Source organism: Antedon bifida, chromosome 6 (assembly GCF_963402885.1).
Source record: "Antedon bifida chromosome 6, ecAntBifi1.1, whole genome shotgun sequence".
Lineage (NCBI taxonomy): Eukaryota > Metazoa > Echinodermata > Crinoidea > Comatulida > Antedonidae > Antedon > Antedon bifida.
The window spans coordinates 23,495,333-23,758,186 of record NC_136231.1 but is presented as its reverse complement, the minus strand read 5'-3'; the positions used below and the strand labels follow the sequence as shown (position 1 = coordinate 23,758,186).

Genomic DNA, 262,854 nt, shown 5'->3' with positions numbered 1-262,854 from the left:
ATGTCAATGAGATACAAACCTACTACTTAATATCAAAAGGCCAATTTAAGGCGTTATTTTCAAATACTCTGGACTTATTTTAAACTATGCATCAGTGTTTTACAATACCAAATACTGTATCTTAGTCTTAGGTTATTGTAAAGCGCTTTGATCATTGTAAAAACGCTATATAAATGTTATGTTGAAATTAATTTATGAAAATTTAAACATCGGTCGACTACTTGATAATTACTGTATTTAAAATGAAAACAGAAGGAAATGAAATATTATTATTTCAAACTTAGTACATCGACTTAGTATATCATGTTAAAACTTCCTGTATGCGTTACGTACGCGCGCGCGTATACCTGAATCTGATGCAACCTGTTGAGAGAAAGACATAGAATAGAATTAAAAAATTAACATTACACAAATGATATACATTCTTTATTCTCGTGGGTCTAATCTTTCCATCTCATGTGTTCATATACGCAACAGATGTGTAACAGCAACCGTTCTTCTTTTGAACGAACAGGCAGGGGAGAGAGAGCTAGCTAAGGCCTAGGAGTGTAGATGGTGGTGGTGGTGTATGAAGAAGAATACGCGAAGGCAATCACGTGAATTGTGTACAACTAATAAATTATTCATGTTTATTTTGTGACGTTACATAAGGGGTCCCCAACTTATGTACGAAAAAAAAATCGCATCCCGGATGCGAACACTGAACCAGGCCAATTCTGCACTTAGACGGAAACTAACACAAAGTTCAGTTGTAAGTACATTTGATAAAGTTCCCATCCACCAAGATAGTCAATGCCCTAACAAATACAACCACATCCTGATTGAAAATGAAAATCTTATTAAATTAGATCAAAAAACATTTAAATTGAAACTATATATAATATTATGATAATTTCCTTAATACCTCACTAGAGAATATCAACGAAAAGTTTAAGCAAAACATTAGTAGTAAATTGCTATCACAATTAATTACCGCCCGAAGATGCTTCGTTTAATTTTCAGAACCACCTTTGAACAGATTTTAATAGGCCTATATTATACCACAGTACTATGGTGGTCTATAAATAGTCACACACATCTTATTAAACCCTATAAATTCGACAATTACCAATAACATTAGTTTTGACGATACAGAAATACCGTGTCTGTTATTTTCAACTCTCAAATCATCTAACCATTCTAGTTGTAAATAAACAAATGGATTCACTTATACTTCATTGTACAATATTTTTAGGCCCAGCCTGTCCGTTTCCCCGTGCATCCATCCGCCCACAATAACCACTATTCCATTTGCATCATTTGAACCAATATTCTAAGTATAATTCAAAGTCGTATTGCGTTTTGTAGTCTCAAGAAAAAATAAGCGCATATGGTCTAAAGGCCGATATTTCCTTTAAATAGTAAGTATTTCAAGTATTCCCTCGAATATTTTTTTAATGTATGAATAAATGTTGAATATAGCCACATAATCCCTCAAATTAATGACAATTCAATCTTTATTTCATTAAAAAGTAAAACATTAGTAAAATACAAAGACAGGTTAAATGACTGACGAAAAAAGAACTAAATAAAACGTTAATTATGACAATATATATAAGTGCACATCCATCAAAATAGACTTGCCCAAGTCTGTATTTAATTCGTCTGTTTTATGTTAGTCCACCAGTCGATTTTTGTCGAGCTCAAGTATCGTTTGAAACGCCATATTATGTGCCAAATATTTATCTTTTTACTAATGTTAAGTGAAAACACAGTCTAGGACCTACTATAGACAATTAAAGATGTTCAATATACTGAAATTCGGAAAATCCAAAATGTTTCTTTGGATCGTTATTACATCAGGTAACAGTTAATTGAGAATGACTTTATTTGGTAATTTCCTTTATGCTTGATACAACAGAAAACAAGGTACACTACTATTTCCCTGTGATGTAAGTAATGCCCATGCGCCATATTTCCTTGACCAATCACAATGAGCTTGTATTCCTGTTAGGCCTATATGCATCTTCCTTTATTTAAAAGTGACTGAAACCGATAAGCCAACACTTGGCACACAAACGTGAATAATTGGCACAAAAGGTGTTAGAAGCTGAAATGTAAGTAATTAAAAAAATGTTTTATTTCTTTTCCCGGCCGTTCATCCATACCTTTTACCGAAAAATTAAGGAACACGGCTCGGCCTAAATACACGCTATTGGATTTTTACATTACCTTAATCGTCACCTTCATAACCGCGGAGGGCACACCATCCCACACGGATCCTTTACGATTCGAATTGAATAACACAAACCCTGATAGGATGGGCAAGAAAGGCAAAAGTTGTGAGACCAGTTTTTATTCCTTTACATTACTGCACAATTTAGAGATATTTTATTCTTTAAACAGCATTATTTAGTGTGATTATGTGGTGTTTGGCCTAGGCCATCTTTTCAGATTTCTTTGAATTATATTGAGTTACAAATTATTTGCACTAGTCATAATGTGAGAAAATGACGATGTTTATACCTTGCTTATTTTGTATTTTTATGTTTTTAAATTTCATGTTTATTCTATGTAGGGAGATGCATAACAGTACTAACAAAAACGTTGATGATGATAACTTGAGTAGTAATGGTGGTAGTAATGGTGGTAGTACTGACGAATCGGATTCGATAGCTGTGAGTAGGCCTATATTATATTTATATTTTATATTATGTGTATACAATTTTAGTTATGTTTAGGCCTATCAGAGAACTGAACCAGCATATAGTATTCAAAATATAAAAATATTAGTATAAGAAAATAGTATAATAGTACATACATATTAACATAAATAGTATTATTTAATAAACATTACATAACAATTTGTTGTTTTTGTTTTGGTTTGTGGGTCTACATCATTAGGCCTAAATTATTTATTGAATGTCTATTCTTTTGCAGACTGAAGAGGTCGAAGGAATCAGTAATTTAGAAAATACGTCTCAAGAAATTATACAAGTAATTGGACTACAGCAGACAATCAACATATTAGTGTTGTTTCTCAAAGCTGGGTTTACTGATGGTTCCTGGATTATTATAGCTACTCTTGCTACAATATGTTTGAGTATAGTTGCAGAAATAGCTTTAGCCTGCGTAGTGGCAAGAAAAGTATGGTTACGAAAGGTTTGTTTATTGGTTGTATTTAAACCTAGTTGTGGTTCCAAACTACGTATCTTCTTTTATTAACGTACCCCTAACCATTTTAATTTGGCATGACTAAAGTTTTGTAAGTTTAATTTCATACGGTAACTACGTTCAGAGTGTGAATGAGCCCGCCCTCATGTACATTCGCCAGAATGACTATTTGGCATTACGTACTGATGCTTTGGGAACTTATTTGATAGTTGATATGGAAATGGTAAATGAAAATAGAGAGTGCCAGATGTTGTTAATAAATATAATTACTGCACTATTTTTAATATGATAATTATAAAATTGTTCTTATGTCACAACTCTCAGTGCTCAATCAAATTATTTCTTTTTTTTAGACTGAACAGGACAGAGTTAGTCGTCTGCTGATGCAAAATCCACAGAACCGCAATACAAATACAAGTCCTAAACTTCTGCGGCGACTTAAAAAATTAGATCTGTTATCATTTATTCTAGTATTGTTTATAGGTATTTTAACTACAATACTACTTGGAATGTCGGGTTTAACTACAACAAACAATCACATTACAATGCCGGATAGGGTCGGGGCCAATGTGACGACATAATGTTTATATTACACATACACATAATAGCACGATCAATGCTATCTGAATGTAATAAAAAAACACGTTAACAACGTTGAAATGTGACGATTCGATGGCCCATAAAACAACATAAATCGGCCAATCATAGCGTACGTAACAGTATAACCTTACAGGGACATATGAGACCCCCAAACAAGTGTTCCCGTAATAGGGGTGTCCCAAAGGAGTGTCTCCACTGTAACCAGACTGCCCAATGTATGTATGTCTCGGTCAAACCTGTCTTGTAGTTTAAGTACGGGGTGGGGGCGGTAGGCCATCTTCTCCAGGGTAGGGCCAACTTGCTTGTATGTAAAAATGTGTTCTTAGATGTTCTGCAATTTAATGTGATTGTAAATAATGTAATTCTACTCTTTTCAATGTTTTTGTATAATTGCTTGTATAGACTTTAATACTAATTTTACATTTGTGCAATGCAACATTTTTTGGCTGACTTATTTTATACTAAAAAAAAAGAATAAAAATAAAATGTGCTATAGACATAGGCCTATTATTGTTATATTGTTTGTACTACAAATACATACTGTTAAGATCTCAGATCTTGATTTATATAAGTACAATGTATTGATGGCGGCATGACGTTCGTTCAATAGTTCTGAACTGATGTTTTTATACCAATAATTTGAACATAATATGACGTAGGGCTAATATTGACGACGATTACAGTGATGATGAAGATAATGATTTGATTACACAATGGGTACTTGATTTAGCCGGTTTGTTGTAACATTAGATTAGGCCTCCTTTATAGCAATTGCATATTTTAACTAATTATTGGAACCAGTATAAAGTAATGTTTATAATATTTTTGTTATTGTTCTTACATGTTGCTTTTAAAATATTGTATCCCTGTGGTTTTTCATGTCTGTTTTTAAATATTGATTGTTTTAATCTCAAGTATGCTTAAATATGTTTATATAGTAATAATTTATTAATACAGTATACATTTTAGAATGTTAAATGTTTGAAAATGTACACATATTATTTCCATTTTAAATTGGCAAATAAAATTGAATCTTGAATTTTGAATCAGTCAAGAAAATATTTGCGTAAATTAGATAATATCACTATCATTAACAGCAATCTTTCAAGTAATTACCGATTGAACTTTTAGCCATAATATCATTATTCTCGTCAGGGACATAATACTCGGTATTTTTGAAACTGGACAAACGATAATCCTGAAGTAAATCAGGCTTTGTAGGCCTATAAACTGGTTCTAAACAATGAACTAAACTCTTGAAATATGTATATTTAACCCGTGAGTTTATGTATAAAGAATTCTATAATTGTTTAAAAATGAAACCACGCTCCTAGGTTTATATCGCGTATAAGTAAATTGCATCCGGTTAAGTTTCGTCTTATCATAATTTCATTTTTGACTAAACGCTATATCATTTGTGTATTTATTCAAACATTTCCCTATTCCAACACAAAATAACGTCAATATATTACAATCATCACTAACAGGCTAATTCTCAATTGTAATACAGTGTGTCTAACCAATAATGTAAACACGAAACAGGAAGATGGGATTGTTTCGGGACAATTGGCGGAGGAATCGCAGGTTTTCCTTTCACATTGTATAAATGACAGACTTTTTAATATGTAGGAAACATACCTTTCTCGAATGTCGAACTGGTAATTACAATGGAAAAAGATTTACCGAATCAACCCGATGAATCTAGTCAGCTTACACAGGATAAAACGTAAGGCATCAGATAATTATTAATTAATAATATAATAATTTAGATTATTTAATAAGGCTGATTACCTTTGAAAATGATCATATATACTATATTCATATTGATGACATTATCATGAAAATTGTGTCTTATTCTGGTAATATGGAACCGTTTGGTATTGATTTTGTTTAGGCCTACATTATCATAATTTTGTATAATTAATTTGTATCATGCTCAGTCTTTGATGCTTTGACAGACTTTTCATGATTGTGTTCCGCACGGTATAAATCATGTATTATGTCAATAAATAGTGTTAGTGATCTGAGGGTATTTTAAGACACTGAATATGCCAAAAGTTTCCTATGTAGGCCTACCCCGTTTTTCTTGTTCAAACACTTTCGAAATCACACTAATACCCCTTTCACACCAAAAGCAAAACTCCGGAGACACACGGTGGAGTTGACGCCCCGGTGTGTTGATGTAAAAGGTAAACTCAAACAACTGGGGTCTCTCCGGAGTTTCTCGACGTTTTAGATAGTCACAAACCCCGGGTGTCTGCGGAGGTCACTGCGGAGTAAGGGTTCTAAAGCTCGGTGTCTACACTATCAAATTAGTTTGACAGCAATTAAAAGTGTGTGCCCAAATATGGTAGTGATATACTCAAATGTGGTAGTGAAATTACATCGTCATGTCCATGGGCACATCACATTTGTTTGTCACAACCTTTGTTCCTACTTACGCATAAACGCAAGGAATAATTACGTAGATTTATAACAACGTGTAGTGGTACGAATATGTTAACGTGGTTCATTTTTGTCTTTCAGAACTGAAGGTAATTCTACGCCTCAAACCCCCAATAAGGTAATGTAAAGTAAATCAATTATTGAATTAAAAAAACAATAAATAGCTTAAATATTAGAATAATAATAATTAGTTTTTTTTTGTTTTAAGACGATTGGTACAAAAGAGATAACACTTCTCAACCAACACGAAAGTACTTCTCAGGGGATTTTAGAAGTTGCGGGATTACAGCAAACGGTTAATATTGCGGTGTTGTTTGTGAAAGCAGACTTGAACGTAAACGCCTTATACTATTCAACATTAGCCACCATTGTTGTGACGATACTTTCTCAAATTCTTCTGTCATGTTTGGTGGCTGCAAAGATATGGATCCGAAAGGTTAGTTCTTAGTTTCTATTGATTAGGCCTATTGCCGTCTTCTGATAATGACGATTAGTTTTCGTTTCTTTCTTTTTTCTTATTCTCTCCACTGACAAATAAGTCCATTATGTTACATACAAACTATGTTTACACAATAAATCGTCGTAGTAGAAGATAAGAGGGCAAAATAAGTGGGAGATTATCATGGACCGCCGTTCCGCAACCTATATGGGGAAAAAAATTGATCGGGTCACGAAATTGTTTCCGATACTGAAACTTTTTATCAATTATACACTGATCTATATGTGAATTGTTCTCAGTTTTGTAGAATCTACAACACTGATTACATTTTACATCTACAGTTTTCCCTATGTTGACGTGCGGCGAGTCCGTAGTGTAGACACAATTGGGAATCGACGACGGGGCAATGGACGCTTAGTTCGTAAGTGGGGAATCCCCATTTAAGACGTGGATTTAATAACCTACCAACTCTGGTTCTACGACACTATTTTCTGTAGTTTGCAAAGGAGTGTGTAACTGTGAAAACCGTGATGTACCGGCGGTGGGAACTTTTACAATGAACATTAGAATAATAGAAAGAACAATATAAACAGGTTCATCCCAAATTACACTCATAGCGATGTTGTTCAGGCCTTTATGTTTCGGGAGAACCCCTTGACGTTAGCATTGAACGCACAGTACATGTGTTTACCAGCGGAAAAAGTAAGTGCGAGAGTACCATTTCCAGCCAGGTGTGTCATTTAACAAAATTCGCTTTGCCACAGGCCCCACCATGGATAATTTGTGCATTTTTGATGGCAACAGACTGTTGGTGGCAAAATGCATATGACCCCATTTATAGAGATTACTATAACGATAGTGATTATGTATACATCATGACTATTTATTACATTGACGATGAAATCGCAAAGATAGCTTACCTATTTTCTAAATTAACTTAACTGTCTCTATATAACTGTCTCTATATCTTTCAAAATAAAATAAAAATAATAATTTCATTAAATGACTGAGCAGCTGACAATTAGTCTATTTCATTTCATTTCGTACTTCATATTACGTAATTCATCGTTACGTCATAAATATATTCATGACCGTCAAAGCTGGTATTAACCTGTTTATATCCAAGATGACCGGTTAGCTTAGTCGGACTGAGCAGCGTCGTGTTAACAACACGGATGTTTGGGTTCGAACCCCATGCTGGTCGTGGTGGAATTGAGTTAAAGCTATATGCTACTGTGTTTGGGGTTCACAAAATAATACGTCCCCCTTTCCACCACATAAGCAAGTCAATGCATCTGGTGATGCCGTGGAAACGACACAATGTCTCTGCCACAGGACAGCATTGAGGTCGTTCCACGACATTACCAGATGTATGCTTAGCGCCCTCAATTTTAAGAACACAAATACATGTCAGCAAATTAGGAACAAATGTAGAACATTGTAAAGTTGATGCCGAGGTTGCGGAACGCTGTTATAGACTATATGTGAAACAGTTTTATACACCTAAGATCCTTGTGGGCCATCGTGGTTCAACCTTGCAATCCGTACTTTTGGTCATTTGTGCTTCAATCTTGTGATCCCTCATCCGTCGTACTTTTGGTCCTTCGTGCTTCAATCTTGTGATCCCCTTATCCGTACTTTTGGTCCTTCGTGCTTCAATCTTTCGATCCGTACTGTTGGTCCTTCGTGCTTTAATCTTGCGACCCCTCAATCAGTGATTTTGGTTATTCGTGCTTCAATCTTGTGATCCCTCGTCCGTACTTCTGGTTCTTCGTGCTTCAATCTTGCGATCCATCAATCCGTACTTTTGGTCCTTACCTTGCGATAGAAATTTAACACCCCTTGATCCGTACTTGAGGGTCGTTCGTGCTTTTCTCACCCCAACATAATACCAGGTTACCTGCTGGACCTGCTCCTATCATTTTGTTTACTTTAAATATCCACAGTGCGAAGAAGTCTTAAAGAAAGAGATTGAATCTGACAACCCGGATGAAGGAGACTCGCACGAGAAAAGAAAAGAAGATTTGAAACAAATTACAAGACGGTTGCGAAAATTAGATTTTTGTGTACTTTTATTGGTACTCTTTATAACAATTTTAGCAACAATACTGCTGGCAATCTCTGGCATGATGGATGTTTCGCATGTTATAGAATCACCGATGAAATAAAAAAATATCTCTGACAATTGCAGGATAAACTATGGATATAGATTAGGCGGTGAAACCGTACGAACAGTCGTTTATTTAGTGCATTGACATTAAAAGCGGCGTATAATGTTCTATACGTAGACCTAGAGTAGTTAGTGAATTCAGTTATCAACCAATGAAATGTGTTTCGTTATGGAAAGTGAGACCATTCGATCAGATTTTATTTTCTATTCTTTGATACCAAGCCTACTACTACTTTCTTAGATAAAGCTGTGATAAATACTGTGTCCATCAACTAAAAAGTTGGTTGCAAACATTATTGATGGGAAATTAATATTAGAGAGTAGTTATAAAGTTAAGAAGATATTGGACAAAGGAGATGAATAGATTACAAGTCTAAGTGAATTGCATCCCTTATTAAATGTAATCTCTGTATTAAATTATAATACATGTTATTCATTTTATATAGTTATTCACACTCTTGCAAAAGAAAAATGAGACTAGCTAATTCTGGATTTAAGAGTTCCATTTATGACTTGCGGTAGTTAGTTAAGACTGTACCTAAGTAACAGTTGCAGAATCAGATGTGCATCCATTATCTTGTTTTAAGGCATGTATTTCAACTAATCGACTGAATGATCAAAATAGAAACCTCTTACATCACCTGGAATTCATTGTTCTTGGAATAAATACCTCCGGTTCAAAATATAATTTTAATAAAATAATTTAAACTGAAATATTATATTTTATACCGACAAATTTGGAAATACGGTGAAAGATAATAATATTTCGTAATACGAAACCTTATGACGTATAAATATAAATAAAATTGAATAAAAATACGTTCTTGAAAAATAAATTGCATCCGTCCTTCTGCGAATACCTTTGTGTTGAATAATACCAGCATTGATTGTTTTGCTTTTAAATCAAGTATTACTATCAAATCACAAAGTGAGGATGTCAAAACAAAGTTAAATAATGTGTTTAGTTTCCTATGACCAGTGCTAGAGGTATACTGGTTGGAATCCAAGCGAAATATAATACAGTAAAATTGACAATATATTTTGAAATATGTTGTAACGAATCAAGACTATAGTCAATATTATGTACGGTACCTCAATTAAATACATTGGGATTTCCAGCAACAATAAATAGGTACCAGTATTGAATAAGAGTAAATTAGAATAAAGAGGATAAAAAATATGCCTCTAAAATAGCCTAAATACAACGTGTGTAGGCCCTACTGTATGGTGCCACAATTACGCGCTCATAGCTTCTGTTTGAGTTGTCCAATGGCAAGCGACAGTTTGAATATCTCTTGTAATTGGTCAAATAATTGCTTACGTTTGCATGTGTGATGAGGGAAAACAACAAGGGTATTTGAGGGGTAGGTAGTAATCGCGTTACCTCACATATTTAACCTGAAAAAAAAAAAATCTTATCTGACGTATTAAAAACGTAGCCATTTCCTTAATTTTAAATTCAGTATTGTTTTAAATAGTGATCAACACCATTGTGTAATTAGTTCCTCCTTTGCAAACGGATACAGTGTACGTTTAATATTATTATTGTACAAATCAATACAAAATCAGAACTGTATATTCAGATCTGCTAAAAAAAAGACAATTGATGCAAATATGTAAGTTCGTTTTTAAATATAATTTTTACCATTGGCCGATCCACGATACCTGGGAGCACATTAATATAGATAATATAGTAAAACTGAATTGCAAAGGCTCCGTGGATTTAAAGGGAGCGTGCAGTGGTTGTAGTAAAATGTATGTCATAAAAATAATATGGGTTTTCAAGTGTCACAGATTCAGAATGAGCATCCATCCAATGAAAATATATATTGCTAGGGATAAATTTTGAACGAAATATTCTACATTATTCTTTAGTGAGACTTTAATTTTATAAACAATTGAAGTAATCGAACTCGATTCGAATAGGGCAATAATAAAAAATAATAATAGGCCAGTTAAAACTAAAAATATACATTTTTTTTGTAATTAAGATGTTTACGTTTTTATTGTAATATGTAAAGAAATGGAAGATCACAGTGATTTCGTTGAAGTGGCCGGTAATGGTGGCGACCAGATTGAAAACATTGATGTGGTTGTTAATTATGGCGACCAAATTGATCTCGATGAAGCGGTTGATAAGTGTGGCGACCAAATTGATCACCATGCAGTAGTCGGTAATGGTGACGACAGAATTGATCTCGATGAAGCGGTTGTTCGTAATGATGACGACCAAATTGATCTCGATGAAGCGGTTGTTCGTAATGGTGACGGCCAAATTGATCTCGATGAAGCAGTCGGTAATGGTGACGACCAAATTGAGGGAGTCGTTAATAGTCAACCCATCACATCAGTAAAAACAGTAAGTAATTTTAAGGCAAACAAATTGACAATAATAATTAATTACGGTACTCATTTTTTAAATTTGAACAAACAAAAGCATAATTGTTGTTCTGACAAAATGAGTTGAAGTTTAAATTATAATTACTCGCTTTATAAAGGAACATATCCACTTCATAAAAGTAGTTAAAAAAATTAAAAACACCTGCCAACATCAACTAATTTCAGATGCTAAATTGCAGGGAAAAAAGAACGCAACTTTAGATTTGTACGGTAATTATGCTATTGATGTAAGTGTCGAATTATTGTCGAACATATTTGTTTTTAGGAAGAAATAACCAATATGACCCAATTAGAAGCTACATCTCAAGGAATTTTAGAAGTGGTTGGACTACAACAAACATTAAACATACTCGTTTTCTTCGTCAAAGCAGACTTAACTGTCGACTTTTTCTATTATTGTATTGCTGTTGCTATTGCTGTGTCCATACTTGCGCAGATCATATTAGCAAGTGTTGTGGCTACAAAAATATGGATGCGAAAGGTTAGTTAATGTTATATTTATATATATAATATGAAAAGCTCAATGCTAGGACATGAACTACGATGAAGGCTGTAATGTGTTTTTGTTTATTAGTTATTCTCCAATTACTTTATCATGTCATGCCCTCGCTTCAATTATAGATATTACTTTGTAAACATTGTCTATGCCTTATACTTATTTTAATAATGTGTGATTACTTCCTAGCAATTAAAAGCTAAACAAGATAGACTGAATCAAGCCAATGAAAACATCACTAGCAATAATGACGACAACAACAAACTTGAACAAGGCAAACGGCAACTGAAAAAACTGGATCTGTGTTCGCTTTTTCTGATGTTGTTTATAACTATTCTAACTACAGTATTGCTTGCCATGTCTGGCGTGATTGATCCTATTCATACGTAACATGCTCATAAACCTATTTTATAAATTACTAAGTGCGCATGTCCGGGTTTGCATAATTCGCGCTTTTGAAAATGAGCTTTACTTGATGCTACAATGACTGAAAAAAAAGACCCACTTGAAAAAGCCGTTCTGTTTACATCAACAATATGCAGACGTTTATAAGCTATAACACGCGTGCTGCCATATCATAGAAAACAGTATGAAAAATTATGTTTAAAAAGTAAAGAAACTATGTATTTTCAATGTTGTATAATTGCTTGTAAAGTCTTTAATACTAATTTTACATTTGTGCAATGCAACGTTTTTTTGGCTGGCTTATATTTATACTCAAGAAAAAATTTGAAGAATAAAATAAAATGTGCTATAGACATAGGCCTATTATTGTTATATTGATCTTGAATTATATAAGTACAATGTATTGATGGCGGCATGACGTTCGTTCAATAGTTCTGAACTGATGTTTTTATACCAATAATTTGAACATAATATGACGTAGGGCTAATATTGATAACGATTACAGTGATGATGAAGATAATGATTTGATTACACAATGGGTACTTGATTTAGCCGGCTTGTTGTAACATTAGATTAGGCCTACTTGATAGCAATTGCATATTTTAACTATTATTGGAGCCAGTGTAAAGTAATGTTTAGGCCTATAATATTTTTGGTTTTGTTCTTATATGTTGCTTTTAAAATATTGTATCCCTGTGGTATTTCATGTCTGTTTTAAAATATCGATTGTTTTAGATGATATATCTAAAGTATGCATACATATTTTTTTATAGTAATAATTTTATTAACATATGCCTACATTTTAGAATTTTAAATGTTTGAAAATGTACACATATTATTTCCTTTTTAAATTGGAAAATAAAATTGAATCGAGAAAATATTTGCGTAAATTAGATAATATCACAATCATTAACAGTAATCTTACAAGTACTAATTACCGATAACTTTTAGCCGTAATAATTTCAGGGGCATAATACTCGGTATTTTTTAAACTGGACAGACGATAATCCTGAAGTAAATCAGGCTTTGTAGGCCTATAAACTGGTTCTTGACAATGAACTAAACTCTTGAAATATGTATATTTAACCCGTGAGTTTATAAAGAATTCTATAATTGTTTAAAAATGAAACCACGCTCCTAGGTTTATATCGCGTATAAGTAAATTGCATCCGGTTAAGTTTCGTCTTATCATAATTTCATTTTTGACTAAACGCTATATCTATTGTGTATTTATTTAAACATTTCCCCATTCCAACACAAAATAACATCAATATAATACAATCAGCAATGACAGGCTAATTCGCAATTGTAATACAGTATATCTAACCATTGATCTATTTTTAAAACCAATAATGCAAGCACGAAATAGATGGGATTGTTTCGGGACAATTGGCGGAGGAATCGCAGGTTTTCCTTTCACATTGTATAAATGACAGAGATTTTAATATGTAGGAAACATACCTTTTTCGAATGTCGAACTGGTAATTACGATGGATAATCAACCTGATAATTCTACTCAGAATCAACCTGATGAATATATTCAGCCGACACGGGATGAAAGGTAAGGCATCAGATGATTATTAATTAGTTAATTACTAATATAATAATTTGGATTATTTAATAAGGCTGATTACCTTTGAAAATGATCATATATACTGAATTCATTTTGATGACATTATCATGAAAATTGTGTTTTATTCTGGTAATATGGAACCGTTTGGTATTGATTTTGTTTACATTATCATAATTTTGTATAATTAATTTGTATCATGCTCAGTCTTTGATGCTTTGACAGACTTTTCATGATTGTGTTCCGCTATATAAATGATGTATTATGTCAATAAATAGTGTTAGTGATCTGAGGGTATTTTAAGACACTGAATATGCCAAAAGTTTCCTATGTAGGCCTACCCCGTTTTTCTTGTTCAAACACTTTCGAAATCACACTAATACCCCTTTCACACCAAAAGCAAAACTCCGGAGACACTTTGTGGAGTTGACGCCCCGGTGTGTTGATGTAAAAGGTAAACTCAAACAACTGGGGTCTCTCCGGAGTTTCTCGACGTTTTAGATAGTCACAAACCCCGGGTGCCTGCGGAGGTCACTGCGGAGTAAGGGTTCTAAAGCTCGGTGTCTACACTATCAAATTAGTTTGACAGCAATTAAAAGTGTGTGCCCAAATATGGTAGTGATATACTCAAATGTGGTAGTGAAATTACATCGTCATGTCCATGGGCACATCACATTTGTTTGTCACATAAAATGTCATAGTGTAGACAGGGCTTAATACACAGCGCGTAAAACCTTTGTTCCTACTTGCATAAACGCAAGGAATAATTACGTAGATTTATAATAACGTGTATAGTGGTACGAATACGTTAACGTGGTTCGTTTTTGTCTTTCAGACCTGGAGTTAATTCTACGTCTCAAACCCCCAATAGGGTAATGTAAAGTAAATCAATTATTGAATTAAAAAAACAATAAATAGCTTAATATTAGAATAATAATAATAAGTTTTTTTGTTTTAAGACGATTGGTACAAATGAGATAACACGTCTCAACCAACACGAAAGTACTTCTCAGGGGATTTTAGAAGTTGCGGGATTACAGCAAACGGTTAATATTGCGGTGTTGTTTGTGAAAGCAGACTTGAACGTAAACGCCTTATACTATTCAACATTAGTCACCATTGTTGTGACGATACTTTCTCAAATTCTTCTGTCATGTTTGGTCGCTGCAAAGATATGGATCCGAAAGGTTAGTTCTTAGTTTCGATTGATTACGCCTATGTTTCGTTTTTTTTTCTTATTGTCTCCACTGAAAAATAATTTTTGGAAAGGCCATTATAATCTTACATACAAACATAATAAATCGTCGTAATAGAAGGTAACAGGGGAAAATAAAAGGAGGGTGAGAGATTATTATATATTATATGTGAAACAGTTTTATACACAAAAGATCCCGTGCTTGTGGTCCATCGTGCTTCAATCTTGCGATCCGTACCACCACCCCTTTTCTCTTTTGTGGCGCACCACTTTTATTCACATTCATTATTATCTCATGTCATTACATAAAATCATATTATTTAACACATTTTTGTTAATTCTAAATGTCGTTACTCCTTTTTTCATTAATTTTCTTATATTTTTCTATACACTTGACAATGATCATCATTAACATCTATCTCGTTTTAAAATATTTTACACATAAAGAATTTTTCATATTCGTTTGTTTGTTTTCATTTTACAACCCGGATTATACAATGTATTTATATACAAAATACTAACGATCCGTACTTTTAGTCATTCGTGCTTCAATCTTGCGATCCCTCAATCCGTACTTTTGGTCCTTCGTGCTTCAATCTTGCGATCCGTACTTTTGGTTCATCGTGCTTCAATCTTGCGATCCGTACGTTTGGTCCTTCGTGCTTCAATCATTGAAAATGATCATATATACTGAATTCATTTTGATGACATTATCATGAAAATTGTGTTTTATTCTGGTAATATGGAACCGTTTGGTATTGATTTTGTTTACATTATCATAATTTTGTATAATTAATTTGTATCATGCTCAGTCTTTGATGCTTTGACAGACTTTTCATGATTGTGTTCCGCTATATAAATGATGTATTATGTCAATAAATAGTGTTAGTGATCTGAGGGTATTTTAAGACACTGAATATGTCTTACATAAATCTTACAGAAAGAGAAGGAATCTGTCAACCCGGAAGGAGGAGACGAGAAAACAAAATATAAAAAATGGTTGCAAAATTTAGATTTTTGTGCACTTTTATTGGTACTCTTTATAACAATTCTATCAACAATACTGCTGGCAATCTCTGGCTTGATCGATGTAGAATCACCGATGAAATAAAAAATATCTCGGACAATTGCAGGATAAACTATGGATATAGATTAGGCGGTGAAACCGTCGTTTTTATAGTGCATTGACATTAAAAGCGGTGTATAATGTTCTATACGTAGGCCTAGAGTAGTTATCAACCATGAAATGTGTACTGCTTTCTTTATCAAAGATAAAGCTGTGATATGTACTGTGTCCATCAACTAGAAAGAGAGTAGTTATAGAGTTAAAAAGAAATTATAAGAAGATATTGGACAAAAGCGATGAATAGATTACAAGTCTAATGCAATGTAATAATGTTAATACATGTTATCTCTGTATTAAATTATAATACATTTTATTCATATTTTTATATGAATAAAACTCTTGCGAAAGAAAAATGTTAAGATGTACATAGTAACAGTTACAGAATCTGGTGTACATACATTATCTTGCTAGGCCTATGATTCTGATCGTTTGTTGACATAATTAACACAAAGGTATGTGTTTATAAAATCCATATAAATTATAAATTAATATAATATTGATGTTATTAAAAACCAAATGTTACTGTTTTAATCAATGTGAATCAAATGTAGGCCTTGGCTAGGGCTACCTTTTATTTGATTCAAATGAAAAGAATCTATTTAGATATTATATAAAATAAATAGTATACAAATAATGAATGTTTTATATCAGTGTAATGGTACAAATAATGGCATTTGGTGAATGATGAAAGGTTAAATATCAACTCGGCCTTGCCTCGTTGATATATAATCTTTCATCATTCAACTCATGCCATTATTTGTACAATTGCACTCATAAACATTCATTATTTGTATACTATTGACGTAAATGAGATGCCACAATTCCATGTTTTTAAAAAGAAATAAAAAGTTACTTAATTTTGTCTCCTTTTTTAATGCTCTTTTAATGTGATTTTTTAAAATGTATTTTTATATAAATTAATATATCTGTTAATATCATGAACTTATGGAAAAACACATTTCTGGATCCACGACGGAGAAGTAAACCACACGTAAGATAGATATATATATACATATGTTATAATTTTGTTTTTAATGGGTAAAATGTAAAGAAGAGAAACTTCCCTACTTCCATTTTTTTTTGCTTCATTTAGCTAATTTAGGCCTAATTGATTTTGATTTTATTTTTAGTTTTATCTGTTGATGTAGTTTAATACAGGCATAATGTAAACAAACTTACGATGATTTTTATATGTAGGCCTGATCACTTATTTACAAAATGATTATTATAAAGTGTATTTTTGCGATACATTATTTTTTTCTTTTATTTCATTACTCTCTTATTTTTGAGAGAGTATTATATCGTGTTTCTTTTTATTTGTTTAATAGTTACGTTATCTTTATCTATTAATTTTGTATTTTGTATGTGTTGAAATGAAATAAAAAAAAAAGAAAGAAAAAAGGCCTGATCACTTTCTCCAATAAGAGGAACAATGTTTTAACCTTATGTCATATGTAGAGTATGCATTATCCTGTTTCAGTTTCATTGTTATATAGGCCCTATAGTACAAATATTCACTTATTAGTGTGTCTTTGAGATATTCTTTTAGATTCATAATCATAGTGTTTCCGTTTTCCTAATCCGATTCCTTGAGTCTTATTAACGATTCACAAACGTTGCTTTATCCAAATTCACTACCGGGCTACTGATTCCACAATAAAATAACAGTGTCGACCAGTGAATATCGGTATAACTCAGTAACTGTCGATGACGAGTCGCATATGTGATAATAACTCGTGTTTTTTTTAACACATTAGTTTACAAATTCAGCATGTCTGGTTCAGAAGAAAATAATATTGGTGACGATAAAAAGTAAGTTATTGTTGTAGATTCCGCCTTGGATTTCTTTTGTATTGACTGATTTAGAAATTGATTTTGTAAATAGCTAGATATGCATTAAATGATATTTTTACAGTCAGAATCGGATCTAGAATTTGTTAAATGTGGAGCGCTTTTATTTGAGAATGGGAGCTAGCTCACAAAAGGTCCGCATTACCTTATAAGTATAGGTCTATTATACCTTAAAATCGTATATTAAATAGTTAAAAAATAACTGCATAATTAGGCTATGCTGCTGAAGTCATTTTCACTCATGTTTATCATTAGACTTATGGTTTTTTAGGTCTATCATAGTGTGTGTCAATGAAAATATGAAGACGTTCAAGTTGATGAAAAAAATCGTATATGTCTAATATCTACATACTACTACAGTTACCAGTGTAATCAAAAATAGAAAAAGGATAGATAACAGGACTATGAATTGCTGTATCTACTCAATAATTTTAAGGAAACGTTTTTCATCTTTATTCTGATACCCAATGACCTCAATTTATATTAATTTTGCACTTAGGCCAATTATAGAGACAGGATTATTAAACCAAGATAAACCGGTGGAAAGAAAACAGGTAAGCCTATAAAGAAGATCAATGTTAAAATGTAAATGTATTTTCTTTATAAAATAACGATGGAGATGTCGTCTAATGATATAATTTCAGTCAAACACGTATCTTTCAGAGTAAAGAACTAAGCCTTCTAAACGATTACGAACATACATCTCAAGGAATTTTACAAGTTATTGGACTACAGCAAACATTAAATATTCTAGTATTTTTTATCAAAACTGATGCATCTGTAGACGCTCTGTACTGTTTTACTGCTGTTATAATCACTGTGTCTATAGTTGCCCAAATTACTTTAGCAAGTTTAGTGGCTGCACAGATATGGATGAGAAAGGTTAGAAATGTTGAGTAAATCTTGAAATTAATACTAGTTAAAAATACCCACGGCGTCGGTAAATCAAATCGAACACGCGCATAATATGAATCGGCGTATAATATGTAGCCGCGTGGAGCGTCATGAAAACGAAAAATTGACGTTCGGATTTGATTTGCCGGCGACGGACCGGAATGCCGTACCGGAATGCCGTACCGGAAAAGGTGTGAAAGACCCTTAACCTTCACCGTATTATATACAATAATAATTGTGTTACTCCGCGTGTTTGGATGCATGCAACAATTTATTATCAAGCCTATCATCATCCATGGAGGAATTATTTAGAAAATTTCTCCATGCTCGTAATCGTAATACTATAATGTCATGTTTTGCAGTTCAATTATTCAATTACTTATTCGATACTGATTATCATTTTAGTTGTAATACCTTTTTTTTTTATTACATATAGCAATTGCAATCTAGACAAGACATGGATCCAATGATAGAAGATGTCGCTGACAATAGTATTAAAGAAAAAGGAAAACTTGAAGCAGATAAGCGGCGATTAAAAAAAATGGATTTCTTTTCGTTTATGCTGATGTTGTTTATTACCATTTTAACTACGCTCTTGCTTGCAATGTCCGGTATGATTGAGAAGACTGTTTAGAAGAGGTTTATGAACTACAATACATTGCCTTACGGTCATTGTTATACTCTAATTTAATAGCTTTTTTAAACACATATTAAATATTATATTACAAGAAGAGGGAAATACTTTAAACAAAAAATTAAAAGAATGTAATGGAATTTAAAGAAAGAATTGGCGTTGAGTTAACTTCATCCATGGCGACAGGAGTATTTTTGTTGTTGTTTATTAATGACAGTGTTAAGAAATATATACCGATTCAATTTACTCAGGTAAAAGATGAATTTGAATTCTTGATTTTGTAGCATAAAAAGTGTTTAAATTAATTCATTTCCTCGTGCTATATTTGATATTATTTTTTCATTTTAGTTAACTAGGAAAATATGAAAAGCATAGGGCCGAAAGTCTATTTTAAGAAGTAGCTAAGCCTATTATGCCCATATCGTATCATTTGTTTCCGTTTAAGTTCACTTTAAGTTTTTTCTTTTCATTTATTATTTGCCTTTATAAATTAGGCCTATTTTGTATTTGTTATGTTTCGTTTTTGATGATGAATAAAGAATATTTAAGAAGATTTAAGGCATAATTTTTATAAAGTTTTTAGTAGGAAAGTGGTTACGCATGCGCATACTCATCAGCCTGGATATGATCGCCACGTTCGCTACCTGGCATTTTATCCACACAACATACACTGTAAAGAAGGTGAAACATCTTGGTAGAAAGATGAGTTTTTTCAATATATTTGGAGGGAATCAAGATCCTGGGCTCAAGCCATCGGGTGCAGAGACGGTAAGGCTTCGGCCTATTCTAGAATTATGAAACCAAAAACCATAAAATCAAATTGAAAGCTTTAGTTTGGTATCTAGGCCTAGGCTAGCCTAGGCCCTAGCCTAGGCTAGCCTAGCCTAGAAGACTGAATGTTTAAGCTGGGCGTTAATTAGGTCGGTCTGCCGAGCGACAGAGGCCGGCCTATAGCCGGTGAACAGACGATTGGGGCCAAGGACGATCCGGGGCATCATAGAGACGATCGGGCCCATTTGTTTATGTGACCGATGTCTTATACGTTTGTACGAAATGCGGAACGTAGAGAACCGCAACAATTGCCTGTTTGATGTGGTTTAAATTGTCCAGCAGTGCGTCGATTTAGGCCTAGGGCCTAGGCCTACTACTTACTAGGCTGACCTAGGCCTAGACCATTATTATTTCTTTAATTGTAATATTTAATAATATATAGGCCTATACTAAAAACCATGATATTAACTTTTGAATATACATCGTTATTCTTAATATAAATATAACTTCTATTATATTATTAAAACAAATGATGACAAAAGTTAGCATTAAAGTTTCATAGAAAATAACGTTTTTATGGCGGCGGCTCAACTTGACCTAATCCCTACTTTACCTAGGCCTACTGTCTGCAGGAGGCCTACTATTGACATCCTAGAACTCTAACCAGGAAAACTGTTTTTTTTTTCTGGATAAGGATGTCGGACATAAATTAAATTAATGGGTCATCATAAACATCATTTTAAAAAATTTATTTTATAATTCAGGTTTCCAAGTTGTGTGATCGTGTACAGTCATCTACCCTACTTGATGACAGGCGCGATGCTGTTCGTGCACTTAAAGCTTTGTCAAAGGTATAGTATGTAAACGACTTGTCCAAAATAATCGTCCCTGTAATTGCAATTAGCAGTGCCGTATCCATGATGATTTTGAAATAGAGAAGAGGTGTGTAAAAATGGAACTGAACCTAATGCCCTCAAATTTAGCAGTGGTTGCCCCCTCCCCACCCTCCTTTTATCTACCTACTCAATTAGTGTTCTATGAACCTGTTTTTAAACCAGTTCAGCAATTTCTATAATGTTTTTTTTTTAAATTAATTTATTTACTAACTATAGACTTTCCGTTTGGAAGTGGGCACACAGTCCATGGAAATTCTGATTAATGTACTACAGAACGATCGATCAGATGGAGAGATTGTGGGATATGCACTTGATACATTATATAACACTATTTCAAACTCTGTTGATGAAGATGAAGGTAAAATGTTTTCACATTTAATTTACTAGTGAGTTGTGTAAACATGACGACAATTCTAACATAATTGATCATAATGTACATTGAATATTTGTGTTGACAAAATGTGGAGAAATATAAAATGATTTATTGAATATAAAATTGTTAAAAATATGAAATAGGCTCCCCTGAGATTATATGAAAAGAAATGACAGTGATAAGTTGAGCCAGGGAGAGTGGTTGGGGAATGCCCACATAAGGTTGTGGTTGACGGATTAGTCTATTATGGTACAGGGGTGCCTTAGGAACTTTTTAACTTCTTTGGGAAAGCATAGGCTATTGTCAGTTAATGTAGTCGGTTAGTTTGACCATAAGTGCAGATTATAATTTTATGGTCAGTTTAATCCAGTTTTATGTTGATTGTTTCAGAGGAACTTTCCAATGGTGAAGTAAAGAAGGCAGATGAGTCTCATCTTGGAGAACAGTTCACAGAAATATTTATCAAAAAACCTGAAAATGTTACACTCCTTTTAGATCTACTAGAGGTATGTTTGAAAACAACTTGAATGTCTTATTTTCAATGAAATGAAAATCATATGTTTAATATGGGATTAAAGAAATCCAAGAGGCAAAAATATAGAGAAAATAAAATCACATGGCGGCAAATAACTCTCAGCAAAGAGTAGAGACAGATTGCTTATATACCCTGTTCAAATAATGTAAAGTAGATTGTGCTTCTTCCTATGCTTTAAACACTAATTCATATTGTTATTTATGTTGTGTATATACATTAGGAGTTTGACTTTAAAGTTCGCTGGCCTGCAGTTAAGCTTTTGACCGCATTAACAGTCCACCGGTCAACTCAAGTTCAACAGTGTGTGCTGGTCAGTCCAATGGGTGTATCAAAACTGATGGACCTGCTATCGGATAGTCGGGAAGTAATACGAAATGATGTGAGCTTGTTTGTTTATTCAATTCAATTCACTTTTATTTCAGAACAAAGTCCATACAACAACAACAACACATTATTATGGCTATACTGATACAAGTTAACATACGTAAAAGTATACATGAAATTATGTATACAGAAGGTCAATCCATTTTCTATGCAACTTTGAATCTTTTAGAATTCGAGAAAAAACACATTTTATTAAAGTATTACAGCTTATTGTTTACCAAACACACACAGATATGTAGTTAGAAGGCACATTATAACTTGTACACTTATCTTAAATCTATTTCAGTCCTTCGTTTAAGTAAAAAGCAGGAGGAAAACATTTTCAATGAGAGCAATTACCCATCCTAAAGAATTCTGGTGCTTTTGAGAATTTCCCAAGAGATTAAAGATTTAGTTACTCTACTTAAAAACGAAAGACTGCTATTTGTATTGATTTGACCATTTGCCTTCTTTCTATGAATACCGTGCCACATTAAAAATTTGTATGGGAAACATTTAATTAACATACGAACAATTGATAAATTGTTTTTTTTTTATAATTTTGTTGATATTTTTAGGGTCTACTTTTGCTGGTCCAACTCACAAAAAATAATGCAAATATTCAAAAAATTGTAGCTTTTGAAAATGCATTTGAAAGGCTGATTGAAATTATCTCGGAGGAAGGTGGTAGTGAGGGCGGTATTGTGGTTGAAGATTGTCTTCTTTTGTTGCTTAATTTATTAAAAAAGAACAGTTCGAACCAGACGTTTTTCAAGGAAGGAAGGTGCTTTTTTCTTGGATTCTTTTTTCCATTTTTTTATTTGCCGTTTTTGTGCTGCTTGTATTTTAGTATTTGTTGAACACTTTTTAATATTATTATAGTTTTTTCAAATTGTTTATAATTTATATGGATTTTTGTTATTATATTTGTGTCTATACTGTATTTTATTATTATTCTATTGTGGTACTCTTATACTTATTTTTATTTAGGTATGTACAAAAGTTGGCCCCCTTTTTTGATCTTCAAAACAATGAACCAAAAAGTCTTGACGTTGGATGGTCAGCTCAGAAGGTCAACAATGTAAATTCAATGCTTCAGGTGGTTCGGACTTTAGTGTCGCCTAGCAACCCACAACAAGCTACAGCTACTTGTCAGAAAGTGATCCACCAATGTGGTCTGTTGAAACAGTTGTGTACTATTTTGATGGCTAGTGGTGTGCCTGCTGACATACTCACAGAGGTTTGTTTTAATAGATTCTAGAATTTGTATTATTTTCAAAGATTTTTTATGACCTGTTTATATTGGAAAATCTCAAAAGAAAGTGCAAACCAAGTTTTAGATTCAGGAGATTTTTTCTTAATTTACATCTAACAGCAAGTTCACTCAATGAATAAACTATAATATTGTACTTATAAAATTCTGATTTGAGGCTCAGGGTGTAGAGCTGATTCACAACCTTGAGGTACAACCTTTGTATTAGGTCAGGGTTGAATCACATTAACCACCACTAACTAAATGGCAATCCACTTTATATTATACAATGCTATACACTACAAAGCAACAATTGTCAACACATGCTTATAAACCAATTGGTATTGATATATCTCCTGTCAATTCCTTAACTACCCAGATTTCAGAATGTTGCATGGGAAAAAAAGTGTGTAGAACAGATTTGTGTAAATTGAAAAATAAAATAATACCTTTGTTTATATTATTCTTTACAGACAATAAATACTGTGTCAGAGGTTATTAGAGGATCAAAAACAAACCAAGAATTTTTTGCATCAGTTAGCGCTCCGTCAACACCACCAAGGTAAGCTAGAACGGCGCGGGGACTGTAATATTAATATAGTTACTAATTATAGGTATTATTAAACCCACATGAACAGTTTTTATAAATGTATTGTTAATGCAATGCAATCAATGTTTTTTTTTATAAATGACTTAAATTTTTGCATATGAGGAATATCTATAGATTATGCTTGCCTTGGTATGCTCAACAATCTGCAACGTGCTCGTGGATGCAGGTTCAAACTAGCATATTTAATTGGCTGACTGATGCAGCCATAGTGGGTTCTCTCTCTAGCTACTGTATATACATTTATGGCTATTTTAAAATCAGAATAGCAGGAATTAGTACCATAATAAAGGAGAAATACATTTCTTTGTTATTACTTTTTGCCATAGTGAGTTCTCTCTCTAGCTATATACATTTATGGCTATTTTTAAATCAGAATAGCAGGAATTAGTACCATAATAAAGGAGAAATACATTTCTTTGTTATTACTTTTTGCCATAGTGAGTTCTCTCTCTAGCTATATACATTTATGGCTATTTTAAAATCAGAATAGCAGGAATTAGTACCATAATAAAGGAGAAATACATTTCTTTGTTATTACTTTTTGCCATAGTGAGTTCTCTCTCTAGCTATATACATTTATGGCTATTTTAAAATCAGAATAGCAGGGATTAGCACCATAATAAAGGAGAAATACATTGCTTTTTTATTACTTTTTGTAGGCCTGCAATTGTTGTGCTTGTGATGTCCATGGTGAATGAAAAGCAACCATTTGTTCTTCGCTGTGCAGTACTCTACTGTTTTCAATGCTTCTTATACAAGAATGAGGTTGGACAAGAACAGATTATATCAACTCTTTTACCAGCCACAGCAGATGGTGAGATTGGCAATAATTTAGACAATTAAAATGAAGATGCAGTGGTTATTTAAATTCAAAATTGGATGTTCATATCGCTGCATGCAATAATCAATCTTCCCATTAAAAAAAAATTTTTCTTTATAAAGTCCTAATATAATAAGTCTAATTATTAAATAATTGTTAATAATTAATTAAAATAATGAATAATTAATTAATAATTTCTGTTTGATATTTTATTTAAAAAGATTTATTTAACAAAAGTACTACACAGTGCGTCTGTGGTTTTAGATTAAGAGTTTTGACTAGTGATAATGATCTTGTTACGTGTACTGCGAACTAACTCCTAAATGGGAGAAAATCCTATGTTAGTGTGAATTTTCCTTTTGTGTTGTTTGTTGTATATATGGAATTTTTATTCTGAAATAAATCAGTCAAATATATAATATATTTAAATATAGTAATTTAAACTATAATATCAAAATATATTGAATATCATTAAAAAAAAACCAAAATGTTCTTTGTTGCGCAGCTTCTGCTGTTACAGCCGGTCAGCTACTATGCGGTGGATTGTTTAGCCAGGATTCTGTGTCCAACTGGTGTGCATCGGTTGCTCTTGCACATGCCCTGAAGGACAACCCAAGCCAGAAAGAACAGCTTCTACGTGTGCAACTTGCTACAGGCCCTGGCAATCCCTCAGTGTCTCTCTTACAACAATGTACCAATATGCTATCTTCGGTAAGGTGCTTTTTGCAATTTAAATGTTGAGGATTTATTTAAAATAACCATTGTATTTTTATCTAATGCAAATATATGGTATGCTATAAAAATCATGATTTGTTTGACAAAGTTATTTAAGTCTTCCATTGAAAGAATCATGTCAAAATTACTCTACTGCGGTTACTGCTTTTAAATCTTCACGTTGTTTTAAATGTTGTAATTTTGTATTTTATTGTTTGATGATTATGTTTTGCTTTGGAGACCCACTTGATAGTTTGATTTAGTTCGCTTTTGGGAATCCTGTCTCTCTCTATTGTTTTGTTATTTTTTGTTATATGTGAGACGAAATAAATGAAATGGAATGCATTCATTTATTTTTGAATAATAATACACACAGTTTATTGCTACAACAATAATAATAATATTTTATTTTCAATTTGTTTCTTTTTGTAGCCAACAGCTAAGGTTCAAACCAGACTGGGCCTACTGATGTTACTTTGTTCATGGCTAGCCAACTGTCAGCTAGCTGTAACTCATTTCTTAGCTAATTCAGCTAATGTGCCATTTGTATCCTTTTTTGTTGAAGACATGATATGCAATTACAGAGTTGAGATAGTATGGTTTACATCTCCAGTCCTATGAAATTGAATTAAGGCTTGAAAATAAACAAGAATTTAAAGAATTATATAAACAACACTACTTATCTCACGATAACTACCGTCTACATGCATCTCAATATATATCAGCAAATCTTTTCATAGCTACAATTTTTTCCCAGAGGTGCATTGAGTTTCCAAATACCCATTTTTTCAGCCTTAGTAAACTATAAGCTACCGCATGGTAACTGGTTCCCAATGCTTCCATTCTCTTGAATATAACTGCTAAAGGAACGGCGCGAAAAAAATGGATAATGTTCTTTAATTATTAAACAGCTTATGGCACAAGTAGCTGAGCACGTAGATGAACAGGAGGCACTAGTTCAAGGCTTATGTTCATTCCTTTTGGGAATCTCGGTTCATTTTAATGATAATTCAAATGCCACATTTACAAGGTAAGGACTTGTATGCCTCACATAATCAATTGCAATTTTTATAACTTATAACGTTTTGAAGGCTTTTTTTATTGATATATTTGAAATCCGAGATATTCATTGAAGGTCATGTACTATTTTCAATACTTACACTTCACTAAGTAGCTCATGTCAAATGTCATCTCGTGGACAGTCTTTAGGCCTGGCCTAGTTAGGTTTAGTTTTGTAGGCCTAGCTGGTAAACAGCAGTAACGTACGAACATCGTACGCTAACCATAGGCCTAGCCTGACGTTGTCTAGTTGCTGCATTCATTGTTTTTGCCAGAATCTGTTGATACAGACTGGGGAAAACCTGGTATTTTTGCTGAAAAAAATTCCATTTTGTTTTTGACATGATGTTTGACATTTTGTTTATTCATGATCGATTGAAAGTGGGTGAATCATAAAAAAAGAAAAAACAAAAATATTAATCTGCGCACAATGCATGTTGGAATTTATAGCAGGCCGCTTAAATTATTAGAATCTTATTTTTAACCGTTTAAAGACGAAAAAAAGTTTATCGCAATAGGACCATTACAGTATTTATTTTTACATTGTATGTAGTTTGTGAAATTGAAATTAGATCTAAAAAACATAGGGAATAGGACTTGTTATTTTATCATTGAAAAATAGTCAGAAATATAATCATCTCCAAGAATTTAAGTTTCAATTTCAAAAGAAAATCCCCCAAAAATACCTTGTCAGTAATTATATTTCTATGACAATGCAAGTACAGTTCAATCTTTATAATGCCACATGTGATATACAGGTTTCCAAAATCCTTATCTTTGTTACTATTGTCATTTTGTTACAAAAGAAAAAAGATTTGAGTTCTAAAATTCTGTGCTTTTTCCAGTTATTGTTATTCTAGTATAACATTCCTTAAATACAAACAGGATGTTATTGTACATTTAAATCTTCCAGCAGCTTAGAATGGAACCTTTGAATGCACACACTGTTAAGAATTTTAAATTATTGAACTCTCTTCCTCATCTTTTGGTTTTTTTCAACAAAAGATAGTAACAAAGGTATATTATTCTTGGAAATAATTATCTCAGTAAATATTGTATGGTATGGGATTAACATTTTTGTGAAAAAATGTTTTTGTAATTTTCAACTTTATGTTGGTAAATTAAATTTATTTTTATATTTGGTGAACTGATTCTACAGAGGCCAATTGATTGATTTATTCCAAAATTCAAGTGGAAAAATAACAATTTTTCACACAGTTATTTGTTATGACCTAAAATGTGTAAATACTAATAATATGTTGCACAAACCATATTATAATTACAACTGGCAAAAAAAAAGTTGATAAAATCTAAAAAATTATGTTTATATTTTTATTTGTAGTGAGAGTCTTAGAAATTTAATTACAAAACGAGTTGGCTTAGAATCTCTTGTTGAAAAACTAGTGTCAGTGACGAAGCATGAGAGTTACACAATGGCAGCCCAGAAGCCGCAGTTACGATATACGCAGCCTGAACATTTACTAATTGACTACGAGTTTACGTCTTTATACAAACAGTTAGAAGGTAAAATTCAGTTACATCGCCATAGATAATAGAGAGCTTCCTATTGTTTTAGTTATGTAATCTTAAATTATTGTGCGCATGCATTGACATTAAAACATGCTTCCTCAATCGATTCCTCAGATTTTAGAGATGGATTCTTGAGAGAAAAATAATCGTAATAATATCACTATTTAAGACTGCTAAAAGGAATGTGGGATTAAAGACTACAAGGGACTAAAGGGAGGGAATAAAATGGAAAAAAAAAATGAAATGGAACTTTGCATTATTATATCTCAAAAGAAATAATATTACTAATAACTAATATGATTATAGCGCTATAAACCCGAATTTTTTGTTCTATCCCCTCCTAAACAACTTTTGCACCTGTATAGCCTTCCGCTATGTTAGGATTGCGATTGTGATTGCGACCATTGTATTTTTTAGACCAATTTCACAATCGGGTCACAAAGGGGTCATCATACATTCATTAATTAGATGGCGTCCCTTCATTCTAGTAAATCTAATTTATGTACAAGAAATAATTTTATGTATAATGTTTGTATTACTTTTATAGGAAACCTTTGTAAATCTGTCACGTCTGCTGAAGATGCTGAAAGCAAGAAGACCGTAGAAGATCATGATAATATTGTGACACAATACAAAGATATCATAAGAGTACAGGTATTATTATTATTATTATTATTATTATATTATTAATAATTATTTTTGTATTGTCATTTGTTATATGGTTCCATTCATTAGCAGGTAAGCATCTAAAGTTTTGTTTGGTGCTAGACTTTCAAATAATGCATTTTTTTCTAGACAACAGTTACTATCTATTGTATTATTCCACTTTCCATTTGCGCTAACACAACCCCAAGATGCCTAAACGATATTAAATTAGATATTAAATAATGTAACAATGTAAACCTCAGTGAATGACCACACACACCCACTACATAAGTACTACGTTTTAAACAGATCGGGTATCAGGCTACCTCCACTAAGAGGAGATCATGATCGTCTTCGAAAGTCATTTGTTCCAAATTCTTGCCATTTATATAACGCAACTATTAAAAGATAGATTGAAAATGTAATTTATATAATACTGCTAATATTGTATTGTATTCTGTATGAACAATTTACACATCGCAGTTATGTATTCTGTCAGTATACCTCACTGTGAAATCAGATCAACTTATTGTAATTTATATATATATATTTATTTTTATATATTATATATATACATTAATATTTTGTATACTCTGCTAGTAAAATGCCTGAAATGAAAATGTTTTTACAGTGATCTCTTTCATTTCTTTTGTAATTGTCGGTTTTAATAATTTACTTTTTAATAATATAATGTAGGATAATGACTTGAATGAGCTTCGTGGAAGACATGAAGCGCTACAAAAGGAACATAAAACCGCTGAATTACAGCTAAATGAACAATCCTCACAGATACAACAGCTTAAAGATCAGTATGCCTTAATGAAAGCCCAAGGTATGTGATCTTTTCATTACATATTTTAAACAAATTCAATAACAGCCCAACTAGGTTTGCCTTGCGAATTATATCTCGAATGTGTCAGCTTCTTGATTTATTGAGGTTCGCCAATATGCAGCGGTCTGGCACACGGCCAAGATCGAAGCAGTTATTTTAACAGCAGTTTAATAGATAAATAAATAATGATAATTCAGAAAAAGGCATTCTGAATTATGCCCCATGGTTTACATACGATGGCACTTTATTTTTTAAATATCCCTTTTTTATGTATTTTTTTATTCAGGTATAAAACTTACAACAAGTAGCCGCATGGCTAAAAACATTGCATTTGCAAAAGTACTGTACAATTTACTTACATAACAGTAAAAAAGATGTAGTAAAAACGAATTAAAAGGTACAACAATATTGCTCTGTATCTCGCTTTGGCTCTAGGAGAACTATTGTTTAGCATATTAATTATTGTAGGGATGGGTGAATTTTTAAACCATTCGGTTTTCGGTTTGAATTGTTGATACTTGACCTTGCCATTGCTTCGGAGCACTGTAGTTAGTTACTATTTATTGTAAACATCACACAAACCAAGGATAGTCTTTGCATCATTGGTAGAAAAGTGGCGGAAAAGTATAATTATCCATTTGGTATATTCTTTTTTTTTTTCAAATTTTAGTAGTAATTATTGCTATTGTGTTTTTATAGGGGGAAATGGTGATGATGCTGTAAGAATAGCAGCAGAATTAAAAGAGTTGCGAGAAAGTCAAGAATCGCTTAGAAAGGAAACTGCAGAGAAGGATGATGTCATACAAAAATTGGTAAGAACAGTAGAGCTCACTGTTAATCAAGAGGAAATATATATTTTAACACTATCATCAAATCCTATTCAGGAGACACTCCTATTACTACTACTGTACATCACAATGATGTACTAATTATTCTCCCAGCTCCAGGTATTACTATAGTCTGCCATAATATCACTAAACAGCAGTACGATTTTTTAAATACTTTAATAATAATATCCTTGATTTATATAGCGCCTAATGTTGTGAAACCTCTAAGCGCTGAACATTATTTTCCCAGTCATTTTTTTTTATCAAACACGTATGGAAACATACTCCCATAGTGCAGCTAGTAATCAGCGCAAAGTTGTGTTGTGTTGTGTTGATCTAACCAGGTTCCCATTTATACCCTGGGTGGAGAGAGGCAAACGTAAGTAAAGTATCTTGCCTAAGGATATAAGCAATGCGACGAGAGTTGGATTCGAACCTCGATCTCACGATCAGTAGCCGAACGTCCAACACACTGCACCACACACCCTTATACTTTACTATGCTGTACATATAGAGAGTGGTATGGCATGATGGTGAGGATATCAGACTAGAATGCGAGAGTCATTGGTTCAAGACCTATCTTTGCTATAGTACTTGTATCCGTAAGCATGATTATTTTACCCTCATTTCCTCATATGAGATGAATTTCTCCTGTGTACTGATATTGCAACTTGGAATATTATTTGAAAAGGGTAGAGAATTGTCTTTCGGTGTACTGATTATGATCCTGTACTGAGCCCTCTGGAAGACTGAAGATTAAATGTTATTTTTATGTTTATTTTTTAATTATATTGTTTTTGTATGTATTATGTGTTACTGTCACCCAGAACAGGATGAATGAAAGAGATAAATATCTATTTTGTATTTAATTGAAGTTGAATAGGCATTTATACTAATGCTCTATGTTTTTATTTTTTTTTATTCGCAACAGAAAAACGACTTAACAATTGCCGATGCCAAGGCTGTTCTTGTTGATGACAGTGGAGTGAATCAAAACCAGATTTCTGAACTTCAATCATCAATACAAGAGCAAAAGAAAGAAATTGATGAATTGAAATTGATTGTAGCAGCTCAGAAAGATGAGGAGCAAAGGTTAAAGGGTGAATGCATTGACCTTAAAAATCAATTAACACAGACTGTAAGTTTATGTTCAAAGTTGTTGTTTTCACTCTTGTTTGTCTGTTTTTTCCTTGTTAAAGATTTCTCAAAATGTTGTTTTAAAATACCATGACATTTTCTGGGCCATATTCTGACACTTATTATCCATTAATTATTGATGAAGATGTATAGAGAGGGCGGTAGTGCATAATTTTGCTTAGAGTTAAATGTGGGTGGAGGGATGCCTTTTGTAACACTGTGTCTTGTTTTGTAATGGCAAAATTACTATAAAGGAGTAATTATTAAAAAATTCCCTTTATTTTGTACTAAATTAACATGTAGAATTATATATATATTTTTAAAGATAATGTATATAATATAAAATGTGCATTTATATTTTCTAAAATATTGATTTTTCATCAGGGAGAAGCTGTTCCTAGTGGAGACAATGCGAACATTGTAGCCGAGAAGGCAGCCTTAACTGCCAAGCATTCAGAAACCCAGGCCCAGCTAGCCCAGGCTGAGGACCACAATAGTAAGCTAAGCTCAGACAATCAAAAACTAATCAGTACAAATCAAACCATAGAAAATCAACTTAAAACTGTTACGGACACTTGCTCAAGTTTAACAACACAGGTTAAGAAACTTGAAGAGGAAATCGGTGATTTAAAAGATACGAATACACGAGTAGAAGACGAGAAAGAGAAGTTTAGAAAGGAAGCTGCAGACAATAAACAAGAACTAGATGACCTATTAGTGTTATTAACGGATACTGATGCCAAAGTGGAGAAATACAGAAGTAAATTGAAGGAGCTAGGAGAAGAGGTAATGATGCAATTCTGCTTAATGGCTAATTTACATAGATGAGCGGTAACAGTAATAAAAATATAGAATCCATGTTAGGGGTCCGCTCAGGATAGCTACGGATTCTACGTGGGACAAGCTACGCCGTTTTCCGCTTACCATTACCGCTTGTCTGTGTAAAATGGCCCTTAGTAGATTACCTTTAGTTTACTATTATAGGTAGTAGTTAGCTTGGGATAAATGTGTTTTTTTATTTTAGAGTTTACATTATGTTTCATGAAGATGAACAAATGTATTTTATTACTTTATATTGTAGTGACACTGTGGCTTGGTGGTTGACATTCTTGCCTACCAATCCCATGGCCCTTGGTTCAAATCATGTCATAGTTCCTGGATTTTTCTAATGGCCCCTTTGTAATGAAACTTGGTTTACAAAGCATGGGATTCCGATCCTGTACTTGAATTAATTTATTTGTTGTTAGATTTTGTGAAAATGAAATGAAAGTAGCAGTAGTGGAGGTTGACACACTCGCTTATCAAGCTGGAGTAGTGGGTTCAAATCCATGCTATGTTACCAGAGTGACTTCAATACACTTTAATGGGTGGAATACATTTTTTTTAAATGTGAATGGACATACTATCCAGAATTCCAAAATTTTATAATAAAATATCTTGCTTTCAAAATGCACACATGTTTATAAATATGTTATTTTACCGTACCAGCATAGTACTGTACAGCATGTCACACAATACAGTCATAGTATACATTTTCTATATGCCTATTATAAATATTTACTTGATCAAAAAAACTACATGTGACGCTGATCTCTGAATTTAGTAATTTTCAAATAAAAATGTATAATTCTGATTATCTATTTTTTCAGGTAACTGAGGATGAAGATGATGATGAGGAGGAGGAAGACGAAGAAGAAGATGAAAATTAAATATAGTTTTAAATCATATTATATAAATTTAAATACAATGTTTACTATAAACTAGTAAAATTCTTTTAATTTTAAAAATGTAGGTTTAGATATCTCTATGTTATCAGTAGTTATACCATTATGGTTTTCTTCCAGTCTTGTTTGTCTTTTTTTAATAAAGGGAATATGAGCTTTTTTGAAATTATCAAACACAAAGTAAGGCGTATTTTTAGATGGCTATTAACAGTTTCAATCTGTATTTCCACGAGAGGCAGTACATTTTTTTGAACGATGATTTTAATTGAATTGCTGGCAAAAAAAAAAATATCAAAAGTCACAAATTGAAGTTGTATTTGTATAAAAATAAAGTACTTATTTCGTTGTTTTTGACTGCTGATATGTGTTTTAAATGTTTAATTAATTTAAATTAATTTGAATATAATCTTGTCACATTTCTGTTATATTATTTTATGCACATCCATATTTGGATCTCTTGTATATGTAATAGTGTGTGTATTTTTGGGTTGTTCATTTAAGTATGTCAAATTTATGAATTAGATTTGAATAAATGAAAATAAACAGAATTAAAACATGTTTGTTTTTACATTTTGTAAAATTACATAATTGTGGTGTTTCTATTTTGCGCATGCCCCAGGGGCGTGATCTCGCAACCAGTAAAGCAACCCGTTACAAAACTGACACGTAACAACCAAACAAATGGACCAAGTCATAAAATTCTTTTTACTGTATTTGTATTTTCTATACATTTTAATTTTAATATGACATTAGATTCTTATACTAAATGTATATCTGCGTTCAGCCATTTTTTATCATCATACATTCTTGTTACTTAAGCTCTGTCTACTATTTTGATAAAAAAAATGTGTGATGTGCCCAAATATGGTAGTGATATACTTAAATATGGTAGTTATATGACATCATCATGGCCATATATGGGCACATCACATTTTTTTTGTCGCATAAAGTTTGATAGTGTAGACAGAGCTTTAGATGGTCTAGTACCTAACTGCCTCTTTATTGTTTTGCATTCAGTGTTTCGTACATCTTTTCAACTTGGTCTTTGTAGTATTTTCTTAGTACTGGTCTCTTGGACTTCAGCGTTGGTGTTAATAGATTGTTCTCAATACTAAACGCTTTTGACGTCATATGTACAGCTTTGATCTGTTAAGGATAACAATAATGTTTACATTTACTTATGGTAATTACGACATTTATTATTTCGAGGTTCAATATAGTTTGTCAGTCTAAAGCTCTGGCTACACTATCAAACTTTATGTGACATCAAAATTTGATATGTCCATATATGGCCACGATGATGTCATATCACTACCATATTTGAGCATATCACCACCATATTTGGGCACATGACACTTTTTTTGTTATACTAGTTTGATAGTGAAGACAGAGCTTAAAGATTGTTCACACATAACCAATTGAAACATTCACTTCATGCTCGATATTCTTTCTGGTATATCACGAGATTGATCACCCTTTTTAGAAATATTATTTATTATGTGAACTTTATTAATGTATTATGCAGAACTGTTGACTGTACAAACCTGTTCAAATGACTTTAAGCCGGATTCTTTGGCTAGTTTACGCAGTTCATCTTCAATGGCGACCTTCATAACCTACAAAAATTGACCAAATCTGTCAGTTTTATTTTGTCAGAATTGAGATTTTATTTATTATTCATTTAACTTTGTTTCACGAGGGTAGCAACAACAGTACATCTGACTTGAAGAGTCAATGCAAAGAATACAATTTTTTACAAAATGCCTGCATTCAAGCATCACATTATAATTAAATTTTAAAAAGCTAAAATTCCATAAAATATAAAACTTTAAATTTCTAAAAAAATAATGAAAATAGGATGTAGAAGACATTAATAACTTTTTGACCGAATATTCATTGAAGAAATGCGTATGAAGCATAATTAGTATAATATAATAATATATTTAAAATATTATTTCTGTTCATACCGCACTTTGACACATTGCTTCGTAGTCTCCTTCCACGTGATGTGTAGTTGCCAATCTTGGTAAAGTATCTGGGTCTGGAACAATAACGGCTACGAGACACGACTGAAACATTAATACATAACTTTTAAGTATGTAACTGATTTGGTAAATCATATATAATATGAATCCTAATGAACAAATCAAAGGTAAATTTATTTTTATTAAAACAATAATCACAATTTTACCTGTAAACTTTCGCCATGGACGAATATCTGTGAGACGTACTCACACCGTAGGTAGACGTTTTCGATCTTCTCTGGCGCCACATACTCTCCCTGCGAAAGCTTGAAAATGTTCTTCTTACGATCAATAATCCTAATTTGACCACACTACAAAAACAAATAATTTATCAGAAATAAAGATCATGGAAATGATAGAAGCAAGAGAGAATTTTATGACACATTCATGAAGTTAATTGCTCTGTAAACGCTTTCCGATATTGTACCATTAAGTAAAAACATTGTGGAAAGGTCAAACACAGTTACTTACTTCTGTCCATTCTCCAATATCACCACTATGAAGCCAGCCTTCATTGTCAAATGCATCTTTCGTTTTCTCTTCATTCTTATAATAGCCATTTGTGATACTTGGTCCTTTCATACAAATCTATATTCAAGTTATCAAAAGAAATACATTATTATTAATTAGATTTTCGTTTTCAATAACATGCTATTGGTTTTGTAAATAATGATTCTGAAAATGATCGGTCGATTCCGTAACCACTTTTGTACAGAGTATGCAGTAACATTTGGAAAATAGTTTGAAAGAACGAAAGAAAGGCCTATAGGGTGGAAAGAAAGGCATATAGGTTGAAATGAAAACAATTCTAATCGTGATTCACATCATTATTAATTCAACAATTATTATTAAGTAAATTATGTTTATTTTGTAACGATTGATGACTCCATTATTCACCTCTCCTTGTCCATTTTTAGCAAAGTATTCCATTTCTGGAACATCTACAACCTTCATCATACAGGACGTGATTGGTGCACCTTGATGGTTTAGGCTGTTGTCAGCTGGGTAGGCTAGAGTAGAGATACACGTAGCTTCGGTTTGGCCAAACCCTTCCACAAGCTGTGAAGAATATAAGAAGTTTCTTAGGCTTACAAAATATCCTATATCATAGGCCAGTTTATCTCGCTGGATACAATAGTCTATGTAAAATTCTAAAGATATTTTCTAAAATGTTACAAAATAGTAAATTTCAAAGTTAAAGAATAGTTAGAAAATAGTTTTATACAGAATTAAACAACAGCCATTGTTAAGAAAAGAGGCGAAGTGCCTTGATAGAAAAAGAAAATCAAAGAAGAAGTTCTTCATTGGTGTCACTAAAATCAATAATTGTTTAGTGAATGGCTCGATTTACTTACAAAGGCACCGGAGAAACACTGCCAAAATCGTTTAACTTCAGCGGAGACTGGTGCAGCACCTGCTGTCATTCCACGAACTCGACCGCCTAACGAATCCTGAGGTAGAAATTCAATAAAGACATTTTATTTCTTTACAAAGACAACAACCAAATTTTTAAATGTCAATTTACATTAAAGTAATTGACATTATTCGCAGTGCTGTTGATTGCTCAGAAAGATAAATTGTTTTTAAAATGTAGATTGTTTATGCACTTTCATAATCAGTTTCTACAAGCATATTTTTGTTTTGAGATTGAACCAGATACAATTATAGAATTGTTTGATAATAAAAATGTGAAATATGTTTATAAGAAATATTACCCGAACTTGTTTAAAGACGCCATCCCATATACCATCATTTCGTACGACTCCTCTGCATAAAAAAAATTAAACAAATTGTATTTTCAAATTTATAAAAAAAAATACAAAACCAATTCTAGCGAATATTTTTATCTTTTACTAATTGTTTAGTTCTTTCCTCCAGTAAAGTGTTTATGACTTGTTTGTCAATATACTCGATCTCTGTCTACACTATCAAATTAGTTAGTGATATGCTTAGACATGACATCATCATGTACATATTATTAAGGACACATTTTTTGTCACATAAAGTTTGATAGTGTAGACAGAGCTTTAATCTAAGCTAAGAGTTCAGTTCCCAAGAAGTTCTTACCGTTCTAGTTCCTTGCCTTTCATTGTACTTGCAAAGCTGAACATCCATCTTTTAATAAAGTTACTGTCCTGGACTCTTGCCATTACCTAAGGAATAGTCAATTCAAATACAGATGTTTTGATATTATTTACTGACGCCTATTCGCTGTTAAAAATAAAATACTTCAGCAGCATAGTATTTTCACATTATTAAATGTATACTTGTTGTTTGTGAGCAGACCAGGCGCATTTGTGTGGTGGTTTCTTGTAGTATATAATCACAAAGAATGTGTGCATTACGAAATAAATTCTTTCAAAATTATAAAACCATTTCTATAATACTATAGCATTTACCTTGTCGTAGACACGGTTCATCACACGGGGAACACATGCCATAAATGTAGGTTTTAATGTTAATAAGTCATCCGTCATTAATTTGATATCTCCCTGGAAGAATCCTGTACTTGAACCGTGCATGAAAAAGTTCGTCTATTCAAAGAAAACAGAATATGAATATATAATTGGGAATGCGTTGGGGTGTAGGTCTACATTTATTCGTGATACACATTGTTTTTAAAGCTAATACGTCAAGGTGGTGTCTGCGGATTTATATATCTATCACTTCATAATCAAATTCTATTCGTAATTTGGAATATTATAAACAATACAATAGTGATTTGGTGGATCTTAAAATTGAACTTAAAAGTGTGAAAATGTGCATTGTTTCTGGACTTATTTTGGTTCTTACCATTGCAAATCGTTCATACATATGTGCCAGTGGAAGATACGAGTAATAGACATCATCGGGAGTAAAATACAATAGTTTCTGTAAAATTGCAAATAAGGTTAATGCATATCATGAATAATAATGGATCACCTAGTAGTAGGCCACCACACACACGACAAAGACAGAGGCCGTGAAATATCAAAGGCATCGTTTTCTCTAGCACATTGAAGCTTCCATAGGCTAGATGCAAATTATAACAAACGATTCGTATCAAAAACATTGTGCATTGTTAATAATAATCACAGAATACTTTATAATACGCCATGTCTTTGTTAAGTGTTAAACATATTAAAATATGCAGGATATATCATTCTAAAAAGGTACGGGTAATGAATGATTCTGTAATTGTATATATACAAATTTTTACTTGAGTATTCGGTGTCTAATTTGTATGTACATTGTAAATAATACAATGTACCTGTATTTCTATTGTAGTAAAACTCATTTTTCAAATCATTTCTGTGTATAATCAAATCGTTATTGTGCATTATTACGTAACATTGTAATGTGTATTGTAATTATATAAGCACATTTTAAGTTACTTTTTATCCACTTACCCCAGTTTGTGCTATAAAGCCAGCTGAACAGGCTATAATATTACCATGAGTGACCATCACTCCCTTAGGGTCCCCCGTGGTCCCACTTGTGTAACAAATGGTAGCCAGATCATCTGACGTTGGTGGCTGAAAACAATATAAAAACAGTTGATATTTACATAACCAGGCTTTCTTCATATTTAAAAGACTTTGGTGGACAACATGCATGTGAAGTAAAATACTGACATCACATAGATGTCATGCACTTTTCTTCAATTGAAACTTTCGGTTTAGTATAAATTAAGATAATAGTTAATACTTTCGATGCGGGTGCATGCCCGTGTCACAATAATCGTTTTGTTTTTCACATGATTAGGACGAAATATCACATTAATACAATACAATCTAGAACATGATGTACTATAAATAAAAAATATCATGTATAAACAGTGCACGAGGGATGGTACTACATTATTGGATCGTTGTTTTGTTAATTAAAGATACAGAGTTAAGATTCGATTTGAAATCAAAAACTCCAAGATTCGATACCATAACTTACCACAATATCTTGCGGGAATTCTTTCCCTGTTTTCTATTAAAAAAAAATACACATAAACATGATGTTCAATTGCTATCTTGTATTCAATCAATCACAATCTTTATTTATTCACGAAATTATAAAATACAAAAGTACAAAATATAAAACTCGTTCACCATAAAATAAAGGTGTTCTTCCACAAGTTCGTTTCCATTTAATTGGAAAAGATTACTAAATAAACCATTTGAAATGAAGTGAATATCACACAATAAGTCACCTACGATTTGCTAAAGTAAGGTATGTGGCACAGTGCGTTGGACGTTTATGATCGTGAGATCATGGGTTCGAATCCAACATTCGTCGCATATTCTTTAGGCAAGACACTTCCGTTTGCCTCTCTCCACTCAGGTGCACAAATGGGTACTGGTAAGGTCAAGACACAACTGATTACGAGCTGATTTATGGGAGTATTTCCATACATGTTTGATCAAAAAAATGACCGAGGTAATGTATAGCACTTAGAGGTTCGCTTTATAAACCTAGGATATTAATACTGTTGACCTACGGACGGGTTTCAAGAGCGTACTTAGGTAAATATTTAACATTTTCCTAATCAGTTAAGAATGTATATGTTTTTGTTGTTTGTAGCCTACTCATACATGTAAAGAAGATTAAGCGCGGAGGCGTTGTTGTAATATTTTGAATGCCTGTTTCAACCATGTCTTTGATCGTAGATTTTCTTATGAGTTAAACAGAAGTCTGATATATAAAAGTAATTCTAATAATATGAAAGTAAAAGAAGCTTATCTTTTTAAATAGAAAGAAGAAAAGGAACATAACAATTCCTAATAACTTAACGAATAATATATATAGATATTTGAAATATTTGCTTGTGTGAAAGTATAAAAGGAATCAACGACATTTATACTATAACGTATAACCATGGAGAAATAAGTTATTTCTCTATGGTCTTACTGATTTTGATTTGCAGTGGAAATTATAGTTTATACGATTCTGAGTGCTTTTATGCGTTTACAGTACACCTATAAACGCAACAGGATGAATATGAAGCGCCACTGTTGACATTATTATATTCATATCAAAAATACACACACACTGTTTTAAATAATATTTGTACAGTGAATTCGGTATAATATAAGCAGTAAAATCAGGCAGTAATCATGTGCTTCATTTTCATTTTGTCTGACAGGCGATTGAAGGTTTACTTCTAGGGTGTATTTTTGTAGCCTTATAAGTTGTTATGCCAGTTGAACGACGGTTTAATATATATGATAGCATAACCAAGACTTCGAATGGTGGGTGGGTGGGGACGATGGAGAAGCACTTGACATTGTAAAATGTTTACAACAAGTACTTTTAAGTACCATGAATGGCAAACATTCAAAATTAAAATGTTGTATGTTTACCATTCTTGTATCCGAATGAACAAATGCGTACCTCAACATCATCAAAACCGAGAAGGTTGACGTCCAAACCTTGCGCAATTTCTTTAACCTCATCACTAACGTCTTCTACAACGACGATACATTTAAGTGATTTCATCTCGGAAGCCTGTTTCAACAGTTTTCTGCATCGTTCTTCTTTGTCGCAAACCGCTACCCTAATTTCAGCTTTAACAGATTGAAAAATACATATATAGTGGGATAATATGTAATATAATTCTTTTTTTCCCCAATTTTATAAGTTTCAGATATTTAACAATTCACGAATATTTTGCCTAGAAACTGTATGATGATAACATACTTAACGTTCAATTTATTATAAACATGGATGCAGTCTCTTGGTAGGCCTGGTTGTGATACTACAATATGTAACCATTTATATCTCAGACTTATTAACATATTTTAGTTTTTGTTTACATCTTTATTAGTTCAAGTTCAAATTAACCTTTATTTAACAACGGAGAGATCGACTCATTCGTTTAAAGCTATGTCTAACACTTTATATGCCCATATATAGACATGATAATGTCATATCACTAACCTATATGAGCATATCACTAACATATTTGAGCATATCATTACCATATTTGAGCATATCACTACCATATTTGGGTACATCACTACCATATTTGGGTACATCACACATTTTTGTCAAACTAGTTAGATAGTGTAGACAGAGCTTAAAGTTGTACTGTTGTTGTATTGTATGTTTTAATTTGTGTAGAGTTGTGGACGAATGAATGCCACACCGCAAATTGCTCTCTTCAAATGTTTATATTACGATATGTGGTGATGTTCTTTTAGATATTACCTAATTACTACGACTGTCTTACCTTGGTTTATGATGAATTTACAGGCCTCTGGTCCAAGTGTGTCATATAAAGGAACTATAACCATTGAATATGCGTTGCATGCTTGCTCAGTACATATCCACTGGAATCAAGTGTATACATATATAACTTTAACATAGATATGGTAATGAAGAATTTAATGTGGACATTAGAAAATGAAATTATGAAAATAAAGGTGGATTAATCAACGATGACGATGACGACGACGACTTAAATTCTGTCTACACTATCAAACTAGTTTGACCAAAAAAATGTGTTCCCAAATATGGTAGTGATATGCTCAAATATTATGGTATTGGTATGGCATCATCATGTCCATGGGCACATTACATTTGTTTTGTTACATAAAGTTTGATAGTGTAGACAGAGCTTTAGATGATGATGGTGGTGGTGGTGATGATGATCAACAAATTGATAATTCCATTTTCGCTGTCAAAGAGATGGAGTGCATGCTTGTGACTCTTCCATAGATCCGCCTATGATTTTAATTACGAGGATGATGACGACACCAAAACTATGATGACGACAATGATAATGACAACGTAGGCCTAGATGACGATACCCACATGAGGAAAAGGAGGAATACTGGTAATTAAGAAGGCATGGGAGAGAAAACATATTGATAATGTCGATGTACGACACGTAGGCCCTACCTCTACACAATTCGCAGAGTAGATACCGATAAAGGTTTCAGCGTTCGCTTTACATCCATTGGCTATTAAGCCAGAACCGAAGTTCTTTGATCTTTCGAATACCTATAAAGGACAAAACACAGAGTAAACAATTAAACTTGTTATGTAGGTACACAAGTAGATAAGTACCGATAAACACATCAGCGGTTTGTCATTATTTGACTGAACTGATTAGTCTATGAGCTTTCGAATACCTATAAAGCAACAAAACAGCAACACAAACAATCGTACTGTAGTTTACAAATACCTTTACAAAGGATAGTATAGCCATTTGATAAACTATATGATTTCATTGTACAGCATCGCTCACAAACTGGAACTATTCAATATAGGAAATAGCGTTAATGTTGGTATATATTCTGTGGTGGTGTAGGCCTATTTTAATGCCAAATGTTATAGGCCTACTTGTTAAAAATCACGAACATACCAACCTCACTATAACTGATGAAAGTATATGGCTTTCCAGGCTCTCTACACCCAAGACAAGGTCCGTTATCTAAAGAAATAGTAATTAGGAATATCTTAAATATAAACATATTATTATAATAACCTTTAGAATCTTTCTGATATAAATCATAATATTTTTATGTAATACCGAGTTCTCACTGAATGAAGGCTCTTTTAAAATTCTAAATATGGGGAATTTTAAACGTAATTGTCAAACCAATTGTCTCAGTCCATTTTAGACAACATGAAACAATAAAGACAAAACCAAATGATTTAATATTAAAAAGGAGAGAATGATGATGACAAACCTGAGACCCGAATACCGCGTTGAAAAGCATCGTAGAGTGTTCGGACGTCGTCGTAATAATGCGTCATTAGATCATCTGGACCATCAAGCATTGGGTTGATGTGTATGCCTTCTTCTCCCTAAAAAAATATTTACTTTTACTTTGTCCTTTCTGTTTCTCCTTCCTTCCACAAGCCATTAAACTTGTTAACAAAAATTACAAACGATGAAAATTATACTGTAAATAGTTAATGCTCTTTAGTGTTTTTATATAACAAATATGTTTATAGTAATGTAGTTTCAATGGTTATTTTGTAATTTTTAATGCAAGCAATTGAATTTCCAGAAATGGATGAGAAAAAATCTGAATTTCTTTCTTGTACTATGCATAAGAATGTGTTCTTTGACATGATAGCGTCCACAGTAAATTTTCAAAATACTACAGACTATAACTATTAGGCTACAGGCCAACCTGTAAATATTTGATTTTCAATATGGGCCAAAAAATTAGATAGCACGCGCTCTTTGTCGCCAAGTTTCTGAGCGCTTAATTCATTAATCTAAATTGGCTTCTTTAAAGTGTATTGTCCTTAAATTTCAACATATTATATCCATGGTGTTATGTTTGAATGATATACTTACCGGCAAGATCTTGGATTGATGTAGGAAATCAACATCTTTTAAACCCAGTTTCTCACGTACTTCTAGTACACCTGCCTTGTCATAACTGATGGAAAAACATTAATTATCAAGATTAATATAAGATGGTTTTGAATTCTTCAATATACAGTAAGTAAGTAAGTACCTTTCGGTATAACTACAGACCAACACGGGTATTTTTTTTTCATACGCATCCAACAGCGAGTAACTCGCCAATTACAGGATGAATAAACTATTTTATAATTTATCATGCTTATAAACTAAGTCTCATTTGAGGCTTAGGGAGTGCACTCATGTCGTCGTTAGCAGTCACATTGTGCACCTCAAATGAAATATTTCTTCGCTTGCATAATATTATGGAAGGCCTAACATTTTACAGCGTAATTGAAGGATGGTGGATGGTGAGGAAATGCAAAATGAAGTGGTAATGCCTATTAGGCCTATATATAGATTGTTTTCCATAGACGGGACGGAGCCTCAGAAAACAAAGTACTGTACACAAGCCTATATATCAGTTGCCACACGTTGTGCGTTTATTGATGAAAATGTAAGCAGTGAACAACGATTTCCTTTCCAGGGATACCATAGTTTCGACTCCTGCTTTACCTTCAAAACGATGGGAACTCATCGAAACTTGGACCTGTGTGACACCAAACTTTCACTTTAACCTAATACACACAAAAACCCCCAAGAATACATAATAGTATAGTTGCAATAAGTAACTTTTCAAAATTTTCTGTCTTTGTAAAGCGCATTGAGGCTTTCAGCATAATGCGCTATATCAAGTACCAGTTATTATTATTATTATTAACTAGTTTCCATTATGTGACTGGTTTACACAATCTTTAAACCATCTGTCGAATGTTTCATAATAGCCTAATACCACTGAGGATTGCATGATCCGTGTATTGGCAGGTTCCTTATTATAACAATAGTAAAACGGTATGATTGTATGTTATTATTCACAAAAAAGGGCTAGGCTTTAAACTTGGGAAACTATTGTTATAGAAAGGCCGTAGGTCAAGGAGATTGATGAATCTCACGGAAATATCATGTGACGAACTTTTTCTTTATAGGCATTCAGGATAGAAAATCGTTTCAAATTGTATTTAGCAATAATTAAACAATGACGATGTGAACAATTCTGACATTAAACTACGGTGTTTTTTAATTAACTATATAACCCCCTTGCCCAAACATCACTAACTTACGCACAGCGCGCACACACGTAAATATAAGGATTTTGTGATTTAAGTACACGTGGATTAAATTATGCGAAGAAACACCGCACACGGAACTATTCCAATACAGTACTGTAATCAATGTAACTTTAATATTTATGTCGGTAATATAATCATTATAGTAGGGTTATACCAGTACTTATAGTAACTTCGCCTATATTGTCATTGAATACTATGGCATCTAACTCAAACAGAAATACAACTAATGGCGTATTTAGCCTGTACTTACATTGCCATTATAGAGTGATATTCCACAATTCAGCGACTTTCTTTACTAACTCAGTGCCCTATTGCAGTAATTCAACTAATGAGAAATCAATAGTTCCGCAAGAGGCGTGGTGTATATTCTATCTTTTCCTGTTTACAGCTGTAAGCTATACCGGGACGCATAGGATGCCAAAATACCAAACGACATTGACACTGCAAATACGATATCATACGGTAAAGTTTCAACATATTAAAAGATTATCTTTTAATGAAAGATATATAATTTTATGACTATATGTACAATATAATATAGACATATCTAATGTACTTTCGTTTAAAAATATACCCCGCAGTAGCGGAAAACGCCGAAGATACGAGAAAGACCAGAGGGCGCTCATTAGTTATTTATCCTGTTAACAATTCATTGATCAGATAGGCCTATATAAATCGTAAAGAAATGAGGCTGGCTACGTGTCTATTAGGCCTACAATGTGAGAAATTGCTCATTTTATGTTCTAATTTAATAAATAATATGTAGTTTAAATAAATAATACGTGTCACGACATGATTATACTACCTGAACTACACACTATTGTTATTTCATATTATTTCGAGTTTCATATATTTATTTTCGACCAAAAGAATAGTAACAAGATAATAATATTAGGCTCTTCTTAGTTTAATGATCAGTGAATCAAAGAAACTTGTATCTCGAACGAAATGACTCATTACTTACAGCGGACAACAACCAAGAGGTCGTGTCAATAGTAAAGGTAACCAAAATAATCAGACATTGTTAGGTAGGCCTAGGTATAGGTACGTCCAATAGAGTCCTAATCAATATTGTTATCAAAATAAGAGATATTATTACTTAAACTATTGGGCTACACGTCCACAGATGACGATTGAACTGTATTAATTCATGCCTCATTCGGACAAGTTTATTTATTTATTTATTTCGTTTTCTTTCAGTAGGGTAGCCCTCTCAGTAATAATAAAAAACTGCTCTTCCGAGGGGCCCTACGACACATTTAAACATAAAAACATAATTTCAAAACAACTTAAACTAAACTTAAACTAAAACTTCAAAGCATGTTCTCATTTGTTAATTATAAACGGTTTATACCATTTTTAATAATTTTAAACTACAACCATCCTAAACCACCCGCAAAAAATAACTTAAATGAATCTTAACAAGTTGATGAAAATAGAATAGGTATGGGTGTTTTTTATACGAAGAAGAAAAAATGCATCATCATCTCTCATAATTTGTAGAGTGGACATATATTTCATAGTAGTGGCATACTGTTTATTAAATAAACCCGCCGATATTTTAAGTATTCTTACATAACCTGTTGTTACTGTATTTAGAATACGGGTTTTCCACTCTAAACAAACGACAACAAACTTAGATGTATACCTTTTCAGTTGATCTACCATTAACAATACCCTTGTGTTGTTACTTGTGTGGACTCACTTATTTTTAGAACATTAATCGACTGTCGTCACATCCGCCTCTTATAATAATTCAATGTATATTGGTGTAGGCCTACACTTCGCTGCGGAATATAAGCCACAATTACACTTTAGAAAAGACAACTAATCGGCATTGTTTGGGCTGCATCAACCTTTCCAACAACTATAAAGCTCCATGCTATGTAGGGTAAAATCCATTGATTTCTTTTTGATGAGTGCACTGTATATGAAGTATTGTAGTTAAAATCAATTGAGTGTAGCTGTAGTTTGCACTAGAACAGTTTTGCTTTGTTGTTACGTAGGCCTATTACCTAACCATTTTGTTACCCATTAAAGGTTTGGAAATTGTGTGTTTGTTTATTTTTCAATATATCTCTAACAATTCTTGCCATACTGAATGAAATATTATGGTATAGGCCTATGCCTTAGTCCATGGAACAACTATAGCTTTTTGGTCAAGATACGGACGCACATTTTGCAATGCTATATAGGCCTGAGGAAATATAGTATAGTATAATCGGTGTAAGAATTTTCTTGCAGACCTCCATTTAATCTCTTAATCTTACACTTATTGCAATTAATCTAACTGTACAAACAAACGAGCAATCACTAGAAGTAATAACTTATCATTATGAAAATAAGCTGATAAATGTTGGGTTAATATTTTGTTTTATCTGAAAGTATTTATTTCAATTGAGGTACCTGGGTAAATGGCCAAATCACTCACGTCATCGGATTGCGTCTCCCGCTATAACGCTCTATTGGATCGTGCTAGAAATATAGAAGTTCAAAAACTCTCAAGCATTGATGGGTGTATTCAGTTTGCATCTGCCATGTTATTAAAGGTAATCTATAGTCTAAGTTCTAGACTGAATTTCAACTTTTAAAATATTTCAAAGATAAATAGTTGACACACACGGCGTTTCATACGTATACTGTTTGGGATTTTCCAGACAAAAAATCGAAACTGCCTAACTTAGGCGTAGGTACAATAATAATAATAACAACTTTGTTTTAACGATAACTAAAGGATGCGAATTTGTAGCCTAACTCTGTCTAATTTGGAGTTCTACCTATAGCTGATGATGTTAAACTTTTAGTTGATATTCCAATCTTCCAAAATAGGATTCACTTATTTCAATGATGGGGATTCACGAGCAACTCGGTTAAAAGCCCGTTTAAGTACTGACCTCTACAATATTTTAGTGAATAAATGTGTTTTTCTAGGCAAACAAGTTAAAGCGAAACGATGAGAAATTTGTTTTGTATAACAGGATTTGTATGTAAGTATTAAGTAATAATAAAAAATTAAACTAATATAGATAGTATTGATAATATGTATTACTTAATGAAGTTCAAGAATATTGTATTTTTCATATAGGCCTAATTATGTTCTTTATGTAAAACATTTCTAGATATATTGACGAAAAACTGCCTAGTCATCCACTTTGGTCGTCTGTGAAGAAAGAACAAAAGGAGCAGTTGAGACAGGTTGGTGTGTTAAATCTGCATTGTTTTCGTTGTCTTGCAATAATCTGCTTCTACTACAATTGGAGGATGTACATAACAAGCATGTATTATTGCCATAAACCCAGAAAGTCGTAAATAACACGTGAATGTGTTATGCTTTCTCTGTCATATGTTTACATATTGTATCCCAAACAAGTTGGAAAGAGCCGTATAATGTTTCCTTTTAATTTATTTATTATCTCTAATTTTGTTCCCACGTGTGTCTGATCGTCTTAATAATAATATTATACTGTACCAGTAATTGAACTTGGTTGCTTTCGTAGGTTTCTAACCGTGCATTTGAACATGTGATGTCCCTCAAAAAAGATATAGTATTTAACATCATAGAAGAAAATAGTTCGAAGGTATGTAACAAATTTACGAATAACAATAAACTCATCTCCTTAAAATACGTTATAAACCCATGCAAAGAAGTAATGTGTGTCTACCATTCAAATCAAATCGTTAACATTGGGATGATGAAATTATGTTTCTGAATCTCGTTTATTATGTTGCTTTTCTATAGACTGATATAATTATGATTTAAAACTCATGTGCCTTTAATAAACTCAATGCTACTCTGATTTTACTTTCTTTCAAATTACAGAGACACAATTCCAAGACTAGATCAAAAGATGTATCAATTGGGACCGAGTTTAAATACTTCAATGGAAATCGCAGTGCTAACTTATCCCATAACACAACGGAATCATATTCATGTGAAGGAGAGGAGAAACAAAATCTAACTAGTTCTCAGCAGCCTGAAAATACCATTGTGGAAAAAGATACATTAGGTACTCTTATCCAAGGGAACACAGATCAACATTTACATAATTACAATTTACATTCTAGGCCGCAACTAAGTGCTGCTGCTAGTTGCCCAAGCGGTACAGAAAACTATTTGAAACTTTCTCAAGAACTCGTTCAGAGACGGCTATCACATCCACCAGAATCGAGTCTAACAGAGAAGAGTTACGCAGCGTTACTGCCATTTTGCTCCCAGTGTGTGAATAAAGCTAATAAAAGCAGTAGAATGATGGCAAGAATAAATTGTACATGTATGTTGGAATCGGTAAGTATTCGAAGTGGGTAAAACAACTGTAAAATTCCAATGAAAGGAACAGACACTAAACAGTCACAATAACACTAATTAATCAACTTTATGCTTTTTTGAATAATAATAATCTGTTATGTATAAATCAATCAGGTTTTCGACCATCATACTCAACATCTACTGCACTTACAAAAGTGACGGAAGACTGGTATAGTGCAATAGACGAGGGTAAGCTGGTCGGAATCTGTTTACTAGATTTTAAAAAGGCCTTTAATACGGTAAACCATAACATACTATTAAGTAAATTGAGACTTTATGGTTTAAGTAAATATGTTTTAAAATGGTTCGAGAGCTATCTGTCTGAGCGAAAGCAATTCACAAATGTAAATAATACATTGTCTGATTATACACACATCCAATGTGGAGTGCCTCAGGGGTCAAGTGGGCCCACTTGCTTTCCTCTTATATATAAATGACCTATCGAAAGTTGCAAACAAATGTAAAATAAGTATGTATGCTGACGATACTATAATTTATTGTTCTTCAAAAAATGAAAATGAAATATACCAAAGTATAAATGAAGAACTTATACAAATCCACGATTGGCTAAAAAATAATAAATTGAGTCTAAATGTCTCTAAATCCGAGTTCATGTTGATCGGATCGACAAACCGATTGGCAACTATCAAAGACAAAAATAGATCAGTTAATATAGATAATGATGTTGTACCACGCGTTCGATATTGTAAACATCTCGGTATCATAATAGACGAACATTTATCATGGAAAAATCAGATTGAATACATTCGAGGTAAAGCTCTAAATGGATTGGGTATGCTCAGACGATGTAGCTATTATTTTCCACAAAACATATTAAAACATATTGCAAACTCTATTGTAATACCTTACTTGCGCTATTGTAACATAATTTGGGGAAATAGTAGTCAAACTCTAATGAAAAGAGTTCAAACTATCCAAAACAGAACAGCTCGAATCGTGTGTGGTCTAACATATGACACACCTAGTAGTGAGGCACTAAGACAAATTAATTGGTCAAGTTTATTTTATCAAGATAGATATGAATGTTGCATGGTTATATATAAGGTTTTGACAGATAATGCCCCACCTTACCTAAATAATGTATTTACATACAATGATATAAATTATAATCTAAGGCACAGTGATACACATCTATTCATCCCGAAGCCAAAAACCGATTTAAAAAAACGAAGTCTGTCTTATCGTGGAGCAATTATATGGAATAGTCTCAATGTTGATACCCTTCCAAATTCAGTTAAGTTGTTTAAAACGTATCTGAAAAATGCATTGTAAAACATAATGGTATGGTAATCTACGATGGTGTACATCCAACTTTTAAAATGGCTAAATACCATGTAAAATGTGTGTTTTATCACTATTTTTTTTTTTTTTAAGGTAAATGAAATCAAAAAGATTTATGTATTACAGTAGAATCCCCATAAATTATACACTTCGATAAGGGTTCCCGTTTACACGGGAAGTACCGGTATGGTGTACCCTAAATTGAGGTGTCAGATGAAGGGGATTCTGCTGTAATTTTGTTTCTTTTCAATTTCAATTTTTTCGTTTCTTTCGTATTTATATGGTGTTGGTTTTTTTGTAATATAGTATCACGAACTTGTGTAAAACAATCAATGTTGATTGAACGAGTTGTGCTGTACATCAGTCTCGTGTCTAAATAAAGTTTATATATATATATTTAAATGATAAATGATACGATTATATTTTTAGAACGCCGAATCACATGACAAAGAAACACAAACAACTGAGTCTTCTGTTGCAGCTAATTTAACGAAAAGATGTAAGTAAGAAAAGGCATTAAGTTTTGTAACTTAAGGAAAAATTAAAATTGATGACTTGTTAAAATTAATAAATTTACTTTCTTCCCAGATGATGCATTTTTGTTATCAATTGGTGATGGGGACGTCATTGGTAACGAGTTACTCCAACAACTTACCAAAAACGGTTTTAGAATCTGTACTCTGAAACAAAATAAACGTTTAGGAGAAGACATCACCAGAAGTTACGCTAGTTTAATATATAATAGTAGCTATGTCATCGCTATAGTTTCTATAGACCTTCTCGGAGATTCTTTAACTTCTTGGTTGCTTGACAGAGCTTTTTTCGAGACTCTTTGGCGCAGGTTTAGTTGTCTTTTACCGATTGTATTACAAGGCTGTGATCTTCCATATGCAATGCAGAATATAGTGTCATATAACATTTCTGATAATAACACTCCAGATATAAAAACAATATTTGAACAGGTATGTGAGTGTTTAAAATAAACCATCAAACTGTATGTTGCGTTAACAAAACTTGGCAACATTTAGAAAGCGAGAGAGGGCGTGCCGTTTAATATTTCGGCCCATATTGGAGATACAGATAACTCGAGATTTTAATCAGCTTTTTGACGTTACCAATACCTTAATTTTCCAGAAATGTTCTGTTAAAAGTCAATCTATGAACACCAGATTTAATATACAATTCACCGCTATAATTAAACAAACAGTTATTGTTGAATAGATATGCCTAAATACCTGTATCCTCTTAAGTTATGTAATAGTGTATTATAGTTTATTTTGTATCTTACATGTGTATTTTCGTTGCTGTTTTGCTGTCTTTCTCTGTATAAACGAAATTAAATGAATCCCGCACGCTTTGTGTTACATTACAGTATTAAACATTAATCAATAACATTCCATCAACATTTTTGTATAAATGTTCTTGTTTTATTTCGAACTAAACATTAAAACAAATATTACAACACAGTAAAATAAAATATTTATGTATTATGTATTGCATTGCACACCAACCACACAAAATAGCATTAAGATATAATGCACATTTAACATAACTCGTGCTCATTTGTGTTAAAATAATAATTCATAAAATTTCAATTATTTCAATGTTATTTTACTATTTACAAGTTATAGGGAATTAATATATATTATAACCTATATTTACAATTGTTTTTCAAACGGTTCAATTTATTTATAACAAAAAACCAATAACTGAAAAACAAGCAGAAGTAAAAAAAGATTTTCGTTTTAGGCCTATAATGGTTGTCGATCGTGACTTGCTTTGATGTAGAGTCGGATATCCTTCCCAGCCGACTAATTTGTTATGGTATCAGGATCGGAACACGCACGCATAAGGACAAACAACGTTGTTTTTAATCTGAAAAAATGTCTAGCTAATTAATTTAGATAGAAGAGTTCAAGATCTAATTGGCCATCTTGAAAAGTAAGTACATTTTGATAGTTCAAATCTGAAATTTCTTTGCTGTTTTGCTAGGCCCAAGAATGGTTTTAAAAGAGATTGACAGCCCACCGGCTGCCATGTGTACACTCTACCTTTCTGCTTTGAGTTAGCGTCTTTTGTTTTCTCATTTCATTTCTATTGTCTTTGTCAGCTGCCGTTTTTTACATTCTTTCCTTTCATTGTCTATCGTCGGTCTCCTTCAGGAATACTATTTAAGACTGAACCAGGGGAAATACTCCAGTTACTGTATACATATTCATCTTATTAGTAGGCTATAACCACACGACACTAACTATAACGCAGTCGCGTGCTCAAGTTATAGTGTTTACCGACCGATTATCCGACAAACCGACCGACATAGTGAGCTGTAGAGTCGCGTTGCACGCGACTAAAAACCGTCGGCGAAGTGTTTTATATAAAGAAATGTAACTCTATAACTATTATTATTCTTGTGAATATCTGAATTATGACAAATCGACAACCCAATTTATCAAAGCTACAATATTCAATTTCGGAAATAAATGATGTAATGAAATAAATAAAATGTGGTTGCGATGGTACAGGATAGACCTTCACATACTTCACTTTATAATATAGTAGTATTTTACGCTTCTAAATTACCAGGCTACTTCTCTTTCGTGATCGTATAACGTTGAGTCACATTAATATTTCTGTTCACGTTCAGTCGTGCTTATCTCTAAAGTTTCTTAATTTCTGATCGCCAGTTCTTTCTATTCTTGCCTTTATTACTGCTGGGCTTACAGTTTTTAAATCGTAAGCTAGGCCAAGTTTAGCCATGAAGTCAAGAAATATGGTAGTGGGGTTTACGCGCCAGCCGAGTTCTCCAGCGCGGTAGTCTTGAGGAAATGTGTGATGGTAGTTGTGCCAGCCCTCGCCAACTGTTAGACCAGCTACAAATATGTTCTCTGCCGGGTTAATATTCCTGCAAGAAAAACGAAATTCTAATTTCAAAAAATTTTCACTATAAGTATCCATCCATTTTATCTAACAAAAATCACAGCAGGTCAATGGTTAACTGAAGGGTTAACTTACTCATCATATGGTCTATTGCCCCAAATGTGGGCAGCACTATTGACCAGCCACGTGCAATTCAATGACAACACGTAGCGCAATACCCCAGCAACGAAGTACCCATTCCATACAGTTTCACCCCATAGCGTTGGAACTAAACTCGGTATGATGAAACAAAACAGGGGCATCATAATAAGGTAATACCTACAAAAGAACAAAGGAAGATGTTAATACTTTTTCCTTTTTATCGTAGGCCTACGTCACAACCTAAACTTAGTAGACAGAAAAACCGTAATATTTATTTATTATTTTAACGTAGTGCATAAGTTACAGTTATACTGCCCGGCAAAGTAACAACACTTTTCTAATAGAGTTAACAAAACATCTTACTTGTGTTGATATTTTACGATAGGATCGTTTGTCAAATCTGAGAGATCAATTTTCTGACCGTTCTTGATCACATCCGGGTGTTTTTTCACCAGAAGCCAACCCACGTGAGAGAAGAAAAATCCACGCTTTGCGTTGTGAGGATCAGAATCCGTCTCAGAAAATTTGTGATGAACCCGATGATCACGTGACCATTCAAATATGCTATTCTATAATGTGAATTTAATCAATCATTAGTTAATTAAATTAATGTATGTATGAAAATAATAAAAATGCATGATTCAACATTGTACATTAACAATTTTAGGAGATAGGAATACGCCATCTAGAGTTATATGTTTGTGTTTTAGACACAGTAGGCCTACTTTTATCCTATCATAGAGCTAGATAACATCTAGCAAGTAAGTTTCTTGTGATTTATGTAACATAAAAAAAATAGAAAAATAACTAAAATAATTATTAATATATACGGTATTAATCTATGCAGCAAGGGTAAAATGAACCTAAAATAGAATGGCATTTAGCAGATCGACACCGCCCTCTATAGTTATATTTTGGTGTTTTAGGCAAAGTCTTTTTATTTTATCAGAAAGCTAGATAACATCGGTTGTATTATATTACATAAACGAGCATGTTTCTTGTGATTTATGTAACATAAGATATTAAGATATGATAAATCTATGCAGCAAGGATAAAATGGACCTAAAATAGAATGGCCTTTAGTAGATAGACACCCGCCCTCTAGAGTTATATTTTGATGTTCTGTACAAACTACTTTTGTCCTATCAGAGAGCTAGATAACATCAGTTGCATTCCGGTAAACAAGCATATTTCTTGTGACGTATGTAACATCTATTAAGGTATTAAAAACAAATTTAGCAAGGATAAAAATGAACCAAAATAGAATGGATATAATTAGAATGCCTACCTGATGCGCCGTAAGAGTAAGTACAGCTAATAATAGGCGAAGTGGCCACTTAGCCTTGTAACTGCGGTGTGCCCATAGTCTGTGTGATCCCGCTGTTACACCGACCTCTGTCCAAAACCATAGGAATGTACCTACAGTCAGATTGAAAAAAGGGTTATTTTACCCTGTTCTCTACAAAACTGATATTCCAAATTAAATTGACAAAACTAGCTTTGTTATCGACAATAATTTCGTGTACTGTTTATTGGAAAATCCAATATAATTTCAGCGTGAATCTAATCCAATCAAAATTGCTATTTAAGGATAAAAACGTGATTGTTAGGAAAACACTCTAGTTTTAATTAAGTCCTATAGAACTTACTCCACATTAGCGTCATCAGTTCACATTGTCCAATCAACGATAGACCATATACTGCAGCTAGATGAACCAGTGCCATGATAATTACGTTAAGCCAAACCACTTCATAGTCACGTGGTTTAGGTTGATCTTCTTCTGTAACTTGGTCAAATAAAAGTTCTTTCATTGCGTCATCTTTGAAAATGGCGTGATGTACAATCGCTTCATTTGGGCTTGGAGCCATTTTCTAATTTAAAAAAAAACGTATTCTTGTCTGTTTATATAGTAATTATCAAGAGTTTTAACATTAATTTTGTTCCATAACCCTTTTTATCCAATAGGAGACAATTAAAACTGTTTTAAAAACGAATGATTGTTTCTTCATTTCGATTAACTGAGACGGCAATCTATAACCTATTAAAACATTAGACATACACGACGTGTCATACCTATACTGTCAATAAGTTTATATTTCTCAATAGCATGAAAATAAAATGCATATTTTATGATTAATGGCCAGGTAATAAACTTAAAACTCGACTTAAAGGTAACTATACTATAAATAAAATTTAAATTTTTCTAGTTTGTTAGTAGGCCTATATTTCCTATTTTTGTTTTCTCCTTTTCCATGTTGTTTGGTTGTTATACCGTTTCACATTATTAGATTTGCAACGACGAATTTAAATTGAAAGCGCCGGACATCGGATAAAATAACACAAACTTTAATTGTACATGCTACATACATGTTTCAAATCTCTAACCATCATTAGCTAAACAAGTAAATTGTCTCAAAATATTGTAAAACGTTCAGAGTTTATCAACAATGTATTTGTTTTATATTTAAATTACGAATACATTTACCAATTTTATTAATTGAATTAACCAAGAGGTATAAACAATTATGGTACCATATAATAATACATTAAATTTAAAAAACAAGAAGCTTAAAGAATTATAACTCAACTTACGTTAATAAAGCTTGAAACGAATTGCTTTAAATATATTTTGGAATGAGATCCGTCCGTTTAGGTACACCGTCACAAGTCGAATGATCATTTCTTTTGCTTGAGGTTTTTTATAGGACATAGAGCTAAAATCGTTCTATTTGTACAAGATATCGCAACCAAAAATAGAAACTGGTTCTATAAATAAAAAAAGAAGAAAGAAAATCAAACTGGAGAAAAGTTCGGTGACCAATGAAAGTGAAAAATCTACCTCAGCGATCTCTGAATAGCCAAAGTGTATTTACAGATTGAGATTAGAATATAGTGTTATTTGTTCATCAACACAGCTACAAGGATAGGACAGATTTTAAATTTTAAAGGTATAAATCAAATACCGGTTAAAACCGGTTTTTTATTAACACCTTCCATACCCAACCATAATTATAGTCTCTTGATAGGATTTAGGGGTTTATACCTCCATGGTTAAAATATATTTCCCTCACGTAATGACGTGAAAGTGTGTCCTCTTGAAAGAATATGCCCTTAAACGGTGTGCCAAAAATGAGAGGCTCTATAATACTGTTGAGGTCTATCTTTGCATCTATCTTTGTTCTCGCGGTTGTACTACAACTGCTGATTGGCTGATGACGTACAGTCATGATATTGGATTGAAATAATTATTGAACGTTATTGAACGTGTTTTGGATGGATTATATTGCTGCAATTAGTGATCTAATATTCTTATAATAAGATGTTTGATTTTTACACAAAATGGGCGTTTGGATATCTCGGTGCTTGTTTTTAGTCGCGTGCAAACGCGACTCTACATCTACATCTACATCTCACTATGTCGGTCGGTTGGTCGGTCGGTCGGTCTCTCGGTCCGTCGGTCAAATGTGTGCACGCAACTGCAGCCATGTATATAGCCTTGTTTATTTTGCAGAAATGGGAATAAAAATATAAATTAATTCTGTTTTGACAAAATCGCAACTAGTAATAATTCGCTTCAAACACTAAACTTGATTCTATACATATATGATCCATTTATTACACATTTATAAACAGAATAAATAACATTCAGCTTGCTAAAATTGATTCATATGTTAAAATAGTAATATAACTTATATGCCTTTCAAACAGTTATTCTCCTCTTATCATAAACTGTATAAATACAGACAGTCGTATACTAAACAGCTGTTCACTATCAATGTAGGCCCTAATATGTTAAAAGGAAATACTCTTACAACAATTGAAAGATCGAACAATTGTTTATCGATAATGATTATGTCTTCAGTGTATTTAATTTCTGATTAAACTTAAACCATTTTCTATTAGTCGACATATAGTCAAAGTCATACAGTGAAAGAAGAAATAAAACATAATAATATTTCCGTAATAATCCTTTTGGTGATTAGATACTACTTTGATTTTTTCTTTTCTTAGTTTTTTTTTTATGTTTCAGCCTATGTTTTATGAGAGTAGGCCTAACTATCGAGTATTTAACCATTTTTAACATGTTACAAATGTATAGAAATGATACAGTTGATGTGATAGAACAAACGCAGCTTTTAAAAAACGAAAGGAAGTTTTTTCCAACCTCCGTAGCAAACATAACATAACATTACCTGAACTAAAGCATTTATTCACTGAACCAAAAGGACGCAAATTCACAAAGAAACAACATATTTAAAAAGTAACTAAAGTTGTATTGGTAGACATGTTTCGGTATATCTTAAACCATCGCCTGTATACTATCGATATAATTATATATATATATTATATACATTATCATTGATTAAATAATTCCATATCACTTTTTATATAATGCAATGTAATAATAAATGAATATGAATAACGTTTTAAAATTAAACAGATTTCATCCCTAGGCCTACATCAGTAATAGATGATGAGATTTAATTAAAAAGTGTTTTATTAACTGTACAATATAGGCCTATTGCGTTTTCCACATTCACCATCTTTCTGATCATATAGCAGGCCAGTTTTAAATCTATCAGTTTGTCAATCCTGTTTATTCAGTAAACTTGTATCGCCAGTTCTCTGTATTCTTGCCTCTATTACCGCGGGGCTTACTGTTTTTAAATCGTAGGCTTGACCAAGTTTAGCCATGAAATCGATAAACATTGAAGTGGGGTTTACGCGCCAGCCGAGTTCTCCAGCGCGGTAGTCTTGGGGAAATGTGTGATGATAGTTGTGCCAGCCTTCGCCGAATGTTACTCCTGCTACAAATATGTTCTCAGCCGGGTTTATGTATCTAGAAAAAAATAAAATATTATTGTCAATAGTAAACATTTTGATAATTATGTGACCCGCACCATATTACTGTTCTACTACGCGTCCAGATTCGGAGCGCTGCCCTTTTGAATGCCCCCTATTTATAGCCTCCCATCTTCGATATTCATTCAATGGAAGCTGCGGCTTAATTGAATAAAAGTGTACCTTAGAACACAAATAATTATAATGTTTTGTAGTCATTGAATGGGAAGAATATGAATCTTAAACTCAGTCAGTTAATTTTAGTTTAAAATGATATATTTTAGGCCTACTTACTTATCATATGGTTTATTGCCCCACAAGTGGGCAGCGCTGTTTACAAGCCACGTGAAATTTAACGAGACAACGTAACGCAAAATACAAACAAACAACCCATTCCACAGAGATTCTCCCCATAATGTTGGAGTTATACTTGGTATGATGAAACAAAACAGTGGCATCAATATCATGTAATATCTGAAATACAACATAATTTTAATTGTACAAATAAATTGTAAAAACCTTAAGAAGGAAACAAATTGGACTCCAAATGTATCCACTATATTGTTTAGTATCTATGGAAAGGCAGTTATAATACGCATGTTGCTCTTCCTACAAAACAAAATTATGTTTTTGCCCTCTTATCTTAATCTATTTAATAATTAATAAACAAAAAATAAATAAAAATCGAGGATAAAGATAAGGGATAAAACATTGGAAAACTCTGTGAATAGAATACTTCACAATGTGTTTTCAATATAGGGTCTAAAGGATTGTAATTTGATATATAATAATGATAACAGGGTTTATCATTGGATATTGAAATATCACATGATGTTTTTAGCAGATTAACTGCTGTTTCAATATTGTTTGCATTATCATCCCATATACTTTCCATCGATTTCCATGTAATTTACAATTTCGGTAACAATAATTATTTGCAAAAGACAACTCTTACTTGTGTTGGTATTGTACGATAGGATCGCTTTTTAAATCTGAGAGATCAATTTTCTGACCGTTCTTGATCACATCCGGGTGTTTTTTCACCAGAAGCCAACCCACGTGAGAGAAGAAAAATCCACGCTTTGCGTTGTGAGGATCAGCGTCCGTCTCAGAAAATTTGTGATGAACCCGATGATCACGTGACCATTCAAATACGCTATTCTAGAAATTTAAGAGTAAACTGTGATTAAAATGTATTTTTGTAAAATCACTTACTACAATAAATAATCAATGAAATTATGTCAATGTCTATACAAAATTGGAGAAAAATAAGACATTTTAGAGGTCAATTATCGACGAGTATTGCTAAAAATTAACTTTTTATTTGTCTGAAACATTACAATTAAAGTAAAATTAGGTACACAAATACCCCTTGCACATCGCCTAGCAAAACGTCGATGTGTCTTCACACTGGGGGTTTCTAGGCGATGTGTGAAAGGGAACATGTTATTTTTTACATAGCCTACCTGATGGGCCGTGAGCGTAAGTACAGCCAATAAGAGGCGAAGAGGCCACTTAGCCTTGTAACTGCGATGTGCCCACAGTCTGTGTGACCCTGCTGTTATACCAGTCTCACTCCAAAAATATACAAATGAAGCTGAGAATGAAAACAATTATACCATTTAAACAATTTTCTATTCAAGGATTTTTGTGGTTATACTTTGTAATTTGTAAACTTTTTGCGACTTTTTCTGCCTTTTATTTGTTTTTTTCGTGTTTTCTAAGAAGATTACGATATTAACATAATTATTTGGTTGTCATCTTAATAATTTATTTAAACATCTTTCCACTTCAAAGGAAATTTTTTTAATTTAAAGAACAAACATGCTTGTACAGTATAGTGTTTTTCATTTCTCACAAACTCAGATGTGGTCATTCAGTGACTATGTTTGCACTTTTAAATAATCGCTAGAAATTTTTAATCAATCTGGATTGTGAAATTCAAGAAACATAAGAAATAATCGCTACAAACGGCTTTAAAATCTCATCTGTTTTAGTTGGTTGTTGGCATCCCTTCTTATCTCAACCCACTTATCTCATTCGTGCAGCTGGAGTCTAGACAACTTTCGCCGAGTTGAAATCTAGAAAAAAAAGTTCTTACTTACCCCAGAGTACAGTCATCAGATGGCATTTCCAAACCACAAACAATAGAGCATATACTGCCCCAGCATGAAATAATGACATGCCTATCACATTAGGAAGAACTACTTTGTAGGTGCGAGGTTTTATCTCTTCGTCGATTTGGCTCTGTTGATCTTCCAATGACTGAATTTCCTCTTGTAGGCCTACGATTTTGGGATTCAAAACGTGTTCGTTTGGATGGGGAGCCATTCTGTATTCTAAAGAATAGGTAGCCTGCAAAAAAATATAAATATCTAATTTCTTACTAACACAGGCTTATATGCCTACTTTAGGGGGAAACCCCCAACTATACTATTTATTGGATTCTACAATAAAGATATCAGTAGTTCACCAAACAAAACACCGGAATTAACGCTCTGGTGTGTGCAAACTCTGGAGTGTCTCCGCAGTTCTGACAGTTGTTGTGAAAGTTTAGTACTTTATTTGAATAATACTTAATTCTTACTTGGAAAAAGTCTTATTTGGCAAAATTCTTACTTGGCAAAATAATTTCGCAGAATTTCGCAAAGTAAGAATTTTGCCAAGTAAGAATTTGCCGAGTAATGAGTTAAGCTCTATCTACACTATCAAAGTTTATGTGACAAAAAATTTGAATACCCAAATATGGAAGTGATATGCCCACATATGGTAGTGTTATGTCCACATCACATTTTATTGTCACATAAAGTTTGATAGTGTAGACAGAGCTTTAGTACTCTATTTGTTACTTAGCAAAATATAATTTTGTTAAGTATAGTACTTTTTATGTTTGTCACTTGGCAACATACAATTTTGACAAGTTTGGTACTTTATTTGTATGTTTGTTTCAAGTTATTTTGTTTGTTTCGATGTAGATATGTATTTAAATACCATATCTATTGAAAATCGGTTAATTAATAACTTCACAAATAAAAAAAATGTAATTTCCAGACCTGCTAGTGTTAAAAGAGGAGACAATTTTAAAAAGCCGGCGAGCAGTTTTAAAGTAACAAGTAACTTACTGGCATTGCATTTTTTACTTGTCCAAAAAACTTCATTTTTGTACAAGAGGCAAGAGTTATAATTTGTGATTTGTAATTTTAAAACATAATGTGATTTAATGTAGGCCTACAGGTTTTTTGATACGAATAGTTTAAAAAAAACCTATTTCACCCGCTTGTTTTTGGTGTTGCTGTTCTATTGTTAGTCAACTAAAACTATTGTTATATTGATACTTCTCTGCACAGTACAGTATGTGGAAATGGAGAAATTGAAGATACTAAATTTTTTTTTGTAAAGCATTTGATAGTATTCGAATGGAAAAATTAACTGTTTTGCAAAATGATCTTGTACTCTGCAACAATTATGATACATGGATTCTCTATACATCAGCAAATGCTGATAATAAATTAATGTACATTTTAGGCGGAGATTCTCGTGCAATCAACGAGGAATGTCTCACCAATTTTTATAAAGTTTTTAAACATTATTCAGGAAATTCTTGGGAGAAACGATCAGAACTATTTTTAATTATTTAATTCTCTCCTATATTTTTGCTTTCTTTTTTTTTATATACACTGTACATAGTTTTTAGTCGCGTGCAACAACTCACTATGTCGGTTGGTCGGTAAACACTAACTTGAGCACGCGACTGCAGCCATGTATAACGCCTTGTTAATGTTTGTTGATCTTATGTTTTGTTTTTTTCCCTCTTTTTGGCCGCACCACAAACGATTTTTGTTTTTTTCACCATTCTCAAGGTGAAGTGATTAAATTAAATTAATTAATTAGTTTTTTTAGTACCAGCGTATGTGTCATTACTTGGAAAAATAGAATTTTGCCAAGTATAGTAGTTTTTTTTTATTTCCTTCTGTACATAGGTATACTTATAGAACATGCATGGAAATTGATATATTTGTCATGTTACAAAAGCCCAAATATGGAAGTGATATGCCCACATATGGTAGTGTTATGTCCATATATGGACAAAAGCTTATCGTCCATACGATATATATTAAATAAGCACGCCCTTTAAAGACATATTCTTTGACATGGACCAAAATATTTGTCGACTGTTCGATCGGTTAAACTTACTCTATGGGTTAAGGCAGGGGCGCCGCAAACCGGGACAAATTCAAAACACTCCTCGACCATTGTTCTGGTCAATCTTTATTTCAGAAAGGTCATTGATGCAATACTAGAATTTGCTTGTAATAATAATTATTTAAACAAATTATAAATCCCAGCAGGATTTGAACTATGTCGGTAAAGCAAAAAATGTATATTTTAACCTGCTCATATGGAAATATTTTGCAAAGTACTTAACTCAGTTTCTGAGTGCTTTCATTATTTTCATTTCATTTTTAAACCAAAATTACTATACATATACGGTAACACATCCGGCGACAAAAAACAGCTGATCTTATCGGCTATTTTAACGACAATTTTCCTCATATGAATTGATGCTTTTTTCTCAAAAGCGTTATGTCAACACTTTTCAGTTCTAATTGGAGTTTTTGCCTTTGGTGTCTTCTTTAAACTCAATTAGAAGTTTCCAAATTCGAAGGTTTGGATTTTTCACTTGTTCACTTAAATTCTATTCTGCTTAAAGTTGTTTAACATTAGGATGAGGCAGTATACGATAAACATTACACAATCTTGCAATTAAATTATTATTATTTCTTCTTATAACAACAAAGCAATTGGTTTAAATATTATTTATTTTTATTAATTGCGTAGTGATACATTTGATTTAAGTATTGATATTAAGCTTTTTTTCAAAAATGTATAGATTCTAAATGTTGTGTTTAAATCTTCTGTTTAATTAAAATAAGAGCAACTAGTTTCTATGAAACTAATGTTACTTTCAAAGTTTAAATGTACTTACTATGTTTAAGTTTGCTTCTTTCCTCAATTATTAATTCTTTTCACACGATTATGTGACGGACACTGATTAGTTTGTCTCGTCGTACATCGAAACATACATTAAGGCACTATGTGGAAATTCAATATTGACCTCAGTTTTTAAAGGGTATGGGCCTAATGTACACAATGTAAACCGCAATGTAGGTCTATTGATTAGGCGTGTCATTGTCATCTCGGCCAATGGGCCACAAGTCCAATTTACACAGACGAGCGTGTAACGGTAAGCGGGAAAAAAATATAGAATTATTTCTTACGACCATTTACATAGAACGCGGAGCGGATGGGTTGTTGAAGTCTACGCGCTGTTCCGCTCGTCTGTGTATTGACCTTAATAACGTAATTTTCCACTTGTGCGATTTCTTTTACCGTTTCATCAGAAACTACTGGGATTGTTGAACAATTATAATTATCGTTGTAAATAGGCCTAACACATAAATGCAAATAAGCTAGATATCAGTAATAAGAGGAAACTGCCAATGTTGATAAAGCGTACGTTAGATCGGAAAGTTTGTCTTTTTTATGCGATTTTAATTTCGAATTTTTCACAATATGGGAAAACAAAATACAAATTCGAGTAAACATTGATAGAAAGTTCAAATTAATAATGATTTACTAATTTTTATAAAATAGCATACTTCATAGATAAAATATCAAAATCTGTGTTGATTTGCTTAATAGTCGGAACAAAGTAACTTGTAAATCCAAATACAAACAGTGTCCGCTCCAGAGCGGGAGGCTGCGGCATCCTCTACCGACTCCATATAAACTGAATTTAACTGGAAAATTATTACTTTTATGTTGAACCAAAAAAATAAAAGCACAGCGTCTCCAGTAGTTTGAAGAAGTTGACAGTATGATGTCAACGAAACGTCACTAAAGGTATTTATATACTAATTGTGAAATTCAATAAAAATTTAGTTCTATCATAATAATAAACGAATTTTTACCATTATGGTATAAATATTATTAATATCAGTATTTATTTATTCTGATTTATATCCGACACAGATAGGGTTTAGAAATAGACGGCTATTGAACCTAAAAACTATGGAACTGTTAATTATTAATCTGATAAATTGCTGAACAGATAAACTAATAAAACAAAATGTGTTGTAATAAAGTTTTCTTAATGCAAACACAGCTTCAAAAAGTTTGGTGATGGTTAAGGATTTATAATTTTGTTTGAAAACAAATGGTGTGTATGTTTTTGAACTGCTGTATATCTTTAGAGTCCTTAATATTTCCCGGTTCATGGTGGTATCACATGGATTTCTTTTCCCTTTAGTGAATATGTCCCATATTTATTCTTTCTTTATTCATTCTATATTTTTACAACTCTGAATAATTTTCATTTACATTTTACTTTTACTGGTTGTTTCTTTTTGATTTCTATTCCGTGTTCTTGGAAAATATCGATACTGCACTCTGACTTGGCACACTCAGCAGAGCCACACCAATACAAGTCGGGGTTCCAGATGGAGATATGACTTAATATTAGCGAAAAGATAAATATTTTGGCACATATGGCGTTTCATACGTATACTCCTTGAGCCTGTAAACTCAGACAAAAATCGAAACGTCGACAGGTAGACTAACATAAACAAAGACAATAAATACAGACTTGGGTGCTTTCCTACTTTCTATCCAGATATTTCAAATTGGGTTCATTTCCATGGTTTTTAGCAATCTATCAAAAATTACTCAGCTCCTCCGTGTCGCCTCCACAGAGCTACCTTACTGTGTTTTCAGACATTGTTTTGTCATTATCGTCGAGCATTATTAACTAAATTGACAGTAGTGTAAAATTTCCAAAAATACCTATATTATAAATAAGTTTAATTCTCAGTCACGCATGCTCAGTTAGTTCTGCAAGTGCATACACTTTCAGACACTATGCTGCTTTAAATGCACAGCTGCTGGAACTTTTGCTATTTGGCTCCATTTTTTTAAAATACAGGTGTTCAGTCAATTCGGTTTGGAATTAAAATAGCGAATTATAAAGCATATTTTCACCTAATCATCATCATAATAGCTACCAATGTTCAACTGACTGCAAGGTCTCGCCAAGTTTCACTTCCTCATTTTCATAAAACTATAGCTATAAGGTATTGAATCAAAATAATTTCTCTTTCAAATCTATCACATCAGACTTAATATGCTTTAAACAATGTATTGTCCCCCTAAAAAATGCTTTTTCAATGTTTTTGTTGAATTTTAATGTCAGATAATAGTTATCCATTTTGACCGAAAATTCGACTGAAAAATGTTTTTAATTGAAAAACAGTAATTTAAAGCAAAAAATTGTCAAATTGGCTTCCAGCCTGTGAGTTTTTGGTTGAATTTATCTATTTATTTTGTCGTTTTATAAGTGAACATTTTTAATTAATGATTAACTTTATAAAAACTATAAAATAACCAATTCGAAGTCTGCTTTAATTAATCTTCATTTTTCATGTTTTTGGGGGACAATACATCTTTAAATAAGAATTGAACGAACAAAGTAACTTGTCCTTATGTTAACCTCTACTTTATCAATTGGTTTATTCAAATGATTTAGAATGAGCCTATCTGTCGTTTGATTGATTATTAGGCCTATGCGACTAATGTAAATAAAGATAGGTCATTAAATGTATCAGTCACATACTCTTTAATAATTGCAGTGTATCAACAGTAAACATAAAACGTTGAACCCTTGGACAAAGTTGTCTGTAAGCGATAATATAACCATCTTTCTATTTTTATCTGAACTATTTTTAACGTACCAAAACTAGAACACCATTTACTGGTCGAATCAATATTTGTAAAATGGGTCGCTAAGCTCCACATATTACCCTCTCATCTTGTTAAGAACTGAACATTATTTAAGTAGGCTTATAGTAATTTGTGTAAATTGTAATAAGTTTGAAAAAAAAAACTTTCTGTGTAAAATGTTTGATAATGTTTCGCACCCAAAATTGTACGTGGCAAATAAAGACAAAAATAAATTATTATTATATAAAAATATGTTCTGTTTCAACATTTGAGACGAGGCTTCATTGATGAGAATGTGCAGATAGTTTTACAGTGTCACGAAAGAGAAGAAACATTTGAAAACATCTTTTGTAAAGTTGTTATCTTGTGCGGTAAATAGGAAGTATATAGATTGTGATTTGTTCGTAGTCTATATTTAGATTATGAGTATTAATTTTTCTCTCTATTCTGCTGCAACCTCATATAAGGTGGTGGTGTGGTCATAGCACGTTATCAGAAATGCCTCATTATTATATTATGTTATCTAAACCATACGGTATCATTGTTTGGTCAGTGGCGTGAGTGTGTTGACCTTGTGAATATTATGCTTGAATGTCAAACCTTCCACATTTATTCAGTCACTGGTGATATTTCATATTCATAATTAGTTTCTTTATTGTTATTTTGAACAATAAAGTTGTTTTTCTTATTTTTATTTCCTTTCATTTTTCAATAGCACTGAATCAAAAGATAACTTTTAGTATAAAGTACACTTAAGCACATTTAGCTAATTTTATTCTTATTGTATTGTACATGATGGAAGATGTTCCTGTATTATAGGATGTATTCCTGGGTGTAACAGTTGGGTTATTTCTACTACCCTTCATAAATAATGACATCCACTGGACCGAAGTATGTTTTGCAAACATATCTGCAAAACTCTTCAATTAAAAATGGAATCAATCTACACTAAATTTCTATTCCGACTAGTTTTTATAGTAGAAATTGCCATTTTTTCCCCTTCGTATTAATTTCTGTTACACATTTTTATTTATGTATATTTAACTAAATATTATATCTGAAATTCATGTCTGTACCTGTAGCATTGAATAGCTCGATCTTTGAGTGACTTGGACCAAAGAATATATAGCGCAAGATAGATAAATGTTGCTAGGTTCCATTCTACAATACGCTCCCTGTAATCCCATGGACACATTCGAGCGGACATTAGCAACCATTTACAACAATCATCCGGGTATTTTTCCGCCCGAATGGCGTCCAAGTTATTTACCTTGCACAATCCTTGCTTGGACAGTTTATTGTCTTTCTTTGTACCAACGTACGTTTTCAAATCTATCGGTCTCATTCTTATTATTCTGTTATTGAATGGTGAAACACAAGAAGGACGTTTATTTCATGGTTTATGTATTTTATTGGTACCAAAAAAAAAGTCGATCATTTTTAATTTCTTTTTGACAAATCAATTGGATTAAAAACTGATGGTAAAAGATTTCAGCCTGTCATTCTTCTAAAGAAACTGTCCGTGTAACAAGACAAAACTGCCAAGGTAACTTACCATTTAAGTTTTTAATCCATTTGTTTTTCTTAAAAAGAAATTTAGAACATTCATTTAGTACTACAAACCGGATAAACATTTACAATCAGTTTTATTTAAGATTTAATTGTTTTCTATGGTCGCTAAGGCTTGAACAACCTTGTTTTTAAAGCTGGTGAATGGAGACAGAAGCAGTTTCTGCTTGAGAAGTAGAGTGAACGCGCACCATAGTTAGAGGCTTGAAAAACGGAGAGATTTTCAATAGAATATTGCGTAACGCTTCAGTCGGTCTATTAGTAGTAGGCCTACCCTATCAGTATTTATCCACAATCGGCTTATTATTTGCATTACAAAGGTTAAGTGTTTATTTTGGAACTTTTAATAGAATGAAAGCTATTTATATGTGGCCACCATATGACACCCGTGTTAACATATATCCTACACAACACGCCTCTTATCAAAACTGGGTTTAGTTGCTATATTTAGATTATTTTTCTATATTTATACACCCTTTTCTATTCTTAACACTTACCGGTCATTCACTTAAAGAAGATGTTAGATAGTAAAGTTTTACAAACAATTCAAAGATAATACAATTGTAATCTGTTGATAACAAGTACAGTTCAATGTCTTACGATCGTGTAATGTCGCATGCACTTCGTCTTTCCATCCAAAAAAACAAACAAAAAACAAATATTGTTAAGCCCATTATTATCGATTTGCTTGGTGCATGCCGTCCGCATGCGGTTTGTGAGTGTTTGTGCATTTGGGCATATTTTGCATTATTGGAATAGAAGTACATTAACATACAACAACAGCAACCTAACGATGAAAATGTACATTAATTAGTTTAATCAATTCTTGCATAACTTTATTGTACGTAACCTCCTTTACAAACAATTCTTAAATTTAAAAGACGCATATTCTGCAAAATTATATTAATAAATTAGTGTGTCTATTCTTTGTTATGTTATATAGGCCTAATGTTCTTACTGATCCAATTAGAGCTTAGTAGGAATTCGGGGTTGGGGTGGGGGACTTGTGATACTCGGTAAAAAGTATATATATATATTTGTATAGACCTACTTCGTTACTTCTATATAACATTAGTTATAAGGAATTGGTTTATGTAAATAAGATTTAAACATTTACGGCATTTGACATACTTAGGCCTCCTATATCCAAATAAAATATAGGCCTAGTACTGATTATAATACTGTAGTGTTAACATTGAAAATTATTTCTCTATGGTGTTATTAACGCTAATAGGTCAGAAACTACAGTATGCAAACGTGCAACAATTATAAAATAAAAAAAAAGTCGCTATATTCCTAGCCTTAAAACAAAATCCAAACAAAATTAAATAAATATTCCGTACAATAAGTCCTCCTTCCACCGCTGATGGTGGGTCACCTAAAAAACACCATTTTAGGTCCTCCGTAGAGTCGGGAGACGTCAGATACAGCCTAACTACCGACTCCTGTCCGTAGCTTACGGGCGTCGATAAGCTGTTGTTTTGTCTCATTGCAGTCATAGGCCTGGCCTAACATGTACATAGTGTCGATGAAGATCGTAGTCATATTGATTTTCCATCCAAACTCGCCTGCTTTATAATCACTCGGAAACGTATGGTGGTAATTATGCCAACCTTCTCCGATAGAAAGAGTGGCTACTAAACGATTCTGTGCCGGATTGATGTATCTAGGGAAAGAAAAAAAAAACATAGGGGGGCCTACGTTAAAGGAAAATACTGTATTAAACAAACTAATATTATTAATGTTTTGTTTTATGTTTTGCTTTATCGTAAAGTTAATGTCGGTCCGGCCAATTAAATTATCCTTTATTAGAATGGACGTAAACAAATGCTACAGATAACTAAATTATGCTATGTTTTATTTTCATTTTTTTAATTGTAATGCCATCCAACATGTTTCGCCAATCACAAAGCTCTTGCGGCTTAGCTAAAACTATTAGGTGGATTTGAACCAAAACCCCCGGTAAGTCAGCATGTAAACCACAAACCGACAGCGCCACAGATTACATTATTATATATTAGACAAACATTATTTGGCCTATTCTTATGTTTATGTGTCTAAATGGGCACTGGTTTTGTAAAGAACGTGTGTTCTGTATAATAAAATGTAAAAATATGATAGGTCGCTGTACAATCAATAGTGTTGTTATGTACATGGTTTTACCTCAATGAGAGTAGACTTTGTTCTGCCATGGGCAAAACGATACAATTAAGGCTTACGTGATAATAATCTTAATTCGACTGGTCGTATAGAGGGGGCACTTACTTATCGTATGGTCTTGTTCCCCAAAAGTGAGCGACACTGTTAACCATCCATGTACAATTCAAAGCTACACAATAACGTAGAATTGCTGCAACGAAGTAGGCGTTCCATAAAGATTCATTCCACAATATTGGAATGAGCGATGGTAAAATGAAACACAGAACTGGCATAAGGATTGCATAGTGCCTGTAAAATAAAACAATTGTACAGTTAGTACGAAAATTAAAAAGTTATATAAAGTAAGCTATGTTGTAATGAGGAAATTTCATAAGGATCAGACGTGTTTTTGTTAGGTCGAGGCAATATGCTCAGCAGGCCTATGTTTTACTTGTTTGCCGTGCTTCAGAATGGACGTTTAACTGTAACTGGTCCATGATTATTAGTAATCGATGGACTGTGGCGGTCGTAATCTAGTAGAGGGCGTAAACTGCATTGATATAGATTAATTAATACAGTACCAGAATGTTAAAAACTGTACATTTCAAAATGGAAGCCCTAAATGTCAATATAAAAATTACAGACAAAACAAAAAAGAGGAAAATTCACATAAGTGGCTTAAGTAAACTATAATGTCGAAATGTCGACATAGGCTACCAACCAGTACTGTATTAATTTCGTCTATTATTAGACTTGTGCGCGAAATTACCACTCATTTCTGCAGATGCTGTACCGACTTGGATCGATATATTTCTGCCGTTTGTTGCACATGCTATTAATGCTTTAAATTTCTCATAGGACCTTGTTATCGATCATTAGAATAAAACCTTACGTGGGTATGCTAAAACCATAAATTATGAAACACATACATAAGTGATCCACGCAATCATGACATAGCATGGATTAGGCTATCATTAATGCTCTCAAATTATTTCTACTACACTCTCATCTACTCAAGTCTAATTACAGTCACATTAAAGGTAATCATAAATGCCTCCTGTTCTTGAACGATCTTTAAAACGCCAATGTTTGACGTTTCACAATTATTTAAATTCTTACTTTTTCTGAAATCTTACAACTGGATCTGCCAAAAGGTCATCCATTTTAAGTCGCGATCCTTTAGATACGACGTCAGGATGCTTCCGGACCAATAGCCAACCGATGTGGGAGAAAAAGAAGCCACGCTTTGCATTGTGGGGATCAGCGTCAGTTTCGGAATACTTGTGATGCACTCGGTGATCACGTGCCCATTCATATATACTGTTCTGTATTTCAAATAAAGTAAGCAAACAAAGCATCGTCATTATAGTGCTACATTAGCATAACAAATTGTTGGCACACATGGCGTGTCATATCACTACCATATGTGGGCACATCACACTTGTTTTGCCAAACTAGTGTGATAGTATAGACAGAGCTTTACATTCACTAGTCTAGTATTCCAAATATTATTATTATATTAGCTATATTAAACAGATTTATGTGCTGTAAATATTTTGCTGGTAGACATTAGACCGTTTAATCGAATACGTTGTTGCCATTGTCAGGCATGTAATATCAAACTTTGATATTAGGCCCTAAACTGTAAATATACACGCAATATATTGTCATAAATTCAAATTTTAAAAACATGGTGATCATTTATAGAAAACTATTTCCCCAATAATAATGGTCCCGTAAATCGCAACGAATAGCATTTAAAAATGTATTGTCCTCCAAAAACATGAATGAAGATTAATTAAATCAGACTTTGAATATGTTATTTTATAGTTTTAATAAAGGTAATCACTTCCATTTAAAAAAAAGGGAAAAAATCACGTTTTCACTTATACAATGACAAAATAAATGGTTAAATTCAACAAAAAATCCATTGGCTGGCAGCCAATTTGACAATTTTTTGCTTTAAATTACATTTTTTCAGGTAAATACATTTTTTTTGATCCAATTTTTGGTCAAAGTGGATAACTATTATGTTACATTAAAATGGAATATTCAACAACATTTTTTGTTAAGAATTATCTTTTCAGGGGGACAATACATCTTTAAGTTGATTAATTTATATGTCTTGATGTTTAATTTTAAATGTAAGTAGGCTGGGTAATCATCAGGAATAGTCCTGAACAGGGAGATGAGCGCCCCTGCCCACCGATGAGTTTCGGGATCCCTTTGACCCGGAGGGAGAGTACCCGTCAGGGTCCCTACCTAGGGTTACAGGTCCTCAGGTTTTTAGTTGTTTTTCTTAAACTAATTAGTGTTCCATGACATTCTCATCAAAATTAATGTCTCTCATTGTTGTGCTATGTCAACATAATGTCAATGACGGCGAAATGTCCCCAATAATGGGGATAGCTATGCAAACAAGTAACAAGTAAGTAAGTAAACGAAAACAAAAAAGGGAAGAGATATTGAACAATCATAATACTTAATTGAAATGATCTGCTTGTAAACGACGTAGTTTATTTCCTACTGTAATCGTTTCACCTTGTTCGTTTTTGCATTATTTCTCAGTAGCTCCTTTAATTAATAACGATGCATTGCATAATTGATTGGCTGGCATATGTGGTAATGGTATATGAAAAAACAAAAGGATTTCGCAATCGGAAAGCCATAATGTAGATCCGGAAACCATAAACCTATTCTCTATTGTGTACCGTAGCCATGTCTATTTTGTCTGTTTATTGGTTATAAATGATTTTATGACTAACAGAAAGTCCAGTATATGATTTTTATGCTTGTATTTGCATTTGTAAATGTACACATTATTAAATCAACGTTAATTTGAATTTAAAGTTTATATCATTTCTATCATTTTCTGTAGGCCTACCATTGTCATCGTCGCCTATCCATTGTGTTCTGCTCGAAACATTTCGTCCATTTTAAAGACGCGTGTCATAGGTTATGTGTACGCGTATGACGCAACGTAAAGGACGTACACGCAACGTAATCTGACCAATCACGCGACGGATTCCGAAGCTGTGTCGTGATTGATGATCACAAACTAATTGCGACGTGTCTTCGCGTTGCGTCCCTTGTGCGTGGGAACTTACGTACCTGGAACGCCAAACAATTACATGCAGCAAGAAAAACTCTGAGCGGAAACCTAGCCTTGTAGCTTCGATGAGCCCATAGCCTATGGGCTCCGGCTGTTATCCCAATGCCGTTCAAGAAATAAAGCAATACAGCTGTTGGAAGAAAAATAATACGTATTGTTTTAATATTAATTGTTACGCAATAAACGACGTTACAAAATACTTAAAATAGGCCATTGAAGCTTGGTTCAATTTTCACTCGAATCACGTAAAAACCTAAAAAGTAGTAGGACTCTTCGCGTCCAATCAAATGACGTCATAATCAATTTGCTATAAACAGGTACATATTATCTAACCAGTTACTATCTATAAGACATATTTAGACATGTATAATTACAATCCGTGCCTACCCCATACTAACGTAAGCCAATGGCATTTCCATGTCACAAACAGGAAGGAGTAAACAGCACCAAGATGAATGAATCCCATGATGATAACATTCCGCCACACGATGTCTCTCTGATACTGTTTTCTATCAATTCCTTCGATGGCTTCGTCCGCTGACGGAGACAACTCTGTCCGCTCGCTGTGATTCCGTGGTGGCATCTCTGTATTATACTAGCCTAAGAAAAAGTATAAAATAATAAACACTTATAAATGGTATCGCAAATAAAAACGCTCCGACATTCAGCCAGACCAGGAACCAACAATCAGTTTATTGCAGATCATTTAATTCGTTTATGATTTGTTGACGTCCTCGCTTTTATTGTGGCGATATTGAAAGACAGACAAGTAATCCAACAAAGCATTTGGAATAATAAATGTCTAAAAAGATTCCTAGAAATTTGAACAAAGATTATGATAATAGCGCCGCGGATTATTGGGGTGGGTCAAATACGTCTTCTGACCTTAGACTCTCTTGTGTAACAGGTCCTCTTTTATTCTATTCCATGCCACCACACAATGCTGTTTTTGTGAGAATAAATAGATTTTCCTTGGAATACCTTTCTGCTAGCTAGCTAGGTATAAATCCTACCTTCCTTTCATTCTATACACGCGCAAATAATTCGATCGCGTTCGATTCTTTTTCCAGTGAATCTAATTTACCAGGAATCGAATGATGGCAAAATAAACATAAACCGCATAAATACGTAGAAAGATATGTATCTCGGAAGGCCAGTCAGTGTATACATGTACGTATATTGCAACAAGCCAAATATTTGTAAATAAAGTAGCCTGCCTACGAATGAATTGAGCTGGTTGTTGTTATTTTGTATGTATGCCACTTGTTGTCGTCATCTTAAACTTATCGGCCATAGGCCTACCTATATGGATGGGGGCATGCACACGTGGTAATATTGCCGAGAGTTGTAACAAGAATTTGGAATTATCTGCTGAGTGAGCGTCTTCATCCACCGCTTGGAATATTCCACAATTTTCTCTGATCCTAATCCAGTAACCTGATTGGTCAATAGTCCGTGTAGTCGAGACTGATAACTAATCGTACGCCGATTTCTGAATTTGGCGGTATAGTTTGATGTGGCCATGCGCAGAAGTTGAATTTCCTCCACCAAGCCTCGGACCGTTGTTACCTACGTTATTGTCTAATGGTTATGAATTCGCCATGTAGGCCTATTCGCAAAAAAAAAAATCCAAGCTTACGCGCCAGCGTTTGAAAAACAAACAACCAATACAACAGGGCACCTGAGCCGGCTTGCCAAAATAGGCACTCGTAACAGTCCTTTGATCTTATCACCGCGCGCCGGTATCTGTTAAAAAGGGGAGTGGAACTGTTCGTGTCGCAGCCACAGATTAAACCCTTTGATCTCCGGAGCTCAACATAATGTTGTTAGATTGCCTTGAATAAAGGTAGGAATATATGCTAATAAGTCGTCACCAGGTGACAGGCCACGTACGTTCACAGCCATCGATGGACAGCGCAGAGAAAAAAACAGTCGTGTTTTATTTTATATTCATTTATTATATACCAGGCCCATGAGAAATGGGGTGAGAAAACAGATGCAACGTAATACACTGAATAATCCCATCAAATTTATACACAAACCTACTACAGTATATTATATGCCTAATAAGCTAAATAATAATATTATAGTCAATTCGTCCGACAGAGTATCGTATCATACCTATTCAAAGGGCAGCCTAATGCAAAGCTAATTCATAAACCGCAAATTAATTATCCACTGTCGGTAAATACAAACAAAAATGTACGTACATGCTATAAAACAGATGACATGCAAAATACAATTGTCAAATACTAGGCTAAGCAAACAATTATCGAAATAAAAAAACAAAATAAACCTACAGTTTCAGATTTAAATGCTTCTGCTAAATAATCAAAGATTTAATTTTGAAAGCCTAGCTATTATCGAAAGCTTCAGTGTAGTACTCTACGCCGGTGATGATATGCAAACTAGAATAATCTACGAATTACAGTTGTACACTACCAATTCCTGCATAGTGCCTATCGTACGATTTTTTTTCATTCACAAATTGATCACGTGATCGTCTGTCACGCCAGGGTTTTTCTTATGCAATCACCAACGTTCGTCTCATATCACATCAGCTGATCCACCACGAACGCATGGTACACTTCAGTAACGATTAGACCAGGCACACAAACAATAATATGTACGTAACAACTAACTAAAAATACTGTGTTTCACCATGGACCAGTGTAATAGGTCCATGGTTCCACTATTGTGTATACGGCCTATCTACGATGTCACATTAACATAATTAATCGTAGCGTATAACATTTAGATTTCACATAATCATTAAAACATACGACTATTGTTACTATACTGATAGGCATCGTAATATATTTATGACATATACATTAATAATGCGCCGTTTCCAGTAAAACACAGTGGCTCCGTTGAATATTATTTTATATCTTTATGACTCGCGCGGCACCAATTATGATATCAGCCAGTTTTATTAATATGATCGGATTCAATCATGATCAATTAAAAAAACAAGGGAAAAACCCGAAAGAATGATGCAATAACAATGCAGGCATTAGGCCTCTAGACATGATTTACGTGACAAAAGCGAAATAAACGCGTTTTTTATAAGAAAAGAATCAAACAAACATTATTATAAAGTAGGACGTCTACACTACTGTAGGCCTAATTACGGACGATAACGATGATAGGATAGGTTAGGATATGTCTATATCTTAGACATTATTTTATCTGTGTATCGCCGATTAATTTATATCGTCTGTTGTTAATTAGGCCTTATGTTAATATGACTTAGTAGGTCTCCAACGAAATGAAGTTGGATTCAGAGGATTAAAAAACACTGAAGTTCGATGGGTGGTGGTGGTGCGGTGGGGTACCCACCCCAGCTACCGTATCCATGGGTAGAAACCAATTGCCTGGGTAAATACTATGCCTGAATGGGCCCTTGTCATGATAGCAATTGGTCCAAGCACTGCAGGGGCTATTGGTATAGTTATTATAAAATAATATTGTGACATGTTGGCCAGAACAACCTGAACTGATTGTTCTCCGCAAAGGCGCTGCCATCGCTCTAAATTCGAGGTGGGAGTCAACTAGAATAGTACTTGGCTTGCAAGCCCCTTGCGAGCGAAGCGAACGATGGGGCCAGAGCCGTCCAGGTCCCCCGATCGTTTTAGTCAGTTTAACAACGATCACCCATGGGCACCTTATTTGACGTGTTCCGTCAAAGTACCAAAACGTGTACAATGAACGTGTCAAAACGGCCGCACATTTCATATGCTGTCTAATCGTCATGGTGTGACGGAACAACCATCGATCACCTGCAGGTCTCCTGCGAGGAGAGCCTCGTTCATATTGACATCTGCTGCCAGAATTCCCGAATGACCCGTCAAATGTTCATCCAAAATGGACGTTCATATTTTTAAGGCAACCGCTCATACTCCGATTAGTTTTTAATATTTCTCAAAATGTTAGGCCCCATTTATCCTCCTGGCTACGTCTGACGACGACGACGACGAAATGACGACAATCGGAACTAAAAGGATAACAGTTCTGATCGCGGGACGTTCTAGTGGGAGAAGATTGATATTCTGCGGCTTTCTATTCGTTACAACGTCGCATTGCTTTTGAAAATCCTTCGATGGTATTACTAAATAACTAGATTATAAAGGGATTATATTATTATACAATATATAGGGATACTCGTGAGTCATAATTGATAAAATAATGATTTTTACTAAAAAATGGGGGTACGTACCGTACAAAAAAATATAAATAAATGACAATGCTGATTTAATAGAGACTATTATCTCACAATAATCTCGTAACAACGTATAACGAGATGAAATAGCCTGATAAACCATGGATAAACCAAACATTGCGTTAGTAGTACACTCAAAACCAAGTATTATTTTATTTCAAAACCGTGCCAGCAACATTTTATGAAATGACTTAACAGATGGCCCATGGCAATGTTCTTCAGTTATTCTCTTAGCTGCTTGATATTCTGTACTGAAGCCCGACGATCTGTTTTTACTTCGTAGGCCGCTGTGTAGCCTACCGACTAAATATGACAATTTACTTATAAGCGCATAAACGGTGATTTGTGGAAAATAATGATAATGATGATGATGATGACTGATAGTGTAATTGACGATAGTATAATAAAAACAATGGCAATGCTAATGATGAAATATTTATTTAAAATGTATAGATGTACAATTCACATTAGGCATATTCAAAAGGCTTATGTTTGATGAGTAACACGCTATGCCTATTGCATGTTATGTGTGAGAAAATAACATTATTACGCAACCCAACTCGCTGTTGTGCTTAAGTTTAAATTTTATGTTAAGAAAGAGAGAGCCTTTGTCAGTGAAATAATTGAGAAGAACGAAGGCTACAAAAAGCACACGATGTAAGCGTTTAGTATGGGCCTATACACATTTAATAATTCACGAATAATATTATAATGATAACTACCTTACCTGCAAGAAGAAGATGAAATCTATCTGACAACGATCGTACCGATGGTATAGGTTATGTTAAGGACAATCATAATGATCAGGTTCGTATTTCATGTGGGAAATTATGGTCTGATCCATTTAAAACAAAGGGGTGTGAAGTTAAACGGCAAATGTGTTCTGTATTATTGATTATTGGTAGCATTTTGTCACGGAAAAATATCACGGTTAGATTTAATGCTAATTGTACATCTATCGTAACAAGGAATTACAAACGTTGATGTGCATTATAAAAAAACCCACTTGATTCTTAGGCCTAATTATTTATTTTATCCAGTTGACGTATCTTGATGTGGCTTATACGGTCGACTTAAGGAAGTTTCATCTGTCTGACTTTAGGCCTATCTGGATGGTCTGGTCCCGGGTCTGGTGTTCAATTCCCACGCACAATGACCACTCTTGTGAACTTAACACTCAGTTTAACACCATTCCAGATGGCTATTGGAATAAGCCTTTATATCAATTAGAGCAAAATATCTATAGGCCTATGCTATTATATCTAGGCCTTAATTAATTTCGTGATAGGGCTTCTTGTTAGTCAAGGCCTTGAATAGGCTATTTTTAGGTCAAATATAGTTATTTGCTTTGCTTTGCTTATTTATTTGATTTCTAACAGAAATCATTATTTTGCTTATCAAAACAAAAGAAAATAAACTGTTAAATATTAAACTAAATTTGACTTCCAGGCAGAATATTTCGGGTGATTTCCCTTTAAATTACGGTTGTATCAGGTGGAGCTAGTATACGTTTTTTCTAATTTTATACCTCCATTATTGTATCAGGAAAATATTTTTTTTTCCGATCCAATTTGTTATCATAGTGAATAAACTATTTAAAGTGACCTATTGACAAATTGACCATTTGAATTCTTTTTCAGAGGACCATTATATTTTTAATGTGCTGGACCTGTCACAAATAAAATATACTCACGGTTACGAGGCAATGGAAGGATTAATCTGTACAGATCCTATCCTCGACTTAAATAACTAATTAGCTTTATGCACAATCTCGACAGCGTGTTTGACGTCATAAACTAATTTACACCGATTACACGATGACCCCGATCACTTTGATATTAATAATTGTTCGGCTATACTATCAGCCTGTTTTTCTTAATACAAAAAAAACTCATTTTTCCTTTCTATGTGTCATCTTCAACAACATGATCTGTGTTGATTGAAAATGTTTATCTGCTGGTTTGAACGATATTTTAAAAATCTATTTTGACAAACCAAAATTAGTTACTGACCTGACTGAATGAATATAGTCGTCACTCTGAAGACAGTGCTCGTGAAAGGAGCACTGAAACTGTCAGTCAGTCACTAATTTTGGTTCGTCAAAATCGATTTTTAAAATATGATCTGTGTTATTTAATTTTATTTTGTTAATTTGCAAACACAATTGTACAAACGACAAACATCTTCATTGCGCCAAGGACTGGCAAAAAGGGCAACAGCTCAGTTGTCGCCAATAGGTGGCGTCACTCCAAAGATTTTCTAAGTTAGAAAAATGTTTTCTGTTCTATTCTATTGTCATTGTTATTCTCTATCATCTTCCAAGTCTCATCATGAGTGTGACATCACTGTTGACATTGTCATCGTTATTTCTAGCGTTGTCAAAACGAACATCCCGGTCCCCCTTTTCAAACTATACCAGCAGTGTGATGATACTAAAGAGATTTTAAAAATTCATAATGGAATAGAATCGAACTTTGCGTAAAGATGATAAAATAATTTCATTTTGTTGGCTGTGCAATTACTGAAAATATTTAGATCATCATTATTCGCGTGTATTTTTATTTAGTTGAATTAAACAAATATTTATACTGTATATTCTTAAGTTGTTTATTTTGATTAGTCATACTGTTGAAAATAACCCCCGGAAACAAAATCAACAACACAATATTAATACTTAAATTGATGATGCACAGTTTTCAAGAACTGAAAAAAAATCCCACCAAAATATAAACAGAAATAACTTAAGTACTAATAAAGGTTGGTAAGGGCCTACTTTCCCACAGAAAAATAATAATATCAAAACCATCGCTCTTATCTCGAAATTCTCGCAATGTCAAATTAATAATAATTGTTTTTATTACTACCGCCCTCATCGTTTGTTGACAAAAGAGAGAGGGACAAAATGACTCGATTCTCCATTCATGTTGGAAAGAGGCAAGGTAGTAGGGTGTTCATGAATGTTTTGATGTGTTGAACGTATATTTCTTCACTTAACTTAAATTAATATTTTATAGGGTACACGGTGACAATGTAAGTAGTTAAAGTCTTGTTATTGTTAACACTCTTTCAAACATTACAAAAAAAGAATGATTAAATGTGTAATTCATCGCTGCTTTCTTTTTTTTGAAATCACAGTTTGAGTTGAGTAAGTAGGCAGAGGCAGGCTTATGGAAATAGGGTCAGATTTACTATTCCTGTCCTGTCAATATGACGTTTTTGTGCATTGTGTTGTTTATCTGTCATTAGGCCTAGCCTAGGCATACAAGTAACAAGTTAAATTGAGTCGTTAGGCGTCTAATCAAATAAATATAGCCTACGTTTTGTCATTTCCACAATCTGGAAATGTTCAAAAAGTTGAAAATGTAACTTTTTTAACATGCATTTATTTTCAGGTTTCCCCCTCTCTGACCTTGTCTCCTTCCTTGACCTTATTATTGCTAGTCACCAAGACTAAAATAGCCTAGGCCCCTAGTAGACTATTGAGGTACTACACTAACAGTGTACTGTATTATAGGCGGTAGCGGGACGTCTCGGCACTGGACGATACAGCCCTGAGACAATTTGGTCCACTTATAATATTTGATATGCATTTTATAAGCATTATAAGCTTTTTTTCCAAAACTTTCTTTTCAGAGAGACTATAGTCTAATGGGTACTACGTCTAGGCCTAGGCCCTATGGGTAAAGATGCAATATTAAAGCAAAAACTTTGAAAACATTGCCAAAAATGATCATTTTTTAGCAATGCAAACAATGTACAAATAATGCTCTCTGTTGCCCGCTTGGCTAATGTACGAATAACAAAGTTTGGCATTGACATTGGCATTATCATTAAAATATGGTAGGTCAAACACCTGTAAAAACTTGATAAAAACCAATACAATGGAATATTGTCTCATGTTTTACTGTATTTCCCATAAATTTAGGCCAGTTTAAAGATTCTTGCATAGTTCGTATGTTTTTCCGTAGGTTATCACTATTTCTGTATGTTAAATGGGCCGAGTGATTGTCCATTCCCACAAATAAAAAAAAATATCCGTTTATTACAGTGATAAATAAAAAGATGACACGGGTACAACATTTGGCCAAAAGTAGGGTGGGGAGTGGGGATTATAATTGGATTGCCTTCAAAATGTTATTTGAGCATCGGATTATTGTTGGATGTAACAGTATACTAGATATCAAATTTTATAACCTACTGTATACTACAAAGGATTTTTTCTATTTGTGGAAATACCAGTTTTAGGTTTAAAAGGGCTACAGTATTATTAATACTATTACTTAGTTTATTATTACAAAATGTCCGACGGTTGGCCTTGAAAACTGTTTTTACTTTAAACCGCTCTTTTTAATCTTCAAAATCTACCTTTTACTCTAATAATGACCATTTTATTTACCGTAAGTATAAGAAACTAATTGAACAATTGATTGAATCTTTTGCTTGAGTGGTTTTATTTTTATTCTCCAAGTTTTTTGGTTTTATTTTAATTCATATTTTAAGCGAAAATGTAAACAATCACAATCAATGCGTACCATTGCACTTTTTAGTGGTTTATGTTACATACTTACAACAAGTGAAATTATACAATAGTTTAATTATAGAAAATTATCTCAGATTCAGAAGACTATACAGTGTAGTGTAGGATATTAGTAGGTTAGGAAAATGTAATGTTGTTGTATGCCGTGTACAATACGAAAGCATAACTCCAAAGGTCTGAACAGACCCTTAGATTTTTAGTCTAAACCTGTTACTAAACATTAATAATAATTATGATGAAAGAAGACCAATAAAAAAAGTGTGTGCTTTGTTTTTCATTGTCAATTTCTTATTCAATCCTTCCTAATATAAAAACCGATTTTTTTTTCCAATGTTAATTTAATAATTTAATAATATAAAAGAAATATTAAAAAACAATGTGTTATGACAGAGGATTCTTATTCATAGGAAGTAGTTGAAAGATCAGGCTTTGTCATTTCTTTATAGTGAGGTAATAAGGAACAAACAACATCCTTGTGAATAGCTTCCATCCTGACACTGCCTATATTTTTAAGGATAGCCAAGGTCACTGTACTGGGCCTAGCCCTGTTTCTGCTACATCCTTATAACTTGATGGTAATGCTGACATCATTACATTAGATGTTGTACTGTAAAGTTCTATACCCAAAATTGCTTTTGTCTTTTATTTTAGTGAAAACAGCTATTCGATTTAAACATTGTTTTCAATGTAATTTGTAAAACTACAGCCCAGAAATGATTTTTTTTCTCATTGAATCGATAAAGTACACTGAAAGGCAGCAGAAATTTGGAGTTCACTTCGTGATTTAAAGACAAATACAGACAGACTTACTACCTTTAATTCAATTGTTTTATAAACCCTTAAAAAGTATCCTATGCCAGATAATGCAAAATATTAACTATTATATATCTTAGCAGCAGATACTGTAGTTTCATTTTGTTTACATTAATTACAGTTACTGTAATCGCTACCTAAAATAGCTTGTTATTGTTAAACAATGTTATACTATAGAATTCCTGGAATTTTTCAAATCCTTTGTCTATGTAGCGCGTTCAAGAAATGGTACGAAAAGATGTTATGACGGTGGTAGGTAATGTACATAGGGTTCAGGGACGATTCGGCCCTGAGACGATTCGGCCCGGGACTATTCGGCCCACTTTTGGTGGGACGATTCGGCCCACTTTCGGGCCGAAACATCCCACTTTGTGGGCCGAAACGTCTCACCTCAGACCAAATTCATATTCAGTTTTGTGGGTATTTATCAAGTTTTTAAAGGTGTTTAACAATCCGTATTTTATTGATATTGACATTTTGATATAATATATATAATATTACTAAAAAAAACGTAATTTTATAATGAATTTATTACTTCGAAAACCTTGTTTATTTCGTGCATTCGCCAAGCGGCCAACAGAGGGCGTAACTTGTTTACATCGTTCGCGTGACTAAAAATTGATCATTTTCGACAATGTTTTCAAAATGTTTGCTTTATTGCATCTTTATCCGTAGTAGTACTACCCCATAGTCTCTCTGGAAATAAAGTTTGGGGAAAAAGCTTATTTTTGCTTATAAAATGCATATCAAAGCCGATAAATGTAAGTGTGCCGAATCGTCTCAGGGCCGAATCGTCCCGGGCCGAATAGTCCCGGGCCGAATCGTCCCAGGGCCGAATCGTCCCGGGCCGAATCGTCTCAGGGCCGAATCGTCCCGTTACCGTACATAGTATGTTTGGATGTGTTCCCACTAAATGGTGCAGTTTACAGACTTCTTTATATTCTTGAAATGAAAAATAAAGTAATAAATAAAAGAACGTAGTTGTTGTTTTATAGTACACATGAAAATAAGCTTAAAAGTTATAAGATATCATTTATGAACCTGGAGGTTTACCGATTCTTGATTTATCTAAAGGTTTTTTTTTAATTTCTTAACTAATATATATTAACATTGAATTATTTTCCTCATTTTTACAACTTTACAGTCAAATATTGTACTGTTACTATACAATTAGTGACTCCCTGCTTCGTAGCAATGTCATCAACTACGGTCTGCCCGATTTTAACAGCATGTACCTGAAGCAAAATGTGAAATAGTGTCTAGTTTCATATTAAGTGTGGTTTTGATTACAATATGATCAAAAGCAGGCTAGATATTGTTATGATAGAACTTTGTAAATTGAAATAATTATAAATCATAAGCTAGTACAGTGTACTTCTAAAAAGTAATAGGAAAGTATATACTTAACTATGAAAATGAGTACTGTATGGTCACATCCAAGTCAACACATTACAATTGTACAGTATTTCACTCGCGATTAATGATACTCATACAGTAACCTAACAGTACTGTACATGGCATAAATAATGCTTGTTTGTTATACAGTATACTAATGACGTGTACTGTATGTTTTTACAATTTTTTATTTAAAGCTTTGCGCCCCACCCAGCAATTCATGTTGAAGTTAACATAATTTTCGCTGCTGATTGGCAAAGTGGCCTAAAATGCTAACCGTCTTTTATGCCTATAGTAGTTGTCTATTTAGTTTTTAAATTAGTCCCAATTTCTAGCAGCTGAACCACATGGACTAGTACTAGTAGTAGTATAATTACAATCAAAATCTTCCCATGGGCTAGCCAAAAACATAATTGCAAACTTCTCTCTAATCCTATAATTGTGTAATATAAATTGTAGCTGATTTCAGCCTTATTCGTATGGTAGATTTTAACCTTGTAGGAGTGTGCAAAGCTCCAATAGGATTAAATATTTCCATGTAAATATTTACTCTTACACTACAGTATATTATTACTTTAGGAGTCAATGTCATTAGGTTCCTTCTCACACATTTACACACAATTTGAGTACCTCAAAAGGTGTATTTATTTGAATGTAGCCAAATTGAAATAAAAAGTAGTCTTTTAACAATAGCTTAATTAATTAAAAACTTAAAAGCATTGCAAAAATATTCTTAGAATAATGAGTATAATAAAACAAACCCCTATTCAGGGACACCCCTTAAATGATCAAAATTGACATGATTAAATTTATAATAAATGTTGTCATGTCCGAACCATACTGTAGGTACAGTACTCTAACATTTCTTCCTCCCCTCCACATCCTTCAAAAGAAGCACATTATGTTTAAGTTTATAGAGACCTTTTGTGTTCAGTGGTATTCTGTATGGCAGTATGCCACCAAATATTATTAAATACAACATAATAACTGATGATAATTGGACCAACCTCACTGAATACAGAAAACTACAGTATTTCATGCCACTGTGTTGGCATGGCATGTGCTAATGTTTTGGTATCATTCACATACCTAGCATTTACTAACCATTTTGTTTATATTGTACAGCAAAACAAATCTTGTATCTTTAATCACCCAGAAAATCCAGCATAAATATCAATTATGAAAGTTTACTAAAGCTTGTTCTTCTTGCATGATATGCTTTAGTTCTCAGGTGTTGGCAAAATACCATAATCACTAAAGTGATGATGTTCATAAAAGTACTTCAATCATAAATGCCAGCAAGCAGTTGTTTGTACTGTAGCAAATTGTTACAGTACTTAAAATATCACTGCAGTACAGTGCATCATTTTGCGATTCCACACGTCATAATGAATGTTACAAGCAAGGCTTATTTTCCTTCGCTTTTAATAGTAGCTTACAATTTAGGAAAGACAGAAAACACCTTCAAACTGTCCCATCAGTGAATTTGTGACTATTACATTTGGTATTAATTGCAAGTACTAAATCCAAGACTGCCAGCCAGTGCATAATATAATAGATTTTTAAAGAAACTAATCTATTGCAATTTAATTTAATAATTACGGCTAAGAAATAAATCCACAGTCTATCATCATTGCGTCTAGTTCTTAATTCAATTTAAAAAGCAAACAGATACGGTGAGTTACTATACTCTTCTCTTTCTGATTAACCAGTTGGATCTATTAGTTTACCGCTGATAGCAATTGTATTGGGGTCTAGGGGAGCATTTAACATGCTATACATGCATAGATTTAGTCTTTGATAATGCTAACAAATGATAGCCAAATATATCATATCATTTATTTCGCCAAATTTCAAATACAGTACAAAGTAAGACATAACATTATAAAAACAATACAAAGAAAATCAATGAGGCAGGATCACCTAAAAGTTATAAATAAAAATAACCATCGAGAGGTTATCCACATAGAAATACTTACATAAACAAAAATAACTAGATTTGAACTCGTCACTTTGACGAATTCGGGTTATCCGCCACGCCATACGTTAGAATATTGCGCACAGAAAAACTATTATGCCATTGAAAAAATGTTAGTGCGCTCTCTATTTTGTGTCACGTCTAAGTAATACAGTATATACTATATATACTGTATACGTACTACATACAGTGCAGAATAGGTGAAAATAAGTGACCAAAGTTATTGACGCTTTTGCCCATGATGACGTCTTAAAAATCTTAAAAATGATAAATCATGCTAAAGATAATTGATTGACCTAGACAATATAAAAAATGGGGGAAATGGAATACGTATAAGTGGAGATGCGCTCTATTAAATGTGATGAGCTATGACGAAAGAGACAAAAATCCAATATTTTATATTCGAGTGGCCATACGATGACGTCACAATGTCCGGTTACCCATTGATTCATGATCCGATATCTACAACTCTTCCAGAATATGTAAAAAAAATAAAAGTTCATCATGTAGTTTAGAATCTATGACTGTTTAAAAAAAGGCATAATTTTGACGAATTTTTAAACTTTTTCATCAAAAACGCGCGCAAATTATCCAATTCGACGTGCTCGTATGACGTGATTTTAAGTCGAAATTGTTTAGAAAGTTGGTAAAATTACTAGAAAAGGCTGGAAAAACATAAATCACGCAAAAAAATATATTTTTAGTGTTACGTGCGCACAACGCACGTAAAAATGCGGGCGCGCGTGGGAATTTTTTACATGCTCAAAATGTCATGATCAGCGTAGAAAGTTGATTAGAAATTAATTTTGCGCATTTTGAAATTTTAAATGCGCGTGCGCGTAACTTTTTGTGAAACATGCCATTTTTAATCCATAGAAAGTTTGCCCTTGATATGACTTAAATTTTCACAAAGTGTCAATACAAAATTACTTTTGGTTTATAATCTATGATCAATCATTGAAATTCATAAAATCGCGCGTAACTTACGCTGCGCGACTCTAACGTCAAATAACGAAATTTCTTGCACATCTACAGCTACAGGTCACTCTTATGACAAAGTTATACAATCTTATGTTGACCAGAATTAGAGATACGCTGCCAACAAAATTCCGGGAAAGAAAGAAGAATAACATAGAAGAAACTAGATTTGAACTCGTCACTTTGACGAGTTCGGGTTATCCGCGCAAACGCAACATGCACATACTTAACCATATGAACCTCGACAATTATTATGCCATCCTATGACATGAAATAAATATGTTTACAGTGCTGAATTCTACCTATTATGTAGCATACACCATATTACAGTATTTTACAGAATAAACTGTATATGTTATATACAGTGTAGCATAGACAAAATTACGAGACCCATCTTTTAAATCCAATTTTTAACACGATGACGTCATCAAATCGACATATAAAGATAACAATTTTAGAAGATAATTATCTAAAAATTTACATTAAAACAAATTTGAAGAATTTTGGGCACGTAAAAGTGAGATGCGCTCTCGTTTAAACGCAATGAACTTTTACGCAAGAGATGAAAATATGACTTTTTGAATTCAACTGGCCATATGATGACGTCACAACATCTGATTGGCAAAATATTCACATCAATTCGTATCTACAATCCAATAGCTTCCAGAAAACGTTTTAATCATGATTATCACTTTTTATTCTGACAAGCTATAACAGATTGAAATTTACTGTAAAGATGAAAATAAGTGACCCACGTTATTTACGTTTTTAGACATGATGACGTCATAAAAATTAAAATATTTTTAATTCATGCGAAAGATAGTTGATTAACGTAGACAATATTAAAATTTCGGGGGAAATGGAATACGTATAACCTAGAAGCGCTTTGTTGAATTTGATGAGCAATAACGAAAGAGTAAAAAATCCTATATTTTACATTCGTGTGGCCATACGATGACGTCATAACATCCGAGTGGTAAAGGTTCTGCATGAATTCATATCTACAACATATCTGCTTACATATTAAATTAAAAAAATTGGGGGTCGTGGATGATCCTGAGGAGCTATAATAGAATAAAAATAGGCTTAATTTTGACAATTTGTTGTCACTTTTGCAACTAAAATGCGCGCAAATGGTCTAAATCAACATGTTCGTATGACGTCATTTTAATTTGAAATGATGTAAATCTTTTTTAAAATGACTAAGAAAGGCTGTAAAATCATAATTCAAGAAAAACACATGATTTTCATGCTCCGTGCGCACCTTACGCGTAATTTTTTTCGCGCGCGTGAGAATTTTTGACATGTTTAAAATGTCATGATCAGCGTAGAAAGTTGATTAGAAATTAATTTTGCGCATTTTTAAATTTTAAATGCGCGTGCGCGCGTAACTTCTTGTGAAACATGTCATTTTTAATCCATAGAAAGTTTGCCCTTGATATGACTTAAATTTTCACTAAGTGTCAATACAAAATGACTTTTGGTTTATAATCTATGACCAAACATTGAAATTCATAAAATCGCGCGTAACTTACGCTACGCGACTCTAACGTCATATAACGAAGTTTCCTGCACATCTACAGCTACAGATCAATCTTATGACAAAGTTATACAATCTTATGTTGACAAGGGTGAGAGATATGCGTGCAACAAAATTCCGGGAAAGAAAGAAGAACAAAGATGATGAAAAAAAAAGATATTTACAATCACATGGGTTATCCTGCAACTGAGTTGCGGATAACCAAAAAAAAAGATCGTGACAATAACAAGGGGTTATCCGCCAAGTGCGGATAACCAAATAGCATATTTTTTCTTTTGAATTTCAAAACAATTAAAAATCTCCAAATATATCATCCTTATGATTCATGAGGAAAATATAACTTGGGATTATGAACTCATAGTATAACACAGACGATTTAATATAACTGCAAAGTTTTTGAGATTAATCTTCCTTGCCTCTACAACACGCCAAAAATTAAAGTATAGAGGTGTTCAAAATTAGAGGTGTGATGTAAACAGCCATAGTACAGTATATAATTCTTTGTTTCTGAAGGCAGGTTATAACATATAACTCTCTAGCACATCATTTATATTTACTGATCAACCTGAATGAACTACCTATACTATTACCATAGCCTAATTGTCATATTGGCAACATTTACCATACAATTTTCTACTTGTTTAGCTTTGTAGTATACAATGTGTTCAGCGAATGTGTTATATATTGGCATTTTTGACACTTTTATTTCCTTTATTTATTTAGCACCTCTATAAAGGAGGCCTTCAATCATTATCAATGGACTTGTTTGTTGAGAGAATGGTGCCTAATAGTTCAAGAAAGTTGAACACCATGTATTAAAGACCCCTTCCCTGCAATTTTGGACGTTTTTTGGAAAATAATACATATATATCACTTTAAAAACATTAAACCATGTCATTCCTTGTCTTAAATGTACGTTTTATGGTAAATTATGATAAAAAGTGAGAAACAATGCACTATACCTAAGTAGCTCGCGGCGATCGACCTCCCGTGGACGGTCTTAGGCCTAGCCTAGCTAGGCTTAGTTTTGTAGGCCTAGCTGGTAAACATCGGTAACGTACGAACATCGTACGCTAGCTATATACCTAGCCTGACGTTGTATAGTTGCTGCATTAATTGTCTTTCTATTTTTGCAACACTCCGTTGATATAAATTGGGGAAAACCCGGTATTTTCGCTGAAAAGTTAGGAGTCTTCCATTTGTTTTGGCCTCACGATCGATCGAAAAGTGGGCGAATTACAGGTGAAAAACAAAAATATCAATCCGCGCGCAATGCATTTTGGGATTTATAGCGGGCCGCTATAATTATTAGAATCGACTTATTTTTCACATTTTTAACCGTTTAAAGACGAAAAAAGTTATCGCAATAGGACCATATAGTATTATTTTTACATTAAATATAGTTTGTGATCTTAAATTAGATCTAAAAAACGTAGGGAATGGGGCTTTAACTTTTCAGACTTGATTTTCTGTGTTCCTTTTCTTTTTCTAATACAGTTACAGTAGGCCAAATAATAATAATAAAAAAACAAATATAATTTAACTTATTATTTAGAGTAAAAGCATCCATGTACATTAGAATATCAATTTTTCACTATATAAAAAAAAGTAAAATATGAAGGGTTCGGGAGCCAGTGAAGTGATAATGTCGAAACATATTGCTCTTCATTCCTTTCGCAGAAAAGTTTACCCTTAACTTAATAGAAGTTCCCCTGAATAAAGGTGTCCCAAAGGAGGTATTATTCTACTGTATTTTTAATGTTCTATTCTCACTCATTCAGTCGTGAATGTTTACATAGTAAAGTAAAATATAATAGGATATGTTTTTTAGAAAATATATTGTCCATTTCTGGTAGTACAATGCACATTTATTGTTAAGGTATTGTTATTTAGTATTAGTACAGTGAGAATATTCAACAGCTCTATTATTAGTTAGTGTACTGTAGTTTATAATAACATAAATAAAAAGTGTACAATGTTCATTTTGTCAAATAATAGCTTTAAAACTACCAACACAGGAATTATATCAACTGTAATATTTTCCTCACATTTTTCTTTGTGTAAACTTCTTTACATTCCACCTGTTAATGTAGCCATTTCTCAACTCCAGTTATCAAAATATTAATGTTTATTTAGGAACAGTATGTGGTAGGGTCAAACCATGCTATTGATCATGAGCCCTACTGAATGTACTTGGTGGCTACTACCTTTGTCATGTTTCCTAAGGTAATGCACCTTTGCACACTGACTCATTCGCTACCACAGATTCCACAACATTTTTGAGAAAAGAGGAAGAAAAACTAATTGCTTTGATATTTTCCTTGTTTTACTTATCACATCCTGAGCCTAGGCACACTAATAATAATTGTTTATGATTTTCTTTTATCATATTGGTGTTCTGGTTTAGTGTGTGAAAAAAGGGTGTTTGAAAAAGACAATAGTAGGCCTACTGTATTGTATACGTTATTTAAACATTGTTTATAGTCCTACAGTATGTTGAACATTATACTTATTTGCTCATCAAGTGTTATTGATTTTCCAATGAAATTTTGTAATATAATTTCTGGAAAGATTCGTGCAAGCAAAGAGTTTAGATTATAGATATGTTTTAATATGAAAACTATGGAATGCCAAATCTGCCAAAAAAAATACTTGAATGATGGAATGTAGGTGGCAGATCCAGGATTTTGAAAAAAGGAAAGGAGGAGAGCGGGGAGAAAGATGGGAATGGCGGGTGGCAGGCTATAAATAGTGAATTGAAGTGATAAACTTAATCTAATAAACTGTCAAAATCTATGAGACAGCATATTTTGGCAGATTTGGCTTGCCATACAAGTACTATTATTATAAAAAACTCAATTTTTATTTATCTTGTCACATTCTAGTATATTTTTGTAATCATTTTCATGTTTATGTTTTTCAGAATTCATTATATCTTCTTGTAGTAGAAGATTTTACAGTTTGGATGACGACCTTGTTTACTACTAGAGTTTCAACATTGTTTAGTATTTTGTTTTGAATCATTATTGACCTTAAAATGAACGCTGTAATGTACAGTATTGCCATAATATATAATGGCCTATAATGTTGCATCGCACTTCCCAAAAAGGGACTGTGGATGAATTTTCTTCCTATTGTAGCTAAAGATTTTTCTATGTTTAAACATTTTTAAAAACAAGGAACGTGCAACGATGATGAAAGTTTTCGCCAAATTTTTCTGCTTTCCAAGAAGGCATTTTAAACGAGTGGTTCTGTTAATCCTACTCTTGAGTTTTTCTTTGTGGATATCTGGATTCTATCATACTTCTCAAACCAAAGTGCACACTGTAAAGCATCCAAACCAAAGGTTTGCTGAAATTACAAAGAAGTTTAAAAAAAAGACAACTGTTGAATCAACCGTGTTATTACTAGTTGAAGATTCACAATCAAAGTATTCTGTGGCTGCCAGTCTAAGTGCAACGCTAGAAGCACATCATTTTCGATATCGCAAACGTCTCGTCAGCGACGGCTCACTTAAATTGCATTCGCAGCATGGCCAAGGATTATATTCAGTGATTATTTTTGAGAGTTTAAATTCTTATATCTACTTAGATATAAATGAACGAACAAAACTAGATAATTATTGCCGTGAATTTAATGCTGGTTTAATTACATTCGCATTATCTTCCAAAAATGAGATCAGACTAAGTTCCCCGATTGGAAACTTGCCCATTCACATGGACAAACAGTTAACATTACAAGACTTACAAGTGAATGCAAATTCTAAAATTCTTCGTATGACAAAGGCGGCAGGTAAAATAGATACGGAAACAGAAAATTGGACCGTGTTTCATAGCAATCATTCTACTTATCAACCGATAGTTACGGGCCAAATAAACAGCGACAGTTCTCCGGAACTTTCTCACGGTATACATTCCAATGCCGTCTTCCATACAACCGCTATGCTTGATCAGGGTATATACGATGGAGTAAAAAGGATATTTTTTGGCAATAGCCTAAGGATATGGATACACTACCCCTTAATTTTGGATAGTTTACACTACTTATCAAATGGGCGCTTGTCGGTTTCTTTAGACCGTTATATTTTAGTTGACATTGACGATATATTTGTTGGTGAAACAGGAATTAGGATGGTTGCAGAAGATGTAGAGGTAGGTTTTGTAGTTGTACAAAACAAACAATAATTTGTACAAAATATAAATATTTCTCTTCTGACTGCTTTTAATAAATACCGTTCCGGAAATTGGATTTGTTCTTGTACCTTTTACACTATCATTCGTATACGGAGCTGACATGGGGTCAACTCGGATAGTGTAAATAATGTGGGGTGTCAATGGCCAACCTGGTATGCTAATACTGAGCTGAATTGTGCTGGTCTTCTTTGATGAAGAAAAAGGTAGGAGACAATCCCCACTTTGGGAAAATAAAAAAATTGTACAAAACTTGCAGTGTTCCATCTTCTTTTTAGGTATGTAAAAATTGTAAATGCGTGCAACACAAGTTCATCCCGCAGTTTGTAGAGTGCAAATCTTGATAGCCTTTCAGAGTTACGAGACAGTACAGTATGTGTATTAATTGCACATATATTTATATTTATTGTTTCAGGCATTGGAGATTGAGCAAGAAAATCTTCGCAGAGTTGTTCCTGGATTCACCTTTAATCTTGGATTCTGTGGCTCATACTTCAGAAAAGGAAGTGAGATGGAGAATGCAGGAGATGAAGAGTTCATAAAAAGAGCAGACAAGTTCTGGTGGTTCCCGCACATGTACAATCATATGAAACCAACCAAATACACAGAGGAAAGTGAACTTCGCAAATACATGCAGCTCAACAAACAGTTTTCAGAGGTAAGTAGACGACTTGTGCCTTCATTTAGAAAATTGGCATTGAGCCATTAAGCATAATCATCTTTATTTTGAATCCAACTTCTGATGATACTACTGTCTATTTCGTGCGTAACTTACCTGGATAAACCGACATTGGCCTATAGTCTGTTCAATGAGCTTCTATTGTAATTCAGAGGTAAGTAGGTGACTTGCACCTTCATTTAGAAAGTGGACATTAAGTCATCTCATAGCATAATATCTTCATTTTGAATCAACTTCTGATGGTACTTTACTGTTATTTTGTGCATAACTTACCTGGATAAACTGACATTGGCCTATAGTGTGTTTGATGAGCTTCTATTGTAAATCAGAGGTAAGTAGGTGACTTCATTTAGAAAATGGACATTATAAGCCTTTTTATAGCATAATCTTCTTCATTTGAATATAACTTCTGATGGTACTTTAAGGTCTATTTCGTGCATAACTTACATGGATAAACCGACATTGGTCTTAGTGTCTTCAGTGATCTTCTATTTAAGCATTGTTCGCACTAGAACACAACATAAGGACGTAGATGCAACATATCGGTGCCAAGTGCCGTAAGAACATAACCTTGTTGATGGAACCTATGGCCTAAGTAGGATACCGTAGACGTACATTCAGCATATTCAACACCGTTTGCTGCTTTGCATGACGATTCAACTTCTCGTAACAAGGGTTTAAGAGTGGGGTATAGTGTTACATCATATGTACCACCAATGGAATATACCATTTTACGTTACATTTTACATCACAGTTTAAGAGTTATGCGACGCGACACAGAATTATAGAGATCGCACGACAACATACGTCAGGTGTGATAATGATACCGATATAAATTTAGATTAGCTTAAATCCTTTCTATGCACGCATAATTCCAGTGAGTGTGAACACAGTTTACAATAGGTAATTTGTGTTTTTTTTTATTGTTATATCAGACATCTGGGTTTTCTATTTCACCAATAATTGAGGATGTATTATGAACAAATTGGCCAAAAGCACAGGAAATGTGGCCACTTTGCACTATTCAGTTACCATAAACATCATAAATAGTTTATACTATGTACCACCTAAAGGAATATTTGTGGTTGACACTGGTGATTAATGGGTAGAGGTGCATTCATTGTCATTGTATTTTTAATTGGTTTATTTCTTGAAGTATATCAGTGGGACTTTAAAAGAGGGAAGCTTTTAAAGACATTTATAATTATATTCAAGTTAACATATTGAAGTTACATCCAGAGGAGTGATCACTATATTAAACTCTCCTTAAATACGTCTGTGTCATTTACTGCGATATACTATAATCTGGTGGACTGTACTTTACATCAAAGGTATCCTTGCGTTTGAACTAGGAAAAGGCAAAATTGTAATTTAACTTTGATAGAGAAAAGAACGTAAACATAGTGAGACATTTTGTTTTGTAGAGCATATCTGTTTCAGTTTGCAGGTGAATGGATTCACTTTGGAAAGTTTGCCTGTAAAAAAAAAGAAAAATACTAAAATTTGAATATAATAAATACTATCATCTTCAGACAAAATGACTTCTAAAGCTCTGTCTACACTATCAAACTTTAGATGACAAAAAAATGTAATGTGCCCATATATGGACGTGCCATATCACTACCATATTTGGGCACATCACTACTATATTTGGTCAAATCACACTTTTTTCCAAACTAATTTGATAGTGCTTAAAGGTACAGACAACAATTACAGTTTTTTTAAATGTGGAATCGTTTGCATAAATAAAAAGGCAGACAGTTTAGTTTTTTACCAATTGCAACAGAAATATTAAAATAAATTTTGGTTTTACTATACGATGCTATCTTTGCATTCTTAACATTTTATTGTAAACCTTGGGGAAAAGTTTTATAATAATATTAACCTAGAACAGAACTTAATGGTCATATTTCAATGTACTTTTCTTTCTAAATATAGTATAATAACCTTTGAATATGCTGACTCCATTTTTTCTAACAGAAATATTTAAATCAATTTAGTTTACTATCACTATCCTTATAAACATTTTGTTGTGCTCTTCTTGGAGAAGTTTTTAACCTGTAACAGAATATCCTTATCCAATTTTTCCAACAGAATTCAATCAATTTGATGTTAGCTATTATAGTACAGTACAACTAATAATAACCCAGAGAGTTGATCATATTCATAAAAGTATCCTGACAAAATTCATATTTTAGATAGTTACAATACTGTACTGTTAGATTGTAATAACATGAATTGTGTATTGACTGCAGTTCATGGTGTACTTTTCATGTATAGTGCTAACTGTAAACAACAAACTCTATACAACTACTCCATATTGATTGGGTCAGCGTAAAGGTTAATGAATCCAATCCACAAGGCATAGCATTTTAACAGCAATTTACTAACAACAGCTGCCTGTATCCATCCATTATATAAAGTCTCTCTTGATCCAGTGGTTCTGTTTCTATTTCCAGGTTATACAGTATTCACTGTATAACTACATAGCCTAAACATGTTTAGAGCTAGTATCTTGACTTTTCTATGATATTTCTTACAAAAACCTGGCTATCAAAATAAAGACTCGCCTTTTAGTATAGCTTACCCTCTTTTAAAATATGGGATATTTTTTAGGGATACAGTTTTTTTACAAGAATATGTCATGCCTCATTTTACATACTTAAATTTTTAGTACTGTAAAAAGATTTCTAAAAAATTAAATATTTAGTACATATATAATTCAGCTATAATAAGATTACCATGATTAGATTTTTCTGATTGCTAAATAAATTTAAATATAGTTTACAGTAGTATTCTTTGTAGGTGCATTATGATATGAGTCGTCATAAATGCATCAGGCTTTTCTGATATTAATTACTAAATATGTTGCAATATATTATATTATTTTTGTTCATTGTTGGGCCATTGTACTGATACTATTTGGTTTAAAAAAAATATTGTACTTTAAATTGATTTTGCGAAATAACGTCATGGAAAACGGTATAAAAATAACAAATTACGCTGTTAATGGTAGTTTGATATGTTACCATAATACAGTACTACAAGCCATTCAACTTTAACAGAATGTCAATTTAAATCAACATGTAATGGTAAACTGCATTTAATAATACAGTAATAATGTGATATCAATAAAAATATTTTTCAAAGTTTCATTTCAACCAAAAAAAAAACCCAAAAAAAACACAGTTTTGTATTTAATATTTTATTTTTTACCTTTGACTGTTAAAACCAGATCATAATTATCTTATAACGGGAATTAATCAGGGAAATAAAAACTAATTGAAATAGCAAAAATGTTAACATTGTTTTGCAATTTATATTATATGATTATGTCAAGGTCAAGTGTTATAATCTATCCATAATTTAGAGTAATTCAATACAGGTAATATCGCCATATGGTAATATATATATATATTCAAACTGAATATCATACCTAAAGCAAAAAAAAGAATGGCTTAAAAGCTTTTCGTATTCATTAGAGATTTAAGACAGGATTCAATGACCTTACCTATGCATAAGAAATTGATGTTGACCAATACTTGTTGGTTTTCCTCTTGAATACTCCACAAGGAAGTCTGACAAACTTTGGGAGTGGCTTATTAATTGGACACTATCTCTTTTAATGTATCAATCATTATGGTTTCAATAGCTTCTTGGGGCAGTTTATTCCACTTCCTGTCCAATCCACTGTTTTTTAATATCAATAGATTTCTTATATCCCCCACCCCCAAAAATAAACAATCTGCCAAAATCTAGTCAAATATAAAAAAAGGTTAATATTCGGTTATTATACCATACCTCAATGTAATTATTAGGCGTATTCAACTGGTCACCTCACTCACTCGCATTGACTTACTGTACTGCTGCTCGCATAAACAACGAGGGCTCTGAGGATCTAAAGTTGATATTATGCTGATTTCTTGCCAAAAACAACCCAGTCAAATACACCTATTAATAATGGCCAGTATACTGTAAAACACAATGTTTCTATGTTGTATCACTGAGATACAATATTTTAAAGTGTAAATAGGATATTTATTATTAAAATATTATACTAATTTAGAATAATGGAAACATAAATAAAAATAAAGTAATTATATATTATTTACTAATCTACAAAGTGATACACGATCTGTGTATCAATGACATTGAACCAAGTATAGTAATGATTAGAGTCCCCTTGTAGGCAAAAATGGTTCGCTCTAGAGTAATGTCTGCTATTAAGCCCATTCATTCTAATCTTCACTTCGTCTATTTTTCATTGTATGCCCACTTTAACGAGCATTATTTAACTTTATGGCTATTAACAAAGTATCTAGAGGCTATAGTTCTCCTAATATGGTGCTTCAAATATTTTTTCTAGATCACGTTCATTGAGATCATTACGCAAACAAGATGTCCAAAATCCATTTTACAATGCATTTACCAAGTGGGGACTGTGTAGCATCAGTTATTAATTCAATGTTTGGTATTTTATGCTTACGTAATGTGATGTCATCACAAAATAATCCAAGAACACCATTTGTTTACAATACAGTTTTGAATTTTTGATGAAATGTTGAAAACCATAGGAGCAGGAACCTTTGGCCCCACAAGGTTTATATTCTCTATTTCTCGCCAATAACAAGTGTTCTCAAGATGCTGTTGGATTTACATATGTTTCACAGCTGAATTTTCTATAATTCATAATCAGAACAATAATACAAATTGTATGTTATAATTTGAATATAAAGTGTTATAGTTTAAACAAAAATAATATCCACCAATCAAAGAGTGATTAATATTACAAAATGATCACAATGTGGGTATATTAAATAACCAGTTTTCTTGCTTGCAGTCTAAAGGGTTTTTCACATCTGCTCCTGTCTGGTTCCAGTTCAGATTCGTCATTGAAAACATTGAGACATTGTTTAATTTTCCGCATTCGAACTGGATCAGGTGTGAGAGGCCCTTACCTGGGTGAATTGAGCGCACAAGTGAGGACGAAACATACAACAAATTTTTATCTCCCCTAAGTATGTCAAGCAGCCATCAAACAGCGGTATGTCCACAAGCCTGTGCCAGGGGCTGTACATATGGCTCGAAACATAGAGACCAAAAACAACAGCAAAAATGCTAGTAAATGGGCCTAACTTACAACAATGGTATGGCCAATTCTACCTAATCTATCTTTTCTTTAGCTACTACGCTTGCAAACTTTTTGTTTTTTTTTTGGAAAAAAGGAAAAACAACCCCTTGTAAAAATCCTGGCTACTGGCTTGTAGCTTTAATTTCTAAATTTACCACACAGTAACAGCAAGCGAATAATCACAAATAAGTATTCATATAATATCGCACACCATTGCTTTCTGATACATGTAATTCATAACAAATGAATTTTTGTATGAAATATTCATATTTCTATTCTCTTTTTTTCCTATAATTATATTACCATTGCACAACACATTCTATTATGCATGAGGCATTCGAAAAAAACACCGAAAACACCTAAATGATGATTTAACTAGTTCGTAGTACTCCCAGGAGAGTGTTTACTATAGATAGTAGTAGATGTGTAGGTACAACACAGTTGGTCTGCCTGCATTATAATTTAGCTCATCCTCTCTAAAATTATGCCTCATCTGTCATTCGATATAAAATTTCTGAGTAGTATAATTAAACCATCGAGCTTGCATACTTAATTGTCGTACGTGTTGTGTTTTATGGAATTTGTACGAGAATAGTAACATTGTTGTTTTTGTGTTGGAGATCAATAATAATAATAAATTATATTTATTGTGAACAAATATGGTATGTGTTATGTTGTGCAAAAAAAAATATATTTTTCAAAAATTTAATTTGGTTTTCAAATTAGCAATTATAAAGTTCAAATTAATATAGCGCAAAATGCTGGGTGCCTCTAATCGCTTAACAATCGACAGAAAAAGAGAAAGATGAAAAAATAAAAAAAGCAAAAGATTAATTATGAAAGTGCAAAAAAAGTGGGATTTGAGGAGTGGTTTGAATGTAGTGAGCCATTTACTTTTCTTGATTGACTTTCATAAGTGTGTTCCAAAGAATAGCAGGTGGCCAAGAAATTGCTATAAAGGAATCGGATTTTGAGCTCTGATATAATACAATTTTTTTTAGTATGGGGGTTCTATGTCGTTCATGGTAGGCGCTGCACTCCTGCTGCCGTAGGTCCGTAGAGGACGTAATTCGAATTTGAATTGAGGATGAATAATATGAAACATAGTGTTTACGTTTGGTCTTCTCAAATTTGCAGTAAATTGCCAAGAGAAATATTATCTAGAAATTTGGAATAAGTAATTAATTATTTTTTGCCAATGGCTCATTGAATGCCAGATTAGGCTTAACGGCTACTAGTAGCATCGTCTGCTCTTGCCTACTTCATGTCGTCTGCTTTTTTTTAACCTTCTTTCCAAAAGTAGTTTTAATATTGCTTTTTGTAATGACCAGAAACTTGCATATGTCTCACAGCTGGATTTTTTATATAATACAATTTTATGTTTAATAAAGTGCTATAATTTGAATATGTTACAGTACTGTTAAATTATAGTTAAAAAAAACACCAAAGATCTACCAATTAAAGGTGGTTCGAAAGAAGCCTCTCTTGCACCCCCCCCCCCCCCCCCCACCTTTTCTTGAAGAACCTTGAAACTTGGTGAGGTGAGGTCTGAGGAGGCCTATTGAAAGCAATACGTTATCAAATGACATCACATTGAAAACCAGTTTATATTCTGATATTATAAAAACTAAACTATAGTTGCAACATGCCTATTCAGGGGACACCCCTATTAAAAGGGCACACTTTCCTGTGTTTACAAGAGAAATATTTTATGTATATGTTTTAAATGTATAGCCAACCACTATTCAGGGGAGACCTCCTGAGACCCAATAAGGGGTTGTTCTAATTCAATTTATTCCAAATTTTACATGAATAACACAAATAATTTATCAGAACTACTGTACTATTATATTATAGTATTTTGACAGTGTAAATGTCCCTCAAATTAAATCTAGTGTAAAGTCAATTCTATATCATAATTGGCAAGTTACTGTACCCAGAATATTTTTTTAATCTTCATTAAAGGCAGTTTCAGGATTACACAATAACTTTATGATTTATGATTGATAATATTCAACATACTATAATTAAAAAGCATATTGATTATCCTGATATCATTATTCAAAATTATGATTAACGATCTCTAATATTATCATTACTAAATATTCCAACTATTGATATTTGTAGCTTCGTGATATGAATATTAATTGGATGGTATTGCCACTCAGTTTCTTACAGTATGGGATATCAAATAATATTTATTGTATACCCTAATTTGATCCTACAAATATGATAATTTAATGCTAATTTACTTATATTAAACTTATCAATTAATTGTTATAATTAATAATGTAGATGTGACATAAATTTGATAATAGTTTTATTATCAATTAATATAATTTGTTTACAACTTTTTCTTGTAATTGAATGTAAGCTACTGAATCAGTTATTTATTTTGATGATAGTAATTTCACTCAGTGAAAACTTTTAAAATCATAATTTTAAGTTTTATACCTGTACATCTTATTAAATATTAGACAATAGTTGACCTTCCATCTGACACAAAAAGGTCATAATATATAATTGAAACAAAGGCAATGGAACAATAGGACATACAGATCACTTTATTACTACAATGTAAATTCTAACCTTATAATATTATTTTATTATTTGATGAATGTTTTATTATATAAGATGATGTCTCTATGCTGATGTCTATCCATGTCACAAATCATTCAGTTTTTTGTTGGAATGCTATCAATAATCACAATATTTTTTTTAAATTTCCACTTTATTTAAATACACTCTCCTAATACCAGGCTTTCTGGAAACCGAAGCTCTCTAAAAACCAGACTTTTCTTGGGTTCCAAAAGGTCCATTTTTACCTAGTAAACACATTAGATTAGCCCAAGGGTGTCCGGTATTGGGAAAGTTGACTGTACTGTATTAACAAAGCTAAATATTGTTCTATTCTATTATAATTTTTTTATTAAAAAATACCGTAAGTTTGGGAAGAAGAATGCCAATAAAAGCGACATAAAATATCCTTGATAAATAAATTATAGTTTGTTGAAATTTAATATAGTTTTTCACACTAAGATAAATTAGGAATTAATAATTCAATCAATTAAATTATGCAAAAAGAATAAATAATATCAAATATTTAATTGAATACTATAAAACATATCATTTTTCTATTCTGAATTTATCTAATTTGTATTTATAAATTGAATCAAATTTACAATTGTTTTTTGTTCAATTTAATACCACATTTGAAATAATTAATTGGATTCGTGTGCGTTTTGAGTGTGATTTATTAAACTCATTGCTGTCAACATTGTGGACGTCAGTAGAGTGTGGAGCAAAGTAGAATTTTAACACTGGACTGGATTCATACAAATAGATTTCGTAGGAAATTTATTAATGATTGAAATGCATTACAGAAGAACTTGTTATATAATTGAAACTTATGCGGTCAGTGATTGCGACATCGACAACAGAAATGAACTATGAGCTGCAAATGTACAAATATTTGAAAATAAATATTGAAAGACATTACTGATTCTATTTTCTAATTATTTTGTTATAATTGAAACTTACTTTATTGTGGTATCTATTATTGACTGATCATTTTCGAAAAACACCTGGTAATCTGTGCCATCTATAATTGTTGTACCTGCTTTCTCGAATAGTTTAGGCCTTGACCTAGTCTCTCATTAAAAGTACTGTAGGTGTGTTATAACATCAATTAATGTTTTATATTGTATTCATACAGTGGATCCAAAATTTCATGAAAGATGAAATGTTCTATTTTTACTTCATGAAATTATTTGTACCATTGCACTCATAAACATTCTTTACTTTTTATACTATGGAAATAGCTATTGTACTATAAATAATAATGTAAATTATTAGATGTAATTACTGTAAGGAATATGACAGCTGTACTTGAAATCATTGGGAGATTTAGAATTCCATCCAAAATTTAGAATATGTATGAAGTGAGATTCTACTTTGAATCAAAAGACACGGAATTGTGAATTTCAACAAGCTTTGAAGGAATTAAGCTCATCAAAAATTATAAATACTGACTGCTTTAAAATTGTAATTAGGACAAGAAGTCATTTGAATAAATTTTCAGTGCAAAATATAGTTTAACGGTAACTAGCACTCATCCATGTCGCCTGTGCATTTAAATCACTCAACATGTTTCAATAAATATGGAATAAAATTTCAACACTTGTGTGCACATTTGCTGTAGTATAAAGTAGTTTGCAGTACAACAATCATAGAAATTAATTGTTTAGATCTATAAACGTGATTGAGAATTTTATATCTGTGCATTTATTTTAGTAAGAAATATCTTTTATAATTGACAATTTTCTCTTGTTCACATTTGATGGGTATTTATTAATTTGAATTGAAGAAATGAGCTAGAAAGTAGGGTACTCACTCAGTAGTAGAAATCACAAAACTGTAATATGTTCAAAATGCTAAAGAATCTGCAGTAATTGTTCAAATTATTTCGTAAGATATCATGTTTCAAAGTCAGTAATTGACAGTGAATGGCAAACAGTGGTACATTTATACAAAATATTTATCTGCACATGCTGTACGTAAAGCCTTGTCTATACTATCAAACTAATGTGACAAAAATGTTGCCAATATGTCATATCACTACCATATTTGGCCATATCGCTACCATATTTGGGCACATCACACTTTTTTTGTCTTAGTGGACTTTGAACATTGGAGTTGGCCCCGTTCTATTCGGACCTTTCAGATATTTCAGAGAATTCTATGCAAATTATGCAATTTTATTACGATTACGGTTTTGTTTTTTTTTTTGGATAGGAAGATTTGGTTCTTTGGTCCCAGCAACATATTTCGTAAACACACCGCCATAGACTTCCCCTAATGCCCCATTCTGTTATGGTTCTTGCTTAAGATGTAGGTGATAATTAATATGAGCCTGTTTTGTAACTTGGTGTCGTGCCAATTAATCACTTTCTGTACAGTAGCTAGTTTTAGAACATGCACAGCATATATTTGATTGCTACAGTACTGTATATCACCTAGCCACCTATATTTATAAGATGTGATTGGAATTTAATAAGAACATGACAAAAATATACAATGATAAAAGATAGAGTTACTGTGTTTTATGTGCTTAAGGTATAATTACTTCCCTAGAGCATCATTGCTCTAGATATTTTACCCTTGTTTTTATTTAATGCAATCCTTTTTATTGTTTTTAGCCAATATGTAGAGCAAGTAAAGAACTATTTCCCTTTATATAATCATCTTGTATTCATATCATATAATAAACATTAATATTCAATTCAACATTCTTGCAATTTCATTTTAGTAAATTTGATTTTCTTATTTGTTTGTAGTGAAGTAGTAGATTGATGATTAACAGGCTTGGCTACCGATCCTTGGTTCAAATCCTGTCATGATGTTTTTCTTAAAGATGTATTGTCCCCCTGAAAATAATTTTTTACATTTTTTTTGTTGCATATGCCATTTTAATGTCACATAATAGTTATCCACTTTGACCAAAAATTGGATCTAAAAAAAATGTATTTACCTAAAAAAACTGTAATAGTCCCAGTATTGACTTTTGGTCTGATGTAGGCCTCTCTCTAGCTACAGTCAGTAGTTCAGATGAGTTTTTACAAGAAATGCTTAATACCAATCATTTTTTTTCTAAACTAAGATTCCCCCGGGTAATAACCCCACCCCCAAAGTTGGACCAATTTCATGTTCTAGAGTGTGTTGGATTATACCAGAAGATATATGGTTTTATATTTCATCCTCATTATATTCTTTTCCTCTGTCGGATGAAGAAACTCCGAATCCTGATGAAAATTCAATGTTCCTGTCAATAGGTTACATAGGAAAATACACGAAATTACACAAATTATAATATTATAGATTAAAACCAAATGAAACTTTATCTAATATTCACTGATGTGATGATTCAGTGTTTAAATGAAGTTATTTACTATGCCATTTCTAGCTCCATTTTCCAATGTTATGCAAGAAGCAGTTAGCATACTCAGAGATGTCTCTGAGGCACTGTACTTTAGGGACTCATATTTCTTAAATAGGAATAATTGCTTTCCACTGAAGCCTTTTAAGTTTTCTTCTACGACTTCCTGCTTCCTTCCTTCTCTGGAATAATTGAATTTCTTTTTTTTTATCTACATTATAAACAGAATTTCTAATATGAAAAACAACTGTTGGTTATGTTTACCTTTTTAAAAAATTGGTTTTAACATATACTGTATTATAATTTCAAGAAGATCTTTTATAAAGTAATTGGTGATTTTAAAAGCTAATAACTTTTTTTCAGAAACAATTTATATATTGCGAGAGTAATTACAGTTTGTTTCGAGTACTTTTTCAAAGAATATAAATACTACATTAATAGTTGATGTTCTTATTAAATAGGTCCTCTCTTTGTAATACTAATAATAAACAAATAACTACAAATTAATCACCTGCTTACAAAAATTCAACTCGCCCATTTGCCCATCAACTCCATCCTTCCTTACAATAAATATAATAATAATAATTTTTCTTGGATTTATAAAGCGCCTAATGATGTGAAACCTTAAGTGCTGTACATACAGTATTATTACCCCGGTCATTTTTGGATTAAACATGGAAACATACTCCAATAATGCAGCTAGTAATCAGCACAAAGTTACCAATATTACCCATTTGTACAACTGGGTGGAGAGAGGCAAACGTAAATAAAGTATCTTGCCTAAGGATACAAATTACAAGCAATTTTGCGAACGTTGGATTCAAACTCACGATCAGTAGTCCAACTTTTTTAACACTGCGTCACATGCCTTATTGCAAACTTATTTTGTAATTTCAGGAACATGGTATACCTCTAAATAACAACTATGCTGTGGCGCCTCACCATGCTGGTGTCTATCCTGTTCATAATCAACTGTATGAGATGTGGAAGAAGGTGTGGGACATACAGGTCACAAGTACAGAAGAGTATCCTCATCTCTACCCAGCTAGAAGGCGAAAAGGTTATATCCACAAAGGGATCAAGGTTAGTAGTGGATTTGGTTTGTTCTATTTCGATACTATTTAGGAGTTGAGTAGCCGAGTGGTTAGGATACTTGACTGTCCTGCCATACAGAGAGACCCGGGTTTAATTCCTGACAACTCGCAGTCTACTCAGCTGTAAATAAGTACCTGGTTGAAAATACTAGGGAGGGATAAGGCGGCGTGGAAAGGAACTGGCCACCCTACCACATAATAAATGCTGCTGCTTAGTAAAATGAGCTCCTAACATAACAGCTCATTACCCTACGTTCAAAAATGAATATGGGGCTTAACTTTTTTTATTTTGATACAAAGTTAACAAATATAGATAAAAATGTATTTTGTTTTGTATGGTAATATCCTGAGGTTTATTTATTTGTATAATTATAAAACTTTTATTATTTTCTCATCTGTTTTATATCACTCGACGAGTTCTTGCTACAGTTGCTGACCATTTAAGAAAAAAATATTACATAGGATTGAAAATCCAATTTACAAAACTACAGAGTTACCAATTTATGCTTATTAATATGTTATGTTGGCTTACTTATTTACAGTAATAACACATTTGTTATTCTTTCTGTTGAATACAAGTTATTATTGTATAAATAATAATTATAATTTGATTGATTTTATATCCAATTACCAAGTAATAAAATCCCATACTACACACTATACCATTGTGCGTAGTTTGCTTTATGTACAATCAATAATACAATTTAGCTCATGTGATCAAGGTCGTCCCTGTTGGATTTATGAATTATACAATTTTATAAAACTTATCTATTCAAGGTAAAAAAAAAAACATAATTTAGATGTAAATTGACAAGAATGAGAATAATGATTAATTGATTTTGTCTTGTAAAAACCTTTACATAGCCAGCGGATCTGTTATACTGTAAAATTTATACATTAAAAAAAAATATTTATTAAGTATTAATATTTAATAATACAGTTAGACAAGGACATGACGTATTATAGAATTTCGTCTTAGATGTTAATTATATTGAAGGTTATACAATATTTTGCAATGTACAATACATTACTTTATTCATGAATGTAAACATGTTTTTTTAAAAGATGAATTGCATGAAAATGAAGATTAATTAAATATGTTATTTTGTAGTTTTCATAAAGTTAATCACTTCTGTAGAAAAAAAAACGAAAAAAATAATGTTTTCACTTATAAAATGACAAAATAAATGGTTAAATTCAACCAAAAACCTATTGGCTGGCAGCCAATTTGACCATTTTGCTTTGAATTACATTTTTTTCAGTTAATACATTTTTTATCCAATTTGTTTTTCAAAGTGGATAACTTGTTACATTAAAATGGCATATTCAACAAAAATGTTGTTAAAAAATATTTTTTCAGGTGGACAATACATCTTTAACACATTTTTTATAGAAAAGGTTTCAAAAAGTCATATCAATCACAAAAGAAGTGTTTTTTGTTTTGCATAATTGCTGACTACTAAAAATTGCTGTTTTCTTGACATTTTCCAGGTATTGCCAAGACAAACATGTGGGTTATTTACTCATACAATATTCCTGGAAAAGTACCCTGGAGGACGAGCAAAATTGGACAAAAGTATACATGGGGGAGAACTCTTCAGAACATTCATTGACAATCCTGTAAGTAAAACAAAACAAAAATATTTTATAGTTGTGATAAGTATTGATGAAATTGTGGTTTTCACAATTCAGATATGATTGAATTGAAATGTTATCAGAGAGGTCATCTTTACTTACATCATATGCAAATGCCAATATTACTATAATATTTGATGATGTTATGAAGGAATCAGACCTAATGTAGGAGATTGAGAAAGCTCATCTATTCTTAAATGTTATAGTGTATAGTCAGTACAGGTACAATCATAGAGTGGTTACAGGGTATGGGCTATAATGACTTTAGTGTGTAATGACCCTATCCTGAAAATGCAAGGTAATTCTCAAGTGGAATGAACTTGAAGGAATAATAAAAGATGACAATAAAAGGCTAAATTCTCTAAAATTATTTAATATATTAAATTTAGTCTGACGTATCTTTAATGCATTTTTCTTAATTGCTGTAGGCATTTTAAATACGACCAAACATACAATCATTATATGAAAATCATAGTATACTTATTGAATGTAACTTATTATATAATATGAATAAGTATAGGCCTATTATAATGAATAAGTATAGGCCATTATAATGAATAAGTATAGGCCTATTATAATGTATAAGTATAGGCCTATAATCAAGTCTAGACCTATATAATGAATAAGTATTTAATATTGTAATGAATAAATAGATAGGCCTATTATGCTACTGTAAATGGCTGAAAAGAGGTTAAACATGAAATATAATGCCATACTAGTATATTATGTTTTTTTAGCCCTCTAGCTAATAAAATACATTCCAAGATAAAACCAAATTAAACCAGGTATTTAGTTTCAACTATGCAAGCAAACTAGAACACACATTAAATATCAATTTATATTTCAAAGTTTTCTTAGTATAATAGATCATCTTTATTATACTAAGCTACACTTGTTTTTCATTTTTGTTTGAATTTTTATGTACGTATTTCTAGTTGTTTAAATTACTTTTCTCAGAAAGAAATGACGTCTTTTATACTTCATTAATGTTTCAACCGAATGTGATTAAGAGAATTCTCTCAAGAGAAAAAGTTTTACCAATCTGGTTTAAATAACTATCTAGGGTTTTGAGCTTTTAACTACAGTACATTTAAATAAAATCAGCAGAACCATTTGATACAGTGGTCAAACAAATCGTGACAGCCATATTTTTAATTTCTCTCTAGGTGAACATATACATGACGCATTTGTCAAACTATGGTAACGACCGAATTGCGCTCTACACGTTCGATAATGTCGTCAATTTTGTTGATAAGTGGACGAACTTAAGATTGAAGACAGTGCCGCCGAAGGAACTAGCTGAAAAATACTTTAATTTTTATCCAGACCAGAAAGAACCTCTGTGGACTGTACGTAACAAGGTTTTATTTGATTTACTCTGATGGAAAAATGTATTACTGATATTAAGTGTAAAGCTCTGTCTACAATATCAAACTTTATTTATGTGACAAAAAAATGTGATGTGGCCATATATAGACATGATGATGTCATATCACTACCATATTTGGGCATATCACTACCATATTTGGACACATCACACTTTGTATAGCCACCTTATCTGAGCCAGTGCAATATTTGTTAATAATACAGTAACACACTTTCCTTTGAAACAAACAGCACTACAGCCAACCTCTATTCAGGAAACACTCTGTTGGGTCCTTTTAAAGTGTCCCTTTAATAAGGGTTTCTACAGTATATTGCAAAATTTGTATTTGTTTGTTTTTTTGTTATCTTAAAAGAGGTTTACTAATTACAGATATGAAACAAGAATGCAAATTAACATTGGAAGAATTCATCTTAAATTTTTGGCACAAATTTATTATTAATGCTGTCAAGTTTGGCCAAGTTAATTATTATGTTTTGAGACATCTAATGATGTTATAATGTGTGTCTAATGTGAGAACAATTTCAACACTGTCAGACACATTTACAGTAAACCGATTCGTTTATAAGTTAATTAGCTCCGATTGCGCAAGACAATTTAAGACGATCGAGTGTCGGCAGGGAAATGATATGAAACATAATGAGAACAAATTGTCACGTCCAACTCTAGAACATCACTTTTTGGTCAACTATAAAACTGTATTACTAACTTTTACTACAGTAACTATAACAAAATGTGTAGATGTATTACTATTATTCGTCCTCGGTAGTGGAAATACAGATTAGTCCCTTTAAGGACCCACAACAGACACAGTACCATGCTCAAAGTACCAAAGTTCTTTATTTAAACGTACTGTGCTTTCTGTGTACATTAATATGTTTCATAAATGAGAGTAAAATATCTTGCTAAAGGATACAAGCAATATTGCACAGATAGATCTCGAACACATGCCTCTCACATGCTAATCTGTGATCCCCTATACCATTATGCCATATCTCAATATTTATACGGTACATAATTTTCACTTTAATCATAATTATAATCCTATTGAATATGGTGTTGTCATTCATTCATATTGAATGTGAAATTTAGTATGATTGTGTGGTATGATTATTCCCCATGTACCACCATATATGTACACATGAGAATCAAAATGTTGAGGGCATCAGTATTAACATTGAGAAATAAGTTAACTTATTTCTCCATGGTATTAACTATAACTCATTAATAATTATTTTCTTTTAGAATCCATGTGACGATAAACGACATCTTGATATATGGGCGGAGAATAAATCATGCAAAAACTTGCCAGACTTTCTGATCATTGGCCCACAGAAAACAGGTGACATTTTAGACTGATTTTTAAAATAATACATTGAACAATTGCAAATATTTATTGTAAAGCAAATAATATTTGTTTAATGATTTAACTGAAAGGTCAAACAGTCATAAACATTCAAAAAGTACATTTAAAAATAATATTTATTTTTTTATGATAGCGATTTAAAGTTACAAGTGTTTAAAGTGAAAGCTATGAAAACATTATTTTAGCAATAAATATGTACTCTAAAGAAACAAGTATGAACTTTGATAAACAAAGCTGTTTCCTGTTTAATGTCTATTGAAATGAACCAGTATTACAAGATATCTGTCATATGTATATACTCAAACTGGAGATTTGATTCCCATACCACCATTGCCATGTTGTGATTAACTCCGCATCTCTGAGAATATTTCTCAAATTTTAACAAAAGAAAACCCTAATTATTAATCAACTATTGTAGTAAGCTATTTCTTTATACACATCAGTTTTCTATTTTTTCTGTGCGAACAGGTGTTAATTAAAAAAATTATCTTTTAGGAACCACTGCTCTCTACACATTTTTAAGTATGCATCCAGCCATACGTAGCAACATAGATAGCACTAAAACGTATGAAGAGGTGCAGTTTTTCAGTGGGACCAATTACTTTAGAGGCATTGATTGGTAAGTTAAGTTCATACTATGAAGAAATATACATATTGATTCTGTCTATATGATAGAAATGATCAGTACACTATGTTCATTAATTTTTTTTATACAAAAAAATACCTGAAATCTTTTGATACAATGAAAAAAAAAAACAACAACGTATCTAACCTATTTATAGATGACTGTTACACATTTTTTTGGTCCTAACCTTGGGTGGACTTATACCCAAGTCAATATATTGATAAAACTATTATAATAGAGAGGTTTCGCAATCTTACGAATACGATAACGAAAACGGATACGTCACGCACACGTATTCGTTTCCGTAAGCCATAAAAAAATCTGTTTCGCATGGCAACGAAATATCGAGGCGCGTCAAAAATATGACTGCGGTAAATTTGAGCGAAGCGCAGGTACGTGTTGCTTGGTGCTTGGCTGCCTAGGCCTAGCGTAACATCAAAGCGAGTGAGGACTTTGAAACTGCTATTTATCTAAATTGACCTGGCATTTTAGTAAATTACTTTAGTAAATTGCTTTCAATAAATCTATAATTATATTATAATCATGAATCATTCCTAATTCAAATGCAAAATGTGCAAAATAGATAAAAAACTATACTCGTTTTGTAGTTACGAATATGACTGGTGATATTCGTCAACACGAATACGCTTTACGAATATGAAATGGGGATCAGCTCAAAAGTTTCACAAATGTATGACGTATCCGTTTTCGTTATCGTATTCGTAAGGTTGCGAAACCTCCCTATTATCAGATATATTTAACATTCATTAGCCAAAAATAATACACTAACTTTCTCTAACAGCAGCATTGAGGCCAGAGAGTCTGAGTCAATTACATTTAATATTTAAAACATTATACTGTACTAAAAATAAAATTAAATTAAAGCTGACAACCATCTTTTAGTATTTAAATGAAACAGACTCTTCTGTACATGAAAATGAAAGGTACTATACAAGTAAATTGCTTTGCATGCTCCTGGATTTAAGCCAACAACTTACTTTTATCTTCATCCAGGTACCTGGAGTTCTTCCCAGGAAACCCTTCAACCGTGACATTTGAGAAGAGTGCTACATATTTTGATAATCCAAATGTTCCTCGGCGAGTACATTCTCTTCTACCCAAAGCCAAGTTGATAACATTACTGATAAGCCCCTCAAAGAGAGCTTATTCATGGTATCAGGTAAAGTAAACCTTTAAACTTTTATCTTAATGTTAGAATAATGGTATTAGTAATGTACCCATTACAGTGTCATTTTAATTGATCATGATGTACTTGCTTATGGTGTTGAGTGTGAACGTGCAGAACCTTTGATCTTAAGTAACCTTTTCACAATGTTGATGATGTTCTACCAGTACTTGCCCATGATATTTTATGTGAACCTACAGTGGCATTGATCATGAGTAACTTGCTCATGATGTTGTATGTGAACCTACAGCGGGATTGATCATGAGTAACTTGCTCATGATGTTGTAACCTACTACACCATTGATCATGAGGAACAATTGCTCACAATGTTGTATGTGAACCTGCAGCAGCATTGATCATGAGTAACTTGCTCACAATGCTGTATGTGAACCTGCAGTAGAATTGATCATGAGTAACTTGCTCACGATACTGTATGTGAACCTGCTTTAGCAATGATTATGAGTAACTTGCTCACGATATTGTATGTGAACCAGCAGCAGCATTGATCATGAGTAACTTGCTCATGATATTGTATGTGAACCAGCAGCAGCATTGATCATGAGTGACTTGCTCATGATATTGTATGTGAACCTGCTGGACCATTGATCATGAGTAACTTGCTCACAATGCTGTATGTAAACCTGCAGTAGAATTGGTTATGAGTAACTTGCTCACAATATTGTATGTGAAGCAGTAGCAGCATTGATCATGAGTTGCTTGCTCATGATTGTGTGTGTGTGTGAACCGACAGTAGCATTGATCATAATTTTATTGTTTTTGTTGAAGAGACAGTCTGATCAAAAATTACAAATTGATATGCACACATGTATGCATTCAACTCATTGTATTATTTAATAATTTATTTAAATATAATCAAATATATTTTTGCATGCAATTTCGCTATTATCCTGTAGCATTTCAGTTAACATTTCATAATTTTTGTGTCTCTTGAGCTTCAGGCTCATAGACTGTCTGCTTGGATTGTGTCCACAGGCAAAATGTGATGTGTTTCTGTGGCATATCTAAAATTATTGAATAATTTATTAGCAAATCTGATCCTTTAGTCATAACCATAATGACACATACACATTTTTAGAATTATCACATTATTGGATAATTTGTGGAACTGTGGCTTGGTGTTTGAAATGCTTGCTTACCAATCCCAGGATCCATGGTTCAAATCCTGTTTTGATTGCCAATACAGCACCACTACCTAAGCCTTATAGGAGACATGGTTTGGAAAACATGGATTTATCATCCTTTTTTCAAATATCTAGTTTGAAAAAGATTATTATGAAAGAAATGAATAGAATATGTTTAACCTTTTTCTACAGAACTCTTCAGTTTTTTTGTGGAAAAAATGACCATTGAAAGTAATCTACATTTGACAAGTGTCCCAACTACCTCTTATTTTTACAATATTGTTTTTCTCAGCATATGAGATCTCACAACGATCCTATAGCGTTAAACTACACATTTTATGATGTAGTGAGTGCAGACGAATCGTCATACTCGGCTGTTCACGACCTGCGAAGAAGGTGCTTAGAACCGGGAAAGTACGCTAAACAACTTGATCGCTGGCTTTCGCATTATTCAGCAAACCAGGTTAGTATTTTAAATACAAAAATGTTCATAAAAGATTCGGGAAAATGTTGAAATAGATCACAACATTGAATTCTCAAAATGTGTTAAGTCTTTAAGAAAAATAAGTAAGGTTTGTACAAACATGTTAATCATAAAAATTGAATGAAGTTAGTTGAAAATAATTCTCTAGAAAACGGTTGTAGTACTGAAACAGTGAGACATTTTCAACTTTATTAGTACTACTAATATGATATTTAAACTAAATTCTAAGTATCAAAATAAATTAATCATATCTTTATCATCCACTTGGCTCAATTTTAAATGTTAATGATGATGTATGTTTTTCTTGTAGTTGCTAATCTTAAATGGAGAATCATTGAAAGAAAATCCAGCAGGGACCATGTCTAAAGTTCAGCATTTTCTGCATATTAAAAACCAATTTGATTATTTTACACATCTCAAGTAAGTTAATTACATTCTGCTAGTATTATTAGCTATATATTTTTGTAAAATATACTGCATTTAAATTTTGTACTGAGCTATGAATTTTTAAGATTTATTTTTTAAATAGTTTGTGCACAATATTGAATAGAATGTGGATTTAAATCCACATTTTAATGCTGTGGAAATATATTAAACTAGCGTTACCATCTTAATGTTTTGTATCGGCCAAAATGTGATGTCACACTTTTTCTCCATATAGTAGTGGTAGTCACAAAGAAATTGGTCAAAACTTGATTTTTATTCAATTTATTTGCTTCTCATTAAAATACATACAAATATTATAGATATGAATTATGATTAAAATAAAGAAACAGTATCAGAAATAGAAGGAAAAAAACAGTACAAAATAAACAATAAACTGAAAAAGATAGCCAATAAAAGTCTTGATGTAGAATTTATTTCTAAAACAAAATTGAACAAAATTGCTGTTATAACTGGCTAAAGGAAGATTAAGAACAAGGTTTTTGTGCTATTATATAGTTTCTTTATTGTTTTAACAATATTTTGATTGATATCATCTAGATATGACAACAAAAAAGGATTCTACTGCCAGTTATTAAACAATGGACGAACTAAATGTTTGGGCAACAGTAAGGGGCGTGTTTACCCTCCAATGGATCAGAAATCACAGAACTACTTATCACAGTATTACCAATCACACAACCAAGAATTGAAAGGGCTGCTATCGAAGCTGAGTTACAGAGTGCCCCAGTGGCTTAAAGATGATTTGGAGCTTGCGGAATATGTATAAATCAATATTAATAGCATTATAAATCAATATGATATGAAGTATTTAAGCCAATGTAATACAGTTAAGTGTAAAGATAATAAGAATCAGTGATTGCATGAGTAAAACTATATACCAATATGACATGTTAGTTCTGGACTTGTTTTTAGAGAGAAAAAGTATTTAATTTATGAAAATCCAGCTTAAAATATGTTTCATATACCTCTCATTTTACAATTACCTTCTGCTGCAGAATTAACCATTTTGTATTTATGCTTACAAAGTTGTTCTAAGACCGAGTTAAACGTACTGTATAATACTATGAATGAACTCAATTTGAAACTAAATTCCCTCTGAATTCTGAATTGACAAAAGTCATAATAAATGTTGTTCATTTTAAACATATCAACTATACAGCATTTTGTAATATAATACTGTGTTGTGAAATACATTGTGATGTATGAAATTTTCATGCATGCAAGTGTATACTGGTAAATCAAATTTACATATTCCCCAACACCAGCTCTGCCCAACTCTCCCCTTAACCCTACACCCCTGTAGCACTATACAAAATTACTAAGCATCGACGCTCATGTATGGGTATAAAGATAATATTTATTACGGATTCTACATATTACATAGACATTTCAATTTTTAATTAATTTGAAACATTTTTATTGTTGTAAACTGTCGGTTTCTTTACTGGCAGATTATAATTCTTAAATTGTAGAGTATTACTGAAATAAAGAAACGCTGTTAGTTACATAACTGCCGTAGTGATCCCTTAAATGGTGCTGTTTTCATCATGTACAGTCATTTTATGTTTATATATAATATAAAATATCCTTGAAACATCTCAAATTGTGAAATATTTGAAAATTATAGTTATGTAGTTTGAAGCTCTGTAAAACATTTTAACAGATTTGATCCATAAACTAAACCAAATTTTAAAGCAGTTCCTGTCTCCTTAAGTTAAATTCAGTTTTCAGTGTATGGGTGTCGTGGCCTACCTTGTATGCCAATTTGATTTCAGTAAATATTTTAATCGTAACATTTACTATTTTAATCATGTGGAAAGCTTATAATTTAAAAAAGATGACCTCTGACATTTTATTTAACATATTTAGGAATTTTACAAGCAGGGTTTATGTACGATTATTGTGATAATATATTAAACTTGTATATAATAGTACATGGTGTCTGTAAAGAACCATCTTTTTTAAAGTAAAGTAAAATTTTATGCCCAAATTATTGTGAATATATTTGTTATTGAATGAGGCATAAATTGAATTGTTTACTCATATTGTTTTAGCTGAATTTTTATATATACATTCTTAGATTTTTGGTAAAATAAATTACTTTTCCCTTTATGTGTATACTTTCTACCTGAATATATATTTTAATGTTTCAGTAATGTTTTTTATCTGTAGTAGGCCTATATTATCCTATATTGTATGACATTTAAACTATTGCCTAGATCATTTAAATGTTAACATTGATGAAAACAGTTTTTACATACAGTTGCAAATACCATTGATTACAATGGGGTATATTAAAAACATAAACATAAATTGTACATTTTCACAATTCTCTCTTTCTGTTCTTATACATGTTACCTCGTTGCAACATCATTATATTATTATTAAACATTATAGTTGAACCCATTTACTTGTTTTAAAGTATGTAATTATACGATTGTTAAAACTTGTTTTAAAGTTTTAATGTGAATATAGACTATATGTAAGAGATATGCCATTATTTATATTTCATTGAGCTTCAAATGAAATTTGTTAACAATGGTATAACATACATAACTGCATAACTAGATTAGAATGTAAATAAACACTATTTTCAGTAGTATATATTTAAAACTATTCCTTTCTAATTTTGTTAAAACTAGAAGTAGTACACAACTTTTTAAGTAATTAATTCATCTTTTGCATGCTATACTTTATATAAACTACAAGAATTTTGCTAGTGTTAAGTTATAGTAAGGTGATGAAAACAGTAAAATATACAGTATGTAAAATTGTTTGTTAGCGCATTGACAAACCTCTAAAACATCATTACATTTACAATATATTAATCCAATGGCAGATTACTGGTAGAAACCAATACATTATAGGTAACAGTAGGTGGGCCTCAATACCAGGAGACAAAATAGAAAACAACTACAGAATTGAGCTGATAACAAATATTTATATAATTAATTTTCAGTATATCATTGAGAATTTTATCTGTTCTGTGCCTGTCAACTGCATGTGTTCTATTATACTTGTATTGTATCTAAACTATATTTTATAACAAGATTCCTATCATTGTGTATACTGTACTTAAGACATTTACATTCATCAAAAGATATTCACTATAAATTATACCCCCCCCCCCCCCCACCCCCCAAACACTTTCTCCTATTCCATTTTGAAAGAGTGTTCAACTCGTTATGAAAATAGGGATTTCCTTTCATCCATCATTTATTTACTTTAGTATTACAGATTATCTGATTATTTTGACATATTAAAAAAATGAATATATTTTTGATGAACAATTTATCCTACGTCTCCTGCACAACGTGCTAAAAACAAAAAATGTTAGTACAAATAGTTTGTAGCATGTTAATATAAAGATGAGAAGTTTTGAAGACATTGTAATGATTTTATCCCATTAACTTCAATATGAATTTACTATCCTAAAATGTTTATAGCTAATTATTGATTTGTTTTCTGCAAAAAATCAATTTTATTATTGTTATGCTGATGCATTTAATAAGTTATTCTGGTTATACGGGTATTTCGTTTGTAATATAAATTCATGAGTCATTCGTGTATACTAGGGTTATCCTCAGTACATGTCTGCATCGCCTATTGTGTAAATGTGAACACATAATAAATTAAGTAAGTTGTTGTATACATTGGTTTATGCTTTTTTTCAATCCATATTTTTACATTTGAACAAAGGTCGATGCTAAAATTACCAAAATTTAATGCTATATATGCGTGTATTGCATTATTATCATCATAGTAACCAGTTAGGTCGAAAAATAAAAAGGCCAAAATTTGGTCGTTTTGGAAAAAAAATCCCTATGTAGTACAGGTTTTTTTTTGTGGAAAACCGCCCCATTTTCAATCATTATGCCACAATATTGCCATAAATGCGCATATATGGTGTTATCATCATCTTATAGGGCCATAGTAACTAGTTATGTAAAAAATAAAAGGGTCGAAATTTTGCCATTTTTTGAAAATTTCCATGTACTATAGTACAGGGATTTTTTCGAAAAAAGGCCAAAATATCCACTTTTTAAAAATCAATAATTATGCCACAATGTTGCCATAAATGCGCATATATGGTGTTATCATCATCTTTAAGGGCCATATTGACTAGTTATGTCAAAAAATAAAAGGGTCGAAATTTTGTTATTCTTCGAAAATTTCCATGTGCTATAGTACAGGGATTTTTGTGAAAAAAGACCAAAATATCCACTTTTGAAAAATCAATAATTATGCCATAAATGCGCATATATGGTGTCATCATCATCTTATAGGGTCATAGTGACTAGTTATGTTAGAAATAAAAGGGTCGAAATTTGGCAATTTTTTGAAAATTTCCATGTACTATAGTACAGGGATTTTTTCGAAAAAAGGCCAAAATATCCACTTTTTAAAAATCAATCATTATGCCATAATATTGCCATATATGTGCATATGGTGTTATCATCATCTTATATGGTCATAGTGACTAGTTATGTAAAAAATAAAAGGGTCGAAATTTGGCCATTTTTTGAAAATTTCCATGTACTATAGTACAGGGATTTTTTCGAAAAAAGGCCAAAATATCCACTTTATAAAAATCAATAATTATGCCACAATATTGCCATATATGCGCATATATGGTGTCATCATCATCTTAAAGGGCCATATTGACTAGTTATGTCAAAAAATAAAAAGGATCGAAATTTTGCAATTTTTTGAAAATTTCATGTACTATAGTACAAGGATTTTTTGAAAAAAGGCCAAAATATCCACTTTTTAAAAATCAATAATTATGCCATAATATCGCCATATATGCGCATATATGGTGTTATCATCATCTTAAAGGGCCATATTGACTAGTTATGTCAAAAAACAGAATTGTCGAAATTTGGCAATTTTTTGAAAATTTCCCTGTAATATATAGTACAGAGATTTTTTCGAAAGAAGGCCAAAATATCCACTTTTTAAAATTCAATACTTATGCGATAAATTGCCATAAATGCGCATATATGGTGTTACCATCATCTTATAGGGCCATAGTGATTAGTTATGTAAAAAATAAAAGGGTCGAAATTTGGCCATTTTTTGGAAATTTCCATGTACTGTAGTACAGGGATTTTTTCGAAAAAAGGCCCAAAATATCCACTTTTTAAAAATCAATAATTATGCCACAATATTGCCATATATGCGCATATATGGTGTCATCATCATCTTATAGGGCCATATTGACTAGTTATGTCAAAAAATAAAAGGGACGAAATTTATAGTACTGTACAGGGAAATTTTCGAAAATGACCAATTTTCGACCCATTTATTTTTTGACAGAAATGGCATAATAAACATACGCAGAGTCGAATAATGGGGTTCTGCATGTCAATTATGATATAGTAACCAGTTTTAGTGAAAAATAAAAAAAATCTCTGTACATGGATCAGGGATTTTTTTTTATATTACAAACAAAGTGTGCATATGTTGCTATAATGTATGTATATTGTGTTATCGACGAACATTTATTCTACACAAATATGATGCACAATTCACAGCTTTTATTAATTCATTATTCACCAAATATTGTAATGTGTTTCCTAGGTAACAGCAATATTCAAACCAGCCACCTGGACGCACGCCCTCAACGTTGTACATGAGTATAACACTCACATGATAACATGTACTGAAGACTCAAAAACACCACATTGGGACAGGACTATCTTTGGCACATATAACAATATCACTGAATTTGTACATTAAAAATACCTACACTTGATTTAATACCCAATTGCACTACAATTTGCGGAATCAAAATCACCATGAATAATCAATTTGAATCATACATTACTTAGGCCTAGTTAAATATGAAAAACATGATGCAAGGAAAATTACATAATCTAATCAGATGAATGAAATAAAATAAAAATCAACTATTTTAAAGTACTAATATAAAAACCATGTGAAATGCTAAACAATCTAAGTGAAATGTTCAGGAATATACCATAAAAATATGCTCCTTAAAAGGACAGAAAAAAATGATTTATTACAATTTAATTTATGAATGATAGATTAGTTAAATCACCTCTAACATTCGATCACATGATATAGATTATTAAGTACAATCTATTTTTAATTTATTTCTATATAATTGATTCTACTCTCTATTAGCAGATAAAGAGGAAAAATATTTAAATACTGATCTAATTACCATAATATTTATGAATAATTAAACATTCAAGGATTGATTAATTAAACATCCAAGGATTTAATAATTGAAACATCAAGGAATATATTTGCAAAATATTATACATTTAAGTAGAAACTGATGAATCATGATTTTGTTTTCTGTATAACATCGGTCTGAATAAACACTTTTATTGGTTTATAGAAGGGTACTGGGGTTACAAGGTCAAATACAAAAAAAAGACATAATTTATCATGCAAAACCACAAAAAATCGTAATAAACCCCCAAAAATTATCCATTAAATTTATCATAATTAATTTTACAAATTAGAGAGCCTAATTTAGGAGCACACAGAAAAATAATAATCAATCAACGTGAAAGAAATTTAAATGGTTGTTATATTACTCTAGATTTTTTTTTTTTTTTTTTACCAGTGAAAATAGTCCTGAAACAAATTTATAAGTAACTTTGCAATACTCAAGGTACAGTAAAATTAGTGTAAATACTATATAATTTTCTAATATGAAAAAACAATGGCTTTTCTTCTAGGAATAATAATCTATGGCAAGTTGGACTACAAATAGTATTTTCAATTAACTGTTTAAATTCTTCTTTTTTTTTTTATCGAATGATATACACACCAACAACACTATGGACTAAACTTACGTGCTAGGTCTACGATAAGAAAATGGACAGATATCAACGCAGTGAGACGTGCAATATAAACGACACGCAACACGAATACGGTTATTATTATCAGTGAGAACAAGCCTTCATTAACTACTATGAATCGTATTCACACACTCAATCATAATTATAACATTTCACATAAATTTACAACACTTTATTTTAAAATCTTTTTAACAAACATATTTTTAAAATTTAATATTAATAAAAATCACGCTTCATTCTGGTTGTCATCCAAAATGACATCATCCTGAAGGAAGTTGTCCACGATTTGTTGGAGATCTCCACGTAGTTCCTTCGCGTCAGTAATCTCTTCGCCATCTTCAACGATATTTGTTTGGATATCTTGTGACTGATTGACTTCTTCACCGTCAACGATCACTGTTTTGTTTGTCACTTTTCTTTGAATTACAATGCTGAAAAGAAAATAAACTTTATTTAGTACAAATATATTTGCAAATAAATTCATTTTTTTTGCACTTATTTTATCATTTAAAAAATTTAAATTTGTTTTTTTGTTGTTGATTACTGATTGATGAGTACTGTGTTTATGCTGAATATTACTAATCATTATAAAATGGTAGGTAACATCTGAGCTAGTTATGTAATATTAACAGAAAAACATAAATAAAGGTATCTCAGCGGCTATTATTTTCTGCCCAGTGCATTTATTGCGATGTGGCTGCGACTCCCAGATAGTTGTTTTCAAACATTATCATTTTGCCACTTCAAAAATTATAACCTTAATATGTATGAGGCATTGCGAGTTTAGTAAAAGGACATTCAATACACACAAGGCAATCGCATGTTATGAATACACACTACAGTCTAAAAGCATGGGTACACAAGGCATATGGTACGCTACACGTAGTGTCGTTATACTGCTACATTTATTCATTAAGCATAGGACAATACACACTCACACAACATTTCCTCACACATTCCCATGCTTTTTGAACTATGGTATAACTAAAGCTACATTTTATTCCTCTACAAAACAAGACATCATCATGTACAGTTGAGTGGACACCCATCTAAATGATTGAAACCTTAAGCTCTGTCTACACTATCAAACTAATTTGACAAAAAAGTATGATGTGCTCCTTGCCCAAATGTGGTGGTGATATGCCTAAATATGGTAAGGATATGACATCATCATGACCATATATGGGAACATCTCATTTGTCACATAATGTTTGATAGTGTAGACAGAGCTTGATACTTCAAATAGGAATCCAACATTTCTGTAAATTATTTTGTGGGTAAAACTAATAAGGAGGGAGATGGGGTGGGAAGGTTAAGAGGGTTTTGACTCCATTATGGGGACACACAATTATGTAATACTGTATAACACACTATGTAAGGTATTATGTACTACATACACACTGTTTAAATGAAGCATATTAGCATTTAACCATCAGTTTTATATTGTACTTAACTTTACACTTTAGGCTAAACTCACATGCAACATTCACATCCATTATAAACATTATCTTTAAATTATATAGCATGCCATTATTTAATCAACTCTAAATGTGCATTTTCAACAGATGCGTACATTCAACACTAATGCAAACCCCCATCATTTATGTACAATATACACGCCTTAAGGCATAGCTAAATAAGATATATCGGTATCTTTTAATAAATTAAAAGGAAGTATATAAATGAGAGGTTGAAATGTTAATTACAAAGTATCTTGTCTCTCTTCAACCATCTTTAACAACTTCACAACTGCATCTACACATTTATGGTAACTATTCTCTCAGACTGGAGGACATTCACACTGGACAATGGTCAAACTCAACATCAGAAGTGCTGGGTCATCAATGACCACACAGCAGTATGACAGCATTAAGTTACATTCTCACTTGTTCCATTTTGTTAAAAAATGGAAAATCATATAAAGCTTTGTCTACACTATCAAACTAGTTTGACTAAAAAGTAAACAAATTATTGTAGCACATCACATTTTTTTGTCATATAAAGTTTAATAGTGTAGACAGAGCTTTAGGAATATAACGATGACTTCCATTCCTTGAAAAGGAACAAGTGTGAATATACCTTTAGTTTGTACATTCATTTCTCACAGTTAAATGTAGCAACAATAGTACATGCTTCATTATTAAGCATTTACAATGTAGCAGAAGTTGTTAACATGCTACAGTTAGACACATTACATACATTTAATACAGTAATAAGATGTAATATTAGATATAGGGAAGATATTTACAATTATTGATACATTTGAATATGATTTACATTTTTATTGAAATGCAGTTTGAAACACATAAAATAGGTTGATGAAATTATTGGTTGTTTTAATTTCAGAATACTATTAATAAAACACTTTATTTATGTATTGTAAATTAGTATAATAGTAATAATTTTATTAATAAAAGTTGTTTATTATGTCATATAATTTGAATACTATTAATAATTGCAGATATTATAAATCCAGTATATTATGTTAGTATTGCATTGTCTCGTGTATATGAACACTCCTCACCAAAATGGGTTTTGGAGGTAGTACCAAGTACCAACATTTAATTTGCATTGCTCTATCTTTTTTAGTGGGTTCATACCACAGAGTGGGCCTATAACAAAAGTGGGTTAAACCAGAGTATGGGCTTAAACCTACAACATATCGAATTTGAGCAGGACATATCAAGCTGTCCTGTATTAGTTAATTATGTGAATTTTCATATACTATAATACTGTTTTATTAATATTTTTTATAAACCAAAACATATAAATATATAATTTCCATCGTCTTAATATATGTATACAATATTAAGGTATAAATGTTAAATGGTATTCAAATTTACAAGATTACAAGATAAAATTAAAGTTATAAAACCAGAAACCCTGATACATACTTAATCCAACAGTTTACATAAAACAACATTGAACAAGGAGTAAAGTTATTGACAGAGAAGAGTAGAGATGGATGCCAACAGAGAACTTGCTAATTACCTTCATTATGACTGGATAATTAAAACGATGAATGAAAAAGACAGAAATGAAATGAAAATAAAAAAAATAAACAAAATTTAACTACCGCTGGCGATAAAATAATATATATTTATTTAATTATATCTAGGTTATGAGTAACTGATTGATTTCCTGACAGTGTAATTCCAAAAACATGTATTTTATATTAAATTATTATTGTAAAATTTAAGATTTTGGATCACTTCAGAGTTTAAACTATAAAATGGAAACATAAACGTATAATATTCTATTAAATAATAAAGTTGAAACATGTTGAAGTAACAGGACATGGTTTGATCAAACATGAACTAATAAAGTATCTATAAAGTAACTAATTTTTTTTTCAAATTCAGTAAGAATTCACATTTCATAGAGCACCTTGCAGTCCCATAGATGTGAACAAGATTTAATACGTTTTTTTTAAAACAAAATCGTTTTGAAGAAAAGAAGCCATCACAGCAAACACAGCAATTTGTTCACAACAATTACTTACTTCCTTTGACCATCTCCATCAACCAACACAGGTTCACCTTCGACCTCAACATGTTGTGTAACTTTCCTGACAACCCTCCGCCTTGTTACTATACGGATTGATCCGTCTGGGAGGGTTTCCTCAAAACGTTCTACTGTCTCTGTCGTGTCATCGTCATCTGGTTGTGATGGGGGTGCTGAATGGACTACAGTGACACCCTCTGTTATGTGAATGGAGTGAAAAAAAAATGAATGTGAAATGCATTTTGGGCAAAATGGCCAAATAATGAATAATAAGTGTGATTCATGGTAAAAGTGAGAAAAGTCGGTTCAAATATAATCCAGGTTTAAATTCATCCACCTCCCCATCAAAATGCAAAATAAACCTTATCTAAGGGTCTGTTTCTGCTGCATAACGCAATTTAACCGGTTATTTTAAAATAGATTAAAAATAGATAACAATATAAGAGACTGTACTAAACAGTGACTAAATTACAAGGATGTGTTTTTTTTTATGATATCTTACCAATTCTAATATTATTTTTACTCGCATTGTGGTTTCCATTATGAAGTGACTGAACTGGTAAGGTTGATGATTAACTAAATAGGCTTACATATGGACAAGAACACCAGGTATAACCCCATACCCTTTTTGAAAGATGCACTACTGGACCAGGTTTAAGTTCTTATTCCAGAAGATTTCTTCTACCACCAGAACTATTGCCTGTTCCAACAGTTTACAGCTGAGCTTTGGCTCTGTCTACTGCTAGGCCACGCGACTCAACCATTCCTTTGTATACTTTATCTAGTGTTAATAATTTGAATGCACTTACGGGCTTGAACAGCAGGTTCTTGCCCACCTTCTTCTGCTACTGGCTGGCTCTCGTCATTTCCAAATGGAACACTTTCATCTTCCTCTTTCGTTTCTGGAATCATAAACAAATTTGGTGTTTAAATATAAATGATTGAATAAGAATAAGTTAAAATACTAACGTAAAGGAAAAGAGAATGTTAGGATTCATGAAAGAACAGTGTTAATTAGATGAATGGAAACAAATTGTAAAACAAAAATTAGTACTCTCATAAGTTTTTATAATTTTAAAAACTTAGTTCTTTTATAATTCCAAATGCTTTATTTAGAATAAAGTTCAACATATATTTATTTTATGTTCAACTAAATTATTCACAATCATTTAAAAAACTAATGCAATGTAATTACAAAGACAATATTAATGATATAATTACAAAAGTAATTAATTTGAAATATTCAGGTAAAAACAGTACTATTAATAAATTTAAAAAATAATATTAAACTGATAAACAAGTTGAACCAAAGTGAAAAAAAAAACTGTACAGTGTTATGAATCTAAAAAAAAAAAATAAAAGTGTGGAAGAATAGAGTATTACCAATGACAAAAGATGAACAACACAATATTTTATTCTATGTATTTTACTATTTTAACATATTTTAGTAAACAAAAGATGAAAGTAAGATCCTATAGTATGTACTACTTCCGATAAGTTATTACTCTATGTGTTCATGAATTTATAGAATATATTAATTACAAAATCTATCGAAGGAAGGATGAAATATGAATCTATAAAAATCTAATACTGTACTTCCTAGACTAAAAGATAGAATGAATTGAAGAGGAAAAAGAATGGGAGAGGATTAAACAAATACATAAACATTCCATTGCTATTTTCAGACACAAAGTATTAACATATTATAATGTATAATAAATTCAAACGCATATATTTATTTTATTTCAACTTTCTTTAGAGAGGGTAACCCCCTCGAGCTGCAGGCCACCTGATATCTAGGGGCTCACCCTCTTTATTCATATACAATGGGTTCACTAAATTTAGTATGAACTATTTTTAGGTTTATTAATTTGGTGTACAATAATATAAATGCTTGTGTCTGAAATTAGCCAATGGGAAACGTACATTTGACAAGATAAATTAAATACACAAAACTCAATGAAATAATCAGGAAAAACAACAATTACATAAGGACGGGGAAGGGACATGCGCTAGCCAATCAAGAGCTAGTATATACCTGCGTATATGAAAGCCTCATCGTGATTGGTTACCTTAATCTCTGGGGTCATAGGGGCTTCTATTACATAGAAATGGTAGAAAAACAACAATTTCATTTCAATACAAACTAATATTGCTATAAAGATTTGCTGAAAATAAATGCATTATGTGGTACATTAAACAGTCCTGAAATAAGTAAACAATTGCATTTCTAATTTGCATAACAATAGATTTATAATATGCGTCAATAAGTGTCATTAGAAGATTTAGAAGTGTAATGAGAGAAGGATGAGAGAGAGAGAGAGAGTAGATTGAATGAAACAGGATTCTCATCTCCTACCATTCGTATTATCATGGCCATTCATATATGGCTTCTCGGAATCGGAATCTTCTTGGTCAAATGAGGGCGGTGTGTCAGAAGGTGGTGCACAGTGAACATCTGGATTGGAGTCTACAGTACACAGAAACATAAATTCAAATAAAAATAAAGAAAAACAAATCATGCAATAGGTCAAATACAAATTAACACAAATTATTACAAGGATGCAAAAATGGTTTATTACAGTCATGCTGTTCACATTGTTTTGGATTTGTTGAATTTCAAAATATACTTGTTTTTAATTTATTATTATTATTATTTTTTTTAAATTTTATACTCATCCAACAGCGAGTAACTCGCCAATTACAGGATAGCTAAACTATTTAATAATTTATCGTGCTTATAAACTAAGTCTCATTTGAGGCTTAGGGAGTGGAGTTGAAAGAGTCATGAGTTACAACCCTGCACTAGGTCAGGATTGAACCCGGGACCTTGGGATTGGAAGGCAAGCACATTAACCACCAAGCTACAGCTCCACTACATATTGAGTAAGTTGCCATGTATTTCATTAAACTATTATAAAAATATAACCATAAATTTTATGTTCATATGAGACTATTATAAGAACCAATAAATAGACATGATGCATTAATTTATATAAGTAAACATAAATAAGCCAAATAGTTGGTATGGCAAACAAGCAGGAGAGTTATATTATTATTAAATACAATTCATGTTTAATTGTACTAATAGTTAGTAATCATAATGATAATGGTTAAAAACATTTTGACAAAATGAAATATATTTGCATGTTTAGTACAGTAAATTGTTTAAATATTATTTATTAAATGGATTATTATTATATTATATAAGCAAAATTAGATTGTATTAGTATTAAAATTAGTATTTCAAATTGTGAACCTATTGTGGGATTAATAGCAACACTGATATATACTGTATAACATAAAGTGCAAGCTGTACTTAATAACACACATAATTTTGTGACAAATAAGTACAAATGACACAAAAGAGGGAGAAGAAAGGTTAAAGGTTAAACTGTAGATTGATGATATGCATTAATGTCCTGTTACTGTGAACAAAAAACCTTAAAGCTATGTGTTGTTAGCAAGGAATGCCATTATAAAATTGACATCACAGTTGCTGCCCTATTGCCAAAATATAAAAGAAAATCCACAATGATAATTAGATGCCAACGACTAGAGTACAACCATAACCAAAACCTATCTGAAATAAGACTCAATGTTGAAGAGAACACTATTGCAGTAACCTAGCCTCCACATGATAAAATGCTTTTTTTTGTGGTTTTATCAATTCCTTTTAATAAAAAAAAACAAACTCCAAAGCCCTATATTAGTACACCAAACTTAAAGATCCATAAACATTCTCCACATTTATGTTTACATAAACATCTCCCAATTTTCTGCACCCAATTTATCCTTTACCATTTTTTCCTCCCAAGCTGAGCACAATTTCCCCCAAAATACAATACTATTGGTTGGCTTATGTCACCTGACAATGAAGCAACATCATCATCCACAGAATACTGTAGTTGGAACTGAAAGATCGCATCTTGCTCAGATTCTGTCAATTGTAGGTCATCTATGTCATCAATGGTTTCTTTTAGAATCAAAGTATATTTTATCAGAACTTTTTTCCAATTCAGATTATTCATTATGAAATAAACAATTATGTTATTTATTTCTATAACGTGTTGATGGGGTCCAAGGCGCTGATCTTAAATAACTCACTAAATATGAAAACTGAATATTCTAATCTAATTTGTGATGATTAAAGCTATTTTGTGGGGTTGAAATCATTTTAATTACAATGATCTACAATGGTTATCTGGTCCTATAATGTAAATAAGATCATGGAGGTATACCTCCATCATAAGATATACAGTATATTAAACAAATACTGATCATCATAAAAAGACTATGAAAGTACACCTGCAAATAATCATAATCATTAATCTAAAAAATAAATAAAAAAAAAAAAAATAATTAATAAGTTTAATTGATAGAAGGTGCCTGGTGCCATGAATACTAACTTTTAACCTATCCCACCCTAGTTTCTTAATTTAAGATTCTTCTAGAGGAAAGTAACGGTGACTGTCTTGTGCGTGCACTTTACACACAATAACAACAAACATAAAACACATAATGAATTAGTTCTTCATGCAGTAACTAAATATAAAAATTTAATAATAAATATATACAAAGAGCCCAAAGCCTGTGCAACATTGAGTGTAATATGTAAATGTATATATCGTCAAACCTGCTTGTATAATGGGATTAAGGACAGTGGTATTATTAGATTGCGACGTGGGACATGAGGGAATGTCTGCGACGTAAGCTGCCATTCCTTCTGCTATCTCATTCTCAGACATCCTTTCAAGTACTATTAAAATGAACATGAGCATAAAATATAAAATAATGATGACAAAAGAAAACGGATGAAATAAAATTAGGGATTAAAAAATCAAAATAATTAATACAGTAGAAACTCTTTAGGACATCTTTATTCAAGGAAACCCTGATTAATGTGAAATGAACCAGGGGTATGTTTTAACACTACAGCCAACTATATGAAGGGGACCCCATTAAAGGGGCACTTTTTGAGGTTCGAAGGTGTCCCATTAATAGAGTTTCTACTGTATGTAATTATAAAATATTACAACTTTGTTAGTCAGGATGCTTTTAGAAATTAAAACTGCAGATTTAAATGTTCACATTAACAATCAAGATTATGCTGTGTCCACACACTATTTAAACGTCGGTCAGAAAAAATACTTTATTCATTACATTCAATTTGGTGTGTAAACATCATTCGAAAATCAATTATAACCCCTACATGAACTTAATCATCCATCGATAGAAACACATGGTATTTCTAAATAAAAATCCAAATTTTATTGAAGAATAAAGGGAAACTAACCTGTTTTGTTATCGCCTGTGTCGTCTGCAAATTGACTGAAATCCATATTTAGCAAATCATCCATATCAGCCTCATCATCAAGGCTTAACTGATTCAGATTCACCTGTATGTTCTGTTGAGCTTTATCTGAAACCAGATCATCTTCATTGACAGTTTCGCCGCCATTCTCCATTTCATTGTCCGATGATACGAGAACGTTTTCTTCTACAATTAAAAAAGACGGGTAAGAAATTCTAGAGAAGAAGTTCTATTGTACCTTGTTATATTATACCTTGTTATATTGATTATAAATGTTTGTGACCTGCAATGAAAGGACATAAAGGTTATACATAGAATGGAAAATCTAGCGGACATTGAGACCAGTTAAAGATGGTAAAAACAAGATCTTATGGCACACTGTAAATTCACTTAGTAATTTGTTTTAAACAATTGTTTACTATGTATAGTATATTGACATAGTATACAGAGATATACAAAAACATACAAATTAATATTGTATGAAAATTATAAAGATTTGATAGATAATGCTTAATTTATTGGACCAATTTAGAGTATGGCAACACATTGAAAGACAACATATAATTGAAAAATAAATACCTGACTGGGCAATTTCATTCATAACATTAGTCAGTTGTTCAATCTCATCCTCTGTTATTACATGTTTTTCCTGAGATGGACCAAGATTAACATTTAAATTGAGTTCCTCATCAACCGGTTCCTATTAAAATGGGCAAAATAATAAATATTGTTAATAACATTGCCTTATCAATCTACGATTTCAAAATAATATTACATCGTTTCCTTATATAGACATTATTGTTAAATTAATTTCTTAAATTTAAATTATGGCATAATAATTTAATAAAGTAGTGGATTCAAATTATCTATTACATGAACTAAATTTAAATAAACAGGTGCAGCGTATCAAATTAAATTTGGAAAAAAGTATTTTAAATAAAAAAACAAATTGAAACAAACAAATTTTATTCTACAAATCTATGAAAATCAAACAAAATTAGAACAATCAATCAATTAAAATATTAGGTCTATATAAATACACTATGAACACTATAACAAACACATTAAACATAAAATCACAAATTTCGCTATAAAAAACAAACACAAAAAATCTCTCATGTATTTCTCAGTCATACACTAATACGATCTTGTAACACCCTCAACAACACCACACCTTATCGTAGGTTAAAATTAGCATAAAGATACCACCAGCCAATCACAAACACAAATGAGTTGTGAAAACCAAACATAAGCACGGAGAGAGGAAAATTAAAACAATTGGGATATGATGATGTGAGGAAAGAATTTGTGGAAGGGTGGTTAGAATAGAAGCAAGTCATTTGAAGTTTATAAATAATGTATTGCTTTGGAGAAATACAATTTTGATGTTTAAGTTTACAGAATGATGTGAAAAATGTAATGAATGTAAGGAATAAAGTAAAGAATGTTTATTCAGAGAGCAACCTGCAAAAAGAAAGACAAAGATCATTAATAAATATATGTAAAACTACAGAGAATATAATTTTAGGCACTATTTTTGTATGGATATTATTTCAAAATGTCATTTAAAATTATAAATAATATAAAAAGTACTTTGCATTGTTTAAGAAAATAAATACGATATAAAAAATAATTTAAAAGTATAGAATGACTGAATAAATATTTAAGCATAAATAATAATCAATGAAATATTATCAAGACGTTTAACTAAAAATAAAAGGTATTATTTATTTACAGATAATTTAAATAAAATGAGACTATTTATAAGCAGAGCTTACACCATAATTTTACTCTATATGGAATAATTAAGATATTAAAAAAAATATATAAAAAAAAACCAAAACAAATATCAACGAAATTATAGTACAAAATTATATATATATATAAAATCAAAACAAATAAACATACCATGCAAACAAAGTAAAAGGTAAACAAATCAAAATAAACATTCTTTTGAAGAACACTCCCAGGGTACACTTAGTGTTTTGAGGAAAAGGTGGTTTTAACACTTTCCACACAAACTACTATATTCTACATCTGACAGCAAAGGACATTCACACCATCAATAGTGCAGCTGACTTACATAAGATGAATTAAGTAAAAGAAAGCAAGATGAACTAAATAACTGGATTGGTTGGATAACCTGAAATTAAATATACTGGATAAACAGAAAGAAACAATAATATAAAAAGAATATAAAATTAAAAAAGTTTTTTTAAATTGACATTTTTTATACCTCATACAGAAATGTTTCTGAATTTACAAATCTTAGAAAAACTTATTATTTAAAAATAATTTGAATGTATGATGGTATGTAGCGGTTTTGTTGTAACCAATATTTTTTATTTTAGTTTTTTTGCTTCACTGTGTGATCAGTATTTTGAGTTAATTTTCTAAAACTGAATTGCACTAATGATCAAATAAGAAGAAAAAGATACAATTTAGAATTCATTTTAAAACAATGTTGGGATTGTAAAAAGAAAAATATTGTTGATATATAATTTAACTACATAACATAATAAAAATATAATACATTACAAAAGCCATACAATATTCATCATGCATAATATTACAATAGCATGAAATACAAATCTATGTATAACTAATAATCAGGCTATTTCGGAAATGACATAGCTAATAACTATTAATACAAAACAAACATATTTTTATATATAAAATGTAAAGATCCAAGGAATTGTAGGAATGTGCAGTGTGGGGTATTTGATTTGAACAATACATGCTGTGGTTGTAATCCATCAAGGATGCTATACCTCTCCAACATATTCTGATACTCCATGTAACTCAGCATATATATCATCAACTTTGGGTTCACTTTCAAAACTCTGTTGAAACAATACAAATTATTTGCATTTAAAATTATTTTTTGGTAGCATTTACACTGTTTATAGCAATTAATTATTACATTGGAATCTATAAATTATAAAGATAGAGTACATTATCTAATGATGACACAGGTCGGGTTGCTGTTTTTATCAGTACAGTATAGGGCACAGGTGAAATTCAGACTGCATCCAGAAAGATTACTCACAAATCATGTTGATTGTGGGATCATTTATGTTTAGTAGTGGTTATATTAAAACTGAACTAAGACATTCATCTACAGCCTATCTAGTGTGTGTACTCTAATTGTTAAACAAATTAATATCTACTACGATTATGCGTCGTAATTAATACAATAACAATAAAAGCAAGGTATCTAAAATTAAGAATCTAGTTGACGGATACAGAATGTTAATATCTTTTGCATAGAAATACCTCCTGCACATGCAAAGCTGAAGAAGAAGTTGATTCTCTCTCACTGACAGATCTCTTGTAAACTTTACGGCTTTCTTTGGATTTTGTAGTAGATGAATGTTTCGATGTCTCTTGAAGTGAAACTGCTCGCTTCAGACTTGCAGAGGAAGTTGATTTAGATTTCCTGCTTGTTTTCTCATTCTTTGATGTATGAGAGACAGTGTTGAAGGAATAGAAACTGCTGATACGGCCCTCGCATTCATTGTAAGCATGCAAGTCTCTGTGCTTTTTCCTGACGTGTGTGAGATCTCTGGTCGGGATTGGATCCGATACTTCTGAGGAAGTTTGTTCTGAACCTCCAGTGGCACTGTCAGTTTCTGTTCCTGATTCAAACTCTCTAGAATGAGTAGTTTCATCTGATTGAGTTTCAACAGTCTGTTGAGCTGATGCTGTGATATAAGATTGATCTGGAGTCTCTCTCTCTTCTTTCAATGACTCTACGGTATCAGTTGTGATGTCATCAGATTCAGTAGTAATAACATTATCATTCGCAGCGAATCTAGAAGTTCCACCTACCACAGTCAATGATGTAATGGAACTTTGCATTGTATTGGTTTCTATCGATGTATAAGTTTCTTCATGGAAATCTCTTTGTTCAATATTACTTTCATGAAGTTCACCATGTGTTCCTTCAAATCCACTTGTACTCGTCAATTGTTCCATTTTAGTTTCTGTCGTTCTTTCAGTAAACGTGCTAGTGACAAATCCTGATGAATCACTTTGTAGGATATTTTCAGTAAGCCGTGTCTCTCCAGAATCTTCATAAGCAGTTGTCATGCATTTATTGTTAGTAAAAGCACATGCAGTTGTTAGATCTTCTGATGTTAGTCTTACCTGAACATTGTGGTGAGTGGAATCAGCTTCATCTTTTTGTTCATCTAAATTATCATAATCTGTTGTTGAGACAGGGGAAGGAAGTTCTGGAAGATGATGACTAGCAATACTATCAACGTGATCTTCGGGCATATCTAGCTTTGCTGGTTCATCAGTCTCTATTTCTAAAGACTCTGTTGCATAATCTGCGTTGTCTTGTTCATCGTCGACGATCTGAGCTTCTTGCCCACTTGAAGTAGGTTCTAAATCTTCTGCACATTCTTCAGTTTCTACTTCTAAAGACTCTGTTGCATTATCTGCTTTGTCTTGTTCATCGTCGACGATCTGAGCTTCTTGCCCACTTGAAGTAGGTTCTAAATCTTCTGCACATTCTTCAGTTTCTACTTCTAAAGACTCTGTTGCATTATCTGCTTTGTCTTGTTCATCGTCGACGATCTGAGCTTCTTGCTCACTTGAAGTAGGTTCTACATCTTCTGCACATTCTTCAGTTTCTACTTCTAAAGACTCTGTTGCATTAACTGCTTCGCCTGGTTCATCATCTATGATCTGAGCTTCTTGCTCACTTAAAGTAGGTTCTACATCTTCTGCGTATACTTTAGATTCTCCTGTTTGGTTTTCAGATGTGCCAGACAAAGATTGATCATAATAATTCTGTTCAGTTGGCCCATTAAGGACTTCTTTCTCAAGAGACTCTGAGGTCTCAGCAACAATAGCAACTGTTTCAGTTGGTTCTAATATTGTTTGCTGTTCTGGAAGTTGCTGTGTTTGGTTTTCAGAAATTCTTGGCCAATTTCCCATCAAGACAACAGGACTTTCTCCTTCTGTGTTACTACTATCACCAAATGTTTCTGGTGTGTCCGGTAATTCAGCCATTTCTGGAGTTTCAGGATCTTGAAGAGACCTAGACATTTCTTCTGGTATTTCTAAGTCTACAGGAGGAACTGGTGTATATTCGTCACTTATCTGCTCATCTATTACATTAGATAGGTGTGTTTCATCTGATGGTTGTTCAACTTTGGTTTCAGCAATTTGTAAATCAGTAGTAGGTGAAAGATCCTCGGGCAATTCTGTTACAACTTCCTTTTCTAACAATTGGGATGAATCTTCAATAAAAGCTGGATCATACTGTTGATCATGAACTGTTGCAATATTATCATTGGAATATGTCTCTACATTATCTGCAGATAACTGGGCATCCAGTTCTTCATCCTCTGGACCACTCTTTATTTCAACATCTTGTGCTAACTCTACATATGAAGTGTCATTAATGGATTCAACAGTTTTTTCTTGCTCATACTGTAATTCATCTTCCAATACTTTAGTACTACCTAGATCTTTATCAAAAGCCTCTGGTGTTAGTTCAAAAGAAGGTTCTTGCTCGTTCTGTACTTCTGATACATCAACATCCTGTCCACATGTCATGTTGTCCTCATTTGACATTGCCAAGTTAACCTCTGTTTCTTGAACTTTATGAATCTCATCCTCTTTGGAAACTTGGATATTACAATCTTCATCCTTAGCAAATTCTGTATCACTTGTTATCATTCCAGAATTATCTTCATCAATTTGATGTTCTTGTTCATCCTGAAAAATGTTCTCTTCATTCAGTTCTTTATCAGTATCACTTAGTGGATCCTCTGCACTTGGTTGTGTTTCTGCTGTGACTTGATCAATAAGGATTAAATCTTCACATGGTGCTCTAGATTCTGGACTTTCTGGATATTCGGTATCCTGATCAACGCTTGTCTCATCTAAAGATTGTATTATGTTTTTGATGTTGGCATCATCAATACATGTTTCTTCATCTACTTCCTCAGATACCATTTCTTGTGCATTTATAGATGATTGAGCGATAGAAACACCTTCGACAATGAGCTCTCCAGGTTGCTGCTCCTCTTGATAATCTGATGTTTGTACTTTCGACACCTCATCATACTCTAATTCATCTACCACATACTCATCATCTTCATCATCATTGTCATCTGGCATCATTGATGTGATATCTGCCAGTGAGTCCTCTTCAGGTTGTGGCTTGTGATAGCCTTCATCAGATAAAATTGCAACTTTCTGAGTGCCAACAACATCTGCATTTACTCCTAGAGTGGATGGACATGTTCGAAATGACTCATCTTCTTCGTCATTGTCTGAGGTGCTCTTTGGCGTTTCATCTTCCAGTAAAGAAACATGATATGCTCCTTCTACTATTGCAATTTCCTCGTTTGATAATGTTGAATAACTGGTTTGAACATCAATGTTTTCATCTAACTCCTGTGAGGGTAGACCTTCTACAGGTGTTGGTGGTTGATATACCTCATATTCTCTATGACTCTCAAGGTTCAAAAAGGTATTTTGATTGGCATTGTTGTCAATCAGCTCTGTAATTTCCGGAGTTCTTGGTGTTTCTTCTTCAACAGGTTGAGGTTCTTGGGTTGCATCTTGATAATTTTCATATGTATCCTTTTCCTCCTGATCATCAGTTTTCAAATCATGCCACTGTTCTTCCTCTTCAGTCTTTATTTCATCCAGATTTTGTATTGGTATCTGAAATGTGAAATAATAAAACACTATTATAATGTGCTGTTTACCAACAATCTGTAACCAAACCTGCAACTACAAGTCTGCTTAGCAGATAATGTTGTTAGGGGTGGGGGAGTCGCTGTGGGAAGGGATGATTACAAAATTCAATTTGCTATGAAATTTGAGTGAATAATTATAAAAGATAATTATATATACAATGCTATTCAATAATTCTCTTCACATTATTTAAATTGATATTGAATATTTAAGAAACAAAACAATATCACACCTGAGATTCCTTCATAGCAACATAGTCTTGTTTTGCATCCTAAATGAAAACAAAACAATACCATTTTATAACATTTGTGTATAAATAAAAAGCAGAAACATTAAACTGTAGTGACATATCTAAATATGAAGGTTCATTGATATTGATATGAAGGTTCATTGATATTGATATAGAACTGCAATTAAACTTCTTCAAAATATGCTCTGAAAACAAAATATCAGTCTCAAGACAAAAGCTGTTATAATTTACAATAAAATACATATACACTGAAATTAATTCCTAGTATACATTTCAAGATGAAGAAATGATATAAGTGGCTCAATCAATAGTTATATGAAAATTTCATGCAACGGTAAATACAGCAAAGTGTTTCTTACATTAAATATATCTTCAATTAATCTCTGCAAATAAAAACAAAAAACGTGCAGAATTCAGTGTAAAGGTGAATTAACACAAATTTTGAATTTAGAAGGAAAGCAAGAATTTAGGAAATATTGGTCGACATTGCATTATAAATAAAAATTTTACCAAATAGTGTACATACATCTTTTACCTTTGGTAGGGAATAAGGACAGAATGGGCTAAATGAACTTAAGGAACAATAGGATTTGTATCTATAAGTGTGTTTATATTTTGGTGGCATACTCCTCAATTTTGAACATGGTGAAAGAATTTTAAGAACAAAAAATATTTCAGGTGCATTTACTAACTTGGTGTAAATTATTTTAAAAAGATACATTTATATCCAAAATTTGAAACATAAAGAAGCAAACTACTGCTTAAATGCATTGAAGTAAATAAAAAAAAAATGAACAAACATATTACAATTGTACAAAATGACCATGGTAATGATTAAAATACACAAACGATTAAAAGACAAACAAATAACATTAATGGAAAAACAATTCCACCGCATTACAATTACCTCTGAGAAGTTATCAACAGCAACAGAGATCTCATCTGACACGTCAAATTGATCAGAAAAAGACCCAGAGACTTCCCCTTGAGACCCATCAATATCTGTATGGGCCTCACTAGCTTTCTCGAAGGAGCTAATATCTTTCTCTGTGACTTCATTAGAAGAAGAACCAGCACTATAAAAGGACAAGGTCTCCCCACCAACAATTTCCACACTCTCTTTCATAAGAGTACCGATACTGTCTGTTGAGTGTATTTGATGTACCGATACCTTTTCAGATTCACCATCTATTTCACTTGAACTAGAGGTGATAACATGTTCACTTACAGAGCTGAAAGTGGAAGAATCATGTTCTGTTATGACAATGTTCTGTTGAAATGATTTTGTTTCTTGTGTGAGTTCACTTGTGTGCAATTCTTGTGTGAGCTGAATTTCACTTGTGTGTGATTTTTGTGTGAGCTGAATTTCACTTGAGTGTGATTCTTGTGTGAGCTGAATTTCACTTGTGTGTGATTCTTGTGCATGTTCACTTGTATGTGATTCTTGTATTCGCTGAATTTCACTTGTATGTGATTCTTGTGTGAGCTGAATTTCACTTGTGTGTGGCTCTTGTTTTTGTGTGAGCTTTACTTCACTTGTTTGGGATTCTTTTTTAAGCAGAATTTCACTTGTGCAATGTTCTTGCGTAATCTCAATATTGCTATCATGTGTTTCATGTGTGAGCTCTACACCACTCATGTATGTTTCTTGGATGACCTTATCACTGTGTGATTCACTTGACTGCTTGAACATATCTGTGTCTGTCTGTATTTTAACCTCTTCATCACTCAATTTCTGAATGTGAACTACTACATCATCATCACCACTTTCATCAATATCAATTGATTGAACTCTATCGGGTTCTTGGTTAATGTCAAGATTAGGAAGCTCAGCATCAATTTCAACGCTTGGTGCAGATATCACTTCATCTACTAATTCATGCTCACTACTTTCATCATCAGAATCAACATGAGATGGATGTTGATCTATATCAAGGTTTGTTAGTTCATCAGTAACTTCAACCTTTGGAGGAGCTATGATTTCATCTGTTAGTTCATGGTCAAGTGATATATCATCACCTTCTGATGAAGGATATTCCACAATTAAGTCTTTTTCATCTACATATTGCTCATCCATAACAGTAGAAAGATTAACTAAAGCATCTGAATGAGATGTTGCATCGACCTGGTCATCGTTGTCTAATTGCATTGATTTTACAGTCTCAAGTTTTTCTTCAGTAATGGTTTCAACAACCTCTTCTTCTACAGCACCAGCATCGCTGTTATCTAATTGTGATTCACTGTCCCCATATTCTGGTGAACTATTCATACACTCTGCAAAATCTGAAATTATTGCACTCCTTTCTTGTGCAATTTCTTTTGAAGTGTTGTTTTGTCTAGCAATGTCCTGCTGTTCCTTGCAGTAATCTTCAACAATATCAATTGTATCTCCTTCTTGAACTGAGTCAGGGTATTGTTCAAGCTCAAGGTTAGGTAAATCATCATCCTTTCTAGAAACCACCTCAATAAAGCTCTCTGTCACCATCTCTTCCTCAGCTTCATCTACCTCAAAGCTTTCCTCTTTAACTTTATTACAAACTGTTTCACTTTCAGACTCATGTTCATTATCAATGTCTTCATCTACTATATCAACATCCAATCTTTCATTTATAACTTCACCCTCCTCTTTTTCAATAACACTCTCTTCAAATCTGACATCCTCAACAGATTCAATAATAATCTTATCTTCAGAAGTATTTTCAATAAAACTATTATCAACTTCATCAGCTTCAGGATAATGTTCTCTGCCTGAAACAACATTTTCATCAAAAGAGGCATCAACTTCATTGACAATAGATGTATCATACATTTCATCAGATTCAGAATAATGAACTTGTTCAGAAGAATCAACATGTTCTACAGGTACCACAGCAATCTCTTCTTCAAAAGATACATTATCAACTTCAATATACTCTGGGTAGTGTTGTTCCTCTAGAGCCACAACATCTTCATTAATTAGTAGAGTAGAATCAACATGTCCTTCAAAATCTGTACCCTCAATATCCTTTTCTTCGGTTAGATCTACAACTTCATTTGATTCAGGATAATAATCTTTCTGAGGTTCAACAATATTCATATCAACAGGTGAAGCATCAGCTTCTTTTTCAATTGCTTCCTCACCAAAATCAACTGAATCATGATACTGGTTTTCTTCTACCAAATATTCTTCTTCAGCCACATCAGTATGTACCTTTTCAGTACCTTCTTCATAGACATCTGATTCCGGGCAATGGTAAATCTCAGAAGATGCCATGTCCTCTTTGTGAACTGGCACAGCATCAGCTACTTGTTCAGTAAATGAATCCTGAACTTCATCTGTTTCAAGATATTGTGTATCATTTAAACGAACCTCATTGTCATCAACATTGTCCTCGGTGGATTGTTGATACAGGTCAATCTCATTATCAATTGGTAGAGAATGTTGTTTTTCCTCATGTTCTGAAATACTTTCCACAGTGACAACATTATTACTCTTTTCAATTGATACATCATCAATCTCAATGGATTCAGGGTAATAGCATTTCTCATTTTCATACCTGTCCTCAACATTTACATTATCAATCTCCTCTTCACAAGAAATTTGCTCAATTGCTACAACTTCAACTTTGAGATCAATATTTGCATCTTCATTAGTAACTTTAACCTCCTTCTCATCTGTGCTATCTGGGTTTTCAGATTCAACAACTTGCTGCTCAATAACTACAACTTCCTTTTCCACAGTAACATCCTGATCGACATATGCATCTTCAGTTGTAGCTTCAGTCTCTTTTTCATCTGTGATATTTTCTCTTTCTGATTCAACAATTTGTTGCTCAATAACTACAACTTCCTTTTCAACTGTAACATCCTGATCAACATATGTTACTTCAGTAGTAACTTCAGTCTCTTTTTCATCTGTGATATTTTCACTTTCCGATTCAACAACTTGTTGCTCGAAAGCTACAACTTCATTTTCAACAGTAACATCCTGATCGACATATGCATCTTCAATAGTAGTTTCAACCTCCTTTTTATTTGTGATATTTTCACTTTCTGATTCAACAACTTGTTGCTCAATAACTACAACTTCCTTTTCAACAGTAACATCCTGATCAACATATGCATCTTCAGTAGTAGCTTCAATCTCTTTTTCATCTGTGATATTTTCTCTTTCTGATTCAACAACTTGTTGCTCAATAACTACAACTTCCTTTTCAACAGTAACATACTGATCAACATATGTATCTTCGGTAGTAGCTTCAATCTCTTTTTCATCTGTGATATTTTCTCTTTCTGATTCAACAATTTGTTGCTCAATAACTACAACTTCCTTTTCAACAGTATCATCCTGATCGACGTATGCATCTTTAGTAGTACCTTCAATCTCTTTTTCTTCTGAGATATTTTCTTTTTCTGATTCAACTACTTGTTGCTCAATAACTACAACTTCCTTTTCAACAGTATCATCCTGATCGACGTATGCATCTTTAGTAGTACCTTCAATCTCTTTTTCTTCTGAGATATTTTCTTTTTCTGATTCAACTACTTGGTGCTCAGTAGCTACAACTTCCCTTTCAACAGTAACATCCTGATCTGCATTTCCATCTTCATTTTCACTTTCCGATTCAACAACTTGTTGCTCAATAACTTCAACTTCCTTTTCAACTGTAACATCCTGATCAACATATGTAACTTCAGTCTCTTTTTCATCTGTGATATTTTCACTTTCCGATTCAACAACTTGTTGCTCGAAAGCTACAACTTCTTTTTCAACTGTAACATCCTGATCAACATATGTATCTTCTGTAGTAGCTTCAGTCTCTTTTTTATCTGTGATATTTTCACTTTCCGATTCAACAACTTGTTGCTCGAAAGCTACAACTTCCTTTTCAACAGTTACATCCTGATCGACATATGCATCTTCAGTAGTAGCTTCAATGACTTTTTCATCTGTGATATTTTCTCTTTCTGATTCAACAACTTGTTGCTCAAGAACTACAACTTCCTTTTCAACTGTAACATCCTGATCAACATATGTAACTTCAGTAGTAACTTCAGTCTCTTTTTCATCTGTGATATTTTCTCTTTCTGATTCAACAACTTGTTGCTCAAGAACTACAACTTCCTTTTCAACTGTAACATCCTGGTCGACATATGTATCTTCAGTAGTAGCTTCAATCTCTTTTTCATCTGTGATATTTTCTCTTTCTGATTCAACAACTTGTTGCTCAAGAACTACAACTTCCTTTTCAACTGTAACATCCTGATCGACATATGTATCTTCAGTTGTAGCTTCAATTTCTTTTTCATCTGTGATATTTTCTCTTTCTGATTCAACAACTTGTTGCTCAATAACTACAACTTCCTTTTCAACTGTAACATCCTGATCGACATATGTATCTTCAGTTGTAGCTTCAATCTCTTTTTCATCTGTGATATTTTCTCTTTCTGATTCAACAACTTGTTGCTCAATAACTACAACTTCCTTTTTAACTGTAACATCTTGATCGACATATGCATCTTCAGTTGTAGCTTCAATATCTTTTTCATCTGTGATATTTTCTCTTTCTGATTCAACTACTTGGTGCTCAGTAGTTACAGCTTCCCTTTCAACAGTAACATCCGAATCAACATATGTAACTTCAGTAGTAGCTTCAGTCTCCTTTTCATCTGTGATATTTTCACTTCCCGATTCAACAACTTGTTGCTCGAAAGCTACAACTTCCTTTTCAACTGTAACATCCTTAGCAACATATGTATCTTCAGTAGTAACTTCAGTCTCTTTAACATCTGTGATAGTGTCTCTTTCTGATTCAAAAACTTGTTGCTCAATAACTACAACTTCCTTTTTAACTGTTACATCATGATCAACATATGTATCTTCAGTGGTAGCTTCAATTTCTTTTTCATCTGTGATATTTTCTCGTTCTGATTCAACAACTTGTTGCTCAATAACTACAACTTCCTTTTCAACTGTAACATCCTGGTCGACATATGCATCTTCAGTTGTAGCTTCAATCTCTTTTTCATCTGTGATATTTTCACTTTCCGATTCAACAACTTGTTGCTCGAAAGCTACAACTTCCTTTTCAACTGTAACATCCTGATCGACATATGTATCTTCAGTTGTAGCTTCAATTTCTTTTTCATCTGTGATATTTTCTCTTTCTGATTCAACAACTTGTTGCTCAATAACTACAACTTCCTTTTCAACTGTAACATCCTGATCGACATATGTATCTTCAGTTGTAGCTTCAATGTCTTTTTCATCTGTGATATTTTCTCTTTCTGATTCAACAACTTGTTGCTCAATAACTACAACTTCCTTTTTAACTGTAACATCTTGATCGACATATGCATCTTCAGTTGTAGCTTCAATATCTTTTTCATCTGTGATATTTTCTCTTTCTGATTCAACTACTTGGTGCTCAGTAGTTACAGCTTCCCTTTCAACAGTAACATCCGAATCAACATATGTAACTTCAGTAGTAGCTTCAGTCTCCTTTTCATCTGTGATATTTTCACTTCCCGATTCAACAACTTGTTGCTCGAAAGCTACAACTTCCTTTTCAACTGTAACATCCTTAGCAACATATGTATCTTCAGTAGTAACTTCAGTCTCTTTAACATCTGTGATAGTGTCTCTTTCTGATTCAAAAACTTGTTGCTCAATAACTACAACTTCCTTTTTAACTGTTACATCATGATCAACATATGTATCTTCAGTGGTAGCTTCAATTTCTTTTTCATCTGTGATATTTTCTCGTTCTGATTCAACAACTTGTTGCTCAATAACTACAACTTCCTTTTCAACTGTAACATCCTGATCAACATATGCATCTTCAGTTGTAGCTTCAATCTCTTTTTCATCTGTGATATTTTCTCTTTCTGATTCAACAACTTGTTGCTCAATAACTACAATTTCCTTTTCAACTGTAACATCCTGGTCGACATATGAATCTTCAGTTGTAGCTTCAATCTCTTTTTCATCTGTGATATTTTCACTTTCTGATTCAACAACTTGTTGCTCGAAAGCTACAACTTCCTTTTCAACTGTAACATCCTGATCAACATATGTATCTTCAGTAGTAGCTTCAATCTCTTTTTCATCTGTGATATTTTCTCTTTCTGATTCAACAACTTGTTGCTCAAGAACTAAAACTTCCTTTTCAACTGTAACATCCTGATCGACATATGCATCTTCAGTTGTAGCTTCAGTCTCTTTTTCATCTGTGATATTTTCTCTTTCTGATTCAACAACTTGTTGCTCAAGAACTAAAACTTCCTTTTCAACAGTTACATTCTGATCGACATATGCATCTTCAGTAGTAGCTTCAATGACTTTTTCATCTGTGATATTTTCTCTTTCTGATTCAACAACTTGTTGCTCAAGAACTACAACTTCCTTTTCAACTGTAACATCCTGATCAACATATGTATCTTCAGTAGTAGCTTCAATCTCTTTTTCATCTGTGATATTTTCTCTTTCTGATTTAACAACTTGTTGCTCAATAACTACAACTTCCTTTTCAACTGTAACATCCTGATCGACATATGCATCTTCAGTAGTAGCTTCAATCTCGTTTTCATCTGTGATATTTTCTCTTTCTGATTCAACAACTTGTTGCTCAAGAACTACAACTTCCTTTTCAACTGTAACATCCTGGTCGACATATGCATCTTCAGTTGTAGCTTCAATCTCTTTTTCATCTGTGATATTTTCTCTTTCTGATTCAACAACTTGTTGCTCAATAACTACAATTTCATTTTCAACTGTAACATCCTGGTCAACATATGCATCTTCAGTTGTAGCTTCAATCTCTTTTTCATCTGTGATATTTTCACTTTCTGATTCAACAACTTGTTGCTCGAAGGCTACAACTTCCTTTTCAACTGTAACATCCTGATCAACATATGTATCTTCAGTAGTAGCTTCAATCTCTTTTTCATCTGTGATATTTTCTCTTTCTGATTCAAAAACTTGTTGCTCAAGAACTACAACTTCCTTTTCAACTGTAACATCCTGGTCGACATATGCATCTTCAGTTGTAGCTTTAGTCTCTTTTTCATCTGTGATATTTTCTCTTTCTGATTCAACAACTTGTTGCTCAATAACTACAACTTCCTTTTCAACTGTAACATCTTGGTTGACATATGCATCTTCAGTTGTAGCTTCAATTTCTTTTTCATCTGTGATTTTTTCTCTTTCTGATTCAACAACTTGTTGCTCAATAACTACAACTTCCTTTTCAACTGTAACATCCTGGTCGACATATGCATCTTCAGTAGTAGCTTCAATGACTTTTTCATCTGTGATATTTTCTCTTTCTGATTCAACAACTTGTTGCTCAATAACTACAACTTCCTTTTCAACTGTAACATCCTGATCAACATATGTATCTTCAGTTGTAGCTTCAGTCTCTTTTTCATCCGTGATATTTTCTCTTTCTGATTCAACAACTTGTTGCTCAATAACTACAACATGCCTTTTAACTGTAACATGATCAACATTTGCATCTTCAGTAGTAGATTTAATCTCTTTTTCATTATCTGCTACATCTTTAATTTCTCTTTCTACAATTTGTATTTCATGTTTCTTATCCACTACAACATTCCCAACACTTACTTTTGAATCACTTTCAGGCAATTGGATCTTAGATTTGCTTTCATACATTTTTATTTTATCTGACAAATTACCCCTTTTCTCTTCACTTACAATCTGAGAGGTTTCTTTAGTAACTGAAGTTAACGGAATCTCTTTTTCATACACTGCAATATCACTTTTTACAGACTCTGGATATTGTTCTAAATCAAAATTTGGTAATTTATCTTCAGCCTGTGAAAGATTACTAATCAATTCTTCATCAACAATTTCTGTCTCTTCTGGCAAATACTTCTTATTATCACTACTCTCAGTAAAACCCTGTTCAGCCTTACCCACTTTGGTTTCTTTAAACAATTTTACACTAGCATGAGATTGTTGCACTTCAGTAGATTTTACTGTTCTTTGCTTACTAGGTGAAGTGCTTGCAAGCCCAACTTCTATGTGATCAATAAGTTCTTTTACAGTTTTCTTTCTTTTCTCAAAGACTACAACGGAACTGATGACACTTTCATTTGTCTGTTCTGTTACAGAAATTTCAGAATTGTCAATTGTTTGTGTAGAAATTCGCTCATCAGAATCATATCTAAAATCTGAAACAGCCTGAAAATCTGATCTCACAATACTAGTTTCTGAATGTTCTATTTTGTCAGTTGAAATTCGCTTGTCAATAAAATCAATTTTTGTCGAAGCTTGAATATCATCCCGAGTAATCTTGTCTGGCTCAAACTCTTTAAGAGGTACATCCTCCCTTTCATTTTTCATACCTTCATCAGTTCCAGTGTAGTAGTCTTTGATCTCAGAATCTATGACCTTTGTAGAAGTTGAACTTGCAACTTCTATCTCCATAAAACCATCAGTTGGTGTATCTGAGATTATACTGGCTTCACCATCTATTCTTTCTTCACCTTCACTCAATCGTTTTTCAATACCATTCAAATCATCTTCACTCTTGGGTTGATTTTCTTCTAAATAATTTTTTAAATCGTTTTCATCTTCTTCAGGACTAGAAAGGGCCATTGGTCGAGCACCAAACTCAGAGTTAATATTTTCATCAATTGAACCTTGCCTAGGAATAACTACTTCTTCTTCGACAATATGTCTTGTTCTTAAATTCATTAATGGGCTCTTTTTTGTGGGTTTTGTTTGTGGCTTAACTGACTCACCAAAAGTTTGGTGGGATTTTTCAATTTCTGATTTGTGAGAAGTTTTAGTAGGAATTGTGTGTTCTTCTAAATTCGGGGAAAGTAGATCAGAAGCAGTTGCGACTAAACTCTGATAGTCTGAAACTTGGTCATGCACATTGGCCACATGTTCTAAATTTTTGGTTTCTGCTACTAAATTCTCATCATCTGATTGGCTTGGTATAACTTCAGAAGTTTTCTGAGTGTACACCTCAATTGACTCTAGTTCTTTTGATTTATGTTCTACTAATTGTTCAGGCCTTGATAGACTTTCAGAATAAGTCTTGTTTTCATAAGGTAAAATGTCTGATGGTTCTGACTGTACAGGAACAGAAACTTTTGTACTTGAGGAATCTTCTTCAGGGCTAGACAATGGAGTAGGACGGGCTTGGAAATGTGCACTAATACTTTCATCCACTGACTGTTGTTTAACAGTTATTACCTCTTCTTCAATCTCTTGACCTTTTTGAAGAACCCGATTTTGCAACAAAGGACTTGTTGAATCTTGTTCAACTACATTATTCCTTTGGTTTTCAGTATTTTCCTCTGACTCGAATTGAGGAATATCCTCAACATCTTCAAGTGTAGATTGTTCTTCAACATCTCCGACAGTAGACACAGAGTGGACATCTGGTGACTGTAGTTCTGAACTAACAATGGACAAAGTTTTCTCTTCTCTAGAAGAACTAACAGTGGTGTCTTCTGAATAATCAACAGACCATGCACTTTCACTATAATCAGATTTAAAAGTAGGTTTCTCTCCAGTAACACTCTCATTTCCAATTTCAATTTGAACTCTTTTCTCACCAGATTTCTCTGTCAACATTTCTTTACCTTCTTTCTCAAATTTTTCGGACACATCCTGAGCAAAATCATCTGAACTAGCCGATTGTGTGATTGAATGTGAATATTCATGTGTTACATCTTCCCTTTTCAACTCTTGTGAGTAATCAACAGACTTTACAGACTCCTTAAAAGAGTCTTTCTCAACAGGGGATCGGTACTCTTGTGCAGCCTTTTCCTCCCCAGGGGATGGTAAATCAAGGGCCAAATCATGGTCATGCCTTCGTGTAATAGAAGGATCAGATTCAGCTTTGCTGGGAAAGTCCTCAACTTTTTCTGATCTAACCATTTGTGTCTTAGAGAACTCTTGATCTTTCTGTCCATAAAAGCAGCGTTAAAGAAATAATTGTCGATTTATTAGGAAAAAACAGTCAACTTTGTTAATAATTTACTTACAGTTAAATAAAAATTATCTAACAGCAATTCTAGTACTAGTTGTACTGAAAAATCACATGATTACATTGCAACAGTAATGTCTTACCTTGGCAAAAACAAGTTCTGGTGCCTGTTGTTGCTGCTGTTCTTGTTTTTCAGTTTCAATTATTTCTTCCTAAAATAAAAAAAATTGAAAAAAAGTAATTTATCTTAAAAAGATTAATCCGGATACCATTTTCTGTTGATGTTCTTTTTGTGATAATTGTCGCAATGGACTCTCGGTTGTGATTCTAATAAAAACTCACCTCCTGTGCTTCCACAACGGTCTCAAATTCAGGTTCAAAAACCATTTCTTGTCTTTCTTCCTCATGCTTTTCCCAAATTTCTTCTTTAATTTCCTGCAAAAAAGTTGGTGATATTTAAGATACCGTACAATATCAACACTGTAGAAATAAACATGTATACTATTATTGTTCCATAGCAATGTTAATGAAAACAAAATGATTTTAAAATAATTTATCAAAAGGAAAATCCCAGTCATAAAATCTTACCTCATATATTTCTGCAGGTGTCATTTCATCGATTTCATCAAGATGTTCCTTTTTTGAAAGAAAGAAAATATTATAAAAACCACATTATCAAACCAGATAATTAAGGAACCTCACGCTATTAATTATTTCTACATTTTTTTAATCATCCATAGCAAAGTCCAAAATAAACATAAATGGAAATTTATCAATCTTTTTCAAGATAGTTAAGAAGTCGTGAAAGGGTGAAGATTTATTTATTAAAGCCACTTTTAATCTTATGGAATGGACTTCATAGATTTATATAAAAAAAAAAAATTGATAAAATTTAGGCCTTACTCGAAGATAGGGATCAGCTAATGCTTCTTGCATGTCATGGTCAGTGTAAACATCATCCTAAAAAGTAGTAGAAAAAAACACATCATAATATTATCAGCTCAAGTTGTATGTTTCAGGATTTAATATAGGTTGCTCTTTGCACACAAAAGTTCCACTAACTCAACCAAGATGCAATAATATAAATAAGAGAAGTCTTTTATAAATATGATAAATAAATAAGTAATTACATAGATTATAAACAAGTTGATAAATTCATTTGGATTAACTGCATTTGCAAGAAATTAGGCAAATTTATTAAAGCAGGGAAGAGTTAAATTACAATTTAATTTAACTCTTCCCTGATTAAAGTGTAAAAGCTTTGAAAAACTAGTTTCAGCCAATCTTCAGAATAATTGCGGTGCAAACACTAGACTCTACCTGTGTTACAAAGCCATGCTGTGCTACCTCATCATCTGGGTGCAGCTTCAGTTCAGTGTCCTAAAAGGATAGTACAATTTTAAGACCCAGATAAAACATGTGTTTTGAAGCTGTACGAATGAACTCCAAATATGATATGTATTGAGAATATTAGATATGTATTTGTTAATACTATATTTTTTATAACTTAATCTATTCGGAGACCAACCTTTGGAGACCGGCAGTAATCAATTAATTTAAAATATTTTTTTTTATTATGACAAAAATAGTCTGTACTTTTTAGGCTAATAATTAATCCAAAAATATAAATACCTTCGAGAGGGCAGCAGCATGATTTAAGTCCATCTCTGTATTCTCATCCTGTTTTGTATGTTAGTAAATGGAAGAAAGAAAGAATGGATAGGCAGAAGAAAGAAGAGAGATGATGAATGTATATTAAATGTCTTTACAGACCCACAGGCATTAAAAAGGTTTCTAACCTATTTAACACTGTTTAGTAACTTGATAATGAAATGTCTAATATTTGCTTATGATTTGTTGTGTACAGTAAGCTAACATCCATACATAGAAAAGGAAGTGGGTATGTGAATAAAGTGTGTAAAAGTATTACAAACTGTGCAGATATTGATGAAAGTAAAAGAAAGATAAATGAATAGATTAAGTTTTATCCTATTATTATAGTTTTGGTAACATTAAGCTAACATAATGAATACATCATCAAATCTTCTGAATCATTTTAAGTGTTTAGTTAGTTTTATCAAAACTGTAAAAAACAATCAATTAACCGAATAGCTTTGCCTTTAAAAAATGCAATTAATTTGATTCATTGCAAGATTTTGATTTCCTTTGTATTCATTATTTTGAAGTGTTGGTTATAACAAAAGGCTATTGTGTCAGCATGCAAGGAAACACCAATAAGTGAAACATTTAGGGCAGAGAAAATTAAAATTAATTAGTTTTGACAATGTTAATACAAACAGTTATTATAATCTTTTAGTAATAAAAAAAAATCAAACTTTTCTAAATTACCCCTTTCAATTATATTAATGAATAAAAGATTTAAAAAAAATGCTTTTTGTATTATAGTGTAATAAATATAATGTTAAAAGAAGTATAAGATTTTTAATAAAAAAAAAATTCAACTTTTCTAAATTACCCTTTTCAATCAAATTTTGAAATGAATAAAAGATTTAAAAAAAATACTTTTTGTATTATAGTAAAATAAAATAAATATAATGATAAAAGGAGTATAAGGATTGAAAAGACTTAAAGGAAAATAAATGTACATTATGATGGAGGTATTCTTTGAAATAGCTATACATAAATTATACTTTTTATTTAATATTTAAGGAAGAATGAACTTAATGGATTTATTTCCAGAGGCATTTAGTATTGGTTTAAATACAGAATTTCACAGAGTAGAACCCCTTTTGGAACCAACCAATGCTCCTACTAGGGGTAAGCCTGAATAGTAATGGGCCGTAGTATATAAACATATATTGTTCCTTGTTTGGTTATTGGGAAAATGTCCCCATAATATGGGTTGTCCCATAGGAGGGGTTCTACTATAGAGCAGTCATAAGTCATTATAAGTCTTAGTAATCTATTCATTTCTAAAACAGATTACAGGGATGTAATTAGAGAAGTCTAAGGTTGGTGACAAAAAGTTAAGGGTGGGTGGGTCAGAAACAGTTTTGTTTTGTGGTTGAAGTTAGACTGTATAGAATACATTATTAATAGATAGTAGGGTGGGTTTGCCCACCTCTACCTAGTACATACATTCATGAGTGAAAATGTTGTTTTAAAATATTGGTTAGCAATGAGAGATATGATTTACTATAGATAACTCAAAATAAACAAAAAGATAGATATTAGTTTACAGAAAGGACAAGCAGGTATAACACAGATAAAAGAGTAGAAATCACCAACTTGTCTTAAAACAGAGATGCAATCAAAGAAAAATTATTGATAGTTGCTAGAGTAGTAGCTGTTTAGAAGTGCAAAAATGTAAGAGATTTGTTAATAAAATAAAAGTGTAAACAATTCAATTATGAAATTAGTGTAAAAAATTTGAAAAAAAATGTATTAACTATAAGAATTTCTTTTAATGATTTGTATTGAGAGGGTATAGAAGAGGACAGTGGGAGGGAGGTTATGCTGGTATTCACCCATTCGTTCAATTTGTCTCTAGCACACAATCATCTGCATCAAAACCAAACATTCAACCTGCTCGTCACACTACAATATCATACATTTCTGACCACACAGCATGCTAATTATTTGTTATTAATTAAGGTTCATTAGCATGAAGGAAATTGGACGTTATCTCGGCATCAACTGACAAATCACGAAACAAGTTACAAAACGACAAATTCACATTAGCTATATTTTAAACACAACAAAAACATTTTTTGTTTTCTTTAAAATGATTTTGACATGAAGAACTCGACAACATGCAAGACTAGAAAACTCAACACAATCAGATTTAGAATCTTAATTGAAGGTAGGTGTAAGGGGGTGTTCATTTACCCCAGGCATGTCGTCATGTCCAATGTTGTTTTCCATTTCAAAGTTACCTGAAATGATAACAAAAAGGGGTATCAACAACAAGGTTAACATTTAGCATTGTTAAAACAAATTACAGATTATCATTAAAGAATTTCTGATGCAGATGCACTCAGAATAAGGAAAAGTTAAAACCAAAAGGCTAATTAGGAAGAAAACAGGTTTCATAAATAGGTGAGATGGTAGGAAATATTTTATTTTCAATTTACTTTTAAGAAGGTAGCAAGAATCTTTGTAACCTCCAACTAAATTTGTCCAGCACAACTAGATATAAATAAATCAAAATATTTTTGGCAGTTTGATAAAAACAGATAATTTAAATTGAACTCACTTGTTTCTTCTTCTTCTCCAGGGGAACTCTTTTCTTTTTCTTCCTCTTGTTCAATTGTTACATCAAGTGATAGAAGATCTCCTAAGCATTCCTCAGCAATTTCACCATGGCCGATGGCTTGCAATGCAGCTTCTAATCGCTCACCTAAAATAAAATAGTTTCAATCACAATTAATAATACCACTGTCGCATAACTGTTACTTTGTGTTGCAGCTATAACTGGTTCAACATCTCATCAACTGGGTATTTTTAATAATTATTTGCAGAATACCATTTAAAAGATTATTTTGTTCCATTTCTGCTTCCAAGAAATCAGGTGGTGGTTATCAATCAGTGAGAAACAGGCCCTTAGTAAAGGTTTTAAGATAATACAATAATATAATAGAGCTGAAGAACTATTATTCTCTTAGAAAACACCTGAAGACTGTTAGGCCTGAAGACTGTTAGGCCTGAAGACTGTTAGGCCTGAAGACTGTTAGGCCTGAAGACTGTTAGGCCTGAAGACTGTTAGGCCTGAAGACTGTTAGGCCTGAAGACTGTTAGGCCTGAAGACTGTTAGGTCTGAAGGCTATTAGAATGTTTGTATACAGTAGAACCCCTCATTCGGGACAACCCTATTTAGGGGACAATTGATGGAAAAGAAAGAAATATATGTAAATAACTAAATGCCAACCACAATTCAGGGGAGCACCCTATCAAGGGAAAACGTTGTGTTCTGAAGTTGTCCCCTAATACCAAGGATTCTACTGATGATACTCTAGAATAGGAAACACCACACCATAATAAGACTATCTTACTTGTTGCATCTGGTCCTGCTTTTTCTGACCATGTATGAAGCATAACAAATGCCTGTTCAGAAATGACATCGTTCTCATTTTCAATAGTATGCAGATCTTTTTCTAATATTTTAAGTTCTCTGCCAAGTCTTTGCCAATCTGTTCCAATTTTTCGTGCAATGTCCATGAGTCGAAGTTCAGCCCTCGTATGTGCACTTGTAGGACCTGTAAGCAAGAAATAATTTAACACCTTTTCAAGTACAATTTCTAATATTTGGGACAAATGTACTTTGTCGACAACCGACTAATAGAATAACTAATTTTTGGTATATAGAAATAAAATATTAACTTACTCATGACAGGGTCTTGTAAAAATGTATACTTTTTCCTTACTGTTATTGAAGCAAAGTTAAGATTTTGAGCACTAGCATCCTAAACAAAAACAAAACATTTCATAATAAAAAAAAAATCAAATAAACTACTGTATATTACAATCAGTTCAGGATGACACATAAGATAGCTTCATAGAGGTTTGTGAAACAGTTTAAGCTAAATTTGGTTTTTGCATAAATTTGAACACTGAACATAATTATTGGTAATACCGTGTAATTTTGCAAAAATTAAGAGGGTTTACTATACTCTTATTGCATTAACAATGGATTTATCAAAGTGTCTGGAATAAGCCTAAAATTAAGGAGTGGGATTACATTTGGGCACGGAATTATACTCGGCCATACATAGAACTTCCAGTTAGTTAATTAATCATGTGGTATATACACCAAAACCAAACAGACAGGAGTAACTTTCATGCAAAATCATTTGGTTTACAGACCAACCGATCATATTTTAATCCTGCACATTTTTATTTTCAAGTGGGGCTGGAAACTACTAATAATCTTTAAAATACAGTATAACCTCTATTAAGGGGACACCTTCAGGACCAAATACATTTTTTATTTTTTTTATTTTATTTTAACCATATTTAATGAGGGTGATCCATCCAGCATTTGCTGATCATTTGGGACATAATAGGGATGTCACCTCAATAGGCAGTGGTTGCATGTGTTTCCTTTACTTGTTTGTTTCATGAGGTGTCTTAATTTTCAAAGAGGTTATACTGTACAAAGTAAAATGTGAAAGAACAAGTGCAAAATAAATCTGGTATAGTAATGCTAAATCTTTTGATTTTGTTTGTTGCATTAACGGGATACTTTTTTTTATGACTGGACAGAAGCGCACACACTGACACAAAGATAATAAGCAAGTATTATTAGCACAACACAACAAATTGATTAGTAATTTTGTTATGTTTCCTATTACAAATAAATAAACATCAATAATCATCTTAATCATCATAATTATTATTATCGTTTTTTTTATACATAAAAGTACCAGTAATATGTAATATATATTAATATTGTATTAATTATCAAATAATAATTGAAATTGAGTGAAAATAAATAATGATGCAGCACATTAATGAAAATGAGATTTTATGAATTTAATTATGAGTTGTGATTGAAAATTATGAAATAATTGTATTACAGATTATATTAAAAATATTAAGATTATACTGTAATAAAACAATACTATACTGAAATAATTATAATATACCGTATATCATGTAGAATATAATACAATCAATATTATATGATTAGTAAATTTTGTAGAAATAATGGCCTGTTTATGTTTCAATAAATGAAAATAACTTTAAAAAAGTGGTTAGAGCAAGAACTAGGTATAAACTCATTCCAAAAGTATAGGGTAGGTTGTAAAAGAATGTTTTGCTTGCAACACTGTGGTTTACTGTCACAAAGCTACCAAACTGTACCACATGTATTTCATGTTTTACCTGATTGAGAAACTCATCACTCTCATCCACTTGAGTGATGGTATAAATGTTTCGCTGTTTATTTACACAAAATAAAAATTACTAAATATAAAGTCTGTTTGATATACAGTAATAATATTCTCATCCTAGCAGAAAATTACATAAATTCCTAACAAGTCTTTGTAAAAATGTTTCTTTAATGAAAAAAGAGGATCATATATATCAGTATTAATGCTTTACTTGAGGGAAGCTAATTCACATGAAAACAATAAAAGAAATACACATGAAAACAATAAAACTAGAGATTATCTTTTTCTGAACAAATTAATACACATAATATCGTACCTGGGATAAAACTCCTAATCGTTCCTTCTGTTAAGCAGAACAGCAAAAAAAAAGAAATATTATACTAGAGAGAAAAGTCTATACAAGAAATAAGATACACCAGACATGAATGATCATCATGCACGTCACATGACATGGAATATAATGTCATTAACAAGCTGGATGCAAAGAATAATGGAATAAAACAAAACTATATAATTTAGCAATAATGTGGAATTATAAACCTATAAATAAATACAACATCCTAAATATAAGCGACAACAAATATTAATCAAGTTATTACAGCCATTCCAATGAGACACTCTCTAGGGAATTCTAAGATGAGCAATATATAGTGAAATAAATAATAATAGTTAAATTAGAAAAAAACAGATAGGTTTGGTTCAAGCTGTTAGGGTTATGCTAAATCCTCGGACTACACAAAAATTACAAAACTATTAAGAAATAAAATTGTGTATGTATTTTTACTTATGAATAAAATCATTTTGCTTACAAAAATTGAAACACAAAATAGAAATGCTATAACAACCAACATGGTTTGTCAATAAGCATAAGATAGAAAGGTTACTTTTTACAACATTCAGAAACATAAAAGCAATTTGAGACATCTAACATTAACTGACAGTGTAGAAACAGAGAGAGTGTTTTAAATAGAAATTTATAAAAGCAGATATTTTTCCAAAATTCCAATCAAAATAAAGTCATCTACAACAAGGCTGTCTTTGAGAGTAGCTTCATATTTGAACAAGGTATACACAAGTTGCGGTTGCCGTTGAAGTTACAAGACAAATGGTAAATGCAAATCTTTGTAAAACTAAGAACTTTGGGGTGAACACATAAATACACACACTGCATACTAAATTAACGTTGCAGCAGACAGTTACCTCTTCGAATAGCTCCCTCTGTAAGGAGTTTGGAGAGGAAAAATTTGAAAAGACCGTTGAATACTTTGTGATCATTGGAATGGTGCGCAAAATAAAAACATTAATTTTTAACATAAAATATGATTTCAAGCACTAATTAGAATACAATGTACACGAAATATATAATAATCATAATCTTCGAAAACAATATTTAAAACTGATTTTCAGAGAGTACAATGTGATGTAACAAACAAATAGACTTTACATAAATAAGAGTAGGTTTCATTTAAACAGTTTACGGATTTAATTATTAGTTTTTAACACTATTAGCTGCATGTGCATGAATATTTTAACTATCTGCTATAAACTGTGCTCACACATGTTTACTTATTTATGTGTATTTAGCTAGTGAAATTTCCAAATTTATTCTTAAAATATTTTCAAAACATACCATTAACGAATTGTGTAAAATATTTACATATTTAAACAAGTTTAAATATTATTTGTTAAACAGTTAGTTCATAACATAAAATAAATACAAAACATAAAGACAAAACCAAAAGTGTTAAAATTAAAAGTAGGTTACCTCGCCCTTCTCCATTCTGTATTCCTGTGTTAATGGAACGGCAAAGAAAAGTATTAAAAAAACGGGTTAGTTTCCAAGATAGAACACTACGCAGACAAATAAAATACTAAAATATATTTAAAAATACATTTAACTAACTAATTTTAGGAAAAGTTTAGAAAGAAATAAGGTAATTAATAAGTAGGTAACTATTTCAGCAACCACCACCCTTGTTAAAACTACCACAGCATTTTTGAATTATCATCAGAGCACCAGGATGTTTGAATGAAAAGTTTTTTTGGGTTATTATAGGCAGCTTAAACATCAAATATAATAAATCATCTAGTGTATCTCTTAACAATAACATTTGTATTTATCATCGTGTTTTACATGGTTACATTTTTCTTTTACATTTTTATGGGAAACTTCCATACACTGGAGAACCAAGGTAAAAAATTGACAAGTAATAAAGTAATCAACAAATAATGAACACAGGGAAAGCAAAAGAAGGGAGAAAAGGGGGAAAATGGGGGAAAATAAAATTTGTTGGATCGTTAAAACTGTGCAGATGCATGCAAAGTGGATTAAAACACAGAAAATGGGGGAGTAAAATTTAAACAATATATTATTTAAATCACTTGTGAATACTAGTGATGTGCAATAAACTAAAACTAGCTATATAAGCACATCACACTTGTGGAAATGTATTAGCCTATGTATTTACAAAAGCAAAAATAAGAAATTACTATACTGAACAATTATTCCTCCTATGCTATCATCTACGTTTATTTTTCTGTAACTATTTTTAAATTTTCTGTAACGATTTAATTCCTACATAGAACACTGTATTTAATCAGTGTAGATATTTGTATGGTATGGTGTATATATGTATATCTTAATTTATACATGAAAATAAGAAAAATAAGTGCCATAAACAATTATTCATTATCAACTAGTCAACAGAAAGTCTATTGAACTTTAATCAGTTAACAATATTTACTTCAAACAAAAAAAAAAAAAATTTCAAACAAATTCACATCATGAAAAATCCATGCAACAGATTTGGAATTTTAGGCAACATAAATTGAAATCAAAACTGTACATAAACACACAGAAAAACAGATCATTCATAGTCTGAGTGTGACCTCTGACATTAAGTACACAAACCTCTTCGTCCTCACTGTATTCAGAATCTGATTCACTTTCTTTTTTGACCTTCAATAGTCAGAAGGATGCAAAGGTTAAGAAGAAATAGTTCACAATTGATTAGAAAGATAATAACTTTGTTATAATATTAGCAATAGAAAAAGAATAGATTTTGACAATCCCAAGTTTTTCCTTCAACCCTTTGAGGTCATAGGTCATATCAATGAAAATTATATTTAGGATGCTTTTGCTTTGCTATTAATTAATGTGCGCATGTGCATGTGGGGACACTTCCTCACTCCATTCCTTGACGCAGATTTTGTGGATTCGAGGATCATGTTATGACATGATGACAACAAAGCAAAAGCTACCAATTGTCATAAGACAACAGGAATTTAAAACCTCAAAAAGTTAGTGTAATTTATTAAATAAAGAGTAAATATAACATCTTCAGTATAAAAACAATCAAACTAAAGAGGATCTAAATAAAGAATTGTATTTCTGATAAACAGTCAAAAGTAAAAATGTGCGAAGAATATGTACTAGCAGCATCTATGTGTATCACTACTTGTAAGCATAGAATTCGCAGATGAAGTACGCCCTCATTGTGAGCATAAAGCAGTGTTTGTGAATGATGATAAATTTGTATACAAAAATGTATATTTTATCCATATGAGTGTTAAATAAGTAATTTATTCTGTGCCATTTTATACTTAAAAAATAGTGAATGTAATTGGAACTAAATGAAAAAAAAAAAACATCTGAAAAAATAATGATAGATTTCAGTATTTCTGTTAAATTATTCTTTAGTTTAATAAAATAATATAAATAATTAACAATCATAATGTTAGTTATGAATGATTTAAGTCGATAAATGTAATGAATGTAAATTTAGATAATCATAATATTTTTTTATATTAAGCATTATGCATATGCATATAATATATAAGACAGAAACATCCCTTACCTTAACATATTCAGGCATCGTTACGTTCAGGTTGCATACAGCTTTTTGTGGTGGCATTCCTTTTGTAACTTTAGGTTCGCGCATGAAAGAAAGACGGCCGCACGCTTCTTGGGATTGATCTCGTACGCGGACAAAGAATGTCAATCGGTTGTCTTGGAAAGCGAGGAAGGGCATGCTAAGTTGGTCACCTGACTTCTGTACAGATAGGAGGTTACCAGCTAGTTCAATGTAAACTGGACGGCCTTCTAAGACCTGAAAAAACAATATTGAAATTGATTGATTTGATTAATGTGTATACTGTACATATTATTATATTCTAAATGTTTTATCTCCAACCAGACCTACTAGATAGTGATTAAGTGACTATTTAGGAATCGTGTCTTTGCCTTGTTCCTTTCGATATATTCTGTTTATATGTATCTATTTGAAACAAAATATATGAAATAAAATAGGTGAAAAAAAAGTAGGCTTATAATATGACTTTTAATAATGTTGCCATCAAACTTTGTATTTTCATCAGTCACAGTTCCTGTGGTCACCAATTGCCTTGGAATTCATAATATAATTAGTAATTACTTTCCAATCATACAAAGCACTATTAACACTAACCTCCACTTCTTTGCTTCTTGCTACTTCTGTGAAGTGTTCTTGATTTTCAAAATGTCCTCTGTCGATTCTGTCGTCCGTTGAACAGAAAACTCTTACACGTGATTCTATGGGGTCGTGGGTCTTTGCGAAGATAGCAAAGCGACTCAAGAATGGGACAGATCTAAGTTCTTGATACAGCTCTCTTGAAAAGGTGCTTGCCTGATCTATCTCTTTGCAATCCATCAACCAGAACCTAACATCAAAGATACATTATCATTCAAAAGTGAATTCATTCACAAACATATACACAAGATGCTCTACATTTAAACAAAATCTTAAACCAGTCACCACATAGTAATACTTAAATATAGTGATTTAAATAATTATTTTATTAGCGTCCACATAATGCATTTATCTTTACTCACTTCTGTATAAATTATCAAGAAATGTGTGTTGTGTAATTCATTTGGAATACTAACCTGGCTGATACTGTGGTAGTGAATGACACGCAGCAGTCTTGTGAGAATGAAAGAGGTGTGGAACCAGTAATGTCTTCCCATTGGGCAGGTGCTGTACCACCTGGAAGAAAAATTTACATTCTTAATGTGCCACCTGGATGAAAAACATTATGATTCATGGGTGCAATGGAGAATAAGTTAGCAAAATTTTAACACAGTAGAACACCCCTAGTCACGGGACAATAAAGAAGAAAAATATGTTTTATGTTTAACACTGTGACTAACTTCTATTTGAAGGGTCTCCATAATAAGGGACATTAATTCTTAAGCTCTGTCTACACTTACCAAACTTTATGTGACAAAGAAATGTGATGTGTCCATATATGGACATGGTGACAACATATCACTGCCATATTTGGGCACATCACAAACTAGTTTGATAGTGTAGACAGGGCTTGTACCCTCACTGCAAAAGTACATTGTAATATCCATACCTGTGATACTGCACAATAGACGGAGAGTTGGAGAATCACTTCCATAGCCATTGATCATGCCTTGATTATAAGCGGTAGGCACAGGAATTGTAACAGTGATTGGCTTGTGGAATTTACGGCGTCTTGGTTCAATAGTCACTATAGGACTAACCATAACACGGTTACCTAGTACCTTCTTTACGACCTCATGTGGAACTGGTTGAACCTGTGAACAAAGGTGAAAGGTTAAAGGTCTCTATGCTTGCAGTCAACAAAAATGTTGCACAGGTTCAATTAAGTATTTGTATTTTGCTGGGGAGAAGGTTAAAAGGACACTTTAAGCTGAAGATTCCAAATTAAATTGATATTGCAATGAATACATTGGGGTCAACTACCTTTATTTTAGGGTTTTCTTTTTAATAAGAAAATGCAATTTATTACCTGTAGGCCAACTTTAATTTTCTTAGTAAGTGTACCCATAGGGAAGCTTGCAGTGACGTTTGGTTCAACTGCAGATTTCAATTCACCACCGTTTGTTCCGATCGAATTGGTCTCTTGGTGAATTCTTGAAATAATGGCAAAGTATTGTGGGAAATCCTTTGTCAAAATGCGGCACACTCTTTCATTACCAATGTTGTTGTCTGCAGAAGAAAAAAAATCATTTCAAAATAATTATTGAGGCTAACTTGTTGAAAACCGACTTAAAGACCAGTCTTAACTTTGTTAAGTGTTATATTTTTCTGTATTGTGTGTGTAATTTAAGCATCAAGGAAAACAAATTTCATGTTCGCCTTGTTGTGGTCAAGATTTATCTTATATTATTATGTGGTTGGTACATATTAGGTAGACTAAACAATAAAAGAACAAAAAGGTAAAATGCATTTGCCATACCATCGCCTTTGTAACCATCCAACGCCTTAGCGACCTCTTCTTCTGTAGAATTGAGGGAGTGTTCCTTCCAAGTTTCTCCAGTATCGCTACGCAACACAACAATCTCGCGTTCACCGTTCCTCAGCGAAGCAAAATGTGGCACTTCCAGCAGTACTGGTCTATTAAACATCAAAACAACATTATTGTCTAAAAAACTCACTCCTTTATATTATATACAAAATAATAGTACAAATAATAAATATAGTAATACAATATTTAGTGTTGTTTGCATTCAGATTTAGACACAAAAAAAGTGAATAACAATTTTTACAGAACAAAAATATTTAAATTGTTTAACATTCCAAAGATGGCTACTTTAAGAAAATAGGAACAATTTTGTGACTTTAACAATTATTCCCAGTGCAGATCACTTCCACTTAATAAGACATGATGGTTAAAATTACAAGATTTAAAATGGAAAAGAAAGAACAGTATTACAAGTTGCATTAGTTTGGAAATGAAAAAAAAAATATTAACTAGAAGAAAAGAAAAATATTTTTTTGAGGGACTTTTTATAATCAAATTCATTAGGTTTGAAACCATAGAAACAATTGTACACAAAACAAGGTGAAGAAAATTGACAAAAACACATGCTGAAAAAAAATCAATATAAAAATGCTATAAAAATATATAACACACAAAATCAGGGGTTTATTGAGTTTATTTGATTATAGTACAAGGTATATTACAGAACTCTGGCATAATAGATGATCTCAACAATAATGGTACAGTAATGACAACATGACAGCGACAAATACAAACAAAATTAACCATTTGGTGACAGTGTGATTATGGAGGAATTATTTAGGAATAATTCCTCCAGGACCATGGTGTGATCATGTATCTATAAATTATGTGATAATGATGATAATTTCAATGGTATAATGTTTATTTAAATGTGATCTATCGGTTGGTGATGAGAACCACAAATGGTAAAATACATCAAAATGTTCATTATTTTGAGAATAGTTAAAATAATAAATTTTATTGCCATTTAATTAGTGAGCACATTACTTAGTGAGAACATTTTTACACCACTGGAATGAAAACAAATCACTAAAAGAAAGTATCAAAAGAAAATTCAAGGAACCATAATCCACAGAATATATAAAATTGTGAAGGTCCATGCTGCTCGCCATCAAACATACCCTAAGAACTTCTCGCACACTGGGCCCATCTCAAGGATGCGACTGACGAGCGATTCTCCATCGCTCAGTGGGGGGTAAGTCAGTTGCTTATTCCCCAATCCGCTGCGTCAACACAATTATAAAAAAGGTTTACCTCCATGTGTCTTTTACAGACATTTGTAGACATACATAGACATACAGGTACAAATTAATCAATAAAGTTTCTTCATAAGTTAAATTATTTAAAAAGAGAAAGTATTGTACACAATATTTACGAGAAAACTCTTATAAATTGAGCCATTGAATAGGAAGCAAAGAAAAACTTTGTGACTGTGTGATGATTAATAATTAATTTTATTTGGTGTAAATGAGAACACTATGCATGATGAATAATATCAATTAAACTATTTTTAGGGTGAAAGTGAATACTATAATATGGTACTTATATTGCTTTGAATACAGGAGTATAGTATAAATAAGTATAAGCATACTAACCCGAGGAACTGGGCCCCTGATGGGCCTACCTCAATGACACGACTAGCTAGTGCCTCACTTTCCATCACTGGCGGTGGCGTTATCAGCTTGCTGTGTTTAACCAGACGGCAAGTGACTCTTGTGGGTCCAGTTGCCTTATTTGGTGGTACGACTACTCTCATACCGGGCATGCGGCAGCTGCTCAGGGTACCACCACGGGCATCCACCATAAAGCTGATTAAGAAACTGTAAACAAAAAAATTTAATTTAGTATATTGGCTAATAAAACTAATTACTTGAACTTATGGTGAATACTGGATTCACTTAATAAATATGACTAGTTTATTCATTTAAAACATAAAACACTTGATAAACCTGCTATAAAAATGTCTTGTAGTGCTTGTTATTTCATATAAAAATTAATGTAAAATACAATTGTATCTCATCATATTAACTATTAACTTACATTGAACACAAATGGTATTAGTTCTATGATCATTTTATATGAAGATGATGACCGCATACAGTACCAACATAAGTATTAGATCTTAAATTGTGATTATATTTTCATCCAACATATTTTTATTGAACAGATTAGTGAATGAATAATTACCCAGACTGCATAGAGCTGTGATTAGATACATGAGGTGTAGAACGCCCATCGCTTCCATTGAATGAAGGACAAGCGTCATCTGGGCTAAGAATCACATTACGATTATTTGGTGTTGAGAAAGACATAGGCGCAGCAGAATGAGCTACGTGTTGTGAAGTGGCTGTGACTACTTCTCCTTCCATAATGTCTTGACCAATCAGGCTGTCTTCATTACGGCCTATGGTACTGGCTCGGGATGGTGTGTAGGATTTACGGTAGTGACCTGAGAGAGATCCAGCCCCAGAATAGTACTTCATATCCTGAACAAAGAAAAAAACATATTGTGTACAAAATTATGACTAGCTATTTGAATTACTGTACTTTAACATTGTTTTCAAATTCTCAAACATTCATTTCGATAAAAATGACATAAAAACATATGAGTAGAAAGTATATATAACATTATAAGAATATACATGTATTCCTCTAATATTTTGTACAATACAGTAGTTTTGGTGGTCAGTTAATTAAGGTTACCTGACCTTTCCATTCATTCGTACCCCAGAAAGTGGTATATAATTGGACAGTCTGTCATTATTAAGAGGCCGTTCCGTACACAAGTTAACTTGTTAGGCTGTTCCTTTAATTTGTATGAGATACCTGGCTCTAATTGAAATTATAATATGATAATCTGGGATCTAATATTTGTTTTAATATCATTTCAATAATTCAAATGAATTTCATTGAACTTACTGGATCCATTCCCAGCCAATCCTGTTCTAGGTAACGGTTATCTCGTACGATAGAGTCATCCCCTAAGGTTCGGATCTCATCAGCTGTAAGGGTTCCATGGTCTCCTGTCATTGATATGTCATCACCTAGAAAAACAGCATTATAATTAAACAATGTGTATTAGAATGAACAATTGTTTCTTCTCTCTATGACGTGCTGTTTTTTTTTTACTATCATATTTAATTTAATTTATTATGGTGTTATTTCTTTCAGGTTTATTCAAGTTATGGCTATATCTTATTTGAAGTGTATGAGTTATCAATTTATTGCAATGGATAATGTATTAAATATATTGTAGTTTAGTTTAATTGTTGGTTTTAGAACACCTCTATAATTTATACTTTATTCACATAACATTATGTGTACGCACTCCGGTATTATTGCCTTCAGAATTATTTCTTGGATTTAAACTTATAGCATACTTGAAGGGTGCCAACAAAACATTAATTAATTTGTTGCAACGAATAATGTGTACTATCTAAACAGATTTATTATTATTATTATTAATTGAATGTTAATCAAATAAGCAATTCATATACAAAACAACAGATTATTATTTAAAATTATCACAATGAGAAATTATATACCATGAGGATAGATAAGACCCTGTGTATTGTGCTATAATCACATAATTTAAATAATCAAAAGTGTTAAATGTAACATGCATATATCTGTACCATTACTATCAAAATTGAATTAAGTTTAAACAACATTTGGTTAATATTAAAGACATTAGTATTAGAAATAAAAATGTGTTAATAAATACCACGCTAATCTACATTGCATTTTATCATTTTATAATTATATGCCAAAAGTATTACAAATAATTTAGTTCCCTTGTTATGGGCTTGGTTCGCATTAAACATGTTTATTCCAATTATATGTATCAGCTCAATTCTTTCACAAACATGTTATTAAGTACAGGGGAACAAAGAATATTAATTAGAAATAATATTATGGTATTGTTAGAATAATAAAACCATGCTATAGTTAGAGTACCTGTATTGTAGACTATCTAACTTAGCTAAGGAAGTATATATTGCATATATGATGTATCAAGAGCTATTTTCCATTGTAAAGAATATAACACTATACCATCCCTATGTCTTATATAATGGATAACCATAAGGTATCACAGACCAGTATTATTGTATTCAAAGCTTAATAGCATGAGCTTTTGTTTCGGGATGGAAGACGAAAAAAACAGTGAATTAACAAACAATGATGTTTGTTCAATGTGGATGAACTAATTTTTCATTTGCCTCCTTTGTCTACCATCCCAAAACAAAACGTAATTGCTGTTATATTATTATACACCAAAATGGCAATATATTAGATTAATAATTTCCTATTCTAAACACCAGCTTTTATCTATTATACATATATTACTAATTCATATTGGACTATTAGTTAAACAATAGAAATCTTGAACAGACCATCATTAATTATTTGTGTGAGTAAACAAAATTAAAAGGAAATAAACAGGCATGTTAGTGCTATAAAAATAAAGCATCATTAAGCATGCTTTGTTGACATGAATAGTGTACACCAAATAACACCACTAAAAAACATTTCGAATCACTATAAACACATAAATAGCATTATGTACGTTGCCTTGAGGTGGTCAGTTTCTGATTGTAAGTTGCGACGTACAAAAACTTTAAATAACTTAAAAAAAGATTTTTTAATTTGCGACAACTTAGGACCTACTGTAGGACTTTTGTGAATTAAGTCATCATCCAGCTCTCGGTAAAATTTACTTTTCGCTTCGATCATAAACCACAAAGTTAAATTACATGTCAGTGATTACCACTAAAATCCAAATTGGCTGCAACAACTGACACAAGTCATCGCAAAATTGAAAGCTTCTTATTATAGTAAAGGGTAAAATTAAAGTTTAAGCTACAATCCATAACTATTTTCAATTTATAAATTCAAAGGCAAATTACAATGTGGGACTGGATCTCAATGAAGAGACAAATAAAATAAAACAACAAGAAATAAATTGTAGAGCTTTCAGGCAACATTAGCCCTTCATCAATCCTCAATTTTATAGTTACTATATGTTGTATGACACATAACTAAGTGTCACAAACATTTACGTTACAAAATATAGGTTTTTGAAACATTGTCAATTTTGGAAATTATAATGGTATTATGATACCTTCAAGCAGTTTAAAAATGAGTTTTTTTTTCATTTCCATTGAATTTTATGCATTAATAATTTATTTATTATAGTTACAGTGAAATCTGATGACCTCAAGGCAAATTGCAACATGAGCTGTTTTTTTAATTATTTATGTGCGCCACAATACAACATGGAAAAAATGTGTTAAAAATACCACAATAGTAAATAAACATAAATATGTGATTTTATATATAATAAAATATAGGACAAGACATACCACTTTCTTCCTCTAAAGTTATTGAAAATGTTGATGATACAAACACATTTACATGTAGGAAAGGAATGGGATTAAAACATCAGTTTAATAAAAAATAAAAGCTAAAGTGAGTTTATAAGTAAATGTGGGAATGACATAACAAAATAAAAATGTTCTAATAATTCACAAAAATAAAATATTCAAACAAAAATATAAATGAAATAATAATGAGGCTAAAATCGTGATTTTATTATAAGTGCATACAAAATTATTTATTTCTTAAGCAAAATAACAAAACCATAATAATAATAATTTTGGTAATTGTTATTCAATCATATAAATTAAAATAAATAAAGTATAACAAAAAAGTAAAATAAATAAATAATAAAATATCACAATATATGTGACAGTGTGGGATACATCAATAGCGAACTATACAGATTGCGACAAGAATAGCTAATACAGTAGTAGCAATGACCTAAAAAATACTGATAATATGTAAATGATATCAGCTATGTAATTGCTTAACAAACATTTGTATGAGTTGAAACATTGTTTAAACCAATGATGCAACAGAACTATAAATTTAGCAAGTGACTAGCATTGTATAAAATAATTACAAGTGTGTGTAATCACAAATGTACACAATGTAATAATAGACAGTATTTATATATAAAACACCTACAGCAAATAAATGAGAAGGCAAAATACATTCCATCCGAAAAAATATATTGATGGTTGACACAGAAAGATGAGTTTTCTAAAAAGCATAAATCTTATCGTATTTTAAATATTATATTTCATATATTCACATAAAAAAAGAAAAGAAAAATTCTCACCTTCGTCTTCATCTTCTGACATAAAGTTTACCACCATTATTTCTGGACATTGAACTTTGAACTTTTCCTCTGTCGTCTGCTCAAAAGTAAAACAAATAATTTCGTAAAATAAATATAACATTGAATATTTTCATTAATTAATTTGATTTGAATTTACACCGAAGTGTAAAATTACTTTCAACGTACCGTGGTGGTGATGGTGGTTGTCTCTGTACGGGTCGTCACAGTGGTTAGAGTGTTGATAACAGAGATGTACCCTAATCGTTTCGCAACTCCTAATGGTGTGTATCCATTCTGTAAATGATACAAAATTATTATTTTCTTGTAATTAAGCAGTTTACCATAGTTGAGAGAACTTTAATTCAGGAAAACAAATAGATGTCATATTTGCCAAACCTATGAAACTTTATAATAATAAATTATAATTAATAAAATTCATAAATATATAAATCCTTGCAACACAAAATCAAGAAATAAATCTCTTATCTAGCAATCTTGATTTATATGAATCAAAATACATTATTAGCAATACTTACATTCGCTGTTTCATTTGGATCGGCTCCATTCTCCAACAACTGATTGATGACCCCGACATGACCTTGCTGTGCCGCTTGATGAAGTGGAGTGTTGCCATGCTGGAGGGAAGAAACAAAACAAACTAATGATAATTTTTGTTTTGTTTTTTTGTTTGAACTGGTGCAAAAACATTACTAATAAATTATTGTAACATTTATTTTTAGATATTGAAAGATATCGTAATCTAACATTCTAAACTTACCTTTGTCTTTGATTTTATATCTGCACCTTTACGGAGAAGGAATGTTGCGGTCTTTATGTTGCCATAGTGACAAGCAACATGGAGTGGTGTGTAACCTGCTTTCGTCTTGGGATCAATCTCTGAACCATTTTTGACTAGGATGGAGGCACAGTTGACTTTGTCTTCTTGTGCGGCCAAATGGAGGGGAGTTAGACCATTCTATTTAAAAAATAAATTTTAATAGCAACATATATAAGAAAAGACAAATAATGAATAAAATGGACATAAACTTAAGGATTTGAGAAGAGAAAAGGGGTGATAATAATAATGAATTTATAGGAAGAAGAAAATACACATTTCTATAAACACAAAGTGAATTTAAATGATACTGTTATTTTATTACAAATGACTTACAAAAAAACCCCCCTGGATAACACTTTACGCACATGCTTCTGCCTGCTGTCAACACCAACAATAGGAAATCAAGATCCCACAATACAATAGTAAAGTTTCCACCGAAACCAGAATTTTTAAATATGGAAACTTTCCCAAAACGAAAAGTGGACAAATTAAAGAAATATATACAATATATAATATATACTATACAGGCTGTTTGGCAAATGGAAAATGTTGAGATTTTACTGTTCATTTGGATAATGACAACAACATTAACACTGCGCTACTAATTTAATACATTTTTAAACATTGGACTGTACCTTAGCTGTAATAGCAGGTCTAGCACCTTTCTCTAGTAACAGACTTAACATATCTGTGTGGCCTTCTTGTGCTGCTAGATGGATTGGGCTGATTCCATGCTTGGTGACGGCATTAGGGTCGGCATTGTATTCCAGAAGCGTTGTCGCTATCTCAATCTGATTCTTTTTGGCTGCAATGTGGAGCGGTGTAAATCCATTCTACAAAGAAAGAACAAATGAGTAAATCACATAACACACCTTAGTGTATCCTTGATTCATCAATAAATATCACATGCCATTCAGAATTTGTTCTAATGAATGGAAAAGTGATACTTAATGGTACTATTGAATGCTTAGCTTTCTAAATGTTATGAACTAAATATTAGTCAACGAAAGGTTGTGATTGTTCTATTCATCTCTGATCCACCTTTTTAAGAACAGTCTTCAAACTTTACTGAAAGGATGATGTAATATTCTTACACCTTCTATTAACAAAACCCTTTATTGATCAGCCACGTGAAAACTAATTTTCTTGAATGAAGGCACAACATGCCGACAAGAAACTCCAAAATATAACTATAGTAATGCAGAATCCTTCAATTTTTAAATGCCATGAACTAATTCAAACTTCATATACAAATAAACAAAATAATTGTGAATAATGCACTAATTAAAATGACATTATTCTGTGGTTCACTTACATTCACCATATATGCATTTAAAGAGTACATTTCTAAGGTTAATGACCTTCCTAAGAAGTAACAGCAGATGTAATGAATGGATGTTAATTATTCACAGTGACTATTCTTTTGTGTTTCCTCATTAATATTAATGAATCCTAAACGATGCTTCCTTAAATGTCAATTTACCGATTATCTCCATAGAAATTTAGCTTGAGAATTGAATCACACACTAAAAAATATGTTGTCAGAATTACTAAAAAATGATTTGCTCATTTGATTAAAATTCATTGAAAACAATGTGATTGAAACACATAATTTAATTTTGTTTATTTTGTAATTAAAAGAATGTCTCCTATGATAATCAGGTATCTTAACCAATATTCTATAATACCTTAGCAACTGAGATTGGTGAAGCTTTCTGGTCTAACAGCAACATGGCAACGTCTACATGGTCATAGTGGGCTGCAATATGGAGGGGTGTTAGGTCATTCTAGAAAAAAACAAATCAATGTCTTAGTTAATTTGTTTAGATACTAAACTGCTGAAAGATGATCTTTAGAAGAAAGAAGTTAGCCTGGAACTCTGGATTGACCAAGCTCAGCATTTAGATACTCTATAAACAACTACTACTGGTGGGGACAATTATTACTGTAACCAAGTCAGGTAGAATCCAGTGGCCGTATTCACTATTCACACTTAGGCTACGGGAAACACTTACCCTTAAAATTAAGAAAAATCTCCTATCTACATAATACAATTTAAAGGAAATACTTAAATATGTATTGAGTTAAGTGAAGTTCTTAATATAAATATAAATATCTCACCTAAGTGTGATTGGTGAATAATGGCCACAGTCTTTATATTGGAGTTAGCTCTTATATTATCATGTCTAATTTCAATTTTTGATCACCTGCACTATCAAACCTACTATACAAGTAGTCCCAGTGCCACACATAACATATGCAGAAACTTGCTTTCACTATGACTAAATGTTTGCTTTGTGTGACTTACCTGGGCTTTGGCATCAGGGGATGCACAATGTCTGAGCAGCAGAGAGGCGACGCCCAAACGACCATATTTGGCAGCGACATGCAATGGAGTGAATTCTTTCTGTAAATTAAAATGACAAAATTAATTACATAAAAAAAATTAAATCAATGACAACATTAATAATTATAAACAATATCCAAAATTTTATAAAGTACTGATTATATTACCTATAAATCAAGGGACTATTGCTATACAAATTATGCACTTTGTTCAAAAGTAAGTGTACCGACTGAATCATTAAAACCAAATGAATGTCTTCAAATCAAAATGAGTTCAGTGAGTGAGTTGAGTGATACTGGGTATACTAGGTATTATAACCCCAAACAAAATGAATATATTATATTATTGTTAACTGACCTTAGTTTTCTTTGAGAGGGACGCGCCATGCTCTAAAAGAGCAGCAGCAACGTCCTTCTTGCCCTCCCGTGCAGCAATATGCAGCGCTGTGTACAAGTCTTTTGTTTGAGAATCTGGATTGGCCCCTTGTTCTAGCAAGAGGGTAACAACCTCCACGTTGCCCAGACGAGCTGCGATGTGTAAGGGTGTCTGGTTCTCATGTGCTCTGGCGTCAACCACAGCTTTACTGTTCAGGAGAATTCGCATGATTTCGATCTGGTTAGCACGAGCGGCAAGATGAAGTGGTGTTTCTCCACGCTAAAAATGTAAATAAAGATTGAATCGTACAGTAACTTTTCCAAAACAAGACATTACAATTTTTATTAAGAAGCTATTATAACAACAATGGTAAATAATATATAAACATAGGAAGCTAGAAAACAATTTACAGCCTTTTTAACATAGAATCAATTAGAATAGAAATTTTCTTATTTATGAAATTAGCAATATTGATGAACATCAGAAAAATGGACATAACATAAATTATTAACGGTTGTAAGAATTAATTCAGTAAATTCTTCCAAAAAACTGAACTCTCTTTGACTGAATAATTTACTACACAGATAAATTTGATTTTTAAAATATCGATTTACAACTGAGAAATTCAAACAAGATGTAAAGTTATGTTTAGTATCGATTATCGGTGCCAGCATCTGTATGTCAACATGACTAAATAGAAATAATTGATTACTAAGAAGGCATCATTTGTTACTTACCACATTTGGTTCATCAATTATGGCTCCGTGCTTCAGCAAGAACAGAGTGTTTCCGACATTTCCCATAAAGGCTGCTACATGAAGGGGAGTTAGACCAGACTGAAAAGCAAAACAAAGAATTTATACAGCATTGTCCTTTTATCAAGTATAATATCAGACTACTTGATAAATGTATTAACCAGGAAAAAGTTAGTATAAATTGCATATATTTAAAGCACTGGGCTTTTAAAGTGTTTTAGTCTAGTATCTGAAATGCTACCATGTACTTTTCTTATTTTCCAGATCATTATAAAATGTTGTATTCAAAGATTGATATTAACATTATTCTAGATAATGTTTTTAATGGTAGATGATAAGATGTTGAATATCTACACTTTCAAAATCATTTATACTGTTATGCCCACAATCGGGAATCTCACACTAAAATCAATATCACAAACTACATCACATTGGCCAACAGTCACAAAATGTGAAGATCAATAAGCTGGATGTGAGGGTTTGAGGGATATAGCAGTACCGCACCCCTCTTCTTAAACTTCTTCATGTCTAGCTAAAACAATCACCAACAATATTTAAAACTTGTTTTCATCACTTTCACATTCAGCACAGTCTTCATCCTCAACATCATCAACCCATAATCGTTATCATTCTTAATCATCAACAAATTCTCATTGGCTAACATCTTTGTAATGAACTCACGTCTGTTGTTGACTGAATGGAGGCGCCATACTTGAGTAGAAGTTCAATAACCTTGATACGATTCTTCTTACAAGCAATGTGCAATGGGGTGAATCCATTCTACGAAGATTAAACAAGAAAACTTATTAGCACCATGCGTAGGAATAAACACAATCATTATACGAAGATGTCATCATTAGGAAACGATCATTAGTTTGTACATAAAATCCTTGTTGAAAAATGAGCTAAATTGCTGTGTTTATTACCATATGGTGGTAGCTTCACATTTACATATTTTAGATTTACTAATATATTAAATTTTAGTCATGAGAATTAAATCTTATTTAATTTGAATTCATAATTATTAAACACTAAGCATTTGGTAAAAAAAGTATGAATGAAAACTGTTATAAATACAGTAGTAGCTAAGTATATAATCAATTGAAAATATAAAAAAGTGCTGTCAGTAGTGAGTTCATTGATTTTTGAAAAACGTGGGTGTGTTTTTGCTCAATAAATTCCTATTATGAAATAACTGTCTTTTTAAGACATTCTATAGTCATTGATTTGCTGATGTTTTTTACTTACACTGAGATATATCCCTTTTCTAATTTGTTTTATTTATTTTTGGACTTTTTAATTAATTAATTAAACTATTCCTGTTTATTTAAAGTTTTTTTTTTGTTTTTCTCACAGTCTTGTTTGTCAGCATTTTGCTAGTAAAAATGTTTATTATGATTTATAAACATGCAATAATGGTGCTATTTAAAAAAGGTTTTTGTTTAAATTTGGTTATGAGTTTAAAATTCAGTGATGGTGTAGAAGACTTTGTTATTAACAACATGCCTACTAAACCATTAATGACTGTTCCCTAATTATAATAGTCAAGCAAGATTTAATTGAATGTAGACTGAATTCTGCATGTAAAATGTAAATTATTCTCTTAGTACAGTGCTCAGATTCCTAATCGTCAATTAACGACACACACTGTATGTATGCTGCAAAGAAGTTAATTTCAAACAGCTCAACAGCACAGACTTAAGAGGAGTTGACTGGAAGAACCCATGGGAAATTAAGACATATCTTTATAATGAATATCCTTCATTCATGTGGATTTATAGAAGAGTTGATTACAATTGACTAGAAATTGAAAGAGACTTTTCTCCATCAGCAAACAGATATCGCTATCATTTTGAAAAATTATTCAAAATTTATCATTCTAAAAATACATTTGCATTATCAAAATTTTTTTTTTTTCTCATTATCACTTTAATGGTTTAGAGATTTTCTCTTTCTGTTATTATTTCAAAATTGAACAGTAAAAAATATATATATAAATATTTGTCCAAAGGAAAATTACTGAAAAATGACAATGCTGTGGGTATCAGTGGCTGGATCTCAATGGAGATACAAAAAAAAAAGCAAAAAGCTAAATCAAAACGATAAAGTAAAACAGCCAGAAAAGTTAGCAGAGCTTTCGGGCAACACTAGCCCTTCATCAGTGCAAGTGTTATAAAGTTAAATCTATATTTAAATTATGAAAATATGTTACCAATGCTCTGGCATCTGGGTTAGCCTTTCTGTCCAGAAGTAGTTTAGCGACTTTGTGATGTCCACAATGTGCAGCCACATGCAATGGAGTCAGGTAATCCTGAAATAAAAAAAAACATGTATTTATTCTCTTGAAGTTAATCTATAATGGAGCGTCAGGGTAATAGAGACAGTTTTCCTAGCTAAAACATTTTAATAAAACTAAATGCAATCAATTTTCATTCTGTTGGTATACAAAAGTGCTTCTATTGTGATGTTGCTTAAAATCTCTTGCAAGTCAACTTATAACGTGTATTTCCTAAACAATGGATAGCAAAGCATTGAAGAATATACATACAGTATATGAAATATTTGTTATGGTTATAACAAACTTGGATTGAAAAGTCCCTACAATGTATATCTGGAACTATTTGAAATTTAATATCTTCAAAGTTAACATATCAAACAGAGAAAAGTTTACTCACTACTGTGACATCATCAACAGGAGCTTTGTGGAACAGGAGAAGTCTAGCACTGTCCACATGATCACCTTGGGCTGCCATGTGAAGTGGGGCCAAGCCATTCTATAAAGAAAAGAAAAAGGACAAATAAATGGAAAATGTTCACTAAAAAGATTTATAATTTGTTCGAACAAAAACTGATTATAATGCAAAGTACATTTGATTGAAATTGTATTTGAAACGTGATTGTTATTGTTGGAATGCTGTGAATGCCGACTTAATTATATTGAAGTCTTCTTTTGAAAGCAGAAAGGCGATTGAACAGTACTGATTATAGTGTGTATTAAGAAACTGCCAGTATTCATCTTCATTCATCAGGGTTTCTATATTTCTTGAAAGAAGATTGTTTGAATGTGGCACGTTTGTGTCTGTTTTGATTTCAGAGAAAATCTTCTGCATTTTTTTCAGTAATTATTTAGCAGAAAGTTGAAGATATAAAGAAATTCTCATTACCTTTGTCTTTGCTGTGACCGGAGCTCCACGCTCAATCAGTTGGTCTACAGACTGGTCATGGCCACTTCTGGCAGCACAATGCAATGGAGTTAATCCATCCTAGAAACGATGTAAAAATAGCGTCACATTCAAGAAATATAAAAGACATTTCATCATAAAAATATATAGATGTTTCATAATGTATAACAATAAAATAAAAGGAATGGTATAACATCAATTTATGATGTTTTTTGGACTAGTCCACCAAACAATCAGTTTTTGTTCTTTTTATCCATCATTATTAACTAAAAAAACAGAAGACAATAAAACATTACTGTTAAATATTCTGTTTTCAGTTAAAGTGTTGTCTTGTTTTTTACTTTTATACTTTGCAAATAAATACATTAACAACTTGTCTTGGACAATGATAGACTACATAAATCTTTATGGCAGTTATCTGGCAGTTGGATTAATTTGTCTCCTGTCCAATTTAATACAAAGTCCAATGGCTTAATTTATTTATTAAAATCGGTTTTGTTGGGAGCTATGCGATGTAGTCAATAAGCCTTTATAATTAATTACTGTATGCATAATTTTATTAAATTTTTTTTTAAACATCATTATCAACTTACATTTCAAATACATTATAAAACTGAATTAAACAAAATTAGAAAGAATCTTATATACAAAGTGTTAATAATTACAATATTTCAAATCAATAATATTATTTTTCTTACCCTTGTCTTGGCATCGATCTTCGCTCCCCGGTCTAATAGGGTATTTATCATGTTGACACGCCCCCATTTTGATGCTACGTGTAAGGGGGTAATATTGTTCTGTAAATAAAACATTTGAGACTAATTACTATCTTTACCATAGTGCACAAATCGATTTTGTCACATTTTGTAATGTTGCATAAATGTTAAGTAAATAATAGAAGAGTAATTGCATAGAATTTGATTTTTCAAATCGTAAAACTCCATCACCAGTTCTTTTTTGGTCTTATCATCACAAACCACACCGTTTCATTTCTAACAAGACTTTAATGCAAAAGATTATATTACTGAATGTTCAAATCCAAATAACAAGATGGGACGTAAACAAGTTTGACCCAAATCACACTTACCTTTGCCGCATAATCTATGGTGGCGCCCTTCTGGATGAGCAGTATTGCCACATTGACATGTCCATAATGCGAGGCTATATGTAGAGGCGTGAAACCACTCTGAAAACAAAAACATAAAAGTTAATTCATATCTGAAACAGAGTACAGTAATTATCTAAAACATTAAATGCTGTTCTAAGAGTTTGAGTCACCAACATTTGTTTTATAGTAGTTGTTACAAGGATGATGGGGATAGATTACATGTATTACCAATCCAATTCTCCATCCTTCTATCCTCATAGCATAGGATTAAACTCAAATTCACTAGGACATAGTTGTTTAAAAAATCGTGAATAACATCATACGAAAACTTTGCCCAGACTAAAGCCCAGGATTTCTTTCAGAATGCATATAAGGAATGGAATGAGGACTTCTTAACCAAGTCTGTGGCTCTTCTATAGCTTGAAGAGTATTAGTTTAAGAGAATTATTAGCACAATCAAAATGTTGGGACAACTATAATACAACACATCTGATCAAATTGTAATTGTAATTGTCTCTGAAAAATTGTCTAGGCTGCCTTTTTATTTTTTTCTTCATAATCCTTGTATCAGATGAAGAATCGTAAAATAATACCTTTGATGTCACGTCTGGGTCATGTTTGTTTTGAAGAAGCAGCGCAGCGGCTTTAGAATCATCCTTTCTGGCTGCGATGTGTAGAGCAGGTAGACGAGTCTTACCAGCCCGGTCATTTTCAAGTAGTACCGCAACAACTTTGTCATGACCCTGCTGGAGGGCTACAGCAAGAGGGGTAAACCCATCCTGAAATGGATAAATATATATTGAGCAAATAGATAATCATAATATAAACGAAGATGATAATACATAGACTTCATGGCTTGGTCTTATACTCTTCTTCATTCAGTACCTGAATAGTACAAATACACACACTCTCATCTAATACTATGCTCGGAAAACTACTGAAAATGATGTTTTTATTAATCTATATGTAGTACAATACATGGCTTAACAACTAGCCAATTGTATAAATAATATCCAATAAACATAAATCTTGAACAGCCTATAATAACATTAATTTGGGCTATGAAAATGACTTAACATTTCTATTTCACTACCACTGTTGTCTAGTTGGCTATGTTTCAAGTAAACGATACCGAAACACACATAATACTCAAAACCAAATTGTGAAAACTGCAAAATCTTATTAGGAAATTATGACATAAATTTTGATAAAAAGATTCACATAAACAATTTTTATCTAATGATAGTTTCCTTGTAACCTTCTAAATATTAAAATTATTAAATTGATTTATGAATCTTGAGTTGCATGAGTATGATTCATTTTTAAATAGAAACATGATTACATTAAGATTTTTTATGGACAAATAACAGTTTCATCTATGTCAAGGGCACTATAATAATAGTACATTTTTAACATCATCTACTTTATTAAAGACATTTTTAGGTAATAATTAAGTATGACAATTGACATAAATGAACAAATATTGAAAAACAATGCTAAAACTGAATTTCAATTAAGGTAAAAAAAATATGCAAAAATCAAGTCTAGCTAAGGGCCATGAAGAAATGCATGAAATATCTAAGTTCAGTGTTTATAAATAATGTATTTAGTTTAAATTTCAAAAATGTTTAATGTTCAACCGTTTTTAAATTCATGCGATTTACATAAGTTGTTTAAAATCATCACAATTATAAAATTTATGATTACAGCCTGTCTTTAAGACATTTCCAGGTATGTAGGCCTATGTTGGAACTACTCTGTCCATGGACTGTTTGTCTGTTTAATCTTAAACCATTTTCAAATTAAATTGGTAGAAAAGAATGGAAATCAGACATTTAGGGTAACGACCTTCAATTTCCTGTGCACGTTCTCAGAGGGGATACGGCAAATGTGTAACCATTTGTTCATGCAGCAAGAAATATCATTTTCACATATGCGTCATCAAAACGTGCTTTACGTGATAGTTTTAAACTTCTCATATGACTTTCATTTGAAATTGATCTAACCCTATGACAAGTTTTAGAAAGCATTTGAAAGAAATCTTTATGGATACATTTGTGTCAGTTTTGGTAAATTTGTTTGACCTTTAAAATGGATGAAATACATATTTTGAATAATATACTGGTGATGTTCATAATTAATAGTAAAATAAGAATTAATATATGGTACTTTGATTTGTAGAAAATGATTTAGAAATTTGGTGCCAATTTATTTAATCGGGGAATAGATTTGGTCTCGGAAATAGGTCAATATTTCCCCCAACCTCCAACTCCCAAACCATAAATGTTAAGAATACTGTTCTCTCTTGATCATCAGTAATCAATTCCATTTTGTTTTCAACTCAAATTTATCGTTCTCGTAGAAACTGATCCTGTCGGCCATTTAAGAATCTCACGAGAACCGACTCAAGCTTTTAGGATTGGATGTCGCATTGAAATTTACATCATTTACAAAATCTGAACCTTTGAAATCTCAAAAACAGTTTGACACAAGTGAAAGTCTCAACAAGAATACTGTTTTTAGTAAATAGTAATATCTGACACTGACAGTACAAACATATACTATTTTTTATTATCTTATTAGAAAAATATACCATAAATCTGTTTGCCTAGTAAATGGGAAAATTATTTTAGTTATGATTATAAAATATGTTAAGCTTGTTTTTACACCTATAGTTTAATAGATATTTTCTGTTTCTAATTGATACTATAGATTATTGAAATGATAAAAATATTACATAAAACTAAAAAGTAATATAATATTATTGCAAGAAATATGGATTAAACATAAGTCTTTAAAAAATCATTCTTTGGAATTACATCTGCATTACCTTCTTCTTGTTTACTTGGTAATGTAATTCTTCCATAGAGGAAATATGATTAAAAAAGTATTTTTAGAGGAATATTTTTCACATGTATCTCTCAGATTATTATAGAAACAAATTATTATCATTATTTAAAAAAAAAACATTATTTAGCCTATAAAAAAACAAAAAAGAAACATGGTGAAAATAAAGCAGCTTGCACACAATACAATCTACTCACTATTAAACTTATAAGCATAATTAAGCAATTTTCCTGTAAATTAACACATTTCCTTGCAAATTACCATATTCATTAACATTTATTATTATGTAATCATCCATAACATTTCCAATATAAGTGTAAATTCGTCGATCTACATTTAATTCCAGACAAGGAAAGTATACTTTAAAGTTTGTAATGAATGACTGTCAACACCAATACGACAAACCAATATTACAGCATGAAGCTACTACAATGAAAATTTAATTGTGAACATGTGTGGATGGCTATTATCCATTATTGCTTCATAGTCTTAATGTGTCATGTAATATATATTATTCGTTTTAGTTTGATTCTAAAATATAGTTTGTCACTTATTCATAAGGAATGATAGCAGTGAAAAGGAATAGCATCTTCGGCTACTTCGCAAAACATGCACTTTACTTTTAACTATACACTACAACAAATAGTGTTATTTTAACAATCGTTTTATCCACAAAATAAACAACGCTCACAACATATTCTGTCTACGATAGCTTTACTTTGCATAATATTGCATAGGCAGAGTCAACAGATGATGTACTTATTAAACAAATTCACCTTTTATTTCAATATATTACAAAATGACAACAGAGAACTTGAAGCAAAAACAAGGCAAAAATAACAGAAATAATAACACATGCACATCTTCAATCATCGTTTATACGCAAGAATGACAGACGAAATGTCAATAACAATAACAACTAATGAAACAAAGGCACAAGAAGACAGATTGCATTTCTGAACAATACGTACAGAAAGAATGACAAGAGAAAAATAATGACCTAACATATATTTAAATACTTGATGGTAATACAGTATGAGTTTGTAATGTAGACACAAACTACAATTGAGAGCTCCAGGTAGAACTTTTTAATTCTTAATTTTGCTTAATTTTGAATAGAAAAATAAAAGATTAATAGAAATTGGTAATTAATCTAGTAAAAATATTTATAAAGGGATTAAATGTGGTCAGCTATGATCTACAAGCGAAAAAAAAAAATGCAAATATTTATTCTCTATTTAAATCGGAAAAAAATTTACAAAAAACAAAAACATGAATGTACTTAGAAAAGTATCTGATAACTTTGAAGTTTGAAAATGGAATTATTGATCTTATAAGAACATGCTTATGATTAATTTATTTAATATACTATTTTTTATTGATTTTCTTCATCCATAAAATGTTATAATATTTAATACTATTTATGTATAGTTACTGTACCCCACAAATTCAGTTGTAGTATAAGCAGATAAACTATGGCAAAACATCTATATTTGCAGAGACACAAACATTTAAAAACTACAGCTATCATGCATACAAAGCGAAGACATAAGGCAAAACAATAGTGCGACATGGACACAAAAATAAAACAGTCCGTGCATACGACCTCTCACCTCCGATTCTGACTGGGAGATCTGTTGTTGCGGTTGTGGCATTGGCGTGGGCTTGGAGTGCTGACACTCCAAGAGCAAGGCCACAATAACATGATGGCCCTGCTGAGTTGCCACGTCCAACGGCCGAAAGCCATCCTAATGGATACATACAACGTATCCGAGAATATCCCCGAAGAGAGAAAGGCGAGCGTAGAGTAAACGAAAGAAAGTGCACGTGAAATTTATATAGGAGTGCTATATACAGTATTTGACTGTCCCACAAAAGAATATTTACACTCAATATAGTTATATATAAGATATATAAACATATTTTTTTTCTATATAATAATGCTACTACTATTAGGTGACATTATAAATAGACGCCATATTGAGTCCAATTATTGTAAGGGATAGATCTTAGATTTCAATGCAATACAATACATGTCTAAGATTATTAAAAAGTGGACTATAGGATAACACTTCACAAAGTTAACATTTGGATATATTTACAGGTCTAATAGAATGTACTTGAGAATCATGCATTTACTAAGTTTAAAAACAAAATTATTAGATTGATAAATATCAATTATTTATCAATAAAATAATTACTTATAGTTTGAAACTTTGAATGATTGCATTGCCTCATTGTTAACGTTTTGGTCTATCTTTCAAACATGATTTCTGATCTTCATTCTGTATGTGGAAGCAATTAACTAAAAAGGAAGTCTTGGTGATTTTTTTTTCAAAATCCCAGCTAAGCTAATGAAATTTTAAATTATTCTTAATTTAACCTTTGTTTGGGGGAAGGAAACGTCATCCCCCAGATCCACAAAGACAGGATATGAAATCTGTTTATAATGTTTTCTTAATTAAACCAAAAAAAAAGAAGGCTTAAACATTTTTTTTAACGCATCAATTGAAAGACAGTTAGTCAGAATGTTAGTCAACCCTAGAGGTTTTCTTGAATTGTGGGTCAGTCGGGCTTGGCAAATCATCTTTTTCTTTGGATAATAATACAGTAACTGTACAGTGTACTAATTGTTAAAATAGCAAACTACCTGATGTAATTTATTGCCAATATGTTCAAATATATTCAGAAATATGGAGCTTTGGATTGGACCTGGTAGCATAATTAGTGAAGCACCTGATAAGTGATCATTATAAACTTGGAAGGTTTAGCCAATTAGGTCTGTCAACAAATGTAGATGTCTGTTATAAATGATTCCATTTGCACTTTATTTGCCATAAGATGCAATCAAAAACTCTCCAATTAAATAAAAAGAAAAGTTAATTTACGGACTACTGTAGTAATAGACTTTCATATTTTTAAAAAGATTGTTTCAAAAAAACTTTTACCTGAAATATTTTATTAAAAATAAATTGCATAATAAATAATAAAAATAAATATAAGGTTTTTAGCACTACTGTAAATATGCATGCAAGGGTTCCATCAACATTTGAAAGCTGAGTGTACTGCATATTGTGAACAGGTTCAAAACTCCATATTATTTGTGCTAAGGGTTGAATATTAACATTTTCAGTCAAGAATTTTGTTTAAGCAAGTGATAATTAGCATAAAGCTTTTTGAATACATAACAATGCATTGAGGTGAAAATTAGGCATTGGACAAGTGCATTACAGATATTGGTAGGGATTTCAAACATGTTTGCTTTCTTAAGTAACTAAATCAATTAATTTAATTAAAAGCATAAATAATTTATCCAAATACAATTCTCAAGTCACTTTATATGTTTGTCCAAATAAAATTGTATTGAAATATAAACTTTTTGTTTTGTTAAATTACACACATTATATCATCGTGTTTGGATCCACCATTCAGCTTTATTTGGATCGTCTCCTACTATTTTTGACCATAGGAAAAACAAGTATTACTGAATCCTATTATTCTTTAATTTGTAAAGTACAAAACAATAACGATTATTCAATCTCACCATAAAGTTGATTAAAAAAATGCAGATTTAATTTCTGATTTGAAATGGCATTCAATCATATTAGCGAGTTTGTTCTAAATTTCATCTACTTGTGAATGTACAGTAATTGTAATTTAAATATTAAAAAAAAAGTAATTTTAATAATCAGCAGAGAAAAATTAATTCCCTGATGCAAGACTAAAGATCCTATACAGAACAAATTAAAATGATAATATTAACTGATAAACGAGAATAACATATTCAGTAGAATATTAGGTATAGCTTTCTTTTATTATCTGCTTATATTGTACTTTTTACATCTGCATAATTGCTAGTTTAACATATTTAGCATGGTTTTGAGGGTTTAAGCGATAAAATTTATGTGCTTTTAGATGTTGATACATTAATTAAACCTGTTCTAAATGGAATAATAGATCAACGTCTTATAAATTATAATAAGGAAGGTGGTTTTGATCCAGGTACAATCCTCAATTGCCGCTGTTCTTATACTTCACCTACAGCTAGTTTTTCATATCCTTAAAGTAGCTAGTTTCATATAAAAACCAGGCAGTGCGATGGGCGGGTTCTTATTTTCTTCCGGGTACAGACTGCTTTTTCCTATTACTACAGTTAACTCTCCCAATACCGTAAGCTTGTTTTCCACCAGGCAAATATATTCGTGTAAATCAAACATTCCCATGTTCTGATTTGTTGCACAATTTTGCACAATACGCATTAAAGGCCAACTCAGATAGCATAGTACGACGAGGCCCAACAAAAAAAATCTTGATTCGTCGGAAGAAATTTAAACATGTTTAATTTTCTCCCGATGATACAATTCTTTGTACGACGCTGTCTGTGTAGGCCTTTAGTCAATGCAGCGAATAAATTAGAAAACCAGCATTATATGTCTGGTTTTTCAGAATTATGGTATTCTAATGTGTTTTTAATGCATGTTTTCCACTAGTATAGGCAAATGTGTTCGCAGAGAAAAATCATGCTACTCTTGGCACTACAAGAGTGAATAGCTGCAAATTTAATTTTCAACGTGTATCTGCTGAGCTTTTTGATTCGCATGAATGCTTATGAATGCGTCATATCTCATTTCATGAGTCCTGATTGGTTGCGCAAGAAAAGTCTGGTCTTGGGAGAGTAAACTATATTCTATAACCTCTACCAGGTAAGTTCTATATACCATTCTCAACCTTGTTAGCAAATGGCTACTGCAAATGCATTGTGTGAAGTAAAAGTAAATGTTGTCAGATAACACACTGATGTTTTGCGAGAGGGAATAAATTAAATTTCACTATGCAATATACAGCACATGTTGAAACAGCCAAATGTGCTTAAGTGGCAACCATTGTTGTAAATAATTTAAAAACCTACAAACTGGAATAAAAGATAATTATAAAACAAAACAAGTGAGTTGGTTAAAAAAAAACTAAATAAAAACAATTTATGGCATAATGTATAGTACTATAGTAGCCAATTGTAGTTGACATTGGTAGTGTACTAACCTCAGTGGCTAAATTTTGGTTGGCACCATTTTTTAGGAGAAACTGCACAACATCAACATGGTTCTCCTGAGCTGCCATATAAAGAGGTGTGAATCCATTCTAATATAGATAAAATAATATGGCGATTAATGTAGACTGAAATTCCAAATTTTAGAACGGTTTCCTTACAGTACTTGTACCACATAGAGACACTAAGCATTTAAGCTTAAAGTACAGTATGAGTCCCTCATTTATAGCCTCTTGGAAATTCAGTTTTGAGTGGTCTTTATTCAATAGGTCAGGTCTGACCCATTATATTTTAGCCTTTAAAAATGAAGGTTTACCTGTGACTGTATGTTTACATTAGCACTGTAATTGACTAATACTTTCACAATTCCAAACTGTCCAGCTAGAGATGCAATATGCAGTGCTGTGTTCCCTTTCTAAAAGATAAAACAAAAGAGAAAACTTATATTAATATTATTTTAAAAACAAACAAAATTATTAATAACAGCCGCTAATAATATTATCACTCAATACTATTTTAAATTACTATTGACACTATTGTTCCTAAAGACTACATTATGATATGAGATTTTACTTCCCAAAATGTTCTGTTGTTTTTTAATTCCATTTGGATGTATTATATTTCAGTTACTAAAGTTGACTGTAAAATGTATAGATTAGTAGATTGAATTTGAATAGGAATGGTAATACAAAGGAAATTAATACGCAAGTCAATAACTTTATTACTCGAACATTTAATAAAATTGTGATGTCAAAGGTGTTGAAATAACAGCTTGAATGATAAGGTAATAATAGGTAAAAGATGAAGCGTTGGTTATAAATTAATTAGTAACGTTAATTGACCTAATTAAATTTGCAATGTTATCATATGACAGGAATAATCAGAACATGAGAATACTGTTCACACTGTGTATTGATCTTCAATGGTAGAATAAACAATGGTTAAACATTAGTACAATACAATTCATTTAATTGGGTTAAATTACAAGACATTTTGGAAACATTTCTTGTGGAGAGATATCATGGATATCTCAGTTCTTCGGCAATGAAATAGGCTCATCAACACAAGTGAACAAGAACAAAAATGTGTTTTTCGGATTTTAGGAAAGGGTCAGTTAATTCCAAAACTAGTTATCAGTATTAGTAAAAGTTTTAATTTAATCCACCATGTTGTTTTAAAAAACAAACCTTAGAAACACAACATTTGGCTATCTTCCAATTAATTCAGTCTTCGTTATAATTCATAACATGAATAAACTGTATTATAATAATTGATTTTGACAAAGTACCTATACAAATAAGTAGTACACATACAAAGACATAATATAGTGTTGTAAAAGAATATTACAATATTTTAATACCAGTTATATACACAATTCTGAATCTTTAATATAGGATGATTAAAAATCAATAATAATGTATAGAGCTAAAATAAATGGGTCACACAAATAATGCAGTATGCATTGACCAATCACATTCGTTATAATTTATTTTCTTATGGTTTGTATACAATGTCTTAATATAAGATCATTTGAATAAAAATAAAGAAAGTTCAATTGAAATGAGAGCTAAAAATAATTGAACCATGGGTCAAACAGAAGAGTGCAGTGATCATGACATTTATCACATTGCAGTTTGATAATATTTTCTATATTTAAAATGTTTAAAGTACACAAAAGGATAACAAAAAGAGTAGGACTAGAATAGAAATATATAATAAAATGCTGTAGGTCACACAAAGAATAGTATAAGGTGCTCATGACAAATCAATTTAGTTTGATAATTTATTTCTTAAGATATTTTTACAAATGTTTTAATAGGATCAATACAAGTATTACTAAAGAACTAAAATTAAATCGATCGCACAAAGTGGTGCAAATTGAACAAACTGTTTTTAATCAAATGGGTCACAATCATAGAAAAGTAATTTTCATAATTTTCATGAAAATTTTAGTAATTATAATTGATAAAACCTAATTTTTTGGGAATTGTTTTACCATTGTTCAATGTGTTTATGATAAAAAAAATAAATGAGGTTTGGTTGAACAAGAGCATAAAATAAATGGAAACAGAAGACAATACACATTTATCTTCATTGCTTATGTCAAATAGTTTAATACTTAATGAACTTTAACCATGTGTATTGTAAACAGTAGTTAAATGAAAGATTTAAATTAGTATTAAAATTAGTCATTTGAACCTTCAGTATTGTATTTCTATTGTAATTTTAACATACTGTTGTTACTGTGCTTTAGTGGAAAATAAAAATAAGAACATTAAATGTTTATTTTGATAGTATTAAGGGAAATAAGGGTTGACAGCTACTTTCATCTGGATGGCATGAAGCTCTATAAATAAATACTGATTCAAACTTCCTATGTGCTTTATAAAACAAACACACATTTTCAACTTTATATCAAACAATAAAACAGGTACATTACTTCAATCAAAGCTATTCATAATCTCCACTACTTGTTTTATTTTAGTTAGGCAAAAAGTAACATGTTCACTATGAATGATCAACTATTTTATAAAAAAAATTGATAATTGATATTGTCAACATGTTTCAACGTAGGGTATTTATCTTATTATATACCGTATACTTGATACTTGAAAAATTAAAGAAAAGAATAAAATATTAGCTAAATAATCATTCTTTCCCGCCATAAAAACAAATTAGGACATTTTGAAAAGAGGCAAAACAAAATCATATTTGTTTTACGTTTGATATTTTGTTAAAAAAAATCCTCCCTCTTTTTAATACCCATTTAAAGAAAAATTGCAATGAATATAAAAAATAAATGCTTTTAGGCTTGGTTTCTATCTGCCCTAAAATATTAAGGGAAAATAGATAATTAATTAGTTAATAGGGTTTATGCCTAAAATGATAGATTTAATAGAAACATGCAGGTGGTTTGCTATGTAATGCTTAAATATCAGGTTAAGGTACAAAACAAAGGCATTAATAAATAATTTAATACATTTCAGACAATAGTAATGTTTAACAGATTATCTGATCATATCAATTTTATCATGAAAAATTAATGAAATATATTAATAATAAAGTGACATTATTTGATTTTTATTTTTACTAGTATAAAATTATTTTTTTCAATGTGGATTTATTGAATATCAAAATATATGTTAGTTAATTTATTATCTAATTGCTTAATGATAATCAATATGATCAATTATTGTATAAACTTATAAGTATTGTTTTTTTATTAATAATAACGGTAAGTTAATGCAGACAAACTCTAAAATTACCCAGTGATACTGGAAATTACTTAATTTTAAAATGATAAGATGAGAAAATCTGTGAATGATCACTGTAGATCAGATAAAATATTATAATTGTACATTATAAAATCTTCGTCAAATAGTTTTTTACTATAAGTCTACTGTATGACACATTTGTCATATACCCCTATAATATAGTATACTAATTAGCATTATAAATGAGGTTGTTTTAAGTCCTCATACTGATAAGAATTTCAATCAGCAATATTTAGTTGCATCCCCACTAATCCATATGTATACACAGTGGAGAATAATTGCTTTTTATAGCTCACAAAACCTAAACACAAAAACGAATAGTCATCAAATTTATAATGATAAATTAATGGACAATAGCATCATGCAAGATGGGGAAATTTGTTTATAATATAAAATTCAAAAATTGATTGAAATGTTAAATTACAAAGACATTTTGTTAAATATTAACAAGAAATGTTATTTTTCAATTAGCATTATAAAAAATGCAATTTAAAAAGTTTGACAATGCAGAGTCTGCATTTACTGTATTTTGAATGTAATTATATAATTAATTAGTAAATCTAACCATTTTCAAGCAAAAAACAGCTGTAGTTACGACAAAAATGAATTACTATTAAAAATGTACAGCAATTACCGGGTTATTTCAGGCACTTTTCACATTGCTACAAACATGACGGATATTTTGAAAACTACATAATTTGTAATTATATTATCAATAAAAAAAAGTATAATCTAGTAAATCTAGTAGTTGCAGAAGACCTGTTGGTTAATTAGTCTAGCAAAATTATATTGATCAGATGTTAGTACTCTTTAAAGGCTAAAACTGAATCAATCTAGAAGAGAATTTTTGTTTAATATACTGTAGATGCCAAGTCTTAGAATGCTGCTATAGTTTAAGTGTGGTTGGTGGGTTGTTTATCGCTGTATTGGATTTGTATTTTAACTTTTTTTCTGTTTGGTTTGTTTGTCTGTCCAAGTATTCTTGTGTGGGATTAAAACCCACCACCTTCATATCTCACTAGCCTGGTATGTCTCTAGATCACCATGAATAAGGCAAGATTCAAACCCAAGGAAGCAACATGTAAGGCACCAAACAGTATGATAATTTTAATAAATTCATTTTTATTTGTGTGTTTTTGTAATCATTACTTTAATAATTATTTCTTGATACTTTACCTTGGTGGCTGCATCAACATCAGCTCCTCTTTTCAGCAATTCTGTCACAATGTTCAAATGACCCTCCTTCGAACTAAGATGAAGAGCGTTCAGTCCATTCTAAATGACAAATAAAAAATGTATTGTAATGATAAAAGAATAGGGTCTTTACTACAGTATACGATTGTCAATTGTCTTGGTAAGAAATGTGGGTGAAAACTGAGCAATATTCAATGCGGCATCTATAATATGGCAGAATGTGACAAGAAAAAAATAGAAAACCAATACTTGGATTAAATATTAATATTTGTACACACTTAAGTGTACTACGGGAATAAGAATGAAACATAAACCATTACTGAATTACAATATGTAGCACAGACTAAACATACAGTAACTACTGTATGTTTGGTGGAATTAAAGCTACAGCTACTAGAATCATTATTATTATGTCGCAGTAAATCTTGAGACAAACTTAAAAGAACATTCTGTTCTTTTTATGTGTCTTCAACATGTTCAGCTAGAATGAATATTTTATGTTTTCTATAATTTTGACACAGTAATTATATGAAACAAATGTTACTTGGTTCATAAAGCAATACGTGATCGTTATAAAACATGAAGAACACATTTACAGATACGTTGATTGAATATTGACCTACATTTTCTACAACTTTGGAGAGAAAAAAACACTATCTTTAGTGAGAAAATTGCGTAGGTGTAGTTAAAAAAGTTTGCATTGGTTAAAAACGTCAAGAAATAGTGATGATGGATAACAATAGAACCCTACTTTCGGACATCCCTGTTGAAAAGGTTACCCCGGGATAATGAATGAGGGGAAATATACGACCACTTTGTTTTTTAGGTGTCCACTTAGTAGAGGTTCTACTGCACAGACATTGGAAACAATTTGTGTGGATTGCAAAAACTGAAAGCAACTTTTCAAAGTGATTTTCAATTTAATCAATCTTCAGATGTGTATTAAAGTCCATTCCAAGTTGAGAGGATGTCAGAGAGATGTGGAGTGGAGTTGTGGCTTGGTGGTTATGATGCTTGGCTACCACTCCAAGGGTCCTGGGTTCAAGTCCTGTCACATGTCAGGATTTTTTCTAAGGACAAAATTACAACTCCACTCCCAAAGACTTGTAATAAGACTTTGTTTATGTAGAGCATCTTGTGTATATGTTTGTCTTGTGAACCACTGAGGGTCCCTAATAATCAGCAATTGCTGGATGGATTACCCTCAATAAATATGGTACAAAAAAAAAAAAAATTAAAAAAAAAATGACATTTGAATCCGAAAAAACTGAATGAATGTAATGTTCAGACAAACAAACGTGTTGACATTGCTTTATACAATTAAATTTACTATATACAGTACAGTAAGCTTCATTCACATTTCAAAATAAGTGCCATTCAGTTTTGAATGGATGCAATGTGAAAGAAACAAGTCACAAAATGAGTACAGTTTGTGTCTAAGATTGTAGAAAGATCAAATCTACCAAACAAGTATCATCTCTTGGTCAACATGGGCTTGGTTGGTAAATCCATTGATATTGTTGAAACCAAAAACAATTACAGGGGACCTCAAACAAATATTGACTGAACCTGCATGTTTACCATTACTTCATTAGGTGATATAGTTTGTCAACACTATAAAAAAATCCATACAATATTCGAGATTGCATTAAGAGTTCAATGCTTACATTGGCTGAGGCTGGTGTGGAAAGCTAGGTACACCTCAAAGTATGGAAGATACATTACATGATGGTGTTGTTTTAAGGCAACAATGCGGCGTTGTCTCCATCACCTTGGAGGAACTTACTACGCAGTTGTTACTTGCCATGGAAAAAAGCTTTCTTCTAGGACCAAAAGAAAAATCCTAGATATTCAACGACCTTATGATCCTAGAGACTCCTAGGTAATCCTAGAGATTATGAGATAACCTGGAACCAACTATATGATAATCCTAGGGAGTCAGATAATTCCTTTGAATCCTACAGCAATCGTGAAGATCTTAGTGGTAATGAATCATACAGTATCAGCTATTGGGAAACTACATTTCTTGTCAACACACTGATACTGTCAGTGTCATCCTATTTCTTCAGTTAGGCTTTCTGTACAGTACAGTATAAGTATCCACTACTTATCAACAGACAAACAAATAATCATTGAGCTCTCAAATTTCATGTTGTACAATCAACAAGATTTCTATATTTTTAGCTGCTTTTGTTGATAACAAAGATTTTATTGATCGTATGACATTTATCAAAACATAAATTATTATCAAATTGTGCATAATTTGCTTTTTTTGTATGTTGTTTAATAAGACATTCATTAGAAATATGGATGGGAATAATTATCTCATTAAAAATGACCAATAATTTATATGAAATATAATTGGTGCCTTTCCTTTGGCATTTGCTTTCTCTTCCTCTGATAAAGACATGATCGTACACAAATTTGCATGGGCTAATCAAACATTTTAATGTTAAAATGTTTTGTGTTGCTTTCTGATAATAGATCTTTTCTACCTGTTGACATTATACTGACATGGTTTCATGGGTAAAACATAAGATTACCAAATTAAAAAATGTTACATCAGAATGAATGGATCCTTTGAGTCACACATGGTTCTGCTTCGAACAAATTCTTAACCCTAAAATTTATAAACCAACTTACGGTAAGATTAGAAAAGGGGAATTTGATCTATTGAACAGTTGACTGGCATTATTTATTCAGAACAGTATTTAATATTAAAATAATAACTACTTTTTCTTATTGCTTGATGATGGAGAAAGGGTTATATTCAATGTACTATCAACACATTAACACTTGCGATTCAGGTACACAGTACTTATTTAATGTGCTGATGTAGGGCTTTTAAAATAAAAACAATTGAGACAATTCAAACCTCGTCATAGCTTGTTTCATCATCCATTTGGAACATTTTGTTGAGATGACCAAAAATATCATTAAGTAAATTATCCCGAATTCTCCTGTGTTGTAGTTTTAAATACTCATCATGAATGTTGCGAGTAACAAACATTGTGTCACTAATGTACCTCATTTGAAACGCTAATGATAAGTAATCCGCTTGTTAAAGCAATTTCTCCATCCAAGTTATCGTGCTGATTACGGTATTCTAGCATGCGGAGTTTAAGACAAATGTTATTTAATAATAATAATAAAGGGTAATATAATGAATTGTCTATTACAAAATCCTCACGTTTGTTTTCAGTTTAAAACTACTTGGTGAGTAGAATTTTGTTTTAAAGTTATGCTAGAAAACATATGTTACTGAATTCCTTGTCTAATATTTTTAAACGTAATATTTAAATGGATCAAATATTACTAGTCAAAAACATCTTCAAGAAAATCTGAGAGCATTGGCAAATCTTTGAATATTATATTTCCAGTTTTACATATAGTATACAACTTAATAGTACTGTAGGATTAATGTTTCACTAGATATGTTGATATACAAACAGAATCCAAAAATAAAATGACAAGATCTTTAGTATGCTTTCTCTCGCTTCCTCTACAAGTATTTATCTACATTTAGATAAACTAACCATAGCTTTTAAGAAATTATTTAATAAATCACAGAACATAAACCAAAACAGCAAGCAGATTTCATTTATGTGAACAAAAAGAATGATGCTAAAGATTTATATCCAAAGTCTGCTTAGATGTTTAGCATTAAATCATTTATGATCAAAATCTGTTTCCTTCCCTTTTCCAAAATGCGCGTACTCGGTTTCTTTCAACTTTCACTTTAGCCCATCCGACTAACTACAACTAGTGTTACAATAGCGAATGTACAAAATGATCGTATAATGCTCAATGATAAAATGTGTACGAGTAGTACTCTATTTTCATGGCTTTTACAAAAAGTCAATTTGTCTTCCACTTTAAATCTAATATAAATACCGTACACGTAGGCTGTATTAATCAATCGAAAAAACTGCTAAAGGTCCTCGACAATCGATTTCACGCACTTTTGATAACCCTTTGGAGGATAATTTGAAAATTAAACACTCAATATTGGTTAGCTCCACATCATTTCCAAGGTAAAACGAATATGCACTTAAAGCAATAGACGAATATTTAACTTCATTCAACTTCTTAACTCAATAACCAATTAAATAAAAAGAAGATCCATTTTAAAATCTGGCAGAGATGATTTAACACATTGAAAACAGCTATTAAACCTGTCAGTCGTGAGAGTAATGAAAAGAAATATGCAGCACGCACTCCAATGCTTCTACCGAAACCCTGAATGAAAAATGAATCCGTCCAATGTTTAATATATGAGTACTTTAATCAGAACAATAGACTCAATGAACCAGACTGTGCATGTATCAAGTCAAGATTTTGTATTGTGCGTTTATAACAGAAATTTGAAAGGAAATGATGTTGATAACACTTTCTCTCTGTTCATACGTCAGTCGTACAAAAGTAGCGCTACGACTGGTCTGAATAATTCATTATTATATTCAGGCGATTATTACTTTGACCTGCAATCAAGTCAGGTCGTCAGGATTACAGCCAATGAAATCTAATGAGAAATCTTCAAGACAAAATTCATTGATGTGAGTGTTATGAGAGCTTGTTTCAACAGTGTGCATTGATATGGTTGGGATGTAGTGGATTTCAAGCAAATTAATATAGATTAAATGTGGTGATTGAGTTAAGATTGGCGTATCCTGTACACAGGCAATAAGTGTTGCACGCCTTCAGGATCCAATACAATAACAATCAATATAGCTTCATTTGGAGGCAAGCACTATGGGAGTCATAATAAAGACGAACAAAAGATGGTATTAAATTACAGCAATATCATACTGGAAATGAACCAGATTTGATATCAAGTCAGTAGCCAATAAGATATTTTCATTTCATTAATGTTTGTTGTGAAAAGCGTGTTGAAATGTATACTGTAGACTATACTGAAGAATACAATGTAGGCAGGTTATTCAGTGTTAATTGCTATGTTCGTGAATTTTAACAACTATAATTGTAAAAGAATAATGGAAGTAAATTGTAAATGGGTCCAGATGTTTTTACTTATTACATTAAAATTGAAGAACAATTGTATGTTGTTTTTTTTTTACACATTGGTTTAATGGTTGGGCACTGCATAAACAGAAGACTTTTTTTCTAATCTGTAATTGACATTACATGACAATATCATAGTTGGCAAAAAAAAAAAAATAATAGAAAAAGGAGGTGGATTTTATAAAGGTTGAATTGAAGACTTAAAATAACCAGAACGATCTTGGAGACTTTATATTCTGGATATCCTGAATATTCCTTTGGAAAGACTTATTATTAACGTAAGGAGTTTTAGTTTGTCAATGAAATTAGAATCTAGGCTTAATTCAAGTAAAAATGTTGACAACGTCTTATCAAAGATGCTCTCCAGGTGGAATGCCATCCCGAGATGAGTAGTATTAATTAGTACAGAGTTTTCTTTTTTTTAAAATTAATTTATATGTAATTTTACTTTCTATGGACCAAAGATTCCGAAATAAAAGATTGAATGAATGAATTACATAATTACCAATAGCATGGGATAGAGGGCAGCATACATAAATCTTACAATATTAGTAATTGTTAGAGAATGATAATTTTGATCAATATTTAGTCTAAAGACATATTTGACAGTAAGGCTGCTCAAATTATAAACACAACTTAGACAGATACAGTGAGGAGTTCGAGGAGCTAGATCTCCTAAAAAGACCAGTCAAGTAAGTCAAATCAATGCAACATGAATAGCTGTGCAAATTTGAACTAAATAGAGGGCAGCAATGTATGTTATGCTGACTATTATCATTTCTGAAATTTTGCCAGTGAACATTTTTTTCAAATCATAGTCAATAGTCTGGTTGCTCACTAGCTTCTCAAACTGCTCACACAACTCAGAAGTTTAAAGAGCTACAGTAGTTCTAAAAAAAAAAGCTTGTCGATTAAATGGCTAATCAATGCAACAAACATGAATACTCAAAGAGTAATACTGCCCTCTATATATTTTTTTTTTCTCTCTCTCGTAAGTTTATTAATATTGCAATATCATAATGGATCGGTCTACCTATTAAAAATTATGTACAATGTTTAGTATAAATTGTATTTATTATCAATCCATTTTGGATAGAAAAGAATGATCTTGATTGCTGGAAGGCCAATATTGATCTCCATAAAATAATCATAATGTTCTATTATTTCAAAAAATCGAACAATATTCTCAACATAGTAATATTTAATTTGTAGTTTACTGTAGTTTCTATTATATCATGTAATTAGGTTTCTATGTATGTAGGCGCAATAGGCAACCTGGACTGTACAGAAAGGACCAAAATATTGCTCTATAATCAGCCTACTAGATTAATTGAATTGCTGTCAATTAAAAGATGATTTTCCACATATCAGAGCATACCAGCATACCAAGCTAATTTACAATGGTTAATGAGAAGGAAAGAATAATATAAAGGAGAGAAGAATGTCATCATCTGCCCCGGTTTTTAGATATTAACATGCATATTGTGCCAATGTAAATAATAGTACAAATATTGGAATCGTCATGCGGAAAAAGTAGGTAATTATGATCAACAAGCAGAAAGTTTATTAGTACTGTAGTAAGTTAGTAGTATAGCCTACACTCTCTCAAAACCATCACTTTTTCTTGAGGTCCAAAACATCCCAAATTCCTTTTTACCATTAAAACCATAATTTCTGCAAAACCTGACAGGAGGGTGTCCGGTATTGGGCTGACTGTAGCTGTAAACCATCTCAGGGGTTACTGGGTTTACTGTAGTTTAATTTAAAACTCAATGGAATTGGGTTTGCTTTTAATTTTATACAGTATTTAAATGAAAAATAGCATATACTCTATTTTTGGAATTATAGTTATTTGTTGGTGAATTAAACACAAATTACACTTATGTAACAATTCATGTAACTATTTTCAGGTTCATAATAATAGTAACTTAAATATTTCAAAGGCCATTACACAAATGTAAACTTTAAATTGATTTATGTACCTGTATGTGTAGTATTAGAAGATGCATATGCTCATTTCATGTTTTCTCTATCATTACAAATAGCTTAAGGGCAGCTGGAAGACGATAGCAAACATGTTATTGAATGTGTCGTATAATTTCCCTCCAACTATTTTAATATTGTATTGACCAACCTAATGAATTAACACAGCATACGTCAATTACATGTTAGTACACTGGTTAAATGGAACTTGGTTAAATGTTTTCCTAGAAATAATGGCTTATATAAATTATATTTTTAGGAGGTAATACTAGTCATAGTCATAGTATCTTTATTTGTCCATTAAAAAGAATGAACAGAAATTGTGTCATCTATGCATACAGCTAGTATTCTATGATGAATTATCATTTTAAAATTTGTTAAAATAGTATTCTGTTCATAATCTAATATTCTGTATTTTTTTATTTACTGGTTGTTCTATTTTTGAGTATTTAATAATCAATATTTAAATTACTGTATATTAAGTTTGATATTAATAACCAAAACTCAGATGGCATTGTATGAAAGGTTATTCCTGGATTCTAATCTTAGAGGGAATTTTGAATCTTAGCTTGTATCTGATTAACAGTGGCAAAGCAGTTAATACAGGGGGCTCTGGAAACCATCCATAATTTCGGAACAGGTTCAAGGCTCCCCTCGACCAGTGTTCTGGTGGTAGAACCAGTATTCTTGTAATAAGGTCTCAAAACTGGAGGTAAAAACTTGGCTCATGCACACTTTAAAGAACCCAACACTTTTTCGGAAAAGTAGGGAGTTACCCTGGTCAACTGCTCTATCTTACAGTAGTCCTTGTCATTACGGGTTAACAGAGGACAGAATCTAGAATTCCTCAATGAGGAGACATGACATTAATGATAATGTCTTTGCTTCAGCTATTACAGTCGTCAAACTTCAGTTGTTATACAAACATTGTCCTTAGCTTTTACAGGAACCGATAATCTGGTTTTAAATTGATCACAAAAAAATAAAATCAACAAAATGTCTTACCGCATTACTTGTGTTGATATCTGTGCTTCCTTTTAAATAGTCAAATACTTTTTCTAAGTTGCCTGCACGTGCGGCCCGTAGGAAGCTTGCATTACCGTCAGTCTGTATAAAAACAAAATTTACAAAACGATTTAAAAATGTCATTTTATTTGTTTCTCAAACTTTAAGAATACAGTACAATAATAACAGAAAAAGGGAAAAGGTGAAACAAGGTCAAAATAAGTAATTGCATGCTTTAAGATTGGAGTCCCCATAGGATAACATGATTCAACAAATATATATTTGGGTTTTTTTTTTATTATTCTCAATTCTGTTTTAACTATTCAGACTTGGTATGAAGCCAAGCTACCTGGGCAATGCTCTGGATGAGAAAATGACCAAAATCAATTGCAATAATTAAGAATAACTTGTATTCCATAATGATTATATTTATATTAACACAAGCCCAAGATTTCATAACGCTTCTCAACTCTACAAAAACTGTACATCATTTGGGCTGGCCTAATAAATTGCAAGGTTTTCCAAAAATGCTGGTAATTCTAAAGTTTGTAACGGTAAAAAATAATTTCAGACTTTTTGGACCTGGAGGAAATTCTGATATTCTTAATGTTTTTAAAAGTAAAACAGAATGTTGGACTTTTTAGACCTTTTGTAAAAAGCACTTTTACTCACCAAACCTGGTTTATCCTGGTACTTTTTGGCAGCTTCGTCATCGTCATTTATATTGGGCTGCTCTCCCGTGGCCTCTTCCTTCAGTTCAGGCATATCTTTCTGTAAAGAACAAACGAATGAAAATTATATTTAAAATACAGTGGCACATCATTCAATCAGCATTTCAAACACAACAAAACAAACTTGTTACTGAATATTATGTAAAACATATTTTGTAAACATTCAGGACCTATAATATCAATAAACTTGCGAACAAAAACTGTGTTGACGGATTCGTTTGAAATTAATATTTGACAATAGTCGTACTCGTAGATGGTTGTACGTAACATGTGACGCTACAACAAACTATGACTATGCCAAGAAGTAATTTCCAATTTGTTTGTATCTGTCAGTATTGCTTGCTTATTCATTCTAAAGTTCTGCAAAATGAAGACAACCTCCTGTTTAACAAGATACGAAATAAAGAAAGCAAATGGGACTTTACTTTAGTATTTCTCTTTTCTTACTCTTTCTTCCACAGAGTAACATTAGATCTCTTATTTCATAATGTACACACACCCACACAAAAACATAAAATGTACACAAATATTTTGTGTAATATACTTCCTTAACTACAATTATAAGTAAAGTCATTGAATTTATCATACAATTCAGCTAAGATTAAATTTAAACCATACAATTTGTGTAAATAATACAACTTACTTTATAAATGAATGTAGACCTACTATACCAAGCCACTGTAGTAAAGCACAGACTATAATACAGTATATTGAAAACACCAACTACTAACCAATACCACAAACAATTCAACATTCACACCTTTGTAGGCATTGTTATCCTGGACAATTAGTAAGCTAACAATGGTTGCCTAATACAATGAATTAAAAATACAACAAAACCACAAGTTTCTTTCACACAATTTCTTTAATAGTCTGGTACTATTGCTTGCTAGATTATACTGTCAAGCAGCCAGTTGACAAATAACAAGCTAATTTTAAATAAAAATTGATTTACAAGATAATAGAATAGTGAAAACTGGTATTTATGGCCGTAGTGGTTATTCCTATGGGCTTGTTGTGTTTCTAACATAGAGATATTATAAATCTTTATAGTTTCTAATGAAACCTCCATGATTCAAAACTTAACAGTATTTTCCTGACACTTAGAAATAGGTCCTCACAAAAAACAAGAAAACATGGTGAAATTAATACCATAATTACAATAAAGTTTTGGCAATCAATTGTCAAGAAAATAAGTTATATTATCCTCACTAGTAAAAATTGGCCCGCATCTTAGTCAGCCTTTATATTTGTAAACACCACTCCATTTTACAACACATCAATACTTGACGCATATCAAAGCGATTTAGCTTAAAATCTGAATATAAAGTGCCTGGAACTAACACTGCTGTTTAACGATTTCATAGCACTAACAATAATCCTTTGGGAGCTGCATAATGTTGCAGATTGTGAATAGATTCTAATTAATATGGATTCAATGAAAATATGGATGATATAATAACTGTGTTTTGATACTGTAATTCCTTAAAGGTACAAAAATAAAGCTTAAGGCTTAAAACAGATACAGACAAAATACAAAGTAGCCAATATAAAACTGTATTGTGGGACTTGGCTGGAACAGTCTTTCTGTCATTGAAATTTTACTCACTGGGCTGACCACATTTGATGTTATGATGATGAGTAGAAGTTACCAAATGAGCAAAGTGTTCAATGAATTTAGTTTTATTGACAAAAAAAGATCAAAGTAAAATAAAACAAAAACACATACTGTACCAAAAAAGGCAATGTATACTATACTATATAACCCATTTAAATTCTAGTCCATTTCCTTAAGTGTGGAGCAAAATATTGTCCCTTGAAAAAAAATATCATAACCTTGGGGGATGTCAAATCTTATATTCCATCTCTAAGCAAGCAATATCTGTATTTCTTTATTTCACTCAAAACCAACACCGAATCATCGCCACTAAGTAAGAGGCTGGTTAAAATGTATACAGAGTGCTAGAAAATCACTGGTTTTATTGAATATTTAGTGTATAAGTAATGTATCTGTATTTTCAATCAAGATCTAGGCCTGGAGAAAAGTATCACTCAATACAGCATTTGAGATGGGAATTCTCTCAACAACATTCCAGTTTAACTATAATTTATTAGTCATTTTGCCATTGGTAATAATGAATTGAATTCTTTCAGTTTGCAAACTCTGTAGGCAGTAAATCTAGATACAACATAACCAATAACTACATTGTTATCAAGAAATAATACATTTGTTTCGCCTCCTTTTTAAAATCTTTTCAAATGTGTTCAATCAATCCATGATTGGGGTCAAATTAGGTCAAATAAGAAACAATGTGAAAATTCAATATTTTGATGTTTGATTATTTAATTAAGTGGAAATTCATGCAATAGGCTTTGAACAAAGCTACAATAACTTAAATACTACTGTTATTAAAATTTCATTCAGAATAGTATAGAGTAGTCGGTTATTTCATTGCTTTTCTGACCCCTGGAATCTCTCTCATCAATTTAGTTGAAAATATGTCTAAATAATTAGCAGTGTTGTCCAATTAGATCAGATAAAACCCATGTCCCAAATGTTCAATTATTGTACTATGAACTAAAAGAAAACAAATATTGCAATATTTTATATCATTAAGACTATAGTAGCAGGGCCTTAGCCACTGGTATGGTTGGTTCAACCTCACCACTTTTCACATAGGCCTTTGACAGCCATTTGGCCCCACAGAGATTGTTCCCTTTTCCTGAGACCACTGCAGCACCACTTTATTTCAACCAAATTGTAGGCCTCAATTGTGCAACTAAACCTATTTTTTTTTTCACATTTTATCAAGAAAATATAATTCCTTTCTTAATCTTCACTGCCAATTATTACTTCTTATCAAGATACCAATGCAATATGACCATATTCTGTCAACATGGAAATTGGTAAGACTGGAAAGTTCAATGCAATGTGATGTTTTTTATAGATAAGTTGTGTACTATTTAATCTTCCTAGCTTAATCATACATGGTCAACTTTTCAAATAAAGTACAGATGTGTTGTTGGTTTCCTACAGTATAAAAAAAAAATCAATTTCTTACTAAAACCATCCCTTCCTCCTCCTTCATAATAATATAATAAAATATTGCCAGAAGCTATAGGAAATTACTGAAATTCTAACATTCTAATGCACTTCTTGTTGACAACCTGAACAGCTACAAAATTATCTTTTAAAAGGTTGAACTATGATCTATGCATTTGCACTTATGATCACTTGTTCAAATAAACGCCTAGTATTAATTATGGTGGTATTACATGGATACATTGGTTCATATTTAAACTTACCCTAGTCTTTATCAATCGGGGAATTCCACAGTTAGGTTATGGCACTGGCTAATACTTTTTATACAAAAAATCCATAACATTGTAGATCAGAAACTAACTGACAGCATGTCTACTGTGTAAGTGTTAAATATCAATTTCCTTCATTAAATAATTTAAAATCATGTTTACAAAAAAGAGTTGCAAACTATACACTACAGTAAATATAGAAAAGCAAGATAGAGGTAAAATATGTGTATGCTACCACTGGTAAATAATGGTATTAAAGAGTATTTAATAACTTGATTAAAGTTACCTGGTTTTTCAGAAAATATATTACCACCTCTACAGAATATTACAAAACCCTGGAAAAGGATTGGCTCAGACAGTCTCAAGGTTGGACAACACATTTTAGCACCTTTTTGATCACCACAACCACATTCTCCACAAGTGAAACCTTGAAATTAGGCCAGTCAACTTCATTGATCCACAATAAAGATTTACATCAAGATGGGTTGCCTGGGTACACCCTGTTCTCAGGGCACTAGACTGGTAGTCCCAAGTGGTACCATCAAGAAGGAAGAAATTAATTCAAGGCTATGTTGTGTTCTAATAATAGTTTCAGCAACATTGTTGAATTGAAATTGTGTTTTATTTTGACTGTTAAGTTTTCATTCCATTGAAAAACTGTATTTTTTTTTTAAAGTAAATTAAACATTGCTCTACATTTATTTATATATTTTGCCTTTATTGTACAAAATAATTTTGTAACCACTGGCCTGGACTTGACACAATAAAATACTATTATTATTTCATAATTAACTTTAGATCTGAACAAAACACCAGAAATCTAATTTGATATTACAAAGACCAGTATGACTATAATATACACTTTGTGTCATCTTCAGCAGGTGGTTGAAAAGACTCGTCCTTTAGACGGATGTCAGTCACACTTTTGTTTCAACATTTTAATAATACTGTACTGCACAGTACTTAAAATTCTGGGGGTAATCTAGCCAACTGCCAATCTACCTTACATTATGTGAAGATTATTTTGTGCTGCTCAAATGAGCCTACCTGAAATTTCTCACCAAGCAAGGCTATACAGTAGTATTAAATTTTAGATATATTCTCTCATATTGGCAAAATAAGATCATGGGATTTCAATAGTATGGTACAGGAAACATTCTACAAAACTTATTATGATTTTCACTTTGAATTCATGTAAACATAACAATTCTATAGAATTTTTGGCACAAACAAGTTTCATTCATCTACAAACTTTGAGATGAGTCATAGTTTTCATTCAATAATCCTTGAGGAATGTTCCTGTTTTGATGACTTGCTAAATGTGCCATATTTCCACTAAAAGGATACATGTATTTTATGGATAAAAATAAAGAATATTCAAAATCCCAGAAATTAACATGGTGGCCTCCAATTGCTACACTGGGCTACAAAAGTCTAGACATATAATAATAGACCTCGCTGTGATATGTTTCTGAGTGTTATATAATCCATACACACTCTACTAAGGTACAGTAGCTGCTCCAATAGGCCATGTTTCTGCTGCCAAGAATATACCATATGTATGGTAAATCTATATACGGGTTTAGCAAAAACAATGGATGTAAATCTATGCAATGCTAACAGTAAAAAATTAACAAAAGATTCACTTGTTATCAACTATTGTTTAGAACACAATGGCTACAGACTGATGACAAAAATAAACTGGTGGTAAAGACAATCATTTATTGTGTTTGACAATGAATACTGTGTTCTATCTACTACAGTACTGTAGTAGAGTGTAGACCTAAAATGGGTCTGAAATGATCACTGGATAAAGTTCAGTACTGCACATTGTACATTGGCCTTTGCACAGTTTTATTGTACAGTAATATCGTTAATAAATATACAGTACATAAACAAATGTTTCCTGAAGTTTAATTAGTGTGATCACTTTAATTATCAAGTCTTACCTCTGACATTTTCTGTAATTCTAATTAGCAGGTGTATTCATGAACGCTGATCGAAGCCGGAAGAAATATAACTCACACAACCTGCTTATTGTAAGGATCTTACAACAGTGCCTATGCAAAGTAAATAATGGTGCAGACAAAGTCAACAAGACCTACTAAATAATGTGATAGTTTGGATAGCTGTTTGGAAAGAGAGATACAGGTTCTTTACATGTTCAACGTCCGTTCAAACTACTGATTTACATATTTCATCGGATACTCTTACAGTACACCATAAAAATATGAACAAACAAAGACTGAAATAAATATTTACAGTAAAAATTTTGTATAAAAATGTACAAAATATGAACAAGGATAGTAACATTTTGAAACTAGCCTGAGTACTAACTAACTTAAGAAAAAATTTACTACTAGAGGTGCATCCAGTGAACAGTTACAATTAATAATTTAAGTTAAAAAGTAAATTCAAATTTGATTTTAAAACTTTAAAAATATACCTTAGCCCTAGGTAATATAAGACATTCTGCCCAAAGATACGATAATATTAAAATGTTATCTACATATAATTTACACAGGCATAGAAAAACCCTTAACTGCTTTAGTGATATCATACTTGAAATTTGATTAAAAAATGAATTAATTTATACAGTAAGTATAGTACATGGTGAAGATGACGAAAATAAGAGTAAGAATAAGAAAAAGGCATCTTAGAGATTGTACATTATGAACTGATAGTGGTGAAAGGAATCCAGAGATTTTGTGAAGCACCACAAGAACAAGCCGACCTTGCTGAATTTGTTTCAGGCAAGTTTTTCAATTGTAATTCAGCTATAGGAAAGGTTACATAATCAATATCATTAAATTAAGTGCACTGATGGCTATATCATGAATAAAGAATCATGGATAAAGGAACCACGCTGTGCTTCTTGGCAGGAGCTTTTGAAAACATAAAAACCATTAAACTCGCTTTACAATTAAAATGCAACATACAGGAGACAGATGTTTACATTTTAAATAAAGGTGCCAGGTATTTCAATAACATACATGTGCACCACCACTGGAAAGCATAGTGTACCATATACTGTATATTTTATTTTTAAAATCTATAATCTAATCTGTAGAACTGCATTTAAATACTAAATACTACTGTAATAAAATTCACTCAAATTTCTGGAAAAGTCACATTTTTTAATAACTCTGATAATTTCCTAGAAAATGATAGGACATAACATACATGAACTTTGACCTATAAAGTACTATTAATAATATAGTACTGTGAAAATGTCAAATGAAATACCATGTCCATATTGCAACGAATGGGAATACATCTGTTCACAATCTTTGGCTATATCCTAGCTTCTTCTGAGAACATTGGAATAAAAAACACTTGAGTATACAAGCTAATATTAGGTGCTAGATGGAAATTCACTTAGTTATTGTTAACAAGATAAATATTTTGGCACACACAGCCTTTCATACATAATATGTATATTATACAGCTTGAATCATCTACTGTATCTAGTTTACAAACACAAACGCCCACTGATCTACTACTGCAACAGCCAAAATGGCACAAATTTAAAATAACTGACAGCCTAAAAATAACAGTTTTAAACACCAAATGTTTTTTATTGATGACCACTTATTAATTTGAAACAGAAATGCCCTATGTATCAGAAACTGGCAATGATTTGCATGACATGATATGAACATTTAAGATGACAACTCTGAATCACAAACTAACACAACACAACAGAATGCTCTTGCTCAGCTGTATATAGTTTCATTTTATGGTAAAAGGTCAGATTTTTGGATTTTTGCTTTATTGCCATACAAATTGTTTTGTCAAGAATTTGACATAAACATTGATTAATTGATATTAGGGCAAGTTTCAATATGTGTGGAAAGTGGGAGGGGTTCAGTAGCTTGTAATAATTCAATTTTACACTGTACATTAGTACTGTTTGCTACTTAAAAAAAGTAAACTTGAAAATGTATGATGTAAGAGGCAGTGTCAAAGATATTTTTTCCAACCAGTATATTAAATTATTCGCTCCAAACTCCTTGCAACATTCATATCACCTGGTGTTACTTATTGATATGACTGGCACCTTTGAAGGCCATCAAAAGATTGTTTTTGTTTTGGGTGTTGAAGTGTCAATCTTGTCATGATTGACTGAGCATTTGACACCTTGGGAAAATCCCAGGTTTGAGAAATATGATCAGTGTGAGCAGACATGTGCTGCAATGACAGCACAGAAAGTTGTATGGGTTTCCAAAAGGGATTTTGATCTCCCAAATCTCAGCAAAACTATCTCTGCAAATTACACACTCCAACTCATAACAACTAAATTCATATTTATGGATCTTATTTTAAGAACAACTTAATGTATTTATCATACGGTACTCAGATAGCCAGCCAGTCAGACAGACTACATTTGACATTAAAGAACCATTTCAATTTGCCATGAAAATTAGCAATAACAGTAATCTATTTTTCCTCAAAACATTGTTGAAACATGAATATTCTATTATAAAATACTGGAAAAACCAGAAAAAGAAAAGTACCTTAGCAACTTCTCAAAAATATTCAATTACATTCTATTCAATTACGAATACAAAACACATCAAAAGTATAATAGCTGTACAGTATTTAGGTTGAATAGAAATTAATTATTTCCAATCGCCAGGAAGATTAACAGTTATTTTCGGTTTGGTGCTTCAAATAAATTATTGAGACATATTATGACATATTGACGGATGGTCTAATTTGAAATGTGTGTTACAAGTTGGAACTGATCTGTTTCTGGAATCAACATTAAAGTGAACAATCCAATTATGAAAGAAGCAATAACGTATCCTATTTTGAGAAAGACTATAATTAATCTGCATGATTTTAATTTATACTTCATCATTTTGTACTCCTACGCATCTATGATAGTTACAAAGTTTCCCTGACAATAGTATGAAGTATAGTATCATATTCACCTATCATACAGTACTTTAAAAGTGAGATGCAGTTTTGATAATATCTTGTGTATATGGTTCACATGAGAATAACACAATTTAAGAGTGTTCCTCTTACCAGAAATATGACGTAAAAACCATAATTTTAAATAAAAAATGGAAGAATCTGGGAATAGGGCCTGAATGTAGAATTTTACATTAGTGACTAACAAAACAAATTGGGAGTAACCAATCGTTCTTTCAATCCCAGTATTGAAAAAACAAACTTAAATACAACATTTTAAAAATTATACATCCAGCGACCTCTCTTGTATGCATTGTGATAAACCAGGGAGTAGCATATTGATTATATGACCAAGGTTGCTACTGTATACACCTTATTCTATGACCATTATTCAATGACCATCCAATATGGTGAGATTACGTTATCTATCAAATTATTCAGATGCATAATTCTGATATACTTGCACTGTGTAAAGATTTGAATAACATGTAGAAACCCATGGGAAATTATAGTACTAAAGAAAGCACATCCGTCTATGTAAATTATTAAAGTGCACCTTCATTACATTTTCATCAGTATTGGAAATTTTAGCTTGTGGATTGGTTTGACATCTGCAGAACCTTTATATGTATGATCATGTCTCTTTTTCCTTTTCCAATGACACATGTTAGGCATACATTTAATGAGACAATTTTCTGGCCAAAATGGGACAGTTGGGCCTATATGTGGCATTCAATTTTAATAACCATTCAATCTAATACAGAACACATACAAGTAAAATACAATGTTATTAGGCCTATAATAAATTAAAATGTTCTAATGTTTCCCTTTTCTTATCCTGTGGTGGATAGAAGAATACCAGTTGATGCATGTTGTTCTTTTATATAAAGCATGTCAACTGATGAATAAGGTCTTCCAAGCAGGGAGGTGAAAATGTACTTTTTTCACCTCCCTGTTCCAAGTTCCTGGGATAACAGTGAAGATGTGTCAAATAAAATGAAACTATTTATCATCCTTAGTCACCATCATCATACTGGTTCAGGAAACACAGAAGCTTCTGAAGCTCAGTGTCTATGTGGATACATGCACATCTAAGAAGAGGAGGAGCCCTAATGATGTTGCTTTATAAAAAAAAATGATGTTTACAAGAGAAACTCACCTTTATACTGTAGGTCTATACAGTGTGATGTTTAATCCAACTAATTTCTTTATAAAACTCTAGTAGCTGTTTGAAATGAATTAAATGTGATTTGCCACGCTCTACCTCCTACACAATCACTTCACAACATCACTCGCAACAATAATTCTATTTACCTAAATACCGGCACAAGGGTCGTATGCTAATTCTGAACACAGATTACCTGCACATGAGCAAACCACTGTAAATATAATATCAATGCAAAGAGCACAGGCTGATGGAGGCAGATTCAGGGACCGCCTTCACAACAGGTGTGGCTAATAAGGCAATTCAGGGACGGCCTCATTGCATGAACAAAATACTAGAAATAACATAATGAATAAACATAGACAACATAAACAAATTTAGCTTAAAATTCTAAGAATAAATTGAAGATTTATTGAATAAATATGTAACTGTTAACTATAAATTTTTTTATTTATTAATCATTAAAAATTGTAGTAATTTAAAATCGTAACTGTCAAACTGTGGGTGTGTTCCTAATTAAGTACTGCATAGGTTTCTTCTCATAATTAAGTATCATGTGTTACAAACACAATGTGACTAACTTAACTGCACCCTATGTTCAGGTTAATATGTTTTAATAATTTTCTTCGTAAAATAATAAATATTTTAATAGTTGTTCAAAGGGATTTTAAAAATTAACTGAACTACCTGTCATGATTTTCACCTGGTATTACACCTCTATGATTTTCAATATTTAAGAATAAAAATAAAATTAAAACAACTAAATTAATACTATTGGTATTGTTTCACTACCTGTTTCTTAGAATCAAACACAAATTGTTAAAAAAAAAATGTTAATATTAAAATTTGAATTAATAAAGTATGTTAAATAGTAGTAAAGTAAAACTAGAAATATGTGTAAACTGTACCAAGATTTAACCCCACACCCTTCTGATATGCAAGCCACCTAAATCATTTGACCACTTTCTTGGTACATTGAGCCTACCAAATATTTGGTTGAAACAGTATTACTATTTTCACTCTTGCAGAGTTTCTCATTTTAATCACTACACATATATTCAGAATTTTAATCAATGGGCGGTTTAATTTCCTCTTTTCCCATAAAAATACAATAGTATATAATTTATTATCATTCATAAAATTGTGTCTCATTTTAAGTCGCATCCTACCTATACATTAGCATATAGCAAGGTCTTTTAAATTAGTGATTATAATATAGGTAAAGGTAAACTTCATTTTATGATCGAGGTAAATGCGATCCTAGAGGCAATATTGATCTGTAGGATGTTGTTAAAAGGGAAAATGCCTGTTTTATAATATTCTGAGCAATTTGCAATTCAAAGCTTTATTTATATCCGTCATAATGTAATATTTAATATAATATACGGAATTAAGTTTCAAAATGCAGTTAGAAATGTCAAACAATGCATAAAATTAAGATATTTACTTTAAATAATAAATATCAAGATACATTAATTACATAACAACTATAGTATATATTTAATAAATAAAAAGGAAATCTAGCCACTGACTCACATTATTAGTTGTTTTTCTTCGGTAATTTGCCTTTGCCTTTTAGAGTGGCCCAGTTTATGCAGGTAAAGTACCGTGGGCACGAAATAGGCTTAAATAATATAAATGTAAATACATTTATTGAACAACTACAGTATGTAACTTTATTATTTGGTTTGAGTGTACAAAAGTCTAATTAAATTAGTTGTTTTGTAATTGCTGCTGTTGTTATCTTCTTTGGGATCTTACATGTGTCAGAAACATTGTTTTCTTCAAAAAAACTATTAATGGTCTTTAATTATTAAAATGTCTTATTATATTATATGTATTGTTATGTTTATATTGCAATTATTGAAATATTAAATGTTCTTGAAAAAAATTAAAATGAAACACAGCAATGGATAAAATATGCTCTCAACCACTTAAAATATGACATAATTAAACAATTTTAAAATATACAAACAATCTTCAAACATAGTATTTTTCCAAGATTCATTTTTCAATTTTAATTATAGCTTCATTCATTTTTTGACAAGACAATTATGAACAAGAAATGAAACAAACTACATTACTTGAATTATTCATTTATTCCAAATTATACTTTGCTGCAATATATTGAGTGTGATTATGCAAAATTCCATTTTAAGAAATTTCATCTAATGCATGAATTTATGAGTGGAAATTTCATGCATGCATAATTACTGATAATGCCAAGTAGCTCGTTATGAAATAAACAAGGATATTAAAACAAATTGCATTGACGTCGTGGAAAAGCAAAATAGCCTACAAGGATGTCTTAGACTGATATGTTGTATATTTCATGCAAAGGTTTGGATCATGGAGCAACAATGCTGGGAAGAATCGCTAATTCCACCGATTTAAAAACTCTCTCCTTGACGGAAATCTGTAAAGAACATCCCTATATTAATAATGGTATAGTCTACACACTTTATCACAGCATACAGCAAGGCCTCTTTACTCTTACGATTCGGGCAGGCCTAGGGCCGATGATTAATAAATTATGCTCTGTGCTTTGGGTTGATTGTTGCTCGGCCAAAACTTAGACCCCTCACAAGGTGTTTCAAACAATTTGGACAGCCTAAATGGGGTGGCTTGAGAAATGAAGTAAATAAATTATCAGAGCTTTCATGTTCGAACAACATTTGTCAAAAACAAACTGACCAATCTAAAATAATAATCAGCTATAGTTCTATCTTAGTTGACATGGCCCATTTCTTCATTTTAGGCCATTTACTATGTCCTTTCTACTTTGGCTCATAGACTAGTACATGTACAGGTTAATTTATTGAAACGGTTATTGTTTTAGCAGCAGAAACAGGACCCAAAAGTAAATGATTCACATGTGTATGTAGGTCAATAAATAAGAAAGGATATCCTCCCAATGTGTTTTGAATCTGTTCACAAACTCATCATTTAATTATTTTCTTATATATATAAAACAGATTACCTGTATCATAAAGCTAGTTAGTATGCGACAGAACGTAAACAAGCAAATTTCAAATCTACCTAGTAAAACTGACATAGCTAATGGTACTTTTTTAAATGTTGAATAAAATGGCCATGCTGAAATTACAGACAACTTTTGAACTCACAGACTTATCTACAGAACTTTGAATAAGGGCCTGTTCAGGCGTACAGAGTGATGCTTTATCATATATGCAGCATACTCATATGTTGTGCATATTATTACAACTTGGGACCAGGAAAATATTTAGTGGAAGCCACCTCTATTTCACTGAAGATTGCGACCATGCTTGTGATATGAAACTTCATAATAGATCTAACACGCTAAGTTGCTAGTGTAAAGTTGTTAGGGTGCTTGATGGAATTGGATATTATCGTAATTGTATCAGTACAGCTCCTAAGTTAAATATTAATTATTATATATACCGTACTGTACTGTCAATATGGAGAGTGAGATCTAATTTTAGTGGTACTGGTACTTTACTAAACTACTACTAATTTGTTTACAAGGAATGAAGCAATTTCCGTATCATTCTTTTAAACTAAATAGAATGAAATATCTTCCATTCTTGATCATTATACCTGTAGTAGAGTATTTAGATTTATAGTCACAGATTGAAGTTGCAATGTAAATACTCTTAGCCCTAATCAACTAGTATAGATTGTAAATGTACACATCATTTTTGTATCTAGAGGAACTGCTTTAACAGACGTGCACATAGCAAGTTAAAAACAGGTATTTTGTATTTAGTAGCTGAGTATATTGAACATACACTGATGGATGGAAACTACTGTAAGTCTTTTAAATTAAAATTAATTATTTATTCAATTCATAAACCAAATTATATCATGCTAATTCATAATTAAAATCCAATAAAAACATTTTAATATGAAAATGAAAAGCATATCAAAAACCTAGATTAAATGCCTATAGATTGTAAAGCTAAAGCCAAAAACAACATAATCTGAATTAACAAATACCAGCTTAAAACTGACCTTACAGATAAAGTTCTGAGTGGCCAATTCATGAAAGTGTTTTAAATATTATTATGTTTACTCAACCAGACCATTCAAAGGACTATTACCATATTATACACCAAGTGCTTCCTCAAGTCTTTCCTGTATTGGTCTAAATACTTTACAATGTCAAAATTCTAAAGGTTTTTACAACTCAATCAACAAACTAAACCGATTGTTTAAATGATGATAATAATGAGTGAACTTTGATGTGGAATCAAAATATCCTAATAATTTAATAAAAAGTAACTTTAAATTATAATTTATTTAATCTATTTATAAAAAAATTTTAATTAATTATAGAAAAAAAATGTAATTTTGGATTTAATAATCATTAAATGAAATGACTAAAAATGCTAAATAGCATGAGGGAAGCAATAACCTTCCCCAGGTTCCAGGAAGAAAGATATAGGGGCACACGAGGAGGATATAGGACAGGATGCATGGTGTATTTAATCTTTATACTGTAAATCTTAAAACTAATCCAGGCAAAATATAAGATGTATGCGCCACAGTAAGGATTGCGTAAAATTTAATACTACAAATACAATATCAAAAGAGAATGCGCATATAAATAACATTATTATTAAACCTTCTGACAATTATTTTCACCGTCTCATATAAATGTGGCTAAATTTTACTTAAAATGGTAGACACATTATGTTTTATAATAATCAAGAACTATTAATACATTGAAAGCATAAAACAAACTGTGTAAGTGTCACCAATTGTTACTACTAGTACTCTCTATCACACATATTAAAGTTCTTATCAAAAGAAGTGCACTTTAACCACAAAGCAAACCATCCACCCACTGAAAACTACTGCATCCTGGGAAAATATTGTTGGACATTAACCACCATTTGGTACATCAATGAGGTTATCTGGTCCTCATTCAAACTCGCCTAACAATTTAAACTAATTTAACTGCTGTTAAGCTGATCCAAATCATATCCAAGTCAAAACTTGCGTAAAGTGTTCATGTGATCGGTTAACACTCTGTGCCATTAACTCCAACAAAACTCCAAAAAAGCTATGTGTATAATTAACTTAGATAGGTTTCAGAGGTATTTGACCTAATGTGAAAGAACCTCAAATGACCCCTTCGCAAGAACTTTTTTAGATGACAAAAATGTATAAAAAAAACCTTTTTACGCAATTATTTCATGGTTAAACTTTATTTTCCATCTACAGTGTACTAAATTAACAATAGTACTGTACCTTCCCACCAAATTACAATGGGAAAATACCAAATTCAAAAATGGAATCTTTCTTGTAAGGAATTGATTCAACAATACAATACATTCATTATTTGTTCATACCTAACTGTGACAAAATGGGCCCACAATAGTCATATACATTTTTGTGAGGAAAAGCAGGCCTACTGCTGTCTGTCTTGGCTATATTACTATAGATACAAAAAATTGCTGGAAAAACCGGGGGGAAAACCCTATATTCCGATTACGACTATCACATTCATCAGTACCATAACAAAAAATAGTCCTGCAATTTGTTTTTCTTATTATATGAGAAAGTATGTATAAACATACATTAGAACCATCATTATCACCATTAGATCTTTCAGTATAGGTAGAAGAACTATAATACCAACAAGCACATGATGCGTAATAACCAATCAAATGACGAGGATACACTAGGTGTGTTATTGATGATACTGCTGTACCATGCTCTCTTCTAGTGCTAACTATACAAAATGCTCAGGTTAAAAGTTTCAAGAACTTTACTGTTTGGGCCGGCAACACACTATATTTTGCACTTTTATAGTACAACCCCAAGATCACAAGTGAAGATGATTCAGAGATAGAGGCGAGAGGACGTATGCAAATGTCATTATGTAATTATCAACTAAATCTCTGATCCTTGAAAACTGTACCTCAATAAAACCATGATGTTCATCACCTCTAATGTAAAGCTGTAATTGACATTAATTACCTTGATTTAATTATTGTGTTTAATAATATTTTTATTATTATTATTTTACACTATATTTGCAGTATAAAATAAATTTCAAATTTAATAATATGGTCACATCATATTTACTCGACTAGTGTATAGCACACAATTAATTTTTATTCACAAAATCAAAACCTAAATATTTATTAATCAAAATTGAAGTTCTACGAAAACTCAACTAATAACAGGTTATTTAAATTCTGAATAAATTAATTTCTTTTCTAAATAACCAGGCAAACTAAAATCAATTATTAAATAAGTTACGCAAATACATGGAAGGTAATAAAATCACATCGGTTGATAATTACGAACACTCATATAAATACGTACCACTTCTGCTTCTAAATAGCTTGGTTTCATCAGCAAGCATACTCCGATCGGTTCTGCCTTACAATTGTCAATTCATTATTACAAACACACATATTGAATTCTATCCCATAATACCCTGAATTCATTCATGCATAAACCTTTACCAACCACCATATTCCATATTGCATTTTGAACAGAATCTAAATCCACAGGTTATATATATTGATCACTATTTAATAGGAATTTGCTAAATTACACTCTGATAGTAATTTGTATTTTTCAGAACAAATAGATACTAACTGATGAGTAGCGATTGCTGTGAGACAATATAGTAATAAATTACAACCCCTCCTTGTAAAAGAGTACACTTTATCGTGGAGATGTTTTTTGCAAATATAGCCAACTCCTAGTAAGTGAATGAAATAGGAAACTTTGTTGGTTCCCTTTAATAGGGGTTCTACTGTTTTTATCTGAACCCTTTGTTATCTGTTTCCTCTCTCAAACCATTGGTGCAAATAATCGTGCTGTTCGCGCAAGCACCTTTAAAATACCACCAAAGTGTTACCATAATATAGTATAGAATGGCAATTGTTGACAAAAATTGGCTTTTAACGTTCTTTGAACCATCTGAATAACATACAACATACAGCAATTCTCGGCCATCATGTCACACACTTAGTCGCAGGGAGGTGGGATGGGTACCAGCTAAGTATCAATAATTAATACAGTACAGTTACTGTAATCGTATCGATATCTAAATGTAACAGTTGAAGTGTGTCATAGAAAACGCACTACTAACTGTATATTTTATATATTTTGACTGATGAATAAAATGGAATAAATGATGTGTATGATTAAATGTATTGGGACCATGATCGGGCATGGTGACAGCTGACTTAAATTATGTTTACAAATATACTTTTAATTAAACTTGGTTGAATGGTTAGACACTAGTAATATGTTTAAAAAAATTGGATACAGTAGGTCCCTTTTGATAAAACTAATGGACAAACGGGATGCCTACTGTATTTAGTATAAAAGGCATGTATCTGTACAACACAATTTCCAGACAATCTTAGAGGGTGGGTAATAACACCAATAAGACCTTTGCTAAATATAGATATAGTAATAAGAATGGACATTTAAATTATCCTAGTATACAGTATATCGTGGAAAATGAATCTAAAAATTACATTAGTTTGGATGATTAGCAATGATGCATGCCAAACATCATTTCAACATATTCTTGTACAATAAATGTAATATTAGGATGAATGATCTGTATTGGTGAATAAATGTAATAATATCATCATATAATTACAAAGCATACAGTAACCAGTGTCTATCGTCATATTAATCTCCAAACTTGAAATACCTTGTTGAAACTTCTGAGATGAATCCAGTTGACTCTTAATTTATCTTTGCAACCTGACTGTTTCTCAAAACTTTTTTACTCACTACAAACAAAAATGTGCCTGCTATAAACTACACCAATTATATGTGTATTTTAAATATGATTAATAAATAATTAAATTACCTTAATAAAAGAAGTATATATCTACAGAATTTTTAGTTTAGCACCAGATAGATACAATCACCAGGCAGACTGCAATACCAACTGCAAACATACATAGGTGTACAGCCTTGAGTAATCCTCAGAGAAGACAGAAAGTTGCCTAGGGGGTCTAGCTTATCCACTATTGGACAATACAGGGGCTTATCCAGGCTAATGATTGGATGAGCAGACTTGTTGACAAATCAATGGTATTAGATAACAATGACAACAAATGACAAATGACCCATGACATGGGAACAATGAAAATGACAAATTTGAATGCAAACCAAATAAGATGCGACAAACAAGTTGACTTATTAGATTTCCTTTTTTTTTATAGAGACATACAAAAAAATTCAAGATATACAAAAATTATAACAATTAAATAAGCATGGCTTTGAACTACCATGCTGATTAAAAAATAAATATAAATTGTTCTTACACTACAGCTTAGTATTAAATTATCAACTCTCTCAAAACAAGTCACTTGATGGGCTTTCCCAAAACATTTTTAAGATACAGTAGAACTTCTACTTTGGAACCGAACAAAGTACCCCTTTATAAGGTGTGTTCTCTAAACTCTGTCTACACTATCAAACTAGTTTGACAAAAAAAGTGTGATGTGCCCAAATGTGGTAGTGATACAGTATACCTATAGTTTGGTTTGACATCATCATGTCCATATGGACACATCACATTTTTATGTCACATACATTTGATAATGTAGACAGAGCCTTAGATAGGGGTTGTCAAATGTGTTAAATTATTATTTCTCCTCAAAGGTGTCTCCTTAGTATGGGTGTTCCCTCATTAGGGGTTGTCCCAAAGGAGGGGTTATTTCAAAGAAGGGGTTGTCCCTCGTTTATTCAAGTAATAGGAGGGGTTATATTAGTCTAAATGAACAAAACCTAAAGCAGTCAGTTTTAAATTCAAACAACCATGGTATTACATAAAGCGTGGCTAATAACAAAACGGTAACTGTTACAAAAACACTGATCAATTATGTCTACAATGCTGCACGCTTGAATGATTAATTAAGAGATATTTTATGAAGCGATACCGGTAGCCGAATCAATACAATTTAACCACATTATAAGTCAGCAACCATAATTTAGCGGCAAGTGTTTCTGGAATCATCTTAAGCTTACATTTTACGGCCATTATAGAGTGTAACTACCGTATCTATTGTAGAATACACAACTCTAATGTTTTCTTCGTATATATTATCTAGTGATATCTGATAACAATTATTATGAAACTTGTAATGTTAAATCATCTTACACCCCTTTATTTAACATCAAACTTTGTTGAACAACTCCGGAGAAATACAGAGCATCCCCTCTCCAGTTTTGCTAGGAGATGTGAAATTATAATTAAAATACTGACATACTGTAATTTTACAAAAAATGTATTTATTTAATATAAATGTAAAAAAATTTATTTATGGTATTTAATGTGCTTTATGACAATTTACTACAGAAGATTAAATCAACTTTGTTACAATAAACTATTTACCATTAATTTAAAGAACAAATCACCAAGCTGAATGCATAAATATTTCAATCAATACTTGGTAAATATAATTAATTATAAACCATGGATAAATTTTGTTCATCCGATGTTTGAGAATTCACACTAAAATGTAATTAAAAACCTCTTTCAAAGAAGGCATGGACACACTGACTCTAGTGTAATTACCTGATGTCAATTGCATAATTAAATATAGATGCTAAACCTCTTGGGATATTTACGTAATTCCTATTTGATGAAGATAAAATATGCAAATAACTATTCAAATTCGTTGTTGGTTGGTTGATATGCGATAGCTTTTAGGACACACCTTTAAAGCCCTGTCTACACTATCAAACTTTACGCATGTGATGTGTCCATATATGAGCATATGACTACCATATTTGGGCATATCACTACCATATTTGGGTACATAAAACGTTTTTTTGTCAAACTAGTTTGATAGTGTGCACAGAGCTTAAAAGCCCACTTGAATTTGCTTAACATGCAATATAATATACATGGCGAATTAATGTTGAAACCAAATATGAGCTGCATTAACCATCAGTTATCTATCGATTATAGTCCCTAATGAACAGGTCCTATAAATTACGACTTATGCAGCAATTATGCTAAACAATCAAGGAATAATAGTAATGAAATGCAAGCAACTGCAGCCATTTTGAGATTTGTTATCATGTTTATTTTGCACACATTATCATAAGACACTATATAGCCATATTGCGATAATGTTTTCATCTACAGTATAAATAGTTAAAATGTGAAATATAATTCGATTTTGATAATTTAAGCGGCCCATTCTAAATACCAGCATGATTGATATTTTCGTTTTTGATTACACAACTTTCGTTCAATCGGGCAAAAAAAGATGGAAGAATCGTAACTTTTCAGCAAAAATAGCACAAGACATATTAAATAGCAAGACAATTAAATGCATCAACTAGACAACGTCAGACTAGGCATATAGCTAGTGTACGATGTTCGTACGTTACAGCTCTTTACCAGCTGCTAGATCTACAAAACTAAGCATAGTTAGGCCGTTTTTAAGACCGTCCATGAGAGGACATTCTACAATCATAATGCATTGTTTCTCTATTTTTATCATATTTAACCATAAAACGTACATTTAAGACAAGAAATTACAGTACCTGGTTTGACGTTTTTAAAGTAAAAGCATTATTTTTACAAACACATTAACCCCAGTGCGATCAAATGTTTTTAAGCTAACTCCTAAGATCCAAAATTCTATAATATACAAATTGCATTCTGAAAAGTAGAATAGACTTTCCAGACAACTGGAAATATTGACTGTACATTACTAATGTTAATGTACTTAGCAATTGGAAGGAAGAAGAGGAAGGAAATGTATAGCTAGACTTAGAAACAATAATGCATAGTTTGAACAAAAAGAGGAAGCACTAAATAGAGCTGAGAAGTGGGAGTAGGAAGAAGACTGTCGTCACGGACCTGCCAAATGGCAGATGACAAGGTGCACTACATTAGCCGAAGATAACATGGACAACTAATTAATTAACAATTCTTAAAGACATTTTATAAATAAACTTGAATGTCATTGTGGTGAAAAAATGTAAACTTACCTTTCGTTTTTTTTTACTTTGTGATTTTTTCTTTCCTCGTAGTTTAAAGGCCAACCATGGATATCCCATTACCAATAATACAGCGACCTAAAGAACTAAGAAGTATCTCGTCTGTAGGCTTTGCTAATTCACTATCATTCTAATGCCTGCCTCAGTATTCTATACTGTTTAACATGCGAGATCACTTAGTATCAGATTTCCTGTGCGATGGAGCCACAAGAAATGAGAGAGCTGAATTTATGTTTTATACTACACACTCATGTCCCGCGGGGTTGCCTCGACTGAGCATTTAAACTATGACTAGTTTAAAAAATCTCATTTAGTATTGCTTACATTTGCAGTGGACCCATGAAATGTCAATTTACAATAATGTTAATAACACGCAAGGTTCTGTTTACACCTTGTAGACCGAGAGGAACGGTTGACAAGATTAATGGGTTTGTTATTAGGTGATTATATGATGACTAAAAAACAAGCTCTCTGTTCATATTACGACAAATGAACTTTTTCGAAATCGTATACAAACCTAATAATACTATTGTACACTGACACATTTTAAGCAGAAACAGTCATATTCATTCATCATTCATAACATTTAATATTGTTGAAGCTTGGAGATTTTATTTTGTCCAATTTTGCCTTCATACATTTTTTTTCCTTTGAATAATGTGTTCCAATAAATTGAACACTGCGCGGCTATGTTTACTCTCGTAGTTACGATCAATTACCGTAAAGCTAGACCGTAGGTTGGTAGATTGATTACTTACTGACAAATCTCATGAGAAATGAATATTCAGGAGGAAAAGACATGCAAACATACCTTAACCTTTCATCGGAAATGCTAAAGGTAAAGGTAAAGTGTTTGCTATTACACAAGTCATGTTCCAGAGGCTAAAACAATTTGATAATGCTGAACAGTAACTGTAAATATATCTACTGTATGACATTGAGTATATTGAGAAAAATTATGCTATAGGAGAGTTATTGAAACAGACACAGTGGTTTAAAAGGTATTAATTCTGGTCCTCAAGCTTACCTGGAAACGGAGAAAATTCGGATTAGGCCCTCCACAAACCCACAGCAGCCAGCAGTGCAGCGTCTACCAGATACACCGGGATACAATCCCTTAATCGTGCACTATATGTTGCCTAAGGATGCAATCAGTATGGTACAGATAGGCTCGAACCCATACCTTTTACATGCTAGTCCGATATAATCATTATACCATCACTCTCCTGTTTAAATACAGAAACCAATGCGAATCCCAGACGGTCTTCCATTCAGAACGCAGCCGGGCCCAACATTGCTTAACTTTGGTGAGAACCGTAGAATGCAAAGTAGGCCCACCATGGTTTCAAAATACAGTAGGTTGTAAAACCCGCTCACCATGTAGTTTACTGTTGTACCATAATTTGTAAAACCTGCTCACCCTTATACCCTACAGTAGGTTGTCAAGTCAGTCCATCATCAGTTGCAAAACCTGCTCACCTGGCCATGATTTACAGTAACAGCCCCTGGTTTTAAAACTAGCTTATCATCAAAACCATTACTATGATAAGTTGGAAAACTTGCTCAACATGGTTTATGTACTCTACAGGGTTGCAAACTCTATTTAGAGTAGGTTGCAAAACATGATGTATACACTAACTAGCTCACCGTCAGTTACCATACTAGGTTAACTCTATGTAGAGTAGGTTGCAAAACCCACTCAACATGGTTTATTAACCAGTTCACCGTCAGTTACCATACTTGGTTAACTCTATGTAGAGTAGGTTGCAAAACCCACTCACCACGGTTTATACATAACCAGCTCACCGTCAGTTACCATACTTGGTTAACTCTATGTAGAGTAGGTTGCAAAACCCACTCACCATGGTTTAAAATTAAATATATGTAAAACAATTTTACCATGAGTTTATAATAATAATATAATAATATTTTTATTTCTACTTACATATTTTTGTAAATTGCAAGGAAACAATTAGCAAACATAAACAAATATTTACAGCAAAATTAATGGCATCAAGCCGTTGACTCTGTACGCAGACTTCTGACGTCTAGTCGACTTTACAAAATACCGAAGCAGATATGACAGGCGCTGTGTCTGTAAATCAACATACATTACCGCTATTAATAAACTATCTCTTCAAAAACATTATATAGTAAGGTAAACTGAGGGATGTGATAGTCTCCTGTAGGGCAATGTTATCATTCCAACCAGGGGTCAAGCTGAGACAGCAAGGTTGAAATTGACACAGAGCATTTAAACAGACAGGTCATAGTTCAAGGATCAATTCTTTAACTACAGTAAAGTACCTGCATTGAAATTCATGAATTATGCTGTTTAATTATGATTGTGCCAGGTTTACCTATGTAAGTACTGTACTGTACGTTGTTTGCAATATCTGATATAAGAACTCTTAGTGATTAGACCTACTGTACCATGCTTGAAATTATAGATATATATATAGAGTACAGTACTACTGTACTAGGTTTTAATAGCAAAAACTTTTGTAACTTTTTTAATACACTTATCGTATTTTACATATAAAACAGAAAGATGAAAAAGAAAGATATATATAAAAAAAAACAATGCTTCAATACGTTGGCCAAATTTTATAGAGGGTATGTGCCAATATAACCAATTATGTTATGTTTTAAAAAGATATAATATCTCTTTTAACCATATTATAGAACATACATGTTATAAACACATGTTATTTTAACACGTTTTTTAAAATTTTGTCTTTGTATATCTTTGGAATGGAATAATTAATAAAAGTGGGCTTCACCCACGAAAGAGGAAAAAAAAGGTTTTAATAGCAAAAATAGTAGTATGCTATGAAAATGGTCGAAAACGTTCATGATCAAATCATGGAGCTATAATAATTAGTAGCTCCATGTTCAAATTTCCAAATAAATTGTGGAAAATTAACTACAGTACCTTGTCTGGATACACTGTACCACTACTGTACATACATACATTAAATACACAGTAAAATATTCCCCATGTTCTACCAATTTAGAAATTAATTCCGAAAAAATAAGCAAAGTACTGAAAGATTTAAATCTAATACAAAATGTCAAATATTAAATAGTTTACTTTACCGGCAATAAAGTCAAACATTCTTTATTCATCATCCAAAATATTATTAATAATTCATTAAATCTAAATTAATAAATTGCAACACTTTGCCTTGAATTACATTCTTTAATTACACTACAGTATTTATATGTTATAATATAAAGATGTTTTTAATAAAAGATCAGCAGAATGACATGTTCTTAAGACACTGACATGATGCATATGAAAAACAAAATTAACCTTTAAACTTTAAAGATTTCAATAATATATAATAATAATATAAAAAGTCATCTTTATTCTCAATCTCATGGGAAAACTAAAATTAATGTTAATGCATTGATACTTTCTGAAATTCTACTACTGATTCTGCTAAATGGAAATTCTAGTCGATATTATGTTAATCAGATGACACTGGCTCATCATTACCTGACATAACATTATGAGTCAACTGTAAGCACATTGACACAGCGTACATATAAGCCAACTTGAGTGTAATGCAATAAGAGCGTTTAATGCTATAATTGTACATTGGCTCGATTTAGTGATGTAGAAAAAATTACTATGGGGATAGCTAAACTTGTCCAATATTTTCTGTTGTGGCCTGTTATATAAAAATAGTCCCAGTTTGAAACACATCATTTACACGTACTGTAGACGCAGTTGAACCACCTTTTAGGGTAGGTTCGGAACTGGCACCTTAACGTTTATTTATTAAATCATATAATATTTTTATAAAACTATATTTAAAGCAAGTAATTATAAAACGTGTTAATGATTTTACATTTATTACTCTAACTATATATATATAATATAATATTATATATTTTTTTTTAAGAACAATTAATTAATATCTAGGTAAAAACATTATCTAGATAGATTGGCAAATTACAATTTGGTCAACCAAAGATTTAATAATGAAAAATTTAATTAAGCATAAATAAAATACTGTATTAAAATGTATAATAAAAGATATTGTTATTTTAATAAAGTAAATTTTATTTGAATAAATTTTCTTTTAAATAATTTGTCTCTGTGTTGTGTGCGACTAATCAAATGATTAACATTTGCCCCACCCTTTTAGGAAGCTCTATAGAGGGAGCTACAACAAATGTCAATTGAGATTGAAGCTATTAAGTCTAACTTCACACAGAAATGTTTACATCCTCTACTCTATCTGCAAAAACAGAACATATTATACTGTACATCTGGCCTTTTTAAAAAAATCAAATGAGTGTGAGTTAGGGATATTCGATACCATTAAAAAATGAAGACACATACATTACAACAATAGCACTACTTCTAATGTACAAAAACAACACTGTTAGAGGATTTATAACGTTTACTATCCTCAGAATGGTAGTCATGTGATGCAATTACGACCAATCACGTTCATATATTTATATCAGGTTATACAGTATAACAATTAATTAACTGAAGTATTTAAAAAAAAATTGTCCTTTAAAAACAGTTACCTCTTGATAAATACTATTCTATTTTATTTTAGAAAATAACCTGAAGAAAATAATTGTATTTAAATATGCATATGATATACAAAATAATAAAAAATTTAAAAAAAATGTAATTTAACATTTGCTAACAAGTTATTTATGTATAACCATGAGTGTTCACCAGTATTACAATAAATTGCAATATTAACTAGACCATCTAGAGTATAATTTATGATGTCATACTAAAAAGGGAGGACTGTGAAAAGGCTAGTTTGTGAAGCCGAAGAAAAACATTTTTTTAGGGAGACTTGCAAACCTGGGCGACCTGAATATTAGACCTAGCCCTACAGTCAGCTAAAATCTTGTATTTCGGAACTTCTGGTCTATAGAAAATAACACAATTTCATTTAATTAAATTAACAAATGTGTTGTTGAACAATAAAGTTGCTATTGTACCTGGAGTGCATCTTTGACTTATTCAATTTATTTTTTTATAGATTTCACTCATGGGAACAGAACAAAAAGTGTTGATAACACATATTTGACTTGGGGAACTTTCCATGGGACATCCTAGCCAAGGACCCTGGAGTTCAAATAAATTTGTTTAATCCCACAGTGATGTATACTAATCTTTTATAAGAACATTTACAGTAACATTTTTCACATCTGCATAAATTGTTACAACTTGTAACATATTGTAACCACTCAGGCTTTGATCTCATGTTATGTTTTCACACATGCATAAGCAAACCTTGTGAAATCTCGGGAGGAAAGATTAGTTGCGCGCTATTTGATTACTATGATTGGTCAGTAAGGGCAATAAACGCACACGCAGTGAGAACTATGAACATCTCGGAACAAAAACACAGGCCTCTTGTTGGCATGTTTTTCTTCCGGAACACCTGTGAAAATTGTATTCACACTATGCAAACCTGGTTACAACTTTTGCAGATGTGAAAAGGGTATTAGTCCGACTGTTTACGAAATAACAATTTTTGGTAAGTAACTTGTCTTCCGAAAATATGCCTGTCGCACTATGTTATTTCTTTTGGTTACATTTTCCTGCATAGCATTGTTTGTCATTGATTGATAGGTCATGAAAAGGCGTATAATTACTATAATAGCCTAGGCCTATAGCCTAGCGCTACGTCTTATTACTAATAATAGATCCTAGCTAGGGCCTAGGCTTATCTTCTCTCTAATCTAATACTTATACAACTAGGCTAGGCACAACACAGGCTAAACCTAGTTAGTGTAGAGGCCTAGGTAGGCCTATATGCCCTAGGGCCTAGGCCTAGTAGTAGGCTAGCCTAGCTAGGCTAGGCCTAGCCGGCCCTACTAACTAGCTAGCTAGGCTTGGCCTAGTGACCCTATAAGTCTAGCTAAAGCTTCCTATCTAGGCCTAGCCTAGGCCTAGACTAGCCGGGCCTAGCCTAGCATAAATATTATTCTTTCATTATACTTACACACACTTTACTGAGGAGAAGGAAGGCAGAAGATCAGAGTAGGCCTACTATATACTGCTGGTACCAAAGAACTTAGTGTTATAAGTTCTTTGCTGGTACTCTAAAAAAGTCTTTATTTTTGTTTACACACAACAAACAAACGCGGCAACTTGCAAATTGTTATAATAGATGGCGCACTTTTAACCGATAAAAAAAATACCTCAAAATACGAGCGTCATAATATTCTGATGACTGGAGCATTCCCTACTTCTCTACGGAACGCCATTTATGCCTTTGAAGTCTCAATAATTTTAAGTTTCAATATCTTTTCGTATGTTAATACACTGTGCTCAATTGGACACAATTTGGCACCAGTGGAGCACAGTGATATAAACTAGAAATAAGTCACTGAATGTTAATATCTTTCGTATTTAAAACATCGAGAAAAAATACTTCTGGAAATACTTCAAAAATATTTCAAACTTGCTATATATGTTAAATATCGGTTACTCCATCCGTAACAAAAGAAAAATTAGTTTCAATCCATATCAGTGATTTTAATAACTTGAGTTTGTCTAAGATAAATACTTATTTAGTGTCCCCGGAAAGTGGACATATATTCATTGAAATGAAATTAAATATTAAGTCTCCAGTACTAGCCCACCATGGTTGGGGCAGAGCTAATGATGAAAATAGAGCCCAGAATTGCACTTATACTTATACTTATTACATAATCACCTATGATAATTATGATAATGTTAAAATGTCAACTATCCAGATGCGACTTCAACATTTTAGGTTGGGTTTTCTACTTTATAAACTCGACTTCGTATATGCCTATTATTAGTCTAAGCTTCGAAATTGGTCTAGAAATCGGCATCTTTAATGTTCTATATTTTATCTTATTTCACTCTCCATTAACCCCATACAAAAACAATCGAAGACAAACTATCTGTTTAAAACGTGTTTATTCTGGGACGGTGTGGCCATGGAGATATAAAATTAATTGTATAGCTCCATGGTGTGGCCATACACACCAACTACCATAAACGTGCATTCATAATTACAATACAATATCTTGCATGAATCGGACATTTCGCTACCAATGTAGCAACATTCATTGATTAACAAAATCAAAATTTAACAGTGTGGCATGTCGACCGCGAATGACTAACAATAGCATCTTTCCCACTACACCTGCACAACCATTGCATAACAACGCACGGCATACAAAACCGTTTCGTACACCTGCGATGAAAATAATAAATTCAATTTCTTTTAAAATTGAGGGCGGCAAACATAAAATTTACGGGATCAAATACAGGTTGAAAACAAAAATTAAATAAAAAAAAAGATGTTAAATGTGCTCTCCCTGCCTCAGCACTAAGGCCCTGCCACAGCCTTTTGGGGTCGTTTCCAGCACATCACCAGATGCATTGATGTTGTCGCCTCATGATGTGTGGTGGAAAGGGGGACGTATAATTCTGTGAACCCTAAACACAGTGGTCGCATACCTTTAACTCTATTCCACCGACCAGCATGGGAATCGAACCCACGACATACGTGTTGTCAACACGACGCTCAGGCGACTGAGCTAACTGGTCATTTTGGTTTTAACAAGGTTAATAGGATATTTATGACGTAATGATGAATTGCGTAATACACGTATAAATAGACTATTATCAGCTGTTCAGTCATGTACTTCTTTGTGGAGTAACGGGTAATGCTCAGGTTTGGGTGCTCTCAGCTCTAGTAGATTGAGTTCGAACCTCTACGGATATTTTTTTTTTTTTTTTTTTGGAATTGAAAATAAATATTGTTTTTCTTTGATTTTGAAAGAGAGATATTTTGAAAAGATACAAAGTTGCATGGCATTATTTTCCATTAAATAGACTGCCATAAAACCTCGAAAAGAAGCCCATGTACTCCTTCATTTTTAGTACTCTTGTGTGGGCTTCTTTTCCACATAGAGTTCTTTTCGAGATTACTTTTGCAAACTAATTGAGAAGAGCTGCTAGGTTCCCGCCCGGAAAATATTTTATTTACATGATTTGAACAATCTTCTAATGTAAAGATTAACTTAAATTAATCAAAATTTAACAGTGTGGCGTGTTGACCGCGAATGACTAACATACCATCTTCCCCCATAATACACCTGCACAAACTCATTTACATAACAACGTACGGCATACCAAACTGTTTAAAATAGAGCTGCAAGGTCCCCGGACATGACATCTATTATTTTCAAACAACATGTATAAGAATCTTCAATACCCCACCATGCTTAGGGCTGAGCAAAGACAATTTTGAAAAATAGAGCTGCATAGGTTCCCGCCCGAAAAAAATGGCACTTTACATGATTTGAAATTATATGAAACAAACTATATAAGACTCACTCCAGGACAATAGAGCTTGTCACCGGAAAGTGCACCTATTCATTGAAATATGAAATTAAATATTAAGTCTCCAGTACTAGCCCACCGTTGGGGCAGAGCTAATAATGAAAATAGAACCTAGAATTGTACTTATACTATACATAATCACCTATGATAATTATGATAATTTTAAAATTTCAACTATCCAGATGCGACTTCAAAATTTTAGGTGGGGTTTTCTATGTGACTACTATTAAATACTGGTCATTTTTGCAATGTTTAAGATGATTGTCATTTATAGTAGTATAATCTCTGTCTACACTATCAAATAAAATTGGGATATGCCCAAATCTGGTAGATGCCCAAATGTGGTGGTGACATATATGGGCACATCACATAAAGTTTGATAGTGTAGACAAGGCTTTAGTAGACATGCCTACTTCTAGTAGTAGTAGTAGTATTTTCATTGGAAATGTTTAAAGTGGCTGAGAATTAGTACATGATTCTTATCTTACAATGAAAAATTCCTGTGGCACGTCCCACTTTTAAAGGGGGGTATAATGCCACTGTGGGCATTGCTGAGGGTTTTTTGTTTGTTTTTAATAACGTTATACCTTTGTTATGACTAAGATATTAAAATAAATCATTGAAACGTCTAGGCCTACTACACTCACAGTTGGGCAAAAACGAGATTGCACTTAGTAGGTCCTATTGACTACCGGAATTAATTGTAGGCCTATACTACATAATGTATACAGAATGTAGGACTCGGCTTGCATAGATATTTCATTCATATTATTATGGTGTTTAATATTAATGTCAATAACAATATTAATTATTATTTGTCATTTTATTGAAAACATTATAAGCAAGTGACTATCAATATCAGTAGTAAAACCCAAATCTGTGCCTCGGTAAGTTTGTTTTTTACACTGCACAGGATTTCTCGACATTACGACGGGAATGTACGACGTCGCCATTTTTACAGTTCACTATGTCGGTCGATCGGTCTGTCTGTCTGTCTGTCTGTCGGTCCGGTATCACTATGCGTTTTATCGCTTTTCTGTACTTTTTGAACTGTTTTGATGTACAGAAAAGTGTTAAAGTACATTACTTTTTGAAAGTTCATTTTTTTCTGAGAGCACGCCACTTATGGCTGTTGGCCTTGTTATCTCTAAAAACATAATATAACCATGATATAACATAGCCGTAGTTTCTCTAAAACAATAAGAAAAGCAACTCAATAGTATAAAAAAAGAAGCAAAATTAGGGAATTCATGACTTCATGAATTCATTAAAACTACATCATCGATTGGTACATTTTAAGTAATTTAAGAATAATCTATCAAGGTAAACGTTTTTAAATTTACTTTACCCGTCTCCATTTCCCACACCTCACCAGCTAATTTTACTTACTTGGTTATATCACACTAACTTGGTTATTATCACACTAACTTGGTTATTATCACACTACTTGTGGTTAATTATCAAACTAACTAACTAACTTATACAGGTTACTTAGTAATAATTAAGGTAACTTTTTATTTAATATACAGGTAACATGATTACTATTAAAGGTAACTTGGTTAATATACAGATAAAACTTGGTTAATATACAGATAAAACTTGGTTAATATACAGATAAAACTTGGTTAATATACAGATAAAACTTGGTTAATATACAGATAAAACTTGGTTAATATACAGATAAAACTTGGTTAATATACAGATAAAACTTGGTTAATATACAGATAAAACTTGGTTAATATGGTACCTTTAGTTATTATACAAGTAACTTAATTATTATCACACTAACTTGGTAAATATATATGCAAGCAAGGAATTTGGTTATTATCACAGATAACTTGATTATTACAGGTAACTTTTGTAGGTAACTTACAACTCTATTTAAAAACTTGGTGGTTCACAGTAAGTTAGTAATTATACATAGGTAACTTAGTTATTATCACAAGCAACTTGGTTATCATCACAGATATCCTTGGATATTATCAGGTAACTTAGTTAATACAGGTAACTTTACAGTTAACATGGTTATTAGAAGAGGTAACTTGGTTATTACATTGGGTACCTTAGTTACAACTGGGTTATTACCACAGGTAACGTAGTTAATATACGGTAAATTGGTTATTATCATAGTATCATAGGTAACTTGGATATTCATATCTTGCAGATGTCTTCCAGTCTAGCTGCAGATTTGAGTGCCTACCTCATTAGTTAGAATACGTTGCAAATTGTTGAAGGTAGGCTCGCACGAGCTCATAACACAGTGTATACTGCTCCTAAAATATACAAATTAATATATGAAGGGTTTTCTCTTTTTTCCTCTTTTGGACAACAACAAAATAGGCATATATAAGAAACAGCGCACAGATTTTAATGTAATAAATTAACCGTTCATTTTTTTCTAAAACTGTAGTTTATTTTATTATCTTAATTTGAAAAAATACTTAAAAAACACTGAATAAACAAATCAAGTTAAATTTCAATTAAGTAAAATCAATTTTGCAATATTATTTGACTTACAATATTATTCACCAAACCTGGCCTATTTTCTCGAAGCAGTTTAACACAGTTAAATATGTCGACGACGTCATCATGTTTCACTCTGTCCAATGTTTCTGTCATAGTGCAATAGACGCCAGTTCGACCAACACCGTTTCTATAAGAAAACATAATACACATAATAGATTATGTTCAATAGGCTTACTTTATTTTAGAAGTGTGTTTTTAATATTGTACGCATGAACTTACATGCAGTGAACTGCAATGGGATTCACTCCATCCTCAGCACCGGCGTGCGAGGACTGAACCATTTCATACACCTGCAACAATGTTTCTAACTTCTCGGGAGTGTCTTGGTCAACTGGCCAATCTGTAACTTGGTATTGCGTCACACAAAATGGTTCAGATTTCTGGGTGAATATGTAAATGTCATTCAATCTCTTACACAATTAAATGGCTAATCAATTTTTTTGAAATAGGTCTTTCATTAACATCCAGTAAATATTACTTTAGTTCTGATACAGTACAACAGACCTCTCACCCATGGACCTAACTTCTAAACGATTCTAGCATACGATAACACCGTTCGTATAAACAGTTTTTTTACAACATTTAGGCCTAGATTATCAAACACTATTTTTAATTATAAAAAATATTATTATCACTACACATAATTTAATATTTCATAATACTATACAAAAGTAATATTCCATTCACGTTTTATTCTTTTCGACAGGTTAGTTGTGAACCGTGATTTTCAGTTAAAAGTATTAATAACTTAGGCCTACCTTAGACATTGTATGTATTGACATATTTCTGATTATTACATGACTTCTGCTTTCTTCCGAATCAAACTGTATTGTTAAATTTCCGACAGTCATAGAGCTGCCTACGTCCAACCAATATTGTGCGCATGTCTGTATAAAAATAATGTTTAAAAACAGATTTACCAATTCGGTATACACTCTGATGCTTATTATAACTAAAATATCATAAACTATATCATTGCATATTGTCGCTAGAAAGAAAAGCGCAGGAAGCAAAATACAAAGTCTGCCATGTTCTGTATAGTATATGTAGGTGTTTTAATATTGGTATCGTTACACCGTCGTTTTTTACCAACCTTATCTGAATGGTCCATACAATTCAACATCACAATAGTCGATGTTTTCCAATCGTAAACAAGTCGCCAGAAATCATCCACAGTATCCTCCATTGGCATCTGAGTAGCAATGAATCTATTACTTATTCTGTAACCCTGAATTAAACAAATTGGGACAATTATTGAAAAAAAGAAGAGGAATATGGCATAGGCAATGTACCAACAGCAACACTTATGACATTTCTTCTCTCAACCGTATTTATGTAAATTGCTAAACACCAGCAAACCAAAGCTGTACTATTACAGTATTTGAGTAAACTCCATTTCTTTATGTTATTTGTTACTGTTTATTGATTATTTATATAAAAAAAGAAGACAACTTACATTGAGGAATGAAGCATTGATGTAATTGTTGGTCTCTGAATTCAAAATCACTCTAGATCGATCAACTATAACAAGAACAAAAAATGATGTAGTTTATAGTTCACAAATAGTTGTGTTAAAAATACAATTTGGATAACCAAACTGACTCATTCAGTATATTTAAATACAATTAAAGATCAACGTTCACCTGGTAACACATTTCCAAATCGGTTTTTCTTGATGCTGTGTTCTTGACGTCCACTCAACATTTTTTCTAAAGGTGGCGGTGGAGTTACGGAAACCATCATCTGCATGGTAAAAAATAAAAAGGAGTGGTTTTCATTCCGACGTATAAGCTTTACAAATTATAATGATTTCGGCATTAAACAAAAAAACTTTAATTAACTTCCTTCCCGACCTTTGATGATAATTGCACGAACACCACATAAATGGGAATAAGGGAATTCAGAGAAAGAAAGAAAAAAATATAATGTAGAAATAAAAAAGAAAAAAAGAAAAAAAAAGAGGAGAAAAAAAAGAAAAAAAAAAGAAAAAAAAGAAAAAAAAAGAAAAAAAAAAGAAAAACAAAGAAAGAAAAAAAAAAGAATGAAACGGCTCAGAAACAAAACCCAGTCGACTGAAACCGACTGGGTAACAATACAATAAATCTGTTTGTACCTCAAATTCTTCTTCAATGAAACTTTTCTTTGATTCAGGATTTATATTCTTCAAGTTTGTTAGCCGACTTGTAAACTCAGAGACTGCAAATTGTACAATACCATTGAGATAAAACTCACTCAGAGCACTGTAAATGAACACATACTGCGCCTGAAAATAAATAGAAGACATAATGTAGGCATAAAAAATACATACAATAATTAGTTCAGTGGATGTAGTCGCCATTAACCGCTGTGTATCAGTTGCCTCTCAACACATTGCCAATTCATGTTTCAATAACTTACAGCGGTCTGAACCATATTGATGCGATTTTCCCGTATATCCTTAATGTATTGGAAGACATCGACAGCTTCCTCAGCCATAATCATATCCATCATGGCGTCAATGACAATATAGGTACCGGTTCTGCCTACACCGGCACTGAAAAAAAAGAATAATAATTATAAATCAATAATGAAATTCCAGTTTTTATATAATGTGTTTCAAATAATTGTTACTAACTCACGTGAGATGCTGCATATTGTATAGTAATTATACTTACCTACAGTGTACTAACACCGGAGTCGGTGAACTACCTCGTACATTTTTCACTTTCTGAATAAGACGCAGTAATCCTGACGCAGACTTTGGTACTCCTTTATCAGGCCATTGAGTGAAATGAAACTGCTTAATGACACGCTGTTTAGCAACTACGTCTTCTTCCTATGACATTAAATAACCCGAATAAAAAACACATATACCTAGTATTCTGTAGGAACAGGTACTCATTAGAAAATTCTTCTACAGTTACCACAATTGTTTCTTTCTGTAAGCATAACATTTTAAAACGCTATTGATAATCCTAAATTTTTAATAAAATGCAGGATACTTACGAGCCAAATAACAATGTTTCTCGTTGTGTAATCCTTTGTTGTTTCTTCACTGACAACTTTTACATTAATGTAATCAAAAACTAAGAACTCTTGTTCGTCTGGCCAGTATTTCTTGCATTTCTCCTTTAACAAAACCAGTTTAAACTATTTAGTGGGGAACCTAATGTTCCAAAAATCAGTTCCGTGAGATTTTAATGCTCAAGTTGAGTTCTTGGCAGTTTTGGAATCCTTAGGACTAGCAGAATTCATTGCAACTGGGGGCCAATTTTTCCCGACCCTATTTTGGCCGCCATCTTGGATTTCAAAATGGCCCCCATTTTTTACTCAAAACTGATAGTAGCTCCTATTTTAAACCACGTACGAACATAATTTGTGTGATAAATCTTACAATATTATTATAAATCAGTCCAATGGTACAATTTATAATAATAGCATATGGCAGCCATATTGAATTTCAAGATGGCCGCCATTAAAAACGTATATAATGTATGCATTTTATAGTCAGGGTCCTCGTGTATTTCCGTAGGATTTTAATGCTCAAAGTGAGATTTCACTTCTTTAATATGGTGCTAGGATACCAAAAATGCTAGGCAACAAATGTTCACGATCCCGTAACCATGGTAACAGTCCCAAGAACAAAATGGCGCCCAATTGGCCCTATCTCCATATCCCTTTGGTCTATCAACAAGATATTGGTATCAAAATACTCGGAGCGTATATATTTATATTCATTGTAATGGAACATTTTGACGAAATGTAATAGGAAATGCTATTTTTCTGCACTATTGACCTTTGACCTTGACTTGCATTGTATCTAAAAAACGGCTGCTCATTGAAATTTTAAAATGGTCTCAAATTGCTGAGACCATACATATTTATATTTATTGTAATGCAACATTTTGTTAGAAAATAACCGGAAGTAAAGTTATTGACCTTTGACCTAATAAACATGAACTTTGGTGTATACAATAAGCATTTATCTATTTGTGCATGTATTGGTAATTATTTGTGGTAGGTATTAAACAAAGGGTTTATACATATTATTATCATTTGAATATCTAATTTCTAAAGGAGTCCACAACCAGACTTTGCTCACAAACTTCAAAAAGCTTCAACTCTTTTTTATCATCTCTGTTTAAGATCTATTTCTTGACTTCATTTGAAATTATTACTAAGACAATGTTAAAAAAAGTGTTGATTTTGTTATGAATGTATTTTGATAAAATCTTGGAAGGATTTGTGTGTTTTGTGTTGAAGAGGTGAGTTCGATGGGAAATCCAGTTCGATTTCCTCATTTTGAGTAATGCCGCCAACAAGACCACCAACCCATTTTAACTGTGTTCCTTCTGTTCTTCTAGAGCCTGATCCGGGAAAAGAGCACTATTTAAATACAGATTTTTTTTCTTTACATTCAAATTAATTACTGTACATTCTTTTATTCTTTGTTATTTGATCATCTACATCAAGCCAAGCTGGTTCATTATGTGAATTAGAAATTAGCTATTAAAATGATAATAATATGTATAAACCCATTGTTTAATACCTACCACAAATAATTACTGACTATTGTATACATCAAGTTCATGTTTATTAGGTCAAAGGTCAATAACTTTACTTCCGGTCATTTTCTAACAAAATGTTGCATTACAATAAATATAAATATGTATGGTCTCAGCAATTTGAGACCATTTTAAAATTTCAATGACCAGCCGTTTTTTAGATACAATGCAAGTCAAGGTCAAAGGTCAATAGTGCAGAAAAATAGCATTTCCTATTACATTTCGTCAAAATGTTCCATTACAATGAATATAATTATATACGCTCCGAGTATTTTAATACCAATATCTTGTTGATAGACCAAAGGGATACGGAGATAGGGCAAATTGGGCGTCATTTTGTTCTTGGGGCTGTTACCATGGTTACGGGATCGTGAACATTTGTTGCCTAGCATTTTTGGTATCCTAGCACCATATTAAAGAAGTGAAATCTCACTTTGGGCATTAAAATCCTACGGAAATACACAATGACCCTGACTATAAAATGCATACACTATATACGTTTTTAATGGCGGCCATCTTGAAATTCAATATGGCTGCCATATGCTATTATTATAAATTGTACCATTGGACTGATTTATCATAATATTGTAAGATTTATCACACAAATTACATTCGTACGTGGTTTAAAATAGGAGCTACTATCAGTTTTGAGTAAAAAATGGGGGCCATTTTGAAATCCAAGATGGCGGCCAAAATAGGGTCGGGAAAAATTGGCCCCCAGTTGCAATGAATTCTGCTGGTCCTAAGGATTTCAAAACTGCCAAGAACTCAACTTGAGCATTAAAATCTCACGGAATTACATTAGGTTCCCCACTAATTTGTGCATTATTATGTCATGTATACTTTACTCAAATTCACAAGAACATGGCAAACAAGCAGCCAAAAGCTGAAACCGTTGTCTAACATTCCACTTACAATATACAAATTACAATATTAGCAATGTAGTCAAAACAGGTGATCCTTTGAACTTAAAATGCAATTATATTATTAAGGATAGTGTCATTTGAGACAAGCTCCCCTAGCATGTAAAAAATTATTATAATGGAAATTTGTTTTCGTGTATTCTTACTACAAAATTAACTATTTCACTAGGCCTACCTTAGTTCCTTCAAAGACATTGGTAAGCATAACGATTACTTTAATATCTTTCTGCCAAATCATTCGCCAGAAATCATTGATAGAGTTTTTGTTAGGGCCTGAAAAATATTCATAATAAGACAAGAAAAACAATATCAACAGTTTAGCATATTCCCTGTATAGTTGTAATGTAGATTAATATAATTAATGCACATTGAATAATATATATATAGTTATCTAGTTTAAGATTCTAATATAGGAAACCTGGTGAGATGAAACATAAATTATTCCAATTAATTAATTAATAAACAGCATATAAAGTGATGTAAATGTTTAATTGTATTTGTTTTTCTCACCTTGGCAGGCTATGTAATGTCTTGTTGTATCATAACCCTATAGATAAAATAAGACATTTATCTATGCAAGTATTGTTTAGAAATTATTAATTAATTAATTAAAGAAATTTCATTCCGTTGATGGAATTTGGCCCCAAAGTGTTATTGGTGCGCACACTGATTGGAATGTGCGCACTGGTAAATCGCAGAGAGATTCATGAATATAAAAATAAGCTAAAATCAATTGTAATCATACTCAGGACTAAGCCTTTCTGAATCTAAAACAAATAAATATTTAAGTTTGTGTTACTTATTTACATCGATATAGCTTGCATTGTAGTAATCCGAATCCGGATCGCCGTCAACTTTGTCCAACACAACTCTTGCATGATCATCTAAGAATAAAATAATTATGTATTTTCTTTAATTAAATGTTTCAAAACAACATTTTATTAGAAAATAAAATGTCAATACACTAGAAAATCGGCAGAAAAATAAGAAAGTCACAAATTCGTTATACTTACATGGGACAATATTCTTGAATCTGTTCTTTGTTTTGTGACATTCTTTGGTTGCTACTTCCCATGGATGAGCCTTTTCGACTGGTAGAAGCTGTAATTGTGACGTAGATCCGTCAGTTACACATCGATAAGTTTGAGACTTTCGCCCAATGATAATATGATTAATGAGGTTGATTTTAAATGTTTATTAATTTGTGTTGGTGTTAATTGAGTGTTAAAACACATAGATTTTTAAGGCATACATAGAGGCCCTATTATTCAATATTGATGAACTCGTGGCCACCGAAAAACTGTCTTTTGATATTGATATAGAATCTAATTCAATACTCTCTTTTTCAAACATCCAACTACAGTAGTATAATTATATTTTTAAAAAAGTGTTACTAACATCAAATTCCTGGAACAACACTGTTTTTTTATTGACGAAATAGAAAGGCAGCTTCGGAATTGGTATTCTTCTTGGGTTCACGGCGGCAACATTTTCATATGTGAATTGTTGTTGTACACTCTCTGACGGAGTATCTGTACTTGATTCCGCAGTTAAATCCTCAACTGAGCATGTGACACCTGTCTCACAATTATTCTCATTATTTTCTTCTTTTGATTTCATCGGAGCTGGATACAATTGATAACGTATAAAACTTTGGTATAATGGTAGATTATCAAAAAAGAAAAGAAGAAAGCGCAGGCCTGTACATTTCTGCAATGTTGTGTGCTGCGTGTGCATAGTAAAACTTAAATTGTTTGTATGAAAAAAACAATTATGTAATATATGGTATAGTTGTTCAAATGATTGATAACTTCATTGTTTAAAAAAAAATATCATTATGAAAATAAGGAATATTAATTTTTGTTTGTTATATTAAAACATTATGTTATTTACGATTTAAACTTTTTATTTTACATTTACTATTAGGCCTATAAAAAAGAAAAACAATAACATTAAAGTCTTGTGTGAAATGAATAAGAAAATAAATCATCTGATGGTAATTTAGTATTGTTACCTTCAAATGTGAGCTGTAGTTTATCTTCCCCTCGTTGAATTGCTTTCTTTTTAACATTGTTTCTTCTCCTGTATTATACAAATCAATATAGAACAAAGGAGTATAATTTAAAGAAGGAAAAAATAAAAGAAAAATCAATAGGGAAAAAATAAAAGAAAAATCAATATGGAAAAAATAATGTCTCGCTCTATTTTTTTAATAATTATTTATACAACACTCTACTTTTGGTATTCTATTATGTATTGTACTATGGAGGAAGAAGCTCTAAGATTGTTCTAAATAGATAGCTAGCATTAATTCAGAAAACCCGGTGATATATGGAAAGGACAAATAGAAATCCATCGATAAAGAAATAGGGAAACATACGATTTTGTGTACCATGCGATTATTGTATTGTAAATAAAAATATCCTTTGTACACAGAAATAAATATAAAAATACTTACAAAGCAATTATAATTACAGTTAATAATATGAAAAATATGAATGCTCCAACTGCACCACCGATTATGCCGATTGAAGTTGAGTTAGTTGGTTGATTGGTTGCTTTAAATAAAAATAATAAAAACAAATGGAACAGTAGGATTTTAAATTGCCATGATGTGTTTGAAAAAAAGGCTAAATTTTACCATCCCGAATAATACAACAAAACATATTTTAGAGAAGTCACACAGTAGTCTAAATGTGATTTGTACAGTCTTTAGTATCATAGATGTTAAAAGGAATCATGTAAGTTACCCTGTTTGATAAAACTGCAGGTAGAGTCAGAATGGTTAATTACACTATTAATACGTACCTTCTCCTCAGTTAAAATTAAGTCTATAAACCAAATAACACAAACTAATAAAATAAATTTCGACGTGTTGCCAAACCTTCTAGTTCGTCTTTCGGATGTTCACTTGTAGCGACAGTTTCACTTTCAACTTTAGTAGGCCCAACTTTAACCGCTTCACTTTCACTATCTTCATTTGAGACAGTCAAATAAATGGTGTAAGACGATACATTTAAAGTTAGGTTCCAAATAGTTAGATTAGTGCCGATAAGTTCGTAGTAGATATTCATCTCGTCATCCTCATCATTAGATTGCAGATATACTGTGTATAATATGTATGACGTGTTATAGCATTGCAGTGTCTCTGTATCTGCATCACTTTGCTGAATATAAACATTAAAAATATATACACATAAGTTGTAAGCATGTATTGTATTAAATAAGTAATAATTAAAAGAGAATTGTCAGTTTTACTGACAAATGCTCTTAGTTTTAGTAAGTCCATTTTATTTAAGGCATCATATTTGTTATTAAACTATGTCAAATCTTTCAGAGAGTTATCGATAGTATGACTATTAGGCATCTTTTTATTGAACTTTGTGCTTTCAACTGTAGGCCCTATTAGTAGCATAAATGAGATATAGGTTCCATAGTATTAAGTCTAATATATCAGATTATAAATTAATCATGATAGGGTAACTAGTAACATGATAATGATAATTATTGAATGGTAATTAGCCATTAATAATTGAAATTATTATGATGAAAAGTATTGAATCTCCTAATATAAACGTAGTTAATGACTTACAGTCCAGTTAATGAACAGATTGTGTGGATTCCCGTCTATAAGTTCATGGTTTACGTTTTTAACTGGTTGAGGTTCTGTAATATTAAACAAAACACGAAAATACGATTCATTATTAGTGTATATTTGATTAAGCTAAATATATGTCAGAATACCGACGGTCTAAGCACTACTTACGTCCACAAATCGTTTTTGCTATGGTACTTCCTTCTCCAATTGGTCCTTCACCGCCTTCACCAGGCCTCACAGCTGAAACACCAAAAGTGTATTCTGTATCCCACATCAACCCATTAACAGTTCCTGATAAAGAGGCCTGGTATAGCCCTTTATTCCAATCGTCAGTATTGTTCAGTTTGTGGTATAAAAAGTATCCAATAACTGGACCATCTCCACCGTCAGTATTGTTGTTCCATGCCGTCCACTTAATGTCGATGGAGGAACTTGACATATTAAGAATCGTCAGACTTCCATTATAAAAAGGTAATCCTGTTGAGAGAAACTGTTAGTTAGACAGTTACAGCTGTAACAAATTTCTTTCTAAATAATAATTTTTTTATAATAATTAATAATGATATATTTAAATGTATTACTTACGAAATATGTCAAAGAGGATGGCACTTTCAGCTGAAAAATGATCTTGTACAATTACACATTTGTACGTTGAATCAACGTCAGATATTACAGAAAATGTATGTTTCGTTGTATTGTTACCATCTGGTATAGTTTCTAATGGTATTGTAATGTTTTCTATGACGTCATTCTTTGTCACCCTAATCATTGTTTGAACTTCGTTCGAACCAGTCTGATAAACTGAACACGACACAATTGTTTTCTGGCCATTATTTGATGGTGGAGATGTGGTATTAACGATTCCTGTGGATTAAGAAATATTATTATTTTCATTTTCTTTTTCATATTCTTTTTTTCAATTAAAACAAGACTTAAAATGTACTCAGTAATAATAACGATTAGGACTATTGGGGTTATTATTCGGTAATGGGGATGTTATATTAAATTAATTTCAATTTAGACAAGGTCATTTTAAAAGGAAGTCAATATTACAGATTCTCGTAAATATTTTAAATTTGGTGATTTAAGCAATACAAACATGTGCTTACCAACTTCACACTTAGGTTTAAGCCAATTATGAAAACACGTGCCTTCTATGCATCTACCAGTAATTCTGTGACATTCACATGGACATTCAATATCGCAGTTTTCTCCGTAAAATCCAGGTTGACATTCTAAAAAGTCGTCGAAATTATTTATTTTTATCAACAATGTAATCTTCCATTACAGATTTATTTTTTTATATATTTACTTTGTCCGAAACATGCATAACTTAACAGCAAAAAGTAAATAAGATAAACGAGCCTAGAAAAGGTTTTATCTGAAGAAGAAGAAAGCGTACTATTGGATAAACTAATTGTAGTAGAATTAGGTCACAGAACATTAATGAACACTTTAGTAATGAATTATGCTAGTTAAAAATTATTGAGATTGATATATATGACTCTTTCCTACTTTGACAGTTAGATCCCGTCCATGGGTACGCACAAGACGAGTATTGATTGTCAGTGCATTTTCCTGTATATGGATCACAACCACCTTGTTTACAATGACAAGTTTGAGCACAGTCTGAACCAAATGTACCTGATGAACATACTGTGAGATAATTTAAAATCAATGAATCCATTAAAAAAAACTTTAAAATACTGTATTACAACTATAACAATTTCGTATTATTATTTTGAATGTTAAACTACGGTGTAATGACAACGGCAATAATACTATGATATTGATATAGGCCAATATTATTTTTTTAAATCGCAACTAGGCCTATAACAAAAAGGGATTTGTGTATTGTTTACATTATTTTATAACATTACTTGTCTTGTCGTTACCTGTATCACATTTTATTCCTTTGTAACCGGTAACACAGCTACATCCATATGGATCAGGTAAACAGAACTGATAGTATCTACACGAAGTAAGAGGACCACGAGTGGAACAACGATTTTCACAATTCCAACCGTGTCTATTGCCATTGCATTCTAGGAAACCAAAGCAAAATAAAATAGTAAAAGTTTTCGTTCGTGCGAATCTAGAAATATTTAAAATAAGATATTGAAATGAGCGTTTTTGTTTTAAATACCGTTTGATATCAATATACTTCAATAAAAACAAAACAAAATCATTATTCAGCCTTACATCTTCTTCATTTAATAAAAAAGTGCACTTTATGTATTGTTAACATTATCCTCACCAGTTTCACACGTGGATCCCATAAATCCAGGTGCACAGATACAAAATCCTGTTTTGTCATCACACACACCTCCATTATAGCAGTATTCACAGTCACCAGTGCAGTCAGGTGGACCCCATTTGTGATTAGGACACTCTAAAAACCAAAAGTACTTACTACTAATTTATGATTTCCTAAACGATGTAACAATTAGGCATACTAGGCGGATAGTGAATAAATCGGTTGTTTTGGTAGGCCTATTAAAACAAAAACTAATCGCACATTGGAATATTATCTGTAAAGGATAGATTTATTTTGATTAACATCATCTATAACATATATTTGTTACATGTTACAGCTGATCAAGCACTCTGCAATTATTTTTATTTAAATAGTTTGTGATTCCAATAACATCCATTGACGTCGCTTCACATCAGTAAACTTGTTTATGGCAGTACAATATTGTTTAAATAATCTTTTGCTGATTGTATGTCTGCTGATTGCCCTATCGGCATTTTGATTCACCATAAGCATTGTCTTCTATTCAAACATAAGGATAGGCCTACGCGATAATTATAATTTTATAATAATTATGCATCTTTACCTCGTACAATCAATTTGATAAATGCATGCATAAGATCTTCCCGGTAACCATCCTGATACATCTCGTAAACACCAGCATCACTGGTCTTTACTGGATCAAAGGTCATGCTCGTTTCTGTTCCATTCTTTAATGCAGTAGAGCCATTTTTCCTCCACACTAACTCACTTATTAATGTTAAATCCGTGTTGAATCTAATTGTGACATTATCTCCAACATTCACAGTTACAGTGTTTTTAGAGTTTTCAGGAGTTATTACGGCTGTTTTGAAAATATGTATTGTTTTAAATGAATAAGTGTATTATTATTATTATTTATGTAAATTCAAAATGTATGTTATTTAAGGTACGGCATTGTAAGAAATTTATAGAAACAGAGCTTTAATATCTAAATAATCATTAAAATAATATTACAACTCGGGGCATAGGCAAATTTGGGAGAGGAGGTGTACATCATCTTATGGAAATAGATATATTAACAAAAAATAAAACAGATAAAAGCATAAGCAAGTTTTAATAACAAAACATTAAACTATGACCTGTTTCCTCAAAAAATACAAAAAATAAAGGGAAGCATATGGGCGTTAAATTTATATTATCTTAGAATAAGCATAGTGTATAATATTATAGACCCGGATGAAGATATCTTCGAGAGAAGAATACGAAAAGCAGATATCTTACTTTCAAGTCTCTTATTAAAACACCCTTGTTCAAATAGGCTTTTGATCCGATAGTGCTATTCAGTATTTATATTGTAAGTATAATTTGATTTAATTAGACAAGATATGTAAAGCTATAACTGCTATGCCTTACCATCATCTCTTATTTTAGTAGTTTGAACGACTGTGGTAGCGCCATTATTCACTATCTTGCAATAGTATACTCCCATGCCTACTGCTTTATTTACAACATGCCTTCTAGGATTATTACCAGGTGTCGGTACAACCCACTGTGTTTCAGTTAAACTTTCATCATTGTCTACTGCAAATGATCTACCGTAACTCAAACTATGTCCAGTAAATGTACTAGGTGTGTAACATTGATAATACTGGTCAGCGTTGTTTTGTGGGTTAACATTCAAAACTGTTATATATCCATCATTTCCTAATTAGAAAATAGAATTTACCTTTACCTATTTAGTATCAAATTAATAGTAATTGGGGTGTTTAATCTACAATGTTATAAGTATAAGTAATAAAATATAAAACATATAAATAAATATAAACATTTGTTCATGTCATATAAAACACATGAAATTTATTTCATTATCAAGCCAATATAAATGTAAGCTAAACTAAATAATAAAGAGGGAAAACGACTTTGTTTTTCAAAATTATAACGTATCTACTTTACTACGTAACACATTCATAATATAACATAACGGTTTATGCAATGAAAATTGCAAATGAATGACAATTCGCAATAATATTTCTTAATGTTATACGATAATAATTATAGATCTATTTTTGTTTATTATGGCATTTTTTTAAACTAAAACGTACCCACGGTGAAACCAATAAGATGCACACAAATCAAAATGCTAATGAGCATAGTTTTTCTGAAAGAAAACATTTCGATAAAATATAAACCTGGCAAATAATCAATTTTACGATGTAACTTTTATTTTCGTGTATGCTAGGTTCGATAACAGTACTGAACACTGTTAGGAACATGATGGTGCTGTTAACACTGTTGATCATGATTACCACTTGGACGCAACGCAATGAAGCAATCGCACTCTTGTCAGTCAGCTCACATGCGTTGCGCTTACGTCTTTGCGTTGCGTCGTCCTAGTGGGAAGAACCTAGCTTAAGTATTTATCAGGTCCTGAATACACATTATTAATGGTGAACGATTGGTGCTTGTTTCCTTTGAACGAGATATTATTTTAATTCTCAAGTATATAGTTTATGTTTCTGTAGTGGTAATAACAAGTAAGACTACTTACAGAATATTGATAGAAACTCGTCTGTATATGCCAACGTACGTCTACTAAATGGAATAAGGAAGTGCTTTAATAATTATTTACACGGTTATTTAATCGAAACCTTATAATACTACCACAATTGGTGTATAGTTTATACAGGCTTGTTTTCAGCAAAAACAACAAAACACAATATAACGAGAATATTAAGTTCGCTCAATGCACATTGTATTTCTAAATCCATAGATGGTTTTGTTGGGTTCTTATCCAAACACAACTTGTTGGTGATGACGTCAATTTTGACAATATTCCTTATATTAGGAATGTGTAGGCCTAAGACTTTTTGTAGGTACACTTTTTTATGTTGTGCGTATCCGAATTTCTCATAGTTCCTAACAAAATCCTATCCTATAATATTTCCTATAGTATTTTGGAAAAAGGTACGTCACATGCACACCATAATTAACATGCTACAGTAAATCTCAGAGATACTATATCTACATTATAGGCTTACTTCCTATTAAGTGGACACTTTTGGGACACAAAGTGTCTGAATAAGGATTTCCCCTAATCATAGGTATGTCCTGTCGTGCGGATACCGATTACTATTAAAAGTACAAACAAATCTATAAATGTGCATCATTTATGGTACAGACGTTGTATTTCAGGAAATAAAATATCAATGCAGTGTGCCCAAAACAATCATACGGTTGTTTAGACCTATTGTGAGGGGAAAAAAAGACCGCATCATGCTCTTTCATTACCGATGTCTTAATTGCTGCTGTATTTCCTTTTTTAAAGTTAACTGTTAAATTAAATCTAAATCATTATAAAGTAACAGTTTACTAGCCACACGTTCATGTATATTAAATAATTAATCTGTTATACCTAATGCAATTCATTCTGTTTCTTTTCACTTGTTATTTTTTTGTACACAGGTTTTTCTTAAGTAAACATTTTAGGCTCATACATACCTTGTATTGTATGAAACATTAAACTTTAATTAATTAAACTTAATATTATGGTCTGCGTACTGTCACCTTAAATTAAAAATTCCTGAAGAACGTTCTCGTTTTTACGTATAATGAGGTTTCGTTATGAGACTGAAAAATACGGTAAGATATATTTTGAAGGTAGATTAGATCGCAATCATGATATTTGTTTCAACAACTACAGCCGTTCATTGATTGTGGCACCAGTAGTCGTGCCAGGAAACACCAGTCTTTAATAGAACACCGACCAGGATAGGCATCTGGTTCGTTTGAACCTTTCAGCTGATTTAGTATTGCAACTGCATCTGTTATGCTAATGAGCTAGATGAGCCCAATCTGCGCATGCTCAGAGTTATCTGCATCTGTATGTTGAAAGTTATTTATTTACAAACATTCCTTACTTTAAATGATATGTATATCGTTTGGTAGAATATGTAGACCTTATTATTTTTTCGGCCCAAATGATCTTATAAAAATGGTAATGAAACATGGTTTAGGAGCATGTACATTTCGAACTAAAACATCTCTCAATAATACGGCTGAAACAATGTAGGCCTATGTATAACTTTTTTTTTATTAGTATGTTTAAATAGATCTCAACAAGTAACAAGAACATAGAATTTGATTTATATCTACCAACTGGAGTAACTAAAGTTATTATATTATATTATTATATTAATTTGCTAAAATTAGTAACGTTATACCTACTTACTGGACTTACCCAATTTATTCTATAATGTACGATAATAAAGTCATTTTTTGTAAACGATTAAATATTATTTCAAATTTATAAGAGGATTTATATGAACATAAAGTAGGTTATTGCCCTTTCTGAAAATGCACTTTGCAAGTTATTGTTCAGAATGCCATTATTTACTCCTATTCAGTCTCCTGTCTTTCTTTCAAGCTCAGTTGGTGTGTTCTTTTACAAATCATTCGAAACAATTAAATTACATCTTTACCAACAGTGAACATTGCGTCATGTTTTAACGTAGATAATGTAGATGAAGATATTCAATGAAGATATAATACTTTTCAGCGTAGGCTGGTGAAGAATAATTTAGGCCTAGTTAGAATACGTTGCGAATTGTTGAAGGTAGGCTCCCACGAGGTCATAACACAGTGAATACTGCTCCTAAGATTTTATAAACAAAATGTAATGTTATTTTATTAGTTAAAACTTTAAACAATTGAAAACATATAGTTTGTAAGGAGGTAGACCTACTACCTTGTTTTCTTCTTGCCTTACATTAAGAAAGTGCAAAGTTGTCTCAACTTTTAAACCATGGAAGCATTGGTTTGATTAAACTCAACTAATTAGCTTTTGCCGCGTTGCGAAAATTCGTTTAGAATTAATGTATAATGACTCAAACATAATTTATTAACGAAAGCTCACATCAGTTTTGATGCTAACCATTAAAAAATGTATTGGTAGCTTAAACAACAAAAACTATATACTTGGCATACATGTTTCGGAAACCATATTCATCGGTGACTGAAGTAATAGGCAGTCATAGTAAATAATATCATAATATACATTTATTCATCAACAGTTTAAGATAAGATAATAGATAAGATTAAACATAAATTGATTAGTCAGAACAAGAAATTAAACTGTTGATAGGGCCACAAACTAGAAGGCAAGAATTACCACCTGGAAGATTGTGTAAATAATAATGCTGTATATAATTGTATAACATTTGACTTACAGTATTATTCACCAAACCTGGCCGGTTTTCTCGAAGCAGTTTTACAGTCTTCAATATATCGATGACGTCATCATGTTTTACTCTGTCTAACGTTTCTGTCATAGTGCAATAAACTCCAGTTCGACCAACACCGTTTCTAAAAAACACATTTCACATTAAAAGACATTTAAAACAATTAATCTGAATGACTGAGAACATACTCCTACAGATAGGAATACGAATTATAATGTTTTTGTTTTATCTGACGTTCCCATTATAAAATGGACTAATCTGAGTTAAGATAGAAGACGGGAATTAATTAATATAGTCTGGCAAACCATAACATTACAAGGTAATAAAAATGTGAAATAATGGTACAGTAATTTTTCTTTAATTATGATTGAATGTTTTTATTGATGTTCAATTAGTTTCTTGTATTTCTATTCAGTTTAATGCTTACATGCAGTGAACTACAATTGGATTTGCTTTGTTTCGAACAACGGTGTGGGATGACTGAACCATTTCATACACCTGCAACAATGTTTCTAACTTTTCTGGAGTGTCTTGGTCAACTGGCCAATCAGTAACTTGGTATTGTGTCACACAAAATGGTTCAGATACCTGAAGAAAAAGCATAATTAGAACAGTGGTCTATACGACCTACATCATGTTCGCTACCTCTAGTTTTGACCTACTTCTTCCATGCTAAAAGCCGTGCTCTTTCCCAGTCGAAAAAATCCATAACCTGAATAGTACTTTACCTTATCCGTTGTATGTATTGACATAGATCTGACTATTACATTTTGGCTTCTGCTTTCTTCTGAATCAAACTGTATTTTCAAATTTCCGACAGTCATAGAGTTGTCTACGTCCCACCAATATTGTGCGCATGTCTAAATGATTATGATATAAGATAACATTAAAGAAATTAATATAACGATTTTATGGCGCATTCATAAAGAAATTATTATAAAATATACATTTTTAATAATGAATAAAATGTATTTACTATTTGAAATGAAAATATTCTTCCCATTCAAGAAGTAAAAATAGTCAACTTTATTATATTAATTCGCCGCTTCAATCAATGGCGAATGCATAATTTTTATACTGTAAACCTTTTATAACATGGGACCTAAAGGAAGGAGGAAGTCCATTATGCTGAGATAATCGAAGCAACAGAGCAACTCATTCCGAAAGTAGGCCTAATAAATAAATAACTGACTAGAAAGCTGAATACAAAGACAGTGAAAGTGTATTTTTATTCAGTACCAACCAGATCTGAATGGTCCACAGAATTCAACATGACAATAGTAGATGTTTTGCACTCGTAAACCAGTCGCCAGAAATCATCAACAGTATCCTTCATTGGCATCTGGGTAGCAATGAATCTATTACTTACTCTGTAACCCTTTGTATACAAAAATAAACGTGGAAATAATTAAAAACAATTACGACTACTCTAACAATAAACCTAATTTGAATATTATTTAAATGAGAAACAGCATCTCAGTGTATCATAATATAAACATATGAAAGGTATTTATACTATTTGTGTTTGTATTGTTTGGTTCAACAAAAAAGTAATAATTGTCCAGTTTATATGATAATTATGCTGTTTTACTGACTTTCATACTGGAGAAATTTCGATAAAATATACCGAGAATCGGCTGAAATAACCAAATAAATAATAAATAATAATAAACTTACATTAAGGAATGAAGCATTAATGTAATTGTTGCTTTCCGAATCCAGCACGACTCTAGATCGATCGACTGTGAACAAAATAGAATATCGAATGTATAGGATGACTTAATGTTTGTAATTTAAACATATGATGATTTAAAAAAGAGTAAACTTATGTCAAAATATATATACTAATGGAATTTTTAATCAACGTTCATACCTGGTAACATATTTCCAAATCGGTTTTTCTTGATGCTGTGGTCTTGACGTCCACTCAACATTTCTTCTGGAGTTGGTGGTGGTGTTACGGAAACCAACATCTGTTCCAAAACAATAAAAGCTCTCTTGAAATAATTTCATTCTCATAAAAAATGTGCTTGTATTTTATACAATTAAGACGAAAAAAGCAAAATAAATAGATATATGATGAACACAAAATAAACAATGAATGTATACCTCATATTCTTCCTCAATGAACGTTTTCATTGATTTACGATTTACACGCTTCAACTTTGTTATGCGACTTGTAAATTCGGAAACTGGGAATTGTACAACGCTATTGAGATAAAACTCACTCAACGCACTGTAAATGAACACATATTGAGCCTGAAAAAAAAATGACAATTTAGAAACATACTGTTGACGAGCATTCTTACCTTTCATCATATTAGGGATATGGGACAAGTTAGGTCACGTCAATTCTTTGTGCGCATGTGAATAAGAAGTGCCTCGACACAGTTTCGGTCATTTCCAGGTGACACGTCAAAGCGTAGGCAAATTGAACATTTCCTAATGCTGACATAGGCCTATATCATTCGACATATCCAAACTAAAAGAGCTTACTGAAGTACGAATTTATTTTAAAACTGGTTCATGGTTCAAAACTTACCGCAGTCTGAACCATATTGATGCGATTTTCTCGTATATCCTTTATGTATTTGAAGACATCGACAGTTTCTTCAGCCTTTATCATATCCAGCATGGCGTCAATGACAATGTAGGTACCGGTTCTGCCAACACCGGCACTGAAACAAAACAAATAAAAAGGGAAAGAACGAATACTTGTATACATTATTAAGTACAATACAATTACGATAAATGACCCACTTACTGGCACAGTAATTACGGTATATAAACATAATTCTTACTTTAGTTCCTCCAAAGATATTGGTAAACATACCTGCAATGTACAAATGCAGGAGTCAAGGAAGTCCCTCGTACACTTTTTACTTTTTGAATAAGACGCAGTAATCCTGAAGAAGACTTTGGCACTCCTTTATCAGGCCATTGAGTGAAATGAAACTGCTTTATGGTACGTTGTTTAGCAGTTTCTTCTTCCTCCTGTAAAGTAAATTAAAAGTCAAGATTTAATGTCATGTTATAGTCTGATTTTATTTGAATCAACAGAAGAATTACATTCTTTGCCAGACGTGTTCTGGGAATATCGGGTGCTGCATATGGAGCTGGGGTCACATTAGGCATTTGCTGACTCTTATGCATCTGCATCTGCCTCATACATATTGACCCATGCTTTTCCTCTGGTCAAGGTGGGCACTGGACGAGAGAAGCCCTTGATCAATGTTAGGACCAATCAATGTGCTTTAAACAGTCCTGGCTTTGTTTGTATCAAACCTGTTCGATTGAATAAAATAAAATAAATGCAATTCTCTTGATATTGTATACAAATGATGAGTGGTCTGTTCAATTGGCCGTTTTCCAAAGCCTGTAACGATGCTTTAGGTACATCTCCTACTTACCAGCCAGATTACAATGTTTCTAATTGTGTAATCCTCTGTTGTTTCTTCACTATCAACTTTTACATTGATGTCATTAAACACGAACAACTCTTCTTCGTCTGGCCAGTATTTCTTGCATTTCTCCTAAAAGAAGTCAATTAATTTTTATAGGAGTTATTGTGAAAGTGTTTTCTTCAAAGGGTTAAACATGAACATAGATGATTACATCAACATAATGCTTACTTTAGTTCCTTCAAAGATATTGGTAAGCATGACCATTACTTTAATATCTTTCTGCCAGATCATTCGCCAGAAATCATTGATAGAGCTCTTGTTGGGACCTAAAGAAGATAAATAATCGTCATGATAAAATACGAAAATATTAATAAGAAAACTTTTTGTATCAGTAACTCACTAAATAACTGCGTACAGGAATTAGAAATGTTGTCTTAAAATATAATTTTTCCGATAAAACTTTTAATTAACATAGGTAATCCCTTTAAACTTGATTTAAAATTGTATTTATTTTTATTCTCACCTTGGCTGGCGATGTAATATCTCGATTGGTTATAACCCTGTTGATAAAATAAAAACATATCAACTGTCATATACAACATAATTCAAATATCTATTTAGAAATTGAAAATTATTGTTTGGTGTACATTATACATAAATATTTAAATGGAATTTGGCAAATATAGAATATTTTATTACTTATACAATAAATTATATTACAAATCGAAGTATTTTAATGTCGTTGTCGGGGTCGTTATGATGAGAAATAATTATATTGTTAGATAGTGCCAGTTATATACTCTAAATATCTAAAATGTAATTACATCGATATAGCTTGCATTGTAGTAATCCGAATCAGGATCGTCGTCAACTTTGTCCAACACAACTCTTGCATGATCATCTAAGGAGAAATGAAATAATTAACCAAAACTATTATATAGAAAGTATGATTTCAAAATTAATTAGGTGATTCAACTACAATATAATGTGTAAGTTTATACCGTTTTCTACAAACCTATCATATTTAATACAAAATACACTTAAATCTGTAGAAAACGTAATGTCGCAAATTCGTTACTTACAAGGAACAATATTCTTAAATCTGTTTTTGGTTCTGTTACATTCTTTAGCTGCTACTTCCCATGGATGAGCCTGTTCGACTGAAAGCAGCTGAAAGATTGTAACATATATCCCTCATTAACTCGTTCATAAGTCACAGAATCTGCAGATCGCACTTTTGTACGCTCATTGAAAATAAGAAGGAGCAACATTTGGCACGCTGGATGTGTTAATAATGACATGGCTGTTATGGCTCGCAAATATAGTATTAAAGTAGACATATATTCACTAATAGTTTCGTTAAATTTAAATACAATGCTATAATTCGTAATTACTAATTGTAGTTTCGTACCACATAAATAAAATAAAATAGTTCAAATGTATCCAAAATGTCACTCACATCAAACTCTTCATGTAATTCTGTTTGGTTATTCACAAAATAGAATACCAGTTTCGAAATGGGAATTCTCCTTGGTTTTACATTTTCGTACGTAAGGTGTTCACTCTCTGGCTGTGCATCTGCACTTGATTCGGTGCTCAAAAAATCTTCAGCTGAGTCTATAGCCACTGTGTCATAATTGTTCTCATTATTTTCTTTTTTGAATTTCATCGGAACTGAATGAAATGTTTTTAGTTAGTAAACATTCTAACATTAAATCTGTAATTGCTAACTGAAGTGCTGACAACATTAAATATTTGTTGTTTACTACTACAAAAGTGTGAATATTGGTCAAAATATTATATAGCTTAAATTATTGCCCGAGCAGAAACTTCTACAATATCGACTGGATTTCCCGATTTTTCTGGCCTGCATTTGAATCAATAATATAGTTGGTTTAGGTATATTATATAGTTTATGTAGGTATCATTCAAGACAGGGCCTGAATATGCTAATTTAGTATGCAAATATACCTTCTAAAGTAAGCTGTCGTTTATCGTCCTCTCCTCGTTGAATTTCTTTATTTTTCACACTTTTTCTTTTCCTGTATTATAAACACAATAACAGACAACTTTATGAAATATGAAGTGAAAACACAAAACCCTAATTAACTCTTTCAACAGTAGCTGTTATAGCTGAATTTTGTATTCTAATTATTGTCTACGGCAGGTTAGTGTAACGGTAATATATGTCCGTTTGATTTCCTCGTGCTGTGTCTGTCTGTCTGTGTTTATCGTTATTGTTTAAGACCGATTTAACTGCACCCCCTAATACACAGCAGTAATAGGAAACGGATCGCATATAAAGTAATAATCAATATGATTTCAGGAAATCAAACAAGATAATACAAGAACTCCAATTTCCAAACCCAAATGTAACAGTCTGGTATCGCAGATTTGCGCTGATTACTAGCTGCATTATAGGAGTATAGTAATAATGCTATGTAAAGCGCCTTTGAGCATGTTTACTCATGAAAAGGCGCTATATAAATGTGGTATTATTATTATGAAAACAATTATTCACTCTTCCCTGTTGTGTGTAAGGTACTATTTTACATTGAAATATAAATATGAATTAATACGGAAATAAACATGGTTCATACTTACACAAATATAATAATTATAGTAAATGTAACGATACACATGAAAGCTCCAACTACACCACCAATTATGCCAGCAAGAGTTGAATTTCTTGGTTCCTCGATTCCTTTTGCAGAAATAATGTTTAGGTAATATGATTTTATGAAATAGAATGTTTTAGATGTATTGTATACATTTTAAATTGTTATGTTATAGATAATAAATGTACATATTCAATTGCGGTTGTAATTGTATGTTTGTACTGTGATGATATAAAATCTGCTGTAATGAAACATAATGCAAGTAGGCATAAGAGTACAAATCACCGTTTAACTGTAATTGTTTAAGATACCAACCTTCTTCCGGAGGTTCACGTGTAGTTACAATTTCAATTTCGGTACTTTTAACAACTTCACTTTCACTGTCTTTGTTTGAGACGGTCAACTTAATTGTGTAAGGCGATGCATTACTCAAATTCCCAATAGTTAGATTTGAGCCGCTAACTTCGAAAATCTGCTCATTTTCGCCGTCATTTGATTGTAGATATATTTTGTATACTATGTATGACGTGTTATAGCATTTCAGTATGTCTTTATCTGCGTCGATTTGCTGAACATAAACATAATATTAAGTAGTAATCAATTTAATATGTTGAACGTTGAATCAAAAGATCAGTCATGGCCATTAAATGAAACTTAAATTAATAATGGTTAGATAATTCTAAAATACGATTGATTTGTTTTTACCAAAAGGTTTCTCAGGTCTTTCACACCTGTTCCGGCACGGTTCCGGTCCGGCGCCGGAAATCAAATCGAACGTCAATGTTTCGTGTTCATGACGCTTCACGTAATGAAACATCATCTAATAGTATAAATATATTTTAAATATAATCATAGTAACTTACTGTCCAAGTCACCAATACAGTTTGTGGATTTTCGTTTAAAACTTCATGATTAACATTTTCAACTGAATCCGGCTCTATAACACAAATACATTAATACATTTAATAATGAAAGATAATTATGATGACCGTATTAAAATATGTGGTTATCGGTACCGCAGTGTGATGATTTTTTTACCCGTCAACATGACCTCATGGATAATTTCCCGTATTGGACCTATCATGCGATGTCGATATGCTATTATATTTTGTTGATTTAGCCTAAATTATCTGAAAGGGTTAATTACATTTTAATTATATGATATTGATAAAGGTTTGTCTTGTGTTGGATTTTAAAGATACTGGGGTTATATTACCCTATACGTAATTCATAGAAGTTTAGATGTATTCATAGAAGGAACATAGTTTGTTTTTATGATTTAATTTTCAAATAGGCACTATAGTTTTGTGGTGTAACTTTTAGAAGGGGAGCAGACATGTACCACTTGAGCAAATTCGATTAAATATCTGTTAAAATAGTTTTAAAATAAAGATCAAACCACTTACGCCCACAAATCGTTTTTGCTGTGATGGTTTCTTCCCCAATTGGTCCTTCTCCTCCTTCACCAGGTCTCACAGCTGAAACACCAACAATGTATTGTGTATCCCACATCAACTCGGAAACAGTGCCTGATGTGTCATTCTGATATAAATCTTTCTTCCAATCATCAGTATTGTTCAGTTTGTGGTATAAAAAGTATCCAACAACTGGACCATCTCCATCGTCAGTATTGCTGTTCCATGGCATCCATTCAATGGTGATAGAGGAGCTTGACGTATTAAGAGTCATAAGACTTCCGGTATACGTAGGTAAACCTTTTTAGAAAACATTAAGTTATTAGGCCTATTTTTAACAATAACTTATTTATTTATCAATAACTATTTCAATTGATGCTTTATGTACCAAATTTATTTCTGATAATACCTACGAAATATGGTAAAAATGATGACGCTTTCTACTGAAAAATGATCTTGTACAATTACACATTTGTATGTCGAATCAACATCAGATTTCACAGAAAATGTATGTTTCGTTGTATTGTAAGCATCTGGTATAGTTTCCAATGGTGTTGTGATATTTTTAATGACGTCATTCTTTGTCATCATAATAATTGTTTGAACTTCGTCCAAACCAGTCTGATACACTGAACAGGAAACATTTGTTTTCTGGCCATTATTTACTGCAGTAAATGTGGTATTAACAATTTCTGTGAATTAAACCATACATTTTCATTATCTAATTTTTTGCTTAACACACGACTTGAGTTACATCCAGTAGTAATAATATCAATTGTTACATTCTGTAACATGTTTAAGTTAAGGAACAGATAAGCTTTGTTTGTACTATATTTTCTCTTATTGTTCTAATTAATTAGGCTTAAATTAATCAATTTGTTGAATTAAATCTCAGCGTGTTTTTAACATTATTTCCTTGATGTTTTCCATTTGGTGATTGACAATGCAAAATTCACTTACTAACTTCACAGTAAGGTTCAAGCCAACCAGAAAAACACGTTCCTTTTATGCACCTTCCAGTCCTGTGACAGTCGCATGGCTTATTGCATTCCATATCACAGTTTTCTCCATACAAATTAAGCTGACATTCTGAAAGAATTGATTGTTATTATATTATTATTACTATTATGTATTGATATTCCATATGTATAGAGATTAGAGTATAAAAATTGGAGTAATATTTGAAGGTATATGATTAAGAAGAGAGGGAAAGTGTTATTTGTTTGTTTGATTTGATGCATGTAAAACACTTTTACAAAAGTATGCCTAAAGTATTGAGAAAGCTAAACATCTAGTGAAGTTTTTATATTTGTATACCGGTAGGTTAGTATTGGAACATTGAAATAAGAATGAGTTATATCGAGTAAGAATTAAGATTGCTCCGTTAGCATGGTCTTACTTTGGCAGTTAGATCCCATCCATGGGTACGCACAAGACGAGTCTTGATTGTCGGTGCATCTTCCTGTATATCGATTACAACCACCTTGTGTACAATGACAAGTTTGAGTGCAGTCTGCACCAAATGTACCTGACGGACATTCTGTTAATTTAAATTATGTTATTTGTATTGTTATAACGATATAGAAAACGTATAAACATAATAAATTTGGGATGTGCAAAACACGTTTTCATGTCTAATATACCCCTCCAGTTCCTGTGATCCACCCCAGATCGAGGATTCGACTATAAGTCGTGTGGTTGTAAGAGATAGACGTGAACGTCATTAAATTTAACACTTTAAAGCGATGAGATTACTTAACACATTTGAATCGCACAATTTGGGATTTAAAAAAAATTACAACTGCATCAAATACCGGTATCACATCTTTCAAATTATTTAGGTTTTAAAATAGAAAACGAGTTCATTATATGAATGTTGTTTTTGGATATCGGAAACATTACTGGTTGTTTCCTAGTGTGCAATTCTTTTAGTTATAAAATAAACTTAAATTTACTTCGTCACTCTGACGAATTATAGGTGATCATTGTGATAGAAGATAATTTTAAAACAACGTTAAAATAGGCCTACGAACGCAAAAAAGTTGATGTATGACCCGAACTACTTTTTTTTTAAACACAACATTCGATAGGCACACTTTTTATATGAATTCAAGATATTCCAGGTGTTCAAAAGAACACCTAGATCGTAGACGTTTCTATATTTTATATGTGATTTTATATTGATTTGTATGTATAGTTGTTACTATTTCTGCAGTGTATATAAGAGGAATTTCTGATGTATTTTTTTATATTGGACCAAATAAAGAATGATAATAATAATAATATATACATGTCAGTAGCTTTTTAAAGATATAAACATCAAGGTCACCTTTAATTCTGAAGATCTGACGCGTAGGATATATAAAATACACATTTTTAGGCGAGATGTCATCATCAAAATGAAAGTGGTGGAAACTCATGATTTAGGTTTGTTCTATTTTGTAACGTGCATGTGATTCTCATAATATTAATTAGAACAATAAAAATACTTTGGGATATAAAACGGAAAATATGTTATGACCATTGAATTAAATATAGTGCTGTACCTGTATTGCATTTCAATCCTTTGTAACCAGTAACACAACTACATCCATATGGATCAGGTAAACAAAACTGTTTGTTCATACATGCATATTTACGGTTCTTTGAGGTACAGCGATTTTCACAATTCCAACCATGTTTATTGCCATTGCATTCTAAATAACAAAGAGCAAAACTAATAAATATGTACATTATGCCTAATTATTTTCCCACCAAAATAATACATAAAGTAGTGTAATGTAAAGTATTGTTTATATTTTAAATTTGTGTGTATTTGTCTTTTATAATATTGTATTATTCCTTTATTGATTTGATTGATGATTTTAATATTAATTACATCAAACATGTATAAAAATCTAACATGTAAATGATGAAATTATAATATATAATAATAACGAGAATATAATACCAGTAATCTAGCCTTGTTTTTAGCTGTATTCGTAAATGTCTCATACAAATTTTCAATTCAATATATTGTCAAACTCAAATGAAAAATGTAAATCTTCTTTTTTGTCACAGCTTGCAATAAATATATAATAGAAATCATAGAAAGAATATAATGTAATTATCATGATATACCTCCATGATAATATCAGCTTTCGTAATCGATATAGCATTGTCATTTAGTTTTTTTACCATATTTATTGAGAGTGATCCATCCGGCAATTGCTGATCATTCGGGACACTCAGATGTTCACAAGACAAACCTATACACAAGATGCTCTACATAAACAAAGTCTTATTACAAGTCTTTGGGAGTGGAGTTGTAATTTTGTCCTGAAATCCTGAAATGTGACGGGACTTGAACCCAGGACCCTTGGAGTGGTAGCCAATCATCATAACCACCAAGCCACATCTATACTAATAATTTTCTCATAGTATTCACTTAATTCGATTCAATTTATTTTGTCAAAACTCTTAAATGAGCTTTGCTTGTCATAGCTTACAATACAGTAGTTATGTTGTGTGTTATTACCAGTTTTACATTTAGATCCCATAAATCCAGGTGCACTGATACAAAATCTTGTTTTGTCATCACGTACACCTCCATTATAGCAGTATTCACAGTCAACGGTGCAGTCAGGTGGACCACATTAGTGACGTGCGCACTCTGTACTAATTATTTTCTCATAGTATTCACTTAATTCGATTCAATTTGTTTTGTAAAAACTCTGAAATGAGCTTTGCTTGGCATAGCTTACAATAAGGTTATGTTGTGTGTTATTACCAGTTTCACATTTAGATCCCTTAAATCCAGGTGCACAGATACAAAATCCTGTTTTGTCATCACATACACCTCCATTATAGCAGTATTCACAGTCACCAGTGCAATCAGGTGGACCCCATTTGTGACGTGGACAGGCTAAAAAAAAGAATCGCACACAATGTTATGCTTTCATTATCATCTAAAAACCGTAGACAAATACTCACTATCAGAGGTATCAATGGAGATACGAAGACTATTTATATATGCTATTTATCAGGGTATTATCAGTATTTTGCCGTTGGTAGTAGGTCTACAATTTACTATAGTATTTTCATTAACTGTATATACCTCGTACAATCAACTTGATAAACGCATGCATACGATCTGCCCGTTTTCCATTTTCATGCAATTCGTAAACACCAGAATCGTTTGTCTGTACTGAGTCAAATATCATACTTTTCTCCGGCCCCACTTTTATTTTAGTTGAGCCATCTTTTCTCCACGCAAAATCATCTAAATTCGTGTCGAATGTAATTGTGACAGCATCTCCAACGTTTGCAGTTATTGTGTTTTTAGAATTTTCCGGTTTTATATCGGCTGTTATAAGTAATAAATAAAAACCTTAATGCAATTTTGTAAGAGTTTTATCATTTTATAAAGTCAACATAATCATAACTACGTAATTACACTACATACAGAGTGGAGTATATAGTCCACTATAACAACATTTTTTTGGTTGAATATTCCATTTTAATGTCACATAATAGTTGTTTACTTTCACCAAAAATTACATACAAATAAAACAAATATTTACCCGAATTAAAGCAAATATAGTCAAATTGGCTGTCAGAAAATGGTTTTACTGTTCAATTTAACCGTTTATTTTGTCTTTTTATAAGTGAAAACATACTACTTGTTTTTTTTTTCTTTAGAAGTGATTAACTTTATTAAAACTACAAAAAGTCTTATTTTATTTATCTTAATTGTTCATGTTTTTGGTAGATAAATATTATATCATGATATCATACAATACTGTTAATACTATTTATATAGTAATACGTATTAAATAGAGTTGTTTAGTTGAATATAGACATTGTTATTAAATTAATTGTTGAATGTAATTAGACCATTTTTGCCTTACCATCGTTTCTTATTTTAGTAGTTTCAACGACTGTAGTCACACCATTGTTGACTATCTTGCAATAATAAACTCCCATGCCAACATTAGGTGTTACATACTTGCCACCACTGCCATCCATGGTCCATGATGTTTCTGCCAAACTGTCACCATCGACTACTTTAAATGATCTACCGTAACTCAAACTATAACCAGTGAATGAGTTAGGAGTGTAACATTGGTACCCTGTGTTACCGTTGCTTTGTGGAGACAAATTCAAAACAGTTATATATCCATCATTTCCTGTGAGAAAACATTAACAATTGAAAATATATCACAAATAATCATAAACCACCGATTAACTATAGGGCTAATGTTTATATGACTTGAAATAAGGAAAAAATAGAGTTGCTTTGCAATCACATTATAATACATACTAATTTGTATTCAGCTTGGTCTTTAGATTCAAAAGTATTCACACTGTAGTGCACGTTTCATGGGAAGCAATACAGAAAATGTAGAATTAGTTTAATTCCAGGGCGGATCCAACATTATAAATGAAATAAATTTCATAAATGATAAATCGATCCGCCGGGTTGCAGAAAAATAAAATAGTCATTATTTTATATTTTAGAAATACATGGCTGTAAAAAGTTTAGGAGGCCTAAATCCGCGCCTAAATTCTGTATAGTAATCTGAAATAGGTTCTTTATTAGAAGAAATAGTTATTGAAATACAAGAATAAAATACAGAAAATGTAGAATTAGTTTAATTCCAATTTATTTTTTTACAATGATTGAACATTTTAACAAACTAATATTTAGATACCAAGACTGTATTGACCATCTAGAGTTTTTATTTCAATATTGTTTTGTTAAAAAGAAATGTTTACATTTATCCTTTATTTACGTTTTCACATCCGGCACATAATAGCTTACAATTCAAAGCCCTGTAAATTATCTAAATTATATATTTTGTGAAATGTAATTTTAATAAAATTATATACACTTTATTAAAGCGATTCATTAACAATTTAAATTTCTAAAATGTCAGCTGGTATGATTTTAAACATAATTTTATAATAATTTAATGATAAACACGTTACCTGCATTTTTTACTTTTTTTTACATCACTGGATTGTCCTAATCCAATGCGAGCCTACTCTATTATTTGTATATTATTGATGTATTACTGTATTAAAATATAATTTTCTATCCAAATTAGTGTACTCAATTATATTCTAACTCATGAGGACGATCAAAGCATATTGATCGAAACGTCGAGAAACTCAACAGTTCTTTTCAGAACTAATATACGTGGTGTACGTACCGCAAACTTATATCAACATTTAATTTCGCCATGCAAACCTTCAAACAATATATGTACTAAATATAGCCATGCAAATAATACAAAAGCAATGTTACTCAGATAACAAAGTCCAATAATTAGCATAATAATATAGATTAATTTCTCAGTTGTTTGTTATTAACAAATATATTAACATATTTATTAATTAATTGTTCCGCCTATTTTTTGTTTACAATACCGCCTCAGTTTATGTCATTTGTAATTTTCAAATCTTATAAAGATTATGTGAATGTGGGCAACCAAAGGTTTCATGCTTTTTTTTTCTTTTTTTTAAAAGTTTATTTTCATACACATTCAACAGCGAATAACTCGCCAATTATAGGATGGATAAACTACTTTATAATTCGTCATGCTTATAAACTAAGTCTCATTTGAGGATTAGAGAGTAGAGTTGAAAGAGTGCAACCAGGATTGAAACCTAGACATTGGGACTAATATAACAAAATATTGATAAATGATTAAATTGATTTAAATTAATATTGAACTGAAAGTTGAGCATAATAATAATATTTATATTATCGGAAACATAATTAAATTGGGACTCTTCATGAATTCTATAATTAGATAACTTGGAAAATAACCCTTTACTAACAAATACATTAAAACAACAACATCAGAAACTAATATTTATGAAAGAAGCAATACAGAAAATGTAGAATTAGTTTAATTCCAGGGCGGATCCAACATTATAAATGAAATAAATTTCATAAATGATAAATCGATCCGCCGGGTTGCAGAAAAATAAAATAGTCATTATTTTATATTTTAGAAATACATGGCTGTAAAAAGTTTAGGAGGCCTAAATCCGCGCCTAAATTCTGTATAGTAATCTGAAATAGGTTCTTTATTAGAAGAAATAGTTATTGAAATACAAGAATAAAATACAGAAAATGTAGAATTAGTTTAATTCCAGGGCGGATCCAACATTATAAATGAAATAAATTTCATAAATGATAAATCGATCCGCCGGGTTGCAGAAAAATAAAATAGTCATTATTTTATATTTTAGAAATACATGGCTGTAAAAAGTTTAGGAGGCCTAAATCCGCGCCTAAATTCTGTATAGTAATCTGAAATAGGTTCTTTATTAGAAGAAATAGTTATTGAAATACAAGAATAAAAGCCAATATGATGATTATATTTGTGATTTTAATTTTATTTTAATTTTAGTACGAACCGTTTATTTTAAAATCGGTCTATTACTTCATAAACACTAGTATAACTAGAGCAGAGCCATATATATAAAGAGTTACGACATTGGATTATAGTCACGTGATATGCAGATCAATTTGTGTCAAACTTGTCTCCGTTAATGCATGTAAAGTATAGGAGCAAGAAAATACTTTAAACTTTTTCTTATATTTAAAAAAATGTAATTGCACATCTAACGGTGAAATATCGATGTGCACAGCGTACAGAAGTACTTGCGGCAAAGAATATTGCGCGCGCGTGCGCTAGTACATTATAAAGTTCGATTGATTGATTTTGGAACGAAACATCCCATAACTACGTCCTATTAATAACAATTTTGTAATATTTTCAATTCATAATGCATGCTTTGATGACTAAATAAAATAATAAAGTGTCATGGATATATTTGTTAATATATTGAATAGGGTATGAACAATATTAAAATAATAAAGGCAAATTATTACAAATGAAATGATGAACGAGTCTCTGAAAGTTTGTGTCAAAAACACACAGAGAGCCATATACTGTATAAAAAGAGGGGTGAATTTGTGTGTTTTTTGTATTGGTTCATGCTTTGATGTATCCTGACTTGCATGTAGGCCCTAGCATTTATTCTTTTGTTATTATAGACACAATATATATATGTTACCAAATTAATACCATTAATAAAATTAATTAATGAAATAAAAACGGAATACAAGCGTTATTTCATAGACAAAAAAATCTAAAAATAATGCATGAACTATAGGAAAACGCTAAACAAAAGAGACGCGCGCGCCCTCAGCGTGCGAATTCTTTGACACAAAAATGGCTTCTAATTTTCAATGTCGTAACTCTTTATATATATGGCTCTGAACTAGAGTATAATGATGCACTGTTTATTCTATGGATATATGTGTCCGCAATAAAGAGAAATGAAATGAAATCAATTTAAAAATTAACTTACCCAAGCAAGAGACAATAACTTGAATCAGAGTTATAATTGTAAAAAGCATGCTTTTCTGTAAAATAAAATATTTGATAAATTTTAAATAAATTATCCTTTGTTAAATAATTATCATTAATTCGTTCTGTTCTACTTGTAAATTTAGAGATTTCCTTTTGACTCTACGGTTCGAGTGGCCGACCGTTAAAATCAGGGATAATTGTGACAGCCATGGATCGGTACAGGTTCGAGGCTTTCCTCGCATGGTGCTCCTCGTTCATACTTGTGGTGGAACAATTCTTCTCAGAAAAAACGACGGGTGCACTTTAAAGAATCTAGTAGACATTTCGTTATGAGTAGAAGTTTAAGGTTCAGTCAATTACTGTAGTTATAAGCCTACCTAAGCTGGTTCTCTATACAGAAAGCATTGTATTGTGTCACTAGAAAGTTGAAGCATTGTGTAAAATACAGTATTTAACTTTTGTTTGATTAGACCTAAGCAGAGATATGTAAAACAGTGTAGGACTGGTTTACGTCTGTAGGAAAATAACAACATAGTAGGCATAAGAATACTTACGAAAGATAGAAACACATCGATCAAGCCAACGTATGTCTGCTGTAACTTTCACTATGCTACCATAGAATAAGGAAGTACTTATAATAATTATTATTTACCCTGTTTAAAACCATACAATACAACACAATAGAGTATGTCGTGCTGCTGCTGCTTTTAAAACAAATTTCTTTATTCCTAACCGTCATTCAGTCATCATTGTAAATGTCCTCAGTCACGCGTAACATCAATTTTATTACCTACTAATTCCAACACTACCCTAGTTAAACGGACTTTCTGGAAAATCTTGTAAACAAAAATGTCAGCACTTTTGTGTAAGCATCTATTATACACAACCAGACGCATGGCTGTAACACTACAATGGTCATACTTACTGAGTTGAGCTTAGGGTGCATCAAACCATCCGTAGCCTGATGGCTATCTAAAATGTGATGAGGAAGTAATTAATCCTATCCGTAGTCCGATGTCTAACTAAATTGTAATGAGGAAATATTTTATACAAACATTGACAACATTGCATTGAACGGCGCCGTCGTCCGTTCCGTGAAACGAAACATGGTTTGATTGCATCCAAGATAATAAAGAATGAATATAAAAAGGCCTAAACAGAAATATAAATACTCATTTATCGTCTACAAAAATCCAAGCTGAAGAAAGAATTCATCATAGAAAATTTATTTTTGGCAATGATTGAACATTATTTTTTATCTGGTTTGTACACATTTTAACAAACTAATATTTAGATACCAAGACTGAATTGACCCTCTAGAGTTTTTATTTCAATATTTTTTTGTTAAAAAGAAATGTTTACATTTATTCCTTTATTTACGTTTTCACATCCGGCACATAATAGTTTACAATTCAAAGCGCTGTAAATTATCTAAATTATATATTTTGTAAAATGTAATTTGAATAAAATATATACACTTTATCAAAGCAATTCATTAACAATTTAAATTTCAAAATTGTCAGCTGGTCTGATTTTTAACATAATTTTGATTATAATAATTTAATGATAAACACGTAACCTGCATATTTTACTTTTTTTACATCACTGCATTGTCCTAATCCAATGCGAGCCTACTCTATTATTTGTATATATTTGCTGTATTACTGTATTATAATATAATTTCCTATCCAAAATTAGTGTACTAAATATATTCTCACTCCTGAGGACGATCAAAGCATATTGATCGAAACGTCGAGAAACTCAACAGTTCTTTTCAGAACTAATATACGTGGTGTACGTACCGCAAACTTATATCAACATTTAATTTCGCCATGTAAACCTTCAAACAATATATGTACTAAATATAGCCATGCAAATAATACAAAAGCAATGTTACTCAGATAACAAAGTCCAATAATTAGCATAATAATATAGATTAATTTCTCAGTTGTTTGTTATTAACAAATATATTAGCACATTTATTAATTAATTGTTCCGCCTATTTTTTGTTTACAATACCGCCTCAGTTAATTATGTCATTTGTAATTTTCAAATCTTATAAAGATTATGTAAATGAATGTGGGCAACCAAAGGTTTCATGCTTTTTTTTTCTTTTTTTTTAAAGTTTATTTTCATACACATTCAACAGCGAATAACTCGCCAATTATAGGATGGATAAACTACTTTATAATTCGTCATGCTTATAAACTAAGTCTCATTTGAGGATTAGAGAGTAGAGTTGAAAGAGTGCAACCAGGATTGAAACCTAGACATTGGGATTAGAAGGCAAGCAAGTTAAGCACCAAGACTCTTCATGAATTCTATAATTAGATAACTTGGAAAATAACCCTTTATTAACGAATACATTAAAACAACAAAATCAGAAACTAATATCTATGGAAGATTCGAATGATGAATAAACAAAAGTGGTTGTAAAATACAAAAGAGAAAAACGAAATAATCGAACTTCGTGTTTTGATATTCACGTGATCAAAACTGCTTATTATATAATAATTATATTGATCAACAAGACATTGGAATTTTTATTTCCAATTTCGTTGTAGTTTTTTTTAATGTGGGAAAGCAATTTGTATTAATTTAGGAAGCATACTATGGTGGTGTAGTTATTCTTCTTGTAAACTAAGTTTATATGTTCAAAATGGATGTCTTCAATGTAGGTTAGTGTAACGTAACGTCATCAGTTAGAATACGTTGCAAATCGCTGAAGGTAGG

The 262,854-nt window shown here is 31.9% G+C and overlaps 13 protein-coding genes and 1 long non-coding RNA gene across 39 annotated transcripts in view; 7 read left to right on the top strand and 7 right to left on the bottom strand.

The window, feature by feature from the left end:
- The first annotated feature begins 2,561 nt into the window (after positions 1-2,561).
- LOC144845738 (uncharacterized) lies at positions 2,562-3,739 on the top strand. The gene is made up of 3 exons (XM_078703166.1): positions 2,562-2,657; positions 2,920-3,141; positions 3,507-3,739. Exons 1-3 carry the CDS (start codon positions 2,562-2,564, stop codon positions 3,732-3,734), a joined length of 546 nt encoding a protein of 181 aa, XP_078559292.1. The 3' UTR covers positions 3,735-3,739.
- A 1,659-nt stretch (positions 3,740-5,398) lies between these two features.
- Positions 5,399-8,805, top strand: LOC144845737 (uncharacterized). Its single transcript, XM_078703165.1, has 4 exons — positions 5,399-5,479; positions 6,280-6,316; positions 6,407-6,634; positions 8,584-8,805. The coding sequence occupies exons 1-4, from the start codon at positions 5,421-5,423 to the stop codon at positions 8,803-8,805; spliced, it is 546 nt and encodes a 181-aa protein (XP_078559291.1). The 5' UTR covers positions 5,399-5,420.
- A 2,780-nt stretch (positions 8,806-11,585) lies between these two features.
- Positions 11,586-12,096, top strand: LOC144844991 (uncharacterized). Its single transcript, XR_013612485.1, has 2 exons — positions 11,586-11,688; positions 11,893-12,096. It is a non-coding gene; the product is annotated as an uncharacterized LOC144844991 (long non-coding RNA).
- A 1,490-nt stretch (positions 12,097-13,586) lies between these two features.
- LOC144845349 (uncharacterized) lies at positions 13,587-17,393 on the top strand. The gene is made up of 4 exons (XM_078702616.1): positions 13,587-13,669; positions 14,514-14,550; positions 14,638-14,865; positions 15,814-17,393. The coding sequence occupies exons 1-4, from the start codon at positions 13,599-13,601 to the stop codon at positions 15,982-15,984; spliced, it is 507 nt and encodes a 168-aa protein (XP_078558742.1). The 5' UTR covers positions 13,587-13,598; the 3' UTR covers positions 15,985-17,393.
- A 2,613-nt stretch (positions 17,394-20,006) lies between these two features.
- LOC144845778 (general vesicular transport factor p115-like) lies at positions 20,007-34,065 on the top strand. Of its 2 annotated transcripts, none has more exons than XM_078703211.1 (19): positions 20,007-20,146; positions 20,914-21,000; positions 21,262-21,403; positions 21,809-21,924; positions 22,177-22,332; positions 22,895-23,100; positions 23,307-23,556; positions 24,042-24,130; positions 24,838-24,992; positions 25,504-25,709; positions 26,145-26,258; positions 26,624-26,742; positions 28,114-28,295; positions 28,849-28,955; positions 29,643-29,778; positions 30,478-30,590; positions 31,537-31,743; positions 32,127-32,528; positions 33,392-34,065. In XM_078703211.1, exons 1-19 carry the CDS (start codon positions 20,081-20,083, stop codon positions 33,449-33,451), a joined length of 2,913 nt encoding a protein of 970 aa, XP_078559337.1. In that variant the 5' UTR covers positions 20,007-20,080; the 3' UTR covers positions 33,452-34,065. The 2 variants fall into 2 exon arrangements, with proteins under 2 accessions (XP_078559337.1, XP_078559336.1); XM_078703210.1 differs by having other exon boundaries at positions 22,174-22,332.
- Positions 34,066-34,165: 100 nt separating this feature from the next.
- On the bottom strand, positions 34,166-45,499 carry LOC144845779 (long-chain-fatty-acid--CoA ligase 6-like). 2 transcript variants are annotated; one of them, XM_078703212.1, is made up of 20 exons: positions 45,266-45,499; positions 43,778-43,862; positions 43,158-43,275; positions 42,834-42,898; positions 42,364-42,465; positions 41,693-41,792; positions 40,855-41,027; positions 39,418-39,450; positions 38,880-39,005; positions 38,284-38,361; positions 37,890-38,024; positions 37,558-37,643; positions 37,206-37,257; positions 36,846-36,941; positions 36,388-36,549; positions 35,962-36,078; positions 35,658-35,801; positions 35,434-35,535; positions 35,011-35,082; positions 34,166-34,612 (listed from the first exon to the last, which is right to left on the bottom strand). In XM_078703212.1, exons 1-20 carry the CDS (start codon positions 45,271-45,273, stop codon positions 34,466-34,468), a joined length of 2,001 nt encoding a protein of 666 aa, XP_078559338.1. In that variant the 5' UTR covers positions 45,274-45,499; the 3' UTR covers positions 34,166-34,465. The 2 variants fall into 2 exon arrangements, with proteins under 2 accessions (XP_078559338.1, XP_078559339.1); XM_078703213.1 differs by lacking the exon at positions 45,266-45,499 and having other exon boundaries at positions 43,158-43,338; positions 43,778-43,835.
- A 316-nt stretch (positions 45,500-45,815) lies between these two features.
- On the top strand, positions 45,816-51,993 carry LOC144844723 (uncharacterized). 3 transcript variants are annotated; one of them, XM_078701756.1, is made up of 8 exons: positions 45,816-46,016; positions 47,418-47,564; positions 47,947-48,002; positions 48,135-48,210; positions 48,513-48,593; positions 48,836-49,300; positions 51,053-51,122; positions 51,212-51,993. In XM_078701756.1, the coding sequence occupies exons 2-8, from the start codon at positions 47,430-47,432 to the stop codon at positions 51,604-51,606; spliced, it is 1,278 nt and encodes a 425-aa protein (XP_078557882.1). In that variant the 5' UTR covers positions 45,816-46,016; positions 47,418-47,429; the 3' UTR covers positions 51,607-51,993. The 3 variants fall into 3 exon arrangements, with proteins under 3 accessions (XP_078557882.1, XP_078557881.1, XP_078557883.1); XM_078701755.1 differs by lacking the exon at positions 45,816-46,016 and adding an exon at positions 46,781-46,901; XM_078701757.1 differs by lacking the exon at positions 45,816-46,016 and adding an exon at positions 46,792-46,906.
- Positions 51,994-52,136: 143 nt separating this feature from the next.
- LOC144845954 (stearoyl-CoA desaturase 5-like) lies at positions 52,137-56,372 on the bottom strand. The gene is made up of 6 exons (XM_078703482.1): positions 56,235-56,372; positions 55,291-55,513; positions 54,930-55,060; positions 54,005-54,210; positions 53,636-53,818; positions 52,137-53,525 (listed from the first exon to the last, which is right to left on the bottom strand). Exons 2-6 carry the CDS (start codon positions 55,508-55,510, stop codon positions 53,264-53,266), a joined length of 1,002 nt encoding a protein of 333 aa, XP_078559608.1. The 5' UTR covers positions 55,511-55,513; positions 56,235-56,372; the 3' UTR covers positions 52,137-53,263.
- Positions 56,373-57,229: 857 nt separating this feature from the next.
- Positions 57,230-63,564, bottom strand: LOC144845877 (stearoyl-CoA desaturase 5-like). 2 transcript variants are annotated; one of them, XM_078703359.1, is made up of 6 exons: positions 63,472-63,564; positions 60,590-60,839; positions 59,951-60,081; positions 59,440-59,645; positions 58,779-58,958; positions 57,230-58,482 (listed from the first exon to the last, which is right to left on the bottom strand). In XM_078703359.1, exons 2-6 carry the CDS (start codon positions 60,813-60,815, stop codon positions 58,230-58,232), a joined length of 996 nt encoding a protein of 331 aa, XP_078559485.1. In that variant the 5' UTR covers positions 60,816-60,839; positions 63,472-63,564; the 3' UTR covers positions 57,230-58,229. The 2 variants fall into 2 exon arrangements, with proteins under 2 accessions (XP_078559485.1, XP_078559484.1); XM_078703358.1 differs by lacking the exon at positions 63,472-63,564 and adding an exon at positions 60,958-61,001.
- Positions 63,565-68,631: 5,067 nt separating this feature from the next.
- LOC144844195 (stearoyl-CoA desaturase 5-like) lies at positions 68,632-78,046 on the bottom strand. 3 transcript variants are annotated; one of them, XM_078700957.1, is made up of 6 exons: positions 78,030-78,046; positions 73,468-73,680; positions 73,080-73,210; positions 71,088-71,293; positions 70,095-70,277; positions 68,632-69,495 (listed from the first exon to the last, which is right to left on the bottom strand). In XM_078700957.1, exons 2-6 carry the CDS (start codon positions 73,661-73,663, stop codon positions 69,261-69,263), a joined length of 951 nt encoding a protein of 316 aa, XP_078557083.1. In that variant the 5' UTR covers positions 73,664-73,680; positions 78,030-78,046; the 3' UTR covers positions 68,632-69,260. The 3 variants fall into 3 exon arrangements, with proteins under 3 accessions (XP_078557083.1, XP_078557082.1, XP_078557081.1); XM_078700956.1 differs by having other exon boundaries at positions 78,022-78,038; XM_078700955.1 differs by lacking the exon at positions 78,030-78,046 and adding an exon at positions 75,381-75,707.
- A 2,188-nt stretch (positions 78,047-80,234) lies between these two features.
- On the top strand, positions 80,235-117,492 carry LOC144845903 (bifunctional heparan sulfate N-deacetylase/N-sulfotransferase 4-like). The gene is made up of 12 exons (XM_078703412.1): positions 80,235-80,332; positions 91,467-92,694; positions 93,149-93,391; positions 105,376-105,561; positions 107,064-107,192; positions 108,374-108,556; positions 109,837-109,933; positions 110,453-110,576; positions 111,597-111,762; positions 113,203-113,373; positions 113,705-113,814; positions 114,379-117,492. The coding sequence occupies exons 2-12, from the start codon at positions 91,735-91,737 to the stop codon at positions 114,605-114,607; spliced, it is 2,598 nt and encodes an 865-aa protein (XP_078559538.1). The 5' UTR covers positions 80,235-80,332; positions 91,467-91,734; the 3' UTR covers positions 114,608-117,492.
- A 1,869-nt stretch (positions 117,493-119,361) lies between these two features.
- Positions 119,362-218,972, bottom strand: LOC144845883 (uncharacterized). Of its 18 annotated transcripts, none has more exons than XM_078703372.1 (63): positions 218,823-218,972; positions 196,433-196,531; positions 195,761-195,862; positions 187,733-187,831; positions 183,598-183,696; positions 183,275-183,373; positions 179,848-179,982; positions 175,981-176,166; positions 175,367-175,465; positions 174,978-175,076; positions 174,262-174,360; positions 173,773-173,871; positions 173,310-173,408; positions 171,779-171,877; positions 171,080-171,178; positions 170,325-170,621; positions 169,929-170,027; positions 169,309-169,407; positions 168,256-168,453; positions 167,561-167,758; positions 167,319-167,417; positions 166,969-167,076; positions 166,783-166,858; positions 165,965-165,976; positions 163,521-163,645; positions 162,789-163,087; positions 162,197-162,421; positions 161,723-161,824; positions 160,536-160,693; positions 160,086-160,285; positions 159,666-159,870; positions 159,193-159,292; positions 158,735-158,966; positions 158,126-158,377; positions 157,180-157,227; positions 156,034-156,057; positions 155,469-155,486; positions 154,585-154,611; positions 154,261-154,314; positions 152,762-152,840; positions 152,430-152,633; positions 151,634-151,777; positions 151,267-151,313; positions 149,050-149,097; positions 148,738-148,797; positions 148,321-148,377; positions 148,006-148,053; positions 147,760-147,852; positions 147,561-147,629; positions 136,454-136,492; positions 133,921-136,188; positions 132,775-133,785; positions 132,270-132,341; positions 131,582-131,641; positions 130,078-130,198; positions 129,481-129,684; positions 128,821-128,943; positions 128,053-128,160; positions 126,544-126,654; positions 126,223-126,282; positions 124,994-125,086; positions 124,183-124,381; positions 119,362-121,111 (listed from the first exon to the last, which is right to left on the bottom strand). In XM_078703372.1, the coding sequence occupies exons 2-63, from the start codon at positions 196,523-196,525 to the stop codon at positions 120,907-120,909; spliced, it is 10,284 nt and encodes a 3,427-aa protein (XP_078559498.1). In that variant the 5' UTR covers positions 196,526-196,531; positions 218,823-218,972; the 3' UTR covers positions 119,362-120,906. The 18 variants fall into 18 exon arrangements, with proteins under 18 accessions (XP_078559498.1, XP_078559491.1, XP_078559494.1 ...); XM_078703365.1 differs by lacking the exon at positions 218,823-218,972 and adding an exon at positions 216,869-217,016; XM_078703368.1 differs by lacking the exon at positions 218,823-218,972 and adding an exon at positions 212,207-212,280.
- A 7,915-nt stretch (positions 218,973-226,887) lies between these two features.
- LOC144845885 (uncharacterized) overlaps positions 226,888-262,854 on the bottom strand; it is a 155,047-nt gene continuing 119,080 nt past the window's right edge. The window contains exons 30-58 of one of the 2 annotated variants that reach the window (XM_078703384.1): positions 260,120-260,174; positions 256,639-256,917; positions 255,846-256,094; positions 255,519-255,653; positions 254,296-254,445; positions 253,149-253,289; positions 252,710-252,838; positions 252,163-252,441; positions 251,741-252,049; positions 251,198-251,271; positions 250,650-250,902; positions 250,321-250,420; positions 249,688-249,758; positions 249,176-249,390; positions 248,799-248,886; positions 248,541-248,617; positions 248,240-248,276; positions 247,945-248,042; positions 247,723-247,845; positions 230,429-230,589; positions 230,172-230,307; positions 229,888-230,037; positions 229,418-229,517; positions 229,231-229,295; positions 228,868-229,002; positions 228,533-228,661; positions 227,994-228,154; positions 227,766-227,901; positions 226,888-227,521 (exon numbers count right to left, since the gene is read on the bottom strand). In XM_078703384.1, the coding sequence (XP_078559510.1) occupies positions 227,453-227,521; positions 227,766-227,901; positions 227,994-228,154; positions 228,533-228,661; positions 228,868-229,002; positions 229,231-229,295; positions 229,418-229,517; positions 229,888-230,037; positions 230,172-230,307; positions 230,429-230,589; positions 247,723-247,845; positions 247,945-248,042; positions 248,240-248,276; positions 248,541-248,617; positions 248,799-248,886; positions 249,176-249,390; positions 249,688-249,758; positions 250,321-250,420; positions 250,650-250,902; positions 251,198-251,271; positions 251,741-252,049; positions 252,163-252,441; positions 252,710-252,838; positions 253,149-253,289; positions 254,296-254,445; positions 255,519-255,653; positions 255,846-256,094; positions 256,639-256,917; positions 260,120-260,174 (4,104 nt within the window). In that variant the 3' untranslated portion in view covers positions 226,888-227,452. Of the gene's footprint in view, positions 227,522-227,765; positions 227,902-227,993; positions 228,155-228,532; positions 228,662-228,867; positions 229,003-229,230; positions 229,296-229,417; positions 229,518-229,887; positions 230,038-230,171; positions 230,308-230,428; positions 230,590-243,096; positions 243,727-244,300; positions 244,437-244,739; positions 244,901-245,040; positions 245,173-245,555; positions 245,691-245,989; positions 246,055-246,185; positions 246,286-246,421; positions 246,572-246,854; positions 246,991-247,145; positions 247,307-247,722; positions 247,846-247,944; positions 248,043-248,239; positions 248,277-248,540; positions 248,618-248,798; positions 248,887-249,175; positions 249,391-249,687; positions 249,759-250,320; positions 250,421-250,649; positions 250,903-251,197; positions 251,272-251,740; positions 252,050-252,162; positions 252,442-252,709; positions 252,839-253,148; positions 253,290-254,295; positions 254,446-255,518; positions 255,654-255,845; positions 256,095-256,638; positions 256,918-260,119; positions 260,175-262,854 lie in introns of those variants that run through there. The other variant, XM_078703385.1, reaches the window with a different exon arrangement.
- Positions 236,094-243,018, bottom strand: LOC144844917 (uncharacterized). The gene is made up of 13 exons (XM_078702026.1): positions 242,574-243,018; positions 241,624-241,667; positions 241,178-241,233; positions 240,489-240,779; positions 239,680-239,937; positions 239,097-239,231; positions 238,735-238,884; positions 238,355-238,495; positions 237,949-238,074; positions 237,425-237,703; positions 237,008-237,316; positions 236,834-236,907; positions 236,094-236,408 (listed from the first exon to the last, which is right to left on the bottom strand). The coding sequence occupies exons 3-13, from the start codon at positions 241,224-241,226 to the stop codon at positions 236,094-236,096; spliced, it is 2,127 nt and encodes a 708-aa protein (XP_078558152.1). The 5' UTR covers positions 241,227-241,233; positions 241,624-241,667; positions 242,574-243,018.

Coding starts and splice junctions, on each gene's coding strand:
- LOC144845954 (XM_078703482.1), bottom strand. CDS start 55,510: ATGGCTCCAAGCCCAAATGAAGCGATTGTACATCACGCCATTTTCAAA. Junction 54,211..54,929: donor TTACTCTTACGGCGCATCAG/GTAGGCATTCTA, acceptor TTCACATTATAG/AATAGCATATTTGAATGGTC. Junction 53,526..53,635: donor GGCAATAGACCATATGATGA/GTAAGTTAACCC, acceptor TTTTTCTTGCAG/GAATATTAACCCGGCAGAGA.
- LOC144844195 (XM_078700957.1), bottom strand. CDS start 73,663: ATGCCACCACGGAATCACAGCGAGCGGACAGAGTTGTCTCCGTCAGCG. Junction 73,211..73,467: donor TTGGCTTACGTTAGTATGGG/GTAGGCACGGAT, acceptor TTCTTCCAACAG/CTGTATTGCTTTATTTCTTG. Junction 70,278..71,087: donor GTTGTAAGATTTCAGAAAAA/GTAAGAATTTAA, acceptor TTTATTTTACAG/GCACTATGCAATCCTTATGC.
- LOC144844917 (XM_078702026.1), bottom strand. CDS start 241,226: ATGCTCATTAGCATTTTGATTTGTGTGCATCTTATTGGTTTCACCGTG. Junction 239,232..239,679: donor TATCAAATTGATTGTACGAG/GTAAAGATGCAT, acceptor TTTGGTTTTTAG/AGTGTCCTAATCACAAATGG. Junction 238,496..238,734: donor AGGAATAAAATGTGATACAG/GTAACGACAAGA, acceptor ATTATCTCACAG/TATGTTCATCAGGTACATTT.
- LOC144845778 (XM_078703210.1), top strand. CDS start 20,081: ATGAGTTTTTTCAATATATTTGGAGGGAATCAAGATCCTGGGCTCAAG. Junction 20,147..20,913: donor AGCCATCGGGTGCAGAGACG/GTAAGGCTTCGG, acceptor TTTATAATTCAG/GTTTCCAAGTTGTGTGATCG. Junction 31,744..32,126: donor AAAATCAATTAACACAGACT/GTAAGTTTATGT, acceptor ATTTTTCATCAG/GGAGAAGCTGTTCCTAGTGG.
- LOC144845883 (XM_078703365.1), bottom strand. CDS start 216,937: ATGGGATATCCATGGTTGGCCTTTAAACTACGAGGAAAGAAAAAATCA. Junction 183,374..183,597: donor ATGTAAACATACAGTCACAG/GTAAACCTTCAT, acceptor TATCTATATTAG/AATGGATTCACACCTCTTTA. Junction 149,098..151,266: donor GACATGACGACATGCCTGGG/GTAAATGAACAC, acceptor CATACAAAACAG/GATGAGAATACAGAGATGGA.
- LOC144845737 (XM_078703165.1), top strand. CDS start 5,421: ATGGAAAAAGATTTACCGAATCAACCCGATGAATCTAGTCAGCTTACA. Junction 5,480..6,279: donor CAGCTTACACAGGATAAAAC/GTAAGGCATCAG, acceptor TTTGTCTTTCAG/AACTGAAGGTAATTCTACGC. Junction 6,635..8,583: donor CAAAGATATGGATCCGAAAG/GTTAGTTCTTAG, acceptor AAATATCCACAG/TGCGAAGAAGTCTTAAAGAA.
- LOC144845349 (XM_078702616.1), top strand. CDS start 13,599: ATGGATAATCAACCTGATAATTCTACTCAGAATCAACCTGATGAATAT. Junction 14,551..14,637: donor CGTCTCAAACCCCCAATAGG/GTAATGTAAAGT, acceptor TTTTGTTTTAAG/ACGATTGGTACAAATGAGAT. Junction 14,866..15,813: donor CAAAGATATGGATCCGAAAG/GTTAGTTCTTAG, acceptor TAAATCTTACAG/AAAGAGAAGGAATCTGTCAA.
- LOC144845903 (XM_078703412.1), top strand. CDS start 91,735: ATGATGAAAGTTTTCGCCAAATTTTTCTGCTTTCCAAGAAGGCATTTT. Junction 93,392..105,375: donor TCAACAAACAGTTTTCAGAG/GTAAGTAGACGA, acceptor TTGTAATTTCAG/GAACATGGTATACCTCTAAA. Junction 110,577..111,596: donor TACTTTAGAGGCATTGATTG/GTAAGTTAAGTT, acceptor ATCTTCATCCAG/GTACCTGGAGTTCTTCCCAG.
- LOC144845738 (XM_078703166.1), top strand. CDS start 2,562: ATGCATAACAGTACTAACAAAAACGTTGATGATGATAACTTGAGTAGT. Junction 2,658..2,919: donor ACGAATCGGATTCGATAGCT/GTGAGTAGGCCT, acceptor ATTCTTTTGCAG/ACTGAAGAGGTCGAAGGAAT. Junction 3,142..3,506: donor GAAAAGTATGGTTACGAAAG/GTTTGTTTATTG, acceptor TCTTTTTTTTAG/ACTGAACAGGACAGAGTTAG.
- LOC144845779 (XM_078703212.1), bottom strand. Junction 43,276..43,777: donor ATCAATCCAAGATCTTGCCG/GTAAGTATATCA, acceptor ATATTTTTTTAG/GGAGAAGAAGGCATACACAT. Junction 35,083..35,433: donor AAGCAATGTGTCAAAGTGCG/GTATGAACAGAA, acceptor CAATTTTTGTAG/GTTATGAAGGTCGCCATTGA.
- LOC144844723 (XM_078701756.1), top strand. CDS start 47,430: ATGGCCAAATCACTCACGTCATCGGATTGCGTCTCCCGCTATAACGCT. Junction 47,565..47,946: donor CATCTGCCATGTTATTAAAG/GTAATCTATAGT, acceptor GTGTTTTTCTAG/GCAAACAAGTTAAAGCGAAA. Junction 49,301..51,052: donor GTACATGTATGTTGGAATCG/GTAAGTATTCGA, acceptor TTATATTTTTAG/AACGCCGAATCACATGACAA.
- LOC144845877 (XM_078703359.1), bottom strand. CDS start 60,815: ATGGCTCCCCATCCAAACGAACACGTTTTGAATCCCAAAATCGTAGGC. Junction 60,082..60,589: donor TCTGATGACTGTACTCTGGG/GTAAGTAAGAAC, acceptor TTTCATTCTCAG/CTTCATTTGTATATTTTTGG. Junction 58,483..58,778: donor GGCAATAAACCATATGATAA/GTAAGTAGGCCT, acceptor ATTTTTTTCTAG/ATACATAAACCCGGCTGAGA.